The sequence below is a fragment of the Taudactylus pleione genome, unplaced genomic scaffold (genome assembly GCF_031769625.1).
Source record: "Taudactylus pleione unplaced genomic scaffold, aTauple2 ptg001032l, whole genome shotgun sequence".
Classification (NCBI taxonomy): Eukaryota; Metazoa; Chordata; class Amphibia; order Anura; family Myobatrachidae; genus Taudactylus; species Taudactylus pleione.
Window position 1 is genome coordinate 2,814,981 of NW_028285433.1, and position 288,358 is coordinate 3,103,338.

General features: G+C 42.7%; 1 protein-coding gene across 1 annotated transcript; it reads left to right on the forward strand.

Moving 5' to 3' along the window:
- Positions 1-34,759: 34,759 nt before the first annotated feature.
- Positions 34,760-202,566, forward strand: PLPPR1 (phospholipid phosphatase related 1). Its single transcript, XM_088461322.1, has 8 exons — positions 34,760-34,993; positions 123,991-124,091; positions 163,770-163,958; positions 170,337-170,469; positions 186,351-186,601; positions 193,432-193,608; positions 194,049-194,180; positions 199,984-202,566. Exons 2-8 carry the CDS (start codon positions 124,029-124,031, stop codon positions 200,014-200,016), a joined length of 978 nt encoding a protein of 325 aa, XP_088317448.1. The 5' UTR covers positions 34,760-34,993; positions 123,991-124,028; the 3' UTR covers positions 200,017-202,566.
- The last annotated feature ends 85,792 nt before the right edge of the window (positions 202,567-288,358 follow it).

Consider the following 288,358-nt stretch of genomic DNA (forward strand, 5'->3'; position numbering starts at 1 on the left):
CTAGTTGTAATAAAATAATTTGATGGAATACTCCTGTCTCTGCATTAAAGTGGTGTAAAATATAGAGAGTTACCAACACACAGGGACTGATTCTAAGTTGAAAGCAAAGCAAAAGAAAAGGCAAGTAGAGAGATTTAGCTATAATACAGTAGCTCGATTCTAAATTGGAATGTAAAAATAAAGTTGACCAATATTTGTGGTCTACATGAAAAAGCAGCCATTAATTAAATGTATTTGCACCCCTTGCATTGCTACGTTGTTTGCCCAGATTCACAGTTACTTGCCTTTTTTTTGCTTTGCTCTCAACTCAGAATCAGACCCAAAATTATTCCATAGTTCTTTGGTTTTTAGAACCTGCCCAACACGAATCCCCAGACACACACTGGTTTATTAGAATCTCTACCTTTGTATCAGAAATTCATCACTAGCACATTTATACTTTTTGGATACAGCTGCAAGCTGCTGCTGTTATATTGCAAATAGATGTAGTGACCTACTAATGTGATTTTTAATTTCTTCAAGTGGCCCTTTATTTATGAGAATATGTAGCATACATGTTCTGCATTTTAAGGCACAGTATGTTATATATGTATACTGCTTATATATATATTTTAAATGTCTTTCTTGTATGTATGCACTATTCATCAATAGCACATACATGGTTTCTTCAGAGATTAGCAGGTAATTTTTAACACAATGTTATTATTATTCAGATCAATAAGTGATCTAAATAAGGCAGAAATGTATTAAGTACCTAAACAATAAAATAGCTCCTGGGTGTTTAACAAAAAGATTGGAACAATGTTTCATATGACTTATTATTTCTGTGCACTGAAATATGTATGTGTAAATGCCATCACACAAACACAAAAATAACTGGCTTTTGCTGAATGGAATGGCCAAAATTAAAGTGAACCAAGTCAAATTTTTTTGCCAATTTTGTACTAACACTACCGTGATACAGTGGAAACATATTTTAAACATAGTATAAATTAAACATGGTGCTATGTTATTGAAGTCAATGGTTAATTAATTAACTACACTTCTTCAAATTTGAGATCCATTTTTTCAAAATTGACACTCATTGACTTGGTTCACTTTAACTCTGAACCCTCAATAATGTAGATTGATATTTTTCAATATTGCAATTGTGGATTTATACCAAAATAAAATATTATTTCCATATTTTTTCCATATTTTCTAGAGTGCTACTGTTTGAAATAGTTTTAGTATCATGTCTACCATATGGAGCATGTTTATTAATCCCTTAAGAGGAGCACTGAATGGGTTAAACAAGTAAATATCATTAACCTAGCCTACTTTGCTCATCATGTTGATCAGGATCTTGATAATGTTGGGAACAGCCTGTTGAAAGCACCTGATTATTACTTTGAGTGATGATAATTATCAACGTATTTATGGATTATTATACACAAATGGAAAAAAGGACTACACCTAGGCGCTAAAAAATGCTTCTAAATAATAATCAGAGGTGTATACATTCCTTTTACAAGATGGTGTCTTTTTTCCTTTTCTCCTTCCTGTTTTTTCTTTTCCAGGCGGAATGTAAATTGAATGTTAGATGACCTCCTCCTCAAAGTAAGTTGACATGTAGAGAAATATATCCGTGTATAAATACTCAAATATATATTCTAATTGCAATATGTAAAGCAGAGAAACCAATCTCCCCAAGATCTTCGTTGCACAGCAGCATACCCCACTCACAGAAGAGACACAGGCCCTGATTCAGAGGCGCTCGCAAAAAGCGAGCGCTTGCTCTGAATCAGGGCGAGCGCTTGTTTTTTTAGACGCGGCCTCTTGGCCACTCGCATAGCTGTGGGTTACCGCCCACAGCTTATGCGAGCGGCCAGGTGATGGTCGCGCTGGTCAAGACAATCGCGACCATCGGGCTTGCGACGAGACCCTTGCAGTGGGGTCTCGTGGCTACAAGCCCCAGTGGACTTTCTGCTCTAATAGAGCAGGAAGTCCACTTACTGACATCACGAGTGATGTCAGTAGGGCCGCCCACAAACGGCAAGCGTTCCTGCAGGAACGCCTCCGTTTGCCCAGCCACTCCCCCTCCCCGCCTTCCAAACGGGTCGAGCTGTCAATCAACATCGACAGCCGCCCCTTGTGGATGCAAGCGCCGGAGCGAGTGCTATTTGCGCTCACTCCGGGGCTCGCGCACGCGCAGTGCTCACGCTGCACGTACACACTGGCACACCATCGACCCGTTTGCAAGTGCTAGGCGTTTGTGAGCGGGTCTGAAGCAGGCCCACAGTGTATAATCCTCAAAAGGTTTCTTTTTAAGATACCATCACCCAGAGATATCAGAGAAATAGAAACAAAGGATGTATCCTGCGTACCATAATTCACATTAAGAAGAATGGAAACAACACATATAAAGGTTTTTTTGATGGAAGCATACCAGGACTCACAATCAAAGGTGGTGGTTCTATACCCATAACGGTTTCTTTTCCTTGTGATTTATTATATATATATTATATCCTCCAAATGATGGGGTCAGTGAATACCGGATCAGAAAAAAGTATTATTATAAATGTGGAAATAAAATACAATTCCACAAAATTAACAATATTAAAAACATATAACATGGAATAAAACAATGAAAAAAAAAAAAAAATTATAGAAAAAATATATGATCTCCCTCGTGGATAATGTCAGATGTAAAGTACTTAGGCAAAGTTGTCATAAAGTTATGTTCCAAAAAGAACTAGTTAGACATACCTCAGCACAGTGGATCAAAAAAATGCAATCACACTTCCTAGTAAACGCGCATTTCGGCTCGTGCAGGAGCCTTTGTCAAGTTATTGTGAAGAGAGCTGCTATTTAAACTAAGGTCCAAGGTTATGGGTATACAGTATACCCACCAGCTTTGATTGTGAGTCCTGGTATGCTTCCATCAAAGAAACCTTTATATGTGTTGTTTCCATTCTTCTTAATGTGAGTTATGGTACGCAGGATACATCCTTTGTTTCTATTTATCTGATATCTCCGGGTGATGGTATCTTACAAAGAAACCTTTTGAGGATTATACACCGTGTCTCTTCTGTGAGTGGGGTACGCTGCTGTGCCACGAGGGTCTTGGTGAGATTGGTTTCTCTGCTTTACATATTGCAATTAGAATATATATTTGAGTATATACATTAATATATTTCTCTACATGTCAACTTACTTTGAGGAGGAGGTCATCTAACATCCAATTTCCATTCTGACTGGAAAAAAACAGGAAAGGGAAAAGGAAAAAAGACTCCATCTTGTAAAATTATTATTTAGAAGCATTTTTTGCCATTTGTGTATAATATTATGTGGTTGTGGGTGTGGTGACATTCAATAGCATTTAGAACTCCCATTACTGGCTGCTGTGCGCAGATTAGGTGGAAACCCTTTATTCAATTTTTTGTATTATATTTATGGATTAGCTCCCAAGTCCCCCTTACATCTGCAATATATTGGGGCAATTCCTCGATCCCCAGACATCGGGGTCAGGGCACCAGTGAAATCCAACATGTTGAATTTTACTGAATTGCTGATCCCAACCAAAATATGTTTGGGATTAGCAAATCAGGGATTTTTAATATGAAGAACTTCACTGATACCCTGCAGAATCAGCGATCATCATTGGTCGCCGATCGGCATGTCCGATCTACGGATCGGCGGTTCCGGTCAAATTGAGGAAAAGGCTGGCAGATGTATGGGGACCTTTAGATGTGCAGCAGTAGAGGAACTAATGATACATTTAATGATAAACGAAAGTGAACAAGACATACAGGTACTCATACTGGCCAGAAAAGATCGACTGGTGCTTTGTCCACGCTGAACTTTGGATAGAAAAAATAGACTTCTTTCAACACAGAGGGCCTGATTCAGACCCGCTCGTAAGCGTCCGCACGCTCGCTCTGAGTGATGGTCGCACAACTGCGCATGCGTATGGTTCGCAATGCGCATGCGCAAACCAGTCATTGCGGTCGGAAATCGTGCGCTCGTAAAACATAAAGGGGCTGCTATTTTGAGTGACAGAATGTGCCGTTTGTGGGTGGTAACGGGGGAAGGTGCTTGAAAATGGGGGAGTGGTTGTGCGAATGCAGGCGTGCCCAATGGTCAGAAGGGCGTTTAATTGGAGTGCATAATTAGCAAAGGAGCGTCATCGATCACGTCACTTGGTTGTCTTTTAGCCTGAACTGCTCGCAGTGATTATGGGAAGTAATTCCTACCTCAAGCGCTGGAAGCAGTTCAGATGCCGTTCGATGTTCCCGATTAATCTAATAAAAACAGGAGATGACATGATTTGCGAACGGCAAAGGGGCGCCTTGAAAAAATAGCAAGCGCATTTAGCGGACGCTCGCAAAGACATAGAGGCGTCCTCACACCGCAAAGAGCGAGCACTCAACTTAAATATCCGGCCCCTTTTTGAGAGTGAGCGGCCGCAAATAGCATCCGGGTCTGAATCAGGCCCAGATTCAATTAGACACCTTCCAGGAAATGGTCAGAGTCCATTTCTGGGTTCAGGTCAGAAGTGGTCCAGAGATAAGTCAGAGTCACATTCAGAAGTCAGAACCAGATTAAATACAAAGCAGAAATTACCAAGACATAGCATTTCGGCACCTAGCCTTGCAAAAGTTCAGTTAAGGTCCAGTCTTGTAATTTAATGGTGCCATCCACTTTTCCACAGCAGCACTGCCCAGAAAGAAGGTGCCAGCTAAATGTTGCCACCCAGCACAAGATGATAGGGAAGAAGTTGGTGAGTAGTCCTAAAATGTCAAGCAGAAAATATTGTTCAATTAGCAATACTAACAATTGATGCACTAGAACATTAAAAACCCTTTTAATAATAATGGAAAATCAAGTAGAAGGAAGCATTCTGTCAAAACATAAAATTTTAATGGATATAAATGTTAAGACTATCCTTAATTATATCATGATAGTAATGTGGCTACCTAACACTAACTTACAGACTTAAGTCTGTGATTGCCAGTCACTTTTTTAATGCAGTTTATGTTGCTAAAGTTTATCTCCAAACTTAAATAACCGACAAGACTTTTTTTATTGGCAAAAAAGGTAAATGTCACTTTTGTAAAATGGACATAATAAATACACTTTAATCCTTTTATAAATCAGCAAATCTATATTTGAAAATGTCAAGGACATTCTAAGGCCAAAGTTAGCATTACTGTTTTCTGTGGTACATACTGCAATTGATGTTATGGAATACTTACATATTTTATTGTCTTTTCAGGCCCATCTCACGCATTTCCACACTGTCCAGCTCCAGTAGTTGTAGATGTAGAGACAGAAGAAGAGCACATCATCCTCACTGTATTGGATCTAGCTGAGCTTACAGAGGAGATAACACCAAGCACCTTTCTTCCAACACATGACTTCCAGCAGTGCTTGCCCTACGATCCACAACCCCAGTCAAGTTTGTCTCAAGTACAGTATCTGGCTCACTTCCTGAGTTCAGGTAGCTACAGCTGGACTCAGGGGCGTAACTAGGTATTTGAAGGCCCCATATAAAAAGTTTGTAAAGGCCCCTATGTACCACCCAATGGTGAAAAATGTATGTAACACATGTAGCTTTGACAAGATGGCTTCCCCCCGCCTCAGCTCTGGGGCCCTTAGCAGCTGCACCCCTTGCACCTATGGTAGTTTCACCCATGGTTGGGCTTTATGTGGGACCAATCCAGACAGCTTGCTTCTATCAGCTCCCAACTGCCCCATTTAACCAAAGCTACCAACATTAGCCCAATTCACCAGCAACAGAGTGGCCACAAATGTTGATAGACACTTAGTAGAATTGACTGAATCTACTTTTGAGCAAACCAAAGCCCAACTAATAATGCACAGAGAGCTGTCTGAACACCTGCTCAATTTATCAACTTAACAGCTGGCACAACATCATCCAAAAGCAGCCAGACAATAACACTGCCAACTTCCGCTCTTATAACTCCAATCTGGACTCATGAAGAACTGAGCAGAGCCGTAACTAGACATTTTGGTGCCAGAAAGAGCATTGGCGCCCCCTTCATTATTCAAAGGGACATAATGCACCCAAAAAAGAGCCATGGCTTCATGGGGAAGGGCCAGGGAAGAGATAGGGGAGGCCAGAAGATGCTGGGGATGAAATAAGAGGAAGCTACAAGCAAGAATGATAATGAACAGAAATTTGACAGGACCAAACAGCGCCCCCTGACCTGTGGTGCCCTGTGCGATGGCACCGGCCGCACTACCCTAGCTACAGCCCTGGAACTGAGATATGGGTAACGAGTCAGATAGTGAAACCAAACTACACATAATAACATGTTAAACTGCAGTTATATTGGTTGTATGTATGCATAGTTTTTGTCAGTACGATAAATTTCAAACGCCAACTAGTTTTCCTTTTTACATATTTAACTACATTCATATATCTGGGAGTGGCGAGTGCAGTGGATTTCTGACCTTATATATATATATATATATATATATATATATACTGTATGTACAGATACTTTGCCTACATTGCAACATGTTGTTTAAAAAGGTATATGTCAATGGTTTCTAAATATGCATCACCCATCTTAAAGCACTTTTTTGGGTAGAGGTTTTTTTAGATCTTTCAAATTACTTACATACAAAGGAGACAGAAGTGAGGGCATCACCTCACATAGCGCCTGATTCAGAGGTGGACGCAGACGCATCTTTTGGCAGCCACTCATCTGTGACTTTATGCAAATGCCGCATCTGTGTATGCAAACTCTTCAGTGACACTCCCACGACACTCCTATAACAAGCGATCAAGATGGACCATCTCTGTGCATCTGTTTATCCACCTTCCAGTTACCGCCCAGCACTTATCCAAGACATTTCTGATATTGCACATTTGTGCAATACATAGGACCTGATTCAGATTTGGGAGTAGAGTAAGATAGAGCATGTAACTGTGCATTTGGTAACAGTGGCAAACGCAGGATTTCTAGAGGGGGGTTTCCAAATGCTTGATTTTAGAGTGAGTGTGGCCAATCCATGAAGAGGGTAGAATTAGCACTTATGCATCTTTAATGTGCGTCATACAAAGTGTATTGTGTGTCATAATCCCAGCATATACAGGACCAGAGATCACAGTGAGCCATTAGATTCGGCAGTAGGGCCATCCTGCCTGAGCTGAATGTTTTTATTTTAGATGTGGGCACCATTCCAGAGTATTAGAGCAAGTCCGGGAGTCTGGGGGAGCTGCAGAATAACCTAGCACTGCCCTGGACATATATGTACATATTGGGCTTTATAGCAGCACATCCCTAACAGTGAAAGTTTTCCAGATATCCTATTTGATGCACAGGTTATTTATTATTGGCTGATACATGGTAGAAGATCTACAGGTGGTGCTGATTATTTCATTTGTGATACTGAGAAGAACATGCAGCACTAGTAAAATTCTATTATAGTACTATTTCTATTGTGGTCATGGTGTGGGCTGGGGAGGGGGGTTTCCAGGCAGACGGAAACCCCCCCCTGCGTTTGCCTATGCTTGGTAACACCATGCTGCACTGCAGGTGGGGCAGATGTAACATGTGCAGAAAGACTTAAGGTGTCCATCCACTAGCAGATCAGGGAAAGACGGCACGATTACAACATCGTAATCGTACAGTCGTTCCCCTAGGAGTTGCAGTGCCTACATTGAACGATTGATCATTCAGTGTAGGCACATCAATCATCCCCTAACATGGCCAATCTGTCATTATCGGCAGATTGGACTGCATGTTCGGCCGATGATTGATGTCGGAAATGACCAGCGGGAGTGGGCATCGCTGGTCATCTCCGAAATTTGCTGCATGATTTGTGCACAATTTGCGGTCGATTACTGAACGATGTCGTAATCGTGCAATCATACAGTGTAATCGGCTAGTGGATGGGCACCTTTAGATTTGGGAGAGGTGTGTCCAAACTGACATCTAATTTGCAGTGTAAAAATAAAGCTGTCCAGCATTTGTGGGTTATGGGATGCGGTCAATATCCCAATGTGTGGGATGCCGGCGCTTAGAAAACCAATACCAGAATCCCAACAACTGTCAGCAGGGCCGGCTCCAGGGGTCTGAGCACCCCCCGTGCTGAGCCGGTAAGCAGCGCCCTGAGTCTGAAATTGGGGCGTGGCCTCATTACAATAGGTCACGCTCACGCCCCTTAGTTACATTATTTGGAGGCGTGCCCGCATGGCATGCCTCCAAATAACGTCAGGATGGGGGTAAAGCCCAGCCCTCTGTCACTGGCTGGGCTTCCCCCAGCCCTCTCCCGTCAGTGAATGGATGCTGCGCGCATGTGCGCTGCATCCATTCACACTTTGGGGGTTCGGCACCGCTGCACAGCTGCGGCGGTGGGGGTCCCCGATCTCCCATTATGACCACCCGCGGGCCACTATGACCCACGGGTGGAACAGCTGAAATCAGGATGTTGGGGAGGGGTGCGCTCTCTGTGGGTGGTGCCCCTGTTCGACCACACAGGTCGAACACCCCTAGAGCAGGCCCTGCCTGTCAGAATTACGGCATCCCAAAGGTAAGTAGTGGGGTAAAGCCCTAGGGGGAGGGTTAGTGTTAGGCACTAAGGGAACAGGGTTAGATTTAGGGTAGGTTTAGGCACTGGGTGGAGGTTAGGTTTAGACAGCAGGGAGGGAGAGTTAGGGGTAGGGAGAGGTATTGGTATCCTAACCCTGACGGGATGCTGGCATTGGGATTTTGACTGCTGGGACCCCGGGCACCGGCATCCTGTACCTAACCCATGGGCTACATGCAAAAGCAGCCAGTATTAACCTTGCATGCAAAAAAATGTATGTATTTGCACCCCTTGCATTGCAGCATGGTTTGTCCAGGTACGCAGTTACTTGCTCTATCTTACTCCATTGCCAACTCTGAATCAGAACAATACTGTGTAACGCTTGCGACATAGGAGTTTTTAGGGATTTTCGGACATGCACAGTAGCTAAAAATCACTCATCTCCATGAACATCGGCATTGCGTGTGACTCTGAATCAAGCACATAGGTTGAGCGATATAACCTTTATAATGTAAAAAAAAATGGTTGATAAAACTATCTCACCCCATGGATAATATGCCTACATGCAAAGTATTGACAGGTATGCCTCTCTCTTCCTTACCTCCTCCTGCCTGCTATGCTGCCCCTCACACACAGTGAGGAGACCAGATAAATTCAGCTCAGTTGTATTTAGTGCTACAGCCACTCCTACAACCACACAAAAGTGAAATGGTCTATAGGCAAGTTTATATAGGTTTTCATTGTGCTTAAATATACCACATATAAATTTAGTAGACCTGTAATAAGATCAGGCTTGCTGCCCTGGGGACAGTCTATTGTTTGGCAATTTATGTTGATGAATTTCCGGTGAGATTCAAATTCTATAACTATTATATCACTAGAAATATGCTGGAAAGACTCCAGATTTGCAAATTCGGACCCTATTATATTTCCCCCAATATCTGCAGGCATATACAGTAATAACCCTAAATGCACCTAGTAAAACGGACACCATCTTTTTCCTTGTAGAGAATCTAAACATAATTTTTCCTTTCTCCTCTTGTAGAGTTCAGACATTCTGCAGTTTTCCATTTCTTGGTTGCTAATATGGGTGTAAGAAAAACATAAACTCTTCTGGGAAATTTTCCTTTCTGAAATTGATTGTCACCTCCCTAACCTTTCTGATAGTTTATGGTTTTACGCCAGGTGTCCACTTCTTCTGGATTTTGAAAAAGTTATATTTAACTAGCTTATGTGAGTGTTATAGATTGAACAAGATACTGGTTTTGGGTCCTCTGCTCTTCAAATCTATTCATGTCAAAATACCTTTCCCATGTTAGTCCCCAGCCCATTTCCATCATACTACTCTACTACTATTTACAGTACTAAGCCATACAGTATGTGCTTACCAGCATTTCCCTCACATATTCTTCTGCCCACCAGTTCATTTGTCATATGCCATCTGCCCACAAGCATATGCTCACATGCCCCTCTGTCCACTAGCTTTTCATTAACATAATCCTCTGCCCACTAGCTTTTCCCTTACATTCAATTCTTCCCACCAACTCTTCATTCACATACACACTATCCACCAGCTTTTCTCTCAATGTCCTGCTATCCACCAGACTTTGCTTTATATCCCCCATGTCTACATTTTTCCTCACATGTGACATACAGTATCACCTGCCAGCTTTTTCCCTTATATGTTACTCAACAGTGCCCCATTGCCCTTCTTACTTACCTAATTCTCCACCATGGCTGAACAGTGGGGCACTTGGTTCCACCCCCAGGCACCCGACATATACAGGAAGGGTCACAAAGAGGCAGAGGTATAGCATGTGGCCATAGTGCCCGGAGCAAAAACATTACACAGTGCCCTCCCCCACACTTAATGGGCCAGAGGGGAGTGGACAGCATGTGGGGGCACGCTGAAGTGAATGGAATGGTAGGGGCCTAGAGTATAGTGTGCGTGCGTGCCTAACTTGTATGTGTGTGTAACTGGCTAAAGAGCCTTATATTGGCAGCCCACAAATAGGTGTTTAGCCTTTAACAAGTTTCAGCACATTCTGTCTAAAAGCTCATTGATGGGACTCAATTCATTAGATGCTGCATCGCCAGGTATTGTTCCAAGTGCTGCAGCTCCACACATTTGGATGCCTTACAGTAAGCTCAATGTTCGGTGCTTTATTATTGCAGTACATGTCTGACCTTTCTTGCTGCTGCAGGGAAATTCTGGACTGGGAGAGACTGGACAAGTGCCACCATAATCCCTGTGAAATTCACATGGAGGAGACTTTACTGACAATAACTGGTGAATTTTGCTGACACACAGTACTATAGGGTAAAAAAAATATTAAATCCAGAAGATTATGCTTACCTGCCATGCTCAGGATTCTCCATGTCACTTTTTACAGTCAGGTACCTCCATTAACCCTGAGACTGGCCTAGGGAAATGCCTTTTTACATTACCATAAAAAATAATGTAAAATGTTGAGGTAGATATTATAGGTATATTAGGAAATATTGCAAGTTATGTTTTCTTTTGATAATAGGTAAATCTGCCTCACACATAGGTCAGGTCATCTGAAAGCTTTGTTATGTTATTTTTATGTACTGTTATAATTCTGTCCACACAGAATATTAGAAAGTTTACTTTTACCTTCAGGAAGCCCTGAGGTGATCCTGTGTAGTCTCCTTACTATGCACATTCAGTATTTTCCTGTGGAGCATGGTACTATATTACCTGTGCAGACCAGGTACCCCAGTAAGAGGAGATTTGTAAGCAAGGCCTTTTGTATAAGGCCTGCATATTGAATACTGTAAGAGAAACCGGAACTGAAGTAAGCTGCTGTTTATTCCCTGTGCAGGATCAAACAGCAGTCTACCAAAATGTGTCTTCACACTGCAGATAGAGAACAAAAACAAAACCACATGTTAGAAGTTTTTGACATAAAATTGATATTCCTATAACTGCTAGGAGCTACCAAGATTATAGAGAAATAGCTGAAGTCTATACGCAGGTTAGTTGCGATTTGGAAATCACTAGGATGTAGGGTTGCAGAGAAAAACATATATACCCAATTCTACATCACATTGAAGTCATGTTTGAATTTATATCATAGCTTAAATAATGGCGATTACTGTGTACATACCATATTTTAAGTAGTCATTACACAGGGGAAGTTATGCATAATTATTTGTACTCAAGTTACAAGTTACATGAGCTGTTCTGGGGTTGTCCCAGATTTAGTTATCTTGCCAGCCAGTCATCAGAGACTTGGGTGACTTCATCCATGTGGTGGGGTGATCTGCTGAGAAAAGGCATGGGCACCCTTTGTTCTACATTCAGACTGGGGGATCAATTTCTAAATTGAAGCCTGTCCTTTTCCTGTCTTTCCTCCTGGTCAGATGTGCTGCATGTTATTCTGTGTAAGTGCACATTTTCATTTGATATTGCTACACATCTATGTAACTTGTAAACCTTTTTCTTGATAACATTTCTGTTATAGTACATTCAGTGGGTGTATTATGCAAGTTTCCCGGGAGTGTCAATGCAAGCCACTGTGTTCTCAGATGTTCCCAGATGCACAGCTGCAAGCATAGGAGGCCATAGTCATATGGACAAACTGCATCTGCCATAGGGCTGGTGCAATTTCTGATGGTACCACCGATGGTGATGTATAAGGATGCACAAATGCTAAAAGTGGGCATCTCAGTCCTTGTACATTTGACCACACAGTTATACACAAAGGAAGGAGTACAGGTAGGTCGGCCATTTGCATAAAGTCACAGACAGGGGACCGGCAATACAAACTGCTGTGTTCGCTTTTGGGTGCGACTCAGAGTCAGTCCCTAGAACTTTTAAAACAACTTTAAAGTGTATCTTTGCATTGCTGGATTGTGGCTCTATATAATCACTACTACTTTATGTTCTATCCAAAACCTAATTTAGATATGTGAATACCACCACTGACCTCCAAAGATAAGTACACAAAAATTATCAACTACTTCTTAAAACAAACAAACATGCTTTTGTTGTTTCTACTGTCATAGCTACAATTCAAAAACACATTATATTTTATTTTTCACTTTAATGGACTATGGTTGTCCTCCTTTTCATAATCAGTGAAACATCACCAATTGGGATTGTGGCTACTTTATTTTTCTACTGAACATGTGTGCTGAAAATGGGTGCAGCAGCATTGGAAAGGTTAATGTCCTACCCTGCCGTCGCAAATTGATTAAAATGTGGTATGATGCACAATCAGTGTACAAATATATTTAAAGATATGGTTGCCTTGTAAATTGTATGTTGTCCCACAGCACTGGGCCAAGGATGGCCTCTGTGGCTCTGCAGGGAGTAGAGGTGATTAAGTCAGCAGAGTAAATACCAGTCTTCAGCATTTCCTGTTAATAAAGTCTGTTTATGTATCAATATTAATGTATAGATTAAAATGTGTTCAAATGCATTATAATAAGTGCAGATTTTAAAGCACTATTCCTACTGGGGTCATGGGGCACACTTCCGGTGCCTGTGCCCGCAGGGACTAAAGATTTGTAGAGCCAAGATGTGGGTTATTTGTCCCTTCTAGTCCTGTGTGGGGCTGCAACTGACGGAGAGTCTTACTATGGCATCTCCTGATTTTGAATGGACTCAAGTGATGCAAAGATGGGAGCCCAAAGGGCTAAGCTGGAGCCCAGAGGGATTCAGTAGTGGTAGAATGGAGGCTGCTCCCTAAGGGTTAGATTGTCAGTCATGCCCTAGAGCAGATCTTCTAGAAATATTTTACAGTATGTGAAGGATTTAAAAATGAAAATTTCCACCTACATTTACAGATGCCCGGGAGTGAAATGGGGCTGAGTATTGCCTTGGACAGTCTGGACTGTCAGCAATCCTGGATGGGCTAAGCATGCACTGCCTGCTGGGGACACGGGGAGGTGATCATGCAAGTGCCACTGGTGGAAGGAGAGGGCCTCTTTGAGTCCTCTGTCCAGTCTATCTGCAGCTTTCTGAACTGTAGGTCACACTCTGCCACTCACCATCACCCTCTTCCTCTCCCTCTCACCCTCTCCCTCTGCCTATCCACATCACCCTCTTCCCATAACACTCTTCCTCTTCTCATCACCTTCTGCTTCTCCCCATTACCCACTGCCTCTACTCATTAGCCTCTGCCTCTCTCTAGCACCCCTCTGCCTCTCTCTGCCACACCTTGCCCATCATCCTCTGCCACTCCCCATCACCCTTTGCTTCTTCCCATTAACTTCTGCCAGCAGATCAATCTGGCTGCTGCAAACACTTATCTGTTCTATGTTTTTCCTCAGTAAGCCCAGAGTTTTCAGGTTTACCCTCACTCACAGAGTGGGTCAGTGTTTGGGGGAGATAACGGGGTTGGCTATAAAAATGCAGGTATTTTGAGAGGGCTGTAAGGAGGACAGTTTGGCAGGTACAGCCGTATAGAGCGGAATCATTTTAGAGAGACCTGCACAGTTGTTCCCAGTGTAGAAATTGCCTAGCGATGAAGAACTCCCCTCCACCCACCTCCTGAGAGTAGTATGCAATCATGGGGAGGGAGTGGTGAACGGGGCGGGCAGTGCCGGCAGTGTAGCACAGGGCACACTGCCACCCCATTATGACACTGCATGTCGGGACCACTTTCTGGGCATTCCCTAGAGAGCCTCTGCAAATTCATACGTAGCTGGAGAAGCTCCAGTGGTTTATGCGAGACGTACCTTCTGAGATAGCATAGGGTTGCTTAGGTGTTCGAAGTCTGACCTTTATGCGACCAATGTTTCCACTTTTGTACATAAGCGGTGGATGTGAGACACCGGAGGTGGGCATCTCTGTGCACAAGACATCAGCTGCATCCTAAATTACAGTTGCGAATGCAATTGCATCCACCTCTGAATCAGGACCTATGTTATTAACCCGTGTCAATCAGAGCCGTAACTAGGGTGGTGCGACATGTGACATGGCACAGGCCACCGGAGGGCAGGGGGCGCTGTTTGGGCCTGTTAATTTTCTGTTTATAATCATTCTCACTTGTAGCTTCCTCTTCTTTGATCCTTGGCATCTCCTGGCCACCTTTATCTCCTCTCTGGCTGACTGCACCTCCATGTGGCCACCTCCTTCAGTCACATTATCCTTTATTTAATGCACACATTTTAAAATACTATCATACCCAGGATTCAAACCCACCACTGATATTTGCTGCATATACAGTACAAGCAATACTCTTTCTATACCTTCAGTCGGTGATCTACACTGGTGGGTGTTCTGACAGACAAATCCTGCTGCAGCTTCCAGAGGTGTAACTAGGGTAATTGGAGCCCAGGGGAAGATGAAAAATGGAGCCCACCTCCCCCCTATGTGTGCACATTCTGAAAAAGTGGGCTGTCACAATGGGCGTGGTCACTCAATAATGGGGCGTGTCAACATGACACATCTCCGTTTCTCGTCACTCTGGGAACAGTCCTTTCCATTCCATATGCACCTTAATGCCCCCAGTAGAAGTGCCCCTCTTGCAAGGCCCACTGTAGTAGTGCCCCTTATGCAATGTCCCTAGTAGCAGTGCCCCTTATAAGGTGTGCTATGTAGTAGTGCCAGGGGCATATCTATAATGGGTGCAGGGTGTGCGGGGCACATGGGCCCGAGTCCAGGAGGGCCTCGCACCACACACCCTGCACCCATAGTATTACTTACCTCTCCGGAGTCCCACATCGGCACGGGGTTCCGGCGCTGTAAAATTGACTGTAAAATGGCCACCTATGGCCATTTTCCCATCATTTGCGCATGCAAAGTACAGGGAAAATGGCCGCTGTGCCCATTTTCCCAGTGACCTGTGCATACTCTATAGACTCTGGGCTATAACTCCTGCTCTGGCCACACACAACTCAGTGCGATGCCAGCCGCCATACAGAGAGGAGGGTGCCCATGTCAGAGACTGGACACAGGCCCCCTCCTCTCTAGAAACACCCCTGAATAGTGCCCCAGTTGTGCCCCTTATACAGTGCCCCCAGGAGTGCACCCTTATACAGTGCCCCCAGTAGTGCCTCTTATACAGAGTCCCCAGTAGTGCCCCTTATACAGAGCCCCCAGTAGTGCCACTTATACAGGGCCCCCATTAGTGGTCCTCCCTATGCAGTGCCCCCATTAGTTCCCCTTATACAGTACCCCAGTAGTGCCCCTTATACAGTGCCCCCAGTAGTGGTCCCCCTTATGCAGTGCCCCCAGTAGTGCCCTTTATACCGTGCTCCAATAGTGCTCCTTATACAGTGCCCCCAATACAGTGCCCTCAGTAGTGCCCCTAATACAGTGCCACTTCAACAGTGCCCCCAGTAGTGGTCTCCTCTATGCAGTGCCCCCAGTAGTGATTCCTATGCAGTTCCCCCAGTAGTGGTTCCCCTTTGCAGTGCCCCCAGTAGTGCCCCTTATACAGTGAACCCAGTAGTGGTCCCCTCTATGCAGTGCTCCCAGTAGTGCCCCTTATGAAGTGCCCCCTGTAGTGTCCCTTATACAGTGCCCCCAGTAGTGGTCCCCCCTATGCAGTGTCCCAGAAGTGGTTCCCCCAGTAGTGCCCCTTATACAGTGTCCCCAGTAGTGGTCCCCCCTATACAATGACCCTTATACAGTGCCCCCAGTACTGCCCCTTACATATATAACAAAGACACACACAAAACACAATACTCACCTGAACCCTCGATCCTGCGCCTGCCATTGTCCGCTCATCTGTCATCCCGCTCAGCACTATGGTAGAGATGTCATCACATATCTCCCTTCACCCACTGCGGGAGCTGGAAGGTGGAGCTCATGAGTCATCTCCAGCCCGCTCCAGCTGTGGGTGCATTAGCCAATGAGAGTCTGTCTGACTCTCATTAGCTGCTAAAACAAATACACTGTTGCCGGGTAGTATGAGTCTACTACCTGGTTGTGGTGTGTTTGTTTTACTGTGTAGTGTGGACCTGCACTGTGGAAGGCACCCCCTGCGCGCCGCCAGTCCAATGGCGTCCAGAGCACGAGCCCTGGCAGCCACCCCCTAGTTACACCACTAGCAGCTTCACCAGCACTCTGCTACATCTAGTGCTGGTGAGTTATACTCCACAATTATTGTGTATCATCACTGCAGCCATTGGATTCACACTGCATTTGGCACCGACCCCTGGATAACAGTGATACATAGGGAGTGGTATCCCTTCATCATCTTACAGTACAAATCAGTTTTGTCATCTCACTTCCCAATAAGACCAAACCCCTTTTTTGGGCGCTCACCTTATGTTCCTATTTGAAAAATGGGGGGGGGGCAATGCTCTTTCGTTGCCCAGGGCAGCAAAAAGTCTTGTCACGGCTTTGGTGTCAATATCCCTACTGCCTACTGCGTGGAAATGAAGTCCTTTATTTTTTACAGGATTGGTGAATTCTTCTTGCAGCCCTGACCTGCTTACTGTAACACAGCCAAAAAGAATGCTAATAATGGCTTTAAAACTGGCAACTATAGTCTGCTAATAATGCAAAGCATCAAATAAGAACTTACTAGACAACGTTCAAAGATGTGTATTTACAGGAATTACAGATGTGGCTAAGGAGAGTGCTCTAGAATGTGTCACTGTACTTTATCCATCTGTCATATATTTCCTTCAGTGAAGGCTGGCATCATTGACAGTGGCTGGTTTGGAGATTTCCTACAGTATTGAATTAATGCAAACATTAAATGACAATGACTGAAAACTTACTGCTTGCAATGCACAGTTTTCATCAGGTGCAGGTTCATTCCCCCAAATAATAAACATGCACATTATCATCACCATCCTCACCATCAGCACGGACAACAATGCTAAGTGCCCAAATCAACATGTTAATTTTTATTCATGGAATCTGGTTGGTTATGTATTGCTTGATTCTCCCCACCTCTGTCTCACTACTGGATCAGGGCACACTAAGGGCCTGATTCAGAGCTGAACGCTCTGACCAGAGTGCTCGCTCTGAATCATGGCCCTCCTCCCTGAAAATGGAGCGTCCTCTTGGACGCTCGCATAGCTGTGGGTGCATATGCATAAATGCATATGCTCGCACAGCTATACATATGCATATATGCATATGCTCGCATACACATATGCGAGCATCCATGATGATGGTCGCGATGGTCTTGACCATCGCGTCCATCGGGCTTGTGACGGAGACCCTGTGGTAGGGTCTCGCTGCCGCAAGCCCAGGAGTGATTTTGGCTCTATCAGAGCCAAAATCACTCCCACTGATATCACTAGTGATGTCAGTGGGGCCAGCCCCAGACGGAAGGCATTCCCATGGGAACGCCTCCGTCTGGCAGGCACGCCCCCGGCACGTCCACCAAAGGGGGTGTGCTGTCAATCAACATCGACAGCACGCCCCCTTTGGTGCGAGACCCGGAGTGACAGCTTGGCTGTCGCAGTCCGGGTCTCGCGCATGCGCACGACGGAGCTCCTTCCGTCATGCGCATGCACAGTGGGGGAACATCGACCCGTTTGCGAGCGTCCTTTGCTCGCGAATGGGTCTGAATGACCCCCTAAGGCCCTCATTCAGAGGTGCTTGCAAAATGCAAGCGCTTGCTCTGAATGTGGGCGGCCGCTTGTCTTTTGAAGTGCGGCCTCCTGGTCGCTAGCTAAGCTGTGGGTTACCACCCACAGCTTTAGCGACCGACCAGGTTGATGGTCGCAATGGTAAAGACCATCGCGACCATCGGGGCTTGCGACAAGATCCTTGAGGTTGGGTCTCGGCAACCGCAATCCCCAGGGGGCTTCCTGCTCTGATCAAGCAGGAAGCTCCCCACTGACATCACTGCTGATGTCAGTGCGGCCGCCCCCGTTTGTGAAACCACCCCCCCTCCCTGCCTACTAAACGGGGCGAGCTGTCGATCAACATCAACAGCCGCCCCGTTGGTAGCGAGCCCCGGAGCTAGAGAAATTCTCTCTCACTCTGGGGCTTGCGCACGCGCAGTGCAGCCGCTGCGCGTGCGCAGGGCCTAAACATTGACCCACTTGCGAGCGGGTCTGAATGAAGTCCTATATCTTTTGAGTTTTGTCTCTTGCTGACATTAACTGTCCCTATGTATATATACTAGGCATTTGACAAGGGTCATAGCAATACCTATGGGGGCCCCATAGCAAAATTTCCACAGGGACCTACTCACTTTCTTGAGCCCTGTGTGCTACTGCACGGCAGTACATCTCCTTCTCTCCTAGGGATGGCCATCGATAGTTAAACATTGATGGATAACTATTGATGGCTGATGGTTTTTGCCGCTGATGGCCAAATGGGAACCGATAGTTGGTTTGTTATTTTTTTACAGGACAGAGGACCTCATTCAGAGTCGGTCATTGCGGCCACACGGTCGTACGCCACCAATGTTCGCTAAACTGCGCATGGGTAAAATTCGCAATGCGCGTGCCCAAACTAGCTATTATGATCAGAAATTTCTCTCTCCTTCAACTTGGCCAGGTCGTTAGTTTGAGTGACAGGATGAGGCGTTTGTGGGTGGTAACAGGGGAAGGTGTTGTGAACGGGGGAGTGGAGATCCGAACGCTGGCGTGCCTGACTATGCAAACGGCGTTTTATGGGAGTGCATAATTAACTAAGTAGTGTCATGGCACATGTGACATGGGAGGTTTTTACACTGACTTGATCGTAGTGCATAAGAGAGGGTATGATCAACCTTAAGCTCTACGACCAGCTCCGATGGTTCCCGATGGTCTCGATTAATCCTTATATGCCCGGAGATGACATGTAATGCGAACGAGAAGGGGGCGTATTTTTAGTCTTACGGCCACATTCTCCCCTCGCTCGTCCAGCTAACGATCCCATCTTAATGACTTGTGAGAGCTTCATTTGCATATCTAGCCCCTTTTACCTTACGACCGTGCGGCCGCAACGACCGACTCTGAATGAGGTCCAGATTCCCACCCACTAGGGGCCACTAAGCCTAACCCCCTTTTCTGATTGGCTGCAGCCACAAACCATCAATGGTTCATCATAGATGGTTTTTGTGCCATCAATGGTAATCACAGATGGCCATCCCTAATCTCTCTCCACTAATGCATGGAGGAGAAATGGCCAGGGGTGTAACCATGGCACCAGTTAAGCATTAATAGCAATGTCAAATTATGGCCACATTACTTCATACCAATAAAAATTAGGGAGACTTTATAATTCCTCATAAATCCCTTTAATAGGAAATTCCTTTTTTAAGAAATGAGATTGTCTGTTCAACTGCATTTTCAATCCACTCCCTGAGCCTTATGTGTCCATGCAGTACAACAAATCTCCATCTTTCCCCACTAATGCAGGGATGGCACCAGATAAGCATTAATGGCAATATTGGATTACGGCCAAATTATATCATACCCACTAAAATTAGGGAGACTTTAATATTTTGAAAATATATTTTTTTGCTTAGAATCTTTATAATAAGATTCTATAAGTTTTTTTTATTGTGATACCTATTTTGAGAGAATGGCTGAACATAAAAATATGGAAGTGGTATCAAAATAAAGGTGCTACCATATAGTTGTGCCAGTCACAGAGAAAAATAAAATTGGGGCAACGGTTCGTGCATGGTGGAACGACAAAGTTCCCATTTAAAGTAGTGTGTTATAATGACAGCATTCCCACTATCATGATTGGACACACTAGATCACATGACTGTGCATAATTTTCCAATGACCGCACACTTCCCAGCTTAATCGCTCACCTTAACTACTTTGAACTGTTAAATGACCATCTGTAAACAAATCCATCTATAAACAACAGTATCACTCATACAGACATTACTCACAGGAAAGTAGCACATCCCTGCTTCACTGACAGCAGCATATCCCTGCCTCACTCACAGACTTACACATTTCTGTTGCATATTTACCTGTAACCGAATGTCTTCCCCGCAGGAAAGAAAAATAAGAAAACATAAGAGCCTTACTGGAAGGCATAAGCGATCAATGTGTCTCAGGTATTTGCAACGTGACTCTCATTCAAACAAAATTTACAACCAAATCAAGAGGCGCAGACTATCCAGCCCTCAGCCATCAACCTCTAGACAGCCAACTGAAATAGAGGCGTTGATGGCAAACCTTGAAATCTTAAATTTGAACAGGGTCTTGACACCCCCCATATCAAACATCAGTGTGACATTGCGCCAATTGGGACATCACCACTTTGAGCACTTTGCCGATTTCATTTTGCCTGAAACCCCAGATCAAGAAAAAGCAGAAGTGATTCCTCTCTTGATGCCAGCTATAAAAAGATGTAAACCACACCTTCACAACTAATTGAATCCTGATGTTTCTGTGGATTATTACGATCTAGGCACTGAGGGCCTGATTCAAAGGTGCTCGCAAAAAGTGAGCGCTCACTCTGAATCAGGGCGGGCACTTGTTTTTTTAGTTGCGGCCTCTTGGCCGCTCGCATAGCTGTGAGTTACCACCCACAGCTATTGCGAGTAGCCAGGATGATGGTCGCGATGGTAAAGACGCCTCCATGGGAACGCCTCCGTTTGTGAAGCCACCCCCCCGCCACGCTTACAAAATGGGGTGAGCTGTCGATCAACATCGACAGCCACCTCTTTTGTAGTGAGCCACGGATCGAGTGCTTTTTGCACTCGCTCCGGGGCTCGCACACACCGCGCGTGCGCACGGGGCCACCTTCAACCCACTTGCGAGCGCTATGCACTTGCGAGCGGGTCTGAATCAGGCCCTCTGTCCTTTGAATGTGAGTTCTGCAGAGCTTTACATTTCGATTGTGCAAAGGTTGGCACCAAGACGAACTTTCATTTTAGTAGCTGTTGCCACGATAAGAAAGTTCTCCTGTAACCGACTCTTTCTCACCCATTACTTGAAAATCTTCTGAAGAAAGATGGCGACTCTGATAAGCGCCATTTCTTGTACAACATTAGGAAATACAAAAGCGTGATGTCATTAGCTACTTTTTACCTGTAGGACGTGGCCCATATACTTTCAAGATCAATAGCCAGTTCAATTATAAATTTGACCCTTTGCATCCCCAGAATGTTTCTGAGTGATCTTATGTACAACTTGACATTATCGACACTGCTGAAGCAACTGAAATTAGTATTGGACGGAACTAAAACTGCAATCCTACTCTGATGGCAAAACTGCATGAAATTATGAAAGTCTACCCTTTCATCCACAAGTACAAGATGATGGAAGAAGTTGAGAGGGCAGAGAACAAACTGGCATTTATCGAAGGCAGGGAACCATATGAAGTTCTAATGTTTTTACTATCAGAACAGCCTGACATCCGTGGCCAGGGCAAAAAACTATTCAATTTACCTTCAGGTGATGAAAAAAGACGGCAATCTTCCAAGAAGCTAAGACTCGAAGGTCTTCTCTAAGGGATCTGGGACTGAATACCTGAAACATATCAACCCTAACCTCCCCCCGTTAGTGCCTAAACCTAACCTCCCATCCCCGCACCCTTAACCTAACCCTCCTGAGGTGGGTCTGACCCTAATCCCCCCTAGTGGTGCCTAACCCTAACACCCCCTTTCCCTACCCTAACCATAACCATCCCAGGGAAGGTGCTTAACCCTAAGTCCCCCCGGGGGTCCCTAATGCTAACCCTCCCTAAGACACCCAGTTTACCTTAGTTCAGTAAACGGGTGTTGGGAGTTAGTAGTGGGGCTGATGATAGTCATCGGGATTTCGACGCCTATCTTTAGTCCCATGTTGGGATGTGGCTGTCAGGATATCAGTGGGTGGTATAGCACCCGCCAGTATCCTAACTACATCCCCAAGTACAATAGGACACAACTTGAACAAAAGAAACTCAGAATTGAGACATTTGCAGGCCTACAAGTCTACCTATTCAACAAGGTAGCCAAGCGTGGAGCGCAACCTGGGAACATTTTCATCTTGCTTTCTTCCTTCAAAGGTTCACCCAGAAACATGAACATACATTACCAAGATGGTATTTCTTTAATAAGAGCCTATGGCAAACCATCACTGTTCAACACGCTCACATGTGATCCGAAATGGAAAGAGATAACTGAGAATCTTGGATACGCAACTCAGTCCAACTTCATACCGAAACTTTACACAAGGAATGGCATACATATGATCGTAAAGTCGCTCTTCCAAAATACAATTTCTGTGGAAATTTTGTGCGGAAAACATAAGGGGTCGTTACACACCTTCCCACCTCCGCTGACTCCAAGCGACAGCACTTTCCCGTTTACAATCAAACAGATTCAATTTCCGGTCATATTGTCCTTTGCGATAACAATGAATAAGAGTCAAATACAGACTTGAATATAGTTGGAATATACCCGCCAGAACCGGTCTTCTCCAATGGTATGCTCTACGTTACCCTACTGTATCTCGAGAAAGATCAAAAAATTCTGTTGCAGTAAAGATCACTCATGAAGATGCACCTTGATTACCTGCCACAAATGGATGGACTCAAAATATTGTCTTCACTGAAGTCTTTAAATTAATTTGTCTTTTTTTTGTCAGTCAAATAAGTTTACATTAGTTGCTTGATATCAGTTTATTTGAAAAAACAAACAAACTAACCGTCGATTTGTACGGGTTTATACTAGTACTTACTATATGCTAATCATTATTCATTTAATCCGGCATGTTAGTTCAGTAGGCAGATAGTGCAAAATGTTAAATCATTTGCAAACATGTAGTTAGTCAACAATAGTCACGGCGGGACTAAAAGAGACATCCTTCTTTTTTTTGTAGACTCAGCGGCGCCCTCCAGTGGCTGGAGCCCCTAGGCAGCTGCCTAAAGCTACCTAATGGTAGCACCAGCCCTGACTCTAAAATATTACTAATCCTAATTGGATCAAAATCACAGCATATATGGTCACCATTATCTTACAGTTACATAGTCAATAGACATCACAGGTCCCATGTATAGATCTCTATAATCTACATTTAATAAAGGTGAAATTTGATTTGAATTAGAGGCTCTTGAACCACTGTATGCCCTTATTTTCTACTCTCCTGTATTGTAACATTCCCAGATTAGGGTGACCCTTCCCAGTCCCCCAAGAGAGAAGACAGTACTCTCAGGTGGGTGATTACCTGAAACGTGCATAGGAATTATCCCTACCTTAAAGAACACTTAGGGTTTTATTTACAAAGCAGTGGCTTTTTAAGCTGCTGCTTCCTGGCAGGTTGCAGGTGAAAATTTTAAAATGGCACCACAGTCATTGTAATGCCCGGTGAGCTTTACATTTCCTGCAGCTTCCGTTTTATATTTTCGCCTGCAACCTGCCGGGAAGAAGCAGCTAAAAAAAAAGCTGCTTCTTCTTAAATAAAGTCTCTTTTATTTCATACTTACCTTTCTGAAGTCCCACTGTGTAGCGATACACAAAATGCAGAAAATGGCCACTGCGGCCATTTTCCTGGTGTTTTCCACATGCGCAGTAGGAAATCACCGGGAAAATGGCTGTCGCTCCATTTTTTTGGTGACCTAGTGCCTGTAGTCTACTGCTGCTATCAGTTCACTGATGGCAGCCAGGGAGAGAGGAGGTCGCCCCAGACGGGGAGTGAACACGGGCCCCCTCCTCACTTAATACGCCCCTGCTCTAGTGTTACCCACTCTATGATGTAAATGGAGTCAAATATGTGGTATGCTCTTAATTTTGAATGCAGAAATAAATCTTACCACAGCATCTCAGTTAAACACTTATATTTAAATACATGTTTATAATTGATTCATATTTACTGGCAGCTGCTAGTTTCCAGAATAATATAACAACTAAATCAATTATAAATTAGTCTTCCATTCATTCCACTATTGATTTGATATTTAGACTGTAGCATAAACTATTACCGTGTATTCACACAGCCTGTCCTCCAGTAAAAAGCAGTGTTGTGTGGCATGATGGGTTATTCATGTACTGTACCGACTGTTTGGTAAGGAAGGAGCACTACAGTACAAAACATATGCATATTCATAGTGTTATACTAGAAAGACATTTGCTTCTTTTGAGAATTGAGAAACAAATTCTGCTGCTTGATTGATTCATTGTTACAAGAACATAAAATACAGAAGAAAGATTGGGCAGCTACAAAATGTTGCTTAACGGTATTTTTCAGTATTATATATTTATTATTGAAATGATGCTTACATGTGCAGCATATAGCAAAATATGTGTCACTTTTTTAATTATATTTACAAGTCCAAAATATATATATATAATTTATAAGTGCAAGATTCAATCCTTCATTTACAATTGGCCCCCATTTTTCTCAATTTTGTATATGGAGCACAGTAGACATATGTGGTGTTAGGTATTTCCTTACCATTGTGGCTTTGTCTAAAACTAAAATTGTCTGTATATTTATTTCCACTTCATTATGACATTCCACTGATTTCAAATTACTCTATGCATACGCAATATAATAAAATGAAGTTTCATTGGACTAATATAACCTCCTCCTATCAGGCATCACCAACTCCCATCTCTCTCCTCTCTAGTCTGTCCTCAATGCTGCTGTTCGGCTCATCTTCCTCTCCAAATGCTCTACATCTGCCTCTCCTCTCCTACAAGCTCTCCACTGGCTCCCCTTCCATTTCAGAACCCAATATAAGGTTCTCACACTCACTTACAAAGCCCTCACTACTTCCCCTCCCATTTACATCTCTGACCTCATCTCCTTTCACTCTCCTGTCCGCTCTCTCTTCGTTCTACAAATGCACGCCGCCTCTCATGCCAACTGATTACTTCCTCCCACTCCCGCCTCCAAGATTTTGACCATGCTGCTCCCCACTTTTGGAACTCTCTCCCTCTTCCCATCAGACTCTCCACCTCTCATGCCAATTGATTACTTCCTCCCACTCCCACCTCCAAGATTTTGCCCGCGCTGCTTCCCACCTTTGGAACTCTCTCCCTCTTCCCATCAGACTCTCCACCTCTCTACAATCCTTCAAAGTGGCTCTCAAGACCCACTACTTCATCATAGCCTTCCAGCTCTAATTTTAACTTGCTGCTATATGCTCCTTACTCCCTGTCTACCATATCTGTGTCACACCTGTTTGTCTGCCCCTCCTCTCTAGAATGTAAGCTCTTACGAGCAGGGCCCTCTACCCTCTTGTGCTTCTCCTTACTTTACTTTCAACTGCTTCTTACTCCCCACTAGGGCACCTAACACTTGGTTGCTCTGTTGCTTATCTGGGTGTTATGGTCGCTAATGTAGCATGTAGCAATGTATATTATCCTTGTCTTTCTCCTGTATTGTATTGTACTGTAAGTCACTGGTTAACCTATTTGTTTATGTACTTTGTAAGGCACTGCGGAACACTTGTGGCACCATATAAATAAATGATAATAATAATAATAATAATAATAATGATATACACAAGATATACTAGTGTATTTACAGTGTTATTATTTAATGCAACATTCTAAGTTTTTATATAAAATGTAAACACCCCCACATATATTGCTTATCCCTTTATAAGTCCAATGGGAAGCTTATTTTCTACAATAGTCCAAATGGAAAAGACAAATAAGAAATCCAACTTGTAGCCACAGTTTGAATCAATTAAACACTACCAGTTGGAGGGTCAATCTACAATATGTTGAAGATACTGTTGCTATCATCATCAGCATGTAACTTTTCACCACTCCTGTAGAACATGCAAAAAAATGCATCTCGAAAGTTTTATGTGGAGATGCTTCTATGTCTGATTAGGTTGTATTTCCAGGGGTCATGCTACATTTATGTGTACACACCCTTACTGTATTCAATTGACTCTTGCCCATTTCCCATCAGCAACTCCAGGGGCAATAGGCTTATGGTACACACAAATCTAATTATGGGTAATGCATCATATGGTGTATATTCACACAAATGGACCCACATCCAACTCTAAATGAGACATTTAGGGGTAAATTTACTAAGGTGGGACTTCTATTGAGAAGTGATGTTACCCATAGCAACAAATCAGATTCTACTTCTCATTTATCTAGCACCTTCTAGAAGATAATACCTGGAATCTGATTGGTTGCTATGGGCAACATCACTTCTTAGTAGAACTTTCATCTTAGTAAATTTAACCCTGAGTGTCTAAAACCCATCCTCTCAGGGGCAGGGTGCATGGTGTGCGGTGCACACAGGCCCCTGGTCCAATTCAATACTCACTTATTCAATACTTACTTCTCTGGAGTGCCATGTTGGCGGCAGCAGCACTATGTAAATCACTGGAAAAATGGCATGGCACGGCGGCCATTTTCCTGGTGAATTGAAAATTTAAATCGTCGGGAAAATGGCCCTGCGCATGTGCCGTAGACTCTGGCAGAGCACAAGAGCTAGTGCCTGGAGTCTTCTGTGCTCAGTGTGCTGCCACCGGGGTCCCACAAATACACCGCTAATGGTAAGTATATGGATCGGGTACTCGGTTTGTTTTTTGCAAAGACCCCCCAGGATGCTACGGAGACCAGCACGAGGATCGAGGTGAGTATAGGATCTTTTTTGCAGGTCATTCCTCACGGATTTCGACATGGGAACATCTGGCAGCAGGTAAGTATGTGTGAATGAGATATGTGTGTATTAAACTTTTACTGTATACGGTGTGTGTTGTGTCTTTATTTAACTATTTATTTTACAGTGGAGGTACAGGTGTTGGCCGCCTGCTGTGTAATTTTCTTTTACAACATTTAACACCTTCTTTAACAGCTACACAACAAGCAGCTTCAGGGGCAGAACTATGGGAGAAAATGGAGGCGCCTGCCGCCGGGCGCCAGCAGTGTAGGGGCGCCTCCTCCAGTGCCCACAATATATTCACCCCACTTAGGTCTGTAAATATGTTTCCAGAGTGTACCATCAGGGCTACTCAATACATGGCACCTCTACTAGTGGAGAGCTCTGTGTCAGACCATCAGTTGCCAATTCCATATATCTATATAGCCTGTCCCTGCTCATTGGTGTTGCTGCTCCTCAGCAGCTTCTTATCCCAGTGAGACATAGGCCTAATAGAAACATAGTCACATATATGGGGGTGGGGTGGGGGCACCAAATGATAACTTGCCTCTGGGCATTTGGGATAAACTTACGCCACTGAGCACTGATATGAGCAGGCTGCTTTCTCGGGTGAGTTTTGCAAAGAGAAAACATTACAATCTTGGGTAAGTAATCTCATCTAAACTCACAATTTGGGGGTAAAATCTCGTTCTTCTTCACCATCGGAAAACTCACTTTCACCTAAACTCACGGTATGCAGTCAGGAAACCGGCTGCCTTAATACCGACAGCCGGCTTCCTGGCTGCTTTATCCTGGCGTGGGATAAATGACCGGCATCTATATCTAGACGCCTGTCATTTACCTGACGTCGGGAGACTGGCGACCGGCATCCCGATCGAAGGGATGCCAGGTGCCGCGAGCGGACAGCCGTGGGGGGGAGTGTTAGGTTTAGGGCAACCGGGGGGAACTTAGGGTTAGGCACCCCCCGGGAGGGTTAGGGTTAGGCTAGTGGAAGGGGGGGTTAGGGTTAGGCACCCCCGGGGGGAGGTTAGGGTTAGGCACCTCCCCGGGGGACTTAGGTCTAGGCAGCGGGGAAGGGGGGGTTTAGGGTTAGGCACTTAGAGGGGGGATTCCATACCGATTCCAAACTCACTTTTTAGTAAATTTGTGAGTTTAAAAATGGGAAACTCACCCGAGTTTCGGCGAGTCAAAGAGAGTTAAAAAAAAAAACACAACCAAACTCGATCCTTAGTAAATTTACCCCTAGGAGTAGTGTGTTAAGGGAGTACACTACACTCAGCCTGCGGCATTGTTGTTGTCCACCGGTTCACTTAGAGTTAGGGCCTGGTGTGTGAATGAGTAGCCAGGCTGTCAGGAGTAGCAAATACTAGAGAGATGAGAGCATGGTATTGCAGCTGTGGGGTTGGATTGCTTCTTCATATTTATTCTCAGGTGCTAAAATCAGGACCATTTGACCATCAAGGGGACCAGTGTATTTGTTGAGCATAATTTGTGTTGTTTATTTTGGTGTTTATTCCGTTTTTTTTGCACGGAGGGGGTAACCAGTCTAAGGCCAAAAGTGCCAATGATGACTATCCAGTGCTACCAGTGGAGTCTGTCGTTACAGCGCATGTTTTCCTTTCTGGGTTATTCAGCAGGAGTTTCAGCCTTTCCTGTCCTCATCCGACCTTGGTTCCAGGACCAGTGACATGAATGTCTTCGGCAGCCTGAAGGTGACAGCAAGTGGCTGAGGTATTTGCTCAACTACACCTGCACCGCAGGCTTTTGCACCACCCCATAGTCATCCCTCCACAGGACTTCTGGTTTTACGACTCGGACATACTGGGAAGGATCCTATTGGAAGATCTACAGTCAGTAGATGGAAACCAGATGGTCAACAGGCAATAGGTAGACAGGGTTATCAGGATCAAATAGTTAACTATTAAATGGTTGACATGGATTTAGGTCAATAGGGTAAAATTGTCAACATTGTCAAAAGGTCGACACATAAATGGTTGACACAGAAAAGGTTGACACTGTCTTTTCATTTTAACCCTAATTCCCACCTAATCCTAACCCTCACCAGGTGCCTAATTTTAACCCTAACCCTAATCCTAATCCTACACCTAAAAATCATAAAAAATCATGAAAAACTATGTGTTGACCTTTTTCTATGTCGATCATTTGTGTGTCGTCCTTTTGACCATGGCAGATTTTTTATTCTGTTGTTCTAAGTACATGTCGACATTTTAACCGTCGACCATTTCACAATGTTGACCTTTTGATCTTTTGGACCCTGACGACAATCTGGTGTCGGTCTAATGACTGTCTATCTAGACACTGTAGATGTGTGTGTGTGTATATTTATATATATATATATATATATATATATATATATACTGTATATACAAAAACACTTAATCTTTAACAACTTTCTACCTCTATGCAACAACTACACTCGCCGATTTCTTCAGTCACTTCTCCTACTTCTCCTGAGAAACCTTTATCACACCTTAACTAAACTCTAGAACCAGAGCCATAACTAGACTTTTTTGTGCCCTGTGCCAGAAAGAGCATTGGCGCCCCCCCAATTTTTGAAATAGTGACATAAGATAGTGCACCTGAAAAAGGGCCATAGCCTCATGGGGAAGGGCCAGGGAACATACAGGGGAGGACAGGAGATGCTGGGTATAAAAGAAGAGGAAGCTACAAGTGAGAATGATAATAAACAGGAAAATTGACTGGCCGGAACAGCGTCCCCTGTCCTGCGGTGCCCTGTGCCATGGCACAGGTTGCACCACCCTAGTTATGGCCCTGTCTAGAACTACTCCTCGATGAAGTGGCTCCAGATACACATCACACTCCTTGAAGACTTGGATGTCAACCATGACATTATAAATGAACAAGACACCTACAAAAACTGTCACGTAAAGCAGAATGTCAGTGGCGTAAATTTTGTACTCCAAGTGACTACCTCACATACAAGACTATCTACCACTCTTATCATAAGGTTCTTGACACTACTAAACATACATATTTCCAAACTTTCATCTCTGCTCAAGCTTCTAACCCCAGGCAACTTTTTAATACATTTAAATCACTGTTCTTACCCTTTCCCTTTGTCCTTCTGACACAGTCCCCCCTTTTTTCTATTCTCCTCTTTCTTTCTGTCCCCCTGCTCAGGCTCCATACACTCTTCTTCCTCCTCTGTCTCCTATTTTTACTGTTAGCTTCTCTGACATGTCTTCTTCATGCAGTTTGAAGCACCACCGCCAACCAGGCCAAAATTGGGTGAGCGAATGTGGTACTACACAACACAATACCACATGCTCCCCGCCATTAACCAGGTATGCAACATGCATTTTTTGACCATTGCTAATGACAGAAGAGTAATACATGTGCTGAAAATACCTGTGTCTCACTAGTATTGGTGGGCAAGATGTGAAAGAGTTGGTGCAGTTTGTGTGAGGGTATTTTCTTACACAAAACTCAGAGGGATATGCATGCTCTGCATACATAAGGTCCAACATTCACACATGCGCCAATGTGATAACCTTTTTTTTTTCTCAGTCATTAATTTGTTAGATTTTTACAGCACACTATAGTCTTGGTTATTGCATTAAAACATTTTTAAAAATTCAAATGAAAATAGTTATTTGGAGATCCTAAAGACAATTTAATTGTATGTTTTATAACCAGTCCCTATACTGAACGGACAATTTTCAGTGCATTGATGCATTCTTAGATGTGAATATAGCAGAGTTCTTCATACTGGAAATTGCATCAAGGTTTCAAGCCTTCTGGGTATTATAGTTATATAAATAATTAGCAAGAAAGTGTGTCTTTGTGTGTGTGCATGTGTGTCTATCTAATTGTCCTTTATGCACGGTCAGAGTTTTGTACCTAGCTCCGCCAAATTTGGCATGCTGGTGGTGGCATTTGAAGTTCATCAGGGCCATGGAGGTCTAGATGGTGCCCACCAAGTAGGCTGTTGAGTCTCTGATTTGAAATGTTTGTTTAAGCAAGTTCCGATTAGGATGTCTTCCAGTGGCTAAAACTGCACTGATCTGAATGCACAAGCTGATATGTACCAGTAGGGGGCAGGCAAAGCTCCAACAAAAGAGCAGTGAGTCGGAGGATCAACTGTCACACTGCACCTGCACTGACAGTTACTAAGTCAACCCGGTCTTGACTTTAGAGAAAATATGAGGCAATGCTTTCATTATAAAGCAAGACGGGCCAATCCAGAGCTAAGGTTACAATACACTGATGCAATGTTCAATCAAGCTCTCACCTGCTTGGAGGACAACATTCAACAGATGGTAGGTAAGAGTCTGCATCAGCTATGCTTCCAAGTCCTGACAGAAGTAACACTTCCAATCTTAGTAAAGACAGTTGTAGAGATTTGTGACAGAAAATGAGCCCAGGCTGGTGTTAGATCAAAAAGTTGCATATAACAGAATTAGTTCTATGGTAACAAGAAAAGTTATTGTCTTTCTAGATGCTCCAGGGGAACAGGAAAAACATTCCTCCTAAATCTAATCTTGCCATAGTCAAAATCAGTTAGCACTTGCAGTTGCCTCCTCAAGCATTGCAGCAACATTGCTTATACAACATTGTTTATACCTCAGTGTCGAGGTAACAGTGTCTAAATACTCTATATAAATGGATAGATAGGTCCTTTTCAGGGCTAACACCATGTTAGCAAACAGTGGGGTCCTTTTCAGGATCAATGTAATGTGGTTATACGCAAAGACAATGTAAAAAATTAAGGCTACAGGTGGACTTCAAGGTCAATTCTTCAACCCGAGCAATGCCTGGTATCTCAGCCAGTCTTTAATATGAGAAAAAATTGGTGTTTTATACATTTCCCTTATAAGGGAGACTAGCTCATTTACAAAATGGAAACATGGAACAACATGTCCTTGTTCCTGACCTCAGGGGTGTATCTATAATGGGTGCAGGGTGTGCGGGGCACACCAGTCCCTGGGTCCAGGGGGGCCCCGCATCGCACACCTTGCACCCATAGTATTACTTACCTCTCCGGAGTCCCACGACAGCGCGGGGGTCCGGCGCTGTAAAAACGACTGGAAAATGGCCACCGTGGCCTTTTTCCCATAATTTGCGCATGCGCAGTACAGGGAAATTGGCCGCTACGGCCATTTTCCCGGAGACCTGCGCATACTCTATAGACTCTTGGCGCACTCTAGTGCCAGCACTCAGGTGCTGGCCACGCATAGCTCAGTGTGCTGCCTGCCGCCGCACTTAGAAGAGGGGGCCCATGTCGGAGACTGCACACGGACCCCCTCCTCTGTAGAAACGCCCCTTCCTGACCTCATCACATAAATAGTGTAGAATAGATTGTGATGTAAAGGCCTTCAATGCACATTAGATATATATAAATATTCATGGATCCACAATAATTGTTAAAAAAATAAATAAATACTGAGCAGCTCATGGGCCATCCTGACTGTGTTGAACTAAACATCCATCTGACTAGACTTTGTACTAATCATTGGGATCAATTATCCTTTTCTTCTGCCCTGTTTGACATACAGTATATTTTCAATGCCAGTTAATTGACACACTTTGGAGGATATGGCAAAGCAAGGTGTCAGGTATTAAAGATTAATTCAAAACCTGTAATGTCAGATTCTTTATAAAAATGTTGGTCAAGTGATGGCTGGAAGTATGCCATTATCATATTTACTTTAAACTATATTGCTGCCTACTGATTAAAGGAGACAATGTCAGTAGCCACTGCATGCCTTGTTGTGGCTAAGCTCCAGTTATGGCAACAATATAAACCTATTAAAATGAATAAAAAAATTAGATGAAAGCATTAGCAACATGAGAAGTGGTGGACAATCTAGAGTACCCTTAGACAATCTAGAGTACCCTTAGTATTAAGCCCACATTGTCATGTCACAGAGGATAGGGTACTATATAGTTTTTGAATGGTTTATTTTGTATTTAACTTTAATTTGTCTAATGTATTATATGGGTATTTCAGATCAGGACATTTTTTTTTTAGATAGGGAACTACATAACCCCCCCCCCCCCCCATTTCAAAGCTTCAGATCAAGATAGAATCAAGGGCTTCAATCAATATGTACTGAGGATTACATGAGGGTTGTCTGACTGGCTACCTATAACTACAGTAACAACTTTGCAGTATAATAGACTTACTTTTTTAATAATAAAGTCATTTTTTTTTTAATTTAACCTACTTTGTTTTTACAACTTTACAGCTTTCATTGAACTACAAATGCTACAAGTGGTTCCAGGTCAAGAAAGATTGTTACTTAACACACAAATTGTAGGTTTCATGAAAAACAATTTAAATTTGTATTTTCCATAACATGAAAAACCCTTTAAAATAAAATAAAAAGGCATTAAACCTAAAAAAAATTAAAAAAGTTGAAATTCATGTGTAGACCAAGAGATGAGAAAACTAATGCACTTCCAAAACATGAGAATTGCATTGTCATAAAGGCACTACAACTCTTGTACCATCAACTAGAACAGCAGGTCAAGGATCTCAAAATGTATACACAAGATAGATAGATAGATAGATAGATAGATAGATAGATAGATAGATAGATAGATAGATAGATAGTGTGTGTGTCAGAAGAATGCTGTGTACACGTCTATGGAGCATGTCGGGTTTAGGAATATGGGGGAGACATACTAAGCTAAGATAAAATGGAGAGGGATAAAGTAGCAACCAATCAGCTTCTGTCACTTTACAGACTGGTTGGGTCTATTTACTAAGCAGTGTTAGGAGACAGAGTGAAAAGTGATAAGAAAGTGAAAAGGTGCCAACCAATCAGCTCCCAACTGTCATTTTTCTAACACAGCCTGTGTGATGACAGTTGGGAGCTGATTGGCTGGCACCTTATCACTTTCTTATTACTTTTCACTCTGTCTCCTAACACTGCTTAGTAAATAGCCCCTGTGTTTGAAAAATGACAAGAGCTGATTGGTTGGCACTTAATCTCTGTCCACTTTGTCTCTCTTCAAGGCTGGGGCATCCAAATAGCCCCGATATTATTTCGAGGGTGAAAAATGGGGATTTTTTGGCTGATATTCCCCATTTATCGCTGATGTTTTTTTCCCCATATCCTATTATTTTGGACAAAAAACTTGGATATTTCAGGCGAAAATACATAGGATCCGTGATAAGCTCATGGGGGTGAAAAAACTGCAGTTTTCGTGGATTATTTTTTGGGACGTATCAGGTCCCCCCAAAAAAAACCACAATAAGTTCCGGCATCAGGCAGCACTTTGGGGCTAATTGGATAGCCCCACGATGATAGCCCCATAGCGATCCATTAGCAGCGCTACTTTAGCGCTGCTACTTGGATACCGCTGATAGGAATAGATGTATGAAGCAGTGAAAAAAGTGGAAAAGTGTACCAGTGAAAAAGTTGGCAATGGCAACCAATCAGCTTTGAGATAGCATTTATCAAGATACATTCTATAAAATGATAGGTAAATGCTGATTGGTTGCCAAGAGTATCTTCTCCACTGGCACACTTCACTCTTTTCACTGCTTCATATATCTACCACACTGTACTGTACATCTACCTTATAGGTAATCTCTTGATCCATGGTATGTACATTGTTTAAGGATCTTTCCTTCCTACCCATTGGAAGTGCCTGCCTGAATGCCTAGCTGGGAGAGAGGCACTATAATGACCTGCAGGGCGCATGCTCTGTGTATTTGTTACGTCCCCTCCTCCTCTGCTTAGCAAGTAGCTTTCTAATTCCTTCCATTAATACAAATAGGGGAAGCGTAAGAGAAGCCAGGATCTACAGCAGCGCTGGGGAATGAGAGATAAAGAGATGCGTGATTGATGCACACAGCCAGGATTACCGGGAGATAACACAACCGGGCAGGAAGCAGAATGCCTGCATGTGGGACCGTGTCTCCTGCGAGCGGCACGGTATACTGGGACTCTTAGCTGGACAGAGCGGCGGCGGCGGCAGAGGGAAGGAGACGGGAAAGGTAAGGGGCTGCACAATGCTGCTGGGATGGATGGGGGATGCTGATGAGATGAAGCAGAAAGACAGCCCCGGTGTGGCAGATGCTGTGGAGTGGATGTGGTACACTACTGGAGTGTGCGCATGAGATGTGTTGTGCACCTGCCATTATATATCTGTACTGCTCTGTACAATCAGGGCACATTTCCTACTGTACCACTGCTTACAGGACAATGCATTCATTTTATTGCACGTTTATGTAGCTTTGGGCATTGCACATGTCAGATTTTGTAGCCTTAGATACAAAGGAAGATTTATGCTCTGCCCGTGCCACACTTCAGCTTGGCAATAATAGGTACTGTATTTGTATGCACTGCAATAGGCTGACATCTCAGGAATGTGGGACAGACAGGTGCCAGCCTATTGCCAGTCTCTGGAATCAATGTGCAGTCAGGTAGAGAACTAGTAGGAAGGACGCCTGACAATCGCTGTAACATTAGAGACGTCAGGCGGATGAAGGGTTTCTCTTTTTATTTTGATTGCTGAACTGGAAAATAGAAAAGGTGATGCTGAGGTCATCCGTGGACATGATGACTTATTATTTAATACAACGTGTCTGGGAGACGGGGAAATAAACCATGGGGGGAACTGGTGTTGCTTTCAAATAATCATTGGTGGTCACATTCCCAGGGGATGGCATGCAATCTGCACAGGGAAATTGTGTTTATTAATGGCAGAGGGATGAATAGAATATTTGGTAACGTGGTCATATATGTATGTTATGCAGAATGCTCCTATTTCAAGTTTAAGACTTATTTTCAAAAAAGCTTTTTACTGTAAAATAATAATACTATAACAATTACACTGATACAATCTCACATTTCAAGTATGATTCCTCATCATCATCACACTTCAGTCTGATAGGAAAGAAATAAAAGAATACTATGTAAAAAAACAACAACATTGTATCGTTACACAATGTCCGCATTTCCTATGTGAATATGACATGCATCTGGTGATTTTTTTTTGTCAAATGGAAATACTGTGTGCTCCCCTTCTGAGGCATGTACAAAGGAGGAAAGGTATCAATAGAGAGGGGGTGGGCCCAGACTGCTCGCTAACTACTTAGTCAGAGAGTCAGAGTTGTATAGTTTGGTGCTTCTACTTGGACATATAGACCATGAGTTATAATGCAAAGCTCAAACATTCAACCATATCACGTTGTCCTTTACATTTGGACTAGCATTGCATATTACTGACTATCTTAATAATATTAGTACACAATTACATTTACTAGTCATGGTGTTTATTTTTAAACAACATGACACCATTATATTTCGGTAACAGAATATATATTCTTTTGACTTACTGTTACTTTCGGATGCTGTATATGCCATTTGTAGAAATAACAACAACCATTGTAGTAACTGTAATAATTTATGCACAATGATCAATTGTCATTGTTTGTTTTGAAAAATGAATTCTATCCAATATAGGGTATTCACAGGCATAGCACCGCCAACATATACCTAACAAGTTGAGAATCTAAGAAGTGTTTTAGCTCTCTTGTGTATGCATATAGATAGGCAGGTTTTCCCATGGTCTTAAAAATATGTGAGATAACAATTCTCTATATGAAATGCTGATGGTGTGTGGTTTTAAATAGCCTACTGATTAAATATACACATTTTCTCTCTACATCAAATTAACTAATGTATATTGCATACAAATAATGAACTGTATAATGTACACTAATGCAAAAATAATGGCATAAGCAGAGATATATACTATGGATACATATTTACCTTTCTAGACACTAGTAACACATTTACCCCTTCTAAAAAGAATCATATTTTGAACATTTGCACATTTCCTTCTGTGGATTACATGCATTTGATGTGCTCATATACATTTTTGAGAGTGGCACAGACATTTTATCAGTTATTTCAATGGACCATTAATTTCAATTGGGTTTTCAGCATATGCACTACATGTAGAAACCTTATTGAAAGTAATGGGGAAGCTGTGTACATAAATAATTTATGCTACTTCCTATTCCTCAACCATCCCCAGCCATAGCTATACTGGACTGGTTTCATTGAAGCAGGAGGCCAGTGAGTATGGGATTCCACTACTAGAGTACAAAATAGCCTTAGGCTAGAAAGCATGGACTGGTTCCTACGATTTACAGGAAAACCATAAGTGTGTGGCCACAAGCTGGTCAAAGCAGGAATGAGCCTCTGTGTGGGGATGGTGCAAAAAATGAAACTGCACCAGTTTTCTCCAGAAACTACAATACCTGCACTAGAAATCTATAGGGGTCTTCCTGGTCTCCTTGGGCTTTCTGGGCTTGGGTACACAGGAATATGAGGCCTTTGAGTGACATCTTTCCAACTTTAGTGATTTCAGCAAAACACTAAGGGGCCTTATCCATTTGACTACAATAGAAAAATATGTGAAAAAAAATAGAAAGAAAAATAATCACACAATTTTCAAATAAACTGTTATTGAGAATTCTCCCATACCGTTTATTACTGTTTATAAATGATACAAAATATTTTATATTCATAATCCATCTTAATATGTAATACACAAAAAATTGTGATTCATGGACATTTTTTGGTAATTTAAGGGAAATTCTTTTTTTTTGTAATCAATGGGAAAGAAAAAAAACAAAACAAAAAAAGATTTTGAAAACTATTAATTGAAAGCATCTCCACAGAATAATTGTGAAATGACCAAGATTGTCAATAGTTTCTCTGCCAATCACAAGCGTTTTCTCATGCTATCTGTTATGTGATTGCATGGAGATGGGGGAAGCCCTGGATACTCCCTGTATTGATCACAAAACTAGAACAGCTGAACCTCTATTGATGTGAGACAAAAATAACCGACAAAAATGTAAAGCTCATTCATGTCAGTGACACATTCATGTCAGTGAAAAAAATTTACAACATAATTCTGGTTTAAGCCCTCTTGTTAACCCATAGTAAGTATGTACATGATGAGTGTTAATAAAATGGAATGGAATTTGCAAGTGTAACAACTTGCTTTGAATAGTTTTATTTTCACATGCAGTGTCATGCTTTGCACTTGTGTAAAAACATAAGTTATATTAGGTGTAGCTTTCTTGTTACACTTAGCACAGAAATTACTGTAAATAATTTACTACATTGTTCACATTCTTGCTTACTAACATATGATATTTCCAGAGCTAAATTTATCCCAGAACAAAATTCTCAGTGTTCTTATTAGAAAAACAGGTGGATGACTATACTGTATATCCCTAACATAAACAGGAAACAAAACTATAACCCTATCCCTGGTGAGAAGTCCACACCAAGTAAAATGGGAATATAACATAATATCTATTAGGTATGTTACCATCTCCTTCCACATCTAGTAACATGGATGTTTGCAAAACTCAGTCTCTAAGGGGTCTGTTCATCATACCTTAATTTATACAAAAGTGGGTGAAATTAACATTTTCACCAGCTTTTTAAAAAATGTAAGGTTCAGGACCATTCATCATTCTTCTCCCCTGATAATATCCACAGTCCCCATACTTTAGTATGGGGACGTAGAACTTATGCGATTCATCAAGTTCCGAAAAAACATTTTTTTCAGAATTTATGAGTGTTACTTTATGCCATCCTGAGATGGCGTACAGCCCCTGATAGTTTTACAAGCTGCCATTTACATGGCATCTTGTGCAGCAGAGGGTTCTTTTTAGCTCCCTCCAGCTGTGTCTTCTTACCTCTGGCGGCTGTTAGCTATTACTGTTTCCCGACTGTGCCCTCCAGCACAGGTGCCAGGCGGAGCGTGTGCTGCAGATGGTGGAGGTAGGCAGAACACATGCAGGGGGAGGTAGAGCGGTGGCCAAGGCTGGTACAGACACGGCTATGGATACACCTGGCCGGGATGTGCACACTTTTTGTTGTTGTAAGAAACCCCTTATTGTGCAAGGGTTACTATGCAGCTTAGTGCCCCTGTTTTGTTTCTATTATAGGCTATATGTAGTTCAATTTTACTTAAAAATCCTAGATCATATCATCAGATCAGCAATGTAAGTTTTTCCTGAGACTGATAATAGAGAACAGTGTGTTCAGATGAAAATTCAGTTACAAAACTTTTAATTAAAACATAATTAATATTGATACAATTGTTTAAAAAAAATGTTTTTCTAGAAAGGTTGCAAAGAATTGTAAACATTATCTTACATTAAAGGCTTAGGGGCATATTTATTAACATTATTTTTACTAAAATAATGTGAAACCAGGTGTTTTCACACCCTTTTCACATTATTTTAGTATCACATAAATTTATTGAAGGGCAATTGGAGTAGTTTTCGTGAAAAACTACTCCAATCCCTTCAATTCACATATTTTCAGCAAGCAGATCGCATTTCCTATACTTGTTATGGGAAACGCGATCTGCCTGAAATTTACTAAGAATAAATTGTAAAAATATACCGGGAAAGCCCTGTGATAATAATGCAATCTTCAGATAAAGTTATCCAAGATTTCCCCAGGTTCCCGAACTCCCACTTTTCTCTGACAGGCAAAGTAGAGCTGGGAGCCGGCGCCCGTGATCACCACAAGCTGATCACTTAAAAAAAATTGTTAAAAAAGCCCAAACACTTACCTGCATCCAGGGACCGGTGATCGGTACTCCAGTCAGCTGGGCTTTCTGCAATGTGACCCTGGTCAGCTGCTACATAGAGCAGCTGACTGGGGTCACAGTGCAGGAGCCCGGAGACCAGCTGACTGGAGCCCTAGAGAGAGCACCTCACTGGAGCACTAATCACTGGATCACTGGGCAGGTAAGTGTAAGGTGGAAGGGGGGTTTGGCGATCACGGGGGTGATTGCAGGGGAGTTGCGCAGGGGGGGTGTTGGTGAGCTGGCAACGCATGTGAGGACACCTTCTCACTGTATTTTTTGTGAAAAATACAGTAAAAAGTGTGTGAAGTGGATTCTCAGGAACAGAGCTTTATCGCAAGCTCTATCCCTGCATGCAGTTTTTGATACATCCTTGTGATGGATTCAAATATCACATTGCGATATTGGGTCAATTCATCACATTCAATCCACATCTGAGATGTGGATTGTGATAAATATGCCCCTAAATCCATTAAAATTATTAAGTAGTTTCTAACATGTATTAAGATTTTTCTACTTCTGGTATATACTTTTTTATGATAGATTTTCTTCTTAAATATTATTAACTCTTCAGCCTGCGCAAGACAAGAATCAGAAGCAGTGGCGTAACTATAAATATTGCTCCCCCCTGCCAAAAAAGTTTCTGGCGCCCCCACATGGCATTATGGTAAAACTTAGACAGGACCATTTCTAGGCAATTTGGCTCCTTGTGTGAACAGTTAAAATGAGCCCCCACCCCCATAGACAGTTTGCATTATTTGTATTTTTTCCTCCTTATAGTAATACCCCTTACACATTATGCCACACACTGTAATGCCCCTTACACATTATGCCACACACTGTAATGCCCCTTACACATTATGTCACACACCATAATGCCCATTACACATTATGCCACACCATAATGCCCATTACACAATATGTCACACACCGTGATGCCCACTACACATCATGCCACACACGATAATGCCCCTTACACATTAAGCCACACACCATAAAGCCCCTTACACATTATGGCAAACACCACAATGCTCCTTACACATTATGCCACACACCGTAATGCCCCTTACACAATATGCCACACACCATAATGCCCATTACACATTATGCCACACACCATAACACATTATGCCACATACAGTTATGCCCCTGACACCACTTTATGCCCCACAGTAAGGCTTCTAATTACTTTTAAATTACCTGCTCATTGTTAGGGGTCTCATGGTCATTTCCAGGTGTTTCATGCTATGAGTTTCCATGCTCATTAGGGGTTCCATGCTCATTGTCAGGGGTTTCATGCTCATAGTCAGGGGTTTCACGGCAGAAGAATGCGCTTTCTGCATCTTCTCCCGGTGGCTCCAGCATTCCCGGAACTTCTGGGTAACACTATACGTGCTGTGCTTCCCTAACAGATGCTAGAGGTCAAGTAGGACCTCTAGAATTTGTCTCCTCCTAGGCGGCGGCCATTTTTGGAGGGACATTTTCAGCAGACTCCATCCGGACTGCTAAACTGCATAGAATCTGCATAAACACTGCCCTCAAACGCGCCCCCGAAGCCACCACGGGTCTGTGGGGGCTATTGTTATACCCCTGATCAGAAGCCAGGTAGTCATGTCACATAAGAGCTTAATGTAGATGCCTAACATTTTAGAGTAACTCCACAGATGAATGTTCCTCTTATGTCAATTGTACAGTTCATCTTGAATCTACATTATCTCTAAGGTGCGAGAGCATATCTATCTATCTATCTATCTATCTATCTATCTATCTATCTATCTATCTATCTATCTATCTACCTATCTATCTATCTATCTATCTATCTATCTATCTATCATAGCTTCATATGTTTGTTACTCACTTATCTTTGGTCTCCTTCAAACAAAGCACCATTGTCTGTACTGTGCAGTGAAAACAGTGATTGCCGAGCTAGGCGTTAGGATTATTGATCCCTATGTATAATGCAAAGTGTATACACATCAATGTAGTAAGTAAATGGATTCCATATCATTGATGGAACAGTGTTTTGAATGAACCATGCATAGTCTGTCATCTGTTTTTCTATAATGTCTATGTGTATAGACTATTGCAATGAATCAATGACTCTCAGATAATGCTGCCTTACCATGAGGGGAGCTTTTATCTATTGGGGGTTTAAAACAATAACATTTTCCTTCTTATTTTACAAAGTTCACTATAGCTGATTGCCAAGAGAAATTATTCATTATTGTGATAAAATGTTGTATCAGATCAGAATAAAACCATGGCGACCTGCATAGCAACAGTGTTAATTTATAGTTTTATACCCTGAGAATAGTACAATTATATTTAAGCTCTGCTTAAATAGGAAATGAGTGCTAGTATAATAGTGGTAGTGTACAAAAAAAAGCATAGTGGATTGGCAAGGTTTGTCATAAATCAGTGTTTTATTAATTTGGGTGAATGGCTTGTAGTTCTTATTTTAAACTGTATGCACTTTTTTACCTCTAGAAATGTAAGGCCCCCATTTACTAACAAGTTTTATCATCAAAACGAGTGATACGTTTCACTGTGTATGATAAATGGTGCTCCAGCCAATCAGCTCCCAACTGTCATTTTTCTAACAGTTGACAGTTGGGAGCTGATTGGCTGGAGCACCATATAGCATACACAGTGAAATTTATCACTCGTTTTGGTGATAAAACTCGTTAGTAAATGAGGCCCTAAGTGCCCAAATCCTGCCTATAGATTAGCAACTCTGAAATATTACAGAAGCTAACATGGTAATGTTTACCCATCATAGCAAATGCACATGATTAATAAAGTACAGTACATACAAGTATTTAAAACATACGTGTTATAAGTATGCATGAAAGGACTTTTAATCAGTGCAAGGTTCATGTAGACTTATTTAGAGAGGCGATAGCTCTGTGCCGTAGTAGCGAGATTTTCCGCTGGGACCAGGAGTAGCCAGAGCTGCAAGGCAAATAAATAACTGTTAATATATAATAATAATTACGTACGCTTCTGTTTTTTTTGCTAATAAGATATAGGTGGGTGACAATAACATGGTTACCAAGTATAAAGAAGTGACATTAAGACAACAATGTCACCCTCAATTATCAGGATATTTTATGGAGCAAGCTCAAAGAGCACATCAGTGGGCCCCAATCCTCATTGTCCAACAAAAGGGTAGCCCAATCTCAAAGTAGAGTATATCAAGTTTTTTCGAAATAAATAATAAATATCTCTTTATTTCAATGCTATAGTGTATGAAGTCTAAGTTTAAATTTGAGGAGTCCAAATCAGAACTGTTAGGTATAGTACTAGAGAATGCTTGGACTAGACTTTGAGCACTAACCAGGAGTCTGGTTAAACTTAGGTTATAGTAGTATCTCTATTTGTTCTCCTTGGACACATAATTCAATTGTCTTGCTACTACACTAAAGGTGCCCACACACATACCGATCTGCACACGATCCCACGATGTGTGCGATTTCCCCTGAACTCTCCCCCGGCAGCTCCCCGGCAGCTCCTACACATGATTTGGAGTAAAAAGCATAAGATCTATCGTGCTTCTTAACTTTTTTTTTTTTCCCCCCAGTGCATTTTGTCCCAGATTGTCAGATCTGCCCTACTGCACGGCAGATCTGACGATGCGATGTGCGACCAGCGGGGACGCGCATCGCATCGTGATCGTGAGTTAGGACTCACGATTTCCTCACGATTTGGCCATATTTCACACGAAATGCTTTCCCACTGACATCCCACTCCAGGGCTTGCTGCAACGAGACCATACCACAAGGGTCTCGTCGCAAGCCCGATGGTCGCGATGGTCTTGACCATCGCGACCATCTTTTTGGCCGCTCGCTATAGCTGTGGATGGTCACCCACAGCTATGTGAGTGGCCAGGAGGCCGCTTTAAAATTCTGAGGGACGGCCCTGATTCAGAGCGAGCGCTCTGTCAGAGCGTACGGCTCTGAATCAGGGCCTGTGTCCACTTCAAAGTCCTGTGCAGTGTCCCAGTCCTAAAGGGGTGCTGTAGTGTTGTCCAGGGGGTGCTCTGTCCATCAGGGGTGCTCCCCCAAAGTGCAAAAAAATAAATATTTTTTCTATGTTTGTGAATTGTACGCGCAGTAGCCGCATGTGCATCAACAAAGTAGCGCCAAGCGTGCGCCTGTGTCATAAGTAATGGGCCAGCTGGCTCATCCATTAAAGGGTGCTGTAACCCCCAAAGTGCACTCCAAATAATATATATTTTTTTCTGTGTTTGTGAATTGTGTGCGCAGTAGCCGCACGTGCATCAACAAAGTAGCGCCAAGCGTGCGCCTGTGTCATAAGTAAAGGGCTGGCTGGCTTGACCGTTAAAGGGTGCTGTAACCCCCAAAGTGCACTCCAAACAAAATAAAAAAATATTTTCTGTGTTTGTGAATTGTGTGCACTGTGGCTGCATGTGCATCAACAAAGGAGCAGCGCCAAGCGTGCGCCTCTGTCCCATAAGTAAAAGGCTGGCTGGCTTGTCCGTTAAAGGATGCTGTAACCCCCAAAGTGCACTTCAAAAAAAATAAAAAAATATATTTTTTGTGTTTGTGAATTGTGTGCGCAGTAGCCGCAAGTGCATCAACAAAGTAGCACCAAGCGTGCGCCTGTGTCATAAGTAAAGGGCCGGCTGGCTTGACCGTTAAAGGGTGCTGTAACCTCCAAAGTGCACTCCAAACAAAATAAAAAAATATTTTCTGTGTTTGTGAATTGTGTGCACTGTGGCTGCACGTGCATCAACAAAGGAGCAGCGCCAAGCGTGCACCTGTGCCCCATAAGTCTGTTAAAGGGTGGTGTAACCCCCAAAGTGCACTCCACAAAAAATATAAACAATTTTTTTTTCTGTGTTTGTATGCGAAATGTATGCACAGTAGCCGCACGTGCATCAACACAGCAGCAGCGCCAAGCGTGCGCCTGTCTCATAAGTGAAGGGCCGGTTTGGACATATGGTCCGGACTGAATGACGTGCCAACAATTTCTGACATGTCTACTGTCACTGCATATGATACTGTCACCACTGACAGAATGGTGGAAGAATTATTTTCTGTGTGTGAATTGTGTGCACTGTGGCTGCACGTGCATCACCAAAGGAGCAGCGCCAAGCATGCACCTTTGTCATAAGTAAAGGGCCGGCTGGCTTGTCCGTTAATTGGTGGTGTAACCCTCAAAGTGCGCTCCACAAAAAATAAAAAATTCTTCTTTTTTTTTCTGTCTTTGTGAAATGTGTGGGCTATAGCCGCACCTGCATTCTCAAAGCAGCAGCGACAAGCTTTTGTCTGTCTGTTAAAGGGTGGTGTAACCCCCAAAGTGCACTCCAACCAAAATAAAATAATCTTTTTTTCTTGTGTGTGAAATGTATGCGCAGTAGCCGCACCTGCATCCTCAAAGCAGCAGCCACAAGCGTGCATCTGTCTGTTAAAGAGTGGTGTAACCCCCAAAGTGCGCTCCACAAAAAATAAAAAATTCTCCTTTTTTTTCTGTCTTTGTGAATTGTGTTGGCTGTAACCGCACCTGCATCCTCAAAGCAGCAGCGACAAGCGTGCATCTGTCTGTTAAAGGGTGGTGTAACCCTCAAAGTGCGCTCCACAAAAAATATAAAATTCTCCTTTTTTTTTCTGTCTTTGTGAAATGTGTGGGCTATAGCCACACCTGCATCCTCAAAGCAGCAGTGACAAGCGTGCGTCTGTCTGCTAAAGGGTGGTGTAGACCCCAAAGTGCACTCCAACCAAAATAAAATAATCTTTTTTTCTGTGTTTGTGTGTGAAATGTATGTGCAGTAGCCGCACCTGCATCCTTAAAGCAGCAGCGACAAGGGTGCGTCTGTCTGTTAAAGGGTGGTTTAACCCTCAAAGTGTGCTCCACAAAAAATAAAAAATTCTCTTTTTTTCTGTCTTTGTGAAATGTGTGGCCTATAGCCGCACCTGCATCCTCAAAGCAGCAGCGACAAGCGTGCATCTGTCTGTTAAAGGGTGGTGTAACTCCCAAAGTGCACTCCAACCAATATAAAGTAATCTTTTTTCTGTGTTTGTGTGTGAAATGTATGCGCAATAGCTGCACCTGCATCCTCAAAGCAGCAGCGACAAGCGTGCGTCTGTCTGTTAAAGGGTGGTGTAACCCTCAAAGTGCGCTCCACAAAAAATATATATTTCTTTTTTTCTGTCTTTGTGAATTGTGTGGGCTGTAGCCGCACCTGCATCCTCAAAGCAGCTGCGACAAGCATGGGTCTGTTAAAGGGTGGTGTAACCCCCAAAGTGCGCTCCACAAAAAATAAAAAATTCTTCTTTTTTTTTCTGTCTTTGTGAATTGTGTGGGTTATAGCCGCACCTGCATCCTCAAAGCAGCAGCGACAAGCGTGCGTCTGTCTGTTAAAGGATTACATTGGTGATAGCATCCAAGTAGGCATGTCAGACAGTCCGTACCTGTACTGGCAGGAAAAAGAGGCAATTTGGAGGCCCCTGTACAAACTGGCTCTATTGTACCTGAGTTGCCCCCCTCCAGTTTGTACTCTGAAAGAGTGTTTAGTGCAGCCGGGAACCTTGTCAGCGAACGGCGTCGGAGGTTGCTTCCACAAAATGTGGAGAAGATGATGTTCATAAAAATGAATTATAGACTCTTCCAGGGAGACCAGCCTCCAGAACGTACAGAGGGACCTGTGGTGGTGGATTCCAGCGGGGAGGAATTAATACTCTGTGAGGATGAGGATGTACACAACACTGAAGAGGGTGAGGAATCGGTGAATGAGGAGGATGAGGACGACATCTTGCCTCCATAGAGCCAGTTTGTGAAGGGACAGATTAATTGCCAGCTTGTTTTGTGGGGGCCCAAATGAACCAATCATTTCAGCCACAGTTGTGTGGCAGACCCTGGCGCTGAAATGATTGGTTTGTTAAAGTGTGCATGTCCTGTTTATACAACATAAGGGTGGGTGGGAGGGCCCAAGGACAATTCCATCTTGCACCTCTTTTTTTCTTTGCATTATGTACTGTTTGGGGCCTAGTTTTTCAAACTGCCATCATGTCTGCCACTGCAGTGTCACTCCTAGATGGGCCACGTGTTTGTGCCGCCCACTCGTGTCGCTTAGCATAGTCATCCAGCTACCTCAGTGCAACCTTTTGGACATAAAAACACTATTGTGAGGTGTGAGGTGTTCAGAATAGACTGGAAATGAGTGGAAATTAAGGTTATTGAGGTTAATAATAGCATAGGAGCAGAAAAACCCACAAATTCTGTGATTTTAGCTGTTTTTATGCTTTTTTAAAAAAAAATACAGATCCAAAACATAAAACCCAGAACCCAAAACACGGAAGGGTGGTTTTGGCAAACCCAATCCAGATCCAAAACACGAAGAAAGATCCAGATCCAAAACCAAAGCACAAAACACGAAAAGTGGCCGGTGCACACCCCTACATAACATCAGCCTTCCCCTTCCTAAAGTGTGTAGGAAAGATGCTTTATTTTTTTTTTTAAAAGAGTGATCAGTACACTGTAATCCTGCCATTACATTGCAGCCACATTAGTTATATTGCACTTGATTAATTAGGTGTGTCTTGGACACAATTGGCATATCAGATGCAGCCATCATCATCAACAGCTACTAGCTAGCACCAAGGGTTGATTACTTGCAAGTGATCCCACTCCAAACAGTTCCATTTGTTTCTGGTGGTCATCTTGGTATGAATCTCCTGTTGACATGCCCATACTGCACTTTGGCTGCTTCTACATACCCTACCAACTTCCTACCTGGCCCTCTTGGCATGCATAGTCCTAAGTGGTAAACGAGTCACCAGGGTAAAAGATATGTATTGCGAAATGACGTGCAGGATACTTACCAGCCCCAGTCGGGATTTCAAGTGTTTGGATTTGCGGCGTTGGGATTTAGTCATACGGCTTTCTGGCCGTTGGCATTTCATACCCAACCCCTAGTAGGGATTATATACTCAGTATGTTCAGCAGTAGTAATGAAGATCATAATTCCTAGTAGTATGAACAGCAATGGTAATTCCGATCAATATGTACAGCAAGGGTTTATACACAGTGATATGATCACAAATTATGCCTAGTAGTATGCATGGCAATAGTAATACCCAACTATCCTGCTTTATGTAGGGCACTCCTGATTTTAGAGGACTATCCCACTGTCCCATGATCAGGAAATTCATCCTGATTTGTTGTGGTCTGACACACGATGTGGAGGCAAGTATCTCCATGTTTTGTGTCATAAAGTTTTTTTCTATTAAAAAAACATACATCGGGGTATGGACAAGCTTAACTGGGTATAGACGCACCTCCAGTGTGCTGTGCCTATGCCCTTCTCCCGCTTTGCAGAATTCTGGTGTTGGGATGTATCATACACCAAGTCTAATGCACATTTCTATGACCAGTCATTTTGACAGAATTAATTACTATCATTTACAGGGCACTATAAGGGGTCTGCAGAACCTTACAGAGTTCATATACAGTGCAAATAAAACAGAATATAAAGTGCATAACAAGTACAATACAAACAAAGCACAAAATAGCAGGAAAATAAACATGTTAGGCAAGTAATAAACATTTATGTATAGTCAATCAACTTTGGGCCTGATTCAGAGTTAGATGCTATTGCACAGCCGCTGCAAACTTGTATGTAAATAGACGCCTCCTTCTGGCTTCCCTGATCCACAGCTGCATGTGAAGATGCAGTATGGGATCATCTGTGTGAATATCGGCCATCTGAGTAACCCTCAGCTTACTCAGGATGGCCGTGTTTTCATGCTTCCAGGGCCAGTGAAGCTGCATTGGAAATGGGGCTGACACACCTCTGTTTTTGAGATTGCTGGCTGTTGCCACCTCGTCCACACCCTCTAATGGCCACAGCATGTCAATCATGCTGCGGCTTGGCGGCACTGCATGCGATCTCGTAGAACAATATCTGTATATGCGCAGATCTCACAATATCGGTAGGGTCTCGTGGCTGCAAGCCCCAGAGAGATTTCGGCTCTAACAGAGCCAGAATCTCTCCACTACCATCACTCGTGATGTCAGTGGGGCGTTATCATGGGAACGCCTCTGTTTGGGCAGCCACCCCCCCGGCCCGCCCACCAAAGGGGGCGAGCTGTCACTCAACATCGACAGCTCACCCCCTTTGGTGCGAGACCTGGAGCGGCGGATTGCCCTTAACTAGCCTGGACTCGCGCATGCGCACGATGGAGCCAGCTCCTGTAGTGCGCATGCGCTGTGGGCCACCATCGACCCAGTTGCGAGTGCTCAGCACTTGCGACCAGGTCTGAATCAGGCCCAGAGGCCCTGATTCAGAGCCGGACGCTCTGAAAGAGCGCTCGCAATCAGGGCTTTTTTTTTTTTGGAGCTGCCTCCTGGCCGCCCGCATAGCTGTGGGTAACCACCCACAGCTATTGCAAGCGGCCAGGATGATGGTCACGATGGTCAAGACCATCGCGACCATCGGGCTTGCGACGAGACCCTTGTGGTCTAATAGAGCCGGAAGCTCTCCCACTGACATCACTGGTGATGTCAGTGGGACCGCCCACAAACGGCAGGCATTCGCATGGGAACGCCTCCGTTTGTGAAGCCACCCCATGCCACGCCCCCAAAACGGTGTGAGCTGTCGATCAAAATCGACAGCCGCCCCCTTTTGGTGCGAGACCCAGAACGCCCGTAGCTAGCCGGGTCTCACGCATGCGCACGTCGGAGCCGGCTCCGGCATGCGCATGCACAGTGGCCTAACATCGACCCACTTGCGAGCGCATAGCGCTCGCGAGCAGGTCTGAATCAGGCCCAAAGTTCAGTGCAGGACATAACAGGCGGGAGACACAGTGAGCAAATTCAGAAGTAAATGCAATATCACAGGTAAATCAGTGGAGCAGGTCTTGAATTACTGATTTAGCAAAGTCCAGAAATAGCACAAGAACTAAGGGCCTGATTCAGCCCCGTTAGCTAGATGCGATCGCTCTCTCCGAGCATATGGAAATTCGGCTAAGTGACGTCAAGGCAGCCACTCGCAGTGCAAGTCATAAGCACTCCCACTTTGTTTTGGCGAGCGATCACTTTTTGTTTGTAGACGCTCACCAGCCTTAAGACGCCCACTTGCGTACGTCATCTCCAGGAAGTGCATGAAACCATTGGTATATCGAGCACCATCGGATGCGATCGCAGCGCTTGGGGTTGAATATACACTTCCGCAAGCACTGCGAGCACTTCAGTGTATATTTCTAGCAAGTGACGTGTCCTATGACGCTGGCTGTTAAATATGCACGCCTCTGAAACGGCATTAAATTTCTCAGGCACGCCTGCGTTTGCACCTCCACTCCCCCATTTCCAGTGTTCCAGTGGCCTGCCCCTGTTACCACCCACATACGGCTTGACCTGTCACTCATTCAGCTGGGCTGTCTATGCTTGGCGAGCGAGAGTTTCCCCATCGCTCGTTCTAGTTCACGCACACGCAATACGAAGCGTACGTATGCACAAATTGAAAAACATTGCTCGCTCCGAGCGATCGCTTGCTAGCGAACGGGTCTGAATCAGGCCCTATGAGCAAAGCAATAGAAATACAGTCCTGATATAACAGAGATAATGCTGTGAAATCAGCATGCTGATGGCAGACTGTAGCTTGTACACATTTAGTTAAGATTGCAGATAATGACTGAAAAGGTTGGATTAATGTCAGCACTGTGATGGTAGACTGTATCTTGCACACAGAGGGCCTGATTCAGAGCCGGGCATTTTTTTTTTCAGAACGGCCTCCTGGCCGCTCGCATAGCTGTGGGTGACCACCCACAGCTATAGCGAGCGGCCATGATGATGGTCGCGATGGTCAAGACCATCACGACCATCGGGCTTGCGACGAGACCCTTGTAGTAGGGTCTCATTACCGCAAGCCCCAGAGAGCTTTCGGCTCTAACAGAGCCGAAAGCTCTCCACTGACATCACTTGTGATGTCAGTGGGGCCGGCCCCAGACAGTAGGCGTTCCCATGGGAACGCCTCCTTCTGGGCAGCCACACCCCCGGCCCGCCCACCAAAGGGAGCATGCTGTCACTCAACATCGACAGCACGCCCCCTTTGGTACGAGACCGAGATTTCAGCTCTCACAGAGCCGAAATCTCTCCCACTGACATCACTCGTGTTGTCAGTGGAGCCAGCCCCAAACGGAGGCGTTCACATGGGAACGCCTCTGTTTGGGCAGCCACTCCAAATGGGGCATGCTGTCGCTCAACATCGACAGCACTCCCCCTTTGGTACGAGACCCGGAGCGACGGATTGCCCATCGCTATCCGGGTCTCGTGCATGCGCACAATGGAGCTGGCTCCGTCGTGCGCATGCGCTCTGGGCCACCATCGACCCGGTTGCGAGCGCTCAGCGCTTGCGACCGGGTCTGAATCAGGCCCAGATTGCGAAGATTGAAAAAATTGTTATGGTCTTACCAAGATGTACCAGGATAACCAGATTGAAAGGCAGTGTAAGGAACAGAACTGTTCCAATAGGACAAATGCTAGAAGTGGCTTTGGAAACTGGAGCTGATGGTCAGGGAGCTGATTGCAATATGAAGCAGGTGAGATTCTGAAGTTTGCATTATCGAAAATTACAAATCCCGAGGAGAGTATTAGCAGGGTAAACTATTTTGCTATCACATCTCTGAATTTTTCAAACAGTTTGACACCAGTATTCTTCTTAGTGAAGCCAGTGATACAGAGAGTAGCCTGCCTGTGAATGAGCTGGTGTTGTTTGCTAGATACTGCTGTTGAAGGTGATGCACCCACCCAGTGGGCTGTCACGGTCATGTAATTTTTAGTTTGACCAGTACTGCTTGTCCACATAACTGTAGTTAAATAGTCAGTACAATGGGATTTTTTAGGGAAAGAATAACTTATTGTTTAATGTCCTGGCACAGGTAAGAAATTGCTGTTCTGGTAAAAGGGAAATGAGATGGTATTTGGTAACGTAGATAGAAGACCTCAACTAATTGGTCAAACCCAGATGCAGTGATGGTGGATATTGGACGCAGATCTAATGTTAACATAGTCATCATGGCTACAGTAATCTGCTGTGCAACAGGATGACAGCTGTCGTACTTGGTTCCTAAATGATTGTTTCACAGACTATTGTTGTTTGAAATTACGTTAGGCTGTTTTAGCAGAGTGCCATGCCCTGCCGAATTATAAATGACAAAATTGTCCCTGCCCTTATGGCAGCAACCTGTTGAAACAGCCTGCTCTCAGCCATCCTCACCCGCGGGCCACAGTGTCCTGCAGGTGGGAAAAGTTGCGGCCAGTGAACAGCTGCCATGTGTGTGAAGGGAGAGATGGAGGGCAACCCAGCATCTCCATAAGTGTTGTGCATGCCCCCTAGAGTGACGAACAAGGGACATAGCATTAAACCACACCCCCTCTCAGATTGGCCATGCCCCCTTTTGGAGATGGTGTGTACCTTCAGCGCGCACAGAAGTGCTGCTTCTCCTGGACGGTGCCCTGTCCGTTGGTCACCCTAGAGTGACTAATTACTAGTGACTAACAACTAGTCTTCTTGGTCCCCTTCTGTGATGAAAATTTACCTATAACAGCCTATTGTGCAAGGAATCTTCTTGTCGTAAATAGGAGAGTCAGTTTGAATTGCAAATTTGATGCAGGACTACCTCCAATTGCTTGTGTGGAGGTGGATCAGGAAAGTGATTGCATGTGCTAGTATCTATTCATGCTGTTAGTAGGTGACATAGCAGGGAGGAGATGCCTAGATGGTTAACGTCCATGCCTCTACTTACTTTGGCACTACAAATGCCACAGATGCCTTGACAAATGTTGTCAGGATTTGGCTAAAAATAATACCACATGGAAGAAGTGGCTTTTTTGGTCATAGGCCTAAGCATGACAATGCCTTAGTGTTTTTTTTATGCTGTGATTTGCCTGTTTTGTAGGTGACACCTCTAGACCCAGAGCGAGAAGGTGTTGCATGCAAGGTTACTGAAGATGTCTGACTGTGTTTGGCCCTGGCTTTTGCAACAGGCATTCTAGTGCATGAAAGAACAGTAGCAGGACCACAACTCACAAATAAAGCCCATAGTCTGATCCTGTCCTTGTCACTGTGTGTGGTGTATGGTATGTTGGCAATATTCAATTTTTTAGCAGTAACTTTTCCCTTTATAGTTAGAGGTGATTTTTTTCTTAAAGATTGTCAACTATTGTTTATAATTAAAGTGGCCTTTCTTACACATTCTTACCCCTTCACCTTCTTTAAAGGTAGATGTTGAAGTACAATGACTGCCAGCAGTAGTACTGGGATACTCCTGTTCTTCTATAGACTGATTCACGATTGATTAACATCAGTACAAGAGTAAAGCTACTGTACTTGAACTTGCAACTGCCACCACTTGAAGTGAACACACAATGAGATAGGGAAATAAAGAACTGTTATCTTTACAATGAAGATTTATTAGCCACTTAACTGACGATTTTTTTTTTCTAAAAATCACTCAAAAATTGACGTTTTTTTTATGAGTAAATTAGGTGAGGAACATCTATTTTAACTTATCCAAAATGATTTAATCAAAAACAAAAAAAGATTTTTTTTATAAGATTTGTAAAAAATAAATAAATCGTTTTTCAAACATCGGAACCGGAAGGTCCCTCTGAGATCAGCAGTTGCGGGAAGATTCTCTTCCTGCAGCGGCCCTCATGTTTATCTGACTGGTCGAAATTTTGCGACCAGAGCAGATAAAGAACTGCCTGGTGGGGTAAGAAAATTACAACCATGCCAGGCAAGTGGTTAAAAGACTTTTAAAAAATTTAAACCAGGAAAAAAAATATTTTTTAAACATTCAGTATTTTTCTAGCACCCAATAAGTACAGCAATATATGCTGCATCTCAGGAACACACAATCTTGCCTTGAAATATCTAAACTGAATTATAAAAAAAATCTACTTTTTTTATTATGGGGTGCAGCTGATGAGGACACAACACTAAGGTACAGTAATATATGCTGTATCTCAAGAACACACATTATTTTAAAAAAAAAGCATAAATAAAATCTTTTTTCAACTTTTATTATTTTGGGGGCAGTTGATGGGGCCACATTGGGGCAGATTACTGAAATTTAAAATATTACATGTATTTATGCTTTACTTATTAACCACTTAACTGACAATTTTTTTTCCCAAAAACCGCTTCAAAATAGTCATGTTTTTTTTATGAGTGAATTAGGTGAGGAACATCCATTTTAACTTATCCAAAATGGTTTCATAAAAAAAAAATAAAGAGATTTTTTTTTTTTAAGATTTGTAAAAAAAAAAAATTTTTTTTAAATAGCTGAACATCAGAACCACCATCGAATCATCGGAAAACATCGGAAACATTGCGACCATCGTGACGTTCGATTTGAGATCGGATACAGGAACCAGGTATGTCAGGGGCGTGAGGGGGCGGTTAACTTACTTTTCCCTAGCGGCTGCTCTGCAGGCGCTGGGTAGGGGGTCAGCAGTGATCGGCAGCACAGCAGACAGATGGGGAGAGGGTGCTGGTAAGAAGGGACTGGAAGGTCCCTCTGAGAGCAGCAGTTACGGGAAGATTCTCTTCCTGCAGCCGCCCTCATGTTTATCTGTCTGGTAGAAATTTTTACGTTCGGTACAGATAACTGCCTGGTATGGACAGAAAATTACGTCCATGCCAGGCAAGTGAACAGATGTATCCTTTATTTAGCTTCAGGGCTAAAATTCAAATCATACATAAGCCTTGACAAATGTTTATATCAAATATTGAATTAAGTTACTGTCTAAATTTGCTAGTCACAAAACTGCTTAACAGATGGAGGCTGACTATGGGGAGAAGTATACAGAATCTGGGCATCCGCTTTAACAATTAAATTGGGCAAATAAAATGATAAATCTTTATTGGCCATCACTTTTATTTTTCATTTTTATTTTAAGCCATTGCTTATTATTGGATATTCTCTGCCATTTAGCAGCAATCTAGTAGTTCTGTGTTAATTACAGTTATTAGCAATATTCTCTATATTGATGTAATGTAGTGAAAAGCAATCTATTCTGCTATTTAAATATGTTGATGTTTGAAAAACTAGCACAATTGTTGTATTCACACGTAGTAAAATTAGGACCTTAATGAATTGCTAACGTAGTTGATTTTTATTAATTGAAACTATTGTTGCTTATTATACGAAAACATGGTTCTGCAGAAAGATAAGAAGAGAAATAGCTTATAGTGCTCTCTTTTATGTTTACACCTTATCAGGGGCGTCTATCACTCTCATTTTTGTGTTGTGACTCGATCCTTTGCTGAGCTGCTCCTGTCTCCTTAGCCTCTTGTTTGTTATTAAGCACCTTGCTACATTAATGACTTTGATCTAGTCTGCCCATCCAATTGCCCTCATATTTCAGCTCACTGTCTCCAATTACCACCTCATCTTCTTGTACGACAAGGAGTGGCAGCTAAAAGCAGTAGGCAGCAGCAAACCCTCACATTTAAATGAGATTTGTTCAAAGCTTTGTTCATATCAAACATAAGAACTGTGGTTCTTTATGGAAAAGGAGAGCACTGTCCTTAATTATGTTGTGTCCTTTTTTACATCTCTGGTTGTAAATTATTTGACACAGAAGTTTTCTTTTGTAGCTAAGACAACGATGTACGTACTGTAGAATGGTAACAAGACTGCAAAGGAATATTATTCTGAGTTTTGTCATGGGAGCAAACACACAGATTAATCCTGTCTTTAAACACCAACTGCAGAAATGTTTGTCTGCCACTGATAAGTAGGCATTATCTCGGGATTCTATGCTAGCTTGCAGGGATGGAGTCATGCAATTTGCAGTTCAGATTGAGCAACTATTACATGAGATGCAATATGAGTTAGTTGCTACATTTTCTTCTTCTTTCATAATGCCAGTAGAACCAGATTGGTTCCCTGTGATTGCTTTTGATAATTTTAATTAACTAATGTAGTTGGAAAAACAAGGCTATGTGCTGAAGAATGGCATAGCCTAAATCTATTGGTCTCCTCATGTAATATAATAGAAGTGTAATTTCTTAAAGATTCCCCTAAAAAAGCTGGGAAACCACTACTCTGAGGTCAGTTTTGGAAAGCTAAGTTCCATTGTGACTTTATTGTGCATATTAAAAATCTTTACATTATGTAATAAACTTCTTCTTCAGCCACCATTAATTCAACGGGTTGTTTTCATGACCAGTGTTGTTTATATTGTTTGTCCTTTCCAATTGTTTTAGGGATTTTTGTGTTTTTGAAATTGTGTTTTTCTGGTCAACTGGATGTCCAGGGATATCCAATAGGAGCAGGATGAGGATTGATGCATCGATCTGCTCATTGGTAATTAGTAATCCTGTAGGTATAACTTTATTTAGGCCAACAAAGCTGGAGGTTAGTAACAAATCACTGCAGTTAGGTAGTTTGCAAATTTATTCAAGTCAGTTAGTGCAAATTTGTCATTAAAAATAGAAAGGTTTCAGGTATCAACTTTAAAAATATTGGATTCACATATCCATGAATTTTACACTTGATCTGCCTTATCTGAAAAAATGTGTAATATCTGGGTCATTGTGAATAGATATGTCAAATATCCAATTAAATGTCTGTACTACCTTCTGCCCTGAAGTTCCCATACCTAAGCATAACTCTGTATTATTCTTATGCTGGACAAAAATGAAGAATAACATCACACAAACTTCTAAGGGTTTCACTTTCTTCTACAATGTGCAAAACCAAGTTCTGTCATAAAGCAGCAACAGCTAAAAATATTCCTAGTCAGTTATCTAATCAAGGGGGCTATGTACTAAGCCTGGGAGAGAGATACATTGGATGGAGATGAAGTAGCAGCCAATCAACTCCTGTCACATTACCGGTTGTGTTTGTAAAATGACAGTTAGGAGATGATTGGTTGGCACTTTATCTCTGTCCACGTTATCTCTCTCCAAGGCTTAGTACTGTATATCTACCTTATGGTCTATTCAAAAATCCTCCTAAAATTCAGTCAACATTATGAAGTTACCAATTTTTTTTACTGCATTTTTTTATACCTGTGATCAGATGCTGCACTACCATTCTCCTCCGATCTTTTAACGCTGTTGATATCTAGCTTGAATATGTGATATTAATCTCATTGCCAAGCTACAATATTTTGTTCACAGAAAGAAAGCAGTACTGAGGAGAAAATTAGGGAGGATGCTCATGTTTTTTTGGAAAGACTTTAAAAAAAAAAAAAAAAAAGTTTAATGCAAAACTTCAGGGCTTGAGTCTTGGTCACTTGTCTCTGTTTAGGCCATACTTCTCTCTAATCTTATCGTCTAACACATCCTCTTGCTGTGCCACAAAAAATCTTTTATATACAGTTTTTTTTCATAGTGTGGTCATCCTACATTCATATGGAATAATGTTCCCAGTACACATCTGATCATGTGGTTCATTATTTGTGTATGCTACAATTTAAATATTCACTGTGTTGTTCATTCTTGCCCATATAAAGGGGCCCATTAATCATCGAGTTCTATCATACACAATGAGTTTTAAAGCTCATTGCATATGATAAATGGGCTCAAGAAAATCTGCTCCCAATTGTCAATTTTCAAACATATGGCAGTTAGGAGCTGATTGGCTGGAGCACCATAATAATACGCAACAAGTTTTAAAACTCGTACTTTTGTGTTACTTCAGCAAATTGCACATCAAATTTGCATTCATAATACATGTAGTGCTTAGAACAGAGGTTCCCAAGCTTGGTTCTCAAGGCACCCTTACAGTCCAGGTTTTTAGAATATTCATTCTTCTCCACAGGTTACTTAATTAGCACCTCAGGCAATTTGATTTAACCACCTGTTCTCAACCATAGATATCTCTAAAACCTGAACCTCTGGCTTAAAATCTTAGTAGATATTTAATAAAAATTTCAAAAAGTGAGAAAATAACCCCCTCATGACCCAAGTGTCAGATCTAATTTCATACAATAAAATGGTAACAAAGTAAGCCCTCCAAAATTTTGACCAGCTCCAATGTTAAACAGCCTGGTCTGGTTTCACAATAAAAGATTACCTGATTAAGAAAATAGGGCAGGCACAATTTTTCAATAAACTTTCTCTGAAATAAATATTCCTGCTACCCAAATCTTTCCTCACCACTTTATTGCAATTAAACAAAATATATATTTTTTCTTTCTTTATCCAATGTAATCCAAATGGAAAGCCAAGTGATCTGAACTGCAAATCCTCTGCACATTAGTGTGATAAAATGCTTGTGATTGGATGGAAAGTGGATTTGAAACTCTTTTTGGTATAATAATTTAGTACTGGTTGGTATTACTGTGTGGGAGTATTTTATTCCCCTCCCTAAATAGAAGTTCTCTTTATATAATAAAATAGGGAACGAAGGTATGGAGATTCTGGAGTGTCCTAATCAAATAGTTTCTACTTTTTGATGTAATGGACAGGGGCCTTATGGACACAAATGTATAAATACAGTATGCCTGATTTTGCATCACAAATTTGAAATGAGACTGCAGTTCTATTGTATGGCCGGTATCCAATTAGCCCTGAACCTTATTCATATGCTAATGGGTCCTCGGGGTTATCCAATTAGCCCTGAACATTATTTGGGCACTAATGGGTCCCTCAGGGCTATACAATTATCCCCGAAAGCCAGCACTTATTGGGGATTGTGTTTTCACCTGCCTCAGGAAGGTGAAACAAAACCCTCAAAAACAACCCCGTTTTCATGTCGGCGATCGCAAAAACATAGAGATTTCAACGACCCTGTGTATTTTCTTACAAAAACTAGACATTTTTCTCATGAAACAATGGGCTCTAATTTGTTAGCTAATGACCATTGGACAAAAATCGCAATAACAGCACGTTAATCTTGTGGCCAAAAATTGCAATAACAGCACGTTAATCTTGTGAGAAAATTGATCAAGGGTAATTGGATACCGGCCTATGTTGTACAAGTGAGCAAATTTGAAAATGTAATCTACCCATGGTCTACCCCAGTGTCGGACTGAGTCATAAAGGGCCCACCGGGGGAATGCAGTGGTAGGGGCCCATGCCTAAGGGTTGTGGTCACACAACACTCAAGCAGTGGGGCCCACCGGGGATTTCCCCTTTTCCCCTGTGGGCCAATCCAACCCTGGTCTACCCATGGTCTTCATATGGCCAATGCCTTTTATCAAAGCAACTTTCCAAAATTCGTTTCTGAATTAGCCTTTCCAACTAGAAATAATTATGTAGTATCTTGAAATGGAATGAATAGATGATATTTTAAGATTATTCTCAGTTTAAAAAAGTTGAAAAACAGAAGATATTCCCTTGTTTCTAGTCATACTGTACAACTTCCAGTGACCTTAAATTAAGCACAATTAGGGCCTTACAGAGTTGTATGTTATATATATACATTTATGGGCTGAAAAAATACAGCTTATGTAAATTTAGTCATACTGTGTATGTGCAGTACTTGCCTCCATATTTAGAATTGAGCATATTTTAAATTGAACAAACTAAACACTCAGGTTGCACATGCCACTTACTGTACAAATGTGTCTGAGTTTAAATCAGATGGCTTTAAGATATATCTTCTCTGGTGCCATAGGCCTGGTACACATTTCTGCCTTGATAATAATAATGATGATGGGCACATCTTTGCAATAGACTCCTTTACATGCCATATTACAAGTTCTACTCATCTCAAGATGTGTGCAGCTGAAAATAGAGACTCATAAATGTACGTACACTCAATTAAATTTTTATCCAGGCTCCAATTAGTTTCCCCTTTTTCTGATGAACTGGGAAATTACAATCCAGGATTATTCTGAGTATGGGATGAATTAAGGGGAACAATTGTAACGTTGTTTATCCATTTGATCACTAAAACTGTTCTTACAATTACGAACAACCCCATTCAAAGTTATGTCATCAGATAGTCAGAACGACTTGACCTCTAATTGTGAGACCTTAAGTTTTGCAATATTGGTCTTCATTTTTGTTTCACTTCGCCAGATAACTAAATTTTTGAACTCTGAGACTTGAATGTTTTACCCAAATGCAACAGACTGCAGTATGTTAACCATACTTGCGTACTGTCCTGGAAAGGCCAGGAGGCTCCTGAAAATTAGGTAGTGCTTCTGGACACCCAGAAAGGTGAACAAGTCTCCCCGGTTAGGAGCCACCCAGCTGTGGTCACCCAATTCCCCAGTAAAGTGGGTGGCACAGGTGGCCAATGATGCAATTCACATTGAATAGCGTTATTGTGGCTCCGCCTCCAGCACCACAATGTCAGTAACCTTGCATTGCAGAGCTGGGATGGGGCTGCGATTATGTGATTTTGTCGTCACACGCCCAGACCCACCCACCTCAGCCTAGCCCCACGCCAAGACCCTCCCACATCTTCCAAGCTCCGCCCCCCACAGTGCAGACCTGTAGCCAAAAGGTCGGCAAATATTTCCTTCTTTTCTTTAAGAGGGACATTTTACAGATAGATCTTTTCTCTTTTTAGACATATATATATATAAAACTGTATTGCTCTATTAGAGTGCATTTAAATTTTGCTTGGATACAGTTTGTTTGTTTTACTGCCTCTCGTATCAAGCAAAACAGCTTAATTATCAATGGCCCCAAGAGCCCATAAACATATACAGTATTGTTTATTTCAATCGACTGCGAGTGACTATAATAAAATTGCATCATTATTGAAATAATGCGTGCATATACAGGATCAAAGTATATAATTCCTGAACAGCTTGATCAATTATAGCTCTGATAAAATTAACCCACATTTAAAGGCTGTCATTTAGCTCTTTGCATATTAAATTGTTAACACACAAAACAATATAATATTTTTATACATTGTTATGTTTCTTAGGGGTATATTTATCACAATTCAATATCTCAGATGCGGATAGGATGTGATAAATCCACCCAAAATTGCAACTCGATATTTGAATACATTGCAAGGATGTATCAAATAGCGCATACAGGGACAGAGCTTGTGAGAAAGCTCTGTCCCTGCGAATCCTCTTTTTGCAAAAATACCCTGAGTCTGTGACCAAGCATGCACCTCCAGCTAACTCCCCCCCTTCCCCACAAACACACTAAGCTTACACTTACTTGCATGGTGATCAGTGATCTGGTGAGCTCCTCTGTGCCTCCAGTCAGCTGATCGCCGGGCTCCTGCACTGAGATCCCGACATCTGACTTGTGCTGTAAACTGAGATGCCAGTTTACAGCACAAGTCAAATGCCAGGGTCACAGAGCAGGATCCTGGTGATTAGCTGACTGGAGGCACAGAGGAGCTCGCCTGATCACCGATCACCAGTCCTCTGGATGCAGGTAAGTGTTTTTTTTGCTTTACGATTTATTTTAACAGTGATCAGCTTGTTGTCTATTTAAACACACAAAGCTGATCATTGGGACCGGCTCCCAGCTCTGCTCTGCCTGTCAGAGCAGAGGAGGAGTCAGTGTAATGAGGGAAAGCCATAATAACACCATCTCCAGGTGGCGTTATTATCACAAGGCTTCCCCTGTTATTTTTTTTCCAATTTTATTTTAGTAAATCTGAGACAGATCGCATTTCCCTGTACAAGTATAGGAAATGTGATCTGCTTACCGTAGGTGCCAGGCCAGCGAGTGTACCTCAGCAGCAGTGCCAGTGTGCTGCACTGCGCAGGGCAGGCACATCTGCCCACCCAGTCGACACCACCTCCGTCTCGCCTCACTGACTGATACTGGGAGGAGGCATGGCCATGATCAGGGAATTTCCCAGCATGCTCAGCACGGCGCCTCCCAGCATCAGTCAGTGAGGAAAGATAAAGCCGACTGGAGGAGGACATGTATGCTGCTGAAGGAGGACATGACCACGGAGCAGAGGTAAGTCGAGGGGAGGGAGTGCAGGGGGATGTGTGTGTGGGGGGGTGGACCTGGGGGTCCGAGAAAATTTAGAAATTTTGCTATGAGGTTCCCCAGGTCTAGTTATGCCCCTGATTGCATATATAGAAATAAATGTGTATATTCTTCCATATGCAAAGTGGTACACATCCCTGTGGCCAGATTGCCCCTATTCATACACTTGGGGATAAATTTACTAAGATTCGAGTTTGATCAAGTTTGTTTTTTTTAAACTCAATTTGCATCACCGGAATTCGGGTGATTTGAGGCTTCTGAAAATCTCAAATTTTCTAAGAAGCGTAAAATATGGGGTAACCCTACTTGTTTTTTCTCTGTATTTTTAGGAACCAGGACTGGCTGAGCAGCCCGGGCTGGTTATGCTTTTTGGGGGTGACCCTATGTCTTTTTTTTATATTAACCCTTTAGATAAGATTTACATGCAGAAACATACACAAATCACACTGATCTGTGTATTTTTGTGCCAAACTCGCAGCTCAGGTTGTGGTCTATTTGAAACTTTTTACAATTTAGCTGCAAGTTTGCTACAATAAAGCTGGGTACACACATAAGGATTTTCTGTCCAACCATCCAACTAGTTGATTGGTTGGAATGAAAATCTGGTAAGGTATGAAAGCAAATGAAAATCAGCAATACAAGCAACGCCATAAAATGGACAAAAACAGTTGTTTGAACAAATTGTTCAGATCAAACATTTAATAAACTTGTCTCAACGACCATTTTCATCTGTTTTCTGACATTTAGAAGCAAATTGCTGATCATTAGTTGCTCCCATATGTTACCAGATTTTCATTCCAACCAATCAATTAGTTGGACAGAAACTCTTTACGTGTGTACCCAGCCTAATACCCGAGATTGTAATCTTGAATTTTAGTAAATTCCCGAGTAGTATATTTTTCATGAAAAGTATTTATGAGCTTGTCTGATGGTGAGTTTGATCGAATTTGCAATCTCACCCGAGTTTTTCAGTGAAAAGAGAGAAATCTCACCCGAGTTTGTCTTTAGTAAATTTGTGAGTTGAAAAAAATGCATAACCTCACCTGAATTGCAATTTCGACCAAACTCGAATCTTAGTAAATTTTACCCCTTGGTGTCATTGCTGTCATCATTATCATTGTGCACTTAAAAAACAAGAGGTGGGAATCCACTCCTATGATTCCTGGCGCTAGAGTATAAAAAGTTTCTAATTGGGACACCTGCAAGTGAAATGAAATCTTGCTAGGTCTCACAAATGTGTTAGTCAAATGTGTATATATTATGTATACCAATTCTACTGCGCTGGGGTACTCAATAATAATAATAATAGTAGTTATAATATATAATATATACAAATATATAAAAACGAATAAGTGCTCCTTATTAGGGATTCATTGAGTCTCAGTTTGTAAAAGCAGCATCATTTAATAATATAATACAAAATTGATATAATAAAATTGCTAAAATTTAAACAGTTTGCAATATCTGATACAATATCTGACATAAGATAACACTTCACAGCAACAGTATGCTATAAAGGTTACAATACGTTTATTCAAGAACTGTATACAAGGTTGTTAACTTGCCAGCTAACCCAAATAGGTATTATTCCATCAATATCTTTAGAAGGAAGTGAAATCACTGTGTCAGCACTATTATTTCATATATAAGGGAGTACTGATAGATAAAGTCAATGTCACAGCAAAAAATAATTAATGTGGTTACCGCAAAGAGTAATACCTGATGTCCTGCTGCACAGTTGTCTGTAATTCTGCAGAGAAGGAACTGCCTGTGGTCATTAAATTGAGGAAGCCGCAATGTCCGTGTGTAATCAGGGCTGAATCAGCCGCAAGGTGGAATAGTTATTGGATCCGTCTCGCATGTATTCAGGAAAGGTATGCGCCTGGGACCTTGACAGTGGTAAGTAAAAAGTGCTGAGTCCAATCTGCTCTGCAGATCCCAATGGTGTTAGACCCTCACAAACCAGAGAGAGAGAGAATTGCGGTTAAAGCCCAGACCATGGATTGATGCTATGTGTGGCTGTTTGCACACACAGCTCACCAGCAAATGAGGTCATGTTGTTAATAAAGGCCAAATGTAAATTACAGACACCTCTTGAGCACCCATACACAATAAGTCCATTCACAGAGGGATATATAGGCCAACTGTCAATTACAGACACCTCTTGAGCACCCATACATAATAATTCCCTTTGCAGAGGGATATAGATCCTGTGGGAACCCAATAGCTAAGGAATGTCCTCACATATGTCCCTATTTCCTCACTTGAATCTTATTTAACTATATTATCCTACAAATCAAAATATATTTTATGTGTGTTTATTATTATGAGTGACACACACATGTCTAGCCTGCATTTAGCTACAAGCACTGCATACAACCAGGGCTGCCATCAGAAATTGTGGGACCTGGTACTGACAAAATAGACAGAGCCCCCCCTCCCCCCTGGGGGTGGGAGTGGGGGGCATAAGTGGGTGGAGCTACACTGGGGGTGGGACATCAATTGGTGCATTTAAAAATTATCAAACATTGGGCTGTGGTTGTTATTATAGCATGCCAATCTATCATATAATATATGAATCTGTATGAGAGAAAACTGTAAATTCACACTCACAAAACCAGAAGGCTGGTTGACTAGGGTGGGGGACAGGGAAGGCTGGCTGGACTAGGGGGGATGCACAGGGCAGAGAAGGCTGTAACAGAGGGGGGGGGGGCAGGACAGAGAAGGCTGACTGGAAACGGGGGGGGAGGCATAGGCCAGGGAAGGCTGGCTGGAACAGCGGGGTGGACAGAAAAGGCTGGCTGGACAAGGGGGGGGAGGCATAGGCCAGGGAAGGCTGGTTGGAACAGCGGGGTGGACAGAAAAGGCTGGCTGGGCAAGGGGGGGAGACATAGGACAGGGAAGGCTGGTTGGAACAGCGGGTGGACAGAAAAGGCTGGCTGGACAAGGGGGGGAGACATAGGGCAGGGAAGGCTGGTTGGAACAGCGGGGTGGACAGAAAAGGCTGTCTGGACAAGGGGGGGAGACATAGGGCAGGGAAGGCTGGTTGGAACAGCGGGGTGGACAGAAAAGGCTGGCTGGACAAGGGGGGGAGACATAGGGCAGGGAAGGCTGGTTGGAACAGCGGGGTGGACAGAAAAGGCTGGCTGGACAAGGGGGGGAGACATAGGGCAGGGAAGATTGGTTGGAACAGCGGGGTGGACAGAAAAGGATGACTGGACAAGGGGGGGAGACATAGGGCAGGGAAGGCTGGTTGGAACAGCGGGGTGGACAGAAAAGGCTGGCTGGACAAGGTGGGGAGGCATATGGCAGGGAAGGCTGGTTGGAACAGCGGGGTGGACAGGGAAGGCTGGCTGGAACAGGGTGTTGAGCACAGGCCAAGGTCAGGGAGTACCTGGTTTAAAGGTTTGTTCATCTTGGAGGTGCTGGTGCAACCAGCCAGGTAGAATCAGCGCTAACTCCTTTTAAAATATATAGAGAGATGGGGGCCTGGGTGGCAGCGGTGCTTCACCAGCAGCCAGGGATGGAAGGCAGGGAAAATTCATATACAACTCTGACGGCATTTCAAAAGCCGGTCGCAAGCCGTGGACCGGCAGCCAAACAGGAGTGGCAGCTATGGCCGCTCCTGATTGGCTGCCGTTCCATGATCTCAGGCTGGCTTGCGACAACAGGCATTGATTGTATCAATTCTCCCTGCATTCCTGGCTGCCGGTGCAGCACCGCTGCAACCTGGGCCCCCCCTCTCTGTCCCCTCCCTCCGGGCCCAGGACTCGAGGCCCGGCAGTCCCCCTCTGATGGCGGCCCTGCATACAACTCAGGCAAACTCTCCCCCACCTCAAGATGCACTTTGAGCAACAAAAATGCATATGACAATTCAAATTAGCATATGCTTTAAACGGGGTGCAATTTTGTATATTTTAAGTAACCCCTACAAAATTCTTCTGGTCTTTTTCTGCCAGTCAAACAAGGATGTACTGTATATATGAAGATATATGAGTGGATTAGTGTTGCAAGAAGAGAAGTATCTGTCTTTGAATGATGGCACTATCTTGGTTCTTTTCGCCTGGCTGAATATCCTCTGTTAAGGCTAAGTGTTACTGAAATCTTCCATTCTATTTTAACAGATTGCACCTTTATCGCTACAGTATTGTATATAATATGTACTTGGGAATACATTTACTGTAAATGTGGTTTGCGTCATAATTTCTGCAAAGCATGCTACCTTTTGCTTGTAATTACATAAAATATTATTGTCTGGCATGATAGATAGATCAATCAAGTTTCATATCTTCAGACACGGACCAGGCCCCAATGGTGTCACTCTTCATCCAGAATTATGTAAACTCATCACTTGCCAATAGACTACTCTGCAAGTTATTGCATTGACAGGACTTAAAACACATGGCTAAGGGGGAAATGTATCAAACCTTCTAAAGAGTAGAAAAATGGACAAATGGACAAGTTGTCCATAGCAACCAATCAGATTAAAGCTAGCATTTATCAAGTACATGCTATCAAATGAGAAAAGCTGATTGGTTGCTATGGGCAACTTCTTCGCTTGCCCACCACCACTCTTTAGAAGGTTTGATACACCTCCCCCAGTGGGATAACAATGTGGCTGAGTGCCCTGGGCCTGTCCTGCCCACCTGAACGCATGATATCATGATGTAGCGCAGAGGTGGTGGAGCCGCCAGTGGCGGGAAGTGCAGCACTGCCTGGAGCGTCCTGAAGACACTACAAGTGACTGTACAGTCTGCAGGGTGCCTGTCTGCCCACTCTGGATAGCACTGTAGCAGCAATTCTGGTTACAATGTGCAATTCCAGGCAGCTTGCTAGCCAGTTGTAGCAGTGGGGCAGCGATGGTGCCGCTCCCAGGGCCTCCGTCCTGTGCAATAGCACGTCACACATCCCTAGTTATGGCCCTAAATTCCCTCTAAGACTAAAGATGACTTTTAGAGGCTATGGGGTCTATTTAATAAACAAGACATTTCAACATACAGATGTGTCCTCGCTAATTTTTGCAGCAGTTTGGTTAAACAACCCCTCGTGGTACGACTGGTTGCATGAGCCTCTGTTAGTGCCGGGCATCTTTTTTGCAAATAGGATGCACCAGGAGACTGTGCTGATTGATTTGATATGTGACAATTGTATACTGTATCTGTGTGCAACTGAGTCTCTCAGACAGAATGCAAAGTGCTATGATGCAGCAGCCACAGCTTTTTTTCACACCAAATGCCATTTACATTCTCAGTTGCACACAGATACAAGTGTCACATATTAAATTAATCAGCACAGCCTGATGGTGCTTTCTAGTCACATCGCAATAGGACTCACTTAAAAATCATATTTGCTTTTCGATCACTTTCTTGGAATTTTAATAAACAAACCACTGTTTGGGCTATTTTGGTTACTTTTTTGAAGTGTTATATTAAACGGAACAAAAATCACTGTTTTTTTGAAAATGCAATGTTGAAAAAACAATGTATAGTTACTGTGGGAGCAAAATACAAAAATAAGTGATGATGTTTGAATGTGACGAACGCAAACTTTAAAGGCAGGGAAGGGGTTAAAGGACAGGAAATGAGAGAGATGAGTGGCAAGTGCAGGATTTCCCTCTCATTCTAGATTACTTGCTGTCATGAGCCAATTCATTTTCATCTTCTATTGGCCTAACATAAACTCACCTCTACAGCATTATCTTGCTGCCAGTACTTTTCACATCTGTTTATAAGCAATTCATTAATCTAATCTAATAATTGAATTTCTTCAAAAAAACCTAATCTAGCTAACAGACTGAAAGCTCCGTTAGGTTTCTGCATTTACAAAGTTGAACAAAGGATGAAGAAAACATGTATAGAGTGTTGTTTTATAGAGTGCTGTTTTTCTAAATAGAGATGTGCTCAGAGTGGAGCAAAGACTCATTTTCCTTACATGTTAAGCAAATTTAACTTGCATGGCAGCTTATGTTCCTTAAATTGCAAGACTATGCTCTGACATAATACTAAGCAGCTGCTATAACGGAATGGGTATGAAATACTGCCGGCCGCATGGCCGGCGGTTCGATTCCCGTCAGCAGCAGCCCGACAGGAGCAGAGTGCGACGCAGCGGAAGCCCGACAGCGCTGGAGATCCCGATCGTGGATAGGTAAGTATCCACTAACCTAACCCCCCTAACCCTAACCCTCCTTAGGGGTGCTTAACCCTAACTTCCCCCCCAAGTGCCTAACCCTAATCCCCCCTCTAAGTGCCTAACCCTAACCACCCCCTTCCCCGCTACCTAAACCTAAGTCCCCGGGGGGGGTGCCTAACCCTAAGTCACCCCCAGGGGTGCCTAACCCTAACCCTCCCTCCCTCTAGCCTAACCCTAACCCTCCCGGGGGGGTGCCTAACCCTAAGTCCCCCCCCGGGAGCCCTAAACCTAACCCTCCCCCCCGCCGCTGTCCGCTCGCGGCGGCCGGCATCACTACGATCATGATAAAGGGCGCCGGTCTCCCGGCGTCGGGGAAATGCGGGCGTCTACATCTAGACACCCGGCATTTCACCCTTGCCGGGATAAGACAGTCGGGAAGCCGGCTGCCGGTATATAGGCAGTCGGCTTCCCGATTGCTTCCCGCTATAACAGCATAGGGAAAAATAAAACTTTCTTAAATGATACCAAATCAATATTTTTTTTTACTGTTCATGTGCTAGCTGTACATATTTATATGTAAACATTGATAAATTTTGTTTTATATTTAGACCCAGAATCAATGGTATTTTTCTTTTCCTTATAACTGTTCACAGAGAATATAAAATCACACTGTTATATAGAAAATAAGAGAGTTCAGTTTCAAGTAGAGATGTGCGCAGACCACCCTCAAAGGTTTTTTTTTTATATCTGGGTTTCTTTAAAAATGTATTAAAAAAAAATAAAAAATCATGTAATTTGGGCCTGTTTTTGTTCTTATTGTATTATAAAATTCAATTAACCTTCTGGCTAAATAAGTTACAGAGCAGTGGCACAAACACATGGTAGTTTAAAAGAGAATGTAGCACATCTAGGAAACAGGATGCAGTCATAATACCGACCATGGGGATTCCGGGGCTCAGAATGTCCATGCTGGTATCCCGACACCTGTCAGAACTCCGGCGCTGGCATCCTGACTTCCGGCATCCTGAAGGTAAGTAGCAGGGTTAGGGAACCAACCGACAGGTGTCCTGTCAGAATACCGGCATTGGGATTTCGACCGCCACGATCCTGAGCGCCAACCTCCCATACCCAACCCCTAGTAAACATAGTGGCACTGCAGTGGCAGACAGGATGGCAGTTTAATATAAACTATATAATGCTATAGAATGTTTTCATTAATCTAGAACTAGATCAGAGACCTGAGGCCAGCACAGGTAAATTGAGGTTGTAGTGCCAAAAGGATTGATTGATTAATTGATTGATTAATTGATTACAGAATATAACTGTAAAGAACAAATATGTGATAAATGGAACAAACTATTAAAAAGCAAGAATCCAAATGAGATTGATTACAGATTACAACTACAATTAAAAAATAAATAAATGGAACAATCCATTAAAAAACTAGAATCCAAATGATATTGATTGGCATTGATATGCATGCACACATTGCAAACAATAGGCAGGCTATGTGCGAACGGTCCTGACTTCCTGCTGAAAAATAGCACTGATCATATGCATAGCCGTACTCGCAATTATATGTTCTTTACTATTCATATAAAGGTTTCTTTCAAGTGATGGAAATAACTAGTCTTTTCTTAAAAATAGGTTTATTATACATGGATTTAAAAGAATTACATGTTACAAAAATATATTGCCTATCACCGTTGTACACTAGACCACCAGTGCTGCCATCCGCCAGTGCCAGTACCATGACCATGCCTGGTGCACTATAATGCCCAGCAATACCCTGAGCTCCAGGCTGCCACAATCCATATGCTATACCTACCACTGTTACACCTGTGATATTCCATGTGTCATATGCTATCTGTTGTTCTACCTCATATAATAACTCTAAGAACTAGTAAGCTGTATCACATGTAGCCTAACCACCATCACCAACTTCATTGTTATACAGCTAATCAATATCACTCACATTCTGGACAGATATTTTATACACTGGTGCACCAACTTGTCTAGAGAATTACCGCACCCAGCATAATCCAATTCACACTTCATATTAACATCAGTACGCAGGTACTATAATTGATCACTCTTCTATTGCTCTGCTAATACAGGGCTAAATTAAGCCTTTAGGTGGCCTGGGGCACTTAAGATAGGGAGAAGCACCCTCTCTTGTTAGGACCACTCCCTGGCTGTGTCCACTGTGTATCTGCTTCCTCCCCCATATCCCCAGAGCCCCCCAAGTCTCCAGCAGCCTCAGCTCACACCCCCTCTTGTGTCTCTCCATAGTCTCAGCTCTGTTTCTTCAGCTCTGACCCCCTGTATTTCGTCATAGCCACAGCTCCCACCCCCCATGTCTATGCCTCACTTTCCTGTATTTCTCCTTGCTCTTCCTCATGGCAGTGGCAACAGGACTGTTGTGCAGGTAATACTGATGAATTAGTTACCTGCTATTATTTGATTTTAATATCATAGCGCAAAGGACTGCATTTGTAGCACATTAACTGATTCAAAACAGTTGATTCACGAGACATTACTTTTCATTGTCTTTTCATGGAATGGGTATATAATGCCGGCTGTCGGGTTGCTTCCTGTCACAATACCGACAGTGGCATCCCGATGGTTGGTATCCCGACAGGGGTCAGGTAAGTATACTTGCCCTCCCCCCTTCTCCCCCTAACCCTCCCATTTTGTAGCCTAACCCTAACCCTCACTACCCACACCCTAACCCTCCCCGTTCATTCCTAAACCTAAGTCTCCCCCCTTCGTGCCTAACCCTAACCCTCCCACCTTAGTGCCTAAACCTAACTCCCCCAGTAGTGCCTGACCCTAACCTTCTCCCCTAGGGGTGCCTAACCCTAACCTCCCCCCCTCAAAACCTAACACTAACCCCGCTAACTGACCTAAACCTAACCCCCCGCCCCCACGGCTGGATTCCGGCATTGGGATTAAGACAGGCATCGGTATTTGAACTCCTATCTTAACTCCCTTGTCGGGATTCCAGCGTCAGCATAGAAACCAGCGGCTACATCCCCTTTTCACTGATCAGCATACTCTGGGCCTGATTCAGACCCACTCGCGAGCGGCTGTCCGCTCGCAAGTGGGTCGATGTTAGGCACTGAGCATGCGCACGACGGAGGGAGCTCCGTCGTGCGCATGCGCCAGACGCGACGAGCGAAGGAAAGTCCTTCGCTCGTTGTGTCCGATCAAAGGGGGCGTGCTGTCAATGTTGATTGACAGCACGCCCCCTTTGGTGGGCGTGCCGGGGGCGTGCCTCCCTGACGGGGGCGTTCCCACGGGAACGCCTCCCGTCAGAAGCCGGCCCACTGACATCACTAGTGATGTCAGTGGGAGTGATTTTGGCTCTGTTAGAGCCAAAATCACTCCGGAGCTTGCGGTTGAAAACCTCAACCGCAGGCTCTGGCTCGCAATTTCGATGGTCGCGATGGTCACGACCATCGCGGCCAACAAAATGCACGCTCGTATAGCCTGTGGGTGGTGACCCACAGCTATACGAGCGTCCAGGAGGACGCTCCATGAAAATGGAGCCCGGCCCTCATTCAGAGCGTGCGCTCTGCTCAGAGCGTACGGCTCTGAATGAGGGCCTCTGTTTTAATCCTGGACTTTTGGCTACTTGATGAATGGTTTGCTCAATGTGCAACATTGTTGTTATATTTGAATAATCTTATATTACCATATGTATTACTTGATCTTATAAATAGTGTATGTTTTATTATTTATGTGTAACTATTAGAATAAATATATATGTTATATACCAGACTCCATGATTAATAGAATAAGGTCAGCACAACTTTGTTATTCTGTATGCAAGCAATGTTCAAGTATCACACAAGTATATGCAAACAGTGTTCAAAGCACACAGAGGGTCTCATTCAGACCTGGTCGCAAGCACCGATGTGTTCGCAACCGGGTCGATAGTTAGCCCTGCGCATTTGCAGTGGCCGCACTGCGTGTGCACAAGCCCTCTACAAAAGGGGCAGCTATCGATGTTGATCGACAGCTCGCCCCGTTTTGTATGCGGGCCGGGGGGGTGGTTTCCAAAACGGAGGCGTTCCTCAAGGATTGCCTACCGTTTTGTGGGCGGCCGCACTGACATCATCAGTGATGTCAGTGGGGAGTTTCCTGCTCTTTCAGAGCAGGAAGCTTCCTGGGGCTTGCGGCTGCCGAGACCCAACTTTAGGGTCTCGTCGCATGCCCCGATGGTCGCGATGGTGTTCGCCATCGCGACCATCAACCTGGTTGGTAACCCACAGCTTACCTAACGACAAAAATGAAGCGGCCGCTCTCATTCAGAACGAGCACTCGCTTCTTGCGACCGCCTCTGAATGAGGGCCAGAGTGTTTACAGAGAGTGCAGAAGCACATGTGAAGTCTCATTATCTTGGCCGCATGTAAGAATACACAGGCTGCAGCAGTGCACAGTAAAACAAGCAGGGTGTGTTTTAAGCAAGACAGTGTCACTGCAAATATATTTTACAACACAAAGGCTGCACAATAATGGCTGTAAGGAGCACATAGACATTTCACGTATGATGGGGTTAGGGTTAGGCACCCCCCGGGAGACTTAGCTTTAGGCTGCGGGGATGGGGGGTTAGGTTTAGGCACTTGGGGGGGGGTTAGGGCTAGGCACTGTGGTGGAGGGTAGGGTTAGGCACCCCTAAGGGAGTATTAGGGTTAGGGGAGGGGGGGTAGGGCGTTATACTTACCTAAATCCCCAATCAGGTTTTTCACTGCTGTCGGTCATTCATACTGATTCTGCCTACAGGCCTTAGTACTTTAGTATATATTTCACTATCTTGAGACAAACTACTGACGCAGGTCATGTAAAAGAAAAGACAAGCACTCAACTTCCTGTGTTAATTTGATCAACTTTACTTACATTTTGGAGGGTCACTCAATTAAAGTTTTTTTATTTATTTTTAATTATAATTTATTTTAGCTATGTCAAGCTTGTTGAACATAAGTGGATACATTTTCACCTTGGGTGTGCAGTCATTATGGTATTGTTAAATATATTTGGATCCAATGGAACAAGTAAGCAGCAAAGCACAACTACAAAACTGCAAAAGAGCAGAAATAAATAATTTGTATAATGTTGAATTTTGGAAATCATAATTTGTATGAATGAAACATCATAATCAGACAGGACATCATCATTTGTCAGATAAATGACAAATTGTGAGAAAAGAGTGATCACTGAATTTTTCTGAGTGATAAAGTATGACACAAAAGAGATTATGTTTTGTGACAAGTGTGATGTGTGAGTATGAGAGATGTCAAGTTATGAGTGACAATAAGAAGTTATGTATGATGAAGATTCATGGAAAATGGACAAAAACTGTTGTTTGAACAAATTGTTTAGATCAAACATTTAACAAACTTGTCTGAACGACCATTTTCATCTGTTTTCTGGCATTTAGGAGCAAATTGCTGATCATCAGTTACTCCCATACGTTACCAGATTTTCATTCCAACCAATCAACTAGTTGGCTGGTTGGACAGATAATCTTTAGATGTGTGGCCAGCTTTAGGCCGCGGGTGGTAGGGTTAGGCTGTGGGGGGGTTAGGCTACAGGTGCGGGAGGTTAGGGTTAGGCACTAGTGGGAGGGTTAGGGGTAGGGATTAGGGTTAGGGATAAGAGAGAAATACTCACCTTAATGCCAGAAGTCGCAAGACCACCGGCAGAGCCGTAACTAGACTTTTTGGTACCCTGTGGTACCCTTTAACTACTGACATAAGATAGTGCACCTGAAAAAGGGCCATGGGGATAAACGAAGAGGAAGCTACAAGTGAGAATGAAAATAAAAAGGAAAATTGACAGGCCCAAACAGTGCCCCCTGCCCTGCGGTGCCCTGTGCCATGGCACAGGTCGCACTACCCTAGTTATGGCCCTGACCACCGGGATCTGGAAACTGGCCTTGCTGCAGCCATCAGGAGTGAATTAATACACCGCAGGGCCACTAGGGATGATATGTCAACATTCTAAAATGTCGAAATGTCATCACTGTATACATGTTGAATATCGACATGGTCAACATCAACATTATGACAATATTGACAGTCTTGTGTCGACATGATGAATGTCGACACCATGCCTGTTGACATCTACCACACCCTTGTACAGGTACCAGGGAAAAGTTTTGCTAATTTTGCCCAAGGGTTAGCCTAATGGATCATCCACGACTTTCCTGGAACCGTGACATAGGTTTAAATAACTCATCTATGCAAATAATGGCTCAGAGTTGCAACATTTTATATTTTATAAAAACACACAACACGAAACAATAGGATAAATGCAACAATACCAGGGTGTTCATCATACTGCAAATTATACACACTCCTGTTGATGTACTTTACATTCTATCCACTCCTCTACCCACTTGGTTGGATCTAAACATTTGATCAGCATAAGTGCAGTCTCTGCTTAAATTGAATAGTAAACAGTGTACTTAGGGCCTGATTCAAAGCCACTTGCAAAAAGCGAGCGCTCGCTCTGAATTAGGGCGGCCGCTTTTTTTCAAAACCGGCCTCCTGGCCGCTTGCATAGCTGTGGGTGACCACCCAGAGCTTTTGCGAGCGACCAGGTGATGGTCGTGACCATCGCGACCATCGGGCTTGCGATGAGACCCTTGTGGTAGGGTCTCGTTCCTGCAAGCCCGTGAGCTTCTGGCTCTAATAGAGCCGGAAGCTCACCACTGACATCACTCGTGATGTCAGTGGGGCCATCCCCAAATGGCAGGCGTTCCTTCGGGAACGCCTCCATTTGATCAGCCACCCCCCCAACCCGCCTACCAAACAGGGCGAGCTGTCGATCAACATCGACAGCCGCCCCTTTTAGATGCGAGCTCCAGAGCAAGTGATTTCTCGCTCGCTCCAGGGCTTGTGCGTGCGCACTGCCCGGCCATCGACCCGCTTGCGAGCGGGTCTGAATCAGGCCCTTAGCTCCCGCTGTAGTAGGTCCACAAAAAGCAAAGTTTATGGTATCTTCTCAATTCACTTGCAGCCAATCCTTATTGTTCTGCAACTTTCTTGCAGCCAATCCTTAATGCCCTGCACTCAGTATAAGTGTAGCCATGACTGTATCAGCATAATAAGGTTACATCCAAGAATAAACACATCACTGTGCTGTGACTGCTCCTTTTACACTTTCCTTGTCTAGTGGTGATTCACTTCATCTGGACTGTCCCTGCGATCTCCCCCAGCGTTTACCTCACCATGGTCCAAACATGCAACCTGGCTCAAGCATGGGATGCAGTGGGACGTTGGGATGGCCAAAATAGAGGCCCCATAATTGATCTTTTGGATCGATACAGAATTGTTCTCTTTGTATTTTATACACTTAAAAATCATGGAAATAATATTGCTCTCTCTGGAATCATTATTAATACCAAGCTTGTGCAGTTAATAGGAGAGTAAAGGTCACGCATATGCAGTTTCAATGGAGACACAGGAGAGGAAATGTAAAAACCATTGCGATTTCTGGACAGAGCTTATCTATACACCGTGTCTCCAGGATCAGTTTTAAAATTGCTAGGTATCGGATGTGAAGATTGATCATTCTGAAAGATTGGTCTTCGATGTCCATCACTAGCAGGATGCAAATAAACTCCTAAAGAACAACAGGGTTGTGGTATGATTTTTCTACTTTCATGTCAACATGCATCAGGTCAACATGAAATTGTCAACATGCAGCATGTTGACAGTGACCATGTCAACATTCATCATGATGTCGGCATGATGAACTGTCAACAAACTGGTAGTCTAGTGGTGTCTTACCTGGTGATAGCGGCAGCTCCAGCATCTTTTTCTGGGTTCCAGTAGTAACGTGTGGAGCAGTTCTGTGCAATGATGTCTCAGCAGAGCGTTCCAGTGAGTATTCTACCCCTTATCCCTAATTCTCCCCTAGTACCTTCCCCCACAGCCTAACCCTCCTTGCAGTGCCTAACCCTAGCTGTTGGCATCCTCAGAATGTTGAAACTTCACATGGCAACATGTCAGACGTCGACATTGTGAACATGTTGACATTCTGAGGGTGTCGACATGGTGCCTGGTGACACTTTGAACCACATCGGCATTCTAATGTTGACATCACTGTGTTGACATTATTAATGTCGTCATGGTTACTGTTGACCATCTGGCCAGATACCAAACAATAGAACTTTACAATAACAGAGTGGCTGACCTCACCTGGTGCCATTTACATTACATACACATATAACATCTAAACATATGCATAATAGCAATAGCGTTACATACATTAATACATAAGCTGGCAATAAGGGAATGTACAATGGGCTAAACCTTTATCAGCAGTGTCTGGCACTCAAGATATCATTACACCCACTATTTGTACTCAAGCTAATCGGACAACAGCTAAAGACAGAGTCGAATTTTCATGGACATCTAATCTTTGCAGAATGGGTGACATACTCAGTGTGAGGTCATTGTGATGTGTGTAATCAATTATGGCCGTCCCTAATAACATGGTGGATGTCTATTATTACTTTCATTTTTAAATAAACTGAAGTAACCAGAAAAAAATGCACACTGCATCTACAAGTTCCCTATTTAATTATTGACAAATAAACACTTTAGTGGTGTAAATACATGTTCATTTAATAAATGTTACACACCAGTAAATCCCTGCTATTTTACTTAGCCATATCCATCTTTCAAAGCAGTGGAATGAGTTGTTTGCACTACCATAGAATTCTGCAGCACCCCCCAAAATATCCACCCACTAATATCCACTTTACACCAGAGCAAAAATCTGGGTTGTTGCCGGGTCAGGCCTTAGTGGAAATGGCTCCAAAAAAAATAACTCTGGCCAGTTGACCTGGCAATACTACCCGGGAATCGAGCAGGGTTGGACATGGGTATGTCCCAGGTAATGAGGCAGTGGAAACGGCCGTGACCCAGGTTATTTGACACAGGAAATGCCGAAAGACTGTGATTGGAGCTTCTGGGGCCCTGGCTGATGATGTCATCAGTCAGTGCCCTGCAGAGAGACAGCACATGCAGCCATAGCATATCATAGTAGAGAGTACAGACAGCCTGCATCAGCCATATCTGCAGCAGTCACTGGTAACCCACCCACCTATTCCGCATCTTGAGCCATAGACTCACAGGCTGACTCACCAGAACCTCAGCTTAATAAATAGGCCCCTGTCTTCTAAAAATAAGTTTTTCCTGCAGTCTTTACCACTTTAGCACATACCTGCCTACTCTCCCAATGGTTTTAACAGGGCTGACCCTGGTTCAGTATAAACAGCGCCGGCCGGGAATAAACTGGGTTGAAGCGCAGTGCAAATGGCGCCTGATGCCAGGTCCGAACTGGGATGGACCCGTGTACAAGATTTAGGTGTAAAAGCGGTATAAGTAAAAATAATTCTGTCTCTTGTTATTACTGAATACACCTAAATGTCTATACAATTATCCTTGATAGCTGACCAGGAAAAGGAGCGATATGTAAGAGCTACAATTTTTTTTTATTGATTTGCAAACTTCAAAATAAAACACACACAATAAATTGTACATAAATATTAAATATTCAATGCACATACATATTAGGTAAAGAGATATGCTCTGTCTGTTGTCAATAATGCCCACAAAGAAGTAATTTAGTATTTAGTTGCGCCCGAATTGTTATTTTTAATTTATAATACACTGTTATATTAAATATCCAATCATGCCTTTCAAAAATTTCACTTGACATTACTGGCTCAGCTTACCCTTAACCCTGCATCAGGCGCACCTCTGGGACTCCCAGGTTCGGGTGCAGTGCGCCTGGTAGGCGTCTGTTATAAAATCGTCATTAACACCTCTAACGTTCGTAAAGTGATCAGTGACCTTCATTAGGATGTACAAAGAGAGAATATATGGAAATCTGATTCACAAAACCACATTTATTGACCTTGAAGCAAGTAAAACAAAAAATACTATTAAGAGGCGCAGTGTGCCTAAGAGGCCACACTGGGCAAACCTACATATTTCTGCAAAATACCCACAACCTTTGTAATTTTCATTCATAAAATGAGCAAAATACACAAAATTGTGAGGAAATAAAAATAAATACGTACCTTCAAAAGTCAGACGAGTTTGGGCGCAATGAGCCTGAGAGGCCAGGAAGGTCACTACTGCACTCCACGCAGGCAGCGGGAAAACTGACTAGGGGGGTTTCAAACAGCAGCTAGAGATAGGAAGGTACTAGGAGGGGCAGGCCCCTGCGCCCCCTTGCGGCAGAGAGGTGAGCAAGAACAGCTTTGTGGCGACTGTCAGGCCAGCTGCACCCGAGGCAGGGTTAAGCATGTTCACATAATTCAAAAGCCAAGTAGAGACTAATATGATACAATAAAGTGGTTTCATAAACCTAGAAGGGATAGCTTGTTTGGAAAACTCAGGCCCTGACTCAGCAACGATCACTGATGCAATCGCAGCTGCATTCGCATACGCAGGTCTGCTGCAAAGGTATGCTAATAAGTGCAATTGCAAAGCACTCACACGGACAACATACAGACGCCCACTTCCTTTATCACACATCTGTAATACCTTGCAATCCAGCCAAAACATCGGTAGCATCGAAGCACATCGGACCCACTCGCACATTTACAGCAGGTAAGACCTCACTTATAAATTGCTAATTTTCCTGTAAGCAGTAAGCACTGAAGCTGCATATGCCATTGCATTGGCTAATTTACGCACGCCCCTGTAACGGCGTTCAAACGCACTGGCATGCCCACCAACTCGTCTCTACCCCCAAACGCTCAATTTTTGTCAATCACTCTGCGACTGCTCTGCGTGGTCTCCGTGATTGCAGTGCGATCGCAGTGAGGCATTCACGCACGCCGTACGCAACAATTGGCCATCTGCGTAGGCAATCGCATTAATGATCCTTGCTGAGTCAGGCCCTTAGTTCAAAGATAGAACACTTTAGGTTCCATTGCTAAATTCTAGATTCAGCTAAAGTTCATTCATACTTCCATTTCACTCTCAGTCCAATACTAGCCTTGACTTTGTAGTGATGTTTTTATTCTTTACACCATTCACGTTTCCTGCTAGACCCACTCTGTTCTTCAAATGTAGAAGCACAGTGATTTTGTGGGATGCAATTGTGTACCTCTGTGTATACAAGAAAAATAGGCAACTGAGAGGAATATTTGCTTACCATTTGAATACATTTGAAATACCATAAATCATACATGAAGGGAGATGGCTGACTCCATATACATAGTAGAAACTAGTAGATAAATATAGTATATGTACAGTATGGCACAATTCACTTCAACAGTACCTGTGTATTCATGACTAAGAAGTGGAGCATTCTTATATTTACTAAAGTGCAGCCAATCAGATTCTAGCTGTCATTTTCTAGATGGTACTAGATAAATGATAAGTAGAATCTGATTGGTTGCCATGGTCAACATCTCTACTTGCCCTGCATGCAGGTACTTGAGGTTCTCCAAGTACCAGCATGCTTGGAAGGCTTGCTGGGACCTCTAATTCTCCAGTAAAAGACAATATTCATCTATTTTTTATACACAATCTACCAGGCACCTGCTGCCCAGGCGTGCTGGGGATAGCCCCGGGCTATCAGCCCAGGCATGGGGTGCCCTGGAGAAGGGGAACCCCTTTATTGGGGTGTCTCCACCTCCCCAGGGATCCCCAGCCTGGACTGACTAGTGATCAGGTGTCAATGCTTTGGCCAGGGGACCTGTTAAAGTGGTACCACGGCTGTGGTATTACAACCCCGCTAGTAAGACTCCGGTGCTGGTTGTGGAGAATACGGGGGATCCCTACTCATTTTATCCCCCATATTTCCACAACCAGGACCAGCTTACTGAGCCTGTTGCTGGTTGATGAAAGTTCAGGGGACCCCTACGTCATTTCCCCCCCATATTTTCACAACCAAGACTGGCTCAACAGAGCCTGGTGCTGGCACTTAAAATACAGGGAAACCCTATGTATATTTTCCCCTGTATTTTAAGAACCAAGACAGGCTCAACAGAACCCGGGACTGGTTATGCTTTTAGGTGGGAACCCCATGTCTTTTTTTGTTGTTGAATTTTTACATCTTACTATTTTTTTTATACACAGAAGCATGCACGGATCTCACAGATCTGTGCATTTTTCTGTGTAACTCGAACCTGATCAGACTAGACTCGCTGGCCTGAAGCAGGTCTGTTTTTTTCGAGTTTACAGACAATAATAGTTTGCAAGGTAAACAATTACACTCTATTACATTGCCCGAGTTGTATCTTCACAATGGCAAAACATTTGGATGCGTGTTTTGACATTGCAAGCTGCAGGGGTGTGAGAAACATGCGAGTTTGCATGTTCTCGCACCCTATTACATAGGGTGAGTTCTAAAAATGTGTGACTATAGCTCTATATTGGCACATTTTTCAAAACTCGGACCCTATTACATTTGCCCATATACGTCAATATGTTGTAAAAACATGCTGTCTTAATAATTAACATTATGTAACATTCATAACATTTATGCTGGGACAAATTTCAGTAATACTACCGACTATCTTTAAATTACTTATACCTAGTCTAACATTAACACAATAAGATTGTCCTGGTAATCAAATTATGCAAATTTTTAAGGGGGAACTAGACTCTGGACTATAGGTTACTATGCAGCTCATTGCTCCTCCGTTTCTGATGATCCAAGTAAGAGCACAAAATGTGGTAGTGAAAATAGTTATATGTTATGGGAAGTTTTCTCCTCTCAGTATACAGTAGTAAAGGTAGCTTTTATAAGTTGAGTTAAATTAAATTCCAATATGGTGTATTATTTTAGAGTTTAAACTCTATATTTAGACTCTAGGGGCCTGATTCAGAGTTTCACACCATGCAGATGTTTTTGCAAATGGAGCAATTTTTGCTACTGTGCATGTGTTTGAGTTTCACTGTGTATGCGTCAATATACATTACGGTAGATGCACGCTGCAAGGCTTTCATGCAGTGTGATAGTCAGGGAGCGTTTGGCAATGGGGAGTATCGGCTAAAAATACAGATCACATCATGTGTCTGGTGTCTCAGTCACGGTGGCCATTCTGAGGTATCATAGACTCAAGGAGCTGATATTTCTCTGAGCTGCGTCTAATGCTGCGTATGTATACACAGTTCCGGACAGCTATGAAGGCTCCGCTCGGCATCTCAGTATAAGTTTTTTTCATTGGAAATGATGACGTACAAAGAAATCTTGTCAGCCTGATTTCACTAGTTTATGTCTGAAATTTTGGTGAAGGGGATATAGGTATATTGTACAATATCAAATTTTCTCTTTAAACCTAATGGTTCCTGGTAAGCAAGTACATATTTATCTTTGTGCATCTAATAAACTTAATAATGTCTCCCTCCTTTCCTTTAGAAACATAGACAGACATTTTCCTTGGTGAATTTCAGTCAATGCTGCAGAACCTTTCATGTTGGACAGCTCCTTTTTCCCCTCACAGAAACCTCAGCAGCTGTCAGGAACGGAAAACTGGTTGATCCTAGTTCCCCTTCAGCTAAATTACCCGTACGTGACGTCGAATGGGAGCAGAAGTGAGGTTCCATGTCCTGACAGCACTATTATTTTGTCTCAGCTGTAGTATCTGGCTACCAATAGTAGAAATTTGTACCCTCGTGGGCTTGCTTCACTCACTATGCTTCGGGCACGGTGGCTCTCTTCATTCACCACAGGTTACCATTCCCACTCTATGTACATGTGGATAGTAACTGATGATGTCTGGGTCCTGCAGCTGAAGGGGATCTAGCCGCAACCTAGGAAAATAGGCTTATTCTGTCACCAGCGGCATCACTGGGTCTGGTGACACCCGATGTGCACTCTGACTATCCCTGCGTGCCTCTGGGAGATCCTGAAGACTTCACTTCGGGGGCAGCCCAGCATCACCGGAGATGCTGGGCTGCCTCCGGAGACTGGGCAATCAACACTGTCGGCTCCTCTTCTTCTTCCCTAAGTCCGGCTCTGTTTTTCAAGGAATTGGGCTATTCCTTGCCCTTGTTTCTCACTCAGAACAGCCAGCAGCCACAGATACTCTCCCTCACATGTTCCTTACACAAACTGCTGCCCTAATGGCTCTACTCCTCTTTATATATATCTGGCTTGAGACCCCTTCCTTCCCTGGCTGAAAGTTCCTTGCAGCACAGCTCACTCATGCTGGCCTGGTCCTTGTTGCCTGGCAACCCATGCTTTTCTGCAGTTGAGGCTTCACCTACTTAGCTGTGCAGATCAGGAAAGCAAGTTCTCTCCTTACTGTCCCTGGTTCCCCTGGTGATCTGACTGTGTCTCCCGCAGTGGTTCCAGGGCACATAGAAGCCTTGGTGGTCGTGGTCACGTAGTTAACCTTAGCTGTCTTTGCTGCAGCTGTTACTTAACTAATGGTCACACGATGGAACGGGTAGACACATTTCTGCTTGCTGCCTCCAAGGTGATGAAAAGTCAGCGCTTTGGGCACCAAAACTGTAGTTTGGGCACCCAAAGCAGTACTGTCAGGTTTAGCTGCTTTGTTTGCCACACATACACAGCACGGATGCCCAAACAGAACAACAATTGAATTGCTCCATCAGGCACCCATTAGTTAAGTCACCCATTACAGGAATTGAATTGCCCCCTATAAGTATGTTAATTTCTATTTTACAAAGACCTGCAGTTTATATATTGTTGCTGTACTAAGAATCTGTTTGTATATTTGGTATGTAATGGCAGCTCTGATGACCAATTTCATAGACCTATCATGGGTTTGATTTGGGAAAATGGTGATACTCTAAATTAGGGACCGGCTGTGACCACTTTAATGGCATAAATTAAAGATAATTCTATATTTGTCACTTATAGAAATACATCTAGATTATTGCTCTCAATGTAACAACATAAAACTTCATTAAGGTACAAAATATGCTCTAACCATTAGCAATCAATGAATAAGACACTTACTTTTATTGAATAACTTGTACTAGACAGAATAAAGAAAAACTAATAGTTATGTGGTCCAGAATTAATTTAGCATTTACTGTTTTAGGTATTGGACTAGTTAGTAGCATTCGGTGTTGATATTCCATGATTTTTTTCTTGTCATCATACGTATATTAAATGTACTTGGAATAAGTTAGGCAATTTGTTTCAATAAAGCAGGTCTGTGTCTGAGTGTTCTGCTTATAGATTTTCTGAGGCACTGTATTACAGTAGCATGGATTTACACTTTCTATTGTTCTACAGTATTTTTCCTGCTGGCTCCCATATGGCTAATTCCATTTCCAGAGTGGCATTGTTCCAGAACACCAATACATTAAAATAAATTGTTTATTTTGCTTAATTAAAGCCCCAGCTATAATTTGTTAAATATTATATAATTATACTTCAAGATAATATAAAATATATATTATATTAAAATAATAAAAAATACATATATTTAAATTTTGAATTTCAGCTATGAATTTCATTGTCAATTTTTGCTCAATACCTAGGAGATGAGGAGTTGAGGGAGGTATGAAAAGAAGATTACATAAATGTGAATGATTATATAATACACATATATACCCTGTCTTTTGATTTTCAATTTGGTGTGAGCCGCCAATGTTTTTATATATATAAAAAAAAATTATTCTAAGAAGTGGCTATTACACTATATAGCAATACAATAATATCAGATATTTAAATGAACTTTCCCATGAGGACAATTTGCCCTCTTTTTCAGAAATTCAATCTGAGGTGGCCATAGCCTCTATGACTTTTTATCAATTTCTCCAGTTTAGACATTATCTCTCAAACACCTAATTTCCCTCAGATCTCTTACAACATCTGAAGCTTTATGCTCTAAGCGACCCTCGGCCAAAGGTTTAATCTCCCTTTTATATTCACTATTGATTGAGGAGTCGCCTTCACATGACTCCCATGTGGTTGCTTGGGAGGTCGGATTTTGGAGATGCGTTGGATGGGAATGAGTGGTCAGAGATTTGGGAAATGCTGTCTCTAGTTTGATTTGTGTTAAAAGAGAATGTCTATAAATTTTTGTACAGGTTGTGCCTTCCTGCCTCAGCAAAATGTTCCCAGATACATTGAATAGATGTTGGAGAGGCTGCAACTCTGAAGGCACTTTCCTCCATATTTGGTGGTCGTACCCAAATCTCTTAAATCTTTGGCGGGAGGTCACTGGTCTCATTCCCCACATTCTTCAAGTCCCCATCCCATGTGAACCTCAGTATTTTCCTCTCCCTCTTCTAAGTATTTTCTTCTCCCTCTGGGTCTCCCTACGGCAACCAGGCATCAAAATAAATTAATACATCACATTGCTTCCGATTCTATTTGCCAGATTGCCCCTGACTGGAAGCAACTTGCTCCCCCTTCTTTACATTCAATATTATCCCGTATCGGGTACATACACCATATGGAATATATCACCAGTATGATTAATAATTCCTCTACATCTTTTGATAAGGTTTTGGGGCCACACTTCGCCTCACAAAATGCTCCTTCTCCTTTAGAATTATCTTAATTTATCTCATTTCTTAGTTTGGTGACCACCCACCTAGACACCTTTTCTCTTTTCTCTGTTACTTTTTCATTGTTGGTCCTTTCTTCCCTTTCCTCTTTACGGTCTGCCACACTGTAACCTCTCTTTACTTCGCCCCCCTCTTCTCCTCCCCCTTTTATTATAAAACAGGTCACTATGTGTATGCTAAAGTTTGATAGACATGGCTGGTGCTCTGCTCCTGATGCTCATTGGTGGTTGTCTTTTGTATCACTGCTTTCATTTATTGTGACCTTCTCACAATAAACAAAGAATTGGCTACTATATTAACGTTACTGTTCTTTATGATATAACCTGGACAGATGTCTACAGTATATCTATTCATTTTTGGGGGCTAGCTTCACAAACCTAAATAGAATATGAAAGAAATATTAACTTTATTTAATTACTTAAATGTCAACCCAGTACATCTTTGTTGTGTTGTATTTTATACTCTCCTGTATCATTGTGATTTTCCAGTCAAAGGGGGTTAAACAGGAAAATAACTGCTTAGCAGATCATGCTGGCAAAGTAATTCATCCTCCATGTTGTGCTTGCTTTTTGTGAAACCAGCTACACAGTGGGACTCCACTGTACTGAAACAGTAATGTATCTTTTGTTGTAGCAGACAGGATATATTCTAGAAAGGCAGGGATTTCAGTTAAGTCAAGGACAAGAGTTTCAAGTACCAAATAATGCAGTGGGATTATGGTAACGTTTGCAATGTATTTCTCTTCTGTCTCAAAGAAATCATTATTTGCAAATAGTATTTCAGATACTTGATTTTTTAATAAAGAATAAATGTCAATCCAATTCTGAAGCTACGTATGTATTACAAGCTGTGAACATAATACAGTTTACATGTGTTGTAAGCTCTAACAAGCAGGGCCCTCTTCCCTCTTGTGCTTTGGGCCATGATGATGAGATTCATAGCCCCATGCTCTCTGCGCCTTTATCTGGCTCAGTTAGCTGAGATTAAATACTCTACTGCTGCTATCATTGTAGTATACTATTTGCATTTATGTAGTTACAGTATATCAATGCCTAAAGTAAGTCATCCTCTTTCATCTATCAATGCTATCTCTGAAGTGCACAGTGCAAAATTCATTGATTTTGGATCCATGCATTCAGTGGTCTGGAAAGCAAAAGTCAAGGTGCACACCTTATACCTTGCCATAGAAGACACATCTATAAAATAAAAAATCAGAGTTGGAAAAATCTGAAGTTGTGTACAGTGTAAACGTGTAAATAGTCCATCAAAGGTTCAGAATTTCTGGTATAATATTGCTTCGTTTAGCCTTATTATGGCATAAATTACAGTGGCAGTAAGGGGATATTAGGATGGTGCAGAGATTGGAGCTATAATTCTTCCCCGGCACCCTTGTTGCACGCACGAGAAATGGGGCGTGACCACATCTCACGGGGGCTTGGCAACATCTCACGGGGATCTAGCCATGCCTCATAGGTCGTGGCCTTGTGGCAAGCTCTCAAATAAGCTTGCTGTCCGAGAAGAGCACCGTGTGGTGGATTAGTCAGGCACTCACACAAAAGAGGGGGATGTTACCCTTGGAAGTCTATGTAGAGTCTCATGGAAGTCAGCCAGACCTCCACTTGTGCTAGATGCATGTAACTGGGGCAGCCACAGGGCATTTGCATTTAGCAAAACTTTGCTGTAGGCATGTAGATGGAATTGCAGCCTATACAGAAGTACCCATACAGAAAGATCTGAAGATTTCTGATGGATTTTTTGCACACAGGATAGGGTTGGTGCAAATGCATGGTGACAATGATGATTTCTGCTCTCACAAGTGGATATGAAGGGGCGGTGCAGCAACACAGATCAGTCAGACTCTGAATACAAGTGGATATCCGCAGCTATGTTCAAACACACAATGCAGCCACACACAGATTCCCACATCATCGTATCCTGGCTACAATCCTTTACTTTATAAACACACAAGTAAAGATGGAACAAGTATAATGTATTAGAACAAGTGCTAAATTATTAATTTGTTCATAAAACTCTTACCTCTACTCTACAAAGCAGTCATTCATTATGACAGAATTATGTCTGAGGGAAATATTGTTTCAATAAAACCTGATGTTAAATGTATTCATTGGGCTGTTTTTCTAGTGCAGCAGAGTAGTTCCTGACTCACCACATAAATGATTACAGCCTGTAGCTGAATGCACAGATTCTATTCAGTCTGGCTGTATCATTTGATCTCATTTCTGAAACTTAATGTGCTTCTCTGTGCAAGAGATCAGTAAATGAATTGCACGACAATTAATCTAATTTGAAAAACAATTTATGATGATTGAATAAGCAAAGAAAAATTAAATTAAAAACACAAAAACTCCTTCAAAGCATGTTATGTCCGAATTAATAAAATGGCTGTTTCAGAAGTCCTAACATTTTGACTGTGAATCGATAAAAACAGCCGTATCTGAAAATTCAAACTTATATTGCTGCATTGTCTATGCAAATGGCTGCATTTAACTAGTTCAAGTACCTATTGCATTCATCAATAAGCATAATTTCCGAGCTGCACAATTTATGGACCCATAATTCTTCTTTAAGTGCAAAAGTGTGTCTGCTCATGTGTTAAGCACATTTCATGTTCAATGTATTACTCAACATTGTACATTGAAGACACAAACAAATAACATTTACTGGACAAGAAACAATAGGTAAAGATTGCCCTAATCAAATAAGATTACAGTCTAAGTGGTGTGGGCAATAATTGACATATAATGGAAGACAAAAGCATTATCAGTCAGCAATATTACAGCTGCCATAAGTGATTGCTGTTTTTTTGCATCTATAAGTGGCGTAGTACTGTTGGCATTAGAATTGGCAGAGGAAAGAGGAGGCATAGTCATTCAATGCTTGCAACTACAGGTTGAGTCTCCCATATCCAAAATGCTTGGGACCAGGGGTATTTTGGATATCGGAATATTCCATATTTTGGAATATTTGCATACCATAATGAGATATCCTGGGAATGGGACCCAAATCTAAACACAGAATGCTTTTATGTTTTATATACACCTTATTCACATAGGAGCTCATTTAGACCCGCTCGCAAGTTGCGGCCGCTCGCTGGCAAAAAGGGGCCGGATATTTAATGAAATGCTCGCACTGCGTTACGTAAGGATGCCCACTACGTTTTAGCGAGCTACGGCAAAGTGCGCTCACAAGTGTATAAAGACCCCCCCTTGCCACTCGCAACACACGTCATCTCCAGAAAATGTAGGATTAATCGGGACCATCGAGAGCCATCGGAGTTGCTTGCAGCCCTTGAGGTTACCTTAACCCGCCGCAAGCACAGCGATCAGTGCGGGCTGAAATACATGCAGGTTACATGTACAATTACACTACTTTGCTAATTATGCACGCCCTTTAAACAGCGTTTTGGCGGCCTGACACGCCTGCGTCCGCTACACCACTCCCCCGTTTACAAGCACCCTCCCCATTTACTACACACAAACAGCAGAATCTGTCACTCAAACTAGCGACCTGATAGTGGCTTACGAGCAACCAAAAACAGATAGCAAAGACTAGCTTGCGCATGTGCACTGCGAATTATATGCATGCGCAGACGGGCGAAAATCGCTCAGAGCGAGCGCAACTTAGCGACCGGGTTTGAATCAAGTCCACAATATTTTTAATAATTTTGTGCATCAACAAAAGTTTGTGTACATAGATGAATTTCATTAATGTTTCATATACACCTTAAACACACTGCCTGAAGGTAATTTTATACAATATTTTTAATAATTTTGTGCCTTAAACAAAGTTTGTGTACATTGAACCATCAAAAAGCAAAGGTTTCACTATCTCATTCATGCTAGAAATATTCTGTATTTAGGAATATTCCATATCTCGGAATATTTGGATATGGGAGACTCAACCTGTATTACCATATTCCACTATTTGCATTAACCAAACCTACTTCCTCTTCAAGAGAATGCTATCACTTATCTTGTAGTAGATGTGTACCCTTATGTTTGTTCTATATGCAAAGCCAAGTCATTCTATATTCTATATGCAAAGCCAGGTCATTTGTCCCCATGTTCTAGAAGTCATGGCGGCAGCTCCTATTACCAATGAAGCCTCTGTAATCATCAAAGAAGGAACAGAAATGACAACTGCACTGATCATGGGTGTAACTACCATAGGTTGAAGGGGTACAGCTGCTATGGGGCTCAGAGCTCAGGGGAGCCCATCTTATCAAAGTTACATGTGTTATATACATTTTTGATCATTGGGTGGTACATAAGGTTTTCTTACAAACATTTGCTAAGGGACCTTCAAATGTCTAGTTACACCCCTGGCACTGATAGCTACATTCCTGGGTCTAGCACCTGAATGGAGATGATGATCCAACCTATTTTCAAAACAAATATGTTCTTGTGGTAACAGTCTTCGGTACATCTCCACTACTGTGTCACAATTTTTTAACCTATGTTTTACCATATGTGATAAATGTATTATGTATAGGGGTATATCCAATTGGCTGTGAGGTTTAGTGAGGTAAAAAACCTCGTGCCCAATTTTGGCTTACCTGATATTTGTTGATAAACGCGGCATCAAATGAAAAAAATTGGTCGCTGGGTTTTCAGAGCTGAAAACTCTGCGGCGCGTGAACAAAAATTAAAAATTATACTTACGTGCCCCAGGGTCTCCACTGCTCCTGGTGGCTTCCCCTTCATCTTGTCACTGGGGAGGGAGCTGCTGGACGGCTCCGAGGGTGCTTGGAGGAGCAAGGGCTGCTGGGAGATGTAGTTCTCTCAGTAATACAATAACACGGGGGGGTGACAACCACCAGGGGCTACTCACACACTCGCTCATACACACTTACAAACACTCACACACACTCACATACTCACCCTGCTGCAGAAGACATGACACCGCTTCAAAAGGTGAGTAATTAAGGACTAATTAAGCTAGTTGGAAACTTCCAATAGCTTAATTAGTCCTCAGGAAAAATCAGACTTGCTCTGCAGGTGCGAGAAAAAAGATGCAGTGATTTCTATAGAAATCACCGCGTCCCATGTTCAGTCACCTTATTGAATAGCAGAACCCCGAACGCAGTGATTTCTATAGATATCACCGCGTCCCATGTTCAGTCACCTTATTGAATAGCAGAACCCCGGACGCAGTGATTTCTATAGAAATCACTGCGTCCCATGTTCAGTCACCTTATTGAATAGCAAAACCCTGCGCCTTAGGATTTTTTAATTTTCACGCCCGCAATTGGATATGCCCCTTAGGCTAGAGCATTGAGCTTAACTAAAGTACAGCCATTTTAAACTGCCATCTGTGTGTCAATAGGCTTACCTTAGAAATTATATTATATACTCTAAAAGGTGCATTGTACTCTTTTTTTTATATATTTTAGCATAGTTTTCAAGCAGCATATCCTAATAATTTTAGATTAATGTAGTCTATGATTATATTTAAATGCTTTGTCCAATCATAGTTAATATTTGCAACTCTCCTCCACCTAATTAGACATCTCTATAATAAGAATGATTTTATTAACTACAAAACCAGTTTACTTAAACTTTGTAGATGTCAATATCAATTATCTGTTGAGAACATCTAGAGCTTCATGGCCACAATATGCTTGAAATAGAAGAAAGAGCAATAACAAGTCCTGTTTTATTTTCTTGTCCTGAATGAATGTGGCTTTTTATAATATATTAAATAAGCAAGTTTGCAGCTATGTATACATAAATCATATTATTATATTTTATTAATATTGTATAAAACAATATAACCACTGTGTTGCAATTTGCACTTTTGTAATTTATCTTTATAATGTTAATTTACTTATGCCAGTCAATGACTTAGAATATAGGATAGACTTTTGCAAAAGCTTTTATGACATGCTACAAAATTAAACTGTTCATGTACATGCCATATGCTGGGCTGGATTTTCCATAGGCTGTACTGGACTGTTTCCCATGATCCGTTGCCTCATAGGGCTGCCTGATGTGCTTTTTCCCCCTGATTTGTAGGTGCCGTGCAGCTGGCTGGCTGCTACAGAAAACGGCCCATGCCCTGCAGCTGCTCCTTCTCCCTAGTGGCTCTTCTTCCCTGACAGTCCCTCCTACACTCACCCACAGTGCTGAGACTCAGGACCTCATTCAGAGTCGGTCATTGCGGCCGCACGGTCGTAAGGTAAAAGGGGCCGGATATGCAAATGAAGCGCTCGCAAGTTGCATCATTAAGATGGGATCATTAGCTGGACGAGCGAAGGGAGGATGCGGCCGTAAGACTAAAAATACGCCCCTTCCTGTTCCCGTTACACGTCATCTCCGGGCATATAAGGATTACTCGAGACCAACGGGAACCATCGGAGCTGGTCGTAGACCTTAAGGTTGACCATACCCTCTCTTAAGCACTACGATCAAGTCAGTGTAAATACCTCCCATGTCACATGTGCCATGACACTACTTAGTTAATTATGCACTCCCATAAAACGCTGTTTGCATAGTCAGGCACGCCTGCGTTCGGATCTCCACTCCCCCGTTCACAAGCACCTTCCCCTGTTACCACCCACAAACGCCTAATCCTGTCACTCAAACTAACGACCTAGCCAAGTTCAAGGAGAGAGCAATTTCTGATTGTAATAGCTAGTTTGTGCACGCGCATTGCAAATTTTACACATGCGCAGTTTAGCGAACATTGGTGGCGTACGACCGTGTGGCCGCAACGACCGACTCTGAATGAGGTCCTCAGTCCAGCTGCTACACAGTGGCCTCACAGTGTGACTACAATAAATAAGATGAGAACAGCAAAAGTAAGTGGGGCTGAGGACGTGATGAAGCTACAGGTGCCACTGCAGTGTAACTAGTGAAAGCACAGATAATGCCTGAAGAGCAATGGGTGAGGTGCATAGTAATCCTGTGTTACTGTCCTGCTCTCTTTAGGCCGAGCCTGGAAACAGATGTCATTAGTGGCTGATTATCATTACTGACTGGTGGCAGCACTATGGGCCTCATTCAGAGGCGGTCGGAGGATGCAAGCGGTCGCTCAGAAACTGGGCGGCCGCTTGCATCCTGACCGCCCACTTCTGTTGCAGTCGTTAGGCTGTGGGTTAACACCCACAGCTCTAACGACCACTCCAGTGATGGTCGCGATGGTCAGAGACCTTGTCGTAAGCCCCGGAGAGCTTCTGGCTCTGTCTGAGCCGGAAGCTCTCCACTGACATCACAAGTGATGTCAGTGGAGAGCTTCCGGCTCAGACAGAGCCAGAGTGACAGAGCCAAGTGATGTCAGTGGGGCCTCCCCCAAACGGTAGGCATTCCCATGGGAACGCCTCCGTTTGGGCTGCCACCCCCCCGGCCCGCCTTCCAAATGGGGCGAGCTGTCAATCAACATCGTCAGCTCGCCCCCTTTGGATCGAGACCCGCTACGGCCGGCGCTGTCGGTCATAGCTGATCTCACGCATGCGCACGCCGGTGCCGGCATGCGCATCCTCTGTGGGGGGCCATCAATCCGGTCCAAGCGCATCGGCGCTAACGACCGGGTCTGAATGACCCCCTATATGTGCTGGAGACTTGGGAGAGGACCCCTTTCAGTATTCTTCATAACATGAGTCTGTACAGTATTGACTAGCAACATGTATCTGTACATCTGTTATAGAATTATAAGTACCAGAATGTGTTGCCTGCCATGGTCTGGAGCTTGTAGTTAAACTTCAGAGAGCCACAGGTGCCTGATCTTGCTATATGGTTATGCTACTTTTGTGTTTTTAATTATACCCTTTCATTATGTAATAATTAGTCTGATCATGTTTGTGATCTGAACTTTGGAGCTTCAAGTTGCATGTAGTGGCTGTTGTTTTTATATATAGCAATAATGCTTGAAGTACAGTATAGTGTTGCATTCAGCTGTTGTTGAATGGGTAAAGATTAGGGATGTGCGACGTCCCCCGTGTTTTGGTTTTGTATCTGTATCTACTTCATGTTTTGGATCTGGATTTGGTTTTGCCAAAACCGCCCTTGCGTGTTTTGGTTTTGGTTTTGTATCTGTATTTTTTAATTTTTTCAAATCATAAAAAACAGATGAAATCACATAAATTGGGCCTGTTTTTGTTCCTACAGTATTATTAACCTCAATAACATTTATTTCCTGTAATTTCCAGTAATTTTGGACCACCTCAAAGCTCACAATATTGATTTCATCCAGTTTAGGCCAAAAGGTTGCATCGAGCTAGCTGGCTGACTAAGCTAAGCAACAGCAGTCAGCGGCAATAACATGTGGTAGTTCAGCATCCAACATGGCACATCAGGAAACAAATGTTTTTTGTTAATCAAGACTGAGGCCTGAGGGAGTTGGACTATGTATGTAGTTTAAGGCAGGAAAAGGTAGTGTTGATTCATAGTAAATTTAAGTTTAGAATTCCAAAAAAAAATTATGAGGGAGGAAGGAGGGGAGTCATTTACAAAGAATTTTGACTCATTCACATCAGTCCTTGCCCCAGTTGAGCTATTTGGTGGTTCGGCATTTTTTTAAAAAAATGAAAGGGTATGCAGGAAATGCTTTATGTGGCCCAAAAATTTTTTGCACATTTTCGGCATTCAGCAACTGCATGTCGAAGACTTCATTGGCTGTGGCAGTTCAATTGCCAACATAGCACATCTAGGAAAGAGAATGGCGCTGCAGTGGCAGACAGGATGGTGGTTTAATAAACTATAAAATTCAAAATGTCAAGCAGCAGTGCCACAAACAGCACATAATGCAAAGGAAATAGGTGCAAGATGGAATTGTCCTTGAGCCCTCCCATCCACCCTTATGTTGTATATATGAAACAGGACATTCACAGTTAAGCAAACCAATCACTCAGTGACAGGGACTGCCACTTGTGGCTGAAATGATTGCTTTGTTTGGGCCCCCACAAAACAAGCTGCCAATGCGCAGTGGACATGGTGGCAATGATCTCTACGTACACAAACTGGCTTTACAACATAGGTAAGATCAGATGTCGTAATTGTCATCATCATTATCATCCCCATCAGTGTGTACATCCTCTTCTTCACACAATATTAATTTGTCCCCGCTGGAATCCACAATTACAGGTGCCTCTGTATTGTTTTGACTTAATTGCTGGTAAAGGTCTTCCTCGTGGAATTTGTAAGTTATTTTGATGAACATCATCTTTTCCACATTTTGGGGAAGTAACTTCCTATGCTGATTGTTGACAATGTTCCCAGCTAAGCTGAAAACTCTTTCAGAGTACACACTGGAGGGTGGGCAACTTGAGCAAAGTGAGTTTGTGTAAGGGACTCCAAATTTAATCTTTTTCCTGCCAGTAGTGAAACGGACTGTCTGACATGCCTATTTTGATGCTATTTCTAAAATAATCATCAACCATTCTCTGGTGACTGTATCAGACAAAGTCTCGGTAGACATGTCACTAATTGTAGGCAGTTTTTCACTAACAACTCTTTGCATCTCTTCAAATTTGTGTCCATCTTAAAGAAAATCCTAGGATATGGACGAAATGCGTTGCTGCCCATTGTCTGTAGTGTGCTGATGTCCCAGAGTTATACCTGAATTGACTTTTTTGTCCCGTATAAGCTTATTAATTTCCGGTGTGGGGAGTTCCCTTAAGCAGTGACTGTGCTACTATATGTGTGGTGCGAATATCCCCGTCACCCGCTGAGTGCTCTGAGACACCTGCGATACAAACCTCTACTCATGGAGCCTGGCGGGAAGTCACACAACCGCATTGGAATCCGGCAGCTTGTGCCCGATACGTTAGTCAATTTACCGTACCGAGGGTTAACAAAGCCGACCAGGCTACCTGTGGAACGTAGCGGGGAGCCACACAGCCGCTGTGAGATCTAGCGGCTTTTTTCTACGCTGATAACTAGACTCTCCCTGCTGCCCTCTGCTCTCAGTTAACAGCACATATTTATCTATAAACAAGTAGTGGACACATTGTAACTGATCTACAGGTATTATATACATCTTGATGGAAACAATTTGCACTTTAACACTTCAAGTTAAACAGCTCTTATTATGAATCTGGGTCACAGTACTCTTTAAACTTCTAAGAACATTACAATTCTCTAATGAACTATAACTCAGTTTAATTTTTTCATTAGCAGTATACTGATTTATTGTGTTAGTATGATTAGTTTATATTATTTTGATACATGTACTGTATCTCCTATTGATTGTTTTTTAAATCCATTTGCAAGATATATTTTTATATTATTATACTGTATTATATTATATTAAATTGATTATGTTTCCTACCAGTGCAGTACTGTTTTTCTATTTATGCCTTTTTGAGGGGTTGCAGTTTCTTCGCTTTAGACTTTGACTGCTGCAGGTTAACTGTGAAGTACAAGTGTGATCTTTGAGTGCTGAGGTTTTTTTCTATTAAACCTAGGACCAAGAATGGTCACCAAAATATAGTGATCTGATTTCAAGAGATTGACAACCCTTGGATCCTGGCCAAATGAATGAAGGGCTTGATCTACAAGTCCGACATACTTAGCGGAATCGTTAAATTTCAGCTCCTCCTTCAGTTTCTCCAGCTGCTTTTGCAAAATTCTGATTAGGGGAATGACCTGACTCAAGCTGGTGGTGTCTAAACTAATTTCACATATGGCATGTTCAAAGGGTTTGAGAACCTTGCACAACACAGAAATTATTCTCCACTGCGCTTGACTAAGGTTCATTCCTGCTCCTTTCCCTATGTCATAAGCCATTGTGTAGCCTTGGATGGCCTTTTGCTGCTCCTCCATCTGCTGAAGCATATAGAGGCTATAATTCCACCTAGTTACTACCTCTTGCTTCAGTTGAAGGCAGGGCACATTCAACAGTTCTTGCTGGTGCTGCAATCTTCGACATGCAGTTGCTGAATGTTGAAAATGTCCCAACATTTTTCGGGCTACCGAGAACATCTCCTGCAAGCCCCTGTAATTTAAAAAAAAAATTGCACCACCAAATTAATTGTGTGAGCAAAACATGGGACGTGTTTGAATTCGCCCAGATGTAATGCTCTCACAATATTGCTAGCATTGTCAGAAATCACAAATCACGAGGAGAGTCCAAGTGGGGTAAGCCATTTTGCAATAATTTCCCTGAGTTTTTCTAAGAGGTTCTCATCAGTATGTCTATTAGTGAAACCGGTGATACACAGAGTAGCCTACCTCTGAATGAGCTGGCATTTGTTAGATGCTGCTGCTGTTTGCACTGTTGGAGGCAACACACCTACCCAGTGGGCTGCCACAGTTATGTAATCTTTAGTTTGCCCTGTCCCACTTGTCCACATATCTGTGGTTAAGTGGACAGTGGGTACAACAGCATTTCGGAGGACACTACTAAGGTTTTTTTTAATGTCCTTGTACAGACTGGGAATTGCTGTTCTAGTAAAGTAGAATCTAGAATGGAATGGTAGCGGGGACACAGGACCTCATTTAACTGTCTAAAACCCACTTCATTAGTGGCGGATACTGGATGCACATCTAATACCAGCATAGCTGTTATGGCATCTGTAATCCGCTGTGCAACTGGGTGATTGCTGTCATACTTGTTCCCCCTTGCAAAGTATTGTTTGACAGTCAATTGTTTTGTTAAACTACTAAAAGTAGTCTTCCTCCTGGTCCTCTCCTGGTCCACAGCAGCAGCAACAGGCGTAGCTCTCAAGGATCCTTCTGAGGAATCACGGATAGGAGAGGAGTCAGTCATTCTTATGAAATTGGATGCGGGACTACTTCCGATAATGATTGAGGATGTTGATGATGATGCAGGTGTTGGTGGTTGAGATTGCAGGCACTTGCATCTAATAGAGAGAAGTGGGCAGCTAGGTGATGCTGAACTGACATTTTTAGCCAAAGTTTCTGAATTTGAAAAATACTTTTCAATTTGATGAATGTGCTGCAAGTGACGTAACAAGGAGGAGTTTCCTAGAGGGTTAAGGTCCTTACCTCTACTCACTCTTGCTTTGCAAACATTACAGATGGATTCACAATTGTTGTCCTGATTTGGGTGGAAATAATTCCACACAATAGGTTTTTTTCATACCATGGGCAACAAATGTTGCCTGATTTACACAAACAACATCCTCGGCATCAACATCATCAACATTCTCATCATCCTTATTAGCACCAACTACAGAAATTTCCTCCTCATCCTCCCGATGCAATTCCACAGAAGCATCCTCGAATTCTAAGTCAGCATGTTGACTTGTGCTGCTCATCCCCACATTTGCAGAGGGCACACAAATGGTGGAAGGAGGATCCTCTTCAAGTACAGTATTGGAAAGGTCAGGCTCACACATGGCAACCGTGGACACTCCTCTGGGATCTGTGACTTTTCTGAGCACATACTTGGTTCATGTGCCTTAGCCATTTAATTTTTTTTGACACTTCTACAGGGAGAAGGGCTTATATCATCATAAGATACAGAACCACAGGTCATAAATAAAGGCCAAGGCCTTATCCTTTCATGCCAGTTCGTGTAGTAAATGGCATATTGCCAATTTTTTGTTTCACTACAGTTAACTTAGCATTTGATTTTATTTTCTTTAACACTGTAAAACATTGCTTGTTTGATTTTACATGCCCTGACTTAAGCCCTTGGGCTTCAGCCTTCGTAGATGACGTTGACTGCCTTGTATCATCATCATGACTGCTGGCAGCACTAATATGTGGTTCCTGCTGCCCCTTCATTTGATCATCCTCCATATAAACAAACTTACACTGCGGTCTGGCCAGTTGTGTCACCGAACAATAATAGCGTAACTACTAACTACACACACAAAAAAAAAAAAAAAGATCTTTTTATTTTTTGTGGAAAGCTAATTTATTTAACTTTTATTTTTTTTTACACTGGGGAAGAGCACCCCTGGACGAGGCAGCAGCCCCTTGATGAACAACACAGCACCCCTTTATGGACAACAAAGCACCCCTGTGGAGCAGCGGAGTGTGGACAGACCACCTGCAGAGTCACAGATACGTGGATGATAAACTGCGGTCTGGCCGGCAGTGTCACCGAACAATAATAGCGTAACTGGTTACTACCTAACACACACACAAAAAAAAGAAAAAAACAATAATTTTAACTATTATTTTTCTTACATTGGGGAAGAGCACCCCTGGATTGACAGAGCACCCCTGGATGACACAGCACCCCTTTATGAACTGCAGCCCTAGCCCCTTGACGGACAAGACAACACAGCAGCACCCCTTTATGTACTGCAGCCCAAGCCCCTTTATGGGCAACACAGCAGCAGCCCTTTATGCATATATGCCTACCCTCCCGGAATTCACGGGTGGCTCCCGATTTTTCAGGTAACCCCCCATACCCCAGGAAGGGTAGGCATTTCCCTCGCATTCTGCCCACTTCCTAGTGAAGTGGGCAGAATGGGGAGAATTTCCGCGGTGATCGCGGGTCCCTGTGTAGGGGGCGGGGCTTAATGACGCCATTTTTCAATAACTGTGTCATTTAGCCCTGCCCCTATTTAAATTTGCATCAATCGTGAATCATCAGGCCCCGCCCCTTCGCATCCCACCTGCTTCTCCCCGAGCTTCTCCCAGGGAGGAGAAAAAAAGGTAGGCAAGTATGCCTTTATGTACTGCAGCCCCTGCCCCTTGATTGACAGGACAACAGTGAGTGACAGAGCAGCACACCCCACTTTATTAACTGCAGGCCCAGCCTGACAACACTGCAGCCTTGAACAAATAGTGACAAGTCACTGACAACACACAACACTGACTGCACCCTAGAAGAACAGAGCACGTCTGCTCTGTACTGTCTAATGTTACCTTTAACAGGTGTTGTTCCATAATAAGTAATATTCTCCAAACCAGTATACTTAAGAATTTGTCATTTTATTAATTAATTAAATAATTAGATCAAGCCCTTTTAACTGGGACATATTCTCCCAGGGTTATAATGCAGGAATAACAACGATTGACATTGTTACACAGTACTTATACATTATTACAATATTCAGATTATACGCCCCTTATACGCCCACTACCATTATCAGATAATAGACAAAGCCTATTTTTGTTAACTCCTCCTTAGCAATCAGACTCGAAACTGAATTCCTTTTGAGTGATACTCATGGAGTGTTGCATCCCATATTTAGTCAAAATAGTTTCCCCAGCACAAGGACACATATATGGGCATTTTCTCTTCACTGTGTTAGATAAACAGTTTCCCTCGGGTGCGGCCTTAAAGACATCACACTAGTTTCCATTTAAAACTGAGTTTGGACAGAGAAACAAAATGGAAGTACCAATGCCCTGTTAAATCTCATGTACTGCTTCATTATACAGCATAAAGCATATGTAAATATGGAATTATGTAAATTAGTCTTCGACAGCTCCACCCTTAGATAAGCACATTAATTACATGTGCTATATCTCATCTCCATCTCTTGTATGTTTTCATTTTTTTTTTTAAGTAGCCATCTGAATACAGCATAGGCCAACTACAAAAAAATCAGGATTAAGATTTCAAGCATAAACTTTGTCTGTACATAAAATATGTTAAAAAACATTTGTAAACCTGAAAATCAAAAGTTAGTATCTAATCATGATCATCATAAATCACTTTAGAGTCTTTATCATAATGTATACATAGAAATTCTTTTATAGTATAAGCCACATTTATGCAATTGATAATAATGGTTTCTTCATCTGTAGTATTATTGGTCAAATAACTTCAACAGTGAATTTCAAGATTTGTATAAAAAGTTCAAAAATATCCTCCAGTCTGTATAATTAAGCAATCAATTATGACGGTGTGGTAGTAATAGTTCATTCCGGAATATTTTTAATAAATGTCCAACATATATGAATGTCTAATCATATAAAGTCCAGTATCATTGTCAATAAATTTGTCCAGTTCAATAATTTCATGTTGATTATTCAAATATCCCCAATTATCACACGTAAGGATGTTAGCAAAGTTGTTTCCAACATGATGTCTCACTGAAGTATCAATCAGAGAAATTTATTTTTATTCACTGGATCAATATCTCTTGTAAAACGTCTGGCATCCTGCAAAAGAACTTATCACAAATTATTATGAGTTATAACATAAAATTGTAGTATCAGTTTGCCTAAAAAGGAAATATCTTCAGAATTAATTGCCAATAATTTTTAAGCATACTTTCCTCATAGGTACTAAAGATTATCTGGTAAGAAGAAAAGAACATCAAACCCAAATATGGTAGTAATTAGCATTACTAACATGTCTGAACTATATGATCTGTATCACCATTTGGAACACTCAATATTGGAACTAATCCCTAGCAGTGTATAATCAAATGTCTCATTGTAAAAATACATTGTACATAATAAGCATTTAGTCCTTTTAAAATCTTCCTTACATTGTTCATTATAGCAAGGAATTTAAGGTTTGTACACAGTAAAGATTTTATTACAATATTATGACTCATCATTTTCTACTTGTATTGGACTAGTAAACGTTCCTGTAGTTATTCAGATCTGAAGTGTAGTCTGCTTCATATTTCCTTATTAAAACAAAATGGAATACTTTCACTTACATATGAAAATAACATAATTATTAGTGGTTTTGTCAAGTTATAGTTATCAGTAACCCTTTTTCCTGTTTACAACTTTTTTCACAATTCTCACATGGTTTTATGTTAGTTATCTTAGTATTTTCAGTATATTTCAACTCAAGAATGGTTCTGGCACAAATTCAACAATTAGTAGCATTTAATACTTTACCCATCAATGAATATTTTTTTTGTAGAATTGGATACTCTTTTGAATAATATCCATACACCATAGTATACATCTTTCTTCTGGTTTAGTACAGTAAATGCAAATGCACTTTTCAATAGATGATAAATCAGATTTCTGATACCGATCATTTTCCCTGCTTAGAAAAGAGGAAGGAAAGGACTTATTAGAATAACCCCATCATCCACACTACTGGATGTGTAGTCATACCAGACCATGAACCCTTACTCGCCCTCTCTCCAAAATAAAAATAAGTCTCAATGTTGCAATAAACACGATTGTTTCCATCACGCAGCTAAGAAAAATTATGCTTCCGTTGTCATCAGTCTATATCATAGTCTATTGTGAGCAATAATCTCCATCTTGATTGAAGAGTTCTCATAGTCTTATATCACAGTCTTTATAGCTCAGTCTCTATATCAGCACTTGAGTCTGAGAATAAGTCCCCTTTAAGCTCGGATCTCTCTCTGACCTTTTTCACTGTGAGCCATGGATCTAGGTGTCCTTCTCAGCAATCTTTATAGCTGTATCTGTTGTCAGCATCACTTTTGCCATGCCAAGGACCATCCCATTGATCTGTAAGGGAACCAGAATGTAACAAACTTCTCATCATACCATCATAGTCTCTAGACTGTATTTCATCTTCTGCATCAAATGCTGATGTTGGTTGAATATCCTGTTGAGCTTCCCCAAAAGTCTTCTTGTTGTAGCTGCTTAGACAATTGTATAAAATATTGAACAGTCAAATCATGTTGTAATCTTAAATCAGTCTTTGAACTACAATCAAGATGTGTTACTAAACCAAAAAAATTAATAATAAGGAGAGATTGAGATAAGGCTCAGGTGTGATTCTATTACTATGAAGCACCAAATGTAGGCCTTCAAACAATGCCATTCCTGTCTCTTTTGTAAGTTTAACTCATTTGTTTTTTTATAACACCATTGTGTGTAACTTTCATTTTATTCCCATCTTTTCACTTATTTGAAAAAACTTTCCTTGTAACTTTCAATAACACTTACAGTAAGCAACCTATACCTTACATACAAATTCCTCCAAAATCTCTTCTCTTAGCATTATGGAGCTATATTCAGTAAACTCCAAGAACATGCTAACACTATATTTTACAACATCCCAAAACCTTAATAAGAACATACTTTAATCCTCTAAAACGACATGCCCCACTCCTTTCTAATCGACATACTCCAAATCCTTCTCATCGACATACTTTAAATCATTTTTTTTCTTCATTGGTAACTGAATAAAATCAATTATCAATAGTACTTTGAAAATGTTTTAGTAGGTATAATTTTTTTCTTCATTATTTATCATCTGAATTACATAAACATTCACATTTTCACTTTATCTCTGGCTCGAGAATACCAGTAAGATTGTACAGTGTGATTCATATTATCTGCTCTTAAATGTACTAACCCATGAACATCTCTATATGGCTTGTATTAATTTCAATTCTACTCAAATACCCATTATCATCTTCTCTTGTAACAATGCTTTAATTTCCAGACATTGACCTCATTGTGAGAAGTATTTTCCTGATATTGCCTTAATTGGTCAAATGTGATATCCTTAAACAACATCAACTGAGTTTCTATAACTGATTCATCATATGTACTTAAAATTACCTTTCATACTAACCTGTAAGCTAATATGTTACCCATGAGTTTGTACCCAACACTTAATTACTGCAACTTATTATTAGTAAACATATTGCTTCTTTCAGTTCCTTAACTGTTTGTACATGTAAAATTATAGTTCCCAGAAGCTATGCAGTAACACCTATGCTTCCAATTGCTATAATCAATACTGTACATTACATTCAGCTAACTACGTTGAATGTGGTAGTCACTGTAATGCATACCCTGTAACCAAAAAAAACATTATGTATCCGTCTGTAACAGTTATCATCAGTAAAGAGAACTAAGTCAAGATTATCTAATGAAACCTCCCATTACTGAAAAATATTTTTATATTTCATTATTGCAAACATGTTCATTGTCTTCCTTTTTCCTCACCATTAACCATAATCAACCATATTCCCCCCTGTTGAGGATAAAGAAGATCAATGTAGCACAATTGAAATTATGACATATGTAAGATTGATATGAGTCTAACATATCCCCCATTGAGAAAATCTGACTATAGGAACATGTGTAAGTTGAGCATTATTAAATATCTGAATAAAAGTATGTAAAACCAATAGATGCAATTCAACACTTTACAATTAATGCCACCCTTTAAGGATATAAATGTCTTCGAGATGGTGGAAAACATCCTGTATATTTAAAATTATCACTATATAGTTGGATTTTGTCCCAATAAACTTTCAACTTGCTTCTGCAAAGGAAACATAATTGTTTGTTAATAGCTCTTATTGAAGTTTAAAATAACTTTGAATATAACCATAACGCACTGTTAGATAAGGACTGCGTCATCTGTAAGAACATAAAAAATTGCAGATTATTTTGAAAATATTGTAAACTGTTTGTAAACTTTTTCAGAATATATCCTTTTGATTTATTAAAACATTATGTAGATACTACGTATATTTACTAAAAAGTATGTCTCATAACCTTCTTTTATTAGTACCCTAGCTGAGGTACAAAAGAAACCTATATTGCAAGAATACAGACACAGTTTCATGCTCTGAGATAGTTAAAGTATTTCTCTTTTTTTGTCTTCTCCTCCGTGCAGCTTTTTCTCGATTTGGGAGGGGTATAGAGAGAGTGAAACTCACACTGACGCACAAAGTTACACAGACGGACAGTTTCTCACCCTGAAAACATTGAAAGTACAAGTTAAACAGTTTGTCATTACAAAAGTTTACAATCCTGCTCTGAACATAGGAAGTATATAGGATCATGTTTATTAGTCCCTTCTAATATAGATGAAGTATCTACACTCTTTTCATCTCATTCCTAATACTCCACAGAAACAGCATTCTCTTCCTATGCAAATAACATAATCCCTAGGTTTTCAAGAGACATCCCTTCTTGATTGACATCCTACTTAAATAATCATTCTTATACTGTGCACTGTTCTTGATTTTACTTCCATACTTAGCAAACTAATCTGCTCCTTTGGTTTTCAATATCATCTGTATGCAGACAATACTCAAATTTTCCCTATTAAATCTCCCCAGATTTGTCACTAACTGCGTTCATCTGTGTCACTGTATATCTCTCCACCATTACATCTTGGAATGTCATCTTGCCACCTCAAAATTAATGTATCCAAAGCAGAATTAATTATATATCTACCAGCAAGTAATAGTCACCATATTGATATCTCTATAACTATTGACAACTTGACAACTCGACAATCAACCCCACTTCACAAGCTCGCTGCCTTGGTGTCATCCTTGACTATAAACTGTCTAATGTTTCTCACATTCAACTGTATCTAAATCCTGTTACATACATCTTAAAAACATAGCCAAAATTCGACCATATCTTACACAAGACAATGCAACAAATCTAGCACATGGAGTCATTATTTCCTCATAGACAATTGCAATAGTCTCATTATTGGTTTTCCCCACTATATGGCATTTTGAATATAGCTGCGAAGTTGAACTTTCTCACCAAATGTTCAGTGTCTGCTAATCTACTCTGTCTAGCTCTCTATTGGCTGCCGGTCTTCTACCGTATTCAATTTAAAATACTTACACTCACGAATGACGCTATTAACCAAACCAACATACATCTCTTCACATATATCCAAATATCTTCCAACCCAACATCTCTGTTCTGCACAAGATCTGCGTCTGTCCTCTCCTTGTTAAGTTGTCAATTATGTTAAAGTATTGTTCTTCCCACTCTAGATATTAAAATGCTGCCCTATTACGTTATGCATAATTCAACCTAGCCTTAAAAAGTCCCTTAAGCATGTAATCATGTGGAATCCTTTATGATTAGCAGCAACTGTTTTATTCTTATTTAGTCTGGTATAACATAGCATTAAACATTTGGCTTATGGTCATTAATAACATCAACACTATTTATCTCAAAAATCACATTTCTGTAAAAATTAGCTGTTTCCAAACTTTCTCTATTGGTTTATGTAACAATGATAATGTAATAAATGTATAAGCCTTTGTAGTTCTCTTGCTTTTGTAAACTCTGTCTTTTGTCTGGGACATTCTGAACTTATAAGAACTTTTCTTGGCAAACAATAACGTAAACTCTGCCTGTACTTTTCAGATACTGGGACAGTGCTTTGTTTTACAGATACTAAACACTATTTTAAAGATTTTTTTAAGAATATTTTTAAACATTACTGACACAACTATAGAAATAGCAATAGCAGCTGCAGCCTGCCATTGTGTTCCCAACAACATACATTTGATTTTTTTTATAGAGTTTTAACATGACATACTTTACGCAAGCGCGCGGACTGATCTCTGCATTTAATTTAGAATTACTTATACTAATTATGTAAACATTACAAATTAACACTTTACGCTGCACTTTTTATTTCCATCCACTGGAATACACATTTTATCATCTCTTGTCATTTTTTAACACTCACCATGGAAATGCACATAGTCAGAACAAGCTTTCTATGGTCACCTGTTTTTCTCCAAGCAAATACAAACACATTTGTATTACCTCTTGCGACACGTCTGTCTGTCGAAAAACAGGTAAATCTCCACATTCATACACTCATAATTCATACATTCTTCACTACACAAATATTAAATAAACCTTTGACTGTGAGTGATCAGTTCACAGCCTAAAATTATTAAAGCATCTTAATACAGTTAACTCTATTTTTTAGCAATATTACTTAAATGCAACAACACACAATATAAAATCATCTCTGAGTTCAACTTTAGCTACACCCCCTTCATCACGTGGTACACCATTTCCTCTCATTACATAACATCTTGGAGCACAGAAACATACATATATACACACATAATGTATATATATAATTAATTCTGATACTCACGAAGATTTTGGAGATTGGATGTCCCAGCTGCTGGCCAGACAGCAGGTACAGCCACTCCTCTCCCATTGTTGAGGTAGTGAGGAAATCTGACAGGTGCACAGGTAGATAATGGATGTCGTAAAGGAACAGCCAGTGCCTCCAACTGTCTAATGTTACCTTTAACAGGTGTTGTTCCATAATAAGTAATATTCTCCAAACCAGTATACTTAAGAATTTGTCATTTTATTAATTAATTAAATAATTAGATCAAGCCCTTTTAACTGGGACATATTCTCCCAGAGTTATAATGCAGGAATAACAACGATTGACATTGTTACACAGTACTTATACATTATTACAATATTCAGATTATACGCCCCTTATACGCCCACTACCATTATCAGATAATAGACAAAGCCTATTTTTGTTAACTCCTCCATAGCAATCAGACTCGAAACTGAATTCCTTTTTAGTGATACTCATGGAGTGTTGCATCCCATATTTAGTCAAAATAGTTTCCCCAGCACAAGGACACATATATGGGCATTTTCTCTTCACTGTGTTAGATAAACAGTTTCCCTCGGGTGCGGCCTTAAAGACATCACACTAGTTTCCATTTAAAACTGAGTTTGGACAGAGAAACAAAATGGAAGTACCAATGCCCTGTTAAATCTCATGTACTGCTTCATTATACAGCATAAAGCATATGTAAATATGGAATTATGTAAATTAGTCTTCGACAGTACACTCTTCACAGCCGGAGTGAAAATGGTGTCGATCAGCGGGACCTTTATAGAATCCAAAACCCACGAGAATCCGACAGCAGGAGGATGATGTTTTGCCTCATTTTCAGATCCGAGTGACGCGGAAAATTTTGAGCCGGACTTGGATCCAACTCGGAATTGCAATGTTCAGGTAGCTCCATTTCTTGGTGAACCGAACCCGCTCATCTCTAGTAAAGATTTGCTTACAACTGGAAAAAAAAGTTCTCTAAAAAGCACGTGGAAACTAGAGATGCAGATGCCTGTGTTTTGGTTCTAAATTGTTGTTGTGTTTTGGTTTTGGCAAAACCACCCTCAAGTGTTTTGGTTTGGAATCTGATCCCACAGTGTCTCTCCACCCTTCATGGTGTCTCTTGAGACCCCACAGTCACTTATCTTCACCTTTGTCTTCTGGCTGCCAGCCGCGGCTAAACACTTTATTGCATTGCCCACTGCCGGTGCAATAAAGCTACAGCATGTCCCAGGATGGATCCCATACATGACTGTGTCCTGCTGATCATTGCAGTTGTGCAGGCAGAGATTAGAGCTACATTCCCAATAGAACCTAAGGAGCCAGTACAGCTGTGCCGCTAGTCCCACCCTATCGCCAGGCTTGAGAACATCTAAGAAACATAGTGGCACAGCAGTGCCAGAGAAGATGGCAGTTTAATAAACTATATGACCCTATAGAATATTTTCATTAATCAAGAACTAATAATAAAAGTCTAGTAGAAAATATAATATATTATGTATACAATTCTCCATAGTCACTAGTTTAGATGCAGATAGTAGCAGCGAAAGGTAAATGAAAATAAAAAAAATGACATGAGGTTCCCCCCAAATCAATAACCAGCCTTGGACATAACGGCGTGGGTTCCTCCTATTTTCCAGCAACAGACAGAACCAGCTGGGGGCTATCATGCTATAGTAGGGAGACACACAGTGTGGGTTCCCCCTGCTATAACGTTAACCAGCCCCAAGCTGGTCAGCCCAGAGCTGGAATCTCTCGGAAAGTCGGGACTCCCTCCAAAAATGAGGTTCCCCCTCTCAAAGGGGAACCAGCCCTTGGGTTAAAGCTCTTTCCCATACTCATTGTGGGTGGGGGGCTAATAGTGATTAAATAGTTAATAATATTGTTTTATACAGGTCACCTACAAGTTCCAACAAACGTGCCCCGGCTTGATGGCACTTGTGGATCAAGTGGCACTTTTAGTCACCTGCAAAACAAATATTAAAATAAACACAAGACACAAACATATAATGAATAATGTTCTGCCTGGTGCTGGGTATTGGAAATAGGGGGAACCCTATTCCATTTTTCCCCTTATTTTCCAGTACCAGACCAGACTCAAAGGTCCAGTGCTGGTTTTTGTTATCGGGGGAGATCCCATGCATTTTTTTGCTTCAATTTAACTATTTATTCTTTTTTTGCACATAACAAAGCCTACACAACAGTGATTTTGACCCACCCACAAAGACAGAGCTGTTTCACGGATGAATAGGAAGTAGAAGGAATATGACAAGAAGGGACTTATATGAAATCCAAAACATGTGAGACCTGACATTTACGGGATTATGATGTTTGCCTCGTTTTGAAACCTGAATTTGCTGAGCCCTGCCTCGGTTTGACTTGGAACTCCCAAGTTCGGATGTTTTTGGATTTCACAAATTTCGAACCGCTCATTTCTAAGGCAACACAACCTTTTTTCAGATCTTTGATTTAACACTTTACTTGGTATCTACTGTGTATACTAGTTTGTTGCTGTACTGGTTATATACTATTGGCATATTGAAGGGAGGCAATCAGGGTGATCCTTGTAACACACACACCTCCAGATTAGCACTTCAGATGGCCTCTCTCTGCTCTGCGATGCCTCATCTCCTTCCTGGGACTAAGCTCTCAGTGATGCTAATGCTGGCCATACACGCTGCAATTATATATCGGATCGTCCCGATAATTGTAGCATGGGGGGGGGGCGACCGAGGGTTAAATATTGCTCGGTCGGGCATGCTGGATTGTCCAGCATGCCCGTCCGATGCGATATTTACCCGGTAACTGTCGGCCGCATCGGGCAGTGTATGCCCAGCGCGGCCGACAGACAGACATTTCCTGTCTTCCTTCCTACGGAAGGAACAGGGAAATGTCTCCTCCCCCAGGGGCGGAGCGCAGATGTCGAGCTATACACTGTGAGATTTCTCTCACAGTGTATGCCGCGGCTGGCAGCCGGCCAGATAAAATGTCTAACGGTCTGACAGACATTTTATCTTGCCGTGTATGCCCAGCATAAGTGAGTGAGGAAGCAGAGTTGGCTGAGAACTCGGCCCCAGGGAGGAGTTATGGCATCGGGGAGGAGATGGAGGCTGTCCAAACTGTTGATCTGGAGAAGGTGTGTGTTGTGAGGAACGATCACCACCCCTGTATCCGCTACTGGCATATAATCAACAGTATATTGCTCTGCAGTATATACTAGTTATCCTTCTAGTAACCATAAGAAGCTGTGCTTTGTATAGTGGGTGCAAGAGATAGCTATGCTACATGTTCCTGCCTCTAGTTTGGGGTGCTGCGGTGCAATGTGTGTACTGAGTGGGGCATTATTGTAAGCACTATCCAAAAGTATGGGACTCTTCTTTGTATACTGGTCACCACAAGGTGGGCTCTACTGTCTTTCTTTTATGCAAGAATATGTAATTTATTCTGCATATTCTACTTTTTATATTAACTTGTAAGCTGCAGTACCAGTATTTTGCTCTGCTGTGGAAAATGGGATGTAGTTATATGACCGACTCTCCCTGTCGGGATTTGAACCGGCGGCTACCCGCCGGTAAAATAATCCCATTCCATAGCAGGGAGCCTTGTTTACAAATACTTCTTTTAACGTGTTTCACAGTTCCGGAAGGCTTTTTCAAGAAGCAACTGTGTGTGGTCTCTGTCACACTGTTGGTTCTTATATAGGAAATTGGAATTCAATTAAAGTTAGAAGAGGTGTATTCAATTGTTCTTATTCATTATCTTAGAAAGCAATACTTCTATCCCTCTGGTGTAATAGGGAAAATATTAATACATAATCCACATATCTATCACAGTCAATTGTTACTGATAACACAACCCTACCATGATAGACGGATATTTCATCTGATGTGTCTTTCTAATTAGATATATACATAAAAAATGTATATCAAAGTGACAAAAACAAAAAACATATAAAACTAAAAGAGTAGTAATGCAAATCCTTATGGAGGCTAATTTATTAGAGGCTAGTTTATTAATAATCCCAAATAGTACACTAATTTAAAGAGGAAAAATAATTTTATTACACATATTCAATATTATGCATACTCCATATTGATTTCCAAATGCTTGAAAAGACTATTTATTAATAGCCACATCGTACCAGTAACACAAAAATTCAATAAGGGTAATAATACACTGATTTTAATATAGAAAATTCACTTAATTACACATATTCAATAATACTCATATCTCACACTCATTTTTTAATTAGGTGTTGACATTTAGATATTACCTCAGGTCGACTCTAGAAAACAGACCACAAACGATAAGAAAGGGAGGAAGGAAAAAAGGTAAAAAGGTACACACAAAGAGGAGGAGCAAAAACCCAAGCAAAATAGGGACTTGAAGATTATAAACAATTGCTACAAGCAGTCATAAACTACAAAGGATTAAAGAAACTGTAAATCTATTGTCTCATTTAACCCCTTAGGTTTGAAGGTTTGCATCTTTAAGGTCCATGCAGCTTCCTGTCTACAGAGCAAAGTGTAACGATCCCCACCCCTGCAGGTTTTACTCACAAGTTCTACCCCTACCATATAGAGTCCTTTAGGGTCCCTATTATGATGTTCCACAAAGTGTCTAGAAACACTATGATTCAGGAGACCCTTCAGGATTTTTCTTCTATGTTCCAAGAATCTTATTTTTAATGGGCATGTGGTTTTACCTATACAGTAACATTTACAAGGACACCACAATAGATAAATCACATAGCTGCAATTGTAATTAATATATGACGTAATTGTAAATTCTTTCTTAGATCCCACTGAAAATAATAATTTAGGACCATATTCAAATAGTTTCGCACCCGCGATACTTTTTTGCCTGCCGGACTTTTCGCCTACATCGCCTGTTTTAGCTGCGGAAACTTATCCCACATTTCCCACGACTCGCCGTATTCAATTGCAAAGGACACGAAAACGCAGCCCGGCGAAACTTAAACAGGCGGAAAGTGCTGTCAAAAACAGGGAATTCAGCCTGACGCCCCCCAAAAGATGCACTAACATTGGGGATCAATATAGATGTTCCCGATTAGCCCTACTGAAGCTATTTGGGGTATTTAAGTGCTGTCAATTGTTTCAAATTAGCAGCTTTGTACAACTGGTGAAGAATAGCATTTTGCTTATTTTTTGTGGGAAAATAAGTAGTCCTGTCAAATTTGGGGTACTTGAAAATGCGTGCAAGCATAGTTAAATTGTTGTTGTAAAAATCTTATAAAACGCACCCTCAGCAAGCACCTGCAATCAAAAAAACACCTACCCCATACTTGCAGACCCCCAAAAAGTCTATTTCACTACTTTTGATGTTTGTACCTCAACATTATACTTTTTCGCCCCCATTTTCAAAGTAATTTTTTGGGGTGTTCCTCATTTTTTTTAGGGATTTTTTAAAGCAGTTATGCTTAGGGGGCATGTCCCAAGGGTGGACAGTGGTTTCCCCACCTTTACACCACAAAACCGCAATTCTGCACTCTTTTTCCACTTACTTAGGCAAAACTTTTCTGCCTATTACATTGCATTGACTTTCCGTGTACGCGAATAGTCTTTGCAGTTGAATACGGCGGAAAGTTTCCGCCTGGCGAAATTACGTCACCCACAATACTTTTTCGGCCCTTAGTCTTATTCACCGCATATGTGCATGTGGTGCACTTGGTGATATTACATCTGTAGAACCTGCATAAGATATCTAGATGTCTTTCGTTCAGAATTATTATTAATGGAAGAGGGATCCTTAAAAAAGCTAGGAGCCAGAATATTCCTCAAATTTCTAGCTTTTCTAAAAATAATACGAGGCTTTTTCTCTATACTCTGATTGAGTACAGGATCTGACAATAAGAGAGTGTAATTTTTCTTAATAATAGTACCAATTTGAGATGCCGCTACATTGTTACAAATGCTAGACCTGGTTCTATCCCAGTCCCAGTTTTACCCTCACTAAGTAATTGACATCTATTAAGTGAGGTGGTCTCTTCAAATGCCTGATTCAAGATATGTGGGGGATATCCTCGTTCCTTAAACACTTCAAACAATTCCGAAGTTTGTTTCCTAAAGGTTAATTCTGAGAAGCAGTTTCTGCGCAAGCGATATAGTTGACTTTTGGGGATATTTGTTAACCAACTTTTGTTGTAGTTACTAGAATAGGGAATGAAACCAATTGTATCAACCTGTTTCTTGTAAGTAGAGGTACAGATAGCAAATTTATTAACAGAATCATTATCACCTTTCCAAATAAAGAGCAGGTTGTCGATATAGCGACCATAGAGGGCCAGGTTCGCAGCAAAAGTGCCTTCCCATATCAAGTCTTCCTCTAGGTGGCCCATGCAGATGTTCGCAAAACTCGGTGTGAACCTGGTCCCCATTGCCATACCGAGGACCTGTAAATAGTGCACGTGATTAAACAAAATATAATTATGTGTCAACATAAAAGTGATTGAAGATAATAAAAAGTTCAGCTTCTACAAGATTAAGAAAATGTTTAGTATCCTTGATGTGGGATCTTAGAGAAGTAGCGTACTGTAGTGAGAGTCAACATAAAACAATAAATTTGAAGTGAGACCCCCTATACCCAAAATAATAGGACACCCTGGTGGATTGTGAAGTATCTTGTAGATTTTAGGTAAGTGATAATAAACTGGGGTGATAGGATGGAGAGGATAGAGGAAGCTAAAATCCCCCCTTGTCCAATATACCTTCAGAGAGAGCCTCAGGAGAAGTTCTTTCAATTCCTTTGAAACTTTGGTGTAGGGTCAGTATGTAATTTAGTATGGAGCCGTAGATCAGACAACTGTCTATTTGCTTCTATGACATAGTCCAGGGTGTACACCCACCCTTGTCTGCTGGCTTAATCATTAAGGAAGATTCCTCACACTGAGGGCCTGATTCAGAGATGCACTCTATTTCAGCTGCGACTGCGACCTTTAGTCTTACCCTTGTGTACTAGCGAGTGATAGAGAGTGCAATTCATCTAATATTTATGAACATTCAGGTGTCTCCTTTCTGACTCCGCATAAACATGGCCTCTGTGGCTGCGGCTCAGCAACTGAGAATGCAGCTGCATTCACTGACACATCTGTGACACTCCCATAACACGCCCCTGAAAATTACTTTTTTGCGCACACTTCAGGCCACCTTCCAGTCCATGGTTTTCCCTCACTGTTCCTGTACAGCGATCCTGTATGAAATAGCGCATTTGTGCATACAGTACACACAGGGTAATGCGTGCATCGTAAGTGTTTTCAGTATTGTTTGCACTTGCACAGTAGCAAATAATCGCTCAACTCTGCCAATATCGGCATTGCATTCAGTTTGTGTCCATCAGAGCCTGAGGGGCCTATTCATCAACACTAAAATAACGTTTATAAGGACATTTTCCTTAATTACCATTATTTTAGTATTCATGAAGAGACTTAACACAGAAGATATCACTGATATCTCCTGGTTAAGTCTCCCTGCGTTAATTTCCACACTCCCAATACATTAATATGGTGATGTGGAATTTATGGTATTAATCAAATTCCGAAAATTTTGTATTTTCGGAATTTGATGGAGTTACTAACCGGCCACTGTGAGGTGGCGAATAGCAGGTTAGACTTACCTACTTCCAGCTGGTGAGGTCCTTTGGCGTCTTCCTCCAGCGCTCTGGTTCAACCTCTGGCTCCGGTGGGTGCTCAGACACTGTGTTCTCCCAGCAGAACACAATAAAGTTTAGAAAAAAAAAAAGTTTTTTTTTTTCTTTTGTAAACTGTACAGTGTTCTGCCGGAAGAACACAGTGTCCGAGCAGCCATAGAAGCCGGAGGCGCTGCAGCGCGCAGGTAAGTGCGGGACAGGGGGGAGGTCTCAGAGGGGGGAGACAAAATTACCGCATGTGTAGGCAGTGCTGCGCAAGCGCTGGTTTTACAGATGTAACAGCGCATGAGCAGCACAGATTCCAGCTGCGGTAAGTTAGAGCAGGAAGGGAAAACTATCTATTTCCCGAAAAAGCTGTCATCGTAAAAATGACAGCATTTTGGAATAGATAGTTACGGAGAGGAGGAATGATGAATTCCTCCGGTAATTAGGTAGAACTCCATGCGAGTTCTAAACCTAATTACCTCCAGAGAATTTTAAGTTATGATGAATAGGCCCCTGAATCTCTGCATGAACTACATTGTTTTTTTATGCTATCCGGCTCTATTAGAGCCGGAAGCTCACTGGGGCTTGCAGTAGACGATACCCTACCACAAGGGTCTCGTTGCAAGCCCCGATGGTCGCGATGGTCGGGACCATCACGACCATCACCTGCCCGCTCGCTAAAGCTGTGGGTGGTCACCCACAGCTTAGCGAGCGGCCAGAAGGCCGGACTCAAAAGAAAAAAAGAACGCCCTTCAGACCTGCGAGTTGTCTCCGGCAGAAAGCGGGTCTGAATCAGGGCCAATATTCATTTAGACAGTATGGGGTTTAGACCCTTTGTAAATTTCAGCTCCAGGCCCATGTGGACCTTAATCTGGCACTGGGCGGGGGGAAGTTTTATGACGAGAACTAAATTGCAACGTTCTATACTACCGACTGAATTCATTTAAGACAATGTTTTATAATAAATGTAGGCAGAATACATTTATTACTTTAAAGAATATGAAAAAATGCCTTATTCATAAATACACATTTTGCAGAAAAACATGATATGATATGCAAAATCGGGAGTCATTTTCGTGTACAGAAGCCAAAAATCTATAAGTATCACATAAATTCATTAAAAAAACTTTTTAATTGCAGACCTGTTTAATTAGAGATGTGCGCCGACCCCCGTGTTTTGCTTTTGGTTTTGGATCTGTATCTCCTTGTGTTTTGGATCTGGATTGGTTTTGCCAAAACCGCCCTTGCGTGTTTTGGTTTTGGATCTGTATTTTGTTCCTACAGTATTATTAACCTCAATAACATTTATTTATAGTCAATTTCAATCAATTTTAACCACCTCACAATATTGACTTTTTCATCTAGTTTCGAGCCAAAAGGTTGCATCCAGCTAGCTGGCTGACTAAGCTAAGCAACAGTAGTGGGCAGCACTAACATGTGGCAGTTCAGCTTCCAACACTGATACAACATGGTGTGTTAAACAGTGTGGGTTGGATACCCCAATAGTGCGCTTAGTGTGATGGCAGTGACGGCAGTGCGGGGTGCTAGCGGTGTCCTCAATGCAAGAGTGCCAGTAGTGTCCTCAATGTGGAAGTGCCAGAGGTGTTGGCAGAGTGGGGGTTCTGGCAGTGTCCTGAATGTATAGTGTCAGCAGAGAGGTGTCCTCAGTGCAGGATTGCTGACAGTGTTGGCTGTACGAGATGCCCTCGGTGTGGGAGTAGCGGCAGTGCGAGGTCGCTGATGGCATCCTCAATGCGTGGGGCAGTAGTGTGGGGGTGCTGGCAGTGTCCTCAGTGCATGGTGTCGGCAAAGCGGGGTTGCCAGCGGTGTCCTCAGTGCACGTGTGCTGACAGTGTTGGCAGTGCAGGGGTGCCGATGGTGTCCTCAGTGTGGAAGTACCGGCAGTTCCTGCAGTGTGGGGTCGCTGACGGTGTCCTCAGTATGTGGGGCAGCAGTGCAGGGGTGCTGGCAGTGTCCTCAGTGCACGGTGGCGGCAGTGGCTGCAGTGGGGAGTGCCAGCGGTGTCGATTTGCCTCGATTAGGGAGAACCGGACCCGCTCATCTATAATAATAATAATAATAATAATATTTATCTTATTACTAAGTATTAATATAGCACACATGGGGCCAGATTCAGAGATGTACGCTAGCCCGATTGTTATCGTACATCTTTGATGGTGGGAGGACTGCGTCACATGTGCAGCCCTCCATCTGCGAGTTTGTTTGCAGTGTCTGCATGCCGCAGCCTGAATGACAGGCTGTAGCATTTCAAGGCGGAGCGGGGGCGTCCCTGGCCATCGTTCCCGTGAGGGATGACGGCAGGTACTGCGTCGGTGGATGCAGATTTCCTAGCCTTGCAATCTGCCAGGAACCAGACAGTTTAAGCAAGTCTTAGCATACGCAGCCTGGCCAAAGGAGCAACCAGCATGACTGATGTTCACAATGGTTGCAGTGGTGATCCAAGGCAGCATCTACGGACGCTGCACTAGGATCACAGATGCAGCAAAGAGGTGTCTATTTCACATAGACTCCGAGTCTGGCTGCATTTGCAGTGGAGTTGGACAGTTTTACCAGACGATTCCTTGCAGCTGTGCAATACCGTTCTGAATCAGGCCCATATTCTGCAGCAGTTTATAGAGAATATTTGACCATTCACATCAGAGCTTACAGTATATATTCCCTACCACATGTACATACACATACACACAGATGCAGACACACCTACTGCAGCAGTATGGGAGGAAACCCATGCAAGCAAGGTGAGAATATAAAAACTCCACAGTTAGGGCCGTGGTGGGAATAAAACACAAGACCTCAGGGCTGTGAGGCAGTAATGCTAACCTACTGTATACCACATCTTTACTGTACAAAATGTATACCTATGGTGTTTCTGTAAAGTCCCTATAGTCTAGAAATAATTGAGAGGTAACAGTATCAATGTAATTGTACATGCGTGCAGACTAATCAGTGTGTATAAGTTTTGCATCTATTATATTACAGAGTTTCATAGACATATTAAGTTGCGTAGCTGTAAGCAGGGATGCCGAGAGGCGGTGCAAGGAACTGAGACCTGGTATGGGGAAGATGGTGTGGGTGGATGGTACCACAACAGAGCAATATTGTGGGCATAAGAAAGTGACTCTGCGGATTTTACAGGTTTCAAACCAAGCGTCTGAAGTACCCAGTGACTGTAATAAAGTTGAAGGAGAGCACAGACAGAATAAACGGGGTGACCTGTCTGTTGACAGAACCACGGTTACCATGAAATAGGTGTTTCCAAATTCTGTGCATGATCGTAGCGTTCGGACGAAGATAGGATGTCTGTTTCTAACTGACCTTTTGCACCAAGTATGAGGCTGGTGCAAGTCCTGATATCAATTATGTTGGTTGCATTTGCAGACGGTTTCTCAGTGGAAGGGAAAGGCTTTGGATTCAGTTGAATGGACTTCTGCAGACTTGAGCGGATTCTCACATTAGCATATGAAAGTAAATAGAATGATGTTGGCATACAGAAAAGCGATCGCACATACGTCTAAAAGAAAAGCTTTATTCAAGTATTCATCCTCCATTTCATGTTCTTCTTACAGTGCCATTTCATATAAAATGTTATATATATATATATATTTATATAGGAATAGGATCGGGGTAGGAGGTCCCTCTCCTGGGGTAGTTGGACACCTCCTAACACAGAGCATCCAGAAAAACAGCACACCAGTCCAGGGTTTTCGTGCAAGCTAGCTGGAGCTAGTTTTTATTGTGCAGTAAAAAAAATTTAAATCATAAACATAAATCCTAGCCCATCTGGGCACTAACTAGATAATAGATATAGAGGTAGAGCCTACTGCCCTCACTACAAACATAGGCGTATGCAGATTACTTACAAGAAGTATAACACAGTGTTTCTGAACAGGCCTGCCTGCTTGCTCTCACCAAGTGTGAGACCCTGAGCCATAGCCCTACACAGCTTATATGAGACTCTCCCAGCTGCAACCACTGATTAGCCGGCTCTCAGGTAGAAGGCTGGAAAAGCCGCACCGGCCCTGTGGATGGAGCCCTCCCTTTACTCTCACATCCACACCCCCAGGACCCATTATCTGGCTTTTACTCAAAGCCCATCTCTCATCAAGCATTATGCACAGACATTTTAAAACACATATGTTAAAAATCTGGGACATATATATGCCATCCAGCAATTTTCAAGTACTTCTATCACAATATGTATATATATGTGCGCTCCACCTTGTTGCCTGCTTTCAGATATTACTTATATCAGCATAGTATCTGTATTATGCATAGAAAGTATGGTGGTCACTCATATCAGCTTAATGATATTGCACAGGTGCTTGTAAAGGGCGGGGTTTACACCATACTTGCCTACCCTCCCGATTTGGTCGGGAGCCTCCCGAAAATCGGGTGCCGCTCCCGACCTCCCGGGAAGGCAGGCAAGTCTCCCGGCGGCTGCAAACTCCTCCTGCCCCCCACCGCAATTACAGTAAAATCCTCGGCAGCGGGGGGCCTGTGACGCGATTCACGTTGAATCGCGTCGTTTTGGCCCCCTACTTCAAGCTGCCTGTAATATCGGCAGTGTGTAGCAGGGGCGGGGCCAAAGTGACGCAATCACGTGGCACCGCCCCCCGCATACTATTTTAGTCTGGCCGGCCCTGCCCCGTTTGCTGGCCGCGCCCCCCAGTAAAGCCAATCTGGCTGCTCCCTCCCGGAAGTCGGCAAGCATGGTTTACACTGAACCACAGGAAAAAAGGGATATTCCCTCCAGCACACTGCAGCAATATTAGCAAAAATACTTGAATCCTACATGATATTAGAAATTCAGAGGTATTAGTTGCATACATTTGCAAATATATGATTAAGTGCGGGGCCAGCATCAAGGCTCCTCTCTACCGGCATCCCTAACATTAAGGGGTTCACGTCCGAAGTGCAGGGCACACCAAAAGTATCCAGCCAAGGACCATCTCCAGGGCATCGCACGAAAAAGGGAAGAAAGGTGTTTGTGAAGTGTAAAGTATAGATTGTAAAGATAATCAATAAGTGTTAATATAATGAGAAAGAATTAAAATTACATAAATAATAAACAAACATCTGTATTATACACCAGGTTATTATGAGTCTCAGATGTTCATTTAATTGAGAAACTATAAGAATATTTCTAAGGGCTATGGGATGATATGTGGACCTGTTAGAATTCAATATATAACCCCTGGTGGCCCAGTGGTCACTTACTTGCTCCTGACATCTGCAGTGGCTCTAGCGCAGATTCGGGTCCCGGTGGTAATGTGACTGGAAGTTCTGGTTCAGGCCTGTGAACATCCAGCATTCTGGCAAGTATTCTTCTACTATCCCTAACCCACATTTTCTCTCTAGTGCCTAAACCTAACCCGCCCTCCTACAGCCTAACCCAAACCTCCCCTCGTTGCCTTTTGACATTTAGCCCCATAACAGTAAAATATTATTTCCAAAACTCGCTCAGAAATTGTCTTTTTTTTTTGTATAATTGAATTAGGTCCTAAACACCTAATAGCATTTTTTTATGGTTTTTATGGTCAGTATCATTATCGATATATTGAAACATTGATTTCCATCTATATACAAACATAAAAATGCATGTCAGGTAGGGCTGGCCATCGCTGTGTTAACCATCGATGGTCACCATCAGTGGTTAACTTTGAAGGTGTATAACCATCAGCAGGAAACCATCGATGGTTTCGGTAACTGACAGTCAGGCCTGCTCTATTAGTCAGTGGGGAGCAGGCCAATCAGATTTGGCTTCAAAGATAAAAAGAGAGTGCTATATTGTAGGTGATGTGTTTATGATAGTGTGTATTTATTATTATTATTATTAATAATATAATAATAATAATAATAATAATAATAATAATAATAATAAAAAAAACAGTTTAAATAAATGTGCAGAGTAACAAAGCAATGTTAAAGAAGAGGGTGGGGGTATTGGGAAAAGGATGGGAGGATACAGTGGAGAAGAGTGGAGTATGGAAAGGAAACAATAATTTTCTGACTATTTGTGGAGTGGCAGTGAGTCCGGTTAGCTCAGAAGGGGATTCAGGTGCTGTGAGGCAGGTGCGCTGCCAGGTGCTCCGATTGCTGGGTCACCTTCTCATGGTATAGGGTCTTACCTAAACTGTCCCTAAGCTTCCATACAATTATCAGTAGCTGCCGTTTGTCTTCCTTCTGCAGTGATCTGCGGTGTGCATCTGGCCAGTGGCTCTAGCTGATTCCGTCACTCTGGATCAGGTGGTCAATCCCACTCTGTCCCATTCTGTTTACGCTCCCACTGTGCCCAACCAACGCGTTTCGTGCTGTAAAGCACTTTTTCAAGCATAGGCTGTGGTCTCCCTGTTGGAGTTTAAATACTAGAAACTTTATTAGTAAAACAGGAGGTTGTCATTCCAGGATGTGTTTAAAAGGCGGTAAGCTCATAATGGCAAATTTGCCTGTTACAGTAGTTCCCATTTGCTCTTGCTGGGATTTTGGTTTTCCAAATTTTCTTTTCATTATTGCAAGTAGAAAAGGCGAAAGGGTGGGTAAGTTGCAAGGATGTGACATAATGTGTATCGGGGGTACTACAATGTGGCTTAATATTGGGTGCAATACTAAAAAATACTGATGGTGATCATCATCCTCAGAGTGCTGTGAGTTAAAAATCTCTGCTGTAAGGGAAGGGGAAAAGAGAGTTATGGTTATATATGCATAGCATTGGTGCTGATGTCTTGCCTTTGGAAGATGATGTGAATAGAAATTGAATCTGTGATATCTTAAATCCCAGCCAGTCACATCCAATCTTCACCCCTAACTTTTCTCTGCCTTGCAACTCTATTGCCGTGCAGCTCCTGAATGTTTAATAAAATGATGTGTTCTGATTAAGTAAAGCCTATGTATTGTGATCTACAGAAACGTTTTTAATATTAAAAATAAAGTTAATCAGGGGAGGTCTGAGGTGCATTTAAAGGCCTGTCTGGAGGTCAAAATGTTTTTTTACTGTTTAGTTATTTCTCTCAAAGGGGGGAATTCAATTGTTTGCGCCGGTGGCTTTAACTATTGGGCGGCTGATGGAGCAATTAAATCGTTGTTCCGTTCGGGCGTGATAGCCATGCTCAAGATGGTGAGCAGAAATAACCTATAAGTTCGTAGTGTGGGCATCCAAACCAGGACTTTTGACGTGATTTGCTGCTTTACATGGCTGTTTGGGCGCAACATGCATGATAAAGCATGGGTGACCAAAGACAATTGAAAATCGCATCCCGATCTCCCATCACTTTAGACGGGAGATTGGCAGTGATATACCATTTGAACCAGCCCCACATTATGATGGGACCCCAAGTTTAAAGTGTGTGTGTATATCCAATCACCATGTGGTGCAGCACTCCAGGCTAAATAAATGACAGTCACAGCGGCATATGAATTGGCAATGTTTCAGTATATGTGGCACTTTCGTCAGGACAAAGAAAAGATTCAGATGTCTTACCTTAAGTAGGTATACAATCACCCTGTGGACACGCTCCCCCGGAAGCGGGACAAAGCACCCGTCCGGTGGCTCATAGTGAGTGACATCATCAGGCGATGAGTCACCAATGTGCTCCCATTACCATGGTTACATAACAGCAGCTACAACAAAGGAATACATGACATATAGATATTAGCATATATTAGATTGTAAATAGATACATAATCAACAAGTCTATAAAGACATTCGGCAAAGACATCAGATCAAAATGTCTTTGCCGAATGTCGTTATATACTAGTTGATTATGTATACACTTCAGTAGTAACACCACCACCATGCTTCAGTAGTGACACCCCCTCGGCAACACGCAACAGGCCATACAAAATTTCAGCTCCAGGTCCTTGGACCTTAATCTGACATTGCCTTTGGGACAGCCAGTCCAGACTGCAATAGAGTGCTTCCATGTGAGGCCACTCCCCTGCTATCTCGGCACCCTTATCGCGACTGGTAATATACATTCCTGTGATTCTCTCATCTCATTCATGTTCAGTCCCTACTTAATATAATATGATGCTTTGCTTTTGTAGCTTAATTTGAGTCTTTATTTATAAATGACATAAGTTTTGCTTAGTTTAATATTTGACTGGTCTGCAAGATTTTGGTAATGCACACCATATATTCATTTTTCTGCTTTCTTTTTTAATATACACTTTTAGCAATTTTACTCAGACCAATTAATTATATCTAGTTGGCATTAAGTATCCAATAAACATCTCCTTTCCATTCTGCCAAAAGGCTGCATGCCAAATGTCTGTATCACTAGAATTACAATTTAGAGTACTATCTGCATCCCATGCCTGTTAGGCAGGCTAGGTCCTTGTTACAAGACTAAAATAAAATGCTGGGCATCATTGCAGGTGAACTACCTATATTCACTGTGATAATATATGTAAATTGTATGCAGGCTGCTTATGAAAACATTTTGATGCAAACATTTGCTGATGTAGAGTCAGTTTGATGCCTATTAAACATAATCTCATCTCTCTGACCAGACATTAATATTCATCTATCTTCCTCTGCACAAAGTGCCATGGAAGTAGCTGTTTCCAGCAAGTGTAATTTGTCCTTCAGCATTATAAAAGGTGAAGGAAGGCATAGGGTGATTTACTCTACTACTATCCATTTTACACTCAGGGCCTAATTCAGAGATGGATGGAATTGCAGAGATTCTGTCCATATAAAATTAAAATGCAGAAGGAGGTGTCTGTAGGAAACAGACACTTACTTGCATCTGCGATCAGAGTACTGCGAAAGAGATTGCAGCCTGGGATCATTATCACAACCATTCTGACCATCAATCACGATGGTTGCCCCTTTTGGCAAGCTCTTTGGCCAGGCTGCGGCAGCTGAAGCTTACCGCAGCCTGACCGGGCCCTGGCAGCTGTAAGGCCAGGATATCTGCATCCACTGCCGCAGACCCTGGCTTCATCACTCCCAGAAAACAGGGGCAGACCACTCACCATCGGAGATGAACACTAATCATCGGGTTAGCATACATCTCCGAATCAGGCCCTCAGTCTATTAATGCTAGCAACTGGAAATAATCATTGTAGTCATCAATAAACAATGTTTAAAAAATAAATAAATTCAGTGTTTTGCAGTATTTTAATTGATAACTTCTTGGTCTTTTGTTTAGACCTTCTGTACCAACCAATTACTGTAAACGAGAAATGGTTTAAAATTCATTTTGTCTCCTTGTATATTAACAGTTTTATTAGTTTAATACCAGATGGTGTTGTTCAACATTATTATTGTTTGAACTGGTTGGTTATAATCTTTTGTAAATGTTATTCAGTTAGATACTGTTATCCAGTTGTAGACCTTTAACATACTTGCCAACTTTCCCTCATTGTCAGGGAGGCTCCCTGAAATAGTAGCAATCTCCCTATTTCCCTGAAAAGTCTAACAATCTCCATGATTGCACCGAACTCCCATTATGCAGCTGTTATATTAAAAAACAGAGATATATACATTCAAATAGGATTATTAGTATAAATTCCCTTCATTGGTTATAAGGCACAATGATCCCTATGGCTACATTAATTTTCTGAAACTTCTTTGGGGCTTATTTACATTTGGATGTACAGTAAGTGAGTTTTATGACACCCCTCTCAGATGTAGTGGTAAACGTCCACTTTACCGCACTCTCATAGGTGTTGCTTTCACAATGTCCCTGAAATGCTTTTTCAAAAGTAGGCAAGTATGAACTAAGGCCCTGATTCAGAGCCGGACGCTATTTGCGGTTGTTCGTTCACAAAAAAGGGGTGGCTATTCAAATGAACCGTTCGCTCTTTGCGGTCTGTTCACACCTATAAGTCTGAACGAGCGAACAAAACTTGCGGTCGTAATTTTGAAAAAGACGCCCCCTGGCCGCTCGCACCATACATCATGTCCGCTATTTATTAGATTAATCGAGTACATCGAACAGCGTATGAACTGCTCGCTATTTTTGTGGCTGGTTTTTCCTACCGCTATATTGCGAGCAGTTCAGACTATAAAAAAACCAAGTGACGTGGTCAATGACGCTGCTGTTTTAATTATGCACACCCTTAAAACGCCCGTTTTGACCTTTAAGCATGCCTGCGTTCTGATCTCCACTCCCCGTTTTCAAGCACCTTCCCCTGTTACCACCCACATACGCCTCCTCCTGTCACTCAAAATAGCAGGCATTCGCTATATAGCGAACAAACATCTTTCGGCCGCACTGACTGGTTCGCGCATGCGTATTACAAACCGTATGCATGCACAGATGTGCGAACATCGCTCGGAACGAGCGAACGGCCGCTTACGAGCGGCTCTGAATCAGTGCCTAAGTATTGAGGGATAGCTCATTGGCAACTGTATACATTAAGGTTCATATAACACTTGACATGTGTATATTGTTTATGGTAAACTTTAACTTTCTAAGGTAAAAGGGGCAAGTGTCTTATTAGATGCATTTTCCATTGCACATGGTCCCTGTGGTGGCCATGCATGCCATCTCTGGGAAATAAAACAAGAGGTAACAGCCCTCTAATTAAGATTAAAAGTACACTTTTAATTATTGCATAAAGTGGTAAGTAACCTATATAAACACTAAAGCTGCATACACACACAACGATGTTAGTAACCAACGATTTTAGTGAACTAAAATAAATAACTTTTTGAACTATCTTCATTATTTCCTCTGCCAGGTTTTGTCTTGTTACCTATTGGTTTGGATCATTTAAATACCTTCTGTTGACAGTGCAGCACAACATGCATATTTATAGGTTTGTGTGACTAAGATGCAGAGCTTCATTTTTCTTGCTGAAGCTGTGGATCAGTAGTGTTGCCCTTTCTGCCTTCACATTTATGTCTAAGCAAAAATCATAGCTATATATGTTTTATGCATTGGTTTTGTACACAATTTGATTGTTTGCGCGCAATAAAATACAACTACATTGAGAAAGTAAAGCCCTACAAATTTAAAGTACCAACCAATTAGCTCCTAACTGTCATTTTTCAAACACATCCTGTAAAGTGACAATTAGGAGCTGATTGGTTGATACTTTATCTGTCTCCAAGGCTTAGTACATCTGAGCATTTTTCCATATGTGCTCCTCTTTATTATATATTTATAATAATCATAAATACACTACTCAATAGAAAACCTTTTTTTGTGTGCTACATTTTGTTTTTATCTATATACTACTATATACATTTCTAAAAGCAATATAAATGTATTGACCAGTTGAGTACTGTTTATTTTGATATGGTGATGTATGAATTAGGCCAAGTGTCACTCTATAAGCCAAATGGCTTTTAGCTAGCAAACATGACATTTGTCAGTGATCTTCTAAACAGCATTTTCATTGCCCTGAACTAAACTAGGTTAAAATCTAAAGCTGTTTTCTTCTCTGTTTCAGACATTTTAGGTATCAAAGACCTTTCCAGCTGAAAGGAAATGGCTTTGGAAAACAATACCCATCGCAGTTATTCAATTATACCATGCTTCATCTTTGTGGAGGTAAGTGCGACGTTTAGATCTGACACTGCAAGGTTTCTATGGTTACAGTTGTGGATCAGCAAACAAGTCACTGCAAAGCTTCATACACATTTTATATCTACTTGATTTCATTGTTATTACATTGCAAGTGTCACTGTAACAGATGGGATACTGGTCGTACATTTATCAATATATTCTGCAGGATTTCTGTCAATCTGTACAGTACAGTACAGTACAAGTTAGACTTTTACATTGCAAAATGTTATTTATTTACATTTAAAATCAGTTTGTGTTAAGAGGCTCATTTAAATAAGGAGACAAAATGGTTCTGTAGATCAATAAAAGTGCAGTTACACAGAAATCAATAGAAGTTAAGAAGAGCAACCGTACAGATAATTAAACAACACTCATACACATCTGTGGCAATGGCTTTTTCTAATGACTTAATTGCATGCTCTTGTAATCAAAACCAGTGTGTATATTCCACATTAGTTTGGGGAAGGTGATGGAATCAGTGTGTTCACACAAGTGGAAAAAGCAGAAAGTAATTTTTGCAGTCATTTTATTTCATCACTGCCATCCTGAGATGGTGATGGTTCTGACTATAACAGAACAAGTATTGCAGAGCTACATGTGCTGCAGCACTGTTTATTAAATAAATAAAACATATCTACAGCAAAGCTAGGTAATTTGGAATTGACCTCTTATTGTATAGACGGAGTGATTTTTGTCTAAAGTTAATTGATTTTTTGGACTTCTCTTAGCTATACATTCTTATTGCTTATAATATTCCCTATTCTCTGTATTCACTATTCTCAATATTCCCTATAGCGAAATAATCATTAACATCGAGTAACATCGGACCCATACGCACACTTGCACAAGCCCAGACCTTATTCAGAAATTGCTAACTTACATGCACACTATGAGGGTATGCAATCGGGAAGCCGACTGCCTAAATACCGGCAGCCGGCTTCCCGACTGTCATATCCCGGCAAGGGTAAAATGCCGGGCGTCTAGATGTAGACGCCCGCATTTCCCAGACGCCGGGAGACCGGCGTCCGGGATCCCGATCGTAGTGATGCCGGGTGCCACGAGCGGACAGCCGCGGGGGGGAGGGTTAGGTTTAGGGCTCCCGGGGGGGACAGGGTTAGGCACCCCCCGGGAGGGTTAGGGTTAGGCTAGGGGGAGGGAGGGTTAGGGTTAGGCACCCCCCTGGGGGACTTAGGTTTAGGCAGCGGGGAAGGGGGTGGTTAGGGTTAGGCACTTAGAGGGGGGAGGGAGGGTTAGGCACTTGGGGGGGGAAGTTAGGGTTAGGCACCCCTAAGGAGGGTTAGGGTTAGGGGGGTTAGGTTAGGTTAGAGAATACTTACCTAGCCACGATCGGGATTTCCAGCGCTGTCGGGCTTCCGCTGCTCGGAACTCTGCCGATGTCAGGCTGCCGCTGACGGGAATCGAACCGCGGCCGGCGGTATTTCATACCAATTCCCACTATGAGACCTCAGACTGCGTATGGCATCGCAGTGGATAATTTATGCATGCCCCTGCAACGGCGTGCGAATGCACTGGCACGCCTGCGTTTCCTTGGCCACACCCCCATCACCACCCACAAATGGTGCTTCCTGTCAATCATTCTGCGAGGGGTCTGCATAGCTTCTGCGAGTGCAGGTCCGATCGCAATAGCTAGTTCGCACACGCGCACTGCAATGCATATGCATGCACAGAAGGCAACAATCGGTTGATTGCATGCGTATCAGCAACTGCGATCCTTTCTGAATCAGGCCCAAAGACAGGTATTGATGGCGTGTTTGTGTCTTAAAAAAATGTGTATTTACTAACCGTCGGTCTTCAGTGTCCATTGAAAACCGACGGCGATGTTGTTCAGTTTTTGCTGATATTGAGTCTGTTGATTTTGTTATTTTCGATGGAATCCGACGGCAAACAGAAATTAAAAACTGTCTGAAAACTAACAAACACTTTCTAGCACTTTTCTACTGGTCCAAACATACCACATGCTATTTCTACATCCATGTGTGCAGTTTGCAGCCTGCTTCAGTATACTGAACACAGGGCCTAATTCAGACGCGCTCGCTCGCAAACGGGTCGATGTTGGACCAGTGCGCATGCGCACGAGGGAGCCGGCTCCGTCGTGCGCATGCCGTCGCTATGGGTCTCGCACCAAAGAGGGCGCGCTGTCGATGGTGAGTGACAGCACACCTCCTTTGGTGGGCATGCTGGGGGCGTGGCTGCTCAGACAGAGGCGTTCCCATGGGAACGCCTACCGTCTGGGGCCGGCCCCACTGACATCACAAGTGATGTCAGTGGGAGTGCTTTTGGCTCTGATAGAACTCTTCGAACTCTTCCCCACCTGCATTGCGCATGGGGCAGGCTTATCCTCTTAGCTCCCCACACAACACTTGGCATGCATGCTGGGCCGCCATCAGGTGGGGACTGCCGGGCCTCCTGTCTCGGGCCCGGAGAAAATAGGGGGACCGGGTGGCAGCGGCGAGAAAGAGCATCGGTGCTGTGGCATTAGAACTACTATGGAGCCGGCCACGAGCCAATAACAGCTCGCGGAACGGCAGCCAATAAGGAGAAGCCACACCTGATTGGCTGCTGTTCCATGAGCTGTGATTGGCTCGCGGCCAGCTCAATAGTATTCAACTGGCCGCGAGCTAATCACAGCTTGCGGAACAGTAGCCAATCAGAAGTGGCTGCTCCTGATTGGCAGCCGTTACGCGAGCTGTGATTGGCTCACGGCCGGCTCCATAGTTCTAATGCTGCAGCACAGATGCTCTTTTTCTCCGCCTGCCGCCCAGTGCATTACTCACCGCTGCCACCCTGGCCCCTTTCTCAGGTACTTTTATGTTTGTATTGACCCTGTCTTGTGCCCCCACTCGAGTACAGCCAGCCTTCCCTAAGCCCTCTCCTTCCCAGCCATCCTTCCTTCCCTGCCCACCCCCCCAGTCCAGCCAGCCTTCCTTTCCTGCCCACCCCCCCAGTGCAGCCAGCCTTCCTTCCCTGCTCACCCCCCAGTGCAGCCAGCCTTCCTTCCCTGCCCACACCCCAGTCCAGCCAGCATTCCTTCCCTGCCTACCCACCTAGTCCAGCAAGCCATCCTTCCCTGCCTACCCCCCAGTCCAGCAAGCCATCCTTCCCTGCCTACCCCCCAGTCCAGCAAGCCATCCTTCCCTGCCTGCCCCTCCAGTCCAGCCAGCCTTCCTTCCATGCCCACCCCCCCAGTGCAGCCAGCCTTCCTTCCCTGCCCACCCCCACAGTGCAGCCAGCCTTCCTTCCCTGCCCACCCCCAGGTCCAGCCAGCATTCCTTCCCTGACCACCCCCCAGTTCAGCAAGCCATCCTTCCCTGCCTGCCCCCACAGTTCAGCCAGCCTTCCCTGCACTCCCTCCCCCTTCTTGTCCAGCCAAGCAGCCTGTCTTCCCTGTACTAGTCCAGAAAGTCTTCCCTGCAGCACCCCTATGTCCAGTCAGCCTGCCAGCCTTCTCTGCCCTGCCTCTCCCCTAGTCCAGCTGGCCTTACCTGCCCTTTGCTCCCCCCAGACCAAACCAGCCTTCCCTGCCCTTTGCCACCCCAATCCACTTCCCAGCCAAGTGCCCCCACTTTTTTAGCCTTCCCTGCCCTGTGCCCCATTAGTATCCTGTATTCTCTACCCTGTGCCCCCCCTCCACCATGTCTATCCATCCCTGATTTACACACCAATTGAAGCACCACCCCCGAAGTAGCTCCACTCACATTATCCACAACTCCACCCAAGACTGCCCTATACCCTGGGGGCCCTGCCTATTTTGTCAGTACTGGGCCCCAACGTTTCTGATGGCAGCCCTGCGTGCTTGTCCTGGCTCCCCTCCCCTATGCCAGCAGCGCAAGGACTTCACTTCATTGGTTGATGAGATGATTGAAGTCTAATGTTTTCAGTGCATGCTGGAGCCATGCTGCTGCTGCTTTCGTAACCACAACCAGACAGAGGATCTCACTTTGTGCCCTCAAAGTGCATGCATATGCAGTGCATCATGCACTGCATAATGGGGAAAACGGGCATTGTGCCGAGGCCCCGCGGAAGCTCAGGGCCCGGTACATGTGTCTCCCTATTACCCCCTATCGCCGGGCCTGGTTCTATAGCAACTTGTCTTGTATTTTTGTGTGTAGTCTTGTCTTAGTTTAAAGTTTGTCTCATTTTTTGACTGTTGTGCATTCTTTTATCTGTCTTGTCACTGTTTATTTGTGTGTGCCTGTGGCATGTTTGTGAGGAGTGTAGTGTTATTGTAGGTTTCCTTTTTCAGTGTTTGTCCTCTCTGTCTTCTTTGTTTTATTTGTTACTAGCTGTAGTAACCAGCATTTTCCAAGTTTAAATCTTTAAGTTATTAAGTTTTATTATGTGATGTCGCCCAAATCCATCCAGTGAAAGGCCCAGAACAGGCTCCCCGGGTCAAAGTTCTGCCCGGCGCACACTCCGCCATAAGGTCCAACCAGGACCCCAACCACTCCTTTAGGCATCCTAGACCAATTGCCACCTCTGTGAAGTTTTCATCCAAATCCATCCAGTGGAAGGCTCAGAACAGGCGCTTTTGGTTAAAGTTCTGTCCAGCGTACACCAACGGGAGGTCTGACCGAGACCCTAACCCTCATAAAACCTGGCCAGAATCCAGCTGGACTTCATTGCTTTGGTTTCATCCCAATTGGTGCAGGGGTGTCCGAATGCATAACCGGACGGACAACAAACAAACACAAACAGACCAACGAATTTTATATATTTTTAGATGGAGGAGTAGAGGAGAAGGAGCAGAGAGGACCCACATGCACAAACACTGAGGACTCATCCCCAACCTAACTTCCCAAAAGGAAACTTTGATTCCAATTATTATTTGTTGACAATAAGTTTACATATCACCATACTGACCATTAAAATGTTTATTTATTTATTGGGTCTGTGAAAAAAATGTTAATTTGCCAAACAATATATTTTGTAACGGTGGTATACTGGTTTTGTGTGATGTTTCACACAATATATTTCACCAGACAGAGTAAAGCCTACTTTGACAAACGTTTCAATTGTATTTTTTATTTTTAAACAATTGCCAGTGTAGATAACCATCAAACACCTATCCTGTATGAGGTACCATTACTGTATTTTTAGTTTTGCAATAACAAACCACAAATGAAAGGTATACTTACATGTGAAAAAGCTGTTAATAAGTGCTTTGTCCAAAATAATGTGTTTTAGAACTCAAACGCGCCTGTCAGTTGGTAGTTTATTATTTTGGGCGGGTCGGCCATCAGTTTGTGGTCGATTTGCAAACAGATACTTAGTACCCTGGTCCTGCTGTCTTCCCCCTGCTGCAAACTGCCTTCCCCCGCTCTGTGATGCTCTACCCTGCTCCCTGCAAGTGCTGCCTCTTCTCTAGTCAGTGGCCAGTCACTGAGGGTTTTTCTGATGTCATTGGGCTTCCACATGAAGCTATGAAGCCTAGAGAGCAGTCATGTAGATCATGCAGACTACATGTTAGATTTGCATTTTTTCCCTAGCCCACTACACACTCCCCCCATGTTTATGTGTCTTGTCAGTACCCTTTGCCCACTCTCCGCTTTCCGTGTTTCTCTCTCTCCTCCCTTTCTCTCTGTGGTGTGTCTGTTGCCCATTCTCTCCAGTGCTTTACTTTTTTCAGCCTCTCTCTCTCTCCTCCATCTAGTTCGTCAGTGTCTGTTGCCCAATTTACCCTTTGTTGAGTAGCTGTCATTTATGATCCCCACCTGGGCCTTAGCTTCAAATTTATTGACACTTTTGGCTGACTCAGATCTGTGTGTCCGACCGGAGAGATGATTTCAGAAGCCACAGATCTCACTTAGAATGTATTTCGGCCATGGTGGTGGGCATGATCCTTTCACAACCTGAGTGGACATAAAGTGAAGTGCATTTGTCAGACACTACAAGAAGACTATAGTAAACGCTCACCCTCAATATTCAGTGCTGTATTCTTGCCCATATATACATATATGTGTGTGTGTATGTTCATATATATATATGTATATATACACAATATATATATATATATATATATATATATATATATATATATATATATACATACAGTATATAGAGGTCTTCCAGGAGCACTCCTCACCAAATCCAATAACCATACTAAGCAAGTTCCCTCCACTCTAGGACTACCATAATCAAGGAAAACTAATTATCCAAATGTTAGACAGGCGCCACTCATTACAGAAAGAAATCAGGAAACCAAAAGTTCACCAAGGTTTCAATGTTCATAAAAAAACATTTTCATCAGGGCATACATTAACAAAGTGACAAAACTTACCTATATACCCTAAACTAGACAGTCCATGGCGCCAACCACACTTATACACACACACATTTTATATCTACAGTGTATATATAGAGAGAAAGAGAGAGAGAGGGAGGGGATCCTGGTGGTAAGTACTGGGGTTAAGAAGAGGGTTATGGTTATGGGTTAGGTACTAGGGGGAGGGTTAGGGTTAAGCACTAAGGGGGGAGCATTAGGGTTAGGCACTAGGGGGGAGAGTTAGCTTTATACAGTGGGGAGGGAGGGTTAGGTTTAGAAATAGGGGTTGGGTTAGGGTACTTACCGAACATTGTCGATATTTTAATCCTGATGGGTTGCCGGCGTCGGCATCCTGTACCCAGCCTAGAGAGAGAGAGAGATGGAGAGAAAGAGAAAAAGAGAACATTTCATACTGTCTTCTTGTAGTGCATGACAAGTGAACACTTTATGTTGACACAGGTTGTTAATTGAGCATGCCCCCCACTATGGCCAAAATAAATTGCAGTATAAGTGAGGTCTGTGGCTTCTGAAATCCTCACTGGGTGGGACATACAGATCTAAATCAGTTGCTAAGAATATTACACAGAGAATTTATATACTGCCTATACTTTATTCCATCCTGCCCCCTGGCCTGTGCTGTCTTTCCCTTCTACAGACTGCTTTAGTGCTAAATACCTTAGGGGAAGGCAGCATAGACCAGGGGGCGGCCATGCAATGTAGCAGAGGAGAGGCACTAGCAGCAGCTGCAATGTCCAGACAAAGAGGGGAGGCGGAGCCACTGGACAGACCGGGGTGGGATGGAGCATTGTAGAAGCAGGCAGCAGTTGCTCACAGACCACTTAAGAAGGGGAGGCGGAGCTGCGGGATGGACCAGGAGGGGCGGTGATGAAGGAGAGGAAAAGTAGCTAATGCACTGCACTGAGGGGCCAGGCTGATTGCCGCTGCACCCTCCCAGGGTACAGTGCTCAGGGCGAAGGCCCTGTCAGCCCACGCCTTGAGTCGTCCCTCCCAGGTGCAAAAGATGCATCAGAAACAGGCTTCCCTTCTCCGTATGCATGACTCAGAATTGCAGAGAGATTTTGATACATACCCACATGACACTACAAAAGACAGGGGATTCTGTGCGCTTGCATTGTTGTCACCCAGTTGCCATCCTGAAATACCCAATTTCACGGAAACACAGATCCGACTGAGTTCCGTACAACTTAGAATAGGTTAGGCACAAATCAGGGTGGTTCTGTGCACTTGCATTGTTGCCACCCGGTTGCCTTTCTAAAATGCCCAATTTAGGCCCATATTCAATTTGAGACGAAAAGTCTGGATCCGCGATACTTTTTCGCTGATGACGTCATTTTCGCCTGTTTCGCTTTTACCCCATATTCAATTTGAAAGACTTTCCGTCTAGGCGGAAAGTCAGTGCAATGTAATAGGCGAAAAAGTTTCACCTATGAAAAGCAGGCGGAAAAAAGTGCAGAATTTGGGCTTTGGGGTGCAACGTTGCGGGAACTCCCTGTGCAGCCTTCAGAGAGTGCACGAAAGGTAAACTGCATAAAAAAATGTAAAAAAACCCACTTAAGAACACCCCAAAAAATTACTTTCATTTTGGGGGCGAAAAAAAAAATGTTGCGGGACAAAGTTAAAAACTAGCGAACTTGACTCTGGGGAGGGGGGGGGGGGGTCCCCAAGTATGCCCCAAGTGCTTTTTTGATTGCAGGTGCGGCAGGTGGTAGCAACTTTTAAATATGCTGGCCCCCATTTTCAAGTACCCCAAATTTGCTGAGATAAGTTGTTTTCTGGAAAAAATACTCCTGAATACTATTCTGCACCACGTATAGAAAAACTCTATTTAGCAACTATTAAGGGCGTTTAAAAAGACCAAATACCTTCAGCAAGCCAAATCGGGGGGTACCATAGGGAACCCCCATGTCAGAGCATCTTTTGGGGGGTGTCAGGCTGATTTCCCCAAATCTGACAGTACTTTCAGTAGTCGAAAAGTCTGGGACGCAAAAAAGTATCGCGGCTTGGCTCAAATTGAATACGGCTCTTAATGGTAAAACAGATCCAGATGAGTACTGTACAACTCAGAATAGGATGGACATACATAATAATGTGTAAATTCACTTCTGCACGTGGAGCAAAAGTAATAGCGGCCAGCATGGAAAGGTTAACACTTCCATACTTAGGCGACCATTATGTCTAACAGGACTGGGTCCCTGCCTCATATACATGTAAAGTGCATCTATTAGATCCAATTTGCTGAATAGTCTTTAGCATTGCCACGTGCATTAAAAACTGTGGCGCTGATTCAGAGCCGGACGCTATGACAGAGCGCTAGCTCTGAATCAGGGCCGGCCTTCTTGTTTTTTAGAGCGGCCTCCTGGCCGCTCACATAGCTGTGGGTTACCACCCACAGCTATAGCGAGCGGCCAGGAAGATGGTCGCGATGGTCAAGACCATCGCGACCATCGGGTTTGCGACGAGACCCTTGTGGTAGGGTCTCGTTGCCGCAAGCCCCAGAGAGATTTCGGCTCTCACAGAGCCGAAATCTTTCCCACTGACATCGCCCGTGATGTCAGTGGGGCCACCCCCAAACGGAGGCGTTCACATGGGAACTCCCCCAGCCCGCCCACCAAAGGGGGCGTGCTGTCACTCAACATCGACAGCACGCCCCCTTTGGTACGAGACCCGGAGCAACGGTTTGCCCGTCGCTGTCCGGGTCTCGCGCATGTGCACGACGGAGCCGGCTCCGTCGTGCGCATGCGCACTGGGCCACCATCGACCCGCTTGCGAGCGCGTAGCGCTCGCGAGCAGGTCTGAATCAGGCCCTGTATCCATATGTAGAGTTCATATGCAGATTTATTATGTATCATAGACTTTGTATTTGAGGCAAGCAGGGGAGAGCACAGTAAGCTGAGTGTAGTAAGTATGTCTTTACATAGTTAGATGTGCACACATATAATATCTCTCTGGGGAGACTTATTTTTTAAGGATACTGCTAAAGCAATAATATGCCATGATGATAATTATGATCATCAGCAGCACTATCTAGTAGTTTCTTATAATCTGCTTGGCTTATTGATTTATCCAGCTAGTAGTGCCTACATTTCTAAATTCTCAGCTACTCAGCTATATTATATCATGAAAAGGGCAACTTTTTGCATGACTTATTTATTATTTATAGTTTGATTACTGCATTAAATAGATCGTTGTTTGATTTTTAAAAGGATAAACAACAGACATGGAGCAGTTTGTTTTTAATTACCTTTTATATGCAAAATGCAAATGTCAAGATACTAATCTATCTTATGTATGACATATCAGTACATTATTATATTGTACAAATAGGTATAGCATCTTTAGAATATGTCAAGTGTAACACAGGGTATTGAAATGAGGAAATGAGTACTCCAAACAGACACGTACTCGGTGAAGCAGTATCTTTTATTGGCACCAGATACTGCACTTTAGCATATGTGAGGTTATGCCTGCACGCATACCGGCACATAACATAAAATAAACAAACATAAAAGTCTCAGCACTCCTTGTGCTAAGCAGTCAGCAGTGGCTTGCAGCCACAATTTGGGCATGCTCTCCCAGCATAGCCCTTGAACCCTGGCACTACAACACTATGGGCCATATTCAATTTGGATGCGAAAAGTCGGAATCGGCGATAAATTATCACAGATGAAGTCATTTTCGCCTATTTCAAATATGCCCGTATTCAATTACATTGACTTTTCGCCGGTGTGAATAGTAAAGTAAAAAAATGGGGATAAGTTTTCACCAGCCTTTTGCTTGTGAAACAAAGTGCAGAATTGGGGTTTAGGGGTGCAGGCTTAACTAAAATAGCCTGCACCCCTGGGAATGTCCCCTAAAAAAGATATGTGTCAAAAAAAAAAAAAATTGGGACACCCCAAAAAATTACCTTTAAATTTGGGGTGAAAAAAATGAAATACATAACACACTTATAAAAAAGCCAAATTAAATCTAGAGGCGTTACCTTATGTGCGGCAGATGTTTTCTTCATTGCCAGAGTAGCGGCAGGTGCATTTTTGAAGAATTTTTAAAAATCATTTAAGGGACTTTAAAATATGCTTGCTCCCATTTTCATGTACCCCAAATTTGATGGAACAAGTTATTTTTTCAAAAAAAACCTAAGTGCTATTCTTCACCACTTCTTCAAATGGTACATTTACGCACCTGCCGCGGCTATTACAATCCCCAACTTCCTTCAGCAGGCTAAAATGGGGGTACCCATAGTGAACCCCCATGTCTGGACATCTTTAGGGGGGACCCAGGAACATTTCCCGAAAATTCCTGAATTTTTTGCTACCGTTTTCGCTGCTTCCTAATTGAATACGGGGATGAAGTGAGCGCGCGCCCGATACTTTATCTCCGGAAAACCTGCAATGTGGAGCAAAAAGTCCAGCACAGACTTTTTGCTCCCATATTGAATATGGCCCTATGTCCCTAGTTCCTGGCTGCTACTCAGCATCAGGACAACGAGCATCAGGTGTGTGAGAGTTTTAAACCCTTCCTGTGCTCCAGTGATTATTCCAGCTGGATCTGTGTAAATGTGAAACCCTGGAATTCCTCATCTCCACCCACTGCTAATGCAGAATGCAAAGGTTTCACTCCAGTCTCCCTTGGAGAGAACTGAAGCCCTGATTCAGAGCCGGACGCTCTGACAGAGCGCTCGCTCTGAATCAGGGCTGTCCCTCTTACATTTTGGAGTGGCCTCCTTAGCCGCTCGCATAGCTGTGGGTGACCACCCACAGCTACAGCGAGCGGCCAAAATGATGGTCGCGATGGTCAAGACCATCGCGACCATCGGGCTTGCGACGAGACCCTTGCGGTAGGGTCTTGCTGCCACAAGCCCTGGAGTGCTTTTGGCTCTATCAGAGCCAAAAGCACTCCCACTGACATCACTAGTGATGTCAGTGGGGCTGGCCCCAGACGGTAGGCGTTCCCATGGGAACGCCTCCGTCTGGGCAGCCACGCCGCCGGAACGCCCACCAAAGGGGGCGTGCTGTCAATCACCATTGACAGCACGACCCCTTTGGAGCGAGACCCATAACGACGGGTCGGCCATCGTTATTTGGGTCTCGCGCATGCACACGACGGAGCAGCCTACGTCGTGCGCATGCGCACTTGGGCAACATCGACCCGCTTGCGAGCGCTCAGCGCTCGTGACCGGGTCTGAATCAGGCCCAGATTCCACCAGAATATGGGTAATTCAGGTGAGAGACAACCCCTCTCACCACACAAGTCATATTTCTACACTATCATTAGATGTAAATATAGAGACATACACCTGTCGCATAATGTACACATCTTGAAATGCAGCAGTGTTTCTCTAAGCTAGATCTCATGGAACCCTAAAGACCCCCATACACGGTGTGATATAGCAACCGATCCGATGGATTGGAACAATATCGCTGCTATATCATTCGTTGTGTGGGTATGATATCGGCCAGTGGGGAAGGGGGGTGCCGGCATATCGCTCCATGTGTGGGAACCGCCCGATATGTCGGCCATCAGATGTCACATTGCAAGTTGCATATCGCACCATGTAAGGGGGTCTTAACAGTGCATGTTTTTCAGATCATCTAGCTGAGGCCAGGTGTGTTAATTGACTAACACAATAGATCTACAAGTGTTTTTGAAGATACCTTCAAAACATGCAATGTTTGTGTTCCATGAGGACCGAGTTTGAGAAACACTGTTAAAAGGTGGCCATTAATTAATTCATATAGGCAGTTTACAATTTACAGTACCTGATTAGAACTCCTAACAGAAATTATATGTATATCAAGAAAGATTACATGCAAAACATAACTTTATTTAAGATATGTATTTTCAAAGTTATACCAATATTCAATAACAGTATTACACATTAAATACAGCAGAACATCTGATACGAGATATTATCAGTATTCTTTTAAATTTGACTGTTTTATTAATGTGTACATGTAATTAAATAATGTGTGAGCATGATGTGAATGTGATTGGTTGTTATGGTCAACTTCTACACTTATCCTTTTTAGATGATTTATTAAATATCCCCAACAGAAGGGTATACACAGTATACACTGGTTGTGGGGGGAAGCGGTGGGGAGGCTCCATGGGGCTTAGAATGTGTGTGGGACAGAGTGAGTATGTGTACAGTAGGACAGGTACTATTACAATCCCCATCATTAGCGCCAACAATATGGATCACATACAGTATATCAAAGTAATATCTTAGTACAATATCACTGCTGATTCAATATATGTATATTAAATACCGTATTATTGGTACTTAAGTTACTCCACTTATCACCTTACAATCTGCATAGCCTATACAGTGTAGCCATACTATCCTCCTTTTACCTACTGTAAACTCATAAACTGGTATGTTTCTTGAATGCAAAACTTACTTCCCTTTTCAGAGACTATCCCACTGTCCCACCCGCAGGTCGCAGTATCCTGTGGTAGGTTGGGGGGGACCCTGTCATTGTCACTGGTGAAAGTAAATGGATGCCATGCACATGCGCGCGCTGTCCATTCAGTACAGGGAGGAGGCTGGTGGCAGCCCAGCAGCTGCAGGAGTGCTGAGCCCCCAGCATGACGTGAAATGGGGCATTACATGGGGGCACACCCTCAAAATGTCATCCTCCAGGGTGTATGGCCTATTGGAAATTAGGCCACATCCCTCCTTTGCAACCTATAATCCCATATTGATTATATAACAAGCCTAATGTCAGTCTAATATCCCTTTTACACCAGAACAAAAATTGGATTTTTGCTGGGTCTATACAAAAAAAGGAAAAAAAGAACTCCTATTTATAGGGGACACCTCAATAAAATATAACTTTTAATAGGAAAGTCAATTAAAATATAGGAATCACTTAATTAGTAAAAATAGAACAGACGTGAGATCAAACATAAGATCTCAAAATTTCACATAGTAATCTATGCTCAACAGACAATACACAAGTACATACAGTAATGAAGTAACATTGATCAAAGAAAAGCAGGGGAAAATATTGGAGTATTAGGGGTCTATTTACTAAGCAGTGTTAGGAGACAGAGTGAAAAGTGATAAGAAAGTGATAAGGTGCCACCCAATCAGCTCCCACCTGCCATCTCACAGGCTGTTTGAAAAATGACAGTTGAGAGCTGATTGGCTGGCACCTTATCACTTTCTTATCACTTTTCACTCGGTCTCCTAACACTGCTTAGTAAATAGACCCCTTAGTGTAAAGTGAATTGGTGTAGTAGGTCACCATTAGATGACGGCGAAAATAAATCAAAACATATATAAATCACATGTATAAAACACATACCTATTAAAAAGCAACATGACCACTTGTATGCTCAAAAGTATTAATTCATACACATATAATTAATTGAGGCGTCCCTCTAATAAATGGGAATGTGGAGTATGCTTAACACCAGGTATAATGTGCAATGATTCAAGTGTAGTAACTAATAGAATCAAAAATAGACTGTGCATTTACATACACTGGGATCTGCTTTTCCCAGTCCTGCCAAGCATCAGAATGGGAATGAGAGGCCCGTACAATGGCACAGTGAAAGAACAGTAGGCCCGTTTCTGCTGCCAGAACTAGACTATGACTGCCCCCTGTTGCAAAGCATTGCAGGATGCTAATCAAAGTCACAGCTGGCGAGAGAACAGAGAAAATAAGTAAAGTACCTGTCAGTGATTAGCAGAAAGATTCCCTGTGGGACAGTGGTCAATGATGCAAGGGTCCTCTGAGCTCACAGGGGTACCCCTTGAGCGGTGCCGACATACGTTTCGCCAGGGTCTTTTTCAAGGTGAGCTAAATTCACAAGCAGATATATATCTGTGCAGCACTGGACAGATCCCAGACACCCAGCAGGTTCAATCTGTAATGTCAGCTTTCCAGCAGCAGCAGGCACAGTCTCTCAGGGTTCACCCATGAGGAGTGTTTTTTTTTAGCTTGCATAGAGATGGGTGGGATGGACTCCTGACATCCTCCTCTCAGCTCTCCCAAATGGCAGTCCTGGTCGCTCCTTTTCACAGGTCCCCTCAGCAGCGCAGGTCCACTCCAACTCTCAGTTACCTCAGAACAACTGCCATTTGCACCTACTCATGTGATGCGCTCGTGACGTCCTGAGCAGCTTCAGAGGCTGCTGGGAATTAGCTGCCTGTATAATCTCATGCGCATGCGCTGTAAAATAATACACAGTGTCAGACGTAATATCTCGCACCAGGCTAGGTTGCCATAGAGAAGATCTCTGTCCTCGGCTGCTCTGTGATTACAGGCAGGCCCGCCAAGAGCCGGTGCGGGGTCGGGTGACAGGGGGCATGGCCTAATTGAAGCGGAGCAGCGTGCTGGGGTGGGGTGGCACTCTGAGCCCCCTCAGCCTGACTTAAAGCCAGGGGGGCATAATCAGTGTGATCGCTCCCCCCCACAGGCATAGGAGACTGCTGTGGCAGTCTCCCACTGCAGCTCAAGACATGCTGTGTGCTGGGCTGCTGTGTGTGTTTGTGTATGGGGGGGTGCCGGACCCGGGCCCCTCAGAAAGCCCGGGTAATCTATACCCGCCCCCCCCTCTCGGCACCCCTGATTACAGGTGAGGGTTGGAAGAAAGCTGAAGCAACAGTGTGTGAGATCTCATGATGACAGGGTATCACATATATACTTGTATTCATTGGTTATTTGTCACCTTTCACTTTGCATTTTCCCTCCTTGAATAATATAAGGAAATGTTTTAATCTTTATTTATAAATTAAAATGTTTAATTAGCAACTTAGTTTAAAATACAGTATATTATGATAAAACTTTCAGTACAGCATTATTTGGAAATGCCAAATCAGACAATATAGATCCCACCATTGAACTGTCCAAAAAAGCTCGCTTTTTACAGACTAATCATTAAAAAGTAGTTATCATAATGACAGAAAGGGGTTTATTTATGAAGTGTTGGGTTGTAAAACCCAACAATTGTCTTTGTGTTTATACCAGAGATTTAAATTGGCAGTGCTTTTATTAGCAGTGTCGTGCTAGCAAAAGCACTGCCCTTTTAAATATTGGATATAAACACGAACAACCCGACACTTCGTAAATAAGTTATTTCACATTATGTGACATTTTTTCCCTGTTGTATTCATCCTGAGATGTGGATAGCAAAGGTGGATTGCAGTTGTACATGTACCGCCACAGTGCATGTTAAACTAAATACAGAAACTCCACAAAGCTTATCATTGGCAAAGTTGCCTCGGGTGATAACATTGCAATCATCGCCTTGATAGATAGGGCAAAGCCCCATTTCTAAATGGACAAAATAACAATCATCATCAAGCATATTTAAATGTTTCATAGCAATGTAATATAGAATGACATAGTCTCTGATTTAAGAATCCAATTACAATTGTCTGTGATAATCTATCAAATTGATTACCTAGGGTATTACATTATAATAGCTATGGTATATGCTGCTGCTTATCGTTGCTAATAGAGCTACTCAAAATAGTTCACATAAAACACAATGTAAAAAACAAACCTGTATCCTTTTTATTTTCAGAATAGCCATCACCTTTGATTTAACCGTCCTCTTCAACAGTCATGGGTTCCATAATATAAGATTAAATCATCACTATTAATTACCTATCACTGAAGATGTACATCCTAAATAGGGGGAAAACAGATATTTACAGATATTGGGTTATGTATGTTGTGGGTAATAATTCCCGTACTGGAATCACTACTGTTTTTGCTTATTATTTATAAATCTAGGTTCTCTTCTCTTATACTTTTTTTAAACATTAGTGTTGTTGTTGTTGATAATATTGTTATTACTTATTAATATAACACTAAGGGCCAAATGCAATAGGGTGAGAGTTTAGAAAATGTGAGAGTTTAGCTGGAAAACCATCTGGATGAGAGTTTAAATCGTGAGAGTTTTTTTAGTCTAAAAACTTATGAGTTTGCATGTTCTCGGACTCTATTACATTGGCCGAGTTTAAAAAGTGTGAGAGCTTACTGCTAAATTATCACATTTTCTAAACTCTCACCCTATTACATGTGTACCTAATCCTTTGCTTAATTCATAATTTATTAAATCACTATACATGTGATCTTTCATATTAATACATTATATCCACTTTGCGCCATCCTCCCAGCTTTCTATATACACTTAGAAGTTTCTGTATGTTGTCATATCCTAATCTTCTGTGCTACAGTCCCACAGGACATATAGTTGATGGCACCGGGTAACTGTTTCTCTTTTGTTCTGTGCAATGCACTTTTCTTTTGCAAACTGGACTCTGTAACCTCTTTGTTATAGGACACTGATGGCTATGAGGTTTGTCCCAATATCTGGTACATAAAGCACATCTTGGATTTCTGTGACTTTCAATTTTAAGTCTATTTTTAAGCGGGTAGTGACTGTCCCACATTTTGTAGCTGTAAGCACTTAATTTCCTAGTCCTTTAATTGTTATAACATCACTAGTGTTCAGTGTATTGAACCCCTCCTCATTGTAGCTGAAATGTCTAGTGGCACCTGAGTCATTATACCAACAATTCTTTCTGTGACACTTAAAGCTGACTCATCTTTGCTGTTGCACTTCTTACTTTGTGTAGAATTCACATTTTTCACTTTACATTCAGTTGCTTTGTGTCCTGTTTTATGACATACATAACACTTGTATGTGAATTTTCTGGACTTCTCACTTTTAGTGTGTCATGCACTATTCTCAGCACTTAACTCAACTGGCACATGTTCCTGGAACTGTAACAGTTTTGTCCTGACAATTTCCATTGTTAGCTTGGCAGTGTTAGCTTCTAACGCTGCTACCATAAAGTCAAACTCCGGCATTAAGTTCCCTAGCATTGCCATGGCAATTTCCTTGACATCTACTTGGACTCCTATAGATGTTACGGTAGTTGCTGGAATGTGGACATAATTTTTCAGTGTAGTCACTCTTGCTTGTGCATTATCTCAAGTTGGTATTATACAATATGACTCAGATTAATTCTTCTCATCAGACCCCCATCCTCATACTCTGCCTGCAGTGCTGTCCATACCGTATGTCTTTAGCTGACACTATTGTTCCCATGGATTGCTCTATATCATCAGTTAGGTTTGGACTGTCACCTGGGTCAACTGTAACTTTCCACAAACCTATCATACTTTAATTGCATCCACATTGCACATTTCCATGTGGTTTAATTCTCTGCACCTTTCAGTTTAAGACACTGGAGTCAGGGTGGGCAGATAGTTAGCCAATGGTGCTGGTTGGCACCGGAGTCTTGGGGACAGAGTGATCCGCCACTGCTGTGGTGCATCCAGCTGGTCCCAGGTGGGCTTGCTGTTCCCGCTGACTCCCAGTGATGTTGGGCAGCATTTGGGTGTACAGTTTTTGGTGTTGTCCAACTCCCCTCTTTTAGTTTTGGACTGTGCTACATCTCCAGCTTTTCAACTGCCACTGAAGATGATTACATAAAAATCAAATGGGAAATGAATCCACCTACTTACCATATTTCATAAGTATCATGGTGTACTTTCACTCCAAAGCAAAACATCATATGGTTAAACAGGCCCAATGGCCATTTCACTTAATTTTCACACTCCTTACTCAAAGGCAAAGCTATTGACCAAAATAATATATTTTGCATACCAGTGCCAAAATAAGTTACTCAAAACATTCAACTGTATAGTAATTAGGGGTGAGCGGGTTCGGATTTCTGAAATCCGAACCCCCCCGAGCCCCCCCGATCCGAGTCCGATCCGAATCAGGCTCGACTTTTCCCGCCTGACTCGGATCTGAAATAGAGGCAAAACGTCATCATCCCGCCTTCCGAGTCTCGCGGGTTTTGGATCCTATATAAGGTACCCACGTCGGCGCCATTTTCTCACTCGGCTGTGGACAGTGAAGAGGGAGGGTGGGAGTTAGGGCTGTGTAGTGTAGTGTAGTGTAGTGCTGCTGTTGTCCACTACTTCAAAGTCCATAGGGGCTGGCTGTGTTGTGCTGTGCTGCTGTTGTTAATAGGGGCTGTGTCCACTACTTCAAAGTCCATAGGGGCTGGCTGGACTGTGTTGTGCAGTCAGTTCTCCATAGGGGCTGTGTCCACTCCAAAGTCCTGTGCAGTGTCCCAGTCCTAAAGAGGTGCTGTAGTGTTGTCCAGGGGGTGCTCTGTCCATCAGGGGTGCTCCCCCCAAGTGCTAAAAAAATAATATATTTTCTGTGTTTGTGAATTGTGTGCGCAGTAGCCGCACGTGCATCAACAAAGTAGTGCCAAGCGTGCGCCTGTGTCATAAGTAAAGGGCCGGCTGGCTTGACCGTTAAAGGGTGCTGTAACCCCCAAAGTACACTCCAGTCCAAACTGAAAAAAAATTATTTTCTGTGTTTGTGAATTGTGTGCGCAGTAGCCGCACGTGCATCAACAAAGTAGTGCCAAGTGTGCGCCTGTGTCATAAGTAAAGGGCCGGCTGGCTTGACCGTTAAAGGGTGCTGTAACCCCCGAAAGTACACTCCAGTCCAAACCAAAAAAAAAATTATTTTCTGTGTTTGTGAATTGTGTGCGCAGTAGCCGCACGTGCATCAACAAAGTAGTGCCAAGCGTGCGCCTGTGTCATAAGTAAAGGGCCGGCTGGCTTGACCGTTAAAGGGTTCTGTAACCCCCAAAGTACACTCCAAACCAAAAAAATATATATTTTCTGTGTTTGTGACTTGTGTGCACTGTGGCTGCACGTGCATCAACAAAGGAGCAGCGCCAAGCGTGCGCCTGTGTCCCATAAGTAAAGAGCCGGCTGGCTCATTTCTTAAAGGGTGGTGTAACCCACAAAGTGCACTACTCTCCAGCAAAAATAAAAAAATATTTTCTGTGTTTGTGTGCGCTTTAGCCGCACGTATATATATCAATATAACATAAATGGAGGACCAAACTTTCTCTGATAAAAATAAAATAGGGAAAGATCAAGAACCACTTCCTACTAGTGCTGTTGCTGCTGCTGGGAGTTGTTCATCATCCCAGAGAGGAAGTAGGAACATCACTACTTTTACTAAACAATTGACCCTCCAACAGTCCCTAGCGATGAGGATGAAGTACGACAGCAGTCATCCTGAAGCAAAACGTATAACTGAGGCCTTGACTGCTATGTTGGTGTTAGACGTGCGTCCGGTATCCGACATTAGTGCAGTGGGATTTAGACAATTGATGGAGGTAGTGTGTCCTCGGTTCCAAATCCCGTCTAGATTCCACCTGCATCCTCAAAGCAGCAGCGACAAGCGTGCGTCTGTCTGTTAAAGGGTGGTGACACCCTCAAAGTGTGCTACACAAACAATTAAAATATTGTTCTTTTTTTTCTGTCTTTGTGAAATGTGTGGGCTGTAGCCGCACCTGCATCCTTAAAGCAGCAGCGACAAGCGTGCGTCTGTCTGTTAAAGGGTGGTGACACCCTCAAAGTGTGCTACACAAACAATTAAAATATTGTTCTTTTTTTTTCTGTCTTTGTGAAATGTGTGGGCTGTAGCCGCACCTGCATCCTTAAAGCAGCAGCGACAAGCGTGCGTCTGTCTGTTAAAGGGTGGTGACACCCTCAAAGTGTGCTACACAAACAATACAAATATTCTTCTTCTTTTATCTGTCTATGTGAATTGTGTGGGCTGTAGCCGCACCTGCATCCTTAAAGCAGCAGCGACAAGCGTGCGTCTGTCTGTTAAAGGGTGGTGACACCCTCAAAGTGTTCTACACAAACAATTAAAATATTGTTCTTTTTTTTCGGTCTTTGTGAAATGTGTGGGCTGTAGCCGCACCTGCATCCTTAAAGCAGCAGCGACAAGCGTGCGTCTGTCTGTTAAAGGGTGGTGTAACTCTCAAAGTGCTCCAAAAAATAAAAAACTATTTTTTTTATGTGTTTGTGACTTGTGTGCGATGTAGCCGCACTTGCATCCTCAAAGCAGCAGCGACAAGCGTGTGTCTGTCTGTTAAAGGGTGGTGACACCCTCAAAGTGTGCTACACAAACAATAAAAATATTCTTCTTTTTTCTGTCTTTGTGAATTGTGTGGGCTGTAGCCGCACCTGCATCCTTAAAGCAGCAGCGACAAGCGTGCGTCTGTCTGTTAAAGGGTGGTGACACCCTCAAAGTGTGCTACACAAACAATTAAAATATTGTTCTTTTTTTTTCGGTCTTTGTGAAATGTGTGGGCTGTAGCCGCACCTGCATCCTTAAAGCAGCAGCGACAAGCGTGCGTCTGTCTGTTAATGGGTGGTGACACCCTCAAAGTGTGCTACACAAAGAATAAAAATATTCTTCTTTTTTCTGTCTTTGTGAATTGTGTGGGCTGTAGCCGCACTTGCATCCTCAAAGCAGCAGCGACAAGCGTGCGTCTGTCTGTTAGAGGGTGGTGTAACCCTCAAAGTGTGCTCCACAAACAATAAAAATATTCTTTTTTTTTTTCTGTCTTTGTGAATTGTGTGGGCTGTAGCCGCACTTGAATCCTCAAAGCAGCAGCGACAAGCGTGCGTCTGTCTGTTAAAGGATTACATCGGTGACAGCATCCAAGTAGGCATGTCAGACAGTCCGTACCTGTACTGGCAGGAAAAAGAAGCAATTTGGAGGTCCCTGTACAAACTGGCTCTATTTTACCTGAGTTGCCCCCCCTCCAGTGTGTACTCCGAAAGAGTGTTTAGTGCAGCCGGGAACCTTGTTAGCGAAAGGCGTAGGAGGTTGCTTCCACAAAATGTGGAGAAGATGATGTTCATAAAATGAATGATCAACTCTTCCAGGGAGACCAGCCTCCAGAACGTACAGAGGGACCTGTGGTTCCAGCAGGGACGAATTAATACTCTGTGAGGATGAGGATGTACATAACACTGAAGAGGGTGAGGAATCTGTGGATGAGGAGGATGAGGATGACTTCTTGCCTCCGTAGAGCCAGTTTGTGCAGGGACAGATTAATTGCCAGCTTGTTTTGTGGGGGCCCAAACGAACCAATCATTTCAGCCACAGTTGTGTGGCAGACCCTGGCGCTGAAATGATTGGTTTGTTAAAGTGTGCATGTCCTGTTTATACAACATAAGGGTGGGTGGGAGGGCCCAAGGACAATTCCATCTTGCACCTCTTTTTTTTCTTTGCATTATGTACAGTTTGGGGCCTAGTTTTTCAATGCCATCCTGTCTGCCACTGCAGTTTCACGCCTAGATGGGTCACGTGTTTGTGCCGCCCACTCGTGTCGCTTAGCATAGTCATCCAGCTACCTCGGTGCAACCTTTTGGACATAAAAACACTATTGTGAGGTGTGAGGTATTCAGAATAGACTGGAAATGAGTGGAAATTAAGGTTATTGAGGTTAATAATAGCATAGGAGCAGAAAAACCTACAAATTCTGTGATTTTAGCTGTTTTTATGCTTTTTTTCAAAAAAATACAGATCCAAAACACAAAACCCAGAACCCAAAACACGGAAGGGTGGTTTTGGCAAAACCAATCCAGATCCAAAACACGAAGAAAGATCCAGATTCAAAAAACCAAAACACAAAACACGAAAAGTGGCCGGTGCACACCCCTAATAGTAATAGGTTATTTTGGTGCTGGGTAGTACGGGTGGTAGAGAGAGGCTTTGCCTAGGGCTCTGAGAAATCTTCCATTTGCCTTGGATAAGTGATGTAGTGCTATTGTAAAATTGTGCCAGTGTCTGTGCTGGAGCTGGGTGTAGAGGGATGCTCTCCCTGGAGGAGCACTGGCCCCTGCGTATGTCACAGTGTGACAGTATATGCCCGGAGTTTGACTCAGCGGGGAAGGGTGTCAGTGGGCGAGGCTACGGCTGGAAGGCTGCTGTAACAGGGAAAAAAAGATTCCTGTCTACAGGGAAAAAAAGATTCTTGTTTAGAGCAGAACAGCAGTTTAAAAAGTATTAATAGGTGCTGTGGCCAGTTTTTCCTGTCCCTGATCCTTGTGGCCCCTCTGACACTCTGTGTCCGTTACGTGTGTCCTCTTTGTCCCCCCATTCCCCTGTCTCCTGGCCTGCAGCTGTCACAAAGCCTCAGATATGAGTTCCTAGGGATGCTGTTTGCACGATACTATAGTGCAGCATGGGAGGGCACCGGACGACGACCAACTGTAAAGGCAAGCATGGAATGAATAAGGGGGTAGACAACCAATAAAGAACAGAGTGGAAGACAGCTTGAACACAGTGCTGAATCCAGTGAGCAAATGTTAGGTGTCAGCGCATTATGACATTTATATCGTATTGCAAATTCAGATAAAAAAATTATAATTTATTTATTTGCAAAGTAGTTTGTAATTACTTAATTTAGGTTCAGGCAGATGAACATTCTTCAGTATCCAAAAACTGCATACTTGCATTTTTTTATCTTTTTAATTAATCACACTCCGTTTAACTAAGTTGCTGGCAATGTAGCTATATATTGAAGCTAGCCCAAGAATGTAAATCTGTACATTTTATGCTGCAGAATATTATATTTTTTCTGTTTCTTGATGCACTTTGTGATGCTGGATATGTATGATGAACACTGTGGCCAAAGGTTTATGGAATTCTCAGAAGTTTTCCTGGAAGTGGATAGTACAGAATGACACTCAGATGTATGACTGCAAGATCTTTGCCAAAAAGCTCATCCGGCATAATTTCATTCTGTTAAAAGCATTCTTACCGCACACTCTAAATACATTTAACTTTTAATTGAACTTCTATCACTCTTTCACATTTTATTGGCATACCATGCTATTGAATAGATTGGGAAAAGAGCATCGCTAAAGGCTAACCAGCTTGAGTAATATAAACTATGAAGCAATAAGCCTATAACGTACCATTTTTCTTGCATGAAAAGATGCTCGTGCTGCCGAGTTGCATGGCGCTCACGTGTCATGAGTAATGTGACTTGTCGCACACAGAGGATAGATCTATGTGGACACATCTGTACTATATGTTGCTATAGATTTTCTCAGTCTTTGAATAGTTGGTCCGAGATGACTCTTAGGAGAGATAGCCCCAGGGGATAAATTACCATGGTTAATGGGATACCGGCCTTATGTGGTAACAAGAGATCATATTATTCAGTTTACTTTTCATATTAAAAACAGATCTGTATTGTTTTGATTTTATCAATGATCACTAGAGATGTGCACCGACCCCCGTGTTTTGGTTTTGGATCTGTATCTCCTTGTGTTTTGGATCTGGTTTTTGTTTTGCCAAAACCGCCCCTTGCGTGTTTTGGTTTTGGATCTGTATTTTTTCTAACAAAATCTTAAAAACAGCTAAAATCACATAATTTGGGCCTGTTTTTGTTCCTACAGTATTATTAACCTCACTGACATTTATTTCCAGTCATTTCCAGTCAAGTTTGACCAGATAACAGCTCACAATATTGATTTTTTCATCTAGTTTAGGGCCAAAAGGTTGCATCCAGCTAGCTGGGTGACTAAGCTAAGCGACAGCAGTGGGCGGCACTAACATGTTGCAGTTCAGCATCCAACATGGCACAGCAGTGGCAGACAGGCAGGCAGTTTAATAAACTATAAAATTAAAAATGTCAGGCAGTAATGCCCCAAACAGCACATAATGCAAAGAAAAGAGGTGCAAGATGGAATTGTCCTTGGGCCCTTCCACTGAATGGCATTGCAGTGGTAGACAGGGCGGCAGTTTAATAAGCTATATGACCGCTAGGAATTTTAAAAACCAAGAATGTTTTCCTTAACTAGGTCAGAGACCCAACGGAGATGGAATATGTTTATGGACTGAAGACAGGGAAAGGACGGAAGGATTGATTAGTTTTTAATTTATTTATTTTAATGTTTTGATTCTTAAAAAAATTTATGAGGGAAGAACAATCTAGGATCAAGTTCTTTGATCTGGAGGAGGTTTTTTAAGTTTTTATACATATAATAAAAATGAGGTGGCCTTGCTTGTGGAGGTGCTGCTAGAACATACTGAAAACAGACATTTACTAGTTTGTAGTTGTACTCAGGGAGGTTGTTATGGATAATGAGACCAAGATTTGTTGTTTACATCAGAGGAAAGCAGCCTGTATTTCTCCGGCTGAACTAGAACTCCCAGCATCTGTGATGTTTGCTGGGCCTACAGGAATTTATTTGTCAATAGCAGGTGGCGTGCTTCAGGTTACCTCAGCCTGCTTTATGCACTGTATGTACCATGTAAATATGTATGTATGTGACCAATATACACAACTAATTTTTGTATTTGCACTTTATTGCACACATCCTGGCAGGAAGATGTTCTGTGCTGCTTCTCATATTTGTCCACCCCATAAACTTGGTGGTTCAGAATTTTCTTTATAAAATTAAAGGGGCATGCAGGAGATGCTATCTGTGGCCATTACAATTTCTGGACATTCATAAACCATACAATTAAAAATGTCAGGCAGCAATGCCCCAAAAAGCACATAATGCAAAGAAAAGAGGTGCAAGATGGAATTGTCCTTGGGCCCTCCTACCCACCCTTATGTTGTATATATGAAACAGGACATTCACAGTTTAACAAACCAACACTTCAGCGACAGGGACTGCCACTTGTGGTTGAAATGATTGGTTTGTTTGGGCCCCCACAAAACAAGCTGCCAATGCGCAGTGGACATTGGAGGCAATGATCCCATACAGAAGCTGGCTTTACATTTACAACATAGGCAAGATCAGATGTTGTCATCATCATTATCATCCCTATCAGTGTGTACATCCTCTTCTTCACACAATATTAATTTGTCCCTGCTGGAATCCACCATTACAGGTGCCTCTGTCTTTTTTTGACTTAATTGCTGGTAAAGGTCTTCCTCATGGAATTTGTAATTTATTTTGCTGAACATCATCTTTTTCTCATTTTGGGGACGTAACCTCCTATGTCGATCACTGAGAAGGTTCCTGGATGTGCTGAAAACTCTTTCAGAGTGGGCAACTTAAGTAAAGAAAAGCCAGTTTGTATAAGGGACTCCAAATTGCCTCTTTTTCCTGCCAGTAGGTAAACAGACTGTGTGACATGTCTATTTGGAGCTATCCCTAACATAATCATCCACCATTCTCTGAATGGTGACTATATCAGACAAATTCATGGTAGACATGTCACTAATTGTAGGCAGTTCTTTCAGACCCAACCAGATGTCATTAGGTTTTGCTGACTGATCTGCATCACCACCAGCAGTGGGTCTCTTAGGAAAATTTAGTTTTTTCCTGGCAGCTGCAGAAACTGAAGGAGGAGATGCTTCTGTGCCACGTGCCACTTGAGCTAACAATTTTGTCACCAACAGCTCTTTGCATCTGTTCAGATTTATGTCCATCAGAAAGAAAGACACAAGGTATGACTGAAACCTAGGATCAAGTATGGTCACCAAAATATAGTGATCTGATTTTAAGAGATTGATGACCCTTGGATCCTGGCGAAGCGAATGAAGGGCTTGATCTACAAGCTCCTCCTTCATTTTCTCCAGCTGCTTTTGTAAAAGTCTGATTAGGGGAATGACCTGACTTAAGCTGGCAGTGTCTGAACTAACTTCACATGTGCCAAGTTCAAAGGTTTGAGAATCTTGCACAACATGGAAATTATTCTCCACTCCACTTGACTAAGGTGCATTCCCACAGAGTCCAAGTGGGGTAAGCCATTTTGCAATGATTTCCCTCAGTTTTTCTAAGAGGTTCTCAGCAGTACACCTCTTAGAGAAACCAGTGATACACAGAGTAGCCTGCCTCTGAATGAGCTGGCATTGTTAGATGCTGCTGCTGTTGCTGTTTGCACTGTTGGAGGCAATACATCTACCCAGTGGGCTGTCACAGTCATGTAATCTTTAGTTTGCTCTGTCCCACTTGTCCACATAACTGTGGTTAAGTGGTCAGGCCCCGCCTCTCAGCCAATGAATGACTCCTCCATTGAACTTAATGGTGGGAGCCGCAGGGTAACTACAGTTTATCCTGCGGCTCCCACCATTGACTTCAATGGAGGGAGCTGTTCATTGGCTGAGAGGCGGGCCTGACCTCAGCCAATGAGCGCACAGACACGGAGCTTCAAAGGAGGAAGCCGCATCTGTGCACTTAATTTGGGAAGGAATAATCATTCTGGTTAGAATGATTATTCCTTAGTGCGATGGTCAGGTTTCTCGTTTTCTTATTTTAACCCATGGATGCCTACTGGACAAGGGGACCACTCAAGGTAATATAGGTGGGGTCTCCAACTCCCAAGGGATCCCTGGCCTGGGCTGCCTAGTGGTCAGGGCTGATGGTGTGGCTGGGGGGTCCGGTGATAAGGCTCCCCTGGCTGTGGCATCAGTCCCCCATTAGAAAGGGTCAAGGGCTGGTTCTGTGATTTACCCTACGCAAATTTTTCCCTGTAAATCCAGACCCAGCCCGGCTTCCCATAGCCCAGTGCTGGTTGTACTGAATACAGGGAGACCCTACATAATTTTTTCCCTGTGCTTAGTCAACCAGACATGGGTTTGAGCAGTCCGGGGCTGGTTCTGTTTTGGGGGGGACCTCACATCAATTTTTTTTAAACTTTTAACTGTTTAATTACTTTTTACAGTCAGATACATGCAGGCATTTCACTGATGTCTGTATGTATCTGTGTCAATCCGACCTGCTCATGCTCAAATCGAAAGCATGAAGCAGGTCTATTCACTTGGTGATTTGAAGTTCGATTTGAAGTCCGATTTTGAGGTCGATTTCAAATCGAATGATAGTAAATAAGGGTTTTGGGTGTTGGGCTATGTAAAAGGACCTATGTTTTTCCGATGGTCGATTTGAGGCCAATTTGACTAAAAACTCGATTTGAAATTCGATTTTATATTTGATTTGGCCTTTAGTAAATACCCAAAAGCAAAATCAAATACAAATCGAATGAAAATCGCACCTCAAATCACTCAAAATGCCAAATCGACCTTTAGTAAATTTACCCCACAGTGTCACAATATTTTTAACAAATACACTGCATTTCCACTTAGTGTCACAATATTTTTTACAAATACACTGCGTTTCCACTCACAGTGTAACAATATTTTTTACAAATACACTGCGTTTTCCACTTACAGTGTCACAATATTTTTAATGAATACACTGTGTTTCCACTAACAGTGTCACAATATTTTTTACAAATCGTCAGATTGGCCTGCATGTTTGCACGACAGCAAACATCGTTAACAACCCACGGGAGCACACATTATTGGTCGTTTGGTGCATACACACTAGACGATATGAACGATATATCGTTGAACGATATCGCTAGCGTTCATATCATTCACTTTTATCGTCTAGTGTGTATGCCCCATTTGAAATCCATGTCAAAATGAATACTGCTTCCTCTTGTCATGTACATGTGGTGTTATTTTCACTTCACTGGACAGGGATTAAGGCTAGTGCACTCAATTGTATATAAATTATATAAAATACATAGGAGTCTTTAAAAATTAGATCCTAGCTGCACCTTCATTCAGGGGATGTATCCATCTGAGTGTTGTTATGCACATATAGTAGTAGTTGGTTTCAATCAATAGATTTACAATAAAAAGGTTGAGGTAGACACCAACTAGTAGACAGGCAGTAGTTCAACAGGAACACAAGGTCGACATGGTAAAAAGGTTGAAAGTGGAATAGTCAACACATGCATAGTCAACAATTTTTTTTTCGCAGTTAGGTTTAGTCACTTACCCGAGAGTCAAGGCCGGTACACACTAGCCAATGTCTAGTGTGTATGACCTCATTAGTGACGGGACCCAGCAAGGGTGCTGGCATTGGCAAGTGCATACACACTTGCCAATGCTGGCAGTGATGGACCGACTGTGGGGTCATGCTGCATTCGACAGCATGGCTCCCACTAACGATATTGCCCCTGTTGGACCTATATGCAAGTCCGACAGAGGCTGAAGCTGATGACACAGGGGAGCGCACATCATCAGCAACATAGCGAGTACACACTAGATGATGTGCCCGATATGTCGCTCAGTTCCGCTGGATCAGATGACATATTCTCCAGTGTGTACCTGGCTGTAGGGTTAGGCTCTAGAATAGATGGTTAGGCACTTACCCCATTAGTTAGAGTTAGGCACTAGGAGGAATGGTTAGGGATAGACACCTACCCCCAGGGTTAGGCACCAGGAGGTTGGGCTAGCGTTAGGCACCAAGGGGAGGGTTAGGGTGAAGATTAGGGTTAGAAAAAAAAAACATGAGTTGACCAATTTTAAGTTGACCATTCCAATGTCAACCTTTTGTACCTGTCAATCTTCAGCCATGTTGACCTCTTGTTTGTCGACCTTTTGACCATGTTGATCTTTTGCACCTATCTACTTATTGCCTGTCTACCAGTTGGTGTCTACCGAGACACTGTCAACCTTTTTATTGTAGATCTTTTAATCTACACCCAGTAGCAGTTGAGAGTGCTGGACAAAATATAAACATCACAATATATTAAGTGATCATTTTGACGTGGGTAAAAAATAACAGTTACATTTAAAATTGTGGCACAGATCATGAAAACAGTGGACACAGTGCTACACCCCATACAGCTGATGGCAAACCAACTGTGGCCATGCAGGGTAGACTGGTGCATGGTGAATTTTAAACTTAGTTGGATAATGAGGTGAGTTGTAAAGAGAAATCTGTGACTGTGCTGAAAGTACAGTATATATATTTTGTGATGGCGACTCTTACTAAATGGTGCTTAGTCCAGCCCCTGAATCTAGAGAGCAAGTGCTGTAGTATAGAATAAATGCAATATATATATCCTGATGAAGGGGCGTGTGGCCCCGAAACGTTGATGCATAGCACCTATGACTGATTAAATCGACGTTAGACTTCATCAGAGACGCCCTCTGATGAAGTCTAACGATGAAGTGTATTAGGGCTGGGCTTGACAAGGTGCTTCTAACAGTGCTCCAGTGCTCTGGCTGTCCTCAGGTGTCCATGTTTTCCCAGCATGTGGGTGAGCTCATACACATGTGGAGAGGATCCGTTAGTCCAGGGGACAATCAGGAGCTTGCCGGGTCTGTTATACTTATGCCATGTGGTATCCAATCCACACAGGGTGAGACTTGGTACAAGTCTTCTAGATCATTTAATGTTTATTGCAGATTTTATCTGTTTTAATAAAAGGATAATGCACTATATAGCGCTCCCTTTCTGCTTATTTTAAACCAGATTCCTATTTTCCTGGAGAAGTCACAGGATTTAAAGTGCAGAGGGAGAGCAGCTGCTTGAACAACTTTGGAAGACTAGTGCACTACAAGTGCCAGAAGTTTTCTGCAGCACAGTGTAGATTTTATATTTGCTGTAACAGCTCTGAAATCACTAAGCGCATACCCTTAACATATGTTTCATTGCATATATACAGTCAGGTGCATAAATATTGGGACATTGACAGAATTTTCATGTTTTGGCCTCTATTCACCACCACAATGGCTTTGAAATGAAACAAACAAGATGTGCTTTAACTGCAGACTTTCAGATTTAAATTGAGGGTAATTACATCCAAATCAGGTGAACGGTGTAGGAATTACAACGGTTTCTATATGTGCCTCCCACTTTTTAAGGAGCGAAAAGTAATGGGACAAACTAAACAATCCTAAATCTAACTTTCACTTTTTAATACTTTGTTGCAAATCCTTTGCAGACAATTACAGCCTGAAGTCTGGAACTCATAGACATCACCAGACGCTGGGTTTCATCCCTGGTGATGCTCTGCCAGGCCTCTACTGCAAATGTCTTCAGTTCATGCTTGTTCTTGGGGTATTTTCCCTTCCGTTTTATCTTTATTAAGTGAAATGCATGCTCAATCGGATTCAGGTCAGGAGATTGACTTGGCCATTGCATAACATTCCACTTTTTAGCCTTAAAAAACTCTTTAGTTGCTTTTGCAGTATGCTTCGGGTCATTGTCCATCTGCACTGTGAAGTGCCGTCCAATGAGTTCTGAAGCATTTGACTGAATATGAGCATATAATATTGCCCGAAACACTTCAGAATTCATTCTGCTGCTTTTCTCAGCAGTTACATCATCAATAAATACAAGGGAACCAGTTCCATTGGCACCCATACATGCCCACGCCATGACACTAGCATCACCATGCTTCACTGATGAGGTGGTATGTTTTGGATCATGAGCAGTTCTTTTCCTTCTCCATACTCTACTCTTCCCATCACTCTGGTATAAGTTGATCTTTGTGTCATCTGTACATAGGATGTTGTTCCAGAACTGTAATGGCTTTTTTAGATGTTGTTTGGCAAACTCTAATCTGGTCTTCCTGTTTTTGAGGTTCACCAATGTTTTACATCTTGTGGTGAACCCTCTATATTCACTATTGTGAAGTCTTCTCTTGATTGTTGACTTTGACACATATACACCTACCTCCTGGAGAGTGTTCTTGATTTGGCCAACTGTTGTGAAGGGGTTTTTCTTCACCAGGGAAATAATTCTTCTGTCATCCACCACAGTTGTTTTCCGTGGTCTTCCAGGTCTTTTGGTGTTGCTGAGCTCTCCGGTGCGTTCTTTCTTTTTAAGAATGTTCCAAACAGTTGATTTGGCCACACCTAATGTTTTCGCTATCTCTCTGATGGGTTTGTTTTGATTTTTCAGCCTAATGATGGCTTGCTTCACTGATAGTGACAGCTCTTTGGATCTCATATTGAGAGTTGACAGCAACTGATTTCAAATACAAATGTCACACCTAGAATCAACTCCAGACCTTTTACCTGCTTAGTTGATAATGAAATAATGAGGGAATAGCCCACACCTGTCCATGAAATAGCTTTTGAGTTGATAGTCCCATTACATTTGGCCCCTTAAAAAGTGGGAGACACATATAGAAACCATTGTAATTCCTACACCATTGACCTGATTTAGATTTAATTACCCTCAAATTAAATCTCAAAGTCTGCAGTTAAAGCACATCTTGTTTGTTTCATTTCAAAGCCATTGTGGTGGTGAATAGAGGCCAAAATATGAAAATTCTGTCAATGTCCCAATATTTATGCATCTGACTGTATATATATATGCAGTGTTTGCAAATACATGCTATAGCGCGTGTTTTACCCAGTGTCGGGCACTGGGGACCCACTTTTTTAAAGTTATCGGGCCCCCAGTGGACGCGCTATGCTGTGGCCAATCCCTGACAGCTGGCTGCAGCACAGCGCGTCCCCTTGCAGTAACAGACACAACACTGCCTAATAGAGCAGCCAATGAGAGTCAATCAGACTCTCATTGGCTGCTGCTGTGGAAAGCCGTGCTTGGATCAAGTGTCTGATCCCAGCATCGGCACAACATCCGTTCCCGATGCTGGGACAGTGTGTGTGTTCCCAGCGTTCACTGCGGCAGGTACCTGGTGAAGGGACCGCCCGGTCCCTTCCACCAGTGGCGGCGGGAGTAGCTTGGCTCCGGACGCAAGCTAAGCGGAGCTCGCTGCCCCGAAGCCAAGTAGCGGCAGTCGGTGGCTGTTGTTTGGCACTGGCCATGAGCCAAACACGGCTCGCAGTCCAGCAGCCAATAGGAGGCAGACGCGACCAGCCAATCGCGGCTCGCCGTGTCATAGCTCTGCCCACTCACGGCGTCTTGAATTAGACGTGGCTGTGCGGGAATCTTCAGTACCGACGACGGAGAGGAGGAGAGAAGACCTCCTGATGAGCAGAGCGGCGCAGCAACAGTTCCGGTGGCCGCGCAAGAGGCCAGAAGACGGCGTGATCAAGAGGGAAGAAAGGAAGAGGCGGCAGAAGTATGAAGCTGAGGACCGAAGAGGACTGCGGGGGTGGGAAGAAAAAGAGCTATCGAAGATCCCCCACACAGCCTCTTCCACCATGTGGGTAGGCGGCCTTGGGTGACCATTATTTACCCCTCCCTAGACCACCAGGGTTGTCGGGCACTAGGCCCGTGGCATAAATTCAGGCAATAGGCCTGTTAGTATATAGGTGGGCACAAGGCCCAGGCTACATAGGGGGCATTAGGCCCAAATTAAGGTATTTGCCCCACAAATAGGTGAGTGACCTGGGCATACTGCTAGTGGCAATGCATAGGGGGTCATCAACTGGGGGCATTGCAGAGGGTGACTAAAGGGCATTAATGTGCAGCATAATATGTAAAGGCCGGGGATGGCTGTGTGGCATCATTTGTAAGGGGTATTACTGCTTGGCATTAATGTGCGGCCTAATGTTTAAAGATTGGGCATGGCTGTGTGGCAAAATGTGTAAAGACTGGGCATTACTGCGTGGCATAATGTGTAAAGGGCACTAATGTGCGGCATAATGTGTAAAGGCTGGGCATGGCTGTGTGGCATCATTTGTAAGAGGTTAGGGGAGGCCTGAGAGTTATATAGGGAGCTCTAAAGCATAATTTATGATGGGACCCAGAAACGGTTAGGAAGGACCCAATTTTTTTTAAAGTGGAGGGTCCCTGGGACTCACATATTTTGTCACTCACTGCCACCGCGATCACTGTATATTAGGGGTGTGCACCGGCCACTATTCATGTTTTGTGTTTTGATTTTGGATCTGGATCTTTCTTCGCGTTTTGGATCTGGATTGGTTTTGCCAAAACCACGCTTCCGTGTTTTGGGTTCTGGGTTTTGTGTTTTGGATCTGTATTTTTTTTTTAAAAATAATAAAAACAGCTAAAATCACAGAATGTGTTGGTTTTTCTGCTCCTATGCTATTATTAACCTCAATAACCTTAATTTCCACTCATTTCCAGTCTATTCTGCACACCTCACACCTCGCAATAGTGTTTTTATGTCGAAAAGGCTATGCTAAGCGACACGAGTGGGCGGCACAAACACGTGGCCCATCTAGGAGTGGCACTGCAGTGGCAGACAGGATGGCAGTTTGAAAAACTAGGCCCCAAACAGTACATAATGCAAAGAAAAAAAAGAGGTGCAAGATGGAATTGTCCTTGGGCCCTCCCACCCACCCTTATGTTGAATAAACAGGACATGCACACCTTAACAAACCAATCATTTCAGCGCCAAGGTCTGCCACACGACTGTGGCTGAAATGATTGGTTCGTTTGGGCCCCCACAAGACAAGCTGGCAATTAATCTGTCCCTGCACAAACTGGCTATACGGAGGCAAGATGTCATCCTCATCCTCCTCATCCACCATTTCCTCACCCTTTTCAGTGTTGCGTACATCCTCATCCTCACAGACTATTAACTCGTCCCCACTGGAATCCACCACCACAGGTCCCTCTGTACGTTCTGGAGGCTGGGCTCCCTGGAAGAGTTGGTAATTCATTTTTATGAACATCATCTTCTCCACATTTTGTGGAAGCAACCTCCTATGCCTTTCGCTGATAAGGTTCCCGACTGCACTAAACACTCTTTCGGAGTACACAATGGAGGGAGGGCAACTCAGGTAAAATAGAGCCAGTTTGTACAGGGGCCTCCAAATTGCCTCTTTTTCCTGTCAGTACAGGTACGGACTGTCTGACATGCCTACTTGGATGCTGTCACCGATGTAATCCTCCACCATTCTGTCAATGGTGACAGTATGATATGCAGTGACAGTAGACATGTCAGAAATTGTTGCCAGGTCCTTCAGTCCAGACCAGATGTCCAAACTTGGTCCTGCCTGCCCTGCATCACCGCCAGCGGGTTGCTTAGGATACCTAAGTTTTTTCCTGGCAGCCCCAGATGCGGGAGAAAATGAAGAAGGAGCTGTTGACGTGTCACGTTCCGCTTCAGCTGACAGTGTTTTCACCAGCAGGTCTTTGCACCTCTGCAGGCTTGTGTCAGCCGGAAAGAGAGACACCACACAGGCTTTAAACCTAGGATCGAGCACGGTGGCCAAAATGTAATGGTCTGATTTCAACAGATTGACCACCCTGGAATCCTGGCAAAGCAAATGAAGGGCTTCATCAACAAGTCCCAAATGCCGAGCAGAATCGCTCCGTCTTAGCTCCTCCTTCACTTTCTCCAGCTGCTTCTGCAAAAGCCTGATGAGGGGAATGACCTGACTCAAGCTGGCAGTGTCTGAACTGACTTCACGTGTGGCAAGTTCGAAGGGCTGGAGAACCTTGCACAACACGGAAATCATTCTCCACTGCGCTTGAGTCAGGTGCATACCCCCTCCTTTGCCTATGTCATAGGTGGATGTATAGGCTTGAATGGCCTTTTGCTGCTCCTCCATCCTCTGAAGCATATAGAGGGTTGAGTTCCACCGCGTCACAACCTCTTGCTTCAGGTGATGGCGGGGCAGGTTCAAGAGTGTTTGCTGGCGCTCCAGTCTTCGGCACGCAGTCGCTGAATGGCGAAAGTGGGCAGAAATTTTTTGGGCCACCCAAAGCGTCTCCTGCACGCTCCTGTCGCTTTTCAGAAAATTCTGCACCACCAAGTTTATTGTGTGAGCAAAACATGGGACATGCTGGAATTTGCCCAATCAATTGTCTAAATCCCACTGCACTAATAGCGGATACCGGACGCACGACTAACACCAACATAGCAGTCAAGGCCTCAGTTATACATTTTGCTTCAGGATGACTGCTGTCGTACTTCATCCTCCTCGCTAAGGACTGTTGGAGGGTCAATTGTTTAGTAAAAGTAGTGGTGTTCCTACTTCCTCTCTGGGATGATGAACGACTCCCAGCAGCAGCAACAGCAGCAGCGGCAGCAGTAGGCGTAGCAATGCAGGATCCTCCGGAGGAATCCCGGATAGGAGAGTCAGTCATGCCAGATACATGGCCTGCAGGACTACTTCCGATCCTTACTAAGGAGGAAATTGACGAGGAGGGAGTTGACGGTGTGGTTTGCAGGCGCTTGGATACAACAGGACAACGGGATTTAGATGTCCCTGGACTGCTTACGGTCTTAGCCAAAGATTCTGAACTTGACAGTAACTTTTTATGAACGCGCTGCAGGTGCGTATAAGGGAGGATGTTCCTAGGTGGTTAACGTCCCTACCCCTACTTATTTCACCTTTACTTATGGTACATATGGCAAGACAGTTGTCCGGATTTGGATAGAAATATTGCCAGACCAAAGAGGTGGAATGTTTGGTCTTCTGCCCAGGCATGACCGTGATGGGCTTTTTCATCCCACGGACAACAACTGTCTCCCCTGGAGCCTGATTTAAACAAACCACATCACCATCAGAATCCTCCTCGCCAACTTCCTCCTCAGCGCCAGCTACACCAGTATCCTCATCCTGTTGTACCTCAACAGTGACATCTTCAATTTGCATATCAGCAAGTGGACTGTGGGTGCTCTTTTCAGCACTTGCAGGGGGTGTGCAAATGGTGGAAAGAGCCATCTCTTCCCGTCCAGTGCTGGGAAGATCAGGCATCGCAAACCGCCACCACACTTGGACTCTCCTTGGGGATTTGTGATATCTTCTTAGAACGCACAGTTCTTCGCTGTGCTTTTGCCAGCTTAACTCGTTTGATTTTTTTAGCAGGAGGAGGGCTTCCATCGTCATGTGAAGCTGAACCACTAGTCATGAACATAGGGAAAGACCTTAGCCGTTCCTTGCCACTCCGTGTCATAAATGGCATATTGGCAAGTTTACGTTTCTCTTCAGATGATTTAAATGTTTTTTTTAAGGTAATTTTTTCTGAACTTTGTCATTTGGGATTGTATGTGCCCTCTACTATGACATTGGGCATCGGCCTTGGCAGACGACGTAGATGGCATGTTATCGTCTATGTCATGACTAGTGGCAGCAGCTTCAGCACTAGGAGGAAGTGGTTCTTGATCTTTCCCTATTTTATTTTTATTGGAGAAAGTTTGGTCCTCCATTTACGTTATATTGATTTGATATATACGTGCAGCTAAGGCGCACACAAACACAGAAAATATTTTTTTATTTTTGCTGGAGACTAGTGCACTTTGTGGGTTACACCACCCTTTAAGAAATGAGCCAGCCGGCTCTTTACTTACAGGACACAGGCGCACGCTTGGCGCTGCTCCTTTGTTGATGCACGTGCAGCCACAGTGCACACAATTCACAAACACAGAAAATATTTTTTATTTTGTTTGGAGTGCACTTTGGGGGTTACAGCACCCTTTAACGGTCAAGCCAGCTGGCCCTTTACTTATGACACAGGCGCACGCTTGGCACTACTTTGTTGATGCACGTGCGGCTACAGTGCACACAATTCACAAACACAGAAAATATTTTTTTGTTTGTTTGGAGTTACTTTGGGGGTTACAGCACCCTTTAACGGACAAGCCAGCCGGCCCTTTACTAATGGGACACAGGCGCACGCTTGGCGCTGCTCCTTTGTTGATGCACGTGCAGCCACAGTGCACACAATTCACAAACACAGAAAATATTTTTTTATTTTCTTTGGAGTGTACTTTGGGAGTTACAGCACCCTTTAACGGACAAGCCAGCTGACCCTTTACTTATGTGACACAGGCGCACGCTTGGCGCTGCTCCTTTGTTGATGCACGTGCAGCCACAGTGCACACAATTCACAAACACAGAAACATTTTTTTATTTTGTTTGGAGTGCACTTTGGGGTTTACAGCACCCTTTAACGGTCAAGCCAGCCTGCCCTTTACTTATGACACAGGCGCACGCTTGGCACTACTTTGTTGATGCACGTGCGGCTACAGTGCACACAATTCACAAACACAGAAAATATATATTTTTTTTGTTTGGAGTGTACTTTGGGGGTTACAGCACCCTTTAACAGACAAGCCAGCCGGCCCTTTACTAATGGGACACAGGCGCACGCTTGGCACTGCTCCTTTGTTGATGTACGTGCAGCCACAGTGCACACAATTCACAAACACAGAAAATATTTTTTTATTTTGTTTGGAGTGTACTTTGGGGGTTACAGCACCCTTTAACAGATAAGCCAGCCGGCCCTTTACTTATGGGACACAGGCGCACGCTTGGCGCTTCTCCTTTGTTGCTGTACGTGCAGCCACAGTGCACACAATTCACAAACACAGAAAATATTTTTTTATTTTGTTTGGAGTGTACTTTGGGGGTTACAGCACCCTTTAACAGATAAGCCAGCCGGCCCTTTACTTATGGGACACAGGTGCACGCTTGGCGCTGCTCCTTTGTTGATGCACGTACAGCCACAGTGCACACAATTCACAAACACAGGAAATATTTTTTATTTTGATTGGAGTGCACTTTGGGGTTTACAGCACCCTTTAACGGTCAAGCCAGCCGGCCCTTTACTTATGACACAGGTGCACGCTTGGCACTACTTTGTTGATGCACGTGCGGCTACTGTGCACACAATTCACAAACAGAGAAAAAAAATTTTTTTTTGCACTTGGGGGGAGCACCACTGATGGACAGAGCACCCCCTGGACAACACTACAGCACCCCTTTAGGACTGGGACACTGCACAGGACTTTGGAGTGGACACAGCCCCTATGGACAACTGACTGCACAACACAGTCCAGCCAGCCCCTATGGACTTTGGAGGAGTGAACACAGCCCCTATGGACAACAGCAGCACAGCGCAGCACAGCACAGCACAGCACAACACTACACTGCACTACACTACACAGGCCAGCCAGCCCTAACTCCCACCCACCCTCTTCACTGTCCACAGCCGAGTGAGAAAATGGTGCCCACGCGGGTAACTTATATAGGATCCAAAACCCGCGAGACCCGGAAGGCGGGATGATGATGTTTTGCCTCGATTTCAGATCCGAGTCAGGCGGGAAAAGTCGAGCCTGACTCGAATCGGCCTCGGATCGGGGGGGCTCGGGGGGGTTTGGATTTCAGAAATCCGAACCCGCTCACCCCTACTGTGTATATATATATAGATAGATAGATAGATAGATAGATATAGGGAGCCTCTACTGCTTGCCTCATGAACTTTTAATCTTTTGAATTTCAGATAATCATACCCCTTTTTTAAATAAGTTTTTTAAATAAGCTATTTATTTTACTTTATCTCTACCTTCATTGTATTTGTGTGATTTAACAGTCTTTGGAATTGGTTTTAAATGTTTTTTATTCACCTTGTGTTCACTTATTATAAATTGTTATTTATTTTTAAATATACATTTTTCATTATTACACTTGCACTTTATTTCTGAATATTTACAATATTAATCACATATATTATAAACATGCTGGTCACCATATATCAGTTACACTAATCGCACTATATATATGCCAATACAAATATATTGATGGGGTGCTCTAAAACAGACAACCACTTTATAAAGTCAATATTGCATAAACATCCATATGACTTCTTTATAAAAGACCGTTCCTTCGGAGGCTTTATGGTTCCAGCTTTTATCTTGAATAAATGTTTTCTTATGGGACTTTCTCTTTGCTCCAGAAAATGATGTATTAGTACTTGAAATATTTTTTGAGCTTGTCAATATTATTCCTTGGGGCCCTATAAAGACATCCTCACACCAAAGAACACCCAAAAATCAGGCCCAAGGTCAACATTAATAGATATAAAATCCCTTTATTAAAATATATAAAACATTCCGAAATAGAGGAATTTGCTTACTTAATATCCAATAAATACTGTGTGCATTGCGTTGCTGTCCTCTATTAGTGAATATTCACCTGCGTTCCAATAGTGGACATAATCTTTACAATTAGACCATCTATCACTTCTAAACCCTACGCATTTCATCTCTCTATACATTTAAGTTCATTTGTGATGTAAAAGGCTATTGTATAGCCAGCAGCCAGCAGTCAGCTATCATATTGAGAATGTTTGTTTAGCAAACACCTCACCAGATGTGTGGGTGTGTAGGTCTCTCATTTTTATTTCTAATTATATGTTCTCTTTAGATCCAAGCAAACAATTTTAAGAAGCAATTTAGAATTTCTGTATCTCATACATACCTAATATTCACTGCAAACTCTGGAAATTCATTTTTGTGAACAGACACCTAGGACAATTGTTTTTAACTGGAAATCAGTCAGCTGTGCCCAGATGGAGCATATGATATTGCAACATTAGCTCACCTGTTTCATCAAATATTGGAATAACAGTTACTGCGCTTTGCAAGTTTTCTATTAACAATATTTAGTTATAGTGGTGACAACTGCATTATGGGGGTCTGCAGAACGTACACTGAAGTCTGCTTTATCTGTATGGACAAAAACATAACAAGTCACTTTCTGCTTTTTGATTATACAGTGTTTTATTTATCAATTCCTAACTCACACTTCATCCTAACTACATTGATCAAGCTACATCAGTGACACAATATGCCCTTCGATACTCTAGCTTAAGGCACATACCCCTCTGTGAACTGGCAGTGGTTTCACTTCGATCAGACACATTCATGAGGTCAGTTTGCCAAAGGGCTTATGTAATAGACATTGTATGGCACATGCAAACAGTGCAACATATCAGCTCCAGTTAAAGGATGATTGCTTAAGTGATGGGGACAATATTGGTTCATGGGAGCTGCTCTGAAAGGAAGGCACTTTTGTTTATATATTTTAATGTACCATGCTTTACTTTCAGCTCGTCATTATGGCTGGCACTGTTCTGCTTGCATACTACTTTGAATGCACGGATACCTTTCAAGTGCACATTCAAGGCTTCTTCTGCCAAGATGGAAATCTAATGAAGCCATACCCAGGGACTGAGGATGAAAGTTTCATTTCCCCTCTGGTACTGTACTGCGTGCTGGCTGCAACACCAACAGCTATTGTAAGTCATTTGGATGCTAAGCATTCTTAATTATTTATATAAAGCATTTAGTTGACACAAATATACTGAACTTGCATGTTCTCAACTTTCATTGTTTCATTTTACATTTTATAGTCAGTGGACATAAATCATGTTATAGACAGGTTTTGTAATCAATTTCAAGTTTAACATTTTCATGTTTGTCTCTACTGTATAAATATAGGTAATTAAAAACTATATATCATTTCATGTCTTCTTTTTAGTTTGCATGTTACAAATCTGTGCTCAGTCACTTTATATTATTGGAGGAACAATTATTAATAGATTTTCGGTCTCCAAAAAGGAACTAACTAGGTATCCAATCAATTTGGTATTATTAATGTGTTCATTGGAACTATCAATGTTTCATGTTTGCAGAATGTAGGTCACACATACAGTAGCTGTTTGCATTACTAACCAAATGGCTTTTCCAATGGCCTTGTAGAAACTACAGTATTTGATAAATAAAAAGCAACAACTGCATGCATTTCATTAAGACTATATTATATTGATTCCTTTCATGCGGTAAAGATTTTCTCTTATTCAATTAAAACAAATCAAATTAAGAAAATAAGGGAGAGACTTATCAAAGCTTGGATAGAGATAAAGTGAAGAAAGATAATGGGCCTGATTCACTACCGATCGCGGCTGCGATTACGCACGCAGTCTGACTGCAATGATATGCTAATCCATTGTGGTCGCTATGCTGTCGCAGCACTATATAAGGACGCTTACCTTATCTCACACACATCCGTATTGTTTAGCCAGACTGCAAAACCAATGGTAACATGGAGAACAATCGGAGCCTCACTCACACTTGCACAAGGTCAGACCTTACTCAGAAATTGCTAACCTCATTGCACACACTATGTACTTGAACTGCGTATGGCATCGCAGTGGATAATTTATGCACGCCACTCCAATGGCGTTCAAACACACTGTCACGCCTGTGTTTCGCCATTTCGCTGAATACCCCCCATCACCACCCACAGACGGCACTCCTGTCAATCACTTTGCGACTGGTCTGCATAGTCTCCGCAGTCCTGATCGCAGTGGCTAGTTTGCGCATGCGCAATGCGATGCATACACATGCACAGCACACAACAATCGGCCAATTGCATGCGTAATCGCAGTTGCAATCCTTGCTGAATCAGGCCCAATGTACTAACCAATCAACTCTTAACCACTTCCTGGCATTGTCGCATCATTTGCGACCACACCAGGCTGTGCGTTATCTGATCTGGTCGTCAACAATGCGAACAGTCGGATACAGTGTGGATGGCTGCAGGAAGATTTTCTTCTTGCAGCTGCTGCTCTCAGAGAGACCTTCCAGTCCCTCTGCTTCTGCCCCCTTCTACAGTGTCTGCCGTGCTGCCGATCACTGCTGACCAGTCAGCACAGCAGGACTCCCCCCCCCCCCCTCAGTCCCCTAGATTGTACCTGGTGGCTGAAGCCACTGGCTAAAGGAAAGTCATGATGGTCGCGATGTTCCTGATGTTCCGATGGTGGTGATCCGATGTTTGAAAAGAAAAAAAAAACATTTGTTCAATACTTAAAAACTAATCATTTTGGATAAGTTGAAATACATGTTCTTCACCTAATTGACTTAAAAAAAATTACAATTTCTGAGCAGTTTTTTTAGAAAAACAATGTGTCAGTTAAGTGGTTATCTGTCATTCTTCAAATACAGGGATCTATTTACTAAGCCTTGGAGAGAGATAAAGTGGATGGAAATAAAGTACAAACCAATCAGCTCCTAACTGCCACTTTACAGGCTGTTTCTAAAAAATGACAGTTAGAAGCTGATTGGTTGGTACTTTATCTCTCTATACGTTATCTCTCAACAAGGCTTAGTACAAATACCTCTTTATCTCTCTCCAAGCTTTGATAAATCTCCCCGTAGGTTTTTGAAAGTAAATCATGCATAAATATGAAACATGAACATTTTTTGTTATGTGTATTAAAATACAGTACATGCGCAACTTGTCAAACAGCAGACAATATAGTGTAGTAAAGCAGTTAAAATATATATATGTCAGGTTTATATAAAGAGGAACTAATGTTGAAATATATACTGTATTTCTTGGTTTGTTGGAGATAGCTTTGTGTTTTTCTTTAAAGCCAGTTCAAAAATATTACATTTCAAGTCACTAACCTTAATCACAATGCTGTGCTAGCTGCAGGGAAGGCTTCTTTATCATCTTTTAAAGAGTAGATGATTTTAGCAGAATATTTCCATTTCCCTGACCTAAAAATGAGAGTTTCAGCAAAATCAGAACAGGTTGAGTCTCCCATATCTAAATATTCCGAAATACGCAATATTCCGAAATACGGAATTTTTTTGGCATGACTAAGATAATGAAACCTTTGATTTTTGATGGTTCAATGTACACAAACTTTGTCTAAGCCTATTGATAATATTGTATAAAATTACCTGCAGGCTGTGTTTATAAGGTGTATATAACACAGAAATGCATTCTGTGTGTATTTTTGGGTCCTATTCCCAAGATATTTCATTATAGTGTATAATTATTCCAAAATACGGAATATTCCGTTATCCAAAATACCCCTAGTCCCAAGCATTTTGGATATGGGAGACTCAACCTGTAATACTGTATGTGAATGGCAATTTATAAGTATTTGTGAAAAGAAGTTAAATTTGTACTTTTGACCACTTGAATGAAAAATTATTGCTGCTACTGTATTCGTACAATAACAATAATGACTTTAATGTTGCTTGTAAGAAATATTGTGCAATATAATACCCATAATGAATGTCTTCTCTGCCAAAGATATCTAATAGGATGGAGCAATAAGTTTATAACGCTGTTGGATATCTTAAGGCTAAGGCCACACAGACAATTATCTGAGGTGTGTTAAGAACATAGAAATTTCTCTTTGCATAATTTGTTGCACTTCTTCATATTACAATGTGGATTGTGGGTTTGTAATGTTTAGGAACAACTAAACCATAATAGTTCACAGTGCAGTATTTGCTATAGTGGGCCTAACATATAATAGATCAATGTTGCTAGCATTATAAGGTCAGTGTTCTTTAGGGGGGAGTAGATATAAGCTGCTTGCCATGTTCCAATGATAGTTAAAGGTAATGGTAGGTGGCCTCGCCATACTGTGACATCTTGGAAATGTCCAGACCTGCATAATTTTTAATCTGACATCTTGTGAGTCAGTTTGAACTCCAGCTAGGCTGCTCATGGCAATGCAACAGTAATGATTGGAGTTCGAACGGGGCATAATAGTGGATGCCGGACGGATAATACATTCCATATCCGAAGATGTGTGGTCATTCAACATTCCTCAATCACATGTATACCGGGAGTACCGGTATCCGTGTCACATGTATACCGGGAATACATCACGGAAGGCATTATCACCCACTGGGTTGGCAGTGCAGTGGCCGACCGCAGGCCACCTGCTTGATGATCATGACCACTGGCTTCTGGCCAGAATTGTCTGTGGTAACAGACAGGCTACACTGGCTCAAATCACATCCACATTCAATGCAGGAGAAACCAGATACATATCCAGCATGTCACTGCAACGTTTTTTAGCTTCCATGGGATATTGGAGCAGAAGACTCACCAGGGTGCCCCTGTTAACACTACAACTATGTACACAGCGCCTCACCTGGGCTTGTGACATCACTAATTGGACCCTTGAAGACTGGAAACATGTGGCTTGGTCCAATGAGTCACGGTTCCAGTTTTTTTGGGCTGATGGTAGGGTTCGGGTGTGGCGCAGACCCCATGAGGCCATGGACCCCAGTTGTCAACAAGGCACCATGCAGGCTGGTGGTGTTTTCATAATGGTGTGGGGTGTGTTCATGTGGCATGGGTTGGGTTCACTGGTCTGCCTGAACATGTCATTGACCTGTAACCGCTATGTTGCATTGCTTGATGACCATTTGCAGCACTTCATGGATTTCATGTACCCCCAAACCGATGGAATTTTCCAGTAGTATAATGCACCATGTCATGGGTCCCAAGTTTTCCAGAATTGGACATTCTGGAGAGTTCAGACAAATGGTGTGGCCCACATGTTTGCCCGACATTAACCCAATTGAGCATTTATGGAACTAGGTAGAGAGGTCCATTCACAACCAAGATCCTGCACCTACAACTAACAGGTAGCTGTGGGAAGTTATCTAGATGGCATGGGTCAACATCTCTCCAGAGGTCTTCTGTCCACTTGTGGAATCAATGCCGCATAGAGTTGCTGCTGGAGGGAGTCATATACGATAAAAAAACATCTATCCTATGACTTTTGGTACTTCAGTGTATACAGTACATGTATATGCCTGATATTTAGATTTTTTGGAGTTAGAATGCTATTGTCTATCTGAACCATAACTGTTAGGGATAAGCAGCATTATCAGAATTGTTCAGAAAATTATTTGCTTTATTCTGCTTTAGATCACAAAATGTTGTACCTTTTGTCATCAGAATTTGACCTTTAGTACTCCCAGTGCTATGGCAACCACACCAAAGAAGCAATTGACCATCACTCCCTTATCTTAATGAATAAACTATAAATTCTGTGAACCGCGAGTTTACAAATACAATGGGAAATGGCTTTCTGTTCACTAGAACTTGCCTTTCTGTGACATTACATATCCTTGATTTTGCGCAAAATATCTGTCATTTCTACTGTTCTACTGTTGTATCAAGGGAGAGCATTTGTTTGACCATAATGAACTGTTGTTAAACTGTTTCAACTCCATTTTGTAATTCCAAAACATATTGATGTAAGGAACAAAGTTACCTATTACTCACTGAAAACTCCTTTTTGGAGTCTACAGGTGTATGAACGGTTTCACATTGAAATTTGGACCAAAGACGACATTACCACAGAAGTTTTTCACTCTGGAAAAGCACTGCTGTCATGCAAATGAAAAGATCCTCACCATATTCACTCATTCAGCTCCATATTTGCTCATTTAGCACATACTTGATGACTCTTCTGGTATGTCCTGAAGACTTACAAAATAGTGGGTGATCTCCTGGCCTTCCAAGAGGGTATGGATATCTCCCATATGGCACACTGTGATCAACATAGTGGGAAGAGTAAGCTGTACATCATCTCATTGTAATGGGTAGAGCATGATGATGAACATTGTGTCACAGTGAGAAGAGCGCATTGCTGCAAATTGTGTCATTTATGCCAATATGACCTGAGTTCATAGAGCTCTCTTCCATATCACATGTTGGGGAGCTCTCAAAAGTAGACAAGTACGATTTAACCTTTAGACTTTCAATCTACCATAATGTGACTAGTTACACATATGGATTACCCTCAACCAACCATTTTCCATCCAAAATTTTAGCATGCTTGCCAAGCTTCCACAACTAAAAACTTTGTATGCCAGTTTGGATTGCAAATTGTGATGTAGAGATGCGAAGAATGGGTCATCTCAATTTGGAGGCTTAGATTGTCAATCAAAAACAATATTGTATACATTTTCTTGTAATATTTATACTTGTTTTGTTAACACACATGGCCTTAGCATTAATGTATAAAAGTTTGCACCGATTTACAGTAATCAGAAATTGTTAAAACACTATGGCATTGCTATTAGATACTGCTAGGTCATTTACTTTATTCTTGTTTCATTTTTTTGTCCAGACTGCTGTAGATGCTTGATAATTCTACAGATTTTTCACAGTGTTCTTTAACTACCAATGCAATCATAATAGCATGTCTCATTAAGTCCTGAACAGAAAGTCTTTGGAACGCCTCTCTCAGCTTTGTGTTTACTGTGACATCCTCATTTTCACTGTTCTGCCATCACATGACATGTTGAGAGTCTGGGAGACTGAGAGCCTGTGTCTATATAGCAGACTGCTGGTGTTTGGCAGTCATACTTGTTTTCCCTCAAGATAGATTTTGAAAATAGATAATGATTTAAAGAAAGAAAAATGACTGACACATAACATGCATAAAAGGTAATTAGCTTTATATTAAAATACAAATAAAAATAAATAATTTCTATATGGGTTTGCTGCTTTAACAACATGCAACAAATAATCAAGGATTCTGCTCCACTATGGATAGACTTGCTTAAGTGTATTTCCTTTTTGTACATTTTATTATGTGTTTTTTATTATTTCTGTTTCTCAAAGGGATACATTCTCATTTGTGTATTTGTTTAATTTCATCTTATGTTCCGTTTGCAGCAATGAAGATTAAACACAAGTAACAAGCAGGAAATTATTTTTGTCCGGAAATGTATACTGTAGTTATGTTAATTCTAAAAGGGGGTATCTGCATTTATAAAAGCTGTTAATGATTACCTCTGAATAAACTTGTTACAAATCTAATATATGTATTTTTTTTATTTAGATATTTGTTGGTGAGATAGCTACTTATTTCATAAAGTCTACAAGGGAAAACCTGATACATCAAGAAAAAATGATTTTGACAGGGGAGTGCTGTTACTTGAACCCATTAATCAGGCGAACGATACGATTTATAGGTAAGATTCAGTTGCTAAGTTTTTATGATTACTGCAGCATAAAGTAGACATTTTGAACTCATCTTTACAATAATCCCAATCAGTATACAGAAATAGTTTACTATTTAAGTAAATACATTATGGGGTCTATTTACTACAGAAATAGTTTACTATTTAAGTAAATACATTATGGGGTCTATTTACTAAGCAGTGTTAGTAGACAGAGTGAAAAGTGATAAGAAAGTGATAAGGTGCCAGCCAATCAGCTCCCAACTGTCATCTCACAGGCTGTGTTTGAAAAATGACAGTTGGGAGCTGATTGGCTGGCACCTTATCACTTTCTTAACCCTTTTCACTCTGTCTCCTAACACTGCTTAGTAAATAGACCCCTCAGCTTTTTACTTCAAATCGATTTCATTGCATATATATTTTTGAAAGTATATATATATATATATATATATATATATATATATATGTATATATTAGGAATGTGCAGGCTCGGATAGGTTCGAGTTTGCACGCTGAGTTCGGATTTTTCCCTCCAAAAAAACGGAACTCAGAAAGAGGCAAAACGTCATCTTGCACGGACAAACATCATTATTCCTGGACTTTGTCCTCTTTCTGAGTTCCGTTTTTTTGGAGGGAAAAATCCGAAAACAATTGCAACATCAATATGCAAATAATTTAATTTCCAATGAAAGAGTTTTCTTTTTTTAAATTATGTATGTTTGCCAATATGCAGAGATTGAGATGACAGCAACATTAGCCTTTGTGTCTGGCACATCTCACAGACACTTACGTACCACTTGCATCCATGTTTTAAATCTTCTATTTTATGTGTAACAAATTAAACTGCTATTAGACATAAAATCTACCTCTCTAATAAAGCAGAAACAACTCCCCACCTAGTATCCATTAAACCCCCCTTAAAGCAACAAAGAAAGCACCAATTACTCATTTGCAAACAGCCAATCACAAGTGGTTTGCCAGTAACAGTGACTGTCAACATGATCTGCAATTTTGTAGTCTGCCTGTGTAATTTATGGGGCTTCCATAAAATCAGAGAATGAGAGAATATAGTTTTTAAGTCTATTGGGTAAGAAGTAACTTGAAACATGTACAGAAATGTTTTTTTATTGAAGTATAGTTAATTTACAGTACATAAAGAAATTATCATTAAATAAAGGGTTTTATGACTAACCTATTAGCTTGCTGTATGTAAAAAAAATACATAATAGAAATACATCTGAAATAAATAAATGAGGCATATTGTTTCAACCAGACTTGCATGAAATACATGTTTAAATAAACCTGTTGTGTGCTCTTCACATAAGAATATTTGTCACACTTTGCTGGGCATTTCAGATAATATTGTACTAATAAATACAGTATTTATTTTCCTTTTAGTAATGAAATGGTATTCTCGGTTTGATATTCTTGTTTTAAGAACGCAATTAACCAAACAGCTCAACCATCAGAATGATTGAAAAACAATTCAACCAAGAGCATGTGATTTAATAACTAATTATATATGATTATATTTTTTCTCCACGCACATGAACAATGTTCTGCAACTGTAATTGTCTGTAATTGCCTGAAAAGGTTTAGCAAATTAAATAACTGTCCTTCATAGATGTGATATATTTGCTAGTCAGTAATATTCCAGTCTTTACAAATACGACATACACAATAACAATACACCGAATTAATAGTCTACAAACAACAGACATTCTGTTACAGGTGTAATATCTCTGATGCTGAATCTCAACAGAGAAAAGGAGCCGCAAAGATAAAAACATGATTGCTAGGAGAGATATAAATCTATTGTATGTTTCCTGTTACTAATATGTCCAATGGTTACAGTAAACAATAAATCAATAGTTACAGTAGCAGAACAAGCACATGCCCTCCCAGTTCCAAGAAGAAAATAAATAAATGTCTATACCCCAAATTATTTACTGATTTTCAATGTGTATTTAATCCAAGTCTTCATTGGAAGTAAGCAATCTGCAAAATAACTGTATTGAAAACACTGTATATAATATGGATAAGCTGCTGACCATTTGAGTTGAAAAGCCCCCACCAGGGAAACATTTTAGAATTGTTTTTACTTATTGTTGGTAGTGAATAAGAAATAAAAAGGGCTTTTATCAGAATATTTAATGAGATTACTACAGTAAATAATGTTTAAGCATTATACTATTTATAGACCTGTTATAGATTACTTTTTCTTTTAAAGATTTTAAATTGACAAGTTAGAGTAATACGGTAGTGCCAGGATAGAACTCTGGGGGTTTTTTTTTACTTTTTTGTCTGCTCCTTAGCTAGTAAGTTATTGGCGCAGGTGCTGTGGTATATCTGAGCCCAACTGTAGTAAGTTCCACGCAACCTTCAGGAGTATCTAAGGCCTGGCCTGTAGGCACATTACAGGTTGTTTGACATTTTATTTTATGTCCTGCTTTGATATTGCATCTTTGAATCTATGTTTGCTTTGTTCACGCATTACTTATTGCCTATAGCCCTATGAATTCCATTGTTTTATTGGTCTCTGTCTTATGTATCTTGTATCACTGTTTCATTGTTTACTATGTATATGCCTTGTTAAGTTATCGGTGATAGCTTCACCTGTCTCTCTGTCTTGGTCCTGTCACCTCCATCTTTCCCTGCTGTATTTCTCATGCTTTCTCATGCTTTCTAATACTGTGGGAAACAAGCGTCTGAGTACAGTGCCAAGGGGAAAGGTGGCTGCTATAGACCAAAGACTTGAATGTCCAAAAGTGGCTTGGGTCTCAGGGTCTTCCCTTCATACCTCTGGCATTGAGTGCTTCATGGATTACTGCCAATTTAGGTTGTGACCCTTTGCTATAGCACTGCCAGTCTGAACGGAATCAATATGATTTACTGCCGGACGCAAATCCCGACAACGGCAGCCCGGCAGGAGTGAAAATCCCGATCATCTAAAGGTAAGTACTAACTAACCTAATTCTACCCCCTAACCCTAACCCTTCCTTAGGGTGCCTAACCCTAACCTCCCCCCTCCAGTGCCTAACCCTAATCCCCCCCTCTAAGTGCCTAAACCTAACCCCACCTTCCCCGCTGCCTAAACCTGAGTCCTAAAGGAGGTGCCTAACCCCCCTTTCCCCTAGCCTAACTCTAACCTCCCGCGTGGGTGCCTAACCCTAAGTCCCACCCGGGGACCCTAAGCCTAACCCTCCCCCCCACCCCCGCGGCTGTCTGCGCCCGGCTTACCTTCGATCGGTAAGCCAGGTGTCGGGCTCCCAGCATAGGTCTAATGACAGGCATCGGGATATCGACGCCTGTCATTAGACACTTGCCGTTTAGACAGTCAGGAAGCTTGTGATCGGTATTGTGTCCGTCGGCTTCCCGACTGCTACCCGTCTGAACTCCCCACCCTGAGCTGTCTATATTATTATTATTATTATGTGATGCCTTTCCTTGCCTACTATATCTGCCCTTGCTATATCTATAAATCCTCGTATCTCTCTCCAAACTAGTGATTGTCAAAAATGTTGTAATTCTTGAAAATCCTTAATAAAATTTCACAGGTTTTATGGCCTTGAAAATGTTTTTTGTTCAACTGTTATTGCTCACTTGAATTAATAGTTCAAAATTCAGGGCTCGGGCCTGTCGTTTGTTGATCACTTCAAGGTTCCCCATTTCTACCTCGCTGGCAGCATTCGAGTTCATTAAACACATTTTGAATTAGAATTAGCTGTTTTACTGTATTTACTTTAAATATTGTTAATTGGTAAAAATATTGTATTTATTTTTTAAAATCACAGTTGTGTGTGAGGTTTTCTATTCAAGGTTCACTATATGTATTTGAGGTTTACCGTTCACAATTGGAAACCTCCAATGTATATCAACATTAGGTTATAGGTTTTTAGGCAACATATGATGCATGTGTGTGAATTGACTTGACTGTGTGTGAACCAGATCAGACATGGTTGAACAGACTTGAACATCGGTTCATTTCTCAAGTTTGGCTAAAATTACTTATTTTTTTGTCTTTTAAATCAATTCAAATTAGAGAAATTCCACTGGATCTGTTAAAGAATTGATATGCGGCTGGTTCAAAAATGTCTTCTCCAAACATGCCCAAAAGGTCCATTTAGGTTAGTTCCTGGACTAGGATTGTATTTTTCCTTATTATTAAAAAGTAATCTCCTGCAGAGCACCCTTGCTGTGTTTAGCAAGGGTGCTCTGTACAGCAGAATTACTGTTTTTGCTTCCTTTCTATATTACACTGGTAGCCATTTTTTAAGCAAACAACTGTGCAAATGTGTTTTTTCACCAAGAATACTGTTATTTTTTGCTTTGGATTGCAATGGAGAAGGACATTATCATGCTAAATCACGAAAAGAAAAAAAAAATTATGTTAAGCAGGGGATGTAGTTACCATCTCAGCGATCAGGATGCCGGTGTGCAGAATACTGGCACCGAGATCCCGACAGTAGTCGGAATCCCGGCGCCAGTATCCCAACCGCCGGCATCTCAATGGTAAGTATTAGGGTTAGGGGTAGAGTTAGGTTTAAGGTTAGGGGTTAGGGTTAGGCACTATGGGGAGGGTTAGGGTTAGGCTATGGGGGGAAGGAGTAGGGTTATATTGTGGGGGGAGGGTAAGGCTATGGTATAGGTTGGTTAGGAGGAGGGTTATGGGTTAGGCTTCAGTTACTTACCTTCAGGCATCAGGATTCTGACTGTCGGATGCCGCTTTAAGAAATTTTACCTCCGGCATCTCGACCACCGCTTTCTCAGTGAGTAAAATGCCCTCCTTATAATATTTTTACAAAGGTTGCTTTTCAGCTACATTCAGTGGAGTTGTGTTTCCTCAACACACCAGTGGAGTTGACATGTATATTACAAGCAATAAAATTTTGATATTTGAAATACAGTAGAGAACCATTGTCTCTGTTGATGAGTTATTTAGGACTTTTAAGCTGTAATCGCTCACTGAAGTTACATGAAGTGCCATTATTAGTATTTACGGTACCCTTGCATTGTTGCATTAGTGATGCGAATAAGACATATTTTGTGAAAAAGTCTTTGGCAGAACCATAGGTGCAGCTAAGTTGCAAAGTTCATGGTGCACCATAAACCATAAAAAATTACAGTGATAATCAGAACATTAATAGGCCACAAGTCAAGTGAAAGCTACTGTTATACAATCACATACAATTGGGTACCTGTGCGAGAGGTGACCCCAAAAGCATCTTCTCTCTGCAGGAACCTGGTCCCTGCAGATCTGTGAATTTAGCTGCTCCTAATTTAGATGCACCTATCATCCTTGGCTCTGCTACCAGTCGCTGTCACACATTGGTGCTGACTGTGCTGTGAAATCCACTGCTACAACTCACATGCCAGGGCTCTAATAGTCATAATCCAACCCTGGCATGCAGCAGCACTCCCATTTCCTGGGCCACTCCCAACCCATCCATCACCAGGGGCTCCTGACAGCAAGCAGCCAATGATGAATCATTTCAATGAGGCTATTGAGAACAAATATCAAAGGAGCATGTGCTGAGCTCCACAAATCAGTGCTCAATACATGCTACTCTGACCCCTAATCATGGGACCTCACCTCCTCTGCAGTCTAACATTCCAAGATGCTGTCACCTTGCCTTAATAACCCACTCTGTCCCGGCTTAGACTCCTGTGATCAAGGCTCCCCATCCCTTGATCAGGGCTTCCCTCTGCCCAATCTTGGATCCCACAATCATGGCTCCTTCTCTGACCCCGATTGCAGCCCGCCACCACTTGCAGGGTGGGAGGCTATACAACTTGGCAGTGGCAGGTGACAGATGGGCCCCCTTGAGGTGACCAATGAAGTGTATGTGAACCAAATTAGGCACAACAGCTCTAAAAGAAACACACAGACTTTCATTGGTGGCTCTGTATAAAGAAGCTTTACATTTACATACAAAATTGGAGAGATTCTTGTATTGGCATTGGTATATATTAATGAAAGGAATGTAAGTGACTGTGTTAACATTCAATTTTGAATCAAGAACAGAACAAATCACAGCATTTTATGTTATGGTTGTACTTTTTAATTGTTTCAAGCTTCAGAATCAATACCGGTAGTGTATCCATGCCTGACTACTATAATTGCATTTGGCTCAATAAATAGTGTCTCAATAAAGTCTCTATAATTACTACAATACCAATTTATTTCACATTTGTTCCACTGGACTAACAATGCCACCATAATTTACTCCTCTCAATAATAAGACCTCAGTTAACAGTTTCTCACAATAATTGACAGTTGTGTGGAGGTTGATAACATTACAACTTGACAGATAGAGCAAAACTCTTCAAATGACTCATTACTTTGAGTCATGTTAATGTGTTTGTTCACCCACTAAGTAGTGACTAGTTTGCTTTTGTATTGAGCTAAAAAGCTGTTCCATGTCTTGTTATATTTCTAAAAGTATACATCACTCCAAGCTTTGGTAATTAATTAACTGTACCTCTTTCCTTATTCTCAATATTAACTCAATTTGGAGAGACCCATACATATAGGGTCACTTTATAATACATTACTTATTTTTATATATAGTACACTACTTCACAATCATCCATTAAAACACAAATAAACTCCTAGCCACTTTATTTATTTATAGATTTTGTATGATATTTCTTTCTACCCTCTTTGTTTGTCCTGGTTATCTTCTTTGCTTTGCTCTTTTGTTCTGAGTGTTCTCCTATTTCTTCTTTAGAGCTCTATTTGGTTGAAAATCTAAAAAAAAGGATCAATCACTCTCTTGATTGTTTGAAACTGCAGGATAGAAATTAGTAACTCTCCACTTTGAACCTCCTAAGTTGTATTAACCTTTCGGGAAATTGCATATTGCCAAAGAACAGATGATAGGTGGAAAGTGTCATCAATACTCTTTGAGCTCCACTTTAGCTTTGCAATTAAATTACATTTTTTACTGAATTTATTGTCTGGAAATAGAGCTACAGTAGAATGATGACGGTGCAGTTTTCTCTGTGGTGTGATTGGGTAAGAGAATTATTCGCAGAACACTGAAGACCAAATTCCACTGAAGAAACAAGCACAATTACATGCCCAAGTGCTGCATGTTTTCATCTCAACAATCACCCAGTCATAACTCACAGCCATGTCTATATAAAGGTCTCTGCTCTACGATCCTCTTAATCTAGCACCACCAAGGTTTACATGGGAAATATATATTTTTTACCTGTACCACGGCAGATCAAGGAAAGTGATGGGGTTAAGAGCTTAGATGGAGCTATGCTATAAATCACATTTCATGGAGACTGAGGAAAAAGGGTCTAATGTAATAGTCTGAGAGATTCAGGCACTGCTGTGATTTTCGGTGAGTCTGCCATTTTGTTAAAGTGGCATTCATCTAACTCAGCAATTCTCAAACTGTGGGTCGTGACCCCAAAGTGGGTCGCGGCCATCTCAGCTTGGGGTCGCGACTCACATGTGGTCAGGTTGATGACTCCTCTGATCTCTCAGCCAGTGATCTGAGGAGAGTGAAACCAGTTGGTCTCTTATTTCAGACTCCTCGGATCACTGGCTGAGAGATCCAAGGTGTCATCAGGCAGCCCCATCCCCACCCCAGTGCTCAGCATCTCCTGTCCTCCTGCTCAGCAGCAGAAACTGACACACAGGCAGCAAGCATCAGCAGCAGACAGACTCAGAGGAGCCATCTGCCGGACTCTCTTTGCAGTCTGTGCAGATGCTCTTAAGTGCAGCCTGGGGGCCGCAGCTGCCAGGGTGGGGGGACACAGAATGTGTGATGATTGCTGTGGAAGGGGAAGAAACATCAACAGGGGAGCATGAGGAATGAAGGGAGTGCTGTGCACAGACCCCATGGGGCAACAAGGGAGCACATAGTGTGCGAACTGGAGGGGGGAAACAGAAAATATATAGATTTATTAAAATCCCACTGCCTCCCCCGTCATCCACCACCTCCCCCCTGAAACACACTGTTCCCCTCTGTATTTCTCACTTACTGCCTCCCCGTCACCCTCTGCCTCTCCCTGCCTCCCTGTCACCCAATCACCCCCTGCCACTCTCTGTCTTTCCCTTTCACCCTTTACCTCCCCCTGTCACCCACTGGTTCTCCCTGTTACCCACTGCCTTCTATGTCACCCTTTGCCCCCCCCCACTGCCTCCCCAGTCCCCCACTGTCTTTCCTGTCACCTTCTGGCTCTCTCTGCCATCCTTTGCTGCTCCTTGCCAACCACTGCCTCTCTCTGTCACCACTTCCTCCCCTGTCACCCACTGCTTTTTGCTGCCTTCCACTGCCTCCTCCTGCAACCCACTCCCTTTTCCTGTCATCCACTGCTTCTTCCTGCCACCCACTGCCTATCACCCACAGACACCCTCTGCCTCCCCCTGTCACCCACTGCTCCTCCCTATTACCTACTGCCTCCTACATCACCTATTGCCTCTGTCTTACCCTCTGACACTATCTGCCTCCCTCGTCACCCTCTGGTTCTCCCTGTTACCCACTGCTTCCTATGTCACCCTTTGCCTCCCACCGCCTCCCCAGTCACCTACTGTCTCCTCTGCCACCCTATGCCTCTCCCTGCCATCATATGCTGCTCCTTGCCAGCCACTGCCACTCCCTGCCTCTTCATCACCTTCCGACACACTGCCTCCCCATCACCCACAGCTTCTCCCTATTACCCCCTGCCTCCTACATCACCTATTGCCTCCCCAGTCACCCTCTGCCTTTCCATGCCACCCTCTGCCTCACCCTCTACCACCATCTTCCTCACTCCTGTCACCCTCTGTTTCTCCAAGTTACTCACAGCTTCTCCCTGTTATCCACTGCCTCCTGCGTCACCCTTTGCCTCACCAGTAACCCACTGTCTCCCCTGACAGAGCCGTCACTAGACTTTTTGGTGCCCTGTGCCAGAAAGAGCATTGGCGCCCCCTCATTTTTCATAGGGACATAATACACCCAAATAAGGGCCATGGCCTCATGGGGAAGGGCCAGGGAAGAGATAGGGGAGGCCAGGAGATGCTGGGGATAAAATAAGAGGAAACTACAAGTAAGAATGATAATAAACAGAAATTTCACAGGCCCAAACAGCGCCCCTGACCTGTGGTGCCCTGTGCGATGGCACCTGCTGCACTATCCTAGCTACGGCCCTGTCCACTCAGTCACTCTCTGCCTCACCTTGCAGGGACAGGGGCTTTGAAAATAGCTCGTCCCTGCAATGTGTAAAAAATTCAATGATCGCATAATCGGACACCTCACAGTTTTGTGGCTGCATAGTGTTACTGTGCATGAGCAGTCTGCTGACCACACATGTGTGGCAGTCATTCTGCAGCAACATGCTGGGGTCCTGTAATAATTTTTATTGTTAGATGGGGTCCCAGAGCAAAAAAGTTTGAGAACCCCTGATCTAACTATTTTCCTGGCATGGTAGCATGAAATGCACCAGGCCAAGCTGGGCTCTCCCTGACATAATCACATCTGAGGCAAGCATGTGAAAGACCTGGCATTGGCTGCTGGAAGGTTTTCCCACCTTAAAAATATGGACAGGCTCACGGGAATTGAACCTGTGCCTGAACTTTGCAGGTTATTACAAAAGCCCCAAGGCTTGAATTGACTGTATGTAGAATGAGGATCAGTAAGCACTTTGGATCTCTCCGGGTATAGTGGACCTAGCTTACTAAGAGAGGACAGTGACTCTGGGCCTCATTCTTAGATAAAATAAACTGACAGTATAAGTCCCTACTGTTCCCTTAGTGTTCATTTTTACACTTTCTAAAACTTTACATAAATGATAGCAAACAAACCATCCTAAAATCTTCACTCGTGCAATGTTCACGGATAACCTTTTTATTATGCCACATAATTGCACATGCAGAGTTATGGACTTCAGTTCCTATTATCATAATTGTTTAAAATAATTTCTTGACAAATATAATATATGTGACTGCATTATAATATATGTGACTGCATTATAATCATTGATAAGATAAGAATATCTTTTTGTATTGATATCTGTCAGCTGAGATGTAAATGTTCTATTATGAAGATAGATAGGTCTCAAAAACACAATTTAAACATGATTTAGATTTTATTTGGGGGGAGGGGGATTAACGGAAAATTGGAAAATGTTCACAGGTTGCCCAAAATTTGCTATCTGAAATACCATGCCTTATATATAGCAGACACTTTTCTCCAAACAACATTCTCCAGATTTGTTATATAAGGGTTAATTTGATAACTTTGAGACATCCTTGAGCTAGAGCTGTGTGTGAACACGTTCTGTATTGATGATTGGCAAAGTGCCATAATGCTGTGCATGTGGGAATCCCTTTGGGCATTGTGCACTATGGTTTACCAGTAACTCCTGCACAAGATAGAAGACTAATTAAATGCTGCTACTAGTAAGATAGTGTTAGCAGCATTAGACATTTAATTCTTTGTGCAGACTGTAGTGTTATTGCAATAACTTTCCATACAACCTGCTGCAATTGTGATGCTTTGTTTAGCTTATATTATGTAGTTATAATTCACGGGTTTGTTATGTTATCCCTAAAATTGCTCCAATTCAGGACATGGAAATCTGAGATGGCCACAGACCTGCTTGAGCTGATTGGACGGAATTGTAATCAAATCATTGTGATATCAAATAATAAGGTCGCTTCTCCTCCCTCTTGCTATGTTCTGCCACATTGTCTCTGTTGTGCTTATAATATGAGCTCTGTGACCATGATCATGTGAAGAAAAACAAGGCAGTGAGCCATTAGTCACAGGGTGCAGCACGGCATGAAATGGTTACATCTCTTTAATTGGATTTTATCTTACTGTGTTTTCATGGCACTATAATAGAGGCTCAGTTACTTATACCCCTTTTCCACCAAAATTCTGGGTCTGACCCGGAGTTGAAACAGAGTTCCTATACGGATCAGACCTGGAATTTAGCCGGCGCCGAGTTGGGATATTCCCGAGTCGGCTCCGCTCACACCGGAGTCGGGTCTGCATATACCCGGCTTTCCTGACGTCATCTCCAAGGCCCCTGAAGCCGGACCAATCGGCTAGCTTGCAGCGCACTCCAGGTCACCATGACCCGGAGTGCACTGTTTTCACAGTAGGGTTTCACGGGCTATGCCCGTGTTAAACCCTGCTATTTACCTGGGTTGGATTGCCGGGTCACTCGACCCGGCGATCCAACCCTCTCCCCTTTTACACCAGGGAGCTGCCCGGGTTAACTCTGCAATAACCTGGGTTTTAGCTCCGGTGTAAAAGGGGTATAAGTCTACCCCTGCTACTTCACTTAGGGGTCTATATACTAGGCCCTGTGAGGAGATAAAGTGGATGGAGATAAAGTACCAACCAATCAGCTCCTAACTGTCACTGTATAGGCTGTGTTTGAAAAATAACAGTTAGGAGCTGATTGGTTGTTACTTTATCTCCATCCACTTATTCTCCACAAGGCTTAGTACATCTACCCCTTAGACAATTGTGGAGAAATGTAAGCTTATGTAGATCCAGGTCTGGGGTACTATTAATGTCATAGGAAAACCCATCTGGTTAAACAGTGAAAAAGTAAGAATTGTTGCTCTCTGTGCACTATTGGATTTACTAAAGGCTACTAACTGAAATAAAGGTTCCTACCACCTCGCTTATATGCAGTGTGTCTTGATTTCATTCAGCCTGTACCAGAGCAGTGTTCAGTAAAGTTAACTATGCAACAGGTTTGTAGATAATGGGGTAAATGTAACAGCCTTTGGACTAGAGATGAGCGGGTCCGGTTCTAACCGAACCCACCTGAACATAGGGGATCTGAATAGGATCAGAGTCTGGCTCAGGTTTTCCCGCCTAACTCGGAAATCCAAAATGAGACAAAGCATCATCATCCCGCTGTCGGATTCTCACAGGTTTTGGATTCTATAAAGGTCCCGGTGATTGGTGCCATTTTCACTCCGGCTGTGGATAGTGTACAGAGAACAGACATGCTCTGTCTGTTCAAGGGTACAGTGTTGTTGGACTGGGTCTGCAGTACATAAAGGGGGGGTGCTGCTGTGTCACTGTTGTCCTGTCAATCAAGGGGCTGGGGCGGCTGCAATAAATAAAGGGCTGCTGCTCTGTTGTCCATAAAGGGGCTGGGGCTGCAGTACATAAAGCGGGGGGGAGGGGGTGCTGCTGTGTCACAGTTGTCCTATAAACCAAGGGGCTGCAGTGCATAAAGGGCTGCTGCTGTGTTGTCCATAAAGGGCCTGGGGCTGCAGTACATAAAGGGCTGCTGCTGTGTTGTCCATAAAGGGCCTGGGGCTGCAGTACATAAAGGGGGACTGAAGTACATAATGGGGTGCTGCTGCTGTGTTGTCCTATCCATAAAGGGGCTAGGGCTGCAGTACACAAAGGGGTGATGTGTCATCCAGTAGTGCTCTGTCATTTCAGGGGTGCTCGTTCCCAGTGTAAATATAATAAAAAGTTAATCAAAATGAATAATTATCATTCAACAAAAAAAAAAAGATTTTTTTTTCTGCGTGTGCTAGCTACGCTATTATTGTTTGGTGACACTGCCGGGCAGACCACAGTTTATCATCTACGTATTTGTGACTCTGCAGGTGATCCGTCCACACTCCGCAGGGGTGCTTTGTTGACCATAAACAGGTGATGTGTTGTTTATCAAGGGGCTGCTGCCTTGTGCAGGGGTGCTCTTCCAGTGTAAAAAAAATTCAAAAGTTAAATAAAATTAGCATTCCACAAAAAATAAAAAATATATATTTTTTACGTTTTGTTGTGTGTGCTAGCTACGCTTTTATTGTTCGGTGACACTGCCGGCAAGACCGCAGATTATTATCCACGTATGTTGACACTATAAGTCGTAATGCAGTGTGTTATTCTTATTCATAAAAAATACTGTGACATTGTAGGCCAGTGTAATATTTAAAATTGGTACAAATTGACGTGTGCTGTACCCCACTTCATTCAGTTTGTTGATATGGAGAACGATCAGTTAAGAGTAGAGCAGGAACCACATACTAGGGCTGGAGCTGCTGCCAGTTTCACCAGTCATGACTATACTAGTCCGTCTACGTCATCTACTAAAGCCGATGCCCAAGGGCATACAGGGCTTAAGTCAGGGCTTCTAAAATCAAAGAACCAATATTTTACAGTGGTAAACGTAAAGTTAGCTGTAGAAAGACATAAAATTGGCAATATGCTTTTCACCACACAAAATGGCAAGGAATGGCTAAGGCCTTGGCCTTTATTTATGACTGGTGATTCTGCCTCTTATGATGATGTAAGCCCTTCTCCCTGTAAATGTTTAAAAAAAATGAAAATCGTTAAGGCACAGGAAGCAACTGTGCGCTCAGAAATGTCACAAATCCCTGAGGAGAGTCCAAGACTGTCGGCAAGTGCCATTGTGAGCCTGACCTTTCCAACACTGTACTCAAAGAGGAGTCTACTTCCACAACTTGTGCGTCCTCTGCAAATGTGGGGATGAGCAGCACAAGTCAACCTGCTGACATAGAAATTGAGGATGCTTCTGTGGAAGTGCACCAGGATGAGGAGGATATTTGTGTAGCTGACACTAATAAGGAAGTTGATGATGAGGATATTGTTTAGGATGTTGTTTGTGTAAATCAGGCCACAGTGGAAACAGTTGTTACCCATGATAAGGAAAAGCCCATTGTCATGCCTGGGCATAAAACAAAAAAATCCAGTTCTTAATCATTTCTACCCAAATCTGGACAACAATTGTCAAGCCACCAGTACCCGTTGTCATGATAGAGTAAGTAGAGGTAGGGACCCTAACATACTAGGAACCTCCTCCCTGTTACATCATGTACAGCACATCCTTCTAAAGTGTTTGCTAAATTTATAAACTTTGGCTAAAAAAGTAACAACAAGCAGTCTAGCTCCCTTCTCTCTGCTAGACCCAAGCACCTGGCATCTTCACCACCAACACCTTAATCAACAATATCCTCAATCATGATCGGAAGTAGTCCACATCCAATTTGATAAGGCTAAATCAGTCCTCCCCTATCCTGGATTCCTCAGAAGAATCCTTGAGCACTACACCTGCTGATGGGAGTGGATATTCATCACAGAGTGGGGACCAGGAAGTCTACTAGTATTAGTTCTAAAATACAATTGACTGTTAAATAATCCTTTGCCAGGGGGAACAGTATGACAGCAGTCACCCAGTTGCACAGCGGATCACTGACGCCATAACATCTATGCTGCTAGTAGATGTGCATCCGTCATTAGTGCAGTTGGTTTTAGACAGTTAATTACAAAATCCCATCTAGGTTCCACTTCACTCGAAAAGCAATTCCCAGCCTGTACAGGGATGTTAAAAAAAAACAAATTAGTGTCCTCCAAAATGCTGTTGTCCCCACTGTCCACTTAACCACAGATATGTGGACAAGTGGAACAGGGTAAACGCAAGATTACATGACTGTAACAGCCCACTGGGTGGGTGTATTGCCTTCAGCGGCACCAGCAGCAGCAGATCCTAAGAAAATGCAGCTTATTCAGAGGCAGACTACTCTGTGTATAACCGGTTTCACTAAGAGGCATACCGCTGAGAACCTCTTAGAAAAACTCAGGGAAATCATTGCTAAATGGCTTACCCCACTTGGACTCTCCTCGGGATTTGTGATTTCTGACAACACCACCAATATTTTGAGAGCATTACAGCTAGGTGAATTCCAACACGACCCATGTTTTGCTCACACTATTAACTTGGTGGTGCAAATTTTTTTTTTAAATGTCAGGGCCATGCAGGAGATACTCTCCGTGGCCTGCAAAATTTCTGGGCTTTTTCGCCATTCAGCAAGAGCATGTAAAAGATTGCAGCAGCTCCAAGAAATGTTGAATTACATCCAAAACTTACAGAGGCATCTGAGGCTGTAATGGTGGATTCCAGCCGGGACAAATTAATATTATGTGAAGATGATGTACACACTGCTGAGGGTGAGGAATCGGATGATGATGGCGACAACATCTTGCCTCTGTAAAGCCAGTTTTTGCTGGAGAGATCATTGCCAGCAATGTCAGGTGCCCGTTGGTATCTTGTTTTGTCACTTCCTTGTCGCTGAAGTGATTGGTTTGTTAAACTGTGCATGACCTGTTTACTATACACAGCATAAGGGTGGGTGGAAGGGCCAAAGGACAAATCCATCTTGCACCTCTTTTCTTTGCATTATGTGCTGTTTGGGGCATTACTGCCTGACATTTTTAATTTTATAGTTTATTAAACTGCCTGCCTGTCTGCCACTGCTGTGCTACATTGGAAGCTGAACTGCCACATGTTAGTACTACCCACTGCTCGATGCAACCTTTTGGCCTAAACTGGATGAAATCAATATTGTGAGCTGTGAGGTGGTCAAAATTGACTGGTAATTACTGGAATAAATGATATTGCGGTTAATAATACTATAGGAACAAAAATAGGCCCAAATAATGTGATTTCAGCTGTTTTTATGATTTTTTTGAAAAAATACAGATCCAAAACCAAGACACACAAGGGTGGTTTTGTCAAACCTAATCCAGATCCCAAACCTTGAAGGAGATACAGATCCAAGACCAAAACCAAAATACGGGGGTCGACTCAAATCCCTACTTTGGACTGGTTTTGCTTTTTCAATGACTGCTCCTTTATAACATCAGACAGACTCGCCGGGAACCTGCGGATGCCTGCAATTTGCAGGCTTTTACATTTACCCCAAAGTTTCAGATGATTTAATTGAATCTATGGTCATTATTTGCTGGTATCACTCTCTCTTTCACATATAAATTCAGAATATGATTTTTTTTCCATGTACATTCAATAATACATAGTATTACACAGCAAGATGCTATAGGATGTCTACATTTTATTTTACTAATTCTGTTTTAATGCTTTTTCTTCCACCCTTTCAGGAGTTTTTGCATTTGGGCTATTTGCAACAGACATTTTTGTAAATGCTGGTCAAGTAGTAACAGGCAATCTCACTCCCTATTTCTTGACTGTGTGCAAACCGAACTACACAGGAACAGAATGTCTTGCTCACCATCAGTTTATCAACAATGGAAACATCTGCAATGGTGATCCTGAAGTGATTGAGAAGGCCAGGAGGTCTTTTCCGTCCAAACATGCTGCTTTAAGTATATATTCTGCATTATATGCAACGGTAAGTAACACTGCATCAGTTTTATCTACCCAATTCATTATAATTATTAAAACGAAATATGTTACCTATTGTCGGCAAGTATGATGTAATGTATATTTCATGAATTCAATTTCTTTAAAATGAGTTAAAATCACTAATAAAATCCCATTCAAATCTATTTTTCTCAGAGCGATATTCATTTTTTTATTTTTTTATTTAGAAGTTTATATTCATGTCTCTTTTCTTTTTCTTTATCATGTAATATGGTTTGGGGATCATACCCTTTTTTGTAGGTAGCAACCCATCATTTATTCTTTTTGAGAGTTAAATACTACTGTACAATCTCTGTACAATTTCTTTTAACTCTAAGAAACTGGCCATATGGAATCCCTTCAAGACGGTTTTTGTCATGTTGGCTTTGCCTATCTATATAATAGTTCCAGTTGGTCAATTTCTTGTGATTTCTAGTATGTATCTAACCCTCTTTAATGAAGAAGTACAAATCCAGGCACTGGATATTAGCACTGCTCATTGAGAATGACAAATCAAATGCATATTAAAATCATTACTGTTACGTGTTTGACAAGCCATTTGGAGGTCCTCTTGTGTTCCCCTCCATACTAAAAACACATAGGGCCTGATTCAGAGCCGGACGCAATTAGCGCTCGCTCGTCCTGAAAATAGGGGTGGCTATTCAAATGAACCGTTCGCTGTTTGCGGTCTGTTCACGCCTCTAGGTCTGAACGAGCGAACAAAACTTGCGGTCGTTTTTTGGGAAACTACGCCCCCTGGCCGCTCGCATCCTACGTCATGTCCGCTATTTATTAGATTAATCGAGTACATCGAACACGGTATGAGCTGCTCGCTATTCTTGTGGTTGGTTTTTGCTACCACAATTTTGCGAGCCGTTCGGGCTAAAAAAAAACACAGTGACGTTGTCAATGACGCTGATGTTTTAATTATGCACACCCATAAAACGCCCATTTTGACCTTTAAGCACGCCTGCGTTCTGATCTCCACTCCCCGTTTTCAAGCACCTTCCCCTGTTACCACCCACATACGCCTCATTCTGTCACTCAAAATAGCAGGCATTCGCTATTTTGCGAGCACACGATTTTCGGCCGCACTGACTGGTTCGCGCATGCGTATTACGATCCGTACGCATGCGCAGTTGGGCAAACATCGCTTGGAGCGAACGAGCAGCCACTTGCGTCCGGCTCTGAATCAGGCCCATAGTCCATAAATTTGTTTGTTTTTCGCACATTCCGGTGGAATATATTCTCTCATATATGATGGGAGAGCGGCACTTTTGAAACATTAATGATTGCGTTTAGTAAAGTTAAAAAAGCGTGTTTATTTTTTAGGTTTGGCCTTTTAACTTTTTATTTGGTGGGATAAATAAACTTTTTGCAACATGTCTACCTTGATAAGAGTGGCTGTGCACAAAGTTACCTCAGATGTACAGTGACTGATGCAGTGTTGAGTGCATTAATGTACCTAAATTCATGAGCAATTTGCATTCATATAAATAGCCACAATTTTGACCATACATTATTCAAAGCAGTAAGTAACTATCTTAAGAAGTGTGCTAATACCAACAGTAGTATTTGCGCCTATTTTACATCAAGGAGATGTCACATCCATTTTGTCCAACTTGGGCCCATGCTTTTAACCATTTATTATATATGCAACACATGCATTCACTATTGGCATTGGCAAAACTGCTAAAACCTTTCTACTACAGAGAAAACAATTATTTTTCTCATGTACTGGTAATAAAAAGGTTTGCTGAAATATGCCCCAAAAACATAATATATTGGTAGATGTACTAAGCCTTGGAGAGTGATAAAATGGACAGTGATAAAGTACCAACCAATCAGCTCCTAATTGCCATTTTTCAACAACAGCCTGCAAAGTGACATTTAGGAGCTGATAGATTGGTACGTTATCACTCTCCACTTTATCTCTCTCCAAGGCTTATTACATCTCCCCCTATTATAATTATGGTCAGTGAAGCATTTGCAAACAGGCAATTATTATTATTATTATTATTAAGTTTTATTTATAGGACGCCACAAGTGGTCCGCAGCGCCATACATACAGTAAAGGGTACACAGAACATTACATTACAATACAGTAACCCATACTTGCCTACCATCCCGATTTGGTCGGGAGCCTCCCGAAAATCGGGTGCTGCTCCCGACCTCCCGGGTAGGCAGGCAATCCTCCCGCCTGCCGCCCACCCCTCCTATCCCCCCGCATTTACCTTAGAAACCCCCTGCAGCAGGGGGTGGGGGCGGTGACACGATTCACACTGAATCGCCTCATTTTGGCTCCGCCCCCTGCTTCACGATGCCTGTAATATCGGCATTGTGTAGCAGAGCGGGTCCAAAATGACGCGATCGCGTGGCCCCTCTCCGCCTACAAATGCACATTGTCTGGCCGGCCCCGCCTCCTCGCAATGACCATGCCCCCCTGTCATGCCGATCTGGCTGCTCCCTCCCAGAAGGGGCAGCCAGAGAGTTGGCAAGCCTGGCAGTAACTAAATTATAAACAGAGCACAAGTAACAATTAGCAACACAATTCTCCATACACAATACAGCTGGGAAGGTGAAGGCTGTCATAGAAGTGCTAGAGAAGAAGGCTGTGAGACAGCGGGGAGGAGGAGGACCCTGCTCCTAGGAGCTTACAATGTAGGGGATTGTATCCAATCACAAGTAGTTGGATAGAGCTGGGGAACATCATCATCATCTATTTGACAACTCACAAATAGGTGACTTTTATCCGGTGTGACTAAAAGTAACAGTAAAAACAGCCCTAACGATAACACTGCTGTACACATATTAAGGGCCTGATTCAGAGCTGAACGCTCTGACCAGAGCGCTCGCTCTGAATCAGGGCCCTCCTACCTTTTTTTGGAGCGTCCTCATGGACGCTCGCATAGCTGTGGGTTACCACCCACAGATATAGCGAGCGTCCATGATGATGGTCGCGATGGTCTTGACCATCGGGCTTGCGATGGAGACCCTGCGGTAGGGTCTCGCTGCCGCAAGCCCTGGAGTGATTTTGGCTCTATCAGAGCCAAAATCACTCCCACTGACATCGCTCCACCCCACAGTCATAGGAGACTGCTCCGGAAGCCGCGAGCAGTCTCACACAGCAGCCCAGCACAAGCTGTGTGCTGAGCTGCTGTGAGGGAACGGGGAGGGGCGACGCCGGGCCCCTCTAGCAAGCTTGGGCCAGCTACACGCTCCCCCCCCCCCTCTCGCGCCCATGGGCATGCAAACTCCTCCATGCAGCCGAATGTGTCAGGATTGAGATGCCCACTTTTAGTGCCCATGCACACTGTAATACCAATGAGTGCATTCTTATACGCCACCATTTGTTCGCACTATTGAAAATTGGACCAGCCTATGACAGGTGCAGTTTCTTCATATGATCACGGCTTCCTTTGGTTATGGCTGTGTGTCTGTGCGGTTGGTTACGGGATGCCGGCACTTGGGATCCTGGCGGTCAGAATCCTGACACCAACATCAAGGGTTAGGATACCGACACCTGTCGAGTAGGTATACTTCCCAGTGCCGGATTAAGGCTTCTGGGGGCCCCAGGGCAACTAAGTGGTGAGGGGCCCCTTCAAGCCACACAGAGTCGAGCCCAGCCCAGCCGTGCCCCCAGTAGCAGTCTGCCCCAGCAGTGCCTCCAGTAGCAGTCCCCCCTCAACAGTAGTCCCCACAGGAGTACCCCTAGTTGTAATACACCTCTATGCTGTGTCCCCTAGTAGTGGTCCCACCAGTGGGCAGTGCCCCCAGTAGTAGTCCCCCCAGCAGTGCCTAGTAGTCATCCCAGCACTGCCCCTATTAGTACCCCCAGCAGTGCCCCTAGTAGTACCCCCAGCAGTGCCCCTAGTAGTCCCACCAGTAATCCCCCCCAGCAGTGCCCCTTGTAGTACCCCCTGCAGTGCCCCTAGTAGCAGTAGTACCCCCCAGCAGTGGCTCTTGTAGTAACCCCTGCAGTGCCCCTAATAGTAGTACCCCCCCAGCAGTGCCCCTTTTAGTACCCCCTGCAGTGCCCTTAGTAGTAGTACCCCCCCAACAGTGCCACCAGTATTAGTAGTACCCCCCCAGCAGTGCCCCTTTAAGTACCCCCTGCAGTGCCCCTAGTAGTAGTACCCCCCCAGCAGTGCCCCTTGTACTACCCCCTGCAGTACCCCTAGTACCCCCCCCGACACACACAAAAAAACGACAACTTCCACTTACCCTAATCTCCGCTCTGTCGTCTGCTCCTCCGTCCGGCGTCCTCCCGGGTCGGCTCGCTCTGCATGATGGGAGAGACGACATGGCATCTCTCCCATCAGCCACTACGGGAGCCGGAAGACGGAGGCTCCGGCAGTGGGAGCAGCAGCCGATGAGCGTCTGACTGACGCTCATCGGCTGCTAATACAAACACACAGATGCCGACACCGGCGGCTGTGTGTTTGTGCTGTGTAGCTTATGTGCCGTCCACACTACCACCCTGCCCCAAGCTGATGCAGCAGCACTGACTGTGCTGCTGCATGCAATAGAATGGCCGCAGCTGCAGAGCGCCCTCCTCCCGGGAACAGGTGCCGCCAGCACCTGTTCTCGGCAGGGTCACACATCACCGACCCTGTGTGGGGGCCCTCTGTGTGTGGGGGCCCAGGGACTAACGCCCCTGTCGCCTCCCCCTTAATCCGGCCCTTATACTACACCTAACCATAACCCTCCCTCTCCACATCCCAAACCTAATGTGCCCCCCAGTGCCTAACCCTAGCACTCCCCCGTAGTGCTTAACCCTAACCCACCCCCTAGTGCCTAACCCTAACCCTCCCCCTAGTGCTTAACCCTAAACCACCCCCTAGTGCCTAACCCTCCCCCCTGTGCATAACCCTAACCCTCCCCCTAGTGCATAACCCTAACCCTCCCCCTAACCCCACTACTTACCGTCGGGATGCTGGCAGTCTGGATGCCGGCACCAAGATTCTGACTGGTGTCAGGATTCTGGCACTGGCATTCTGACCGCTGGCATCCCGCATGCCGGTATTTCAACTGCATTCCGTGTCTGTGAGCTCAGCAACTTGCACTAACACACCTGCAAAACTCCTATAATATGCCCACTGAACAACCCATGTTTATTTGCATTTGTACCACCACCACTCAGTCACTGCCTAGGAATGCCCATCACTTTCCCAACACACTGATACCCTATGTCCTGTCTGCAACAGCACCTTTTTATATACACTCAGGGTAACACATGTGCCATAGGACATTTCAGATTTATTTGGACATGCGCAATTGTAACTAATCGCTCAACTATGTGAACAGTGGCATTGCATGCTAAGCAGAATCAGGCCCATAGTGTTTGGGATATTCTCCTCCAAAACATATAATTGTAATTCTCATCTGTTTGTACTGTATGTGTAATATTATCTTTTGTGTAATGCATCACTTATTACACAGGAAATAACAAAATCCATCAAACTAGTACATCATTTTTTACATATAGTTTTATTGATGTGTTTGCATCAGAAAATAACGTAATAACAATATGTGAACTTTGTTAATGAATAGTAAGACTCACAGAATTGTGGTTATTTTATATTTTTTACAATCACTCGTACTATTTCAGTGTAGCACTGCTGCCCTCTAGTGTTTATTGAGCTCATTACAGTAATTTCATAGAGGTGAATACATCTGTGATACAACCTATACATTTTTATTGTAATATACAATCTATTTCTTGGAATTTTGATGTGAATGCATTAAGGGCCTGATTCTGAGATGGCAACAGATGTGACCGATCTCATATTAATTGAGATGCCCACTTGCAGTGTCTCGAAACGGTGCTTTTCCTTCTTGGATCATCTTTAGATGGGTGCACCATAGGTTGCACCATCCAAACTTGTACCTGTGTGTGCAGCTGTACATATTTGGACACAGCTGCTTTCCACCAACTCAATGTCCATTTCTGCACTGCGTCTCTGAGTAGTAACGATTGGGACACATTGGCTGTGCGACTCAGATGTGTGCGCAAAATCACAACATCAGCCAATTGCGTCTATCTCTGAGTCAGGCCCTAAATGAGCATTTACAATTAACCTTTGCATAAGCCATATATGTGGCTACAAATCAATTGTCCCTATATGAACCTCCTAAACTTCCCTGTCCTCTCAAACCTCTTCCATGTAGTTTAAGTAATCAATATTCAATAAGATTGCTTGAAAGCAATCCGTACTGCTGCCAATTTTATGCTATATTGATTATGTGTATTTGAATCTATTTTCTGTATGACTACATAAGATGTAAACTTGCAGAGTAATAGTGGGATGCTCTTTCTTCTCTACCTGTTTTATTAATTGTTTTTTCTTTCTTTTAAATTCATGGAAAGAGGAAACTCCATAATATAAAGTGGAAATTTACCAGTGTGTTAAATAAGCCATAGCATACCTACCAAGTTTTACACATATACAATTTGGACAAAATAAGTTCTGTACCCAATCTGCTGAAGCCTCATCAATAGCAGAACCCTGCCCCTAGCCACCCAGAAACACCCACTTCTGTTCAGAACCCCACCCCTTTTGTAATATATGCATAGGAATCGGTCTTCAATGATTGCTGGTGAAAGCAAAAATGTGGTTTCTGTGTGTACTACTGCACAATTGTATTTTTGGCCACGTTAGTAAATCTCTCCACATTTTTCTTGGACTGAGCTTCCAGTTTTTGCCTTGTTTGAATGCTGTGTAAACTGTATTTTCCTGTTTTTTATGTCCTTTTGACAGCACAGTTAAAATAATCTTTAATCTTTGGACTGAAAAGGGATTCCCTGTTCTGTTTCAGATGTACATCACGAGCACAATTAAAACAAAAAGCAGCAGACTAGCAAAACCTGTTCTTTGCCTTGGGATTCTCTGTTCCGCATTCCTAACCGGACTGAACCGTGTGTCTGAGTACAGGAACCACTGTGTAGATGTTATTGGTGGCTTCATTCTTGGGACTGCTGTTGCTTTGTTTTTGGTAAGTGCATAAAAAATAACTGCTGGATTATCATTTGTTACTTTGCATAAAAGAAAAAAATGCATTACTATTTGCATATATTACACCATTACTCATTTGTGCACATGATTATGTATTTTGGCTAAGCAGGGTACTAAAATATAAATACACATGTAATAATAATTACATATAATTTGAGGTCTGTCATGATAATGATGGACTATTTCACAGCCTGCCATTGTCCAGGACAATCCACTTGCTGAACTGTTCATTACCAATAGCAGTCAAATACAGGAATTGTTAGAGGGCTTGGATAGGTACTTCAAATGGAAAGGAATATTTTCAGTCATAAGAGTTGATGTATCAAGCAGTGTTGAGTGGAGAAATGTACCAGTGGAGGAGTTGTCCATAGCCACCATTGTTTGTACATATAACTGATGTATGTCTATTATTTTCTGCAGGGTATATGTGTTGTACACAACTTTAAAGGAACACGTGAGACTCCATCTAAACCGAAACCTGAAGACACAAGAGGGATGCCCCTAATGGCTTTTCCCAGAGTTGAGAGTCCTCTTGAGACTTTGAGTGCACAGGTAATATTACTTATCACTATTTGATTATGTTTATACATATTTTGTGCTTTCATTGAAGTTTCAACAACAGTGTTAAATTATAGAACAATCATTTACATTTGTAGTCATTTTTCTCACTTTTAAAAAAATCACATGTCATATCTTTAGAAAAAATGGGGAAAATCTCAATCTATGGAGTTTTCCATTACTAAACAAACAGGCTACTTAGGAAAAACTCTGAGATTTCTACACCTTACTTTATTTACTGTATTAGGTATTTTCCAAAAGCAATTGATGTGCTTGGTGTTCCCAATCATTAGGATCTGATAATTCCAATGTTATTGTTTGTAGCTTTGTTAGTGTAATGGTTAGCATTACTGCCTCACAGCACTGATGTCGTGAGTTAGATTCCCACAAAGCCCTAACTGTGTGGAGTTTGTATGTTCTCCAGGTTTTCTGCGGTTACTCTGGTTTCCTCCCACAATCCAAAAACATGCTGGTAGGTTAATTGGGTTGTGACAAAAGTGAACCTTAGTATGTACTGTATGTGTATGAGCATGTAGTTGGGAATATAGAGTGTACAGCCATGGCCAAAAGTTTTGAGAATTACATAAATATTGGTTTTCACAAAGTCTGCTGCTTCAATTTTTATGATGGCAATTTGCATATACTCCAGAATGTCATGAAGAGTGATCAGATGAATTGCAATTAATTACAAAGTCCCTCTTTGCCGTGACAATGAACTTAATCCCCAAAACAAAATGTCCACTGCATTTCAACCCTGCCACAAAAGGACCAGCTGACATCATGTCAGTGATTCTCTCGTTACCACAGGTTAGAGTGTTGATGAGGACAAGGCTGGAGATCACTCTGTCATGCTGATTGAGTTAGAATAACAGACTGGAAGCTTTGAAAGGAGGGTGTAGCTTGAAATCATTATTCTTCCTCTGTTAACCATGGTTACCTGCAAGGAAACACATGTAGTCATCATTGCTTTGCACAAAAAGGGCTTCACAGGCAAGGATATTGCTGCTAGTAAGATTGCATCTAAGTCAACCATTTATCGGATCATCAGGAACTTCAAGGAGAGTGGTTCAATAGTTATGAAGAAGGCTTCAGGGTGTCCAAGAACGTCCAGCAAGCACCAGGACCATCTCCTAAAGTTGATTCAGCTGCAGGATCGGGGCACCACCAGTGCAGAGCTTGCTCAGGAATGGCAGCAGGCAGGTGTGAGTGCATCTTCACGCACAGTGAGGTGAAGACTTTTGGAAGATGGCCTGGTGTCAAGAAGGGCAGCTAAGAAGCCACTTCTCTCCAGGTAAAACAACAGGGACAGACTGATATTCCGCAAAAGGTACAGGGATTGGACTGCTGAGGACTGGGGTAAATGGACTCTGATGAGTCTCCTTTCAGATTGTTTGGGGCATCTGGAAAAATGCTTGTCCGGAGAAGGAAAGGTGAGATCTACCATCAGTCCTGTGTCATGCCAACATGCATCCTGAGACCATTCATGTGTGTGGTTGCTTCACAACCAAGGGAGTGGACTCACTCACAATTTTGCCTAAGAACACAACCATGAATAAAGAATGGTACCAAAACATCCTCCAAGAGTAACTTCTACCAACCATCCAAGAACAGTTTGGTGACGAACAATGCCTTTTCCAGCATGATGGAGCACATTGCCATAAGGCATAAGTGATAAATAAGTGGCTTGGGGAACAAAACATCAACATTTTTGGTCTATGGCCAGGAAACTCCCCAGACCTTAATCCCATTGAGAACTTGTGGTCAATCCTCAAGAGGCGGGTGGACAAACAAAAACCCTCAAATTCTGGCAAACTTCAAGCATTGGTTAGGCAAGAATGGGCGGCCATCAGTCAGTATGTGGCCCAGAAGTTGATTGATAGCATGCCAGGGCGAATTGCAAAGGTCTTGAAAAAGAAGGGTCAACACTGCAAATATTGACTCTTTGCATAAACTTAATGTAATTGTCAATAAAAGCCTTTTACACTTATAAAATGCTTGTAATTTTACTTCAGTATACTATAGTAACATCTGACAAAAAGGTCTAAAAACACTGAAGCAGCAAACTTTGTGAAAACCAATACTATTGTAATTCTCAAAACTTTTGGCCATGTCTGTGAATTCCCCAGGGACAGGGACTGATGTGAATGACTGAAGTATTCTCTGTAAAAGTGTTACAGAGTATGTGTGTGCTATATAATTAGCTGGTAATAAATAATACCGTAGTTTGCTAGTAAAATAATGATATAATGACCAAGTGAACCCTCTAGTGGGGGAAAGAAATAATGCGATCTGCTGGACAGAATTTAACATTTTCTATCAATACAATTTAATCAGTAAATAAAATGTAACTCTATTAATTAAAAAAAATTACATGTATAAATTAGAAAGAATAGTGTACATAATCAATTAGGTGTGAGCTTACAAAAAATCTCACACTTGCTTTTCCCGCAGGTGTGAAATTTTGTTATTCAATTGGGTGCTGGGTTTTGATCTTTTGGGGGGCGTCTCCAGAGCAGGTCTAATTATTCCTCAAATCCTTATTTTAAGGAAAAAAATGTCTGGACTTGCTTATGGACCCCTGCAGCACCCTCCTTAATGACTAATTAAGCAATTGGGGGTTAGCCAATTAACTTCATTAGTCATTAATTACTCACCTTCTGCAGCACTGTCCCCTTCTTTGGTTCTTTTCTCCAATTTCCAGCATCACAGATAGCTTCCATAGACTGGTAGGGCACATGATTACCCCCTGCACCCCACTACCCCTAACCCTGCACCCCACTACCCCTAACCCTGCATCCCACTACCTCTACCCTGCATCCCACTACCCAGGGGTGTAGCTATAACTTTGTCGGACCCAGAGCAACATTATGAAGGGATCCCCCTACTAGAGACACATCTCTGCAGCACTCCCCCAGAGTGGGCAAGCCTAGTGTTGCTTACTGCTGTCTGTTATTTTTAATACAAGCATTAGGCCTGACCTACTTGAAACTGAATAACTCTATTAGTTGATGCATATAGCTTATTACACCCTCAGGGACTAACTAACTCACCACCCCCCTCCCAACATTCACCGCCCCTCTCTAAGCGCACACTGACCCTCTCCCAGCATGCACTTCCCCCTCCCAGCACTCTCCAAACCCCCTAGCAGCACACATTGGCTCCCTAGCAGCACACATTGGCCCCCTCCCAGCTTGCACTGACCCCTTCCCAGCAGGCATTGACCTCCTCCCAGCTCGTAGTGACTGCCTGTCAGCTCACACTGACCGTCTCTTAGATCACACTGACCCTCCCAGCTTGCTCTGACTGCCTCCAAGCTCACACTGACCCCCTCCCAGCTCACACTGACCCTCTCCCTGCTCACACTGACTGCCTCCTAGCTTGAACTGACCTCCTCTCAGCATGCACTGTCCCCCTCCCAGTTCACACTGACCCCCTCTCAGCTCACACTAATCCTGTCCCAGCACACACTGACCTCCCACTGCTCCGCAAAACTGTTGAACCCCCGCATCTCCCACAGCCCCGTCTGAAATCCAGACTGCGCATGCTTAAGTCTGGATGTGACAGGAGCGGGAATTGACAGAAGTCTGTAATATATGCTGGCCATGCACCGCAGGGTTGTGCGTCGGCTGCCTTGCCCAGCAAGCAGAGCCTGTGTGACTTGTAACTTGTCACTAACACTCAGTGCAGGCAGAGATAAGAGTTCTCACCTGCTTCAGTGGGGGCAGCAGCAGCTACAGGAGTGGATTTTTGTCTTTCTTCCCCCTGCTTAAGCAAGTAAGGAATTAATAACAAGTAGTAGTAGTGCTCAGGGGGTGTGTGCCACATGACCAGAGCTGCGCTGCGGGCAGAGTGATAACCGGGCAGGGAGGGATGAGGAGGAGGGCAGGAGAGCAGTATATTGCAGCAATAACAGCTGGATTAAGGAGGGGGGCACAGGGGCTAAGTGCCCCAGGCCACCCTCTATCGAGGCCCCCAGCCTAAATATATTAGCTTAAAAGCTAAACAGTGGAGGAAGAGGGAGAACTTCAATCAGGGGGGTGGGGTTACATGGCACCATGCAGCAGGATACAAGCAGCATGAGGGACTGAGGAGAGGAGCTCTGCAACCACATTGTAAGGTAGTAACAGGGAGATGGGACACTGTATAAGTGTGTGATTATACGTATGTGCAAATACGGTTGACGGGGTATATATATATATTTATATATATATGTGACTGTACAGTACATATGTATGTATATTTGTGTGTAACAGTATGTATGTGTATGACTGTGTATATGAGTGTGACTGCCTCTCCTCCCCCCTTATGCCAGGGGGTCACCTCAACTTGCAGGAGTCCTTGCTGTCAGCTGTAATTATCGGAATCGGTATGTAATGCCAGCTGTCAGGATGCCTCCTGTCAAAATACTGACAGTGGCATCCCAACGGTTAGTATCCCGACAGGGGTCGGGTAAGTATACTAACCCTTTCCGCTTATTCCCCTAACCCTCCCTTCTTGTAGCCTAACCCTAACCCTCCCCATCCCGCACCCTAACCGTCCCCATCAGTGCCTAAAGCTGTCTCCCCCCTTCGTGCTTAAACCTAACCCTCCCCCTTAGTGCTTAACCCTAACCCCCCCAGTGGTGCCTACCCCTAACCCTCCCGCCTAGGGGTGCCTAACTCTAACCTCCCCCCAAAACCTAGCCCCAACCCCGCTAAGCTGTATAAACCTAACACCCCCCCCTCCCCCGCGCGTGCGGCTAACACTAAGGGCGCCCCGGACTTACCTCGTTCAGGCTGGCGTCCTTCTGGATTCCAGCGCCGGGATTAAGATAGGCGTCGGTATTTCAACGCCTATCTTAAGTCCAGTGTCAGACTTTCAGTGTCAGGATTCAGACCGGCGGCATCCCGTCTTCTAATCCTGTAATTATTAGCCTGCTATGCCCATGTCACACTGCTACACTCAAATACCACTGAGAGCCAGCATCCTACATACAACACCTTCCCCCCCATACTAGGGGTCACCCCATGCAGCAGGAGGCAGTGGTGGCAGCTGTGATTATTATCCTGCTTGTGCCCATGTTACACTTTTACAGCCTAATATACTGAGGCCAGCTGTCAGCTCCCTCCTGCAACCCCTATGCCCCCCTCCTCACCAATGCTAGGGGTCACCTCACCCTGCAGGAAGCATTGATGGCACTGTAATCACCCTGCTGGTTTCCCCTTTTACACTATTTCACCAAAATATTACTAAGATCACCTACCAGCATTCTACTGCCCCTCCATACTCCTGTACCTTGCCCATGCTGCTCTTAGTACTACACTTTTCACCTGCCACAGCAGGACACATCCCTGAGTGGAAATAGATATGTCCATAGGTGGAGCTAGATAGGCCTTTTGGGTGGAGCATGACACGCCCCCTCAGTCGTGCATCTCGCTGCGTGCAGCGCATTCTACCGTCAGCTTGCACTGTCTCCCTCCCAGCTGGAACTGACCCCCTCACAGCACGCACTAACCCTCTCTCAGCTTTCATTAACCCCCTCTCAGCTCACACTGACATGCACTGACCCTTCCCAGCTCACACTGATTCCCTCTCATCTCGTACTGACCCCTTCCCCGCAGGCACTGACCCCTTCCAGCTTGAACTGATCCCCTTTCAACTCGCACTAACACCCTCTCAGCTCGCACTGTAAGAGATAACATGATATAATACAGCCAGTGACCATTCTGGGTTAAGATATGTATACTCGTTTTATGTTGATGTGTTGATGCATTGAACCACTTAAATGTAATTCTTTGAATCTGTTTTCTTTTCACAGAATCACTCTTCTTCAATGACTGAAGTTACCTGAAATGAATAATGTAAATAAAAAGGAACTGTTTTTTATACTACATTAGTGCGAGTACACGAACAAACACAGTTGCTCATGGTTAAACTGTGACTATCAGTATTATGTTATATCTAGTTAGAAGCTAATGTTTTGTACAATTTTGTTCAAGGACGTGATGTAGCCCTGATATTTTTTTCTGTTGTAGTGTCAAAATTCAACATCCCATGTTTATACCATAATCCAATTTTCTCCTGTTATGGTATATGGTGCACTAAAAAAAAATAAAAAAAAAATCTCAATTTTTTGAATTGTTGATGTTATGTGATCATGTTTGTATACACTTTTTGTATTATTTTATATGCATTAGACTGCAGTGTAAATGAAAATGCTATAATACACCTTAATTTTTGTTTCTTTACCAACCAGGAGAATTTTTTACTTGAAATGTGTACAGGAGTGAGCATAGCATTTCTTGTTTCTTGTGTAATTTGCAATGGAATGCAAACTTGTAAAGATTTCTTCCAAACTGTGTAATTTATATCAGTGATAGGAAGCAATGGATAGATTAGTTTGTCTCATTCACATGGGCATATTTTCTCTATGTTTAATTCAATTTCGAGAAATAAATTGACCACAAAAAATTGATGTACTTGCCTGCAAGATACATTTGAATGATGTGTTATGATCTGCATACATATAAATAGTGGTGCAAATAGGAAAAGAGGAGGAACTTGTGTGTTAGACATTATCTGTAGTAAGTAGGAATTTCATTAAAGTTAACTTTTTACCCCCACAAAACATCCAGAAATGGAACTTTTAGATACACAGCCTATGAGTCACCATTTTATATAGAACATTCTGGGATAATATCATACCACTACCCTACACAATTCAATTTCAATACTGTTAAGGTTCACATTTTTCTCATTCCCTCAATTCTAAAGAAAGAAAATAAGTGTGACATGTACTATGCGAGTATAGAATGACTTCTCAACCAGCCCTAGACACAGGCTATTAAATTCAAAATCTCCCATTAATATTAGTATCATAGTCCCTAACAATGTATACAAGGAACAAATGGTTTTCATGCTGTATTTTAACCAGGGCCATAAATAGGGTGGTGGGACATGTGCCATGACACCGGGTGCCCCTGATTCGCAGCACCTGACAATTTTCTGTTTTAATCATTCACATCCTCCTTAATTTAACACACACATTTCAAAGTACTGTGATACCTGGGACTCAAACACATCACCTCTGACATTGCTGTCAGACACCTTACACATAGAGCTATTTGCTCCTGTAAATGAAGCCTTGTGTGCGGCTGTTCTGGCAGACATATCCTGCAGCAGGTGAAGCATCACCTGTGCTCTCCTACTTATAGAGATGGTGAGTTATATTGCATAATTATTGTGTATCATGACTGCCGCCATTGGATTCACATTGTATTTGGCAGTGGCACCTGGCTAACAGTGGCTCTGCCAATTTGTACAAAGGGATCAGTACCCCTTCATTATTGTAAGGGACAATTTAGATTTGTCACTCCCCTTCCCCACAAGGCCATGTCCCTTTTTTAGGAGGTATGCACCTAATATTCCTATTTAAAAAATGTGTGTGTGTTGGAGAAGGGAGGTGCCAATGCTCTTTCTGGCCCAGGGCACCAAAAAGTCTGAAGTCAACAGATTATAATTTTCATTATTAGCCTCTATATGTTATCTTATCTCTCTCAGTTTAATAACATATACCAATCAATGCAAAAACATGGCTTACAGGGAAGTCTGACTTTCTGGTTAGTGTATACATGCCAGCAAGCTGTAAGTAGAATCAGTTTCATTCTATGGAAGTGGAACAGTCTATTCATTCAAATATAGTACATACTGTAGGGAATATGCCCATGTTGATCAACCATTGTTGTAAAACCCAGCTGCTGTTAGGTATATGCCGTTACTGGTGTTAAATAAAGGTTCAGCTAGAACCTTAATAGCTGTGAAATATTGTTAGTGCTTTCATGGGAAGCATTAACTGAAATGACATACATATACAAACATGAACTGTATCTCCTGCTGACATTTTAATAAATAAAGCTTGCCGTTTGTATACTTCTTTAAATGAATTTATATCTGTAATATATAATACTGACATTTTTCTCTACATTTAAAGAGTGGAGTTTAAAGGATAATTGGGGGTTCATTGTAATATTATTGGTTACTGTATAATTTCAAGCATGACTGATATATACAGGATTGTGTGTATTTTAAAAGTAAGCGAAGCGCGATGACTGGATCAAGACATGAAATTAAATTTTTTTTTCTTAAACTTCTGATTTATTTCTTTTATTTCCTAGATAATATTGCAAAATAGTAATTAAAAAATGACCACTCATCATCCTTATAAAGGGAACATTTTATTTTCTGGGTAAAAAGCAGCTTAGTTTGGTCAATTTTCAATACTTACCAAGATATATCAGTTTTGTGTTTTCAAATGTCTGTATTTCACTTTGGTTCAAACCAGTAAGTACTTGGTGATGTTTAAATTTTAAACGTTTTCGAGCAATAAACTGTTTAATTTTAATCAGTTTGACCAAATGGATTTATTTCAAGCCTTAAATAGACTTGCTACACAAAACAACAAGTTTACCAAATATGTCCACTATGAGCTCATACAGTAAACAGTTCAGTTGGAGACTTGTTTTCCATTTTTTGTTTGCTATGGACTCCTGCGATGCAGGGTGAAAAGGTTGGTCCCCAATGATGCGCTTACAGGGTGCGAAACAGTAAAACATAATCAAATCCTTAAAAAAATATTAATGCCGCATACAGAGAGTAAGGGGGCTATTTACTAAGCAGTGTTAGGAGACAGAGTGAAAAGTGATAAGAAAGTGATAAGGTGCCAGCCAATTAGCACCCATGTGGTCATTTTTCAGACACAGCCTGTGAGATGACAGTTGGGAGCTGATTGACTGGCACCTTAACACTTTCTTATCACTTTTCACTCTGTCTCCTAACACTGCTTAATAAATAGAACCCTAAATCTGTCATTGGGACTGGAGTTATATTGGTGTGATGCGTTCCAACACAGAGACCCATGCAGTGCAGTCCCTGCTGCTTGGGGGAGTAGAGAGAAGGCAAGGCTCATCAGCTGAAGTCCCAGGAGAAACATTTTAGTGCAGAGGAGGGGCCAGACGTGTGAGGAGATCACATTGAGGTTTGGGAGCTGGAAAACCTTAGGCTGCTGTGAAATGTGATATTATCCCCAGATCCTGCTTTCCTGTTATTGCCCTCGCCAGTATGGCGTCTGCTGGCACTCAATGCTGATCAAAGTCAGGTAAGTACCAGGACGGATATGGGTAATGAAGAGAAGAGGGTAAGAAATGGAAGCTCTGCAATTGGGCAATAAAGGGGAGAAGGAAAAAAGACAGCTGTCTCCTCTGCTTTTCTCCCCCAACAAGGCACATTACACCATCCTGAGATGACCATAGATTCTGGAAAGGAGAAACGGAGAAGCTGAAAATTTTCAGGTTCTTCTATGAATTGCAGCAGGCTGCTTTCACCAGCTTTCACCATACTACTGTATGGGAGAACAAAAGGTGCACTAATTTCTCCCCAGTAACCCCTTCAAAGCAGTGAAAATCCCAGTTATCACAGGGGAGGAGTGATAAAGGGATTTTCACTGCTTTATGAACAGAGCCCTATAATACTTCTATAGATTTAAACAGGAGGTTAGGGGACAAAATATTGCATTGATGTCTGGTATACAGATAGTTGTAATTGCCTGAGGTAGAATGCTCCACTTGGATTTATCTATACTCACTAGAGAGTACCCATCATGTGACACATCTCCTCAAGCTATTTACTTCAACAGATTGGTGTAAGTGGATGAGTACTGTTTTTCTCCACTGACAGCTATTTCATTAATGGGTAAACCCCTACAAACCACTTCAGTTCAAATACACATGGGAAATGTAACTGGTATTTCAGGCCATGGATACCTTCCATTTTCATCACTGTGCTGACATGCTTCAAGAAGTACACTGCTCTCATTGTTGGAAGGGCCCAGAACAAATGAGAATTATATATGGTCTGGCTATCAAGCACTGAGCATGAACAGAGTACACCTCTAGTTATAGGTTCTACTGTAAGGAATGATCCCTCCCTCTACATGTACATGTGGCACTACATTTCACTGCACAAGTAATACAAGTGTATTAAATTGGCTAAGGTTGCAACAGACTCTTGCAGGGACAACCTTATATATTGATATATTGAGGAGTTTAGTGGAAAAATATAAAATTATTATGTTTTTATTGAGTGCAAGCAATTCAACTTTTAAAAAGCAATAAATTCAAATAATGAAGGTTCTTTGTTTAAAGTAGTGCATTTGAGCCACAGCGTAAAAGAGTACTGTATTAATCTAAATGAGTCATAACTTACATAAAAGGATGTGTACTAGGCAGAAGGCTAGTTATCTGTTAAAGTCATGAAATACTAGTAGAGTAGGCATAAAACTGACAAAAGATGTAATATAAACAGATTTCACTGAGATTCAATAAATGAGGTTAAAAATCCCAGACTAAAAATGAATCACGTAACAACAGCGCAACAGGAATGTCTGGATGTTAATTAATGTGCAAATATGCCGATATAAATGTAAAAATGGTTAAATTAATTGCAATAGTGATATAAAAACATACACAATGTCTTCAATTCAATTGTAACAACCACATATTTTGAATAGAAACATATCTAAAAAGGGAATACTGTATCAGCAAGAAAAAGATTACTGATATAAATGTATTGTTGTAACTATTTATACAAAGTCACTTGAAGATGATCTGTAACATTAAAAGTTGAACTTGTCTTGTGGTGTATGCAAATCCTTTATCACGCATCATGTTTAGAAGTATTATGAGAAGAAAAGTTAAACACAAAGCCGCCACCTGAATATCAGGTGATATATTTGTTCAAGCCGCTGTGGTTACTATAAGCGGCATTAGGTCACAACATCAACCAGTGGTTAATTGTCACACAACATATGATCTCACGGTCATAGTTTTGCCTGAATAGGTAATGTTGAACATACAATACCAGTGCCAGCTCCCGATATCACTGTGCTCCAGTCACTTTGGTTGTTTGTAGCGTGCAGTCCTAGACTTGGCATATGCCGGGTTTGAGGGGAGAGACACATGCAATACCAGCTCCCGATATCACTGTGCTCCAGTCACTTTGGTTGTTTATAGCGTGCAGTCCTAGACTTTGCGTATGCCGGGTTTGAGGGGAGAGACACATGCAATACCAGCTCCCGATATCACTGTGCTCCAGTCAAGCTGGCCACCCACTAGACCAACTTACATCCAACCAGCCAACTAGTTGATTGGTTGGAATGAAAATCTGGTAAGGTATGAAAGCAAATGACAATCAGCAATTTGCTCCCAAATGCCGGAAAATGGACAAAAACTGTTGTTTCAACAAATTGTTTAATCAAACATTTAACAAACTTGTCTAACGACCATTTTCATCTGTTTTCTGGCATTTAGGAGCAAATTACTGATCATCAGTTACTCCAATACGTTACCAGATTTTCATTACAACCAATCAACTAGTTGGCTGGTTGGATGAAAGTTGGTCTAGTGTGTGGCCAGCTTCACTCTGGTTTGTCTGTAGCATGCAGTCTTGGACTTGGCGTGTGCCGGGTTTGAGGGTAGAGATACACGTCGGCCCCTGGTGCTCAGATCCCTCACTTCTCTCTGCATACTTGTGAGAGGCACTTTCAGCGCTAGTGTCCAGTAAGCTGTTGGTTTACATCCAAATGTTGGTAGTACGGCGACAGGCAGCCGGTGAAAGTAGCAGCAAATAGCTAATCCAGACTCTTCTTTGAACGAAGCAGTATTAGAAATATCTAATGCGTTTCTTCCCCTAATGGGGATTTCCTCAGAGGGGTGTGTCTAGAGGGGAAATCTCTACTCTCTCATATACCTGCATATTTTTAAAAGGCCACTTGCAGAGCTAATACCACATTTTTGGAATTAACACTCACAATAATAATGTACATACATAATAAAGTAGGGTCTTAAAAGAGGTTACATAACTATAATAAACCATATATTTATATAGTGTATATATATATAGTGTATATATATATATATATATATATATATATACTATTAAAATGAAATAAGGCATAAAGGCATATATAATAATTTGAGCTTAAAGCCCTATACATAGATATAATACATAGATGATAATACAATATATATGTTAATAAATATTTAATAAAAAATTGAGGAAGACTTATCTGAAAGAACGATTTAGAGGATCGAATAATACTCATTATTCTGATACTAATTTTAGCATGATCTGCAAACAGATTATGGCTTTATGGATTCTAAAAAATTGATTTCTCTTTTTTTCTCTCTCACTTTTTCTCTCTTTTTCTTACTTTATACTTTTTCTCTCTTTTGCACATTACACATTATTCATTATTATGCCCATTGCAAATAAATATAGAAGAATAACAATATGTCAAAAGATCAGTTTAGAAAATTCTGAAAAGGAGATAATCAGTAAAAAGGGAATATGATTAAAACATAACATTAAAACATGTATACAGTATGTCTCTCTATTCAATTATTCTTGAATATCTGAACTTTTATTACGATTTAGTTGCTTTATATAATATATTAAGTAGTTAGGATAGTTCTAATACTTATATTTTCATTACTAGACACGTGCAGGTAAATACTAAAATGTATATACAGTATAAATATATTTTTCAGTAATTTCAGCACCAATAGTTTGCCCCAACTCATTACACTTAGTTCCTAAGTGATCCAACAAAAGTATAATAAAAAACTAAAATCGAGAGATGGTGTTTTAACCCACAAATGCCCACAAATACTGTAATGTAATCTTGTTTGTATTGTTTGTATACTGTATAAAGTAAAATGAGACATTTTTTGTATAGATTGCTATATTCACACACACCCTGGTTCACCTGTAATATAAATATAGTGAACCATATTGAACTATAACAATCCCATTCATCTACCATAGACTCTTTTATAAACACATGCCATCTAACTATTCAGCATGGAACTTCTGTTCGCCAGGGACCTGGCGCAAGAGGAAGTCTTGCTGAGAAGATGGGATGTGTATCCAGAAAACCATATTAGACAAGTGAATTGTCCATTGAGGTTTCTCTACTGATGGCATAATGTAACTTGAGTATCTATCTATAGCCTGTATTCAATTTGAGGCAAAAAGGCGTTTTCGTGTGTTTTCTGCGTACATTTTTCGCCTATGACATCATTTCACCAGGCGGAAAAGTATTACCGTATTCGATTTGAAAGACTTTCCACCTAGGCAGAAAGTCAATGCAATGTAATAGGCGAAAAAGTTTCGCCTATGAATAGCAGGCGGAAAAAAGTGCAGAATTGGGGTTTTGGGGTGCAACATTGCAGGAACCCCTGTGCAGCCTTCAGACAGTCCCCCAAAGGTAAACTGTGTCAAAAAAAAAAAAAAAAAACACTTTGGGCACCAAAAAAAAATCACTTTGAATTTGGGGGCAAAAAAAAAAATGTCGGGGACAAAGGTAAAAACTAGCGAACTTGACTCTGGGGGGGTCCCCAATTATGCCCCAGGTGTTTTTTTCATTGCAGGGGCTTGAGGCAGGTGGATTTTTCATGATTTTTTAAACTTAACTTTAGCAACAATGTGGAATATTGGGGAGTCAAGGTGTATTACTCACATTCATATTGCTTTTGTTAGGTTTAAGAAAATTAGTGGCTATGATATTCTTTAGGTTCCTGTTCTTCTTAAATATAACCACTGGATCATCTTCAATAATGTATTTTAATATTGGATCTTTTTTGGGTATAGTGTAATTAGTTTTAATGAGATATTTTATTAAATATGCTGACTTGTTATATTTACGAATATATGGTATAGTCTCTATTGTCTTATTAGTTTATGCAGTGGTTATGAATTTTCCTTTCTTGTTAACTTTGTTTGGACCAACAAATCTTTTCTATCCGTTTGGTTGACTTCCAAGAATGCTTTATCCAGTAGAATGGTAAGATAACCTCTATCAGAGAAATTCTTTATCAATTCTTTTGATTGACTCAGAGAAGATGACTCTAAGCTGCAATTATGCTTAAGTCTCATTAGTTGTCCTTTTGGGATATTGTTTGCATCCACTTTTTTCCGATAAGTGGATGAAACAATACTATTGTTTTCTATTGAAAGACTAAGGTCAGCAAGAAAATGGAGGGTCTATTAAACTGGTGAGTGAATGTTAAATAATATATATTACTATTCAGTGAATTTACAAAGGAAAGTGCTAGTGCTTCAACCCCATCCCAAATGCTAAACAAATCGTCAATATAACACCCATAGAGGATGAGGTTTGTGCCAAAGTCACCACGCCACATGTATTGGGCCTCAAATGCCCCCACGTAGAGGTTAGCATAACTGGGCGCAAACCTCGTCCCCATCACCTTCAAAAAGTGAGCTCCATCAAACAAAAAGTGATTGTAAGTGAGAATAAACAGAATACTATCTAGTATGAACTTCTGGTGCAGATCTGATGTTATCTATATTTTTTGGGTCTTGGCCATAACTTCTAATCCTTTATCATGAGGAATATTAGTGTAGAGAGATTCTACATCTAATGTGAGAAAACTATAATTATTTTTCCGTTCAAAATCATTTATATTATTAAGTATGTGGGTTGAATCTCTAATGTATGATTTCAGTGATGCTACTAAAGTTTGTAAATAAAAATCAATATAATGTGATAAATTACTTGTGAGAGAACCTAAATAAGATATTATAGGATGCCCTGGTGGTGAGATAAGTGATTTATGAATTTTTAGGGAAGTAATAATACGTGGGTGTGAAGGAAAAAAAAAACATTTAAAAACCTCCATTCCTCCCTGGATATGACGCCATCTTTTAGTGCTTCATCAAGTAAAAATTTAAGTTCTTTCTGTTATAGGGGTGAGGGGTTGTGATTCAACTTTGTATAGAATGCTGTTCTCAGTAATCTATATGCTTCTTTTTTATAGTCCTCAAGATTTTGTATCAGAACCCACCTCCTTTATCAGCAGCTTTGATGATTAAAGTAGGATCAGTTTTAAGTTCTTTAATGGCCTTCTTTCATTCCAAGTTAAATTATGGTGAAAAACTTTGCCTTTCTTTGTACAGGTCTTTTTTAAACCCTCCAATGTGCGCTGAAAAAAACAATCAATGTAGGGTCCTTTCTCTGCTAGAGGAAAAAACCTTGAGTGTGGTTTAAAGTTCTTATGTGTTTGAATTGAATCATTAGTACTATAGATAGGAATCATTTGCTCTTTCTGAGAAGCATTTTTAATAATCAGATCTTCCAAGTATGTAATAGCTAAAGCATCTATGCCATCTAGCACGATAGGATTAGAGTCTTCATATACTTTTTTTAAATTCCTCTTTGCAAAGTATTTTTTGCAGCAAAGAGTCCATGTAAATCTATTGAGCTCTACAAAAAGGTCAAACATATTTGCTTCTGCAGATGGAGCAAAATAAGGACTCTAATAATTTAATTTGTGAATCACTTAATATTTTGTTGGAAATATTAAACATCCCTCTAGCTGATCTTACCATCTTTTTGCTTTTTTTGTCTTTTTTATCCTCCCCTCTTTCCTCTATATTTTCTCTTTGTCTTTTTTGGCACCCCGGTGACAGGGGTTGATAAGGATTTTGGTGTTGAGACCGACTTTTATCTAAATGAGGGGCCTGTTCTAAAAAAGAAGATGACGTGCAATCATCTCTATTTCAGAATCTCCTATAGTTAGTTCTCGGTCTTGCTCCTAGATCTCGATGTGGTTCTCCCTGTTTTAATTTTCAGAACTCATGGTGAGGTAGAGGTGTGTTCTTCCTATTATGTTCATTAGGATATTTCTTAACAGGGGGTCTAATCTTGGGAGTGTCTGGATTTTCCTGCCACCAAATCTAATTTGTGTTATGTTGTAATCTTTTTGGAGTTTTGTGGGTTCTCGTCATAATTTCTAATCTATTTTGAGGTTTTATATTGTATGTATGTATATTGTCGGTCCTGTAACCCTCCATATCTCTCTTGAATTTATGATATTTTCTTTCTATAATCGATTTCTCAAATGCTTCTACTCTCTGGTTCACCAGTGAGTCTTTTTCTTAGAATGAACTATGATCTTTAAACCTTGTCATCTGTGATTTAAGATCAGATATTTGTTTGGACAATTGATCAACTTTAGATTCTCTATATTTGATTAGTAATTTCATAAGAGACATAGAACAGTTATCTAATAATTTGTTCCATTCCTGGGTCAGATTTGGGTCATCTTTAAACGACAATTATTTCAAGATCCTTAGTCCTCTGGGAACCATTTTTTTAATCTATATACTTTTCTAAATTAATAGCTTCCCACCAATGATGCATTTCTGTTTTCAAGAGATGTTCCATATAAAAAAAAAGGTTTCCATGTCTAGTTCTCTCTCTGTTTGTTCTATGAGAGTCTTGATTTAAATTAATTTCAGCATTGTCCAGGTAAGTCTTCCGCCTTAAAATTCTATTTTCACAACAAGAAAACAAATCCATTCCTGCAGCCAGGCTAAAACAGCACTAAATGTGGGTAACCAAAAAAGAACAAGCAAATAGCCTGTGGCACTTGGAAGGGCTAATGGTCTCACTAATTGTGAAGATGGACTAGTAAATATCGTTGACAAATATATATATACCCAATCCTTTACTGCCAATGAAAAAATGGTAGCAAGCCAAACAATGAAGAACTAAAAATGAATCACGTAACAACAGCACAATAGAAATGTCTGGATGTTAATTAATGTGCAAATATGCCGATATAAATTTAAACAAGGTTTAATTAATTGCAATAATGATATAAAACACACACAATGTCTTCAATTCAATTGTAACAACCACATATTTTGAATAGAAACATATCTAAAGAGGGAATACTGTATCAGCAAGAAAATGGTTACTGTTATAAAAATCCCAGACCAATCTGTTTAAAATTTGCGTACATTTCTCCACTGAAAGCCACTCTCTGCTAATTGCAGCCTGGACTGGCAGTCCCAGGGGGAGAAGACACTTCCCGCTGGAGCTGCCTGCCCTGTGCCTGTCCTGCAGGTGGCGCTTCCAATGATAAGCTACCTCCAGTCACAGTTCAGCCAGTGCAGTCATGGACTGCACTGACTTCACTAAGGTGGCGGATTTTACTGGGGGGGGGGGGTTCTGCAGCCCTAGGTAACATCTGCCACTGGTTGGGTGTCTTTTTTTTGGCAAAAATGCACCTAGGGGAAACTGTGCTGATTCATTTGATATTCAACACTTGTATGTCTGTGTGCAACTAAGGGCCTGTTCATCAGTACATGCTAATGCACTGCTGAATGCAGATTTCCGATGTTCAGGAATCTGCGCAGGACCATGACCCATTCTGAACATGTGCAGAGCGAGTATGTGATCATTGGGGGGGGGGTGGAAAGGCCAGGATCTTTGTTGGCTGACTGAGATTCCTGGCCTCTTCCTCTCAACTGCAGCGGCCGGCTGCGTGACCCCATGTGTCACCTTAGCCATCCGATGTTACTCAGATTATTTGTTGATGCGTTGGACAATGCAGCTTGGATAAGTAATGCACAGGAGGCGGATGCTTCCTACTGCATTACCATATCTGCAAGGATCACAATTGCAAAGCTGGATGTTACCAATCAGCTCCTAACTGCCATGTCACAGGCTGTGTTTGAAAAATGGCAGTTAGGAGCTGATTGGCTGGTACCTTATCACCGTTTACTTTATCTCCTAACACAGCTTAGTAAATAGACCCCTAACCCTATAAATGGAACTTGATGTTGAAAAAAGCTGCGGGTGTTGCATCCTAGCACTTCATATTCTGATTCAGAGACTCAGTCACACACATATATACAAGTGTTGCATATCAAATGAATGCATCCTAGTCACATCTCATTTCAATTTAGATGCATTTTTGGCTAAAAATGACGTGAAAAACACATCCAGCACTAGCATAGTCTCACAGGTCTTGGTGCGTCGTAAATATCTGTGACATTGAGGCACATTGACCAGTCATGAAACCCTTGCATCAGGTCTGACCTGTCTCAAATACAGCGACTCTCCTGACATGCAGAGAGCTCTCATACTGCTAATGTGATTGCAGTTGCTGATTAACACTTGTTGTGTAAAAATGGCCATTGCGTACATCTCTGAACCAGGCTCTCATTCATGTGTGAATCAGCTTATTTGTGGATGACTGGCTTGAATATTGCTGGTCCTGTTTTTTTAATTGATCTAAATTTTGAGAAATTATTTTGTTTATTAATATTCCAATCCAACAAATTGGTTCATGAAAATGTTTCCAGGCATATTACAATACACCAAGAACTTTTGTCAAATTTGTCTTTGAGTGGATGTTCACTATGTGCCAAAAGTATATGGGCACCCTTTATGATTAGTGTCTGGCAATTTCAGCCACACTCTTTGCTGAAAGGTGCATAACATCAAGCATACAGCCATGCATTCTACATGGTCAGACTGTCATAGAAGAAGGAATATTACTAAAAGATCAGTCAGACTTTCAATGTGGCACTGTTATAGGATGCCACCTTTCTAACTTGTCAGTTGAGCTTACCAGTGAGCCGGGCACTATTGTAGAGTAGTCTTCTCCTTGACTATAGCCACTGTTGGACTGGAACACAAAGGACCCACCATGGGAAATGCAAAGGTAGGGATCCATGGCAGCCACCAGTCCATGGTTCTACACTCCCAAGTAGAGTAACAATGTGTTATTTGAGTGCACAATCTGGAACCAAACCAATAAGGAAGGAGGAGGGCCCCCCAGGCAGCTACCCCTGTCCTTCTGTGGGTCAGCCTGACTCTGATTACAGCATTTGTGAAGAGAGCTGGGGGCAAGGATTGAATTCTGAGATTAAGATTGTCCCAGAAAGGGATAGTGTGCTGAAGTTAAGAAGATATCCACCCAAAGAATTTTTTTTTTGCATTTTTTGCATTAGGAAGTAGGAGCTGGTCAGTCACTGGTGCCTCTCCCCTGTCTTTGCACTCACTATAAACTGCAATCTTCTTTGCAGGCCCTGCAGATGTGAGGCTGCCATGCAAGATTCAAAAGCTGCCAATTGGGATGGAGCACTTTAACTGTCACTAATGGCAAATAAGTGAATATAAGAGGTCAAAGGGATATAAACTCTTTCCAGAGTTTATGTATGATAAAGCTGTCTAATGGGTAGACATTCTATTTCAGTGAGTGGTATATTTAATGTATGTTATAAAGGTAAAAGGGGTGTGTAGTGAATTCTATAATGTATTGGGGCACTGTAATGGGGCATAATCTGAACTGGGGCCATGGTAATTGGCACAATATGAAATGAAGGGCACTGTAATGTTACATAATATGAACTGTGGCACTGTAATGAGGCACAATATAGACCGGATGCACTGGAGGTACTGAAATTTGGCTTAATCTGTACAGGGGCACTATATTAGCACAGTATAAACTGGGGGCACTACCGTGTGGCATAATATGAACTGTGGGCACTACAGTGTTGAATAAAAATGTATTGGGGGACTACAGTGGCATATTATGAACTGGGGCACTACAATATGGCATAATATGTACTGGGGACAATCTGTGTAAGAATATGACCTGGATTGAATGTGTTTCATAATTCATAGTGACAGCACTACAATGTGATGTATGGTGAACTGGGGGTACTACAATGTGGCATAATATGAACCGAGGGCAGTGTATAGTATAATATGAACTAGAGCACTACTATGGGGCATAAAATAAACTAGAGCACTACTATGTGGCAAAAAAATCACTAAGGCACTACTATAGACTGTGATAGCAGCAAAGGGGGAAAGAACTCCAATTGTGGAATGAGATGTTCAACAAGTACATATGGATGTGTTATTTTCAGTTGCTCGCATACTTTTGGCTATTTTATTTTCTATTTTGATTCTGTCAAACAGTTGTAAAACTACGGAGTATTTAGCTACATAACAGTTTAATCCTAGTAGTGGGAAAATGCAATTGAAAATAAAATTTACCAAATTAAATTAACACTGTGTTTTAAGAATCCCATATTACCACATATTCCAAAATTTTGCATTCCTAGTTAATTCAGTAAATATTAATTGCTTGCTTCCTTGAAATGATGTACTCTTCCTGTGTACCTGCACCCTATTTTATAAAGACAAATGTCTACCAGATGTCATTGTGCATATATTCTTCTTGCAGCATTTAGAAATAGAGTTAATCAAACTGCTGGCATTAAATCCTGGATGGCTGCTGCTTGTCTTCGGGAACGCATCCAACCTTACCATGATGTATGGTCGAAGATAAGGAAATGAACTGAAATACTGCCCAGGATTGTACTAAATATTGTAATGTCAGTTTAAATCAGTTAACCTGAGAGAAAATGAATATAATAAAAAAGAAAATTTGGCTTTAGATCTAACACATAATAACACAAAATATTCTACATAATTAATGGGATAAATGCACACATGAAAGTAATACTTGTTTCTATACTCCAACAGGCAGACATTACAATGCAAGACTAAATAATTAGTCATTATCTGGTGCGGTACCTGTTTAAAACTCTTCTATAAATCAAGTTTTGAAAACAAGGTCACTTTACAATAAATAATGAAGTCAGAGCCTTTTTATAACTGAAGGTGTTTACATTGTCACAGAAGGTTTCCACCAACCACTATTATCCCACAGAAGATAATAATTAAGTCTCACCTATGTAGTTGTAGGTACAGTAGTAATCTTGTAAGCTCTCATAAGCAGGGCCCTCACCTGCTTTTCCTTCCCTCACTTAAACCATCATTAATATTCCACTGTCAACAACAACACCAAACTTTGGGTTTGGCCACCCTGCGGCTTATTTGTGTACTATGACTATTGCAGGAATGTTTATTATCCTTGTCCATGTTCTGAAATGTTTTGTAATGTAAGTTACTTTTTTCTTGTTTTGTTCACTGCACTACAGAGCCCTTCTTTATGTACTTTATAAGGCACTGCAGACCCCTTGTGGTGCCATATAAATAAAGGATAATAATAAAAATATTATTATTATTATTATTATTAATAATAATAATAATAATAATAATAATAATAATATTATGAACATTTCTCCTTACTTTTCCCTATTATACAGTACAATCATGCATCTAGAAGGGCTGGTTCTGATTAATACAGATGTACCTGTACCTTTGAAAGAAAGACAGCGGATCTGGATGCTCAGCTGTACAGCATTATTTTCAATAATAGCATAGGCTATGCTCCAATTTCCTTAAAATAATCTGCCTCTATAAATTGTGGGATTGTGGACAGATTCCAGTATTGCCTGTCTCTGTGGCACCTGCCTTTACTAACCTGTGGTCCTGTGGATTTCTGCAATTTGCTACTATTGCACAATGCACTTCAATAATAAAATAATGTAACTATTGACAAAAATAAAAAATAAATCTTATAGAAACTGTGAGCCTGATTCAGCAAGGATTGCTATTGTGATCCCACATCCGTCTGGTGCAAAAATATGCTAATGATTGCAATTGCAATGCCGTCACACTGCCAGCATAGAAACACTCACTGCCTCCCACTACCACTGCAGTATTTCACATCCATAATACTTTGCAATCCTTCACAAACATCAGTAACATCGAGTACCATCGGCCCCTCACGCAGAATTACAGCAGCCCAGACCTTACTTAGAAATTGCTAACCTCGTTGCACGCAGTGAGTACTCAAACTGCGTATGCAATCGCACTGGCTAATTTATGCACATCCCTGTAACGGCGCTCAAAAGCACTGGCACGCCTGTGTTTCTCCAACTAACACTACCCCCAAATGTTCACTGCCGGTCAATCACTCTGCGATGGATCTGCATAGTCTCTGCGATTACAGCACAATCGCAGTGGAGCCTTCGCGTATGCGCATTGCGATGCATATGCATGCGCAGTACGCAACAATCAGCTTTTTACATGCATAATCGCAATAGCGATCCTTAATGAATCATGCTCTGTATCTGTATAATGTATTCACTCACAGTAAAGAATATTCTGTAACAGGAAATTGTACTTTTAATTGATCATTGTTTTTGATGAAACTTCTATAATTTATGAAAAGTTTATTTAAAGTTGTTTAACTCAGGCTTCATTTATGTTAAAGGAAGAAGCTGAGCATAAAAATAGTTTAGCCAATTCGTGTCCATATGGTGAGCCGTACATACTGTCTATTAATTATAAGGATACATCAAGGCAGACACCAGTAGCATATGCTGTTGTATTGCACAAGGCACACTGTATGTCACATACACTTATGCTCCTCTTACGCCAATGTTTTGAGTTACTTTGTCTTCAATAAAAACATTCACTAATAGGAATAAACAAAACCTAAAAAAGCTATGTAATGCATCCATAGACAAAATTAGACATTTGGTAATGGGTGGTCCCTGCTCCAAATACCTCACCAGAACATGTATCACCTTGACAGTTTACCACTTAGGACCATTAGTTAGGCAGTGAAGTTCTGTAGCTTTTTCTCAGGTCATGATTTCTGACTTGTGTTTTTTTGTACTTGATTTTTTATTAAGTTAACATTGACAGCTAAGTACTGGGGTCAGGTAAGTACTGGGGGGGCACTACTTTAAGGAGCAAAACTACAGCGGGCACTGCATAAGAGGCCACAACTACAGGGGACACTACATATGGCCTCAACTACAGGGGCACTGCATATGGGGACAACTACATGGGAACTGCATATGGGAACAATTATAAGGCACTGCATATGGGCACAACTACATGGGCACTGCATATGGGCACAACTACAGGGGCATTGCATATGGGAAAAAATACAGGGACACTGCATATGGGCATAACTACTGCACTGCATATGGGTACAACTACAGGGGCACTGAATATGGGTGCAACTACAGGGGTCCTGCATATAAGGGGCACTGCATATGGGCACAACTACAGGGGGCCCTGCATAAGGGGCACAACTACAGAGGCATTGCAAAATGTGTACTACTACAGGGGGCATTGCACAATGGGCACTACTACAGGGGGCATTGCATAATGGGAAATATTACAGGGGGCATTGCATAAAGGGCACTACTAAAGGAAGCACTGCATAATAGGCACTACTACAGGGGGCACTGCATAAGGGGCACTAACTTGATACACATAGTTTGCAGGTTATAAGCCATGTTCCCAATTATCTGGTTCTACACGGACATAGAAACTGCAACCTTTCTTGAGCTGAGGTGGCAGACTGGCAGGAGAGGGGGGTTGGTGAGGTAGATTTTTCAGGGTGGGGTGTAATGGGCATTACTGTGTGGCATAACGTGTAAAGGGCATTACTGTGTTGCACAATGTGCTATTAGGGGTATTACTTAGTGTGGCATAATGTGTTATAAAGGGCTTTACTGTGTAGCATCATGTGTTATAGGGGGCATTGCGGTGTGGCAAAATGGGTTATAAGGGCATTACGGTGTGGCATAATGTGTTATAGGGGCATTATGGTGTGGCATACTGTATTATAAGGGCATTACTTAGTGTGGTATAATGTGTAAGGGGCATTACTGTATCAAGAAACCACATACCTTTTCTGGGAGTGCATGTGCCAGATGCACGCACAGAAAAACTTTTTTTTTTTTCCGCTGGGGGGGTGAGGGCGCCAGAAACTTTTTTGGCAGGGGGAACCAAATTTATAATTATGCCACTGTTGGCAATGCTATGTGCACTACTGATAGGTGCACACAGCTTGCCCTTCACAAGAATAGTGGTGTTAGTGGAACATGCATCCCAACTGTCCTTGCAGTGAGGACATACAGTAGTCCTGAGCAGAGCAGTCACCCAAAATCATGTTAGGAATTTCCTACGAAAGACCTACCTCTACATTCCTGCATTCCTCTGGGGTTTGTAAGTGTACTACCTGACAGTGACATGCGGTGAGATAAATGGCTGGAGAGGCACTGGCTAGTATCAGAGCCAGATTTACAGATACGTATATAAACCCGAAGTTCATGTGGGTGTAGCGTGGAAGTGAGATCCCCCACATCTTCAAGAGTACCATAAGCATAATCCAACGCCTCAAAATAAGTGTTCAGGGTGGTTTTTGGGTTGCTCTGTCTGGCAGCCTGTCTAATACCCATGGCAGGCCCTCTTAAGCTCTCTACTACCGTTTGTCTTTTAATTTGATCAGGACACTGCCATTCCTCTGCCTGCTGCACTGCCACTTCCTTCCATGCTTCATTCGTTTCCTCTACAAAAGGTATAGGCATTATACCAGAGAATATTTGGAAATTCCTATAACTCCCCTTATAATCCCACCTTTTGAGTTCAGGAACCACTCGGTCCACTATAGTTTCGAACTGGCCACCACCCAATCTCTCATCATTAATATCAGCGTAATTATCATTTCCTTGAGAAGTTTTAGAAGTGTCACCCCATTGGAGTTGTAGATGCGTGCACACTGGTGGCTTCTTTTCTTTTACTTTAGATCTGACAATTTGCCACCTTCTTCCCGTCTCCTCATCTACCACTATCATAATTTGAATTAAAGTCATATCTATCTCCCCCTCATTTTCAACTAGTATAGCAACCACTTCTCCCGACTCTCCCCTCCTTTTATCAAGAATTTTTGGCTAATCTATCCCATATAATTTATATAACCGTCTAACCACTCCTCATTAGAAAATTCAAAAAATGTACACTTACTTCTATATATTTCTATTGATTCTTTCCTACCTCCTGACACCAAATGTAACCCTCACTTACTATACTCAGGGTCACTATATATACAGTATATATATATATATATATATATATATATATTTAGATATTTATTTACTCAATATTGACTGTGTGCCTCCACCGAAGCAATTTTATAAGGGCTGGCCTAGGTTCGCCCTAACAATATGTTTTACTATATACTATATGTGTACAATATGGAATGTGAATACATTTAGTTCACTACATTTCAACAAACCACCCATTTCTTTCTATCTTCACAGGCTCCTATAAGGATGTCCACTCAACTCCTAAAGGTAAGTACTACCGAAATTCAAGATATGTATAGAGTTTATATTACATATACATCACAAATCAATAACACAATGTATTACATAATATTCCAGGTATATAATGTTTTCATTATCCAATATTCCCAGTAAAATACATAAAATTAGCAAAATTTATGAATTGAATATTAAAGAGTGTATATATAATATATATATATATATATATATATATATATATATATATATATACAGTATATATATTTATATTTAATGGATAAAGGGCCTGATTCAGAGCCGGACGCAATTAGCGCTCGCTCGTCCAGAAAATAGGGGTGGCTATTCAAATGAACCGTTCGCTGTTTGCGGTCTGTTCACGCCTCTAGGTCTGAACGAGCGTACAAAACTTGCGGTCGTTTTTTAGGAAGCTACGCCCCCTGGCCGCTCGCATCCTACGTCATGTCCGCTATTTATTAGATTAATCGAGTACATCGAACAGGGTATGAACTGCTCGCTATTCTTGTGGTTGGTTTTTGCTACCACAATTTTGCGAGCAGTTCTGGCTATAAAATAACCCAGTGACGTGGTCAATGACGCTGCTGTTTTAAATATGCACACCCATAAAACGCCCGTTTTGACCTTTAAGCACGCCTGCGATCGGATCTCCACTCCCCGTTTTCAAGCACCTTCCCCTGTTACCACCCACATACGCCTCTTTCTGTCACTCAAATTAGCAGGCATTCACTATTTTGCGAGCACATGAATTTCGGCCGCACTGACTGGTTCGCGCATGCGTATAACGATCCGTACGCATGCGCAGTTGGGCAAACATCGCTCAGAGCGAACGAGCTGCCGCTTACGAGTGGCTCTGAATCAGGCCCAAAGTCTGTTTCAGCAGATATGATTCTTTTAACAAGTCCAAACTCCTGAAATTCTATTGCTGAAGAAGTATGGCTGTATAGAGTCTATAGTCCAAGTCAAAGTTATCAGTAAGAGCCCTTATTTTCAGATGTTTCAGATAAAACTTTCCATTGTTATTTACTACTCCTAATGACATATAGATTCACGAATGAGTCTTCTTATTGAATAATGGCCAGTGCTTGGTTCCTATAAATAATTTTACCTCACTGAATCTCTTATAAGATGTGCTGATGGCCTGAACTCAGTCAAGGCTAAATCTACTTTGGCTAAATTGTATCCAAGTTGACCATTTGTTACAATATAATATCTTTTAGCTTTCCATAGAAATGATGCCATGGTGGGGGACGTGCACTGTTTCAGTGGCTCACGTCCGTGGATGCAGTGCAGGTGAAACCTGTGCTGCGTGCGGTGGTGTGATGAGTGCGTTGGAGACTCCTTGAAGAAGACACCTGTGCCGAAATGCGTTGGCGACCCCCAGATACCTACCCATCTTGAACCCACCTGCATCTACATCCGCCCCAATCCGGGCACCTGAACGGCAGCAGCTGCGCTTAACCGGACGCTGGTCCCCACTCACACCAGCCCCAGCCTCAGCCAAATGACAGCGCTGCATGCGCTCATCACACCACCGCACGCAGCACAGGTTTCACCTGCACTGCATCCACTGAAACAGTGCACGTCCCCCACCGTGGCATCATACTGGACTTTGAGAAGAACTGATCCCACACCAACGGACCTGGGCACCTACCGGTAGGTCAGCACCCATTCTCCTCACCAGTGCGGGATGCCACAAAGTGGGAGCACCCCTGATCACCTCCAACAGGGCATCCCAGTTCAGAAGTCTGTCGACCATAGGTCCAGCAGGGAAGCATGCAGTAGTCAGGACCGCATGTCAAGGAGCCACCTGAAAAGGTTGACCCTACTCCCCACACTGTGGATACGCCCTGTCACCCCAAATCACCAACAACTGGGCAGTGTGTGCTGCCACAAACCATCTAAGAGACATTTATCTTCCAGGAGCACTGTGCCTACTACTGAGCAACTACCACCCTCTATGTGCACACACAGATAGAAATAAATGTATTTGTTTCTTCCACCATCCATCCAGCCTCCAGTATTTCTGTTCTACCACAACACATCCATTACAACACACAGCCATCTGCTCCCCCCAACCTCCTCCCATTTTTTTCCCTCCTCCCTCTCCCCACCAATACACAAACACACAACCAAAGAGCGCACGTACCCTCCAATCTTACCATATCTATCCAATAGTAGGATCAGGTACCCCTACTGTACGGTACAGCACCATCCACACCTGGACCTCCCTCTCTATCTCTCTCTCCTCCCCTCCCTCCTTTTTCTGTCCTCACACCTTCCCCCCCTCCATCATCCATCCCCCTGAACCCACAACGCCACCACCACCCCGAAGCGCATCCCAAACCCAGTATTACTGGCTCTGTAGAGAGCCTCTGAGGATGTGGAGGGGTTAGTGGTTTAGGGGGTAGGGTAAGTGGGATGAGGTGCAGGGTGGGATGGGGTTGGTCCCATCAGTGTTATGGGCAGGTAGCTGGGTGGTGGGTTTGATTGTGATGAGGAGGGCACAATCCTCTGAACTGACTGCACAGTTGGCTGGGGCAGAGGCTCGTCAGTAAGCCTTGCGGTGCTGGCCTGTTTTTTGGTTTTTCCCCTTATGACAGTGTCATATGTGATCCGCTCAGCGTGTATCTGCTGATTCGGATCCACAGCCCAGAAACTACTGGCAATATGTGTGCCCAGATTATCAAACAGGCCTGGGGTTTTTTGAAGGCTTGCTCGACTTGCTGCAATAGTCCCAATGGCTGTGACTGGGTCTTGCATCCATAACATCTTCTTTGGGAAGGAGGCTGACTTCATTCTGCCTCACCTTCACTTCTGGCAGACATTTGGGGGCTATAGCTGAGGTCGTGGTCAGGTGTTACAGACTGTTGGAGGAGCAAATAAAAAAGCTTAAATATAATGTTTTAATAAATATTTATTTCTTTTTTTACTCTAGTTCCCATCAATGGTGGAGGAGTGGCAAACCATTGGTGAGGAATTTGATCGAAGGTGGAATTTCCCAAACTGCGGGGAAGCAATCGATGGGAAGCATATCCGCATAACCCCACCTGCCAATAGCGGATCCTTTTATTACAACTACAAGGGATTTTTAAGTGTTGGTCTCATGATGGTGGTGAATGCCAACTATGAGTTCATCTTTGTGGATATTGGGAAATATTGCTTCGGATGGTGGGTCCTTAAAAAATACCCGCTTCTATGAAAGGCTTACCTCTAATAGCCTGAAAATGCCAACAACAGCTGAAACAAAGCATGGCTTTAACTTTGTGTTTGTGGCTGACGAGGCATTTGCACTACACGAATACTTGATGAAGTCGTACGCACAAAGGGGCCTGATCAAGGAAAAGCGGATATACAATTACCGGCTATCCAGGGCACGGTGGATTGTGGAGAACACCTTTGGCATCCTGAGTAACCGATTCCACATATTCCATACTGCCATTAATCTCCGTGTTGAAAAAATGTATTTGGTCGTCTTGGCATGCTGTGTCCTGCACAACTTTTGAAGGTGCAAAACAGCCATCCAACAGAAAACATCAGGCACAGCAATGGCAGATGACCCAGACCAGCCAGAGGAGACAGTACAAATGCCCTCTGTGTCAGCACCAGTAAATCTGGAGTCAACAGGGACTGTGTGGGCTAAAGGGGTCAGGGAGCAATACCTGACCTATTTTAAAGGAGTGTGGGCAGTGCCATGGCAGGAGGACTGTCTCCATTTGATTTGGACAATTTTGGACTATAGGACTTGTTGCAAACATTTGGCATGGTATATATGCACTGTGTCTGTACTTATCAAATTAAAAGAGGATGGTTTATCAGCTTCCTGTGTGTCCTCTTCCTGCTCTCCAGGCACATTCTCCACCATTAGAGTTTGTTAAGCTCTCTGTGTTTCCTGTTCCTGAATAAATCGGAGCAGGTCAAAGTACCATATTGTACTTGTGTACATGTCTTCTGCCCCTGCTCCTGTGCTCATTTAGGTAGACCAGGCATGTCAAATTCGTGGCCCAAAGAAACATTTTTTGGGGCCCGACAGTGTGGGCTCTGATCGCAGCAGGGGACTGGACAACATAACATATGTGTTTACTCTATTTAAAACTTGGAACGCTGGTCTCTGAAGTGATCAAAGACTAAAGAAGCCTCTGATCGCTTCAGAGGCCAGTGTTCCCAGTGATGCAGTGTGCAGGTGATGTCATGACATCACCCGTGATCAGAGGAGCCTGCCCTTCTGGATCTAGTTAGATCCAGTCAGCAGCAGTGTCTACAGGGGAGCAGTGGCCCGCAGCCAACGTGAAGAGAGGTAAGAAAGAGGTAAGTACTGCACAGGGTAGTGGGGCCTGTTTTATACTGGGAGAGGGCACAGCATAAGGGGCATTACTGGGGGCACTACTAAGGGCATTACTGGGGGCACAACATAAGGGGCATTACTGGGGGCACTGCATAATGGGCACTACTGGGGCACTGCCTAAGGGGCTCTAATACAGGGGGCATTGCATAAGAGGCACTACTGGGGCACTGCATAAGGGGCATTACTGGGGGCACAGCATAAGAGGCACTACTGGGGGCACCGCATATTGGGCACTACTGGGGGCCCTGCATAAGGGGCTCTAATACAGGGGGCATTGAATAAGGAGCACTACTGGGGGCACTGGATGAGGGACACTACTGGGGGCACTGCATAAGAGGCACTACTGAGGGCACTGCATAATGGGCACTGCTGGGGGCACTGTGTAAGGGGCTCTTAATATAGCAGGCATTGAATAAGGGGCACTACTGGGGGTACTGCATAAGGGGCACTACTGGGTGCACTGCATAATGGACACTACTGGGGGCATTGCATAAGGGGCTCTTATAAAGGGGGCAATGCATAAGGGGCTCTTATACAGGGGACACTGCATAATGAGCACAACTACAATGACATTGCATAAGGGGCTCTAATACAGGGGCCATTGCATAAGGGGCACTACTACAGGGGGCACTGCATTGGTTTTTATTAATAATAACCTTTCAAAATTGCATATAAGACTTTATTTTTTCTTGTGGCCCACACACTCTTAGACCTTGAATATTCGGCACAGTTGGTATTTTGAGTTTGACATGCCTGAGGTAAACAGTCCTCAGGTTTTGGATTCGGGCCTTTACCCATTTCAGACATGCCTCATCGTGATCGGGAAAGCTGTACAACACTAGGTCGTCTATGGCTGCAGATTTTTTCTGTTTGTTACTGTAATCTTTTGTTTTTACTTTCCAAAGACATTCATGGCTTCTGTACAGCTGCAGAAAGCCATTAATGAATTGCCTCTGTCTCGCACTAGAAAAACAACTGTTTTAATACACAAATTATTTTTATTTTTTTTATACTGTTTATACTGTTTTTCCTGTTTGAATGTTTTATCAGTTAGAATTTAAAAAAATGATTATATATTTATTGATTATGTTTTTTAACTACAATAAAAATTAATATTTAGCAGAGATGTGCGGCGACCCCCGTGTTTTGGTTTTGGATCTGGATCTTCCCTGGTTTTTGGATCTGGATTGGTTTTGCCAAAACCTCACCTTCGTGTTTTGTTTTCGTGTTTTGGTTTTGGATCTGGATTTTTTCTTAAAAATTAAAAAAACTGCCAAAATCACATAAAATTGGACTTTTTTTGTTCCTGCAGTATTAATAAAATAAATAACATTTATTTCCACTAATTTCCAGTCAATTTTGACCACCTCACAGCTCACAATATTGATTTTTTTCATCTAGTTATAGGGCCAAAAGGTTGCATCCAGCTTGCTGGCTTAAAACTAGGGGTGAGCGGGTTCGGTTTTACTCGGTTTTACTCGGTTCTTATCGCCACTTTACCGCAAATTCGGCTCGATTTTATTCGCTATCCAAAACACGTGTTCGGCGATAGCCAATAAAAAGATCCGAGTAAAACCGAGTAAAACCGAACCCGCTCACCCCTACTTAAAACTGATTGATATAATTGTTAATAGAGTTGAGAACTGTGCAAAGATGATGATTGGGATATCCTTGAGGCTTGAAGAATTGATAGTTGATAGTTAAATAATAATTAAAAAAAAATTCATTGGTGCAGCTCTGGGCTGAATAATTAATAATAATTTAATTAAAAAACAAAAAACAATTCATTGGGTGCAGCCCCTGGCTAAATAATTAATAAAAATAAATTTATTTGTGCAGCCCCTGGCTGTAAAATTGATAATAAATTAATTAAAAAACAATTCATTGGTACAGCCCTGGGATGAATAATTAATAATAATTTAATTAAAAAAGTAAAAAACAATTCATTGGGTGCAGCCTCTGGCTGAATAATTAATAAAAATAAATTCATTTGTGCAGTCCCTATCTGTTAAATTGATAATAAATTAATTTAAAAATAAATCATTGGTTCCTAAACCAACCATAACATTAATTTAAAATGTCAGACAGCAATGCCCCAATCAGCACATAATGGAATGGAAAAAGGTGTAAGATGGAATAGTCCTTAGGCCCTCCCATCCACCCTAATGTTGTATATGAAACAGGACAGTTTAACAAACCAATCATTTCAGCGACAAGGACTGCCAATTGTGGCTAAAATTATTGGTTTGTTTGGACCCCCATAAAACAAGCTGCCATTGTGCATTGGACATGGAAATGAAAATGATCCCATACACAAACTGGCTTTACATTACAAGTTGTCGTCATCGTCCTCATCATCCCCATCAGTGTGTACATCCTCTTCTTCACACAATATTAATTTATCCCTGCTGGAATCCACCATAGGCGCCTATGTAATTTTTTATGTAATTGTTGGTAGAGGTCTTCCTCGTGGAATTTGTAATTAATTTTAATGAACATCATCTTTTCCACATTTTGAGGAAGTAACCTCCTACGCCGATCACTGACAAGATTGCCAGCTGCACTGAAAAATACACATTTGAGTGTGGGCAACTTAAGTAATGCAAAGCCAGTTTGTGTATGGGTCTCCAAATTTCCTATTTTTCCTGCCAGTACTGAAAGTGACTGTCTGACATGCCTATTAGGATGTTATCTCTGAAAAGTCCTCCACCTTTCTGTGAATGGAGACCGTATCACACATAGGCACGGTAGAAGACCTGTCACTAGTAGGCAGGTCTCTCAGGCCTGACCAGATGTAATTTTTTGGTGACTGGTCTGCATGACCAGCAGGCATTCTGTAAGGAAAATTGAGTTCCTTGCAGCTGCAGAAACGGAAGGAGGAGATCATGGCGTTTCACGTGCGGTTGCAGCTGACAATTTTTTTTACCAACATCTTTTTGCACAGTTTTAGATTTTTGTCTGTTGGAAAAAAACTCACAAGTTAGGACTTAAACCTAGGACCCAGAATGGTTGCCAAAATATAATTTTAAGATTTCAATAGATTGACAACTCTTTGATCCTGGTGAAGTGAATCAAGGGCTTGATCCAACAATCCGACATACTTCACCTCCTCCTTCAGTTTCTCCAGCTGTTTTTGCAAAAGTCTTATGAGGGGAATGACCTGGCTCAAGCTGGCAGTGTCTGAACTAACTTCACGTGTGGCAAGTTCAAAGGGTTTGAGAACCTTGCACAACACAGAAATAATTCTCCACTGCGCTTGAGTAAGGTGCATTCCCCCTCCACGGCCTATGTCATAGACCGTTGTATAGGCCTGGATTGCCTTTTGCTGTTCCTCCATCTGCTGAAGCATATAAAGGGTAGAATTCCACCGATTTACTACCACTTGCTTCAGCTGATGGAAGGGCAAATTTAACAGTACCCGCTGGTCATGCAATCTTCGACAAGCGGTCGCCAAATGTCTAAATGTCCGGATATTTTGTGGGCCACCGAGAGCATCTCCTGCACGACTGTGTCAGTTTTAAAACAACTTTGCACCACCAAATTAATTGTGTGAGCAAAACATGGGATGTGTTGGAATTCACCCAGATGTAATGCTCTCACAATATTGGTAGCATTGTTCGAAATCAAAAATCCCAATAAGAGTCCAAGTGGGGTAAGCCATTTAGCAATGATTTCCCTGAGTTTTTCTAAGAGGTTCTCAGTGGTATGCCTCTTAGTGAAACCAGTTGTACAAAGAGAAGCCTGCCTCTGTATCAGCTGTCTTTTGGTAGATGTTGCTGCTGCTGTTGTAGGCAATATACCTACCCAATGGGCTGTCACAGTCATGTAATCCTTAGTTTGCCCTATCCCACTTGTCCACATATCAGTGGTCAAGTGGACAGTGGGTACAACGGCATTTCTGAGGACATTAATAAGGTTTTTTTTAATGTCCTTGTACAAACTTGGAATTACTGTTCTAGCGAAGTGGAATCTAGAAAGGATCTGGTAGCGAGGACACAGGACCTTAATTAACTGTTGAAAACCCACTGCAGTAATGGTGGATACTGGACTCACATCTAATACCAGCATAGCTGTTATGGCATTAGTAATCTGCTGTGCAAATGGGTGATTGCTGTCATACTTGTTTGCCCTTACAAACGATTGTTTAACAGTTAATTGTTTTTTGGAGGATACGCTACAAGTAGTCTTCCTCCTGGTCCCCTTCTGGGATGAAGATCCACTGACAGCAACAGCAGCAGCAACAGGAGTAGTCATCAAGGATCCTTCTGAGGAATCACAGATACGAAAGGAGTCAATCATGCGTCGAACACCAACATTAGATGCAGCAGGACTACTCCCGATGACGAATGAGGATGTTGATGATACAGGTGTTGGTGTTGGAGATTGAAGGTGCTTGGATCTCACAGAGAGGGAGCAGGTAGGTGACACTGGACTTATTACATTTTGAGTTTTGGAACTTGGCGACGTACACTTTGATATTTGATGAATGCGCTCCAAGTGACGTAACAAGGAGGAGGTTCCTAGGTGGTTTAGATCCCTCCCTCTACTCACTCTTGTATGGCAATGGTCACATATGGCTTGGCAACTTTTGTACGGATCGGGGTGGAAATAATTCCACATGTGAGAAGTAGATTTTTTTGTCTTTTGTCCCAGCATGACAACAATGGGCTTTGGCTTTTTCAATCCATGAGCAACAGCTGTTGCCTTACTTACACAAAGGACATCTTCGACATCAACATCCTCATCACCAACATCTTCATCATCCTTAGCGCCTTCAACTACCAAAATATCCTCCTCCTCCATGTGCAATTCCACAGAAGCATCCTCAATGACAATGTCTGCAAGATGTTGACTGCCCTTCCCCACATTTACAGAGGGCACACAAATGTTGGAACTTGGAGGATTTTCCAGTACACTATTATTTAGGTCTGGCTCACAAACGGCAACCGCGGACACACTTGCACTCTCCTCGGGGATTTGTGATTTAGATTTCTCAGGGCACATAGTTGTTTTTTCCAAAGGGCTATCAGAATCAGCAGTCTTCCTAAAGAAAGGCCAAGGCCTTATCCTTTCCTTGCCACTTTGTGTATTAAAGGGCATATTGCCAATTTTTTGTTTATCTAAAGGCAAATTACCTTTCAATTTTTATTTCTTAACTTCAGTACAAGTAGCTTTACCATATCGATGGCGTGTCTTAAGCTCTGGGACATGGGCCTTCACAGAGGATGAGGAAGTTGACGGCCTTGCACTGCTGGTGGCAGCTACAACATGTGGTTCTTGGCCTTGCTCTTCTGTTATAATTCACACACGTGCAGTCGTGCACACACAAAAATATTAGACAAAAAAAGACAATTGATTTTATTTTTATGCTCAAGAACGTGGGCCCAGAGCAGTGATTGATCATGACTGGAGTGGGGCAGCACTAGACTGGAGTGGGGCAGCACTAGGTTGCAACTTGCATTGCTGGCTGGATCTTTTGTGGTTAAGCCTAACATGCACGCACACACACAGACAGTAAAAGATAAAAAAAAGACAATTGATTTTTATATTTTTTCAGCTCCAGAACTTGGGCCCAGAGCACAGATTGATCATGACTGGAGTCGGGCAGCACTAGGTTGCGTTGCCGACTTGCTAGATCTTGTGCAGCTAAGCCTAACACGCACACACAGACAATTATTAGAAAAAAAGACAATTGATTTTTATTTTTTTTCAGCTCCAGAACTTGGGCCCAGAGCACAGATTGATCATGATTGGAGTCGGGCAGCACTAGGTTGCATTAGGCTGGTGGGAGAAGGAGGTGGTGTTTCATGAGAAAAATAATCAATATACGGAATGCATTATCAGTTGGATGCGATATATTGATGATATCCTGATCATATGGGATGGAAGCAAAGAGAAGCTGCTAGAATTCATCAATATATTGAACAGTAACAACTTGAATTTAAAATTAACACATGATATCCTCAAGGACAGGATAACTTTTTTGGATCTGGCAATCTATAGAGATCATAACAACATGCTTGTCACAGAATTGCACAGAAAACAGACGGCAACCAATAGCCTCTTACAAAGATCCAGTGCTCATTTTCCACCTACAGTCAATAATATTCCTAGAGGTGAATTCCTGAGATTGAGACGAAATTGCTCGGAGGACAAAATCTACAAGGATAAAAGTGTTGAATTGGCCATGCGACTCAAGGAAAGAGGCTATAGTAATAGACTCATTTAAAAAGACCAGACCTCTCTACATAATACTAAGAGGGAATCCTTGATTTTTCAAATGAAAAGGGATAAGCCGGAAAGTTCTGATATAAGATTTGTGGGCAATTATTGTCAAGAGTGGAGAGAGATACAAGAATCTATCAACAGACATTGGCCTATATTATTATCAGACCTGGATCTTGCAACAAAACTCAAAGAAAAGGCATCTATGAGCTGGAGACGCTCACCTAACCTACGGGATCATCTAGTAAAAAGCCACTTCTCTAACACTCAAATGTATAAATCTCAAATAAAGGGGACCTATCCATGTGGGTCATGTAAAGCCTGTAATTATATTACAAAAGTTGATCACATCCAGGACAGGGATGGAATGTTAATTCCACTGGATGAATATATCAACTGTAACACCTCGGGCTTGATATACTGCATCTCATGTACTTGTAACATGAGATACGTGGGCATGACCAAAAGACCACTGAAAACTAGGATACTAGATCACGTTGGCAATGTAAGGAATGCCAGCTCTGACATTGCTAAAATGAAACAAATCACATCGGTCGCAAGACACTTCTATGCCAAACATCCAGAGAGAAGTAAGGCTATGAGATTCTTTGGCCTGGAGAGAATAAGACTAGGCATTAGGGGGGAGATATTACAAGAGAACTTTTGAAAAAAGAATGTCAATGGATCTTTAGGTTAGGGAGCATAGCACCTAGAGGTTTGAATGAACAAATCAATTATGGAATTTTTTTACCATTATGAGAGAAGATTTAATTATTTCAGGATATACTTGACTTTAGTTAATTTCTCTTACATTTTTTTTTTCAATTTCACATTTATTATATTAGAGGTCTACGTATTTTTTTTAGATAATAGGGCATATTTTTCACTCTGATTATCACTCTGATTATCAGATTTCACATCATTTCACATATTTTTTAATTAGAATATTTTTAATTTGAATTTTTTCTTCATTCACATGTCACTTATATATGTAGGGGCAAATTATCCCGATATTAGTCACACATAGTTATTTATCACTCTCTCATTCGGTCCAATAGTACTCCCTGCAATGCAGAAGTATCAGGGAATGGGTCGGCTAATATTATATCCGAAAAGCAGAAGTGACTTTGCCTTTCTTCTAATTTGTGACCTGTATAACACATAACCAAGTAAGATCCGTTCACTGTAATGATACACATGGATCAAAAAAAGTTTTTGTGGTTATATGGTAGCAACTCCTTTTTTATTTATATATATCTCTCCTATGAATCATAAATATCAGTACTATGTGACATCAGATCATGCAGAAAAATATTTAGGTTTATAGTATTGTGACTTTGAATAACCATATCATAGTATTATATCATATCTAAATATAATGTGCCCATAGGGAGTTAAAATTAATCTTTCCTCTGTTTGTATCCTCAGTTTATATGTCCATTATATGATCAGATTTATTTATTCATTGATATACATTAATATAATTATTTTTTCATTTGTTAGATATAATACAGAGAATAGAATCATATTTTTGATCATGATGTTACATGCAGATGTGTAATAACTCTATATTTAAACTACCACTCTGTGTTCTAAAAGATGTGCCTGTGACTTAAGTATGACAGGAGAATTCCTTCCCATGGTAATAGGGGATTCCCGATGATGCTCGGGGTAAACTAGAACTGTCCCCTTGACAACCCTTCCTCCCACCTCATGATTGTAAGTGAGGGGCGGAGGTTACTACAACATGCAGCCTATAAAGGAGCTGCAATTGGATAGCTCTTACACCTGGCCCCCTGTTGGACAAAGCCTGCACGGCGAAACGCGCGTCACAGGACACGTGAGTATCGGCTATGGTTAGCTGATCTCCTGACCGGCGTCTGTATAGCCCCGCTGACAAGGACACATGAGTAACAGCTGTTCTCAGCTGACCTCCCGGTTGTAATACAACTCGGGAGCACAACAGACATTATACACGCTTCCCCTTGTTGTTTAAAAGTTTATTCCGTTTGCGTACATTGCGATCATTCCACATAGATACTATACATATTTTCCCCTGCTGCTGAACAGTTTGCTCCTGTTTTTGACATATGTGACGTTTTGTTGGACGAGCCAGAATTGGTCTGGCTAATATATGAATATAATATTCCGTCACTTGAGGGGTTTCCCTTTTCCTTGAGCTATACATTTGTATATATACCTCTCCATTACCCCATGTGTACATTGTGGGAAGAATTGTATATGCAAGGTCTGGAGCTACAAAAAGCTGGGGTTAATCTACAATACCATTAGAATTACAGAGGATCAACAAGTGAGGATATTAGTGCTGATTATAACCTGGTTGGTAAATTAAGCTTATTTACTCACACCCAGGTATGAATACTATAAACTATGCAATTATAGGTAGTAAATAAATGATGTTAATCACTATCTGCAAAATAATTTTGAAAATGTAATCTAGGGTTATGATATCAGATGCCGGTTACTAAATATGCTTGTATATATAGACTATTAAGACTGTTAAAAGATATCATTTATTATTACAAGCATATCCAATATTTCGCCTCTCCTTTTCACTGCTAACAACAGGATAGGAGATATACCCAGATATAAAAGGGTGATTATATTTACGCATATACTGCGGTTATAATCTGGTTTATTTAAACTGCAGTGGGGATATTCTTTATCATTATTATTTTTTTATTTTACTACGCTACAGCTATATATGGTACACAATGCTGTGGTGTTGAGTATTTTATAAATGTATGTGTTGTGGTCTGTGTCTTTTGTCTGTTGTTGGTCTTTTTAAGTGCATAATTAAATTAAAAGTTATGTTTTAATTCAAATCTGAGGAACATTTATCAAGAGTGCCCCCACAAAGGAGTGTCTTTCTGTTATCCTACTTTATAGGATAATCTTCTCTAGATATATACTGTTGTACTCTAGGGGAGCACCACCAACCATGTTATGGGATAGGGAGAATTCTCTTTTTTTCTCCTGTTAATATAGGAGTGTTAGATGTTTGTTATCTGAATTCTATAGAAATTATGGTATCCTGTGCGGAGTTCTCTCTGTGTTCTTTGTGCGTTGCAGACATGCTAGATCTTGTGCGGCTAAGCCTAACACGCACAGACACACAGACAATTATTAGAAAAAAAGACAATTGATTTTTATTTTTTTTCAGCTCCAGAACTTGGGCCCAGAGCACAGATTGATCACGGCTTGAGTCGGGCAGCACTAGGTTGTGTTGCCGACTTGCTAGATCTTGTGTAGCTAAGCCTAACACGCACAAACAGACGATTATTAGAAAAAAAGACAATTGATTTTTTTTCTTTGCTCCAGAACTTGGGCCCAGAGCACAGATTGATAACGACTGAAGTCAGGCAGCACTAGGTTGCATTGCCGACTTGCTAGATCTTGTGCGGCTAATCGTAACACGCACAGACACACATACAATTATTAGAAAAAAAGACAATTGATTTAAATTTTTTTTCAGCTCCAGAACTTGGGCCCAGAGCACAGATTGATCATGACTGGAGTCAGGCAGCACTAGGTTGCATTACCGACTTGCTAGATCTTGTCCGGCTAAGCCTAACATGCACAGACACACAGACAATTATTAGAAAAAAAGACAATTGATTTTTATTTTTTTCCAGCTCCAGAACTTGGGCCCAGAGAACAGAAGGATCACGACTGGAGTCAGACAGCACTAGGTTGCGTTGCCGACTTGCTAGATCTTGTGTGGCTAAGCCTAACACGCACAGACACACAGACGATTATTAGAAAAAAAGACAATTGATTTTTTTTTTTTTTGCTCCAGAACTTGGGCCCAGAGCACAGATTCATCACGACTGAAGTCGGGCAGCGCTAGGTTGCATTGCCGACTTGCTAGATCTTGTGCGGCTAAGCCAGTGTCTGAACTAACTTTACGTGTGGCAAGTTCAAAGGGTTTGAGAACCTTGCACAACACAGAAATTATTCTCCACTGCGCTTGAGTAAAGTGCATTCCCCCTCCATGGCCTATGTCATAGACCATTGTATAGGCCTGGATTGCCTTTTGCTGTTCCTCCATCTGCTGAAGCATATAAAGGGTAGAATTCCACCGATTTACTACCACTTGCTTCAGCTGATGGAAGGGCAAATTTAACAGTACCCGCTGGTCATGCAAACTTCGACAAGCGGTTGCCAAATGTCTAAAATGTCCGGATATTTTGTGGGCCACCGAGAGCATCTCCTGCACGACTGTGTCAGTTTTAAAACCACGTTGCACCACCAAATAAATTGTGTGAGCAAAACATGGGACGTGTTGGAATTCACCCAGATGTAATGCTCTCACAATATTGGTAGCATTGTTCGAAATCACAAATCCCGAGGAGAGTCCAAGTGGGATAAGCCATTTAGCAATGATTTCCCTGAGTTTTTCTAAGAGGCTCTCAGCGGTATGCCTCTTAGTGAAACCAGTTGTACAAAGAGTAGCCTGCCTCTGTATCAGCTGTCTTTTGGTAGATGTTGCTGCTGCTGTTGCTGTTTTAGGCAATACACCTACCCAATGAGCTGTCACAGTCATGTAATCCTTAGTTTGTCCTGTCCCACTTGTCCACATATCAGTGGTCAAGTGGACAATGGGAACAACGGCATTTCTGAGGACATTAATAAGGTTTTTTTTTATGTCCTTGTACAAACTTGGAATTGCTGTTCTAGCGAAGTGGAATCTAGAAAGGATCTGGTAGCGAGGACACAGGATCTTAATGAACTGTTGAAAACCCACTGCAGTAATGGCGGATACTGGATGCACATCTAATACCAGCATAGCTATTATGGCGTTAGTAATCTGCTGTGCAAATGGGTGATTGCTGTCATACATGTTTGCCCTTACAAATGATTGTTTAACAGTTAATTGTTTTATGAAGGATACGCTACAAGTAGTCTTCCTCCTGGTCCCCTTCTGGGATGAAGATCCACTGACAGCAACAGCAACAGGAGTAGTCATCAAGGATCCTTCTGAGGAATCACAGATAGGAAAGGAGTCAATCATACGTCGAATACCAACATTGGATGCAGCAGGACTACTCCCGATGACGAATGAGGATGTTGATGATACAGGTGTTGGTGTTGGAGAATGAAGGCGCTTGGATCTCACAGAGAGGGAGAAGGTAGGTGACACTGGACTTGTTACATTTTCAGTTTTGGAACTTGGCGACGTACACTTTGATATTTGATGAATGCGCTCCAAGTGACATAACAAGTAGGAGGTTCCTAGGTGGTTTAGATCCCTCCCTCTACTCACTCTTGTATGGCAATGGTCACATATGTCTTGGCAACTTTTGTCCAGATCAGGGTGGAAATAATTCCACACGTGAGAAGTAGATTTTTTTGTCTTTTGTCCCAGCATGACAACAATGGGCTTTGGCTTTTTCAATCCATGAGCAACAGCTGTTGCTTTACTTACACAAAGGACATCCTCGGCATCAACATCCTCATCACCAACATCTTCATCATCAACATCCTCACCATCCTTAGCGCCTTCAACTACCAAAATATCCTCCTCCTCCATGTGCAATTCCACAGAAGCATCCTCAATGACTATGTCTGCAAGATGTTGACTGCCCTTCCCGACATTTACAGAGGGAACAAATGTTGGAACTTGGAGGATTCTCCAGTACACTAGTATTTAGGTCTGGCTCACACATGGCAAATGCGGACACACTTGCACTCTCCTCGGGGATTTGTGATTTAGATTTCTCAGGGCACACAGTTGTTTTTTCCAAAGGGCTATCAGAATCAGCAGTCTTCCTAAAGAAAGGCCAAGGCCTTATCCTTTCCTTGCCACTTTGTGTAGTGAAGGGCATATTGCCAATTTTTTGTTTATGTAAAGGCAAATTACCTTTCAATTTTGTTCTTAACTTCAGTACAAGTAGCTTTACCATATCGATGGCGTGACTTAAGCCCTGGGACATGGGCCTTCATAGAGGACGAGGAAGTTGACGGCCTTGCACTGCTGGTGGCAGCTACAACATGTGGTTCTTGGCCTTGCTCTTCTGTTATAATTCAAACACGTACAGTCGTGCACACACACAAAAATATTAGACAAAAAAAGACAATTGATTTAATTTTTTTTTATGCTCAAGAACGTGGGCCAAGAGCAGTGAGTGATCACGACTGGAGTGGGGCAGCACTAGACTGCAGTGGGGCAGCACTAGACTGGAGTGGGGCAGCAGTAGGTTGCAACTTGCATTGCTGGCTGGATCTTTTGTGGTTAAGCCTAACATGCACGCACACACACAGACAGTAAAAGATAAAAAAAAAAGACAATTGATTTTTATTTTTTTTCAGCTTCAGAACTTGGGCCCAGAGCACAGATTGATCACGACTGAAGTCGGGCAGCACTAGGTTGCATTGCCGACTTGCAAGATCTTGTGCGGCTAAGCCTAACACGCACAGACACACACAATTATTAGAAAAAAAGACAACTGATTTTTATTTTTTTTTCAGCTCCAGAACTTGGGCCCTGAGCACAGAATGATCATGACTGGAGTCGGGCAGCACTAGTTTGCTTTGCCGACTTGCTAGATCTTGTGTAGCTAAGCCTAACACACACAGACACACAGACAATTATTAGAAAAAAAGACAATTGATTTTTATTTTTTTTCAGCTCTAGAACTTGGGACCAGAGAACAGAAGGATCAGGACTGGAGTCGGACAGCACTAGGTTGCTTTGCCGACTTGCTAGATCTTGTGTGGCTAAACCTAACACACACAGACACACGGACAATTATTAGAAAAAAAGACAAATTGATTTAAAAAAAAATTTATGCTCCAGAACTTTTGTCCAGAGCAGAGATTGATCACGACTGGAGTCGGACAGCAGTAGGTTGCAACTTGCGTTGCTGGCTGGATCTTTTGTGGTACTGCGATTAAGCCTAACATGCACACACACACACACAGAAAAATTTATAAGACACTTTGATTGATTTTTTTTTTTACTATATATATATATATATATATATATATATATATTTTTAGTCCAGAACTTGGGCCCAGATGGACACAGCACCAGCCCAGATGTATTCCTGCAGTTCTGTACCAGCCCAGATGGACACAGCAGACAGCAAAGCACCAGCCCAGAAGGATCAGCAGCACCAACCCAGGACACAGCAGACAGCACAGACAGCCCAGATGGACACAGCAGACAGCACAGTGACAGCACCAGCCCAGAATGGATCTACAGTAACCAGCCCAGGACACAGCAGACAGTACCAGCACCTCTCCCAGCCCTACACTACCCACCCTCTCTGTTCAGTCTCCACAGCCAGAGTGAAATGGTGTCCGTTGCGTGGTCCCTTATATACTACTTTGATCATAGAGACGAAGGCTTGCAAACAGCGAGATTTCAGGCTCTATAGTTTTGCCTCAGAGTGATATTCAAGTCAGGCGGGAAAAATCGAGCCTGCTTGGATCCGACTCAGATCTGCTAAATTCGGGTGGGCTCGGATCTCTGAAATCCGAACCCGCTCATCTCTAATATTTAGTGTTTTAAATTTGTCATTGTTTTTCATAGCAAATTTATTATTACCATTGAGTGATCTTTTTAATAAAATATTTTTGGAAAAACTAGCTTGGTGGTACACGGGTTAATAAACATTGGTGGGGCAGTGGGTACATTGGTGGTGCAGGACTTAATACACATTGGTGGGGCAGTGGGTACATTGGTGGTTCAGTGGGTACATTGGCAGAGCAGGGGTTAATAAATATTGGTGGGGCAGTGGGTACATTAGTGCTGCAGTAGGTACATTCGCAGAGCAGGGGTTAATAAAAATTGGTGGGGCAGTGGGTACATTGGTGGTGCAGGGGTTAATACACATTGATGGGCCAGTGGGTACATTGGCAGAGCAAGGGTAATAAACATTGGTGGGGCAGTGGGTACATTGGTGGTGCAGGGGTTAATAAACATTGGTGGTCAGTGGGTACATTTGCGGAGCAGGGCTTAATACACATTGATGGGGAAGTGGGTACTTTGGTGGTGCAGTGGGTACATTGGCGGAGCAGGGGTTAAAACACATTGGTGGGGCAGTGGGTACATTTGCAGAGCAGGGGTTAATACACAATGGTGGGGCAGTGGGTACATTTGCGGAGCAGGGGTTAAAACACATTGATGGGGCATTGGGTACATTGATGGTGCAGTGGGTACATTTGCGGAGCAGGGGTTAATACACATTGGTGGGGCAGTGGGTACATTGTTGGTGCAGTGGAATACATGGAATACATGCGCTATGTATATAATCACTACATTATAAAGGCAAATCTCCCCAGATGATCCACGCTGCTGCTGCTACTACATCCGTCGTCCACGTCATTTGGCACAAAATGGAGGAGGGGAGCGGCCAGGGAAATTGTCAACAAATCGACCATCGAACATCGCATCATTCATCATGCACACACATAGAACGATGTGTGTCAAATTGTGTACGATAGGCCAAAATCTTTCTGCAGGTTCAATTGATCAGCAACAACGATGACGGAGGGGGCGCGCATCGGCATCGTGATCATCGTGCACTTTTTACACGATTGGTCATTCCAATCGAAAACAGCCAAATCGTGTAAAAAATCGCACCATGTATGGGGGCCCTTAGTACTTGGCAACTGCCCACCACTGATGCTGCTTGCCATCCTGGGACCCAGCGGCGGTTTCCGGCACATGTACAGCAAGGACCACTCACCACACCATGCAGCACGAGAACCTTTCCTTCAGCCCTATGCTGCCCACAAAAACTAACTGACACTCATGCCCCTTCTAGCACTCTCTCAGCAGTCTCGTGCTTCTGCATCTGGCCATTACATCTAGACCCATAAGTTTACAATGTTATACATTTTATAAAGTCTACATATATCATATGATACAATAAGAGATATACATATATGTATATATATATATATATATATATATATAAATCATTGATGTGCGGTGAGGTGAGGCAGGTGAGGTAGAGCTTTTCCTGTCATACTTAGGTATACTCCCCAGTTTTTAGTATAAAAAGTATAAGAAAAAATAAAAGAAAATATTATAAATATTCTATTATTCCAATAATTGTTATAGTCAAAACTCTGGAGTAACAAGTGTATGACAGGTGAGGCATACATCAAATTTCCTGCACTATACTGTATACTGCTACATCTACATACAGTATATATATATATATATATATATATATATATACTGTATATATAGATGCCAAGTTCTACTTACCTCAGAATATATCAAAATTATATGTAAATATACACTCTAAAAGTTGGGCATCTAATTAGGTGTGTTTTAATGTAAATTAACCATGGATACATGTTAGCCATACTTTGATATGGCTACATGGGCATTATACATAGGCGCAGCAGTATATAGTGCTGGAAATTTGGTGTGTTTTGATCAGGGATGTGCAGAAAAGATAGACAGGGGAGGCAGTGCCTCACCTGCCATACACTTTTTACTCCAGAGTTTTGACTATAAAATGATTAGAATAATACAAAGAAGATATCTATAATATTTTTAATTTTTTTCTTATAATTTTTATAGTCAAAACTCTGGAGTATACCTAAGTATGACAGGAAAGGCACTGCTACCTGAAGGGAGACTCTGCTTGGTGATTCTCTTGGATCGCAGATCCCTGCAGGAGGTTATTTGCATTTATCTGGACGGTATTGCACAGTCACTTTCCTGCAGCTGTGCAATATTTCCACGTCTGGATCAGGCCCAATGTGACTGCAAAATATTAACAGACATCCAAAATATGCGCAGAATAGGTTTTGTAGAATATAGTCTATATGTTGTGCTCAGGGGTTTCCCTTGTCATTCTGCTACCTAGGCTAGAACTTAAATAGTATCCTTTTCCCCAGGAGAGGAGTTACAGTATCTGACTAACAAAAGCAGCAGTAGACATGAGAATTGTTAAGGTTTAACAGAGCGTCCCAATATAACTTCCTATTTTTAGGTGCTAATCATTTTGGAATAGTACAACCGATCTGTATGCAAATTGGCATGCAGTGAAATATTGAATATGTTCTGGCAAGTTTGATGTACAGTTCATATTTGTAACAATAGAATTCTATCTAGATAAAAAAATGTGTCACATTTAAAGGCCCGTACACACTGGACGATATCCATGAACGATATGAATGATAATGTTATCGTTAAATGATATATATTGTGTGTATACACTCACCGACGAACGATGCGCACTCCCGTGGGTCGTTAACGATATCCCCAATCGGCTGTACATGCGGCTCAATCTGGGGATATCATTAACGATGCCATGCTACCGAATGCAGCATGGTCCCGCTCCCACCCCTGCCGTCGTCTGTCATGGCCGGCATCGGCAAGTGTGGATGCACTTACCAATGTCGACACCCGCTGCCGGCCCCGCCGCTGACTTCATCACCCCGTACACACATCGTCCAGAGTGTATGGGCCTTTAAACTAAATGATGTCAGAAAAGATGTCCATTAAACTTGGAATGGTTGAAGCTCTTATGGTGGACTGTGTGCTTTTTTATTTTTATGAAGTTTCCAGCATTTACCAATTTAAAAAAAAATGTTTGTGAAAAAATGAGCATTAAATTCTACAGGAGGCATCATGCTGTGTAAACTGTCAGCGAGAAGAGAGCAGCATGAGAAGGCTTGTAATCCCCTGCTGTTCTCTCTTCACACTGTGGAAAATCTATTTGTCTCTCAATAAAATGTGATATCAGAAGTGAGCTCTAAAAAGGCACTTAGTTGCAAATTAAATCATCCTGCCCCACATTTACTAAACTGTGTAACCAATGACAGTGGCAAATGCAGGATTTCTAGATGGGGGCTTCCAAATACTTGATTTTAGAGTGAGTGTGGCCAGTCCATGAAGAGGGCATAATTAGCATTTATCCAGCTTTAATATGCATCATACAAAGTGTATTGTGAGTCATAATTTCAGCATATACAGGACCAGCGATCACAGTAAGCCATTAAATGCGTAGTAGGATCATCCTGCCTGAGCTGAATGTTTTTATTTCAGTTGTGGGCACCAGGGCCGGATTAAGGCTTGTGGGGCCCCAGGGCAACTAAGTTGCGGGGGCCCCCTTCAAGCCACACACAGCCGAGCCCAGCCCAGCCGTTTCCCCAGTAGCAGTCCCCCCTCAACAGTAGTCCCCCCAGGTGTACCCCTAGTAGTAATCCCCCTCTATGCAGTGTCCTCCAGTAGTGGTCCGACCAGTGTGCAGTGCCCCCAGTAGTATCCCCAGCAGTGCGCCTAGTAGTACCCCCAGCAGTGCCCCTAGTAGTAGTCTGATCCCCCCCCAGCAGCGCCCTTAGTAGTAGTCCCCCCACCTAGCAGTGCCCTTAGTAGTAGTCCTTTTCCCCCCAGCAGTGCCCCTAGCAGTAGTCCTTTCCCCCCCAGCAGTGCCCTTAGTAGTAGTCAGATCCCCCCCAGCAGTGCCCTTAGTAGGAGTCCTCTCCCCCCCAGCAGTGCCCTTAGTAGTAGTGCTTTCCCCCCCAGCAGTGCCCTTAGTAGTACTCCTTCCCCCCCAGCAGTGCCCCTAGTAGTAGTCCTTTCCCCCCCACAGCAGTGCCCCTAGTAGTAGTCCATTCCCCCCCAGCAGTGCCCCTAGCAGTAGTCATTTCCCCCCTCAGCAGTGCCCCTAGTAGTAGTCCTTTCCCCCCCAGCAGTTCCCTTAGTAGTAGTCCTTTTCCCCCCAGCAGTGCCCTTAGTAGTAGTCCATCCCCCAGCAGTGCCCTTAGGAGTAGTCGTCCCCACCCCCAGACACACACACACAGGAGAAAAAAAATTTTTCCACTTACCTTAATCCCGGCTCCGGCATCTGTACCTCCGTCCAGCGTCCTCCCGGGCTGGCCCGCTGTGCATGAGCCGGAAGACGGAGGCTCCAGCAGTGGGCTGCAGCGCAGCAGCCGATGAGAGTCTGTCTGACTCTCATCAGCTGCTAAAACAAACACACAGCTGCCGGCGCAGGCGGCTGTGTGTTTGTGCTGTGTAGTGCGGACGGCACTTATGTGCTGTCCACACTACCGCCCTGCTCCAAGCTGATGCAGCAGCACTGAATGTGCTGCTGCATGCAGTAGTGTGGGGGCCCTCTGTGTGTGGGGGCTAAGGGACGACCGCCCCTGTCGCCACCCCCCCTTAATCCGGCCCTGGTGGGCACCATTCCAGAGCACTGGAGCAAGACCGGGAGACTGGAAGAGCAACAGAAGTGCCTAGCACTGCCCTGGACATATATATATATATATATATATATATTATATATATATATATATATATATATATACATATTGGTCTCGTCATGCACTGGATAGTGTATTATTATATAGTATTAAATATTAACCCTATTGATGGTCTATAGCCATGCATCCCTAACATTCCATGTTTTCCAGATCTCGTAGTTGGTGCACAGGTGTATTTATTACTAGCTGTCACATGTTAAAAGACCCACAGGGGGTGCTAATTATGTAATTTGTGATGCTGAGAAGAACATGAAGCACTAGCAAAATTATATTATATTACTCTTTCTATTGTGGTCATGGTGTGGGCTGGGGTGGGGGTTTCCAGGCAACCGGAAACCCCCCTGCATATACTTATAATGATACTGTCCTCACATTTTATTCAGATACAAAGTACTGTACCAGGGGCCCGGGTCTGGCAGTGGCAGATTATAATGGGAGCAGATTGGTCAACAAGCTGGTGCCCACTATTTCTTCTCCATCCAATCATCCACATGGTATTATAAACAGGGGGCAAGTGACTGTACAGAACAACAGAAAATTTTTTTTGGGTATCAGTAGCTGTAATGATAAAGACTGCCAACCTCTATATAAAACATCCAATCAGAATAAAAAAAAAAACATACAATGCTTGATTCCAACATAAGACAAATAAAAAATGAATATAAAAAATAATATTGATACTGTAAAAGAGTTATGAATTACTTAAAGAACTAAAATCAATAAAAACGTCCAAGGATTTATTCAATATTCAGATAAAAAAATACAATGTCACTCATCAGTTAGTACAACTCAATAAAACATCAGCTCTGCTCAGTAATGTCGAAATTAATTAAAACATTATTTTTGGAAATATTTCTCTTAATACAAATTCACAATAGTTTGTGAGTTCATGGATCCATTAGTAGGCTGCTACTGCTCCCCAGCTCCTGACTCTATTGTTAGACAACAGCAGATGTTACTTTTTGCATTCTGCAGAGAGCAGCTTAAGGTGGCGCTCAGCGGGGGCTGGGCCGGGGGGAATGGTGCCATCTGCCCCCCGGGCCGGTACAACTGTGCAGCATTAGGGCCGGCAGGTCTTCTGCCGAGCTTCCTGTCTGGCCAGCTCACATCAGCCCGCTGGACCGGCTCACATTCGCCGGCTGTGCGTGCGCTTACAGGGTTTGCCGGAAGCTGTGGTCTCTCTGGGAGGGGGAGGAGGAGTGATTGCTGTCCAACACTGCTGGGACACCATGTACTCACCTCCCACCTCAGTGCCCTACACCTCCCACATAACTGCCTCACACCAAACACCCTGCTCACTGCACCTACTGTAGGAGCCTATTTAATCACCCACACTGCCTTTACTTGTTTATATTCTATATATATATATATAGGTTTTATATATGTGTATATTTATATATTATGTAAATGGGTATATATATGTATACACATATATATATAGAGAGAGAGAGAGAGAGAGAGAGAGAGAGAGAGAGAGAGAGAGAGAGAGAGAGAGACAAGCAAACAGCAGCACTCACGGGACTTTCAAAGGAAAAAGACTCCTGGACACAGCAGTGTAGTTCAACGTTTCAGTCTTGGCATACTTTTATCAAGACTGAAACGTTGAACTACACTGCTGTGTCCAGGAGTCTTTTTCCTTTGAAAGTCCCGTGAGTGCCGCTGTTTGCTTGTTTCTAGACTTTGGGTTTCCATATCTTCGGATGGCACCAGGGCAAATAACTTTATTACACTGTGGAGTGCCAGCTTATATTGACTTTGTATATATATATATATATATATATATATATATATATAATGTGTGTGTGTGTTTATATGTATATACACCTCACACCTGATTGCCTCACAGCTAACCCCCTGCTCACAGCACCTAGGGACCTATTTATTCACCCACACTACCTGTACCTGTTTATATACAGTATCTATATATATATATATGTGTATGTATATATTAGGGGTGTGCACCGGCCACTTTTCGTGTTTTGGTTTTGGATCTGGATCTTTCTTCGTGTTTTGGATCTGGATTGGTTTTGCCAAAACCACCCTTCCGTGTTTTGGGTTCTGGGTTTTGTGTTTTGGATCTGTATTTTTTTTAAAAAAAGCATAAAAACAGCTAAAATCACAGAATTTGTAGGTTTTTCTGCTCCTATGCTATTATTAACCTCAATAACCTTAATTTCCACTCATTTCCAGTCTATTCTGAACACCTCACACCTCACAATAGTGTTTTTATGTCCAAAAGGTTGCACCAAGGTAGCTGGATGACTATGCTAAGCGACACGAGTGGGCGGCACAAACACGTGACCCATCTAGGCGTGAAACTGCAGTGGCAGACAGGATGGCAGTTTGAAAAACTAGGCCCCAAACTGTACATAATGCAAAGAAAAAAAAGAGGTGCAAGATGGAATTGTCCTTGGGCCCTCCCACCCACCCTTATGTTGTTTAAACAGGACATGCACACTTTAACAAAATAATCATTTCAGCGCCAGGGTCTGCCACACAACTGTGGCTGAAATGATTGGTTCGTTTGGGCCCCCACAAAACAAGCTGGCAATTAATCTGTCCCTGCACAAACTGGCTCTACGGAGGCAAGATGTCATCCTCATCCTCCTCATCCACCGATTCCTCACCCTCTTCAGTGTGTACATCCTCATCATCACAGAGTATTAATTCGACCCCGCTGGAATCCACAACCACAGGTCCCTCTCATACGTTCTGGAGGCTGGTCTCCCTGGAAGAGTTGATAATTCATTTTATGAACATCATCTTCTCCACATTTTGTGGAAGCAACCTCCTACGCCTTTCGCTGACAAGGTTCCCGGCTGCACTAAACACTCTTTCGGAGTACACACTGGAGGGGGGGCAACTCAGGTAAAATAGAGCCAGTTTGTACAGGGACCTCCAAATTGCTTCTTTTTCCTGCCAGTACAGGTACGGACTGTCTGACATGCCTACTTGGATGCTGTCACCGATGTAATCCTTTAACAGACAGACGCACGCTTGTCGCTGCTGCTTTGAGGATGCAAGTGCGGCTACAGCCCACACAATTCACAGAGACAGAAAAAAAAAGAAGAATATTTTTATTGTTTGTGGAGCGCACTTTGAGGGTTACACCACCCTTTAACAGACAGACGCACGCTTGTCGCTGCTGCTTTGAGGATGCAAGTGCGGCTACAGCCCACACAATTCACAAAGACAGAAAAAAGAAGAAGAATATTTTTATTGTTTGTGTAACACACTTTGAGGGTGTCACCACCCTTTAACAGACAGACGCACGCTTGTCGCTGCTGCTTTGAGGATGCAAGTGCAGCTACAGCCCACACAATTCAAAAAGAGAAAAAAAAAGAAGAATATTTTTATTGTTTGTGTAGCACACTTTGAGGGTGTCACCACCCTTTAACAGACAGACGCACGCTTGTCGCTGCTGCTTTGAGGATGCAAGTGCGGCTACAGCCCACACAATTCACAAAGACAGAAAAAAGAAGAAGAATATTTTTATTGTTTGTGTAGCACACTTTGAGAGTTACACCACCCTTTAACAGACAGACGCACGCTTGTCGCTGCTGCTTTGAGGATGCAAGTGCGGCTACAGCCCACACAATTCACAAAGACAGAAAAAAAAAGAACAATATTTTTATTGTTTGTGTAGCACACTTTGAGGGTGTCACCACCCTTTAACAGACAGACACATGCTTGTCGCTGCTGCTTTCAGGACAGTATCATATTCAGTGACAGTAGACTTGTCAGAAATTGTTGGCACGTCCTTCAGTCCAGACCAGATGTCCAAACCAGCCTTTGACTTATGACACAGGCACACGCTTGGCGCTGCTACTATGTTGATGCACGTGCAGCTACATCGCACACAAGTCACAAACACATTAAAAAAATAGTGTTTTTTATTTTTTGGAGCACTTTGAGGGTTACACCACCCTTTAACAGACAGACGCACGCTTGTCGCTGCTGCTTTGAGGATGCAAGTGCGGCTCCAGCCCACACAATTCACAAAGACAGAAAAAAGAAGAATATTTTTATTGTTTGTGTAGCACACTTTGAGGGTGTCACCACCCTTTAACAGACAGACGCACGCTTGTCGCTGCTGTTTTGAGGATGCAAGTGCGGCTACATCGCACACAAGTCACAAACACATTAAAAAAATTGTTTTTTATTTTTTGGAGCACTTTGAGAGTTACACCACCCTTTAACAGACAGATGCACGCTTGTCGCTGCTGCTTTGAGGATGCAAGTGCGGCTACAGCCCACACAATTCACAAAGACAGAAAAAAAAGAACAATATTTTTATTGTTTGTGTAGCACACTTTGAGGGTGTCACCACCCTTTAACAGACAGACACACGCTTGTCGCTGCTGCTTTGAGGACAGTATCATATGCAGTGACAGTAGACTTGTCAGAAATTGTTGGCACGTCCTTCAGTCCTGACCAGATGTCCAAACCAGCGCTTTACTTATGACACAGGCGCATGCTTGGCGCTGCTACTATGTTGATGCACGTGTGGCTACATCGCACACAAGTCACAAACACATTAAAAAAATAGTTTTTTATTTTTTGGAGCACTTTGAGGGTTACACCACCATTTAACAGACAGACGCACGCTTGTTGCTGCTGCTTTGAGGATGCAAGTGCGGCTACAGCCCACACAATTCACAAAGACAGAAAAAAGAAGAAGAATATTTTTATTGTTTGTGTAGCACACTTTGAGGGTGTCACCACCTTTTAACAGACAGACGCACGCTTGTCGCTGCTGCTTTGAGGATGCAAGTGCGTCTACATCGCACACAAGTCACAAACACATTAAAAAAAAGTTTTTTATTTTTTGGAGCACTTTGAGAGTTACACCACCCTTTAACAGACAGATGCACACTTGTCGCTGCTGCTTTGAGGATGCAAGTGCGGCTACAGCCCACACAATTCACAAAGACAGAAAAAAAAAGAACAATATTTTTATTGTTTGTGTAGCACACTTTGAGGGTGTCACCACCCTTTAACAGACAGATGCACGCTTGTCGCTGCTGCTTTGAGTACAGTATCATATGCAGTGACAGTAGACTTGTCAGAATTTGTTGGCACGTCCTTCAGTCCGGACCAGATGTCCAAACCAGCCTTTGACTTATGACACAGGCACACGCTTGGCACTGCTACTATGTTGATGCACATGCAGCTACATCGCACACAAGTCACAAACACATTTAAAAAATAGTTTTTTATTTTTTGGAGCACTTTGAGGGTTACACCACCCTTTAACAGACAGACGCACGCTTGTCGCTGCTGCTTTGAGGATGCAAGTGCGGCTACAGCCCACACAATTCACAAAGACAGAAAAAAAAAGAACAATATTTTTATTGTTTGTGTAGCACACTTTGAGGGTGTCACCACCATTTAACAGACAGACACACGCTTGTCGCAGCTGCTTTGAGGACACTAACATATGCAGTGACAGTAGACTTGTCAGAAATTGTTGGCACGTCATTCAGTCCGGACCAGATGTCCAAACCAGCCCTTGACTTATGACACAGGCGCACGCTTGGAGCTGCTACTTTGTTGATGCACGTGCGGCTACATCGCACACAAGTCACAAACACATAAAAAAAAAAGTTTTTTATTTTTTGGAGCACTTTGAGGGTTACACCACCCTTTAACAGACAGACGCACGCTTGTCGCTGCTGCTTGAGGATGCAAGTGCGGCTACAGCCCACACAATTCACAAAGACAGAAAAAAGAAGAAGAATATTTTTATTGTTTGTGTAACACACTTTTAGGGTGTCACCACCCTTTAACAGACAGATGCACGCTTGTCGCTGCTGCTTTGAGGATGCAAGTGCAGCTACAGCCCACACAATTCACAAAGAGAAAAAAAAAGAAGAATATTTTTATTGTTTGTGTAGCACACTTTGAGGGTGTCACCACCCTTTAACAGACAGACGCATGCTTGTCGCTGCTGCTTTGAGGATGCAAGTGCGGCTACAGCCCACACAATTCACAAAGACAGAAAAAAGAAGAAGAATATTTTTATTGTTTGTGTAGCACACTTTGAGGGTGTCACCACCCTTTAACAGACAGACGCACGCTTGTCGCTGCTGCTTTGAGGATGCAAGTGTGTCTACATCGCACACAAGTCACAAACACATTAAAAAAAAAGTTTGTTTTTTTCTGGAGCACTTTGAGAGTTACACCACCCTTTAACAGACAGACGCACGCTTGTCGCTGCTGCTTTGAGGATGCAAGTGCGGCTACAGCCCACACAATTCACAAAGACAGAAAAAAAAAGAACAATATTTTTATTGTTTGTGTAGCACACTTTGAGGGTGTCACCACCCTTTAACAGACAGACACACGCTTGTCGCTGCTGCTTTGAGGACAGTATCATATGCAGTGACAGTAGACTTGTCAGAAATTATTGGCACGTCCTTCAGTCCGGACCAGATGTCCAAACCAGCCCTTGACTTATGACACAGGCGCACGCTTGGCGCTGCTACTATGTTGATGCACATGTGGCTACATCGCACACAAGTCACAAACACATTAAAAAAATAGTTTTTTATTTTTTGGAGCACTTTGAGGGTTACACCACCCTTTAACAGACAGACGCACGCTTGTTGCTGCTGCTTTGAGGATGCAAGTGCGGCTACAGCCCACACAATTCACAAAGACAGAAAAAAGAAGAAGAATATTTTTATTGTTTGTGTAGCACACTTTGAGGGTGTCACCACCCTTTACCAGACAGACGCACGCTTGTCGCTGCTGCTTTGAGGATGCAAGTGCGTCTACATCGCACACAAGTCACAAACACATTAAAAATTGTTTTTTATTTTTTGGAGCACTTTGAGAGTTACACCACCCTTTAACAGACAGATGCACAATTGTCGCTGCTGCTTTGAGGATGCAAGTGCGGCTACAGCCCACACAATTCACAAAGACAGAAAAAAAAGAACAATATTTTTATTGTTTGTGTAGCACACTTTGAGGGTGTCACCACCCTTTAACAGACAGATGCACGCTTGTCGCTGCTGCTTTGAGTACAGTATCATATGCAGTGACAATAGACTTGTCAGAAATTGTTGGCACGTCCTTCAGTCCGGACCAGATGTCCAAACCAGCCTTTGACTTATGACAAAGGCACACGCTTGGCGCTGCTACTATGTTGATGCACATGCAGCTACATCGCACACAAGTCACAAACACATTAAAAAAATAGTTTTTTATTTTTTGGAGCACTTTGAGAGTTACACCACCCTTTAACAGACAGACGCACGCTTGTCACTGCTGCTTTGAGGATGCAAGTGCAGCTACATCGCACACAAGTCACAAACACATTAAAAAAATTGTTTTTTATTATTTGGAGCACTTTGAGAGTTACAACACCCTTTAACAGACAGAGGCACGCTTGTCGCTGCTGCTTTGAGGATGCAAGTGCGGCTACAGCCCACACAATTCACAAAGACAGAAAAAAAAAGAACAATATTTTTATTGTTTGTGTAGCACACTTTGAGGGTGTCACCACCCTTTAACAGACAGACACACGCTTGTCGCTGCTGCTTTGAGGACAGTATCATATGCATTGACAGTAGACTTGTCAGAAATTGTTGGCACGTCCTTCAGTCCGGACCAGATGTCCAAACCAGCCCTTGACTTATGACACAGGCGCACGCTTGGCGCTGCTACTATGTTGATGCACATGTGGCTACATTGCACACAAGTCACAAACACATTAAAAAAATAGTTTTTTATTTTTTGGAGCACTGTGAGGGTTACACCACCCTTTAACAGACAGACGCACGCTTGTTGCTGCTGCTTTGAGTATGCAAGTGCGGCTACAGCCCACACAATTCACAAAGACAGAAAAAAGAAGAAGAATATTTTTATTGTTTGTGTAGCACACTTTGAGGGTGTCACCACCCTTTAACAGACAGACGCACGCTTGTCGCTGCTGCTTTGAGGATGCAAGTGCGTCTACATCGCACACAAGTCACAAACACATTAAAAAAAAGTTTTTTATTTTTTGGAGCACTTTGAGAGTTACACCACCCTTTAACAGACAGATGCACACTTGTCGCTGCTGCTTTGAGGATGCAAGTGCGGCTACAGCCCACACAATTCACAAAGACAGAAAAAAAAAGAACAATATTTTTATTGTTTGTGTAGCACACTTTGAGGGTGTCACCACCCTTTAACAGACAGATGCACGCTTGTCGCTGCTGCTTTGAGTACAGTATCATATGCAGTGACAGTAGACTTGTCAGAAATTGTTGGCACGTCCTTCAGTCCGGACCAGTTGTCCAAACCAGCCTTTGACTTATGACACAGGCACACGCTTGGCGCTGCTACTATGTTGATGCACATGCAGCTACATCGCACACAAGTCACAAACACATTAAAAAAATAGTTGTTTTTTTTTTGGAGCACTTTGAGGGTTACACCACCCTTTAACAGACAGACGCACGCTTGTCGCTGCTGCTTTGAGGATGCAAGTGCGGCTACAGCCCACACAATTCACAAAGACAGAAAAAAGAAGACTATTTTTATTGTTTGTGTAGCACACTTTGAGGGTGTCACCACCCTTTAACGGACAGACGTACGCTTGTCGCTGCTGCTTTGAGGATGCAAGTGCAGCTACATCGCACACAAGTCACAAACACATTAAAAAAAATGTTTTTTATTATTTGGAGCACTTTGAGAGGTACACCACCCTTTATCAGACAGACGCACGCTTGTCGCTGCTGCTTTGAGGATGCAGGTGCGGCTACAGCCCACACAATTCACAAAGACAGAAAAAAAAAGAACAATATTTTTATTGTTTGTGTAGCACACTTTGAGGGTGTCACCACCCTTTAACAGACAGACACACGCTTGTTGCTGCTGCTTTGAGGACAGTATCATATGCAGTGACAGTAGACTTGTCAGAAATTGTTGGCACGTCCTTCAGTCCTGACCAGATGTCCAAACCAGCCCTTGACTTATGACACAGGTGCACGCTTGGCGCTGCTACTATGTTGATGCACGTGTGGCTACATCGCACACAAGTCACAAACACATTAAAAAAATAGTTTTTTATTTTTTGGAGCACTTTGAGGGTTACACCACCATTTAACAGACAGACGCACGCTTGTTGCTGCTGCTTTGAGGATGCAAGTGCGGCTACAGCCCACACAATTCACAAAGACAGAAAAAAGAAGAAGAATATTTTTATTGTTTGTGTAGCACACTTTGAGGGTGTCACCACCCTTTAACAGACAGACGCACGCTTGTCGCTGCTGCTTTGAGGATGCAAGTGCGTCTACATCGCACACAATTAACAAACACATTAAAAAAAAGTTTTTTATTTTTTGGAGCACTTTGAGAGTTACACCACCCTTTAACAGACAGATGCACACTTGTCGCTGCTGCTTTGAAGATGCAAGTGCGGCTACAGCCCACACAATTCACAAATACAGAAAAAAAAAAACAATATTTTTATTGTTTGTGTAGCACACTTTGAGGGTGTCACCACCCTTTAACAGACAGATGCACGCTTGTCGCTGCTGCTTTGAGTACAGTATCATATGCAGTGACAGTAGACTTGTCAGAAATTGTTGGCACGTCCTTCAGTCCGGACCAGATGTCCAAACCAGCCTTTGACTTATGACACGGGCACACGCTTGGCACTGCTACTATGTTGATGCACATGCAGCTACATCGCACACAAGTCACAAACACATTTAAAAAATAGTTTTTTATTTTTTGGAGCACTTTGAGGGTTACACCACCCTTTAACAGACAGACGCACGCTTGTCGCTGCTGCTTTGAGGATGCAAGTGCGGCTACAGCCCACACAATTCACAAAGACAGAAAAAAAAGAACAATATTTTTATTGTTTGTGTAGCACACTTTGAGGGTGTCACCACCATTTAACAGACAGACACACGCTTGTCGCAGCTGCTTTGAGGACACTAACATATGCAGTGACAGTAGACTTGTCAGAAATTGTTGGCACGTCCTTCAGTCCGGACCAGATGTCCAAACCAGCCCTTGACTTATGACACAGGCGCACGCTTGGAGCTGCTACTATGTTGATGCACGTGCGGCTACATCGCACACAAGTCACAAACACATTAAAAAAAAAGTTTTTTATTTTTTGGAGCACTTTGAGGGTTACACCACCCTTTAACAGACAGACGCACGCTTGTCGCTGCTGCTTGAGGATGCAAGTGCGGCTACAGCCCACACATTTCACAAAGACAGAAAAAAGAAGAAGAATATTTTTATTGTTTGTGTAACACACTTTGAGGGTGTCACCACCCTTTAACAGACAGACGCACGCTTGTCGCTGCTGCTTTGAGGATGCAAGTGCAGCTACAGCCCACACAATTCACAAAGAGAAAAAAAAAGAAGAATATTTTTATTGTTTGTGTAGCACACTTTGAGGGTGTCACCACCCTTTAACAGACAGACGCATGCTTGTCGCTGCTGCTTTGAGGATGCAAGTGCGGCTACAGCCCACACAATTCACAAAGACAGAAAAAAGAAGAAGAATATTTTTATTGTTTGTGTAGCACACTTTGAGGGTGTCACCACCCTTTAACAGACAGACGCACGCTTGTCGCTGCTGCTTTGAGGATGCAAGTGTGTCTACATCGCACACAAGTCACAAACACATTAAAAAAAAGTTTTTTATTTTTTGGAGCACTTTGAGAGTTACACCACCCTTTAACAGACAGATGCACAAATGTCGCTGCTGCTTTGAGGATGCAAGTGCGGCTACAGCCCACACAATTCACAAAGACAGAAAAAAAAGAACAATATTTTTATTGTTTGTGTAGCACACTTTGAGGGTGTCACCACCCTTTAACAGACAGATGCACGCTTGTCGCTGCTGCTTTGAGTACAGTATCATATGCAGTGACAGTAGACTTGTCAGAAATTGTTGGCACGTCCTTCAGTCCGGACCAGATGTCCAAACCAGCCTTTGACTTATGACACAGGCACACGCTTGGCGCTGCTACTATGTTGATGCACATGCAGCTACATCGCACACAAGTCACAAACACATTAAAAAAATAGTTGTTTTTTTTTTGGAGCACTTTGAGGGTTACACCACCCTTTAACAGACAGACGCACGCTTGTCGCTGCTGCTTTGAGGATGCAAGTGCTTCTACAGCCCACACAATTCACAAAGACAGAAAAAAGAAGACTATTGTTATTGTTTGTGTAGCACACTTTGAGGGTGTCACCACCCTTTAACAGACAGACGCACGCTTGTCGCTGCTGCTTTGAGAATGCAAGTGCAGCTACATCGCACACAAGTCACAAACACATTAAAAAAATTGTTTTTTATTATTTGGAGCACTTTGAGAGGTACACCACCCTTTAACAGACAGACGCACGCTTGTCGCTGCTGCTTTGAGGATGCAGGTGCGGCTACAGCCCACACAATTCACAAAGACAGAAAAAAAAAGAACAATATTTTTATTGTTTGTGTAGCACACTTTGAGGGTGTCACCACCCTTTAACAGACAGACACACGCTTGTTGCTGCTGCTTTGAGGACAGTATCATATGCAGTGACAGTAGACTTGTCAGAAATTGTTGGCACGTCCTTCAGTCCTGACCAGATGTCCAAACCAGCCCTTGACTTATGACACAGGTGCACGCTTGGCGCTGCTACTATGTTGATGCACGTGTGGCTACATCGCACACAAGTCACAAACACATTAAAAAAATAGTTTTTTATTTTTTGGAGCACTTTGAGGGTTACACCACCATTTAACAGACAGACGCACGCTTGTTGCTGCTGCTTTGAGGATGCAAGTGCGGCTACAGCCCACACAATTCACAAAGACAGAAAAAAGAAGAAGAATATTTTTATTGTTTGTGTAGCACACTTTGAGGGTGTCACCACCCTTTAACAGACAGACGCACGCTTGTCGCTGCTGCTTTGAGGATGCAAGTGCGTCTACATCGCACACAATTAACAAACACATTAAAAAAAAGTTTTTTATTTTTTGGAGCACTTTGAGAGTTACACCACCCTTTAACAGACAGATGCACACTTGTCGCTGCTGCTTTGAGGATGCAAGTGCGGCTACAGCCCACACAATTCACAAAGACAGAAAAAAAAAGAACAATATTTTTATTGTTTGTGTAGCACACTTTGAGGGTGTCACCACCCTTTAACAGACAGATGCACGCTTGTCGCTGCTGCTTTGAGTACAGTATCATATGCAGTGACAGTAGACTTGTCAGAAATTGTTGGCACGTCCTTCAGTCCGGACCAGATGTCCAAACCAGCCTTTGACTTATGACACAGGCACACGCTTGGCACTGCTACTATGTTGATGCACATGCAGCTACATCGCACACAAGTCACAAACACATTTAAAAAATAGTTTTTTATTTTTTGGAGCACTTTGAGGGTTACACCACCCTTTAACAGACAGACGCACGCTTGTCGCTGCTGCTTTGAGGATGCAAGTGCGGCTACAGCCCACACAATTCACAAAGACAGAAAAAAAAGAACAATATTTTTATTGTTTGTGTAGCACACTTTGAGGGTGTCACCACCATTTAACAGACAGACACACGCTTGTCGCAGCTGCTTTGAGGACACTAACATATGCAGTGACAGGAGACTTGTCAGAAATTGTTGGCACGTCCTTCAGTCTGGACCAGATGTCCAAACCAGCCCTTGACTTATGACACAGGCGCACGCTTGGAGCTGCTACTATGTTGATGCACGTGCGGCTACATCGCACACAAGTCACAAACACATTAAAAAAAAAGTTTTTTATTTTTTGGAGCACTTTGAGGGTTACACCACCCTTTAACAGACAGACGCACGCTTGTCGCTGCTGCTTGAGGATGCAAGTGCGGCTACAGCCCACACAATTCACAAAGACAGAAAAAAGAAGAAGAATATTTTTATTGTTTGTGTAACACACTTTGAGGGTGTCACCACCCTTTAACAGACAGACACACGCTTGTCGCTGCTGCTTTGAGGATGCAAGTGCAGCTACAGCCCACACAATTCAAAAAGAGAAAAAAAAGAAGAATATTTTTATTGTTTGTGTAGCACACTTTGAGGGTGTCACCACCCTTTAACAGACAGACGCATGCTTGTCGCTGCTGCTTTGAGGATGCAAGTGCGGCTACAGCCCACACAATTCACAAAGACAGAAAAAAGAAGTTTTTTATTTTTTGGAGCACTTTGAGAGTTACACCACCCTTTAACAGACAGATGCACAATTGTCGCTGCTGCTTTGAGGATGCAAGTGCGGCTACAGCCCACACAATTCACAAAGACAGAAAAAAAAGAACAATATTTTTATTGTTTGTGTAGCACACTTTGAGGGTGTCACCACCCTTTAACAGACAGATGCACGCTTGTCGCTGCTGCTTTGAGTACAGTATCATATGCAGTGACAGTAGACTTGTCAGAAATTGTTGGCACGTCCTTCAGTCCGGACCAGATGTCCAAACCAGCCTTTGACTTATGACACAGGCAAACGCTTTGAGCTGCTACTATGTTGATGCACATGCAGCTACATCGCACACAAGTCACAAACACATTAAAAAAATAGTTTTTTATTTTTTGGAGCACTTTGAGGGTTACACCACCCTTTAACAGACAGACGCACGCTTGTCACTGCTGCTTTGAGGATGCAAGTGCAGCTACATCGCACACAAGTCACAAACACATTAAAAAAATTGTTTTTTATTATTTGGAGCACTTTGAGAGTTACAACACCCTTTAACAGACAGAGGCACGCTTGTCGCTGCTGCTTTGAGGATGCAAGTGCGGCTACAGCCCACACAATTCACAAAGACAGAAAAAAAAAGAACAATATTTTTATTGTTTGTGTAGCACACTTTGAGGGTGTCACCACCCTTTAACAGACAGACACACGCTTGTCGCTGCTGCTTTGAGGACAGTATCTTATGCAGTGACAGTAGACTTGTCAGAAATTGTTGGCACGTCCTTCAGTCCGGACCAGTTGTCCAAACCAGCCTTTGACTTATGACACAGGCACATGCTTGGCGCTGCTACTATGTTGATGCACATGCAGCTACATCGCACACAAGTCACAAACACATTAAAAAAATAGTTGTTTTTTTTTTGGAGCACTTTGAGGGTTACACCACCCTTTAACAGACAGACGCACGCTTGTCACTGCTGCTTTGAGGATGCAAGTGCGGCTACAGCCCACACAATTCACAAAGACAGAAAAAAGAAGACTATTTTTATTGTTTGTGTAGCACACTTTGAGGGTGTCACCACCCTTTAACAGACAGATGCACGCTTGTCGCTGCTGCTTTGAGGATGCAAGTGCAGCTACATCGCACACAAGTCACAAACACATTAAAAAAATTGTTTTTTATTATTTGGAGCACTTTGAGAGTTACACCACCCTTTAACAGACAGACGCACGCTTGTCGCTGCTGCTTTGAGGATGCAGGTGCGGCTACAGCCCACACAATTCACAAAGACAGAAAAAAAAAGAACAATATTTTTATTGTTTGTGTAGCACACTTTGAGGGTGTCACCACCATTTAACAGACAGACACACGCTTGTCGCTGCTGCTTTGAGGACACTAACATATGCAGTGACAGTAGACTTGTCAGAAATTGTTGGCACGTCCTTCAGTCCGGACCAGATGTCCAAACCAGCCCTTGACTTATGACACAGGCGCACGCTTGGCGCTGCTACTATGTTGATGCACGTGTGGCTACATCGCACACAAGTCACAAACACATTAAAAAAAAAGTTTTTTATTTTTTGGAGCACTTTGAGGGTTACACCACCCTTTAACAGACAGACGCACGCTTGTCGCTGCTGCTTTGAGGATGCAAGTGCGGCTACAGCCCACACAATTCACAAAGACAGAAAAAAGAAGAATATTTTTATTGTTTGTGTAGCACACTTTGAATGTGTCACCACCCTTTAACAGACAGACGCACGCTTGTCGCTGCTGCTTTGAGGATGCAAGTGCGGCTACAGCCCACACAATTCACAAAGACAGAAAAAAGAAGAAAATTTTTATTGTTTGTGTAGCACACTTTGAGGGTGTCACCACCCTTTAACAGACAGACGCATGCTTGTCGCTGCTGCTTTGAGGATGCAAGTGCGGCTACATCGCACAGAAGTCACAAACACATTAAAAAAATAGTTTTTTCTTTTTTGTAGCACTTTGAGAGTTACACCACCCTTTAACAGACAGACGCACGCTTGTCGCTGCTGCTTTGAGGATGCAAGTGCGGCTACAGCCCACACAATTCACAAAGACAGAAAAAAGAAGAAGAATATTTTTATTGTTTGTGTAGCACACTTTGAGGGTGTCACCACCCTTTAACAGACAGACGCACGCTTGTCGCTGCTGCTTTGAGGATGCAAGTGTGTCTACATCGCACACAAGTCACAAACACATTAAAAAAAAGTTTTTTATTTTTTGGAGCACTTTGAGAGTTACACCACCCTTTAACAGACAGATGCACAATTGTCGCTGCTGCTTTGAGGATGCAAGTGCGGCTACAGCCCACACAATTCACAAAGACAGAAAAAAAAGAACAATATTTTTATTGTTTGTGTAGCACACTTTGAGGGTGTCACCACCCTTTAACAGACAGATGCACGCTTGTCGCTGCTGCTTTGAGTACAGTATCATATGCAGTGACAGTAGACTTGTCAGAAATTGTTGGCACGTCCTTCAGTCCGGACCAGATGTCCAAACCAGCCTTTGACTTATGACACAGGCACACGCTTGGCGCTGCTACTATGTTGATGCACATGCAGCTACATCGCACACAAGTCACAAACACATTAAAAAAATAGTTGTTTTTTTTTTGGAGCACTTTGAGGGTTACACCACCCTTTAACAGACAGACGCACGCTTGTCGCTGCTGCTTTGAGGATGCAAGTGCTTCTACAGCCCACACAATTCACAAAGACAGAAAAAAGAAGACTATTTTTATTGTTTGTGTAGCACACTTTGAGGGTGTCACCACCCTTTAACAGACAGACGCACGCTTGTCGCTGCTGCTTTGAGGATGCAAGTGCAGCTACATCGCACACAAGTCACAAACACATTAAAAAAATTGTTTTTTATTATTTGGAGCACTTTGAGAGGTACACCACCCTTTAACAGACAGACGCACGCTTGTCGCTGCTGCTTTGAGGATGCAGGTGCGGCTACAGCCCACACAATTCACAAAGACAGAAAAAAAAAGAACAATATTTTTATTGTTTGTGTAGCACACTTTGAGGGTGTCACCACCCTTTAACAGACAGACACACGCTTGTTGCTGCTGCTTTGAGGACAGTATCATATGCAGTGACAGTAGACTTGTCAGAAATTGTTGGCACGTCCTTCAGTCCTGACCAGATGTCCAAACCAGCCCTTGACTTATGACACAGGTGCACGCTTGGCGCTGCTACTATGTTGATGCACGTGTGGCTACATCGCACACAAGTCACAAACACATTAAAAAAATAGTTTTTTATTTTTTGGAGCACTTTGAGGGTTACACCACCATTTAACAGACAGACGCACGCTTGTTGCTGCTGCTTTGAGGATGCAAGTGCGGCTACAGCCCACACAATTCACAAAGACAGAAAAAAGAAGAAGAATATTTTTATTGTTTGTGTAGCACACTTTGAGGGTGTCACCACCCTTTAACAGACAGACGCACGCTTGTCGCTGCTGCTTTGAGGATGCAAGTGCGTCTACATCGCACACAATTAACAAACACATTAAAAAAAAGTTTTTTATTTTTTGGAGCACTTTGAGAGTTACACCACCCTTTAACAGACAGATGCACACTTGTCGCTGCTGCTTTGAGGATGCAAGTGCGGCTACAGCCCACACAATTCACAAAGACAGAAAAAAAAAGAACAATATTTTTATTGTTTGTGTAGCACACTTTGAGGGTGTCACCACCCTTTAACAGACAGATGCACGCTTGTCGCTGCTGCTTTGAGTACAGTATCATATGCAGTGACAGTAGACTTGTCAGAAATTGTTGGCACGTCCTTCAGTCCGGACCAGATGTCCAAACCAGCCTTTGACTTATGACACAGGCACACGCTTGGCACTGCTACTATGTTGATGCACATGCAGCTACATCGCACACAAGTCACAAACACATTTAAAAAATAGTTTTTTATTTTTTGGAGCACTTTGAGGGTTACACCACCCTTTAACAGACAGACGCACGCTTGTCGCTGCTGCTTTGAGGATGCAAGTGCGGCTACAGCCCACACAATTCACAAAGACAGAAAAAAAAGAACAATATTTTTATTGTTTGTGTAGCACACTTTGAGGGTGTCACCACCATTTAACAGACAGACACACGCTTGTCGCAGCTGCTTTGAGGACACTAACATATGCAGTGACAGTAGACTTGTCAGAAATTGTTGGCACGTCCTTCAGTCTGGACCAGATGTCCAAACCAGCCCTTGACTTATGACACAGGCGCACGCTTGGAGCTGCTACTATGTTGATGCACGTGCGGCTACATCGCACACAAGTCACAAACACATTAAAAAAAAAGTTTTTTATTTTGTGGAGCACTTTGAGGGTTACACCACCCTTTAACAGACAGACGCACGCTTGTCGCTGCTGCTTGAGGATGCAAGTGCGGCTACAGCCCACACAATTCACAAAGACAGAAAAAAGAAGAAGAATATTTTTATTGTTTGTGTAACACACTTTGAGGGTGTCACCACCCTTTAACAGACAGACACACGCTTGTCGCTGCTGCTTTGAGGATGCAAGTGCAGCTACAGCCCACACAATTCAAAAAGAGAAAAAAAAAGAAGAATATTTTTATTGTTTGTGTAGCACACTTTGAGGGTGTCACCACCCTTTAACAGACAGACGCATGCTTGTCGCTGCTGCTTTGAGGATGCAAGTGCGGCTACAGCCCACACAATTCACAAAGACAGAAAAAAGAAGAAGAATATTTTTATTGTTTGTGTAGCACACTTTGAGGGTGTCACCACCCTTTAACAGACAGACGCACGCTTGTCGCTGCTGCTTTGAGGATGCAAGTGTGTCTACATGGCACACAAGTCACAAACACATTAAAAAAAAGTTTTTTATTTTTTGGAGCACTTTGAGAGTTACACCACCCTTTAACAGACAGATGCACAATTGTCGCTGCTGCTTTGAGGATGCAAGTGCGGCTACAGCCCACACAATTCACAAAGACAGAAAAAAAAGAACAATATTTTTATTGTTTGTGTAGCACACTTTGAGGGTGTCACCACCCTTTAACAGACAGATGCACGCTTGTCGCTGCTGCTTTGAGTACAGTATCATATGCAGTGACAGTAGACTTGTCAGAAATTGTTGGCACGTCCTTCAGTCCGGACCAGATGTCCAAACCAGCCTTTGACTTATGACACAGGCACACGCTTGGCGCTGCTACTATGTTGATGCACATGCAGCTACATCGCACACAAGTCACAAACACATTAAAAAAATAGTTTTTTATTTTTTGGAGCACTTTGAGGGTTACACCACCCTTTAACAGACAGACGCACGCTTGTCACTGCTGCTTTGAGGATGCAAGTGCAGCTACATCGCACACAAGTCACAAACACATTAAAAAAATTGTTTTTTATTATTTGGAGCACTTTGAGAGTTACAACACCCTTTAACAGACAGAGGCACGCTTGTCGCTGCTGCTTTGAGGATGCAAGTGCGGCTACAGCCCACACAATTCACAAAGACAGAAAAAAAAAGAACAATATTTTTATTGTTTGTGTAGCACACTTTGAGGGTGTCACCACCCTTTAACAGACAGACAGACGCTTGTCGCTGCTGCTTTGAGGACAGTATCATATGCAGTGACAGTAGACTTGTCAGAAATTGTTGGCACGTCCTTCAGTCCGGACCAGTTGTCCAAACCAGCCTTTGACTTATGACACAGGCACATGCTTGGCGCTGCTACTATGTTGATGCACATGCAGCTACATCGCACACAAGTCACAAACACATTAAAAAAATAGTTGTTTTTTTTTTGGAGCACTTTGAGGGTTACACCACCCTTTAACAGACAGACGCACGCTTGTCACTGCTGCTTTGAGGATGCAAGTGCGGCTACAGCCCACACAATTCACAAAGACAGAAAAAAGAAGACTATTTTTATTGTTTGTGTAGCACACTTTGAGGGTGTCACCACCCTTTAACAGACAGATGCACGCTTGTCGCTGCTGCTTTGAGGATGCAAGTGCAGCTACATCGCACACAAGTCACAAACACATTAAAAAAATTGTTTTTTATTATTTGGAGCACTTTGAGAGTTACACCACCCTTTAACAGACAGACGCACGCTTGTCGCTGCTGCTTTGAGGATGCAGGTGCGGCTACAGCCCACACAATTCACAAAGACAGAAAAAAAAAGAACAATATTTTTATTGTTTGTGTAGCACACTTTGAGGGTGTCACCACCATTTAACAGACAGACACACGCTTGTCGCTGCTGCTTTGAGGACACTAACATATGCAGTGACAGTAGACTTGTCAGAAATTGTTGGCACGTCCTTCAGTCCGACCAGATGTCCAAACCAGCCCTTGACTTATGACACAGGCGCACGCTTGGCGCTGCTACTATGTTGATGCACGTGTGGCTACATCGCACACAAGTCACAAACACATTAAAAAAAAAGTTTTTATTTTTTGGAGCACTTTGAGGGTTACACCACCCTTTAACAGACAGACGCACGCTTGTCGCTGCTGCTTTGAGGATGCAAGTGCGGCTACAGCCCACACATTCACAAAGACAGAAAAAAGAAGAATATTTTTATTGTTTGTGTAGCACACTTTGAATGTGTCACCACCCTTTAACAGACAGACGCACGCTTGTCGCTGCTGCTTTGAGGATGCAAGTGCGGCTACAGCCCACACAATTCACAAAGACAGAAAAAAGAAGAAAATTTTTATTGTTTGTGTAGCACACTTTGAGGGTGTCACCACCCTTTAACAGACAGACGCATGCTTGTCGCTGCTGCTTTGAGGATGCAAGTGCGGCTACATCGCACAGAAGTCACAAACACATTAAAAAAATAGTTTTTTCTTTTTTGTAGCACTTTGAGAGTTACACCACCCTTTAACAGACAGACGCACGCTTGTCGCTGCTGCTTTGAGGATGCAAGTGCGGCTACAGCCCACACAATTCACAAAGACAGAAAAAAAAGAACAATATTTTTATTGTTTGTGTAGCACACTTTGAGGGTGTCACCACCCTTTAACAGACAGACGCACGCTTGTCGCTGCTGCTTTGAGGATGCAAGTGCGGCTACAGCCCACACAATTCACAAAGACAGAAAAAAAAGAACAATATTTTTATTGTTTGTGTAGCACACTTTGAGGGTGTCACCACCCTTTAACAGACAGACGCACGCTTGTCGCTGCTGCTTTGAGGATGCAAGTGCGTCTACATCGCACACAATTAACAAACACATTAAAAAAAAGTTTTTTATTTTTTGGAGCACTTTGAGAGTTACACCACCCTTTAACAGACAGATGCACACTTGTCGCTGCTGCTTTGAGGATGCAAGTGCGGCTACAGCCCACACAATTCACAAAGACAGAAAAAAAAAGAACAATATTTTTATTGTTTGTGTAGCACACTTTGAGGGTGTCACCACCCTTTAACAGACAGATGCACGCTTGTCGCTGCTGCTTTGAGTACAGTATCATATGCAGTGACAGTAGACTTGTCAGAAATTGTTGGCACGTCCTTCAGTCCGGACCAGATGTCCAAACCAGCCTTTGACTTATGACACAGGCACACGCTTGGCACTGCTACTATGTTGATGCACATGCAGCTACATCGCACACAAGTCACAAACACATTTAAAAAATAGTTTTTTATTTTTTGGAGCACTTTGAGGGTTACACCACCCTTTAACAGACAGACGCACGCTTGTCGCTGCTGCTTTGAGGATGCAAGTGCGGCTACAGCCCACACAATTCACAAAGACAGAAAAAAAAGAACAATATTTTTATTGTTTGTGTAGCACACTTTGAGGGTGTCACCACCATTTAACAGACAGACACACGCTTGTCGCAGCTGCTTTGAGGACACTAACATATGCAGTGACAGGAGACTTGTCAGAAATTGTTGGCACGTCCTTCAGTCTGGACCAGATGTCCAAACCAGCCCTTGACTTATGACACAGGCGCACGCTTGGAGCTGCTACTATGTTGATGCACGTGCGGCTACATCGTACACAAGTCACAAACACATTAAAAAAAAAGTTTTTTATTTTTTGGAGCACTTTGAGGGTTACACCACCCTTTAACAGACAGACGCACGCTTGTCGCTGCTGCTTGAGGATGCAAGTGCGGCTACAGCCCACACAATTCACAAAGACAGAAAAAAGAAGAAGAATATTTTTATTGTTTGTGTAACACACTTTGAGGGTGTCACCACCCTTTAACAGACAGACACACGCTTGTCGCTGCTGCTTTGAGGATGCAAGTGCAGCTACAGCCCACACAATTCAAAAAGAGAAAAAAAAGAAGAATATTTTTATTGTTTGTGTAGCACACTTTGAGGGTGTCACCACCCTTTAACAGACAGACGCATGCTTGTCGCTGCTGCTTTGAGGATGCAAGTGCGGCTACAGCCCACACAATTCACAAAGACAGAAAAAAGAAGTTTTTTATTTTTTGGAGCACTTTGAGAGTTACACCACCCTTTAACAGACAGATGCACAATTGTCGCTGCTGCTTTGAGGATGCAAGTGCGGCTACAGCCCACACAATTCACAAAGACAGAAAAAAAAGAACAATATTTTTATTGTTTGTGTAGCACACTTTGAGGGTGTCACCACCCTTTAACAGACAGATGCACGCTTGTCGCTGCTGCTTTGAGTACAGTATCATATGCAGTGACAGTAGACTTGTCAGAAATTGTTGGCACGTCCTTCAGTCCGGACCAGATGTCCAAACCAGCCTTTGACTTATGACACAGGCACACGCTTGGAGCTGCTACTATGTTGATGCACATGCAGCTACATCGCACACAAGTCACAAACACATTAAAAAAATAGTTTTTTATTTTTTGGAGCACTTTGAGGGTTACACCACCCTTTAACAGACAGACGCACGCTTGTCACTGCTGCTTTGAGGATGCAAGTGCAGCTACATCGCACACAAGTCACAAACACATTAAAAAAATTGTTTTTTATTATTTGGAGCACTTTGAGAGTTACAACACCCTTTAACAGACAGAGGCACGCTTGTCGCTGCTGCTTTGAGGATGCAAGTGCGGCTACAGCCCACACAATTCACAAAGACAGAAAAAAAAAGAACAATATTTTTATTGTTTGTGTAGCACACTTTGAGGGTGTCACCACCCTTTAACAGACAGACACACGCTTGTCGCTGCTGCTTTGAGGACAGTATCTTATGCAGTGACAGTAGACTTGTCAGAAATTGTTGGCACGTCCTTCAGTCCGGACCAGTTGTCCAAACCAGCCTTTGACTTATGACACAGGCACATGCTTGGCGCTGCTACTATGTTGATGCACATGCAGCTACATCGCACACAAGTCACAAACACATTAAAAAAATAGTTGTTTTTTTTTTGGAGCACTTTGAGGGTTACACCACCCTTTAACAGACAGACGCACGCTTGTCACTGCTGCTTTGAGGATGCAAGTGCGGCTACAGCCCACACAATTCACAAAGACAGAAAAAAGAAGACTATTTTTATTGTTTGTGTAGCACACTTTGAGGGTGTCACCACCCTTTAACAGACAGATGCACGCTTGTCGCTGCTGCTTTGAGGATGCAAGTGCAGCTACATCGCACACAAGTCACAAACACATTAAAAAAATTGTTTTTTATTATTTGGAGCACTTTGAGAGTTACACCACCCTTTAACAGACAGACGCACGCTTGTCGCTGCTGTTTTGAGGATGCAGGTGCGGCTACAGCCCACACAATTCACAAAGACAGAAAAAAAAAGAACAATATTTTTATTGTTTGTGTAGCACACTTTGAGGGTGTCACCACCATTTAACAGACAGACACACGCTTGTCGCTGCTGCTTTGAGGACACTAACATATGCAGTGACAGTAGACTTGTCAGAAATTGTTGGCACGTCCTTCAGTCCGGACCAGATGTCCAAACCAGCCCTTGACTTATGACACAGGCGCACGCTTGGCGCTGCTACTATGTTGATGCACGTGTGGCTACATCGCACACAAGTCACAAACACATTAAAAAAAAAGTTTTTTATTTTTTGGAGCACTTTGAGGGTTACACCACCCTTTAACAGACAGACGCACGCTTGTCGCTGCTGCTTTGAGGATGCAAGTGCGGCTACAGCCCACACAATTCACAAAGACAGAAAAAAGAAGAATATTTTTATTGTTTGTGTAGCACACTTTGAATGTGTCACCACCCTTTAACAGACAGACGCACGCTTGTCGCTGCTGCTTTGAGGATGCAAGTGCGGCTACAGCCCACACAATTCACAAAGACAGAAAAAAGAAGAAAATTTTTATTGTTTGTGTAGCACACTTTGAGGGTGTCACCACCCTTTAACAGACAGACGCATGCTTGTCGCTGCTGCTTTGAGGATGCAAGTGCGGCTACATCGCACAGAAGTCACAAACACATTAAAAAAATAGTTTTTTCTTTTTTGTAGCACTTTGAGAGTTACACCACCCTTTAACAGACAGACGCACGCTTGTCGCTGCTGCTTTGAGGATGCAAGTGCGGCTACAGCCCACACAATTCACAAAGACAGAAAAAAGAAGAAGAATATTTTTATTGTTTGTGTAGCACACTTTGAGGGTGTCACCACCCTTTAACAGACAGACGCACGCTTGTCGCTGCTGCTTTGAGGATGCAAGTGTGTCTACATCGCACACAAGTCACAAACACATTAAAAAAAAGTTTTTTATTTTTTGGAGCACTTTGAGAGTTACACCACCCTTTAACAGACAGATGCACAATTGTCGCTGCTGCTTTGAGGATGCAAGTGCGGCTACAGCCCACACAATTCACAAAGACAGAAAAAAAAGAACAATATTTTTATTGTTTGTGTAGCACACTTTGAGGGTGTCACCACCCTTTAACAGACAGATGCACGCTTGTCGCTGCTGCTTTGAGTACAGTATCATATGCAGTGACAGTAGACTTGTCAGAAATTGTTGGCACGTCCTTCAGTCCGGACCAGATGTCCAAACCAGCCTTTGACTTATGACACAGGCACACGCTTGGCGCTGCTACTATGTTGATGCACATGCAGCTACATCGCACACAAGTCACAAACACATTAAAAAAATAGTTGTTTTTTTTTTGGAGCACTTTGAGGGTTACACCACCCTTTAACAGACAGACGCACGCTTGTCGCTGCTGCTTTGAGGATGCAAGTGCTTCTACAGCCCACACAATTCACAAAGACAGAAAAAAGAAGACTATTTTTATTGTTTGTGTAGCACACTTTGAGGGTGTCACCACCCTTTAACAGACAGACGCACGCTTGTCGCTGCTGCTTTGAGGATGCAAGTGCAGCTACATCGCACACAAGTCACAAACACATTAAAAAAATTGTTTTTTATTATTTGGAGCACTTTGAGAGGTACACCACCCTTTAACAGACAGACGCACGCTTGTCGCTGCTGCTTTGAGGATGCAGGTGCGGCTACAGCCCACACAATTCACAAAGACAGAAAAAAAAAGAACAATATTTTTATTGTTTGTGTAGCACACTTTGAGGGTGTCACCACCCTTTAACAGACAGACACACGCTTGTTGCTGCTGCTTTGAGGACAGTATCATATGCAGTGACAGTAGACTTGTCAGAAATTGTTGGCACGTCCTTCAGTCCTGACCAGATGTCCAAACCAGCCCTTGACTTATGACACAGGTGCACGCTTGGCGCTGCTACTATGTTGATGCACGTGTGGCTACATCGCACACAAGTCACAAACACATTAAAAAAATAGTTTTTTATTTTTTGGAGCACTTTGAGGGTTACACCACCATTTAACAGACAGACGCACGCTTGTTGCTGCTGCTTTGAGGATGCAAGTGCGGCTACAGCCCACACAATTCACAAAGACAGAAAAAAGAAGAAGAATATTTTTATTGTTTGTGTAGCACACTTTGAGGGTGTCACCACCCTTTAACAGACAGACGCACGCTTGTCGCTGCTGCTTTGAGGATGCAAGTGCGTCTACATCGCACACAATTAACAAACACATTAAAAAAAAGTTTTTTATTTTTTGGAGCACTTTGAGAGTTACACCACCCTTTAACAGACAGATGCACACTTGTCGCTGCTGCTTTGAGGATGCAAGTGCGGCTACAGCCCACACAATTCACAAAGACAGAAAAAAAAAGAACAATATTTTTATTGTTTGTGTAGCACACTTTGAGGGTGTCACCACCCTTTAACAGACAGATGCACGCTTGTCGCTGCTGCTTTGAGTACAGTATCATATGCAGTGACAGTAGACTTGTCAGAAATTGTTGGCACGTCCTTCAGTCCGGACCAGATGTCCAAACCAGCCTTTGACTTATGACACAGGCACACGCTTGGCACTGCTACTATGTTGATGCACATGCAGCTACATCGCACACAAGTCACAAACACATTTAAAAAATAGTTTTTTATTTTTTGGAGCACTTTGAGGGTTACACCACCCTTTAACAGACAGACGCACGCTTGTCGCTGCTGCTTTGAGGATGCAAGTGCGGCTACAGCCCACACAATTCACAAAGACAGAAAAAAAAGAACAATATTTTTATTGTTTGTGTAGCACACTTTGAGGGTGTCACCACCATTTAACAGACAGACACACGCTTGTCGCAGCTGCTTTGAGGACACTAACATATGCAGTGACAGTAGACTTGTCAGAAATTGTTGGCACGTCCTTCAGTCTGGACCAGATGTCCAAACCAGCCCTTGACTTATGACACAGGCGCACGCTTGGAGCTGCTACTATGTTGATGCACGTGCGGCTACATCGCACACAAGTCACAAACACATTAAAAAAAAAGTTTTTTATTTTGTGGAGCACTTTGAGGGTTACACCACCCTTTAACAGACAGACGCACGCTTGTCGCTGCTGCTTGAGGATGCAAGTGCGGCTACAGCCCACACAATTCACAAAGACAGAAAAAAGAAGAAGAATATTTTTATTGTTTGTGTAACACACTTTGAGGGTGTCACCACCCTTTAACAGACAGACACACGCTTGTCGCTGCTGCTTTGAGGATGCAAGTGCAGCTACAGCCCACACAATTCAAAAAGAGAAAAAAAAAGAAGAATATTTTTATTGTTTGTGTAGCACACTTTGAGGGTGTCACCACCCTTTAACAGACAGACGCATGCTTGTCGCTGCTGCTTTGAGGATGCAAGTGCGGCTACAGCCCACACAATTCACAAAGACAGAAAAAAGAAGAAGAATATTTTTATTGTTTGTGTAGCACACTTTGAGGGTGTCACCACCCTTTAACAGACAGACGCACGCTTGTCGCTGCTGCTTTGAGGATGCAAGTGTGTCTACATGGCACACAAGTCACAAACACATTAAAAAAAAGTTTTTTATTTTTTGGAGCACTTTGAGAGTTACACCACCCTTTAACAGACAGATGCACAATTGTCGCTGCTGCTTTGAGGATGCAAGTGCGGCTACAGCCCACACAATTCACAAAGACAGAAAAAAAAGAACAATATTTTTATTGTTTGTGTAGCACACTTTGAGGGTGTCACCACCCTTTAACAGACAGATGCACGCTTGTCGCTGCTGCTTTGAGTACAGTATCATATGCAGTGACAGTAGACTTGTCAGAAATTGTTGGCACGTCCTTCAGTCCGGACCAGATGTCCAAACCAGCCTTTGACTTATGACACAGGCACACGCTTGGCGCTGCTACTATGTTGATGCACATGCAGCTACATCGCACACAAGTCACAAACACATTAAAAAAATAGTTTTTTATTTTTTGGAGCACTTTGAGGGTTACACCACCCTTTAACAGACAGACGCACGCTTGTCACTGCTGCTTTGAGGATGCAAGTGCAGCTACATCGCACACAAGTCACAAACACATTAAAAAAATTGTTTTTTATTATTTGGAGCACTTTGAGAGTTACAACACCCTTTAACAGACAGAGGCACGCTTGTCGCTGCTGCTTTGAGGATGCAAGTGCGGCTACAGCCCACACAATTCACAAAGACAGAAAAAAAAAGAACAATATTTTTATTGTTTGTGTAGCACACTTTGAGGGTGTCACCACCCTTTAACAGACAGACAGACGCTTGTCGCTGCTGCTTTGAGGACAGTATCATATGCAGTGACAGTAGACTTGTCAGAAATTGTTGGCACGTCCTTCAGTCCGGACCAGTTGTCCAAACCAGCCTTTGACTTATGACACAGGCACATGCTTGGCGCTGCTACTATGTTGATGCACATGCAGCTACATCGCACACAAGTCACAAACACATTAAAAAAATAGTTGTTTTTTTTTTGGAGCACTTTGAGGGTTACACCACCCTTTAACAGACAGACGCACGCTTGTCACTGCTGCTTTGAGGATGCAAGTGCGGCTACAGCCCACACAATTCACAAAGACAGAAAAAAGAAGACTATTTTTATTGTTTGTGTAGCACACTTTGAGGGTGTCACCACCCTTTAACAGACAGATGCACGCTTGTCGCTGCTGCTTTGAGGATGCAAGTGCAGCTACATCGCACACAAGTCACAAACACATTAAAAAAATTGTTTTTTATTATTTGGAGCACTTTGAGAGTTACACCACCCTTTAACAGACAGACGCACGCTTGTCGCTGCTGCTTTGAGGATGCAGGTGCGGCTACAGCCCACACAATTCACAAAGACAGAAAAAAAAAGAACAATATTTTTATTGTTTGTGTAGCACACTTTGAGGGTGTCACCACCATTTAACAGACAGACACACGCTTGTCGCTGCTGCTTTGAGGACACTAACATATGCAGTGACAGTAGACTTGTCAGAAATTGTTGGCACGTCCTTCAGTCCGGACCAGATGTCCAAACCAGCCCTTGACTTATGACACAGGCGCACGCTTGGCGCTGCTACTATGTTGATGCACGTGTGGCTACATCGCACACAAGTCACAAACACATTAAAAAAAAAGTTTTTTATTTTTTGGAGCACTTTGAGGGTTACACCACCCTTTAACAGACAGACGCACGCTTGTCGCTGCTGCTTTGAGGATGCAAGTGCGGCTACAGCCCACACAATTCACAAAGACAGAAAAAAGAAGAATATTTTTATTGTTTGTGTAGCACACTTTGAATGTGTCACCACCCTTTAACAGACAGACGCACGCTTGTCGCTGCTGCTTTGAGGATGCAAGTGCGGCTACAGCCCACACAATTCACAAAGACAGAAAAAAGAAGAAAATTTTTATTGTTTGTGTAGCACACTTTGAGGGTGTCACCACCCTTTAACAGACAGACGCATGCTTGTCGCTGCTGCTTTGAGGATGCAAGTGCGGCTACATCGCACAGAAGTCACAAACACATTAAAAAAATAGTTTTTTCTTTTTTGTAGCACTTTGAGAGTTACACCACCCTTTAACAGACAGACGCACGCTTGTCGCTGCTGCTTTGAGGATGCAAGTGCGGCTACAGCCCACACAATTCACAAAGACAGAAAAAAAAGAACAATATTTTTATTGTTTGTGTAGCACACTTTGAGGGTGTCACCACCCTTTAACAGACAGACGCACGCTTGTCGCTGCTGCTTTGAGGATGCAAGTGCGGCTACAGCCCACACAATTCACAAAGACAGAAAAAAAAGAACAATATTTTTATTGTTTGTGTAGCACACTTTGAGGGTGTCACCACCCTTTAACAGACAGACGCACGCTTGTCGCTGCTGCTTTGAGGATGCAGGTGGAATCTTGATGGGATTTGGAACTGGGGACACACTACCTCCATCAATTGTCTAAATCCCACTGCACTAATGGCGGATACCGGACGCACGTCTAACACCAACATAGCAGTCAAGGCCTCAGTTATACGTTTTGCTTCAGGATGACTGCTGTCGTACTTCATCCTCATCGCTAGGGACTGTTGGAGGGTGAATTGTTTAGTAAAAGTAGTGATGTTCCTACTTCCTCTCTGGGATGATGAACAACTCCCAGCAGCAGCAACAGCACTTGGAGGAAGTGGTTCTTGATCTTTCCCTATTTTATTTTTATCGGAGAAAGTTTGGTCCTCCATTTATGTTATATTGATATATACGTGCGGCTAAAGCGCACACAAACACAGAAAATAGTTTTTTATTTTTGCTGGAGAGTAGTGCACTTTGTGTGTTACACCACCCTTTGAGAAATGAGCCAGCCGGCTCTTTACTTATGGGACACAGGCGCACGCTTGGCGCTGCTCCTTTGTTGATGCACGTGCAGCCACAGTGCACACAAGTCACAAACACAGAAAATATATATTTTTTTGGTTTGGACTGGAGTGTACTTTGGGTGTTACAGCACCCTTTAATGGTCAAGCCAGCCGGCCCTTTACTTATGACACAGGCGCACGCTTGGCACTACTTTGTTGTTGCACGTGCGGCTACTGCGCACACAATTCACAAACACAGAAAATATGTATTTTTTTGGTTTGGAGTGTACTTTGGGGGTTACAGCACCCTTTAACGGTCAAGCCAGCCGGCCCTTTACTTATGACACAGGCGCACGCTTGGCACTACTTTGTTGATGCACGTGCGGCTACTGCGCACACAATTCACAAAGACAGAAAAAAAAAGAACAATATTTTTATTGCTTGTGTAGCACACTTTGAGGGTGTCACCACCCTTTAACAGACAGACGCACGCTTGTCGCTGCTGCTTTGAGGATGCAGGTGCGGCTACAGCCCACACATTTCACAAAGACCGAAAAAAAAAGAACAATATTTTTATTGTTTGTGTAGCACACTTTGAGGGTGTCACCACCCTTTAACAGACAGATGCACGCTTGTCGCTGCTGCTTTGAGTACAGTATCATATGCAGTGACAGTAGACTTGTCAGAAATTGTTGGCACGTCCTTCAGTCCGGACCAGATGTCCAAACCAGCCTTTGACTTATGACACAGGCACACGCTTGGCGCTGCTACTATGTTGATGCACATGCAGCTACATCGCACACAAGTCACAAACACATTAAAAAAATAGTTTGTTTTTTTTTGGAGCACTTTGAGGGTTACACCACCCTTTAACAGACAGACGCACGCTTGTCGCTGCTGCTTTGAGGATGCAAGTGCAGCTACATCGCACACAAGTCACAAACACATTAAAAAAATTGTTTTTTATTATTTGGAGCACTTTGAGAGTTACACCACCATTTAACAGACAGAGGCACACTTGTCGCTGCTGCTTTGAGGATGCAAGTGCAGCTACAGCCCACACAATTCACAAAGACAGAAAAAAAAGAACAATATTTTTATTGTTTGTGTAGCACACTTTGAGGGTGTCACCACCCTTTAACAGACAGACACACGCTTGTCGCTGCTGCTTTGAGGACAGTATCATATGCAGTGACAGTAGACTTGTCAGAAATTGTTGGCACGTCCTTCAGTCCGGACCAGATGTCCAAACCAGCCCTTGACTTATGACACAGGCGCACGCTTGGCGCTGCTACTATGTTGATGCACATGTGGCTACATTGCACACAAGTCACAAACACATTAAAAAAATAGTTTTTTATTTTTTGGAGCACTTTGAGGGTTACACCACCCTTTAACAGACAGACGCACGCTTGTTGCTGCTGCTTTGAGGATGCAAGTGCGGCTACAGCCCACACAATTCACAAAGACAGAAATAAGAAGAAGAATATTTTTATTGTTTGTGTAGCACACTTTGAGGGTGTCACCACCCTTTAACAGACAGACGCACGCTTGTCGCTGCTGCTTTGAGGATGCAAGTGCGTCTACATCGCACACAAGTCACAAACACATTAAAAATAAGTTTTTTATTTTTTGGAGCACTTTGAGAGTTACACCACCCTTTAACAGACAGATGCACACTTGTCGCTGCTGCTTTGAGGATGCAAGTGCGGCTACAGCCCACACAATTCACAAAGACAGAAAAAAAAAGAACAATATTTTTATTGTTTGTGTAGCACACTTTGAGGGTGTCACCACCCTTTAACAGACAGATGCACGCTTGTCGCTGCTGCTTTGAGTACAGTATCATATGCAGTGACAGTAGACTTGTCAGAAATTGTTGGCACGTCCTTCAGTCCGGACCAGATGTCCAAACTAGCCGTTGACTTATGACACAGGCACACGCTTGGCACTGCTACTATGTTGATGCACATGCAGCTACATCGCACACAAGTCACAAACACATTAAAAAAATAGTTTTTTTTTTTGGAGCACTTTGAGGGTTACACCACCCTTTAACAGACAGATGCACGCTTGTCGCTGCTGCTTTGAGGATGCAAGTGCGGCTACAGCCCACACAATTCACAAAGACAGAAAAAAGAAGACTATTTTTTTGTTTGTGTAGCACACTTTGAGGGTGTCACCACCCTTTAACAGACAGACGCACGCTTGTCGCTGCTGCTTTGAGGATGCAAGTGCAGCTACATCGCACACAAGTCACAAACACATTAAAAAAATTGTTTTTTATTATTTGGAGCACTTTGAGAGTTACACCACCCTTTAACAGACAGACGCACGCTTGTCGCTGCTGCTTTGAGGATGCAAGTGCGGCTACAGCCCACACAATTCACAAAGACAGAAAAAAGAAGAAAATTTTTATTGTTTGTGTAGCACACTTTGAGGGTGTCACCACCCTTTAACAGACAGACGCATGCTTGTCGCTGCTGCTTTGAGGATGCAAGTGCGGCTACATCGCACAGAAGTCACAAACACATTAAAAAAATAGTTTTTTCTTTTTTGTAGCACTTTGAGAGTTACACCACCCTTTAACAGACAGACGCACGCTTGTCGCTGCTGCTTTGAGGATGCAAGTGCGGCTACAGCCCACACAATTCACAAAGACAGAAAAAAAAGAACAATATTTTTATTGTTTGTGTAGCACACTTTGAGGGTGTCACCACCCTTTAACAGACAGACGCACGCTTGTCGCTGCTGCTTTGAGGATGCAAGTGCGGCTACAGCCCACACAATTCACAAAGACAGAAAAAAAAGAACAATATTTTTATTGTTTGTGTAGCACACTTTGAGGGTGTCACCACCCTTTAACAGACAGACGCACGCTTGTCGCTGCTGCTTTGAGGATGCAGGTGGAATCTTGACGGGATTTGGAACTGGGGACACACTACCTCCATCAATTGTCTAAATCCCACTGCACTAATGGCGGATACCGGACGCACGTCTAACACCAACATAGCAGTCAAGGCCTCAGTTATACATTTTGCTTCAGGATGACTGCTGTCGTACTTCATCCTCATCGCTAGGGACTGTTGGAGGGTGAATTGTTTAGTAAAAGTAGTGATGTTCCTACTTCCTCTCTGGGATGATGAACAACTCCCAGCAGCAGCAACAGCACTAGGAGGAAGTGGTTCTTGATCTTTCCCTATTTTATTTTTATCGGAGAAAGTTTGGTCCTCCATTTATGTTATATTGATATATACGTGCGGCTAAAGCGCACACAAACACAGAAAATAGTTTTTTATTTTTGCTGGAGAGTAGTGCACTTTGTGTGTTACACCACCCTTTGAGAAATGAGCCAGCCGGCTCTTTACTTATGGGACACAGGCGCACGCTTGGCGCTGCTCCTTTGTTGATGCACGTGCAGCCACAGTGCACACAAGTCACAAACACAGAAAATATATATTTTTTTGGTTTGGACTGGAGTGTACTTTGGGTGTTACAACACCCTTTAATGGTCAAGCCAGCCGGCCCTTTACTTATGACACAGGCGCACGCTTGGCACTACTTTGTTGTTGCACGTGCGGCTACTGCGCACACAATTCACAAACACAGAAAATATATATTTTTTTGGTTTGGAGTGTACTTTGGGGGTTACAGCACCCTTTAACGGTCAAGCCAGCCGGCCCTTTACTTATGACACAGGCGCACGCTTGGCACTACTTTGTTGATGCACGTGCGGCTACTGCGCACACAATTCACAAAGACAGAAAAAAAAAGAAAAATATTTTTATTGCTTGTGTAGCACACTTTGAGGGTGTCACCACCCTTTAACAGACAGACGCACGCTTGTCGCTGCTGCTTTGAGGATGCAGGTGCGGCTACAGCCCACACATTTCACAAAGACCGAAAAAAAAAGAACAATATTTTTATTGTTTGTGTAGCACACTTTGAGGGTGTCACCACCCTTTAACAGACAGATGCACGCTTGTCGCTGCTGCTTTGAGTACAGTATCATATGCAGTGACAGTAGACTTGTCAGAAATTGTTGGCACGTCCTTCAGTCCGGACCAGATGTCCAAACCAGCCTTTGACTTATGACACAGGCACACGCTTGGCGCTGCTACTATGTTGATGCACATGCAGCTACATCGCACACAAGTCACAAACACATTAAAAAAATAGTTGTTTTTTTTTTGGAGCACTTTGAGGGTTACACCACCCTTTAACAGACAGACGCACGCTTGTCGCTGCTGCTTTGAGGATGCAAGTGCGTCTACATCGCACACAAGTCACAAACACATTAAAAATAAGTTTTTTATTTTTTGGAGCACTTTGAGAGTTACACCACCCTTTAACAGACAGATGCACACTTGTCGCTGCTGCTTTGAGGATGCAAGTGCGGCTACAGCCCACACAATTCACAAAGACAGAAAAAAAAAGAACAATATTTTTATTGTTTGTGTAGCACACTTTGAGGGTGTCACCACCCTTTAACAGACAGATGCACGCTTGTTGCTGCTGCTTTGAGTACAGTATCATATGCAGTGACAGTAGACTTGTCAGAAATTGTTGGCACGTCCTTCAGTCCGGACCAGATGTCCAAACTAGCCATTGACTTATGACACAGGCACACGCTTGGCACTGCTACTATGTTGATGCACATGCAGCTACATCGCACACAAGTCACAAACACATTAAAAAAATAGTTGTTTTTTTTTGGAGCACTTTGAGGGTTACACCACCCTTTAACAGACAGATGCACGCTTGTCGCTGCTGCTTTGAGGATGCAAGTGCGGCTACAGCCCACACAATTCACAAAGACAGAAAAAAGAAGACTATTTTTTTGTTTGTGTAGCACACTTTGAGGGTGTCACCACCCTTTAACAGACAGACGCACGCTTGTCGCTGCTGCTTTGAGGATGCAAGTGCAGCTACATCGCACACAAGTCACAAACACATTAAAAAAATTGTTTTTTATTATTTGGAGCACTTTGAGAGTTACACCACCCTTTAACAGACAGACGAACGCTTGTCGCTGCTGCTTTGAGGATGCAAGTGCGGCTACAGCCCACACAATTCACAAAGACAGAAAAAAAAAGAACAATATTTTTATTGTTTGTGTAGCACACTTTGAGGGTGTCACCACCATTTAACAGACAGACACACGCTTGTCGCTGCTGCTTTGAGGACACTAACATATGCAGTGACAGTAGACTTGTCAGAAATTGTTGGCACGTCCTTCAGTCCGGACCAGATGTCCAAACCAGCCCTTGACTTATGACACAGGCGCACGCTTGGCGCTGCTACTATGTTGATGCACGTGCGGCTACATCGCACACAAGTCACAAACACATTAAAAAAAAAGTTTTTTATTTTTTGGAGCACTTTGAGGGTTACACCACCCTTTAACAGACAGATGCACGCTTGTCGCTGCTGCTTTGAGGATGCAAGTGCGGCTACAGCCCACACAATTCACAAAGACAGAAAAAAGAAGAAAATTTTTATTGTTTGTGTAGCACACTTTGAGGGTGTCACCACCCTTTAACAGACAGACGCACGCTTGTCGCTGCTGCTTTGAGGATGCAAGTGCGGCTACATCGCACACAAGTCACAAACAGATTAAAAAAATATTTTTTCTTTTTTGTAGCACTTTGAGAGTTACACCACCCTTTAACAGACAGACGCACGCTTGTCGCTGCTGCTTTGAGGATGCAAGTGCGGCTACAGCCCACACAATTCACAAAGACAGAAAAAAAAGAACAATATTTTTATTGTTTGTGTAGCACACTTTGAGGGTGTCACCACCCTTTAACAGACAGATGCACGCTTGTCGCTGCTGCTTTGAGGATGCAAGTGCGGCTACAGCCCACACAATTCACAAAGACAGAAAAAAAAGAACAATATTTTTATTGTTTGTGTAGCACACTTTGAGGGTGTCACCACCCTTTAACAGACAGACGCACGCTTGTCGCTGCTGCTTTAAGGATGCAGGTGCGGCTACAGCCCACACATTTCACAAAGACAGAAAAAAAAGAACAATATTTTTATTGTTTGTGTAGCACACTTTGAGGGTGTCACCACCCTTTAACAGACAGACGCACGCTTGTCGCTGCTGCTTTGAGGACGCAGGTGCGGCTACTGCCCACACATTTCACAAAGACCGAAAAAAAAGAACAATATTTTTATTGTTTGTGTAGCACACTTTGAGGGTGTCACCACCCTTTAACAGACAGACGCACGCTTGTCGCTGCTGCTTTGAGGATGCAGGTGGAATCTAGACGGGATTTGGAACTGGGGACACACTACCTCCATCAATTGTCTAAATCCCACTGCACTAATGGCGGATACCGGACGCACGTCTAACACCAACATAGCAGTCAAGGCCTCAGTTATACGTTTTGCTTCAGGATGACTGCTGTCGTACTTCATCCTCATCGCTAGGGACTGTTGGAGGGTGAATTGTTTAGTAAAAGTAGTGATGTTCCTACTTCCTCTCTGGGATGATGAACAACTCCCAGCAGCAGCAACAGCACTAGGAGGAAGTGGTTCTTGATCTTTCCCTATTTTATTTTTATCGGAGAAAGTTTGGTCCTCCATTTATGTTATATTGATATATACGTGCGGCTAAAGCGCACACAAACACAGAAAATAGTTTTTTATTTTTGCTGGAGAGTAGTGCACTTTGTGTGTTACACCACCCTTTGAGAAATGAGCCAGCCGGCACTTTACTTATGGGACACAGGCGCACGGTTGGCGCTGCTCCTTTGTTGATGCACGTGCAGCCACAGTGCACACAAGTCACAAACACAGAAAATATATATTTTTTTGGTTTGGACTGGAGTGTACTTTGGGGGTTACAGCACCCTTTAACGGTCAAGCCAGCCGGCCCTTTACTTATGACACAGGCGCACGCTTGGCACTACTTTGTTGATGCACGTGCGGCTACTGCGCACACAATTCACAAACACAGAAAATATATATTTTTTTGGTTTGGAGTGTACTTTGGCGGTTACAGCACCCTTTAATGGTCAAGCCAGCCGGCCCTTTACTTATGACACAGGCGCACGCTTGGCACTACTTTGTTGATGCACGTGCGGCTACTGCGCACACAATTCACAAAGACAGAAAAAAAAAGAACAATATTTTTATTGTTTGTGTAGCACACTTTGAGGGTGTCACCACCCTTTAACAGACAGACGCACGCTTGTCGCTGCTGCTTTGAGGATGCAGGTGCGGCTACAGCCCACACATTTCACAAAGACCGAAAAAAAAAGAACAATATTTTTATTGTTTGTGTAGCACACTTTGAGGGTGTCACCACCCTTTAACAGACAGATGCACGCTTGTTGCTGCTGCTTTGAGGATGCAGGTGGAATCTAGACGGGATTTGGAACTGGGGACACACTACCTCCATCAATTGTCTAAATCCCACTGCACTAATGGCGGACACCGGATGCACGTCTAACACCAACATAGCAGTCAAGGCCTCAGTTATACGTTTTGCTTCAGGATGACTGCTGCCGTACTTCATCCTCATCGCTAGGGACTGTTGGAGGGTCAATTGTTTAGTAAAAGTAGTGATGTTCCTACTTCCTCTCTGGGATGATGAACAACTCCCAGCAGCAGCAACAGCACTAGGAGGAAGTGGTTCTTGATCTTTCCCTATTTTATTTTTATCGGAGAAAGTTTGGTCCTCCATTTATGTTATATTGATATATACGTGCGGCTAAAGCGCACACAAACACAGAAAATAGTTTTTTATTTTTGCTGGAGAGTAGTGCACTTTGTGTGTTACACCACCCTTTAACAGACAGACGCACGCTTTTCACTGCTGCTTTGAGGATGCAAGTGCAGCTACATCGCACACAAATCACAAACACATTAAAAAAATTGTTTTTTATTATTTGGAGCACTTTGAGAGTTACAACACCCTTTAACAGACAGAGGCACGCTTGTCGCTGCTGCTTTGAGGATGCAAGTGCGGCTACAGCCCACACAATTCACAAAGACAGAAAAAAAAAGAACAATATTTTTATTGTTTGTGTAGCACACTTTGAGGGTGTCACCACCCTTTAACAGACAGACACACGCTTGTCGCTGCTGCTTTGAGGACAGTATCATATGCAGTGACAGTAGACTTGTCAGAAATTGTTGGCACGTCCTTCAGTCCGGACCAGTTGTCCAAACCAGCCTTTGACTTATGACACAGGCACACGCTTGGCGCTGCTACTATGTTGATGCACATGCAGCTACATCGCACACAAGTCACAAACACATTAAAAAAATAGTTTTTTTTTTTTTGGAGCACTTTGAGGGTTACACCACCCTTTAACAGACAGACGCACGCTTGGCGCTGCTGCTTTGAGGATGCAAGTGCGGCTACAGCCCACACAATTCACAAAGACAGAAAAAAGAAGACTATTTTTATTGTTTGTGTAGCACACTTTGAGGGTGTCACCACCCTTTAACAGACAGACGCACGCTTGTCACTGCTGCTTTGAGGATGCAAGTGCAGCTACATCGCACACAAGTCACAAACACATAAAAAAAATTGTTTTTATTATTTGGAGCACTTGAACAGTTACACCACCCTTTAACAGACAGACGCACGCTTGTCGCTGCTGCTTTGAGGATGCAGGTGCGGCTACAGCCCACACAATTCACAAAGACAGAAAAAAAAAGAACAATATTTTTATTGTTTGTGTAGCACACTTTGAGGGTGTCACCACCATTTAACAGACAGACACACGCTTGTTGCTGCTGCTTTGAGGACACTAACATATGCAGTGACAGTAGACTTGTCAGAAATTGTTGGCACGTCCTTCAGTCCGGACCAGATGTCCAAACCAGCCCTTGACTTATGACACAGGCGCATGCTTGGCGCTGCTACTATGTTGATGCACATGCAGCTACATCGCACACAAGTCACAAACACATTAAAAAAAAAGTTTTTTATTTTTTGGAGCAATTTGAGGGTTACACCACCCTTTAACAGACAGACGCACGCTTGTCGCTGCTGCTTTGAGGATGCAAGTGCGGCTACAGCCCACACAATTCACAAAGACAGAAAAAAGAAGAATATTTTTATTGTTTGTGTAGCACACTTTGAATGTGTCACCACCCTTTAACAGACAGAGGCACGCTTGTCGCTGCTGCTTTGAGGATGCAAGTGCGGCTACAGCCCACACAATTCACAAAGACAGAAAAAAGAAGAAAATTTTTATTGTTTGTGTAGCACACTTTGAGGGTGTCACCACCCTTTAACAGACAGACGCACGCTTGTCGCTGCTGCTTTGAGGATGCAAGTGCGGCTACATCGCACACAAGTCACAAACACATTAAAAAAATAGTTTTTTCTTTTTTGTAGCACTTTGAGAGTTACACCACCCTTTAACAGACAGACGCACGCTTGTCGCTGCTGCTTTGAGGATGCAAGTGCGGCTACAGCCCACACAATTCACAAAGACAGAAAAAAAAGAACAATATTTTTATTGTTTGTGTAGCACACTTTGAGGGTGTCACCACCCTTTAACAGACAGACGCACGCTTGTCGCTGCTGCTTTGAGGATGCAAGTGCGGCTACAGCCCACACAATTCACAAAGACAGAAAAAAAAGAACAATATTTTTATTGTTTGTGTAGCACACTTTGAGGGTGTCACCACCCTTTAACAGACAGACGCACGCTTGTCGCTGCTGCTTTAAGGATGCAGGTGCGGCTACAGCCCACACATTTCACAAAGACAGAAAAAAAAGAACAATATTTTTATTGTTTGTGTAGCACACTTTGAGGGTGTCACCACCCTTTAACAGACAGACGCACGCTTGTCGCTGCTGCTTTGAGGATGCAGGTGCGGCTACTGCCCACACATTTCACAAAGACCGAAAAAAAAGAACAATATTTTTATTGTTTGTGTAGCACACTTTGAGGGTGTCACCACCCTTTAACAGACAGACGCACGCTTGTCGCTGCTGCTTTGAGGATGCAGGTGGAATCTAGACGGGATTTGGAACTGGGGACACACTACCTCCATCAATTGTCTAAATCCCACTGCACTAATGGCGGATACCGGACGCACGTCTAACACCAACATAGCAGTCAAGGCCTCAGTTATACGTTTTGCTTCAGGATGACTGCTGTCGTACTTCATCCTCATCGCTAGGGACTGTTGGAGGGTGAATTGTTTAGTAAAAGTAGTGATGTTCCTACTTCCTCTCTGGGATGATGAACAACTCCCAGCAGCAGCAACAGCACTAGGAGGAAGTGGTTCTTGATCTTTCCCTATTTTATTTTTATCGGAGAAAGTTTGGTCCTCCATTTATGTTATATTGATATATACGTGCGGCTAAAGCGCACACAAACACAGAAAATAGTTTTTTATTTTTGCTGGAGAGTAGTGCACTTTGTGTGTTACACCACCCTTTGAGAAATGAGCCAGCCGGCACTTTACTTATGGGACACAGGCGCACGCTTGGCGCTGCTCCTTTGTTGATGCACGTGCAGCCACAGTGCACACAAGTCACAAACACAGAAAATATATATTTTTTTGGTTTGGACTGGAGTGTACTTTGGGGGTTACAGCACCCTTTAACGGTCAAGCCAGCCGGCCCTTTACTTATGACACAGGCGCACGCTTGGCACTACTTTGTTGATGCACGTGCGGCTACTGCGCACACAATTCACAAACACAGAAAATATATATTTTTTTGGTTTGGAGTGTACTTTGGCGGTTACAGCACCCTTTAATGGTCAAGCCAGCCGGCCCTTTACTTATGACACAGGCGCACGCTTGGCACTACTTTGTTGATGCACGTGCGGCTACTGCGCACACAATTCACAAAGACAGAAAAAAAAAGAACAATATTTTTATTGTTTGTGTAGCACACTTTGAGGGTGTCACCACCCTTTAACAGACAGACGCACGCTTGTCGCTGCTGCTTTGAGGATGCAGGTGCGGCTACAGCCCACACATTTCACAAAGACCGAAAAAAAAAGAACAATATTTTTATTGTTTGTGTAGCACACTTTGAGGGTGTCACCACCATTTAACAGACAGACACACGCTTGTTGCTGCTGCTTTGAGGACACTAACATATGCAGTGACAGTAGACTTGTCAGAAATTGTTGGCACGTCCTTCAGTCCGGACCAGATGTCCAAACCAGCCCTTGACTTATGACACAGGCGCACGCTTGGCGCTGCTACTATGTTGATGCACGTGCAGCTACATCGCACACAAGTCACAAACACATTAAAAAAAAAGTTTTTTATTTTTTGGAGCACTTTGAGGGTTACACCACCCTTTAACAGACAGACGCACGCTTGTCGCTGCTGCTTTGAGGATGCAAGTGCGGCTACAGCCCACACAATTCACAAAGACAGAAAAAAGAAGAATATTTTTATTGTTTGTGTAGCACACTTTGAATGTGTCACCACCCTTTAACAGACAGAGGCACGCTTGTCGCTGCTGCTTTGAGGATGCAAGTGCGGCTACAGCCCACACAATTCACAAAGACAGAAAAAAGAAGAAAATTTTTATTGTTTGTGTAGCACACTTTGAGGGTGTCACCACCCTTTAACAGACAGACGCACGCTTGTCGCTGCTGCTTTGAGGATGCAAGTGCGGCTACATCGCACACAAGTCACAAACACATTAAAAAAATAGTTTTTTCTTTTTTGTAGCACTTTGAGAGTTACACCACCCTTTAACAGACAGACGCACGCTTGTCGCTGCTGCTTTGAGGATGCAAGTGCGGCTACAGCCCACACAATTCACAAAGACAGAAAAAAAAGAACAATATTTTTATTGTTTGTGTAGCACACTTTGAGGGTGTCACCACCCTTTAACAGACAGACGCACGCTTGTCGCTGCTGCTTTGAGGATGCAAGTGCGGCTACAGCCCACACAATTCACAAAGACAGAAAAAAAAGAACAATATTTTTATTGTTTGTGTAGCACACTTTGAGGGTGTCACCACCCTTTAACAGACAGACGCACGCTTGTCGCTGCTGCTTTAAGGATGCAGGTGCGGCTACAGCCCACACATTTCACAAAGACAGAAAAAAAAGAACAATATTTTTATTGTTTGTGTAGCACACTTTGAGGGTGTCACCACCCTTTAACAGACAGACGCACGCTTGTCGCTGCTGCTTTGAGGATGCAGGTGCGGCTACTGCCCACACATTTCACAAAGACCGAAAAAAAAGAACAATATTTTTATTGTTTGTGTAGCACACTTTGAGGGTGTCACCACCCTTTAACAGACAGACGCACGCTTGTCGCTGCTGCTTTGAGGATGCAGGTGGAATCTAGACGGGATTTGGAACTGGGGACACACTACCTCCATCAATTGTCTAAATCCCACTGCACTAATGGCGGATACCGGACGCACGTCTAACACCAACATAGCAGTCAAGGCCTCAGTTATACGTTTTGCTTCAGGATGACTGCTGTCGTACTTCATCCTCATCGCTAGGGACTGTTGGAGGGTGAATTGTTTAGTAAAAGTAGTGATGTTCCTACTTCCTCTCTGGGATGATGAACAACTCCCAGCAGCAGCAACAGCACTAGGAGGAAGTGGTTCTTGATCTTTCCCTATTTTATTTTTATCGGAGAAAGTTTGGTCCTCCATTTATGTTATATTGATATATACGTGCGGCTAAAGCGCACACAAACACAGAAAATAGTTTTTTATTTTTGCTGGAGAGTAGTGCACTTTGTGTGTTACACCACCCTTTGAGAAATGAGCCAGCCGGCACTTTACTTATGGGACACAGGCGCACGCTTGGCGCTGCTCCTTTGTTGATGCACGTGCAGCCACAGTGCACACAAGTCACAAACACAGAAAATATATATTTTTTTGGTTTGGACTGGAGTGTACTTTGGGGGTTACAGCACCCTTTAACGGTCAAGCCAGCCGGCCCTTTACTTATGACACAGGCGCACGCTTGGCACTACTTTGTTGATGCACGTGCGGCTACTGCGCACACAATTCACAAACACAGAAAATATATATTTTTTTGGTTTGGAGTGTACTTTGGCGGTTACAGCACCCTTTAATGGTCAAGCCAGCCGGCCCTTTACTTATGACACAGGCGCACGCTTGGCACTACTTTGTTGATGCACGTGCGGCTACTGCGCACACAATTCACAAAGACAGAAAAAAAAAGAACAATATTTTTATTGTTTGTGTAGCACACTTTGAGGGTGTCACCACCCTTTAACAGACAGACGCACGCTTGTCGCTGCTGCTTTGAGGATGCAGGTGCGGCTACAGCCCACACATTTCACAAAGACCGAAAAAAAAAGAACAATATTTTTATTGTTTGTGTAGCACACTTTGAGGGTGTCACCACCATTTAACAGACAGACACACGCTTGTTGCTGCTGCTTTGAGGACACTAACATATGCAGTGACAGTAGACTTGTCAGAAATTGTTGGCACGTCCTTCAGTCCGGACCAGATGTCCAAACCAGCCCTTGACTTATGACACAGGCGCACGCTTGGCGCTGCTACTATGTTGATGCACGTGCAGCTACATCGCACACAAGTCACAAACACATTAAAAAAAAAGTTTTTTATTTTTTGGAGCACTTTGAGGGTTACACCACCCTTTAACAGACAGACGCACGCTTGTCGCTGCTGCTTTGAGGATGCAAGTGCGGCTACAGCCCACACAATTCACAAAGACAGAAAAAAGAAGAATATTTTTATTGTTTGTGTAGCACACTTTGAATGTGTCACCACCCTTTAACAGACAGAGGCACGCTTGTCGCTGCTGCTTTGAGGATGCAAGTGCGGCTACAGCCCACACAATTCACAAAGACAGAAAAAAGAAGAAAATTTTTATTGTTTGTGTAGCACACTTTGAGGGTGTCACCACCCTTTAACAGACAGACGCACGCTTGTCGCTGCTGCTTTGAGGATGCAAGTGCGGCTACATCGCACACAAGTCACAAACACATTAAAAAAATAGTTTTTTCTTTTTTGTAGCACTTTGAGAGTTACACCACCCTTTAACAGACAGACGCACGCTTGTCGCTGCTGCTTTGAGGATGCAAGTGCGGCTACAGCCCACACAATTCACAAAGACAGGAAAAAAAGAACAATATTTTTATTGTTTGTGTAGCACACTTTGAGGGTGTCACCACCCTTTAACAGACAGACGCACGCTTGTCGCTGCTGCTTTGAGGATGCAAGTGCGGCTACAGCCCACACAATTCACAAAGACAGAAAAAAAAGAACAATATTTTTATTGTTTGTGTAGCACACTTTGAGGGTGTCACCACCCTTTAACAGACAGACGCACGCTTGTCGCTGCTGCTTTAAGGATGCAGGTGCGGCTACAGCCCACACATTTCACAAAGACAGAAAAAAAAGAACAATATTTTTATTGTTTGTGTAGCACACTTTGAGGGTGTCACCACCCTTTAACAGACAGACGCACGCTTGTCGCTGCTGCTTTGAGGATGCAGGTGCGGCTACTGCCCACACATTTCACAAAGACCGAAAAAAAAGAACAATATTTTTATTGTTTGTGTAGCACACTTTGAGGGTGTCACCACCCTTTAACAGACAGACGCACGCTTGTCGCTGCTGCTTTGAGGATGCAGGTGGAATCTAGACGGGATTTGGAACTGGGGACACACTACCTCCATCAATTGTCTAAATCCCACTGCACTAATGGCGGATACCGGACGCACGTCTAACACCAACATAGCAGTCAAGGCCTCAGTTATACGTTTTGCTTCAGGATGACTGCTGTCGTACTTCATCCTCATCGCTAGGGACTGTTGGAGGGTGAATTGTTTAGTAAAAGTAGTGATGTTCCTACTTCCTCTCTGGGATGATGAACAACTCCCAGCAGCAGCAACAGCACTAGGAGGAAGTGGTTCTTGATCTTTCCCTATTTTATTTTTATCGGAGAAAGTTTGGTCCTCCATTTATGTTATATTGATATATACGTGCGGCTAAAGCGCACACAAACACAGAAAATAGTTTTTTATTTTTGCTGGAGAGTAGTGCACTTTGTGTGTTACACCACCCTTTGAGAAATGAGCCAGCCGGCACTTTACTTATGGGACACAGGCGCACGCTTGGCGCTGCTCCTTTGTTGATGCACGTGCAGCCACAGTGCACACAAGTCACAAACACAGAAAATATATATTTTTTTGGTTTGGACTGGAGTGTACTTTGGGGGTTACAGCACCCTTTAACGGTCAAGCCAGCCGGCCCTTTACTTATGACACAGGCGCACGCTTGGCACTACTTTGTTGATGCACGTGCGGCTACTGCGCACACAATTCACAAACACAGAAAATATATATTTTTTTGGTTTGGAGTGTACTTTGGCGGTTACAGCACCCTTTAATGGTCAAGCCAGCCGGCCCTTTACTTATGACACAGGCGCACGCTTGGCACTACTTTGTTGATGCACGTGCGGCTACTGCGCACACAATTCACAAAGACAGAAAAAAAAAGAACAATATTTTTATTGTTTGTGTAGCACACTTTGAGGGTGTCACCACCCTTTAACAGACAGACGCACGCTTGTCGCTGCTGCTTTGAGGATGCAGGTGCGGCTACAGCCCACACATTTCACAAAGACCGAAAAAAAAAGAACAATATTTTTATTGTTTGTGTAGCACACTTTGAGGGTGTCACCACCCTTTAACAGACAGATGCACGCTTGTTGCTGCTGCTTTGAGGATGCAGGTGGAATCTAGACGGGATTTGGAACTGGGGACACACTACCTCCATCAATTGTCTAAATCCCACTGCACTAATGGCGGACACCGGACGCACGTCTAACACCAACATAGCAGTCAAGGCCTCAGTTATACGTTTTGCTTCAGGATGACTGCTGCCGTACTTCATCCTCATCGCTAGGGACTGTTGGAGGGTCAATTGTTTAGTAAAAGTAGTGATGTTCCTACTTCCTCTCTGGGATGATGAACAACTCCCAGCAGCAGCAACAGCACTAGGAGGAAGTGGTTCTTGATCTTTCCCTATTTTATTTTTATCGGAGAAAGTTTGGTCCTCCATTTATGTTATATTGATATATACGTGCGGCTAAAGCGCACACAAACACAGAAAATAGTTTTTTATTTTTGCTGGAGAGTAGTGCACTTTGTGGGTTAACCACCCTTTAAGAAATGAGCCAGCAGGCTCTTTACTTATGGGACACAGGCGCACGCTTGGCGCTGCTCCTTTGTTGATGCACGTGCAGCCACAGTGCACACAATTCACAAACACAGAAAATATATATTTTTTTGGTTTGGAGTGTACTTTGGGGGTTACAGCACCCTTTAATGGTCAAGCCAGCCGGCCCTTTACTTATGACACAGGCGCACGCTTGGCACTACTTTGTTGATGCACGTGTGGCTACTGCGCACACAATTCACAAACACAGAAAATATTTTTTTTTTGGTTTGGACTGGAGTGTACTTTGGGGGTTACAGCACCCTTTAACGGTCAAGCCAGCCGGCCCTTTACTTATGACACAGGCGCACGGTTGGCACTACTTTGTTGATGCACGTGTGGGTACTGCGCACACAATTCGCAAACACAGAAAATATATATTTTTTTGGTTTGGACTGGAGTGTACTTTGGGGGTTACAGCACCCTTTAACGGTCAAGCCAGCCGGCCCTTTACTTATGACACAGGCGCACACTTGGCACTACTTTGTTGATGCACGTGCGGCTACTGCGCACACAATTCACAAACACAGAAAATAATTTTTTTTTTGGTTTGGACTGGAGTGTACTTTGGGGGTTACAGCACCCTTTAACGGTCAAGCCAGCCGGCCCATTACTAATGACACAGGCGCACGCTTGGCACTACTTTGATGATGCACGTGCAGCTACTGCGCACACAATTCACAAACACAGATAATATTTTTTTTTTTGGTTTGGACTGGAGAGTACTTTGGGGGTTACAGCACCCTTTAACGGTCAAGCCAGCCGGCCCTTTACTTATGACACAGGCGCACGCTTGGCACTACTTTGTTGATGCACGTGCGGCTACTGCGCACACAATTCACAAACACAGAAAATAATTTTTTTTTTGGTTTGGACTGGAGTGTACTTTGGGGGTT

Coding starts and splice junctions, on each gene's coding strand:
- PLPPR1 (XM_088461322.1), top strand. CDS start 124,029: ATGGCTTTGGAAAACAATACCCATCGCAGTTATTCAATTATACCATGC. Junction 163,959..170,336: donor CTGCAACACCAACAGCTATT/GTAAGTCATTTG, acceptor TTTTTTATTTAG/ATATTTGTTGGTGAGATAGC. Junction 186,602..193,431: donor ATTCTGCATTATATGCAACG/GTAAGTAACACT, acceptor GTTCTGTTTCAG/ATGTACATCACGAGCACAAT.